General features: G+C 41.5%; 2 protein-coding genes across 6 annotated transcripts; both read right to left on the reverse strand.

The window, feature by feature from the left end:
* Positions 1–4,668: 4,668 nt before the first annotated feature.
* On the reverse strand, positions 4,669–24,149 carry srp19 (signal recognition particle 19). 2 transcript variants are annotated; one of them, XM_078214665.1, is made up of 5 exons: positions 24,036–24,149; positions 15,446–15,521; positions 14,103–14,174; positions 13,893–14,001; positions 4,669–5,548 (listed from the first exon to the last, which is right to left on the reverse strand). In XM_078214665.1, exons 1-5 carry the CDS (start codon positions 24,053–24,055, stop codon positions 5,415–5,417), a joined length of 411 nt encoding a protein of 136 aa, XP_078070791.1. In that variant the 5' UTR covers positions 24,056–24,149; the 3' UTR covers positions 4,669–5,414. The 2 variants fall into 2 exon arrangements, with proteins under 2 accessions (XP_078070791.1, XP_078070792.1); XM_078214666.1 differs by lacking the exon at positions 24,036–24,149 and adding an exon at positions 17,465–17,615.
* A 4,781-nt stretch (positions 24,150–28,930) lies between these two features.
* On the reverse strand, positions 28,931–216,745 carry apc (APC regulator of WNT signaling pathway). Of its 4 annotated transcripts, none has more exons than XM_078214660.1 (16): positions 216,574–216,745; positions 158,398–158,553; positions 116,791–116,881; positions 99,957–100,158; positions 85,754–85,862; positions 82,453–82,566; positions 81,945–82,028; positions 79,114–79,221; positions 63,626–63,724; positions 59,452–59,830; positions 54,069–54,164; positions 47,518–47,657; positions 45,544–45,621; positions 44,827–44,943; positions 42,462–42,676; positions 28,931–36,484 (listed from the first exon to the last, which is right to left on the reverse strand). In XM_078214660.1, the coding sequence occupies exons 2-16, from the start codon at positions 158,533–158,535 to the stop codon at positions 29,842–29,844; spliced, it is 8,613 nt and encodes a 2,870-aa protein (XP_078070786.1). In that variant the 5' UTR covers positions 158,536–158,553; positions 216,574–216,745; the 3' UTR covers positions 28,931–29,841. The 4 variants fall into 4 exon arrangements, with proteins under 4 accessions (XP_078070786.1, XP_078070787.1, XP_078070789.1 ...); XM_078214661.1 differs by having other exon boundaries at positions 79,114–79,218; positions 216,574–216,737; XM_078214663.1 differs by lacking the exon at positions 116,791–116,881 and having other exon boundaries at positions 79,114–79,218.
* Positions 216,746–245,286: the final 28,541 nt, after the last annotated feature.

Raw genomic sequence — 245,286 nt, forward strand, 5'->3', positions numbered from 1 at the left:
CACCACGCTGTTTAGGGAGGGAATTCCAGAACTTGGGGCTAAAGGCACAGCCATCAAGGTGGAGATTATGATCTGAGATATTCAAGAAGCTGGACTTAAAGGAGCACAGATACCTTCGGGAGGGTTGTAGGGCTGGAAGAAATCCGAAATGGGGAGGACAAAGACCACGGAAGGATTTGAAAACAAGAGAATTTTAAATCAAGCCAGTGTAGATCAACAAACAGAAGTGATCACTGAATGGGACCTTTGGTTTGAGTGAAGATGAGGGCAGCAGAGGGATGAGCACAAGTTTGTAGGATGGAAGATGAACAAAGAAAATTACGGCACAAGAACAGGCCCTTTGGCCCTCCAAGTCTGCACAGACCAAGCTGCTCAAATGAACTAAAACCCCCTACCTTTCCTGGGACCATAATCCCTCCACTCCCATTCTATTCATGTATTTGTCAAGACGCCCCTTAAAAGTCATTATATCTTCTTCCGCTACCTCCCCCGACAGTGAGTTTCAGGCACCCACTACCCTCTTTTTTAAAAAAAACTTGCATTATACATCTCCTTTAAAGCTTGCACCTTAAACCTATGCCCCCAAGTAATTGACTCTTCCACCCTGGGAAAAAGCTTCCGACTGTCCATGCCCCTCAACCTTGTAGACTTCTATAAAGTCACCCCTCAACCTCTTGTTCCAGAGAGAACAAACCAAGTTTCTCCAACCTCATAGCTGATGCCTTCCATGCCAGGCAACATCCTGGTAAATCGTTTCTGTACCTTCAAAGCCTCCACATCCTTCTGGTAGTGTGGTAACCAGAATTAAACATTATATTCCAAGTGCGGCCTAAGTAAGGTTCTACAAAACTGCAACGTGACTTGCCAATTTTTAAACTCTGCCCCAGCATGCCATACGCCTTCTTGACTACCTTCTCCCTCTCCACCCCTACCCGTGTCTTATCTGCTTATCAGAGGAGCCTGCTTTCTTCATTAATGCCTCTGTTAGTGCGTGCCTCTACTTCCACTGAGATATAGTCATTCCAAACTTCCGTGACAAAACTTCTAATTAGGGCTAATTGTGAAGCATTTGATAAACTATCAATATTTTGCAGCAATGTGCCGACAGCATCGATTCTTTGAAGTAAACCATTCCACAAAACAGTAAAAACTGCAATATCGTACCTTTCAAATTTCTCAACTAAGGGTTTTGCTTCTGCTTTCATAGAATCCCGATGGTGGAAAAGGAGGCCATTTGGCCCGTAGAGTCTCCAACAGTAATCCACTCAGGCCCTATCCACATAACCCCATGTATTTACCCCACTAATCTCCCTAACTTCATATCTTGGCACACTAAGGGGCAATTTAGCATAGCCAATGTACCTAACCTGCACATCTTTGGATGGTGGGAGGAAACCGGAGCACCTGGAGGATATCCACACAGACATGGGGAGAATTTGCAAACTCCACACAGTCAACCAAAGTGGAATTGAACACGGGTTCCTGGCACTGTGAGGTAGCAATGCTCAGTATTGTGCTGCCCCACAAACACATGGTTTCTCTGAATTTGATGTGGCTTTGTCTGATATTGACAACATTCAGTTTCAAAGCCAAAACAGCATCTGCTCCTGGTGTCACAAATTCTTTTGATTGTCAGATATTTTCCAAGTGCCTGCTCCAAGCATGATTGCAACATATTCCACCAACGGGTGGAAACCAAATAAAAGGTTTTGAGCAAATTCAACAGAAGTACAGCTGTCACACACAAATTCAGCTGCTGCATTGCAGATTGAATTCAAGGAGTGACTGGAACATGGGATGAATCATGCACAGGGGCTTACATTGTTCAGTCTTGCTTGTAGAATAGACCTGAATATTTTCCTGCCATATCTGCAGCATTATCGAAGCTCTGCCAATGAAAAATGTGATGTCCAAACCTAACTTTACAATGATTTCCAAAACAATTGTTTCCAGGCGCTCAGAAGTGTGGGATTGTAGTGGACAAAACAGAAAAATCGCTTGACACCTTCACCATTGCTGGTCACAAATCTTAAAGTCAACGTTGATTGGTCCAAATGACTCACATCTGGTGTTTAATCAACTATTATGGAATAGTATTTGGCATCTTTAACGTCATTGGTGAATTGGTTTCTGAGCCGCTGCCATTATCGTGATGAAGTCATCATAGGTTCTGTACATTAAAATGTTGGTCTTCCCCGAGCCACAATATTGATAACTTTTCAAATGCTCTTTGAGAAGCTCCTCAAATTCATTGAGATATTCAAGGCAGAAAAAATATCTCTAACTTGACACTGATGATTCATCATGTCCTAGAATCTTACAGCACAGCGGCCCTTCAGCCCATCAAGTCTGCACCGACACATTAGAAGCACCTGAATTCCTATCTAATCACATCTGCCAGCACTTGGCACGTCATAACATGCAGGGATATAGGCCAAGTGCTCATCCAGATATGTTTTAAAGGAAGTGAGGCAACCCCTCACCACCCTCACAGGCAGTGGATTCCAGACCATCACCACCCTTTGGGTAAAAAGGTTTTTCCTCACATCCCCCCCTAAACTTCTTGCCCCTCACCTTGGGCCTGTGTCCCCTCGAGACTGACCCTTCAATTCAGGGGAATTGCAGCTCTTTATCCACTCTGTCCATGTCTCTCAATCTTCTTAAAAGGAAGTCCCAAGGATGACAGCAGTTTGACAATGACAACACATATTAGCACTTCCCTCTAATAAACACCCCTGTTTTACAAACTGACCTGAAAACACAATCAATTCTTCCAGATGATTCACATCTTTGAACGAACCCAAACATAGCCTTAATATGACTTTTGGAAGTTTCATGATCAGCAAGATCTCTTTCAACATTCATCAACAGGTCCTCAAACTGGAGGAATGTTAGTTGTTCCAGTGCAGTTATAACACTTACATCTCCCTGGAAAAGTGGATAATTGTCCAGGTATGTTCTGTGAACAAAAAGCTGGACAAATCCAACCTGGCCAATTACCCCCAATCAATTTCCCCTCAATCAGTAAAGTGATGGAAGGGATTATCAACAGTGCTATCAAGCAGCACTTACTCAGCAATAAGCTTGTCTCAGACTATTTGTTTGGGTTCCGCCAGGGTCACGGAGTTCCTGATCTCATTACAGCCTTGGTTCAAACATGGACAAAAGAGCTGAATGCCTGAAGCGATGTGAGTGACATCAAGGCAGCAATTGACCGAGTATGTCATCAAGTAGCCCTATCAAAACTGGAGTCAATGGGAATGAGGGGAAACCCGCCGCCAGAGTCATCTCTATCTCAAAAGAAGATGGTTGTGGTGGTTGGAGGTCAAAGATGTTCAATTTAGGTGGATTGGCCATGATAAATTGTCCATTAGTGTCAGGGGGGGGGGGGGGGATTAGAAGGGTAAATATATGAGGTTACAGGGATAGGGCCTGGGTAGGATTGTTGTCGGTGCAGGCTCAATGGTCCAAATGGCCTCCTTCTTGACTGTAGGGATTCTATTATTCTATAATCATCTCAGCAGGAGTTCCTCAGTTACATCCTAGGCCCAACCATCTGACCTTATGATGGAAGGAAGGCCATTGAAGAAGCAGCTGAAGTGTAGATGTTCACTACCATTCGCAACTTCTCAGATACTGAAGCAGTTCACGTCCAAATTCAGCAAGTTCTGTACAATATCCAGGCTTGAGCTGACAAGTACCAAGTAACATCTGCGCCACACAAGTGCCAGGCAATGGCCATCTCCAAAAAAGAGAGGATCCAACCATCACCCTTCATATTCAGTGACATGATCATTGCGGAATCCTCCATTTTCAACATCTTGGAGGTTACCATTGACCAGAAACAGAACTAGCTATATAAATACTGTGACTACCAGAGCAGGTCAAAGGCTAGGAATCCTGCAGCGAGTAAAACATCTCCTGACTCCCGAAAGCTTGTCTACCATGTACAAGGCACAAGTTGGGAGTGTAATGGAATACTCTTCACTTGCTGGCTGAGTACAGCTCCAACAACCCTCAGGAAGCCTGCCACCATCCAGGGCAAAGCAGCTGCCCGATTGCTATCCCTTCCACAAACATTTGGTCCCCCCGCCACACAGTGGCAGCAGTGTGTACCATCTATAAGATGCACTAAAGCAATTCAGCAAGGGTCCTTAGGCAGCAGCTTCCAAACTTTCGCTCACGATCATCTAGAAGGGCAAGAGCAGCAGATACCTGGGTACACCACCACCGGGAGGTTCCCCACCAAGTCACTCACCATTCTGACTTGGAAATACATTGCCATTCCTTCACTGTTGCTGGGTCATAATCCCGGTACACCCTCCCTAACAGCACAGTGGCTGCACCTACACCTCGGACTGCAGCAGTTCAAGATTGCAGCTGACCACCACCTTCTCAAGGGCAATTAGGGATGGACAATAAATGCCGGCCTAGGCAGCAACGTCCACATCTTGTAAATGAATAACAAACAATAGCTTGGGTCTAAAAGCAGGAAGACTTGTAGAAAAATTACAGTGCGGAAGTTGGTGTGGAAATATTGAGGCAATAAGCAATTGTAAGTCACCAATCGTTGGCACTGGCCTGATCGTTTCCAATTCTGTGCTTTACTTTGTACCTAAAATGTACTCTTCATCTTACACTTAAGATTTTGAAAATAAGAAACTGCAATTGAAAACGGAACTGTTTCTTTATTTCATTACAATCAGCTTGACAAAAGGCATGTATTTCTTTTCAAGCAAAAGAGCTTTAGCATACTTTACAGATATTGAATTATGTGCAAATATAGTAATATTTATGGCACAACAGCAGAGCATTTAACCCATCTTGTCCATGTCAGCCAAATTTTGCAGCTTCATTCGCTGACGAATTCTTACTTTGAATGTCCGTCACACTTGTCTTTGTGATATTAATTTTCTCTCAAAAAAAGCTCTGCCAAATCTACATCAGCTTAAACTCCATTAAGCTCTCCAATAATCAGACAATGCAGACGGAGCCCAGTTGGCCCATCGAGTCTGCACCCACTCTCCAACAGAGCATCTTACCCCGCCCTATACCCGTAACCCCACACATTTACCATGGCTAATCCCCCTGACCTACACATCTTTGGACTTTCAAGAATGGCATCGCATTTTAAAGGGATGAATTAAATCATTTTGTTATGGACATGAACGCGAAGTCAGAAATGCAATGAAAAATTAACCATAGGGCACCTTTTAAAAAATATCTGAATATGTTCCTACCTTAATCTAAAATAATTATAATTTTGAATTTATTCCCTCCCAACTACTAAGAACAAGGCGGTGCCAATTTTGTCTTACGTTATGGACCAAATGCAAACACAACATGCTCAACGGGTTTACTATATAGGAATGGTGTCAAAATAAATATAACTAAAGCTAGCGACATGAATAGAATTACTTCTTCTTCTTCTTCTTGCTTTTCTTGCCACCTTCTCCTGGTTGTGCATTCTGATCTCCTCCTCCAGCCTTCTGAGTCCTGGTTTTCAGTTTCGGAATCATTTCAGCGACATGTAACATTACTGACTTACCTGGAGAGAGAAAAGAGGTAGAAAAATAGGGTTTGTTAGTGATTTTGAAACGGCTCCTCAGTTTACACATTTATTTTCAGTGCCAATAAGTTCCCTTAGAGACACACATTTGGGTCTGCTTAAAATATTTTCAAGTGTCCCTTTCTTGCCCCACTTGGTCACTCGGAACCACCGAACTATTTCCTTCTACAAGATACACTGCAGGAACTCACCAAGGTTTCTTAGGAAGCACCTTCCAAACCCACAACCACTAAGAGCGAGAAGGACGAGCAGCAGATACCTGGAAACACCACCACCTGGAGGTTCCCCTCCTAGTCACTCACCATCCTGACTCGGAAATATATTGCCATTCCTTCACTGTCACTGAGTCAAAATCCTGGAATCCCCCCTCTAACAGCACTGTTAGAAAAGTATATCTTCCCAGATCAGTCAAAAATCAGAGGTAACAACTAATTTCTTGATATCAACTTTATTCATATTTCCTATTATAATTCAGGTCAGAAACTCCAAAGTGTTTTATGAAGTCTGCCTGGATCATAAGATTTGCACTTTGAATTTGGCTAGGGTGAGCAGGAGATGTTCCACTTCAAGTATGATTCAAATGACCCACTAAGGAGCTTTTATCAAACAAAGTTTATTTAAGAATACAGTTAACATGTATAGAAAGAAAATTAGCAATAACTTTTAACAATTACAAACAAGAAAAAAAACAATGATATTATATAACCCTTAATGAATATAGGAAATGTCCCAATCAAACCAATCCCAGAAACAAAATCCTTTCCACAGGTTTAACACAGCAAAGACTAATGCTCACGTGATACTAGAACTTAGCCCTTTGGTTGAATGTTGCAGTTCTCTTGAGGCACCCACAGGCAAGCTTGGAATCAGAACAGCTTCCCAAACACCACGGTGACCCTAGTCAAACCAACCACCAGCAACAGATTTTCTACCCCAGAAAGGCCAGGACCCTTGCTTTCAGTTAACAGCAGAATTTCTAAAACCAGAGAGAGAGAGAAACACTGCTTTCCAGCTTGATGTCCACCCCCTTCTAAACTAAAACTGAAAATGAATCCTTAGATTTTTTTTCCTGGGGAAGAACCACCTGACTTTGACTTGTCAATCAATTTTCCCCACTTACAATGCAAGGTTAGAAAAGATCCCAGAGTAAAAATAAACAAAAGCCATTGAAGTAGCAATAAAAGGACTTCTAGCAGACAGCACGGCAACATAAAAAACTGAAGAGGACTGCTTACAACTGCAGAGAAATGGATTTTTAAAAAAATTCTTAAAAAGTGCACTAACGTCACATTCCCCCTTACATGAATTTACCACTTTTCTGCCAAACTTTGGATGCATTCACTCTGGTAACTGCACAGAATTCAGCCCAGAAGTGACAGAATGTATTATCAACCTCACTGCTAAACTCCCTGATTTCTATGCTCCAGTTTCCAACCCAATTGTTCTGCTCTCCAGATCCAGTACAACAGCACCAGCGTGAACAAGTCACTCGAGAGAGATTAACTTGCAGGGCTTTGGGGAACAAGATTGACCTGACTACTCAAAAAAGCCAACATGGTCTCAGCTGACCAGCGTCCTTCTGCAGCATAATAAAGAACAAAGAAAATTGCAGCACAGGAACAGGCCCTTCAGCCCTCCCCGCCTGCACAGACCATGCTGCCCGAATGAACTAAAACCCCTACTCTTCCGGGGACCATATCCCTTTATTCCCATCGTATTCATGTATTTGTCAAGATGTCGCTTAAAAGTCACTACCGTATCCGCTTCCACTACCTCCCCTGGCAGCGAGTTCCAGTCACCCAACACTCTGTGTAAAAAACCTTGTATATCTCCTTTAAACCTTGCCCCTCGCACTTTAAACCCATGCCCCCTAGTAATTGACTCTTCCACCCTGAGAAAAAATTGACTATCCACTTTGTCCATGCCCCATATAATCTTGTAGACTTCTATCAGGTCGCCCCTCAACCTCCGTCATTCCAGTGAGAACAAACTGAGTTTCTCCAACCTCTTCTCATAGCTAATGCCCTCCATACCAGGCAACATCCTGGTAAATCTTTTCTGTACCCTCTCCAAGGCCTCAATAAATGACTATAACTGAACTGAAGATTTTATATGGAGGTTTGTGACCTCCATGGTCACATGGTGGACATATCAATAATAAAAAACAGTACAGCACAGGAAACAGGCCCTTCGGCCCTCCAAGCCTGTGCCGCTCATTGGTCCAACTAGACCATTCGTTTGTACCCCTCCATTCCCAGACTGCTCGTGACTATCCAGGTAAGTTTGAAACGATGCCAGCGTGTCTGCCTCCACCACCCTACTTGGCAGCGCATTCCAGGCCCCCACCACTCTGTGTAAAAAACGTCCCTCTGATATCTGAGTTATACCTCGCCCCTCTCACTTTGAGCCCGTGACCCCTCATGATCGTCATCTCCGACCTGGGAAAAAGCTTCCCACTACTTCACCCTATCTATACCCTTCATAATTTTGTACACCTCTATTAGGTCTCCCCTCATTCTCCATCTTTCCAGGGAGAACAAGCCCAGTTTACCCAATCTGTCCTCATAGCTAAGACCCTCCATACCAGGCAACATCCTGGTAAACCTTCTCTGCACTCTCTAAAGTCCCCAGAGGTGGATGAGGGTAAAGCGGTTGATGTGGTGTATATGGATTTCAGCAAAGCGTTTGATAAGGTTCCCCATGGTAAGCTTTTGCAGAAAATACGGACACATGGGATTGAGGGGGATTTAGTGGTTTGGATCAGGAATTGGCTAGCTGTAAGAAAACAAAGGGTGGTGGTTGATGGGAAATATTCATCCTGGAGTTCAGTTACTAGTGGTGTACCGCAAGGATCTGTTTTGGGGCCACTGCTGTTTGTCATTTTTATTAATGACTTGGATGAGGGCGTGGAAGGACAGATTAGTAAATTTGCGGATGACACTAAAGTTGGTGGAGTTGTAGACAGTGCGGAGGGAAGTGGCAGGTTACAGAGGGACATAGATAAACTGCAGAGCTGGGCCGAGAGGTGGCAAATGGAGTTTAATGCGGAAAAGTGCGAAGTGATTCACTTTGGAAGGAGTAACAGGAATACAGAGTACTGGGCTAATGGTAAGATACTTGGTAGTGTGGATGAACAGAGGGATCTCGGTGTCCATGTGCATAGATCCCTGAAAGTTGGCACCCAGGTTGATAGGGTTGTTAAGAAGGTGTACGGTGTGTTAGCTTTTATTGGTAGAGGGATTGAGTTTCGGAGCCAGGAGGTCATGCTGCAACTGTACAAAACTCTGGTGCGGCCGCATTTGGAGTATTGCGTACAGTTCTGGTCGCCGTATTATAGGAAAGATGTGGAAGTGTTGGAAAGGGTGCAGAGGAGATTTACCAAGATGTTGCCTGGTATGGTGGGAAAATCGTATGAGGAAAGGCTGAGGGGCTTGAGGTTGTTTTCGTTAGAGAGAAGAAGATTAAGAGGTGACTTAATAGAGGCATACAAGATGACCAGAGGATTAGATAGAGTGGATAGTGAGAGCTTTTTTCCTCGGATGGTGTTGGCTAGCATGAGGTGACATAGCTTTAAATTGAGGGGTGAGAGATATAGGACAGATGTTAGAGGTAGGTTCTTTACTCAGAGTAGTAAGGGCGTGGAATGCCCTGCCTGCAGCAGTGGTGGACTCGTCAACGTTGAGAGCGTTCAAGTGGTTATTGGATAAACATATGGATGATATTGGAATAGTGTAGATTAGAGGGGCTTTAGATTGGTACCACTGGTCGGCGCAACATCGAGTGCCAAAGGGCCTGTACTGTGCTGTAATGTTCTATGTTCTATGTTCCACGTCCTTCTGGTAGTGCGGCGACCAGAACTGGACGCAGTACTCCAAATGTGGCCTAACCAGTGTTCTATACAGCTGCAACATCAGACTCCAGCCTTTATACTCTATACCCCGACCTATAAAGGCAAGCATACCATATACCTTCTTCACCACCTTCTCCACCGGTGCTGCCACCTTCAAGGATTTGTGGACTTGCACACTTAGGTCCCTCTGTGTTTCTATACTCTTGCTGGCTCTGCCATTTATTGTATAACTCCCCCCTACATTAGTTCTTCCAAAATGTATCACTTCGCATTTATCTGGATTAAATTCCATCTGCCATTTCTCCGCCCAATTTTCCAGCCTATCTATATCCTGCTGTATTGTCCGACAATGTTCATCGCTATCCGCAAGTCCAGCCATCTTCGTGTCATCCGCAAACTTGCTGATAACACCAGTTACACCTTCTTCCAAATCATTTATATATATCACAAATAGCAGAGGTCCCAGTACAGAGCCCTGCGGAACACCACTGGTCACAGACCTCCAGCTGGAAGAAGACCCTTCGACCACTACCCTCTGTCTCCTATGGCCAAGCCAGTTTTCTACCCATCTAGCCACCTCTCCTTGTATCCCATGAGCCTTAACCTTCTTAACCAACCTGCCATGAGGGACTTTGTCAAATGCCTTACTGAAATCCATATAGACGACATCCACGGCCCTTCCTTCGTCAACCGTTTTTGTCACTTCCTCAAAAAACTCCACCAAATTTGTAAGGCACGACCTCCCTCTTACAAAACCATGCTGTCTGTCACTGATGAGATTGTTCCATTCTAAATGCGCATACATCCTGTCTCTAAGAATCCTCTCCAACAACTTCCCAACCATGGACGTCAAGCTCACTGGCCTATAATTACCCGGGTTATCCCTGCTACCCTTCTTAAACAACGGGACCACATTCGCTATCCTCCAATCCTCAGGGACCTCACCTGTGACCAACGAAGAGACAAAGATTTCCGTCAAGAGCCCCAGCAATTACATCTCTTGTCTCCTTGAGCAGTCTAGGATAGATGCAATCAGGCCCTGGGGATTTGTCAGTTTTAATGTTACCTAAAAAACCTAACACTTCCTCCCTTGTAATGGAGATTCTCTCTAACGGGTCAACACCTCCCTCTGAGACACTCCCAGTCAACAAGTCCCTCTCCTTTGTGAGTACCGATGCAAAGTATTCATTTAGGATCTTCCCTATTCCCTTGGATTCTAAGCACAATTCCCCTCCTTTGTCCCTGAGAGGTCCGACTTTTTCCCTGACAACTCTTTTGTTCCTAACATATGAATAAAATGCCTTAGGGTTCTCCTTAATCCTGTCTGCCAAGAACATTTCGTGACCTCTTTTTGCCCTTCTAACTCCCCGATTGAGTTCTTTCCTACTCTCTCTGTATTCCTCCAGAGCTCCATCTGTTTTCAGTTGCCTGGACTTGACGTACGCCTCTCTTTTCTTTTTGATCAGATCCTCAATTTCCCTGGTTATCCACGGCTCTCGAATCCTACCTTTCCTATCCTTCCTTTTTACAGAACTAAGTAATTTGTGGATTTAATTAATTCAATGGTTAAAGGCAGATGTCAAACATCAGATATCATGCTTTAGGCCCAAGACTACTGATGCTAGCAATGCCCCAGGGGATCTGCTAGATGATTCTGAAGTATTTTTGTCTTGTTAGCAATTTTGGTGAATACATTTTTCAAATAACTCACATTTCCAAATCCTCCTACATGGCTAGATTATTTTTTTGTCAAGATTTTGTCAATATCCTTCCATTTCTTCACAGAGATGCTGCTTTAGATCATGCTTCCTGCCCATATTTTAAACAATTTGCAGCTCATTCAATCCATCCACTTTGCTTCTGTAATTTCATTATTGGTCATTTCTCCCCTCCAACTGCTATTCAATAATAAAGGTAATGAATGCTGGTCGAGCCAGCGATGCCCACATCCCATAAATGAATTATAAAAAACCTCCATACCCTGTCATCCCAAAGTCCCAACCAGAAAGCTTGCCCATCTTTCAGTTCTGATAAAAATGGCACCCAAAGTTGACCTGCTAACTGCCCATTGTGTAGCTTTAGAATTTTCTATTTTAAACCTTTTTAAGTTGTACCTGTCAAATTTTAGGATGTGGTCCTTCATGTTGATGAAAGCAAGTAATGTCAAAATGTGACAAATGCCCAAGGTCATTTTATTATGACCCCATCAATACTCCACACTGTCATGAGAAATTAATGGATATTAAACATAAAGTTCTCAGTAATTGGTAAATCTCATGAACAAAGAATATTCCAACTTTGTATACATGCTCCAAGCTAAGCAGACAAAACCACATGACATGCTTGCAAAGTCAGTCTTGTTATCAGTCTCTTCAATTGTTGTCAGTCACTGGGCAAACTTTAATAATTTACAAAATGGAAGGAGGATTTTGCTGGGTTATAACACCTGATTAATCAGAAGTTAAAAGCAGCAGCAATAAAGGAACACAGTGAATGAGAACTACTGCTCAATACAGGATAAACATGAATACAGACCAAATGGACAAATGGCCCATTTCTGTCTTTTTTCATGTCTCCAATATCACAATCTAGAAAAAATAAAACAGATAAATCAACATCACAAGACAGAGGTTTCCATTTAAAAATGAATACAACTCATCACTGCACAAGTTGTAAGGTCATTGCTGATGTCCAACTAAACAAGTTACTTGGAGGAAAGTGTAGACATGGTAAAGAAAATCTTCACACTATCCTGACTCATCTCCAGTACAACTGGATTCAGGACATTCATTGGTTTGTGGCCTTGATATTTATCCGGTGGCAAGTGGCATCATATGACTAGCACAGAGATACTTTAAGCAAGATGAATCTGTTACTGCACAACAACACAACATGTCTTGACAAAGTCTTCAATCAATAATCTTAGAATCATGGAATGACGTGGTGCAGAAGACGGCGATTAGACCCACTCAGCCTGAGCTATCCAATTAGTTCCACTCTCCTGCTCTTTCCCCCTACCTTATAAAATGTTTACCCTTCAGGTATTTATTCATTTCCTTTTCGAAAGTTACTCCTGAATCTGCTGCCACCACCTTGGGCAGCACGGTAGCACAGTGGTTAGCACTGCTGCTTCACAGCTCCAGGGTCCCGGGTTCGATTCCCGGCTCGGGTCACTGTCTGTGTGGAGTTTGCGCATTCTCCTCGTGTCTGTGTGGGTTTCCTCCGGGTGCTCCGGTTTCCTCCCACAGTCCAAAGATGTGCGGGTTAGGTTGATTGGCCAGGTTAAAAATTGCCCCTTAGAGTCCTGGGATGCGTAGGTTAGAGGGATTAGCGGGTAAAAAAAAGGGATTAGCGGGTAGGGCCTGGGTGGGATTGTGGTCGGTGCAGACTCGATGGGCCGAATGGCCTCCTTCTGCACTGTAGGGTTTCTATGATTCTATGATTCAGGCAATGCATTTCAGATCACAACAACTCACTGCATAAATACTGTTACCTTATGTGGCTTCTGGATCTTGTTCCAAACACCTTAAATTTTTCTAACCTACCGCTGGAAACAGTTCCTCCTTGCTCTATATATACATAATCTTTGTCAACTTCCTTCCTTAAGGAGAACCTCCTCCTCTAATCTTTCCACATAATTGAAGTCCTTCATCCCTAGTACCATTCCATCTTTCACACTCATCCCAAGGCCTTGACATCTTTCCTAAAACATTGTGCCCAGAATGCAACATAGTACTCCAGCTGAGACCAAATCAGTATTTTATAAAGGTTTAGTACAACATCGTTGCTTTAATAAGGTCAAGGTTCCCATTAGCCTGCTCAGCCTCTACTGCCACCTACAAGCATGTGTGTACATACACTCCCAGCCAACTCTATTAGGATACCCCCCTTTAAATCCTACCATTCAGTTTATATTGTTGCTCCTTCCAAAAATAAATTACTTCACATTTCTGGTGTTAAATTTTATTAGTCTGAGCCTCCTGAAGTCTGCTACTTTCCTCAGTGTTAATGACATTTCGGAGTTATATGTCACCTGCAAACTTTGAAATTATTCCCCCTATATCCAATTTCAGGTCATTAATATATATCAGAAAAAGCAGTGATTCCAATATCGAGCCCTAAGGAACATCACTGTATACTTCTATCCACCCTGAAAACTAACCATTCATCACTGGTTTCAGTTTCCAATCCCTATTCATGCTGCCACTGACTCTTCAATCTCATCAGCTTTACCTTTGTTAACAGATCTATGACATTGACAAGCACCTTAATTAGTCTTTAGGTTAATGGTACTGTGAAATATTTCTGTGTTTATAAATAAAACACACAAGTGGAATTCCATTATTTGCTTTGAAAATATGAAGTGCACAGTACTATAGATATTGTTCAGGAAAAATAAAAACCACCTCAGGAGCAAGGCATGCTGCATAGTTAACAGACCCACATACATGTTTCACAGATTCAGTTACTTACGTGTGGGAAATTGCTCTAAACATAAGGACCCATCTTCATTTTTCAGTTGAACTCGTATTCTGCCTCTGAATTGTACATCTCTGTTCCACTCACGAGGGTAGAGTTTATTCTGAAAATGGTGCACAACACATACTAATAGGACATGGGAAAAACACCAGATATCTTAAATATTCAATATTCAGCAAGATTAACATTAAACACAATAAATACCTCTACTGCCACAATCAGTCCTGCTGCTGCACAAACATCTCGAATTTCTCCAAATGTTGGGTTTTCAACAGCCTTTACAGAAAAACAAAAAAGTTTCCAATGACAACAATTTCCATTGATGTAAGACATTTTATGAAAAGCATGCACTTAGGCATTTCAGAGTAAATGCATGGAGCACTGAAAATTGCTATCAGGAATGATGCAGAGTAACTAAAAAGCTTTATCAAAGAAATGGATCTTTAGATTTGTTAACCTTGGTGAGACGAGGGTAATGGAGAGGAGAAGGAAGTAGTTTAGGGAGGGAATTCCAGTGGGTAGAACAAGGTACCAAAAGGTCCTGCAACTAATGGTAAAGCTAAGGGAGTGGAGATGTTTGAGATCACAGAAAGTTACAGGGAAGGGCTGGATGTCAGTTGCAAGCTATTCCTGCATTGGAAAATGAGAGCCAAGGAACAGGGGGAAAAGACAGACACCAAGCTGATTCCTGGGTTAATAATTCAGGGATTGAGCGAGACTAAAGCTGTAATTGATATGAAAATAATCAGCAGGTTAGGTAGCAACTGTGGAGAGAAGAAACAGAGTTAATGCTTCTAATCAGAACTCACATTAGAAATGTAAAAGGTTTCAAGCAAGTGTAAGGGGGAAATTTCCCTTCATCCTTCTGTCTCAGCTGATGCTTTATCAAAACCATTTCTGCTATTTTTAAAGGATAACAAGCTTCAACAACTCATGTGCACCAATACCCTTCAGATGTTTCTTTCCCTTCACTTCCTTCCAACTCCAACGGTTCTTTGGTCAAAATACCAAGCCCATGGGATACAGGGTTACGTGGCAAACAGGATCAAAAGTTGAGTTACTAACAGGGAACAAAGGGTAATGGTTGATGGACGCCCTTGAGAATGGAACGTTGTTTCAAGTGGTGTTCCGCAGGGTTTGGTACTGGGATCCTTGCTGTGTGTGTTATATAACAACTTGGATGTGAATGTTGGGGGGCATGATTGGAAAATTTGCAGACGATACAAAAATTGGTTGAGTCGTGAATAATGTAGAGGATAGCTATAATCTACAAAACCATATCGATGGGTTGGTGGAGTGCGCAATAAAGTGGCAGATAGATTTTAATATAGAGAAGTGTGACGTAAAACATTTAGGGAGGTCGAACAGTTATAAGGAATACACAATAAGTGGGAATATTGGCAGAGGTATAGAATATAAAAGAATATAATGTTGGAATTGTACAAAACACTGGTGAGCCAAGATGGAAATTGAAGACAAAGGCTATGCCACAGCCATCACTATTTGGGCTGCAGAATCCATTCACTGATGATCTTTCTTAATCTCACCTTTTCTACTGGTATTCGTCTTCCTTCTGCTATAGTCTTTTTGCTGTTTATATATGCTGGATATATGCAAATAAACCTTCAAGACAAAAAAAAAGTTACTTTAGATTTTGAATCCACCTCAAAAGATTTCCCGAGGTAATCACAAGCAAGTCCAATAATTAAGAGAAATTTACAAGCTCCTTCTCTATGCAAACTTATCAAACTCCACCCCACACCATCACTATCATTATTTTTTTTAAAAAACTGATTTCCACCATAAATGCCTGCACTTATATCCCAAAAATTGTAAGTTGATCTTTTATAAGCATAAAAGCGTTTCTGCTAAATAGATTTGTTTTTATATTCATACACTCACAGCTCTTGGTTTAATAATAGCCTATGGCAATGCTGTTTCCTATTCTTTTTCAATAGTGCTTTCATTTAAACACATGTTGGAGATTCACTGCTATTCCAGTTGCTCAGTACTTTCTGGTTTCTCAGAAAGCAGCTTGTGCAATAGGAGATCAACTAGCACACATGAATAGAGGGCTTGTTGGTAACATTAGGGAGAAAGTGGATTGGAAATGGTTTAGAAGCCGTGATTTGATTTATTATTGTCACTGTATTCTAATACATAAGTATTGCTTCTCGCACGCTATACCGACAAAGTATACCGTACATAGAGAAGGAAAGGAGTGAGTGCAGAATGTAATGTTACAGTCATAGCTAGGGTGTAGAGAAAGATCAACCTAATGCGAGGTGGGTCCATTCAAAAGTCTGATAGCAGAGGAGAAGCTGTTCTTGAGTCAGTTGGTACGTGTCCTTTTGTTGTTGGTGATCTGGACACCTAAAAACTTAAAGCTCTCGATCATTTCTACTTCGTCCCTTTTGATGTAGACAGGGGCATGTCCTCACTATGCTTCCTGAAGTTGATGACTAACTCCTTCGTTTTGTTGACATTGAGGGAGATATTATTGTCATCGCACCAGTTAACCAGATTCTCTTTCCTGTACTCCGTCTCATCATTGTTTGAGATCCAACCAACTACGATGATGCCATCAGCAAACTTGAAAATTGAGTTGGAAAAAAGAATTTGGCCATAGTCATAGGTGTGTAAAGAATATAGTAGGGGGCTGAGGACACAGCCTTGTGAGGCACCGTGGTTGAGGATGATCATGGAGGAGGGATTCTTACAGATAACGATCTGTGGGTTAGGAAGTCTAGGATTTAGTTGCAGAGGAAGGAGCTGATCCCCAGGCCACAGAGTTTGGAGAGGAGTTTCGTGGGAATAATGATGTTAAAGGCTGAATTGTAGTCAATAAAGAGGAGTCTGACATAGGTGTCTTTGTTATCTAGGTGTTGCAGGGTTGAGCACAGGGCCAGGGAGATGGCATCTGCTGTGGACCTGTGTGGCGATAGGCAAACTGTAGTGGATCCAGGCAATCTGGGAGGCTGGAATTGATTTGTGCCATAGCTAACTTTTCAAAGCTCTTCACAATAATGGATGTCAGAGCCACCAGACAATAGTCATTAAGGCACCCTGCTGGCTTTTCTTAGGTACTGGGATGATGGTTGTCTCCTTGAAGCAGATAGGGACCTCAGATTGGTGCAAAGAGAGGGTGAAGATGTCTGCAAATACCCCTGCCAGCTAGCCACACAGGATCTGAGTGCTCCTGTGGGTACCCCATCCAGGCAAGTGGTCCTGTTGATTGGGTGTGTCTCAGAATGATATGTAAATACTGGTGAAGGAGCGGGGCCAGACCTAAATGAGACTCACCCGCAGCTGTACGCAGTGGGTAGGAGGAAGGACCCCAAACCCGGTGATTAAAGTGAGGAGTGTTCAATGTCTGCAAGCCAGCAATATACTACGGGCCCTAACAGCGCAGCGACGTGTTCAATGCCTAAGGAGCTGGGGCACCCCCTTTATGACGATACAATGGGACAGGGGAACCCCGGGTTCCAGAATAGAACGCTGGGATATTTCCCAGGTCCCCGGATCATTCCAAACATTGCTACATTAATGCCAGGCGCCACTCTTACCGCTCTCTGTCGGCGTAGCTCTTGTTCATGTACACCATGTTGTCCGGCTCCATTTCCTGCTGAATCAGCCCTATCTCACCGGGAGGCCGGCCTCTGCCCTGCGCTGATTGCTCACAGCTCCTCCGCCTACACCTCCTATTGAATACCGCGGCTGTCAATCCCCAAAACACCGCAACTTCCGCCTGACCCCTGACTACACACAAGCTGGCCAATGAGGCTCAGGGTCCCCACTCCACTCCCACCCTTAATAAAGGAGGAGGAGGGAACAGTTTAATTGGATAATAAAAATATCAGACGTAAAAACAACTTCAATAAAACCAAATAATGCTTCAGGCAGCCGGATATAGGGAATTATAGAAGGTTTCCTGCACAGGAGGATTTGCTGTCATGGATAAAAGCAAAATACTGCGGATGCTGAAATCTGAAACAAAAACAGAAAATGCTGGGAAATCTCAGCAGATCTGACAGCATCTGTGGGGGAGAGAATAGAGCCAGTGTTTCCAGTCTGGATAACCCTCCGTCAGAGCCTAACTCTGAGATTCCAGGCTCACATTTTCCCTATAGCCTTGTATTTTTTCTCTCTCCAGGCAATCATCTAATTCCAACCACTTGTGGCATCAAAATGTTTTTCCTCATGTTGTCATTATTTTTGCCAATCACCTTAAATCAACATCTTCTACCTCTTAAAACTTCTCCCAAAGTTCCTCCCTCCGTTCAGACCTCTCGTGATTTTAAATACCTCTCCTAATCGTCTCTTCCTGGATAACTTCTCCAATCTATATCCACAACTGAGGTCCCTCATCCCTGGAACCATTCTCCAAAATTTACACATCCTTCCTTCAGAATTGGTCACTACAGTTGAGATTGAACCAGTGTTTTAAACAGGTTTATCATAACTTTACAAAATGCTGAAAATACACAGCATATCCGGCAGCATCAGTGAAGCAAGAAAGAGTTGAATGTGACTTCTTAAGAACCAAAGTTATAGTTGTATTGAAATGCTATATCACTCTGTCTACATATGCTGCCAGACCTGCTGAATATTTCTAGCACAGTTTTTATTCAGATTTCCAGCATCCACAATATTTTGCTTTTATCATAACTTCCTTGATTTTGTACACAATGCTGCTATTTATAAAGCCCAGGTTCCTGTATGCTTTATTAACCATTCCTCAACCTGCTCTAGCTTCCATCTTCAATGGTTTGTGCGTATATATCAAGTCCCTTTGCTCCTGCACCCACTTTAGCATTATACCCTCTGTTTTATATTGCCTCTCCTCATTCTTTCTACCTAATGAATCAATTTTTATTTCTTTGCCTGAGATTTCATCTTCCAAATGTCCAGCCTGCTGATGACCTCTTGAAGTTTATTATCCTCAGCACAGTTCACAATACTTCCAGGTTTTGTGCCATTTGGCATTTTGAAATTCCCAAATTATCATTTTTAAAAGCTTTCGTATTACCAAGGTTGAGCTGATTGCTGAGCTTATCCTTATGTTTTTAATGCATGTACTGTAACATTTGCAATTCGCCACAAAACTCCTGTATCTTGGAAAATTATGGCCACAAGAATTCGGAGCAGGAGTAGGCCATTTGGCCCTTTGAACCTGTTCCACTATTAGATAAGATGATGGCTGATCTGATTATGCTCGCAACTCCATTTTCCTGTCAGTCTTGAATAAACTCAATGAGTCAGCCTCCATTGCTCTCCGGGGAAGAGAATGCCACAGGCTAACAACCCTCTGATAGAAAATAAAATCTCATCTTAAATGGGAGATACCTAATTTTTAAACTGCATCCTCCTAGTCCTAAATTCTCCCACAAGTGAAAATGTCCTCTCAGTATCTACCCAGTCAAGTTTGCTCATGATCTTATATATTTCATATGTAGCCATTTGAATGGCTGATCCAGTTCAGTTTCTTGTCAATAGTAACTTTCAGGGTGTTGATTCCACGATGGTAATGCCATTGAATGTCACGAGGAGGTGCTTTGATTCTCTCTTGTTGACTGTCCATTGTTTGATGCAAATGTTACTTGCAACTTATCAGCCTAAGACTGAATATTGTTCAGGTCTTACTGCATATGGTCATGGACTGTTTCAGTATTTGAGGAGTTGCAGATGGTGCTAAAAATTGTGCAAACATCCCTATTTATGACTTATGATGGTGGGGACATCATTTCTAAAGCAGTTGAAGATGGTTGGGCCTTGGACACTACCCTGAGGAACTCCTGCAGTGAGGTCCTGGAACTGAGGTGATTGACCTCCAACCACTATAACCATCTTCCTTTGTGCTAGGTATGGCTTCAACCAGTGGAGAGTATTCCGCCTCATTCCGATTGACTTCAGCTTTTCTTCGGGTCCTTGACGCTACACCAAGTGAAATGCAGCCTTGATGTCAAGAGCAGTGATTATCAGCTTTTTGTCCATGTTTGGACCAAGACTGTAATGAGGTCCGGAGCTGAGTGGCTCTAGCAGAACCGAGTGTTAGTGAAAATTTATTGCTGTGCAAGTGTTGCTTGATAGCTTTGATTCTGTGAGTATGACTCATCCATGGGACAGCTCTCCCAAAGCAGCAAGATGTTAGTAAGGAAAATTTATCAGGGTTGACAGTACTGGGTTTGCTGTTGTCATTTCCAGTGCTTACGTCAATGCTCAGTGGTCCTTCCAGTTTCATTTCTTTTAGGCTTTGTGGCGGTTTGATACAACTGAACTAGGCCACTTCAAATGGTATTTAAGAGTCAACCACTGGAATCACACATAGACCAGACCAGGTAAGGAGAGTAGATTTCCTTCCCTAAAGTGCATTAATAACTAGATGGGTTCTTAACAATGGTTTCACTGTCACCATTACTGAGACTAACTTTCAATTCTAGATTTGTTTATTTGAATTTAAATTCCACCAGGAGCTGTGGTGGGATTTGAACCCATGTCCCCAGAGTATGAGCCTGGGCCTCTGGATTACTAGTCCAGTGACAATAACCACGACAGCACTGTGTCAACTTGAATGCAATCACATCAGGTCCTGGTGGTTTACGAACTTTAAGTACAGCCAGCCTAACTTAATACCTCCTCTTTAGCAATTTTTAGCCCATCCAGCTATCACCTTTCTCACGATGGCTTGGGCAGTGCCTTCCTCCTTGGGAAACAGAGATGGAAATACCCAGTTCGTACCTCAGCCATGCTCCCTGCCTAATGCGTAAATCCCCTTTTTGCTCTCCAATTAGCCCCATCTGTCTTTTAACACTTTAAAACTATTTATAAGCCTATAAATACTCCCGTGTTCCCTTTTATGGTAGCTGCTTGTCTCATATTCTATTTGCTTTTTCTATTTGTTTCTCACTTAGTCCTGAACCAGTTTTGTTCTCAATTGTATTATCCACCTGACATGCACCCTTTTTCTGCTTCATTTTATTCTCCATCTCCTTTGTCATCCAGGGAGCTCTGGATTTGTTTGGCCTATTTTCCCCCCTCCTGGGAATTACCTTGAAGTACCCAAATCATCTCTTTAAAGACAGCCCAGTAATAAATTACAGTTATACCTGCCAATCTTTGATTCTAATTTTCCTGGGCCAGATCTCTTCTAAAATGCTAACATACTAAATTCATTTTATTACAGTGTATTTCAGAAGTTGTAAAGTGTTTCAGGGTCACATTATGTAATCTAATGTGTTTTTCAATGAACATTGAAATTCAATTATCTTACTAATGAATTATAAGAAGTAATTACAATCAAACTGCTGTGTCACATGGAATTGTCATGACTTGCACTGAAGCTGTGACCAATATTCCATTTCAATAGGGACCATTAAAATCATTGACAACTTGTATTTATAATATACTTTTAACATAATAAAATGAATAAGGTGCTTCATAAAGGCATTACAAACAAAACATTATACTCAGCCACAAAGGGGGTATTGGGCAGATGAACAAAAGCTTGGTTAAAGAGGGAGATTTAAGGAGCATTTTAAAGGATAAAAGGTAAGCAGAAAGATTTAGGGGTTCAGCAGTTGAAAGCACAGCTATCCATATTACAGAGATTAAAATAGAGATGCTCAAGAAGCCAGAATTGGATCTGCAGAGATATATCAAAGAACAAAAACAGCACAGGAACTGGCCCTTCGGCCTCCAAGCTTGTGCCAATCATGATGCCCTAACTAAACAAAGAACAAAGGAAAACTAAACGAAGAACAAAGAGAGTTTTAATCGTGGGGAAGATTAAGGGTAGGGAGAGGTGAGACTGTTGATGGATTTGAAAATAAGGATGAGGAAGACAATTTTAAATCTAAGGCATTGCTTGACTGGGAGCCAGTGTAAGTCTACTGGCACAAGGGTGTTGGAAGAGCAGGGCTTGGTGTCAGTAAGGAAACAGGCAGTAAAACTTTGGATGACCTCATATTTACAGAGAGGCCAGCTGGGAGTGCATTGGAATAGTCAAGTCTAGAGGCAACAAGGCATGTTTGAGCATATTAGCAGCAGATGAGCTCGTCAAACTATGTTACAGAGATGGAAATAAATGGTCTTAGTGCAGACATGTGATTGGAAGCTCATCCTTTGGTCAAATACAACACCAAAGTTGATAATCTGGTTCTGTTGCTAGGGTGAGGGATAAAATCAGTAGTCAAGGAAATGGAATGCTGCCAACACTGTGGTCCTGTCTGTGTCAGCTGTTTGGTCGAGATATCCAACTAATTCCACTTCCTTGCACTTTCCCTAAACCCTATGAATGTTCTCCCTTTCAATTGTTTATAGAACAAAATGGGTGTGTAGGGGACAGGAATCCTGGGATCAGGCATACCCAACATTTTTAAATGGTTCCAGAATCCTTCTGACTCCACAAAAATCCATGGCCTGATCTTTACAATGGCTCCTTTTGCATTCTTCCCTTTTGCAGTGTGAACTACATGGGCGTTGTAACTAGGTAGAAATATTAATTAACTTAGTTCCGTAGGGACTAGGGTGCTAGGACCCAACTGTTCACATTATATATTAATGATTTGGAAGAAGAAACTGAATGTGTTATCTCCAAATTTGCAGATGATACAAAGTTGGGTGGGAGGGTGGGCTGTGAGGAGGATGCAGAGATGCTCAAGTGTGATTTGGACAGGCTGAGTGTGTGGGCATCTGCATAGCAGGTGCAGTATAATGTGGATAAATATGAGGTTATCCACTTCTGTAGCAATAATAGGAGGACAATTATTATTTGAATGGGTGTAAATTGAGAAAGATGGATACTCAATGAGACCTCGGAGTCCTCATGAATCAGTCACTGAAGTAAGCGTGCAGGTACAGTAGGCAGTAAAGAAGGCAAATGGTATGTTGGTCTTCATAGTGAGAGGATTTGAGTATAGGGATAAGGATGTTTTACTGCAATTGTATAGGGTGTTGGTGAGGTCACACCTGGAGTATTCTGTGCAGTTTTGGTGTCCTTATCTGAGGAAAGATGTCCTTGCTGTGGAGGGAGCACAGTGAAGGTTTACCAGGCTGATTCCTGGAATGGCAGGTCTGTCATATGAGGAGAGATTAAATCAGGATTATATTCACTGGAGTTTAGAAGAGTGAGAGGGATCTCATAGAAACTTATAAAATTCTAACAGGGTTAGACAGGGTAGATTCAGAAAGAATGTTCCCAATGGTGGGGGAGCACAGAACTAGGGGTCATAGTTTGAGGATAAGGGGAGGATAAACCTTTTAGAACTGAGGTGAGGAGAAATTGCTTCACCCAGGTGGTGGTGAATGTGTGGAATTCACTACCACAGAATGTCGTTGAGGCCAAACCTTTGTCTGATTTCAAGAAGAAATTAGATATTGCTCTTAGGGCTAAAGGGATATGGGAGGGGATCAGGATATTGAATTCGGTGATCAGCCATGATCAAAATGAATGGTGGAGCAGGTTCAAAGGGCCAAATGGCCTACTCCTGCTTCTAGTTTCTATGTTTCTAACAGTTAAGGCAGCTGATCGCAAGAAACTGGTATGGCCTTAAATGTGCCAATAGTCTGGGTTTACAGAATTATATTTGTTTTAATTACACTCTGTGCAATTGAGGGCTTCTTTGTTAGCCTTATAAAAATAAGCAAAAGTTTAGAACTCAGCAACTTGAACTTAGTATTATTGCACCCTTTCTTTAAACAACAGCCATGTATTTTAATAGGTTGTATTTTACTAAATGTCTTAATTTATGAAACATAACTGTAGGACAGAACACCTATATTTTTAAAATAAATCTTTTCCTGACATGGTAGGAATTATTACTCTCAATTGTCTTAGTATCTGTGAGATTGCTTTAGGATGTTGATATGAATTGTTTAAGATAGCTTGCGTTATTGATAAGAGGATTGAAATTGCTTGTACAAATGCTCTCTATCAACAAGGATGTATTTGTTCACAATAGAATGTAATCAGAGAATAAAATTAAAATCTTTGATGGCTTCTGTGGCATACTGGCAGCATTCGATGAATCCGAGGTCTGTGAGGGATAAGAATCTTCCATGTTGTCTTCACTGCTTTTGTTATGTACAACATTTCGTTTAATAAATTATATTTGATTCATAAATAATAGTTATTCGTACCTTGTTAGGCCAGAATCCATTGTTAGAGATAATCAATTCAGAACTTAGAACTTGAGGTAAAGGGGGTTATACATCAGAACCTCCAGAGTCCACCTGACTTGCGTCTGAGATTGTCTGTGGACCAAAGTTTACTGAATTATCATCACACTTCACATACCACAATTTGCATTTGTCTATTAGAAGTGTGTGTGCAAATTGTGAGGCATTAATTTAAGCAAATCCTAGGGGACGAATGTAAAGATACTTGGTGGATTTTTATGAGTTACCAAAAGCACTTACAGTGCAATGTAAATGTTTTCTCTTCCCTATTCCAGTTTTCTAGAATCTCAGCTTCACAGAAATATTGGAACCCACATTCTGAGGTTGCAGTTTGCCATTAGATGGAGCATGTTGATTTGGTGTAACAATTAATTTACAGGAAATCATTTGCTGAGCTCGAACCTCTTTTTATGCATTAAGTTTAAGGGTGATTTTAATTGCTTTGGAAGAAATTAATGTTTCTCTGGTGATTCACAAAGCATTCAAGTTATTTAAATAAAAAAACATGTAAAAATGTTGCTGATAATTTGAGAAAAGCTAAAAGTTTTGTAGTGTGTGGAAACTCTTGATCAGTTGCTGAAAGATAATCTAACTTCTATTGTAGGCAAGTTGTCTGCCAAGCCACTGACACTTGCCTCGAATATGCTTGTGAGGAGTGTTTTTGTGAACTTGTAGGGCAGGATCTTATCCCCTTCAAATAAATCTAGAGTCAGGACCATTTCTGAATTCCGACTCCGCAATTGCTGACAGCACACCCACTGGTGACATCTTATAGGAGATGGCCTTGTAATTGATCGGCTCTGCTGCCCAATTAAGGACAGCAGAGACTTCAGGCCTTCTGAATAGGACAGCCAACCTTTCTAAGCTGCAGGTCCATTGGCAAAGATGGGTGCTGCAACTGTAGGATAGAAACTTATCAAAATGCAAGCTCAGCTACACTCTCCTACCACTTCTGACACTAATAAATAAACTTTAAACTTGATCCCAAGGAGACAGAATATCCTATATTCTTTCAGAGGCATAGGTTATTATCTGCCCTTTGAGGAGTGCTGGTGTATTCAGCTTGTCCTGGGATGGAGGTTTCCCAATCTCTGATCAAATATGGAAGCTGTGAATGTTCATTGATTTAGAATTCTGGATCTCAATTGTGTTTTTTTGGTTCAAGCCTAAAGATTAACGAGGTTGCTTACTCCTATCAACCCAACGCTCCTAACATGACCCAGATGTATTCCCTATATTAGCCCAGAGCCAAGACAGCAAGGCATCATGAAGTTGCAGAATGGCTAAACACAGCTGCAGACATGCCAACACTCTGAAATTGGGAACTGTGGTAGAAGAGCATTGCTGAGCTTGCATTTTGAGTCAGCAACTTCAGTATTTATATAACATCTTTTAACATATTAAAAACATTTCAAGGTGCATTACAGGAGAATTAAAAAATAAAATACAACACCGAGCCACATAGGGAGATATTAAATTTTAAGGAATTAAAGGAGGAAAACAAGGTGGAGTGGAAGTGATTAAAGGAGGTAATATCAGAAGCTTGGGGGCAAGGCAGTTGAAAGCACATCAATAAGTTAAGGAACGATTAGAACCAAGGGGTTAGAACAAGAGCAGCATAGATGTGTGAGGATTGTGGGGCCGGGGGAGATACAGAGATAGGGAGGAGGTAAGGGCTCAGAACTTAAAAACAAGGATATGAATTTGCTTAACCAGGAGCTAATGTACATCAGTGAGCAGGGACACAAGGTGAACAACATTTGATAGGAGTTGGGGCACATGCAGCAGAGTTTTGGGCAACCCTATATTTAAAGGGGATGTCAGAAACTGTATTTTGGACTCCCTTTTGCGGAAGCAATTCATCTACTACTTGGAAAAACAAATTTTTCGAATATCTTTTTAAAGTACAATCTCAATTTTACAGCCTGAAATTATCCAATTTGTAATCCTCTTTCTGATAGGTTGTGAATCTATAAAGTCATGTTTCTTTCAAGCTTGGTGCAAGAGGTATGAAAAAGCTAAAATCACTAAAATATTGGGATGCAAGTTGTCCTAAATAGGCACCAGCGCTTGTGTCAGAGTGTATTTCTTGCTTAAATGTCTTCTCTCTGGAGCAATCACGAGGTACAAGTTAGATACAGTTGGAAGACTGCGCATCAGGAAATAGCACAGAGCCATCAGAAGTCACGTCTGGCTTTTCCACTGAGAATTTGCTGTCTACGTGCTTTGCTTTAGAGGCATAGTTACTAAATATAATAGTTTAGTTTGACAGATCAAAGAGATTTAAGGTTCTGAAAATTCACCCTGATGCTGAACGCTCTGAGCAATACTCTTGTGTTCTCAGTTTTCTTGTTTGGGAGAACATTTATCTTTTGGGCTGTTGTCCTTTATCATTTTTTACTTCCCAAATTAATGTCAGCCATTTTTGTTGTCACGTCAAAGTTATTGTCTTTGACTTTTGCCAAAAGCTTTAGGCAGAATTTGCGATCTGTAATTGCTCTGATATAGCAGATGGCAAAGTCAGTATAACCATGGAAATTCAAAAGAAAACTCCATGTAGAGTTAGCCTTTTACAATAAAAATAGGGTTCAAAGAGCCGTAAGCCCATTTTAAAATGCATGTTGTAAATACTCAGCAAGTCTAGCATCTGTGGAAAGAGAAACAGTTAATGTTACAGCTCAGTTATCTGCTGAATGTTTCCAGCAATTTTTGTTTCAGATTTCCAGCATCTGTAGAACTTTAAATACATGTTGTTTGCTTGTCCTTGAGCCTGAAATGAATTCAATCAGAAGCTGTAATTAAAACAAAAGGTGCTATAAGTACTCAGGTCAGGCAGCATCTGTGGAGAGAAACATAGTTAATGTTTCAGATTGAGATGACCTTTCATCAGAATTGTTGCAGACCAGCTAGAAATTACTTCCGCTTTGATCATTTTCCACCTACTGCAGTTCCTTTCCTTGCCACTTGGCAATTTGTCTCTCAGTTCTCCCATCTCCAAGTGCATACTAATTCCCTCACCATTCATATTACTTGACATCAATAGCATACATGCTTCACTGTCTTGTACTGTTGTAAAGTCACTCCCCATTAAATAAATTCAACCATATGCTTTCTCCAGCTATAACCCATTCCTTAGCTTCACTGATGTCTTTGAAATTAATGCTAATCCAGGTTGAGACTTACTGAGAGAAAAATGCTACATATTGATATACTTGAAAACAGAGGCAGAAGTAGCTTTGCTAACTGTGGACAGACTAAGTCTCCCAGATTTTGGGCAGAAAGAAACAGGTCTCACGGAGGCAAAAGATTGCAGCTGTTGTGGTCAGCAGAAAGGAAGCTGCGGGTGCTTCGCAAGCCAACAGGCAGAAACCAGGAGCTCTGGTCAAAGAGATCCATCCCATAGAAATCTGAAGACTGCAGAAAATTTGCCATAGTGAAGCTGGGGAAGAAATCCTAGATCTACTGGTACGCAATTCAGGAATTCTCTGAAAACTGAGGGAAGCATCTCTCGATTCTGTGAAACAGGAAGATGTAAACCTATTGGAAGCTGGGTGTGACTGTAGACAGAATCATAGAATCCTACAGTGCAGAAAGAGGTCATTCAGTTCATCAAGTCTGCATTGACCACAATCCCACCAAGGCCCTATCCCCATAACCCCATGCATTTACCCTATCTAGTCCTCCTGACACTAAGGGGCAATTTAGCATGGCCAATCCACATAAAGTGCCTATCTTTGGACTGTGGGAGGAAACCAGAGCACCCGGAGAAAACACGAGGAGAATGTGCAAACTCCACACACACTGACCCAAGCCGGAAATCAAACCCAGGTCCCTGATGCTGTGAGGGAGCAGTGCTAACCACTGTGCTGCCCTATAAAGACTGTAATCCTCTGGAGAGTATGTTGTAATGTATATGCAGAATGGGGTTATCAGAGATGTTAAAACATTAATAAGGGCTTTTTTTATGGTTTAGAGTATTAGTTGCCAATTAGGTAATGTCTGGTAGATGTTTCTTAGAGTTTGTTACAGTAAAAGCCCCAAAAATCAAACCTTTGTTGTGCAATTAAATTAAGTTGGTCTCTGGAATTTCAAATATTTTATTCTTAAATTATCAGTCTCCAGATCATAACACTTTCTCACAACACTGAAAGTGCCCTGCCCAAAGTCACAGATGATGGCTTCTATAACTAAAGTGCTGATTCTGTTAGCTTTACATGGCCACTTCTCTATTATCCAGTTTTGAGAGACGCTAAGCTAACTCTAGAAATGGCTACTTTTCCTACTCAGTTGTCATCTCTGGAGTTCTCCCAAAGATTTACCTTTGGACTTTTTACTTTTCCTGCTCCTTGGTGACATGATCCATAGATTCAGTTTCCAAACAACCAATGACAACAAATGATCTCTCTATCTCCAACTCCTTCCTCAACCTCCTCCATCGTGACAGTAGTAATCTAAAACTAGTCTAAAGAGACTGAGGATGTGGGAAAAATTTCTTTACACTAAGGATGGTCGGAACATGGAACTGCTTTAACATTGAGTGTTCAAGTCAGAAGACGATTGTATCTTTTAATGGAAAAATGGGTAAAAGCTTCCAGCAAGGAAGTTGCAATGGAGTTTTAGATTGCTCTCACAAAGAGCTGCATAGAGATGATGGTTGGTTGACTGGCTTTCTCCTGCATTACAAGCTTTTATTGCTGCTTGTCCGTCATCAAGTCATCATTTTTCCCAAATCACTCTCACGAACATTCTTTACTTTAATAAGTGAGCCCAGAAATCACATTTAAAACATTAAAACATCTGGGTTTTTTAAAATGTAAGGTGTATACACAAAAAATCAACTGACACCCAAAATACATACAGTAATAATTTATTTTGAAATTTTCATTTAGTTCTTCTGAAACAATTTCTGTCTCATTCATAAAAGAGTAGCCATCTCACCTCAAATAACAATATACAACAAGTTACAGCATAGCAATGGCCCTAACTACTTTTCTGGTTAAAATCTAGATCAGGAGAAAATACTCCAGTCCAAAGCTGCAAGGTTACAGACAATCTCTTTTTGCAGCACACACACAGCAGTGTATATTCATACACCTTAGCTATCTATGCACATCATGTGATCACAGAATCTGAGTCATTGCTTCAAACAACATACCATCCAATCTGATCATGCAGAAGAGCAGGCTGGGGAAGGTTGTTGCAGCAGAAATTATAAGGCTGTAAATTTCACAGCTGCATGATTGCTTAGAGGGTTAGGATACTTCACAATTACTAACATGGAATATTAATACTCATTTCATTCACTTTTTTGCATGTATGTAATTAATTTCTATTGTTTTAAAACTCCCTGACCATTTTTTTGCTATTAAAATGTTGAACATGATTGATACATTTTAATGGACTTACCTAGACACTTTCCAAGTATTTTAAGTTATATAAGCCAAGCAATACATAAGGGATTATGGCATGAACTCTTAATACATAATACAAGTAAAACTGACTGTACAATGTGTTGGTTTTATGACTTGCAGGAATAATCTCAAACCTCCTAACCAAATGCATCTGCCAAATATCCACCAGCATCTATATTGTTCCCTATCAAATATGGCTTCCTTAACAAAGACCCTCTGCAAAGAGAAAAAAAAGTAGAGATATTTACAAATGCTAAGTTGATCAATATTTCTTGTAAAACCACTCATCTCCAAATTTCTGTTGAATTGTGCCAAAATCATACATCATAAATCAATTTTCTACAATCACAGTTATTTCAAACAGAAGTTACTAAATATGATCCAGAATGCCGTTTAGGGCTTTGATTTCCAGTGGACTCAGTGGTTTCAGGTTTAGAGCTCTCCTTTCTTTTGTTGTTGTTTACAGGTGTTGGAATTTGTGATGGCCGTGTGGAGCTGTTATCTGTGCTACTTTTACGAGGACTGGGGACGTAATTGAAAGGAGTAACTCTTGCAGCAACAGTGCCACTAGGCGAGTTGTGCTTGCTTGAGCTGTTTGAACTAAAAGGTGTACGCTCGGTGACAACTGTGGTCTCAATTTCTGGTGAGGTAGCAGAACTGTTCACAGCAGATTTAGTTTCTGCTGCCTTTTTCTCTGGGCTATCCAACTGCGTAAATGAATTTAAACATTTTTCCATTCTTAGACCATGAGGAGGAGTTCTATGTTCTGAAGCTGGTTTGTTCTGTCCATCACCTGAGCCTTCTTCATCACTTAGAAGCAACTTTTCAGACACATCGTCAATAACCGGGGGTGTATTACCTGTTGGAGATTTTCCAGGCCGAGGATTGTTTATTGGGCAGTCCTCAATTCTCACCCACACATCCTCAGTCTTTGACACAGGAGGTGCCATCTGGTAAACTAAATGTTTGGATTCAACACTATTTGGAGCTGAAGAATTCTGAGAGTGATTGTTCGTTTGTGAAATTTCATTATCCTTAATTTTTCTCCAAGTTCCCCTCAAAGGAGCTGGGTTTTCCTTGGCTTGTTTATTACCATGTGCAAAATTCACCTGATGTGGTCTTTCATCTTCACTTTTAGCCTTTTCACTTGACTCCGAAGAAGCTGACAGGATTGATGAAGAACTCCCTGTGCGTCGCCATGTGCTAACTCGAGGGAGGGATGATGAATGTTTGCTATGTTCTCGCTTCCATGTACCCGATCTGTTCACAGGAAGCCTTGAAGGACTTTCGGAATGAGAACGAGCTATGTCATGTTTCCGCATGGGCCTTCCTTCAAGATGTTCTGCAGAGAGATTCTGATTTGGAGGTATTTTTCTCCAACTGCTAGTTTGATTTTGTAAATGACTGGGCATCCCATCTAGATGCTGAGATGGACTTAAAACTGGGGTTTGAGTTTGTGATCTAGTTGGTGATGCAGGCCTAGAGGGTGGTGACAAAGATTCAAAAGAAGTGGACTCTTCTAATTTTCTCCGCAATGTTGGACTCGGGGCTTCCTTTATAAAAGTTGACTGACGCATTAATGTAGGCCTTTCAGATCGGTCAGATTCACTGCCACTTGATTTTGTTGAAGACATTCTCGACAGTTCCACTCTTTTACCTGGTACAGAGCTACTGGCACTCTGGCTTAGCCCCTTAGAATTTGATTCACTTCTTGTAATAGATGGTGTACCCTTTCCTAGACCCGCTTGCTTTGAGGGAGCCTGCTGATTCATTGGTCTACCTGGAGATGTATAAGGCATTCTTCCTGATCCTGAAGGTTTAGCTGAGGCAGTACTTGGAGAAGATGTCCTTGGCAGTTGTGATATCTTGTTAGAAGGGCTGATCCCATTTCTTCCTGGAGATATGGAATTTCGACCAGGAGACTGCATTGGTCTCGACAGTGATTGTTGAGAAGGTCTAGAAGGAGTGGAATCTCTAGATCCTGACCTAGAAGGTCCTTTGCTGCTGGATGCTCCCGGAGTGCCTGTTTGCTTGCCTATCGGGCTTGATTCTGATTTTATTGTCGTCTTAATGCTTCTTGGTGAATTATTTGAATGTTGCCCTGGGCTTGGACTTTTAGAGCTTGTATTTTTTGGTGGCATCTTCGGAATAGGGCTGGTGCTAGGTGAGCTGTTCCTTACACCAGGTATGTGAATCATGGTCCTTCCACGTGAGATCATAGGCATATTTGCCTGTTGAGTGTGTTTTGGATGACTGGAAGCAGTCTCAACATTCGATCGGGCCTTTCCAGTTATTAAACTTTTATACACTCTTTTTCCTCCTCGAATAGCTTTAACATTTTCCTCCTCATTCTTTTTATTATCACTGGTTACTTTCTCACCAGGTTTGACAATTTTAGGGCCTTTATTGGAACTGAATGGTTTTTCTTCCTGGTCAGGTGTAAGGTGAAAGGGTGATCCTAAGGAAATACCAGATTTAAGTGACAGAATAGAATCAGAATCAGAAGAACCCTGTCTTGACAGGCAAGCAGCAGCTTGATGCAAGCTGCTTACTATAGAATTAGCACCCTCTTGAATGGCTTTCCAGTCAAAGCTTTCAGAGTCGGGAGAAAAAGCCTGCTCTGAGATAGGGCTTTGCACTTGCTCCCTTAAATTCATAGGCTCGTCTGTCTCATCTACTGATGCTGAAGTATCACTTCCTGTATTTTCCCAGTTACTCTTGCCTTTTGCAAGGTGCTTTTTCTTTTTTGGCATAGCTGAACTTATGCACTCTTGCAGAAGGTCATCTTCAGAGTCAATACTGAGAGAGCTAAGAGAGCTATTTCTGGAAAAGCAAACAGGTGTGTCTTCAACATGAAATGATTTGGGTGCATAACCAGAGGCTGGAGGTCTGTTAACTGCAACTTGACTATTTGTGTGCTCCCCCTGTTCAATATGCTGCGTTACTTTTTTATTATTATTCTCTTGGTCAATATCACTGAGAGAACTTAAGGATGAATTACGAGAAAAACAAACAGGAGTATCTTCAATGGCAAAATTCTGCATTTTCTCATCTGTAACTGTTTCTCGGTCACTATTGTCTTTTGGCGTTTGGGAGAAAACAGCTTGTCTCTGTAATGCAGATTTTGACTGCCCTCTGCTTGATAAAGATTTTTGACCTGGCTGCATTCTATCAGTAGGTTGCTGACTGTTAGGAATTTGTTCATTATTACAATTTTTTACATCATTAGAAGTTTTGTCTTTTTTGCCTTTCTCTTTTTTCAGTTCTGCTTTCTCTTTTGAGAGGTCAGTATCATCATCATCAAAGTCAAGCGAACTCAGAGAATCATTCCGTGAAAAACAATATGGAGTTCCTTCAATTGGAGTATAATGATGTGGGGAGTCAAATACAAAACCTCCACGAATGCGGTTATCATTACTTGGTGGTTTATCTTGAAAATCCCCAGCAGCATTTTTTGTGGTTTGCCTTTTGTGAGCCTTTTCCATGTCTTTTCTGTGTTCTGTGTAGTTGCCTTCAGCAGAAAAGCTACTTGGAGGGTCAGGTATGGATGATCGCTGTAATAATCGTGCTTTGAACTCAGTGTTCTGAGATAATGGTTTCACTGGAGATGTTGGTTTTCGTTTATCAGCTTCTTGCTGATTTGTATTGTTCACAGATGTTGATGTATGTTGCATCTGATTAATCTTTTTAATTCTGTAGGGTTTATGGCTCTTTCCTTTTGGCATAGCAGAGTTTATACATTCAGCTAGAATATCACCTTCCTCTGTTTTATCATCTTGCCCTGGCTGAGCAGGGATGAGACCTTTTGATGTCTCAGCATCATCCATACTTCTGCCCTCAGTTGGGATAGTATCTCTCTTCTCCATCACTGCAGATTCAGATGGAGGTCGAATGCCTTCTGAATTTGACAATTCATTTGGAGGCGACTCAATGGTGAGGTCGCTTAGAGATGTAGCAGTTGAAAAGTTTATTGGAGTTCCTTCAACACAGTAGACACGTGGCATATCTTCCCTAAATATGTCATGGTTAAAACTGACATGCTTTTGAGCATGGACTCTATTTTGATTAGAAAGCAATTTGTATACAGGCAACTGACTTGGTTTCCTTGCTACAGGAGGTGGTATCCGTGAAGTTGTACTAGCAGCAGTTTTCTTTGCTTTGCTGGAAGATTTAGTTGGCATGGCCGAATTTATGCATTCTTCCAAGATATCAATATCATCGTCATCATCATCTTCCAGTATATCTTTCTCAGGTTCTGCAGCTTTCTCTGCTTTATATTTATTTTTCACACTTGTATTTTCCTCCTTATCAAGTTCTTCACTCCTATGATCATCTTCATAAACAGGAGGCATTACTCTGAGCTCAAGATCTTTCTGAATAAATGGCTCATCAAGGCTAAGAGCGCTTAAACTTGATGCACAAGAAAATCCATCTGGAGTATTTTCTGTGGCAAAATGCATCAGGCTATCACTGTCCTGAGGAACTTGGACTCTTTGGACTGCTGCATTCACAGCCTCTTGCCTTTGGCCAGTATCTCTGCTTTTAACATTAGTTTGTTCCTTGATTTTGTGCGTCTCTCTCTTTAGTTGAGCTGGTTGAGGTGGTGGAGTTTTACTTCTACTAGGAGGCATTGTCTGTCCTGGACTGTCTGGAAGATCACTTGGGCTTATGACTCCACTAACCATTTCACTACAAGGTTCACTCTGAATGGAACTGGCAATTGACTGACTTTCAAAACTCCCCAGTGAACTGACTGAACTGCATCTGCTGAATACCAAAGGAGTTTCCTGCACATAGTGCTCTGGCGGGCTTTTGGGAGTCTGTGCTCCACTCTTGGATGGTGATTTGGCACCTGAAGAGAATTCAACAGCTTTCTGCCTAGAAATATCAGGTTGAGACACATTGGTAGCCTGTAGCCGACTTTGCTTTATTTGTGTATGCTGAGAAGCAGAGGAACCCTCACCTATTGCTGCCTCAGCAGTTAACTGTCCATGGCTTTCCTTAAGGTCAATAATCTGCAAAGTGGTTCCATCATCTGATACATGCTTGACTTGACCGCGCCCTTCCATTTCATCCTCTGATGACAGAGATGATAGTGAACTACATCTTGAAAAGCAAATAGGAGTGTCCTCTACACAATAAGTCTGCATAGTTTCTTGATTAATAGAAGGAGCTTTGCAAGTGGCTGATTTTTGTACCGCTGGAGTGGCAGTTGTTCTAGCTTGTGCAGAGCTAGGGTGCAGTCGTCTCTGTTGAGAAGATGTATGTTTGGAACTTGATGTGTTTCCACAACTTGATGCTGTATGATCCTTTGTTGTTTCTTGAATCGAAGGAACCTTTGAATGCATGAAAGATTGCTTCTGTGAAGGTGGTGGGATTTCTGAGGAATACTTTAAACTATAATCAATTGGCTGTTCGATGTGGTGCTCTTCCTCTGTAAACTTTATGCTATAATTTGTGGGCCTGTCCTCTTCCTCCTCATGCTGTTCTTCTTCAGAGTACCGTTCACTGTAGTTGGTTGGTTTGTCATCTTCATAATCATCTACCTGGCAAAGAGATGGATTAACTTTCTGGTTCATTCTGTGCTCAGAATCGACTCTAATTTGCTCTGACTTGTTGTGTGCCCTGGCACCGTAAGAGCAATCTGACTGAACAAATCGAGGTTGGAATTTAATATGTGCTTCATCCCCACTGCAGGTATTTTCACAGTAGATAGAATATTCAGAGGGTTGAGTTCTGGACTGTTTATGTTCATTCCTTTTCATCTCTTCTTCCACAATATGTTTTTGCCGTGCCCACTGTTCATTTTGTGATGGACTCTGTCGGCCAGAGTTTAACTGTTCATCTGAATATTTAAGACTGTAATTAATTGGCGTGTCTAATTCTGCATCATTGTCATCTAAGTGATTAGCATTATGAATTTTGTTGGCAAGATCAGCTGGATACTTTTCATAATTGCAGAATTTGCTTTCATCATCCTCCGAGTAGGACTCTATTGATGGTTTCATCTGCCCTCTTTTCCCATAGCCATCACTGCTGCTAACGCTATTCAAGCTATCATTTGATGACCTCCTGTACTCCATTTTCCCATAAGGCATTGAAGGGGTTCTGCTGGAGTTTTCAGGTTTAGCATAGGTAAAAATGTTAGAATTGGGATGAGATGAAGATGCTCGTCTCATTCCACTCCTGTCCTCAGGCACACACTGTAGGTCAGAAGCAGATGCTGAATTTCTGTCCTCTGAGGATAAATGCATACTTGATACCTCTTCCATCACCTTGGCTATTTGTGCTGCAGTGGTAGGAATCTGTCTCCCTATTCTTTTTGAAGGATCTGGCACATTATCAGATGAAGTGGGAAAGGAAGCAGCATCTGTTCCTCTTCGATCTCTTTCTGCACTTCGATCCTTTTCTGCTCTGGAACTGTCTGCACTCCCCCTGTCTCTTGATGAACCAGGTAACATTGAAGAAGTCATGTATGGTGACAACACAGTCAAATTGCCAGTGTTGAAACTCTCTGACCTGCATACCCCATCATCAGTATGCCTTCCAGAATCCAAGACATACTCACTGTATCTGCCTTGCTTGTGTCTTTGTCTGTTGCGATGGGATGTTTTGGGACTCAAATTATCAATATTATCAAAAGTCTCTGATAATTGTTGAGCATCCAGCTCTGCTTCTAGAGCCTTTTGTTTTCGAACATGCAGAGATGGTAAACTTGATCCTGGGGACATAATGTTGGCATCTTTATATTTAGCAGGTCTGTTGGCCATTAGGTTCCTCAAAGCTGCAGCACTTCCCATTGCAATCATTTTGTGTTTAGAATGAATTAGATTTTTGAGCATGCTAACTGCTCCCATGTCCCACAAAGATTCCTGGTCCTTGGCATTTCGAGCAGAAAGATTCCAAAGGGTTCCACATGCGTTGCTAACTATTGTCAAGCTGTGTGATTTTAAGTGCTGTAGCAATGTCTGAAGGCAATTGTTTTCTCGCAGAATTTGTCTGGATAGAAAACAGAATTATATAGAAAACAGAATTATTTATAAAACCATTTATAAACCAAATATACACTAGACTATTAATTTCAATCAAGCTGAAAAAAAGCCCCCAAAAAATAAGTGTGTTAAATAGTCACGGATTATTTATACGGACCATCCTTTTAAATTCACTTGAACACAATCTTGAAGTGTTTTATGAGGTGGGGGAGGGTAGAAAAGCTGAAGTGGAGGGAGAAGGGTGGATAGGGTAGGAGAGTTAAAGAAAACTTTATTGGGATCAGGCAGAAATTGGCAGCTCTTGATTGGGAGAGGCTGTTTGAGGGTAAATCCACATCTGGTATGTGGTAGTCTTTTAAGGAACGGTTGTTAGGGCTACAGGACAAGCATGTGCCTGTAAAAAAGAAGGATAGGAAGGGTAGGATTAGAGAACTGTGGATAACCAGGGAAATTGAGGGACTGGTCAAAAAGAAAAGAGAGGCGTATGTTAGGTCCAAGCAGCTAAAAACGGAGGGAGCTCTGGAGGAGTACAATGAAAGTAGGAAAGTACTCAAACGGGGAATTAGAAGAGCAAAAAGGGGTCACGAAATGTTCTTGGCAGACAGGATTAAGGAGAATCCCAAGGCATTTTATTCATACGTTAGGAACAAAAGGGTTGTTAGGGAAAAAATTGGACCTCTCAGGGACAAAAGTGGGGACTTATGCTTGGAGCCCAAAGAAGTAGGGGAGATCCTAAATGAATACTTTGCGTCGGTATTCACAAAGGAGAGGGATGTGTTGACTGGGAGTGTCTCTGAGGGGAGTGTTGAACCGTTGGAGAAAATCTCCATTACAAAGGAGGAAGTGTTAGGTTTGTTAGAGAATATAAAGACTGACAAATCCCCAGGGCCTGATGGAATCTATCCAAGGCTGCTCAGGGAGACGAGAGGTGAAATCGTTGGGCCTCTGACGCAAATCTTTGTCTCGTCACTGGACACAGGTGAGGTCCCAGAGGATTGGAGGATAGCCAATGTGGTCCCGTTATTTAAAAAGGGTAGGAAGGATAACCCGGGTAATTATAGGCCGGTGAGCTTGACGTCCGTGGTGGGGAAGTTGTTGGAGAAGATTCTTAGAGATAGGATGTACGCGCATTTAGAAAGGAATAAACTCATTAACGATAGTCAGCATGGTTTTGTGAGAGGGAGGTCATGCCTCACTAACCTGGTGGTGTTTTTTGAAGAAGTGACCAAAATGGTTGACGAAGGAAGGGCCGTGGATGTTGTCTATATGGACTTTAGTAAAGCGTTTGACAAAGTCCCTCATGGTAGGCTAGTGAAAAAGGTTGGATCCCATGGGATAAAGGGGGAGGAGGCTAGATGGGTGGAGAACTGGCTTGGTCATAGAAGACAGAGGGTGGTAGTGGAAGGGTCTTTTTCCGGCTGGAGGCCTGTGACTAGTGGTGTACCGCAGGGCTCTGTATTGGGACCTCTGCTGTTTGTGATTTATATAAATGATCTGGAAGAAGGAGTAACTGGGGTGATCAGTAAGTTTGCGGACGACACAAAACTGGCAGGATTTGCAGATAGTGAGGAACATTGTCAGAGGCTACAGAAGGATATAGATAGGCTGGAAATTTGGGCAAGGAAATGGCAGATGGAGTTCAATCCTGATAAATGCGAAGTGATGCATTTTGGTGGGAATAATGTAGGGAGGAGCTACACGATAAATGGAAGAACCATAAAGGGTGTAGAGATGCAGAGGGACCTGGGTGTGCAAGTCCACAGATCTTTGAAGGTGACGTCACAGGTGGAGAAGGTGGTGAAGAAGGCATATGGCATGCTTGCCTTTATAGGACGGGGCATAGAGTATAAGAGTTGGGGTCTGATGTTGCAGATGTATAGAACGTTGGTTCGGCCGCATTTGGAATACTGCGTCCAGTTCTGGTCGCCACACTACCAGAAGGACGTGGAGGCTTTGGAGAGAGTACAGAGGAGGTTTACCAGGATGTTGCCTGGTATGGAGGGGCTTGGTTATGAGGAGAGATTGGGGAAACTGGGGTTGTTCTCCTTGGAAAGACAGAGGATGAGGGGAGACTTAATAGAGGTGTATAAAATTATGAAAGGCATAGATAGGGTGAACGGTGGGAAGCTTTTCCCCGGGTCGGTGGTGACGTTCACGAGGGGTCATAGGTTCAAGGTGAAGGGGGGGAGGTTTAACACAGATATCAGAAGGACATATTTTACACAGAGGGTCGTGGGGGCCTGGAATGTGTTGCCGGGCAAGGTGGTGGAGGCGGATACACTGGGAACGTTTAAGACTTATCTAGACAGCTATATGAACGGAGTGGGAATGGAGGGATACAAAAGAGTGGTCTAGTTTGGACCAGGGAGCGGCGCGGGCTAATTGTTCCTTGTTTCTCGTTTCAAGGTTTCATTCTATGATCATCTTGCTGGTGCCAGTACAGATTGGGTTGGCGGATAGTTGGGAACCTGTCTCGGGGGCAGGGAATTCATATGGTGTTCGTGGAAGTGGAAATGACTAGGGTTGGGAAGCATTTTCCGATCAGGGCCAGTGTGATCTCCTGGACTCGTTTCGATCGCCTCAGGGGGTCGGAGAGGAATTTCCCAGATTTTCTTTTCCCCATATTGGCCCTGGGGTTTTCACTCTGGGTTTTCGCCTCTCCCTGGAGATCACATGGTCTGGAATGGGGGGGTGGGGGTGAGTTAATAGGTTGTGATGAACAAAGCATCGTAGCTGTGAGGGACAGCTCGGTGGATAGGATATTAGGATGTAGATAGGCTGGAAAATTGGGCGGGGATCCTGGATTCAGGATTCAGTCCTGGACCGGGGAACGGCGCGGGCTTGGAGGGCCGAAGGGCCTGTTCCTGTGCTGTATTGTTCTTTGTTTGTTCTTTGTTTGAAAAAGAAAGAATGCTGGGGTGGAATGGAGTGCATTTATACGCCAGAATTCTACCGTCCTGCCGCCACGGAATTGGAGCAGGTGAGGGATGGAAAATGGAAATGTCCGTCGACCTCGGCCAGGAATTTCCGGTCTTGCTCTAGCAAGGCCTTAAAATCCTGCCTATAATGTTCTAGGTTTTGTCCTGGAAGAAAGAACCAAAGCCAATATTTATGGTAGCTGCCTCACAAAGGGCATTCTGCAATAAGGCTGTTCCCAATTGTAGGGAATCTTTGTCCTGTAACGATGGTTAGGTATCTGGGAGGTAAATATTTAAAAACCTATTTCCATTGACAGCTCTGTATGCAGGAACCTCCCAGAAAGAAGAAAAATACTAAGTCACTTTAAAAAAAAATCGTCAGGTAAAGCCACATATCCAAACCACAGAATTCCATGGAAGCTGAAATAAAAACAGAAAATTCACAGTCGATCAAGCAGCATCTGAAGCAAGAGAAACAGTTGTCTCTGGGCGATGACTTTTCACCCGACTTCATTTCACTCTCCACGGATGCTACCCAATTTCCTGAGTTTTTCCACTATTCTGCGTTTATTTTAGGTTTCCAACACCTGTTCTATACTGTGTTTATATTCATGGAAATCAAGTTGTCTTTTATGTTGCCATGAAAAGATAGCAAGATTTTCAAAATACTTTGTTTCTTTGACTGAAACGTTTCAAAATACTGTTGTGAATTAAGGGCTGTGTCATTTTATTGAATCATTTATTCTTGCTTCTGTAAAAAAAAAATACACCTTCCAATAATTTCAAATTAGTTTTATTCTGACTGACGTGGTTTGTCAGTCGGGTGTTTTTCCATCTTTTACAGAAATCAGAAACTACGCTTACACTACATATTTTCAACATATCCCCAGCAATTTAAGGCCACGTTCATAAAAAACTACTGCTTCTTTTACCTCAAGAGTGCCTCAAATAGCAATCAGATAAATGATCAGATGACGTGCTTTAGTTCTATTGGTTGAGGCATACAAGTCAGCAAAGACAAGGGAAAAAAAACTCTCCTGCCCTCTAATACATTGTGCCATGGAACCTTTATGCCAAACTGAGCAGAAAAGGCTTCAGGTTCACATCTCATCTAAAAAACAGCACCTGATTCAGATGTAAGAATTGCAAAACTAAGCGAAGACCAAAAATCATATCGCACATATTGGCTAGGGTATGGCTTGGGTTTGTAGGAAGTGTGGGCTTGAATATGGAAGCTTACTTTAGCATCGAACCGGAGCTGGATTGTATTGTAGAAGACTGTTCCAAATTTTAAGATTCTGTGCTATCAAAAATTGTAACCCAGGGACCTGGGTTCGATTCACGGCTTGGGTCACTGTCTGCGTGGAGGCTGCACGTTCTCCCCGTGTCTGCATGGGTTTCCTCCGGGTGCTCTGGTTTCCTCCACAGTCCGAAAGACATGCTGGTTAGGGTGTATTGGCCATGTTAAAATTCTCCCTCAGTGTACCCAAACAGGCGCTAGAGTGTGCATCCAAGTCAGGGACTGTTTTTTAGATGTGATGTGAAACAAGCCTTTTCTGCTCAGGTTGGCATAAAGGTTCCATGGCACAATTTATTAGAGAGTAGGAGAGTGTGGCGACTAGGGGATTTTCACAGTGGTTTCATTGCAGTGTTAATGTAAGCCTACTTGTGACACTAATAATTAAATTTAAACCCAAAACTCCAGAAACTGTACGCTCACCCGATACCCCCAAGTTAACTTAAATCTATTTGTACTTAAAGCTACAGGCTCTTAATGTTAAAGTTTATTTATTAGAGTCACAAGTAGGTTTACATTAACACTGCAATGAAGTTACCGTGAAAATCCCCGAGTCGCCGCATTCTGGCGTCTGTTTGGGTACACTGGGACAGTATTCAGCATGGCCAATGCACCTAACCAGCATGCCTTTCGGATTGCTCTTGCTTCCAGCAAAGAAATATTTTACACCAAGAGCTTTGTTAATCAATTTAAGTTTTTGAAAATGATTATGTATATTTCTAGATGCAAGCCTGTGATTATTTTGTAGAATTAGTTTCATTCTTCCATGAAAGTATTTCCCATATCATTAGTATGTGGATGATACTAAACAGAATGGAGAATTTGCTTACAAGTTTGGACATGCGTGAGCAAACGAGAGATTAGGTTAGTCTGTGGTCTGAAATTCAAAAGTGCTATAAATGGCCAGACAGTTGTGACTATCTTTGACCTGGAAGCAGGACAGTAAAATAAGTTATAATTTCTTTAAAATGTCTATGGACATTTTGAAAGGGACTTAAGAGTTTGCATCAATTGCAAAGGGATCAATTGTAATTTACTTGGATGATAAGAAGTAACAGTCCAAGGGACCATGTGACTCTTGGCCTGTAACAGGAAGAAAGATACGGATGTTGTGATCAGAAACAAATTAGGTGCAATAGGAGAAGAACAGACGAGGCACATTTACAAGGAACTGTGTGTGTAACACATTAGGAAACAGGGTTAGAGCAAGGATTGTGAATTGGACAGTTCCACTGCTATGTGTTTTGCCAGAGCTGACCAGACCATTTAACAAGGTTTGTTGAACGATCAGCTAAAGGTGTCTCCAGGGAATCTGTACCATCAAGACTGTGGTGAACCTAGCGAAGGATGTTCTAAAGGAGAATGCCATTTGGCTGACAACTGTCTCCGGAGAACTTGAAACGAATAGGCCGGGGGTGGGGGGGAGGGGTGATGTAAATGCTTGTGATCTCGTGGGATAGCCTTTGTTATATTAGCTATTTGTGTAATTTATAGTTTGAACCAAACATAATATGTCTGTTAAAATCATTTTTGATTTGTGTCAAGTAAAAGTTACAAAAAGTGAAATCTTATTGGTAATCTCTTCATTTGCTTCTTTTGTTCCTCACGGGAATTCTAACACTGTAGATGACTGACCCATGGGTATAATTCACTGCAACACTCAGAAGTTAAGGTATTGTTTAGATCACTATAATTACTGATATCTAAGTGATTGATTTTATTAAAGTAATGCTAAATTACTTCTACAGAGAAAGAAAGACTGCACAGACCTGTGATCTTCATTTGTAGCAATCAGACTAGAAACATTCCTTAGGATGCCACCTCCACTTTCAATAATGGCGAGTGTATTAGTTTGGCTTCTGTAGGTTAAAGTGCCGACCAAAAATGCAAGGGCACCACACACAGCACAGATGTCAGCTTTATTCTCAGTGCAGTGTGCAGATAAATTCCAAAGGGCACTAAGAACACTCTTTAGAGTTGATTCCTTTAAAAAGGAGGGAACGATTAATATAAAAATTCAATTTTTTTGTTTTGCATGACTTGAGACATTTTTGAACATTTCTATGGTATGTAAAATAGATTTTATGTTGTATCTTTTGACATATGTTGCAACATTTTTAATTTCTAGCATAATTTTACTGGTTTCTCACAAAGCACTATTAGAAAGGTTATAAAAGCCTTGATAGATAGCACTTGCAGTATATTACAGTCGTATATACAATCTTTATTGTACAATTATATACAATCTTGACTGTCAAATTTAATGAGACATTTATATTGCACAATTCCCTTTTACAACAATAGATACGGGTATTTATATGCTTGCTTGGGCATCCATCTTCTAACAATGACTGTCCTCAACATTAGAGATCCAAGTAAGTTAGAGTATTTAAGTCTTCACTTTGCTCGAGTTCAAACAAACCAAGGGTGGGAAGATCTATGGACATACAAACTGGACGTAAGAGTAGGCCATTCAGTCCCTCAAGCCTACTCCTTCATTTAATAAGATTACATCCGATCTGATAGTAACTTCAAATCTGCCTCCTGACTATCCCGATAATGTATCATCCTCTTGCTTACCAAGAAGGTTACCAAGAACGCCTTAAAAAATATTCAAAGGCTCTGCTTTCACCTCCTTTTCAAGAATAGAATTCCAAAGACTCGTGACCCTCAGAAAAAGTTTTTGCCTCATCTCCATTTTAAATGGACAACTCTTTATTTTTAAACAGTGACCCCTAGTTCTAGATTCTCCCACAAGAGGAAACATCCTCTCCACATCCACCCTGTCAAGACCTCTCAGGATCTTGTGTGTTTCAATCAAGTCGCCTCTTACTCTTCTGTACTCCAGTGGATACAGGCCTGCTCAACCTTACCTCACAATACATTTTGTAACATTTAAAGTAAGAGTTTATTCCCTAACTTTTAAGTTTTTTTATGCCATGTAGTTAGTGTTGCTGAACAATTGGTAGGAGGATTGGCATTTGCACAAACTTTCAATCTCCATGGGGAACGCCAAACATCACCTCTACTTTCCACATTCCACAAATAACGTGGATGAAATCAATGAACAATTTACCAATACGTGGCACAGCTCTTTTCCAAGTTATAAATATTATGTATTCTTTATGAATCACAAGTTTGCACTTTGGAAATATTTCTCTTGCGGTATTGATTTACAAGTTACAAGAGAAAGTTGACATTTCACAGATTTTCAAGTGAACCGGAGTTATTTTATTCTTTTATCTCATCAAACAAAGCACAGACATGGGATCCTAGTAAACACTTACCTTATTTATAGAAACTAACAATAAAGTGTGAAGGTTTGCAACTCAGGACGGTTGAGGATCTAAGATTTTGGAGTCTCTGCTTAACTAGAGTTCAGGCATCAAGATAATTACACCTGATTTTCAGCGCTTAAAAGTTCTTAACCTCATCCTTCAACATGAACTCCCATTTTGAGACTGTCTTATGGAGTAAATACAAGTAATTGGAGTCAAAAATGATGCTGCAAACACCTTTGGCTGGAACTTGCAAGTAATCAAGTGTTCAAATATTTTCTCCATGCAAGTCACTGTTTTAGAATTCGTAGCAGAGGCATCCAATTGAATCATCCTGTCTGTGCAGGCTCTCCAATGGGGCTCTCTCCTTTAGTCTCTTTGCCTGGTTATTTCCTGCACTGTTTTATATTCTTGTTTAAATACTTACTAATTTCTGTTTTAAATTATATTCAAACATCACCTGTGCTAACATTTATATAAGGCCCTAATAACGGTCATAAAAATTTCTTCAAGTAACACATGCATTCTTTTAATGATCATCTTGCATCCATGTGATCTTGTTAATGATGCAAAAACAATGGAAAATAATATTTTGCTATCTACCCTTTCAAGACATTTTATAACTTTGTTAACCTTAAGTGATGCAACAAATGAATAATATACACATTCTTACAGGATCATCAGTCACAAAATGATTATTTTACATAAAAAGAGCAGTTTTATTGAAGTTCGTGCCAATAAATTCAATTTAGATTTTAAATAGGGAGAATGGCACAAGCGTTGAAGTTCAAAAGTCACGTGAATATTCTGAATGGATATAGCTGTAATGTTGATTTTTGAGAAAGAATTCTGATACCTTTTTCACATCCAGTGCACATTCCATTAATGCGCTCACACTTCCAACTTCACGCAAGATCTTTTTACTGTTTACATCTGCTCGCCATGACAAATTTCGCAATACACTTGCAATTACCTATAACAGAAAAATATGTTTGACAATCAAAAGGATTTAATAGATAAAAAATTGTTACTGGATTTGCCATTTTATTTTTCATGTCTCCCCAATATAACACGAGATGGAACTAATTTTTATGGTCATTAGACTCTCTCATATTAATACAATCTTCTTGAAAATTAATAGAAAAAGCCAGTTGTAAAATAAAAAATTCACAATGGCAAGAATTTTTCAGACATGGTTACTGCTGTGCTGTGATACAACATTAGGTTTGAATATACATCGATGAACATCTGAAATTGTGCAGCATTTGGTTAAAAGGTGAGAAACTATACATCTAACTAAAAGAAGGTTTAAGGGTTTTGGTGCACAACCTTCCCCCAAGTTAAAGATAGCATTATGACCAACATGCTCAACTATTACTTGTGCCATTGTTTCCAATATATTCTCAAATTGGTAAACAGTAGCCCTATATGATCTGTTTAAGGTGCACAATGTATTTAGGAAAATTTTATATTTAAAATGGTTTTGTTTACCCAAAGTGATTTTCAGAGATTGTTTTAAGATTGTTCCGAGATTGTTTCACTGAAACTTAAGTTTAAAAACTATTATTCTTACCTGCTGTAGATCTTCACTTTCTGACTTCAGTTGAGCTACCATTGCTCTCATACAGCCTTTCATAGAGCATAACGTGGCCTGTGAAGACGAAACAATTGCAGAAGCATCTCTGACATCAACATAATTTCATTTTTTTACAGCATGTTGCTTCAACATTTCAACCACGACAAGCGGATGCTGTAGCTGACGATCAATGCAAACAAAAGCACCAGTTGTAGGCAGGAATTTGTCACATGTGGTTTCAGAAGCTCTGCAGCAGACATCAGCCCTGCAGGTGCCAGAGGAGATCATCCCGCACAATCGACAAGAGATAACTTTATACGTGCCATTTGTGACAGACTTTGCCTTTCCAAAATCAATTTGTTCAACCATCAAAAGTACAGCAGATCTGATCTCACCAAAGTTCTAAGGCTGTAGTCCCATCACTTCTCTCAGATTCAAGGATGCCAACTGCTTAAGCAGGATACACAGACATTTTAGCTTGCCTGTGGTTAAGAACTAAAAGTGTGGTGAATTGGTAGCACTCTTTGGTAATGGAGAATATTGCTATGCCACACAAATGAGTCACTAAGTCTTAACTGTACAGAAGGAGGCCATTCAGCCTGCTGAATCCATGCTGGTTCCTGTTCAGCATCCAGTCAGTCCCATTGCCTGGTTTATCCCCATAAGCGCTGCAAGTTTATTTCCCCTCAAGTACCCATTCAATTTCCTTTGTCTCCAAATTTCTTGTAAGCTACGAATTCCAGGTCATTATCACTCACTGCATTAAATATAGTTTTCCCTTGCATCTCTTGCCCCAAACCATAAATCAATTTGATAATCATTTTAATATAGCTACTCATTTAAGTAAAATTATTCAAAATGTGACTCTACACCAAATTAGTTCATATAATGATGTGGAGATACTGGCGTTGGACTGGGGTGGGCATAGTAAGAAGTCTGACAACACCAGGCTGAAGTCCAACAGGTTTATTTGGTAGCACGATCTTTCGGAGTGCAGCTCCTTCATCAGTTGAGTGGCCACTTACCTGATGTAAACTCCGAAAACTCGTGCTACCAAATAAACCTGTTGGACTTTAGCCTGGTGTTGTGAGACTTCTTACCTGTTCATATAAAGTAAAATAAAAGTAAAGTTTATTCATTAGTCACAAGTAGGCTTACATTAACACTGCAATGAAGTTACTGTGAAAATCTGTGAAGTTACTGTGAAAAATGGGCGGCACAGTAGCACAGTGGTCAGCACTGCTGCTTCACAGCTCCAGGGACCTGGGTTTGATTCCCGGCTTGGGTCACTGTCTGTGTGGAGTTTGCACATTCTCCTCGTGTCTGTGTGGGTTTCCTCCGGGTGCTCCGGTTTCCTCCCACAGTCCAAAGATGTGTGGGTTAGGTTGATTGGCCAAGCTAAAATTGCCCTTAGTGTCCTGGGATGCGTAGGTTAGAGGGATTAGTGGGTAAATATGTAGGGATATGGGGGTAGGGCCTGGGTGGGATTGTGGTCGGTGCAGACTTGATGGGCCGAATGGCCTCTTTCTGTGCTGTAGGGATTCTAAGATTCCCTAGTCGCCACATCCCGGCGCCTGTTCGGGTACACTAAGAGAGAATTTAGCATGGCCGAAGCACCTAACCAGCACATCTTTCGGACTGTGGGAGGAAACTGGAGCACCCGGAGGAAACCCACGCAGACACGGGGAGAATGTGCAGACTCCGCAAAACAGTGACCCAAGCCAGGAATCGAACCCAAGTCCCTGGCGCTGTGAGGCAGCAGTGCTAACCACTGTGCCATCATGCCGCCCAGTCTATATGTACAATACATATATTGTACTGTTTAAAATGACAGTGTAATAGAAGTAAAATGCAATTTTTTTGCAGATGCTAGAATTCCAAAACGAAGCAGAAATTGGTGGAAACAAGAAGAAAACGGACAAGTCTAGTTGAGGATGCAAAATCTAAAAGTTTCCACAATAAATTTCCTACCTTATTTGCAACATCCCCAAACGTTAAATTTGTAAGTGCCATCCCAGCATATCGCCGCAATGTAACACTGTAATGGTCATCAGTGAGTCCATACATTTCACAATCGACTTGCAACAATTCAGCTATTGCTTGTAAACCACCTGCATATTCGAATAACAGTGGTTAAAACTAAACTTACTCTGTGAATAACAAGTCAAAAGCAACTCAAAATTATTATTTGAAACAGCATCCCAAAAATTAATTCCTAATTTCACAGTATGGAATTCTAGTATAACATTTTGTTCACAAAGGAATGGATAAATAGTTTCACAAAATGTTTGCATAGTATGACAACGTTCATGCACTGATTTCTTTAAAAGCAAGTCATTTACCTTATCAGTGCTTGTTAGGTCTTGCTGTACACAAATTCATTGCCGACATAACAATAGCGATTATAACTCAAAAAATAACTGAACCCATTTCCAACTGAAATGTTTATACATGAATGAGAGTAATTTATTCCCTTCTATCAATGTAATAGGAACAAATCATATTAAACAATGAGATATGACACATTTTTACGAGAGACTGGCAACTAATTTGTTTGGCATTATACACTCTATTTATACGTTGAAACGTGTTCAGTAACGGCACATGTGTGTGACCAAGAAAATTATCTCCAGTTCCCAGACAATCACTCTATTCTGAACATAGACACACAGACAAATACAAGTTCTACAAATGCACACTCTACATACACACACATTTGCCAACTTTTTCCAATATTCCCAAACTCAAAAATACAAGAACAAGAACGGGATCTTGATCATTTGGGCCAGTGGGCTGACGAATGGCAGATGGAGTTTAATTTAGATAAATGCGAGGTGATGCATTTTGGTAGATTGAACCAGGGCAGGACTTACTCAGTTAATGGTAGGGTGTTGGGGAGAGTTACAGAGCAAAGAGATCTAGGGGTACAGGTTCATAGCTCCTTGAAAGTGGAGGCACAGGTGGACAGAATGGTGAAGGCGGCATGCAGCATGCTTGGTTTCATTGGTCAGAACATTGAATGCAGGAGTTGGGACAGCTTGTTGAAGTTGTACAAGACGTGGGTAAGGCCACACTTGGAATACTGTGTACAGTTCTGGTCATCCTATTATATAAAGGATATTAAACTAGAAAGAGTGCAGAAGAGATTTACTGGGATGCTACCGGGACTTGATGGTTTGAGTTATAAGGAGAGGCTGGATAGACTGGGACGTTTTTCTCTGGAGCGTAGAAGGCTGAGGGGTGATCTTATAGAGGTCTATAAAATAATGAGGGGCATAGATCAGCTAGATAGTCAATATCTTTTCCCAAAGGTAGGAGAATCTAAGACTAGAGGGCACAGGTTTAAGATGAGAGGGAAGGGATCCAAAAGTGTCCAGAGGGGCAATTGTTTCACACAGAGGATGGTGAGTATCTGGAACAAGCTGCCAGAGGTAGTAGTAGAGGCGGATACAATTTTGTCTTTTAAAAAGCATTTAGACAGTTACATGGGTAAGATGGGTATAGAGGGATATGGGCCAAATGCGGGCAATTGGGACTAGCTTAGGGGTTTTTTAAAAAAAAGGACGGCACGGACAAGTTGGGCTGAAGGGCCTGTTTCAATGCTGTAAACCTCTATGACTCTATGTCATTCTGAAATTATGATTTCCCACTAGTGATGGTATCTCCGAGTCTCATTTTTACATTTGCCAGCTTCTCAGTCTATACTGTGAAGAAACTCCCATGCTGCAAGCAATTCTCCTGCTCTGCTTTTCAAATTGACCCAGATTTTATATAAGTGTAAGGACAGAATGCATGACTTCAGCTTGGGAACTGAATACACCTGAATGTGGAAGTTCTAAGGATTTCTGTTTGTCTTGTTTATTTCTGGTTTCATGATTTAAACCTCCCTGAGGCCATATGTGACAGTTGAGGTAGCTGTAATTCTTACTTAAAACCCAGGATACTCATTTAGATACATATGTATGTTCGAATGTATGAGTTAGGAGCAGGATTAGGCCACACAGCCTTTCGAGCCTGCTCCGCCATTCAATAAGAGCATGGCTGATCTCACTGTAACTACCTGCTAACCCCAATAACCTTTCAATTCCTCATTTACCAAGACTCTAACGACCTCTACCTTGAAAGCATTCAAAGACTTGGCTTCCACTGCCTTCTGAGGAAGTGAGTTCCAAAGTTCTCTCATCTCAGTCTTAAATGGGCAACCCCTTATTTTTAAACAGTGACTACTGGTTCAAGATTCCCCCACAGGAGAAAACATCCTCTCCACATCCACCTTGTCAAGACCACTTGTGAGCTTGTATGTTTCAATCAAGTTTCCTCTTACTGTTTTAAACTACAGTGGATATAAGTTTACCTGCCTGTCCAATCTTTCCTCATAAAATAATCCGTCTATCCCAGGTATTAGCTTAGTAAACCTTCTGTGAACTGTTTCCAATGCATTTACAAAGTTCCTTAAATAAGGTGACCTACAAAGTACTCCAGATGTGGTCTCACCGGTATCCTATACAACTGAAATGTAAGTGCGTTCCAGATTCCCACCACCTTCTGGGGGGGAAAACGTTCTCCTCAAATTCCTACTAAATCTGCCCTTATCTTAAATCTACAGCCCCTGGTTATTGACCCATCTACTAAAGGGAAAAGTTTCTTCCTATCTATGTCCTTCATAATTTTGTACACCCCAATCTCTTATATTCTATGTCTCGGCTAATAAAGGCTATTTCCTTTGTTATGCAGCTCGCTAGAACAAAGTGGCTTGTTAAGTTACTTGAGAGAGAAATTCTAGTCAACCATGTTGAGACAGGACTGAAGTCACATGTGGGCCAGACCAGAAGAACCACAGCTTACCTTACAAGGAAGGACTAAGCAGCGTAATGCTGCATGTTCTGCCTGTTTCCATCTCCTAGTTTACCTGACTTTTGTTGCTGACCCCAAATCAACCCTACTACCTCCCTTTCTTCAATGTCTTGCCTATTCATTATATTACTGGACTGATAATAAATATAGCATGCAGCATCCTCAATATTTTGCTTTTATTATAGTAATATAGTGGCCTGATTTAGGAATGCGTGGCCTCGTAATGCAGACAATGGGTTTAAATCATACCATTGTATTTTGTGAATTTGAATGCAGTTTTTAAAAATCTAGAAATAAAAAGCTGGCATCAATAAAATTAACCATAAAGCTGCCATTTTGATTTAAATACATTAATGCCTTTTATGGAAGGCAAATTGTCCTTCCCAGGTCTGGCCTGTATGTTACTTAGGACCAACTCAACATGGTTGACTATAACTTCCCGCTGAAGTAACTTTGCAAGCCACTTTTTGCTAAGAATGGACAATAAATGCTGGCTATACCAGCAACTCGTGAATCAATTAAAAAAAACTCTTTCTGCCAGCGCCTACCTCTGCTTCAGCCCTCTTGACCCTATAGTTACTCTCGTTAGCCAAATCTCCTCCGATTGTATTTTCCTTAACTGGCCATTTCAATCCCCAACCTGCTACAACTCATCAACCCGAAGACAGCTGCCTAATCACATACCCATATTTGATCCAAATTCACAGCTGTATTGGAGTATGCCCCTCCTATCATGAAATCAAACCTATGCTGTCTTGCTATTAAGCCTTTCACACTCTTTCTTTTTATGAAAGGTTATTCTGCATCCAACCCATGTTCACCTTGCTGACCATTCTCTCACTCTTCCCTTTATTCCTGCTCACCAATGCATAGCCTATGCTTTTTTGCTTACCTAACTTCAATGCCAACAACTACCATACAGATTTTGCCTCCAGTCACTTCTCTCAACAACACATCCTTGTCAAGCTCCTCAATATCAAGGGATAAAGACAACTCAAGAGTCACAAGTGCAACCATAGATGCTAGAAATAATTAATTTCTCATTAGGTACAAAAACTTAAATCAAGCAAATAGAACTGCCTAGATATATAATCTCTATATATGTTTCATTCTGTTATAGCTTACTTAGAAGTCAGTATGTGTAAGATGAAGGATTTCATGCCAAAACTCTATAGAACTCTATTCAGAATTTAAAATTAAACTTTAAATTAAATATTTAAAAGTCTTGAATGCAGCGTAGAGAACAAAAATCTAATTCTTAATATCATAGAAATCATAGAAACCCTACAGTGCAGAAGGAGGCCATTCGGCCCATCGAGTCTGCACCGACCACAATCCCACCCAGGCCCTACCCCCACATATTTTACCTGCTAATCCCTCTAACCTACGCATCTCTGGACTCTAAGGGGCAATTTTTAACCTGGCCAATCAACCTAACCCGCACATCTTTGGACCGTGGGAGGAAACCGGAGCACCCGGAGGAAACCCACGCAGACACGAGGAGAATGTGCAAACTCCACACAGACAGTGACCCGAGCCGGGAATCGAACCTGGGACCCTGGAGCTGTGAAGCAGCAGTGCTAACCACTGTGCTACCGTGCCGCCCAATATAGTTATAAGAAAACACAAAAAAAGAGATTGGTCTCTCAAAACAGCTAAATGCAAAGCTGTGAACATTACAATCTGAGAAGAGATTTTCTCAGCAATACTCAAGTTCTCTACTGCCAAGTGACTAACAGGTAACTGGATGTCCATTGAATTTGCATGACAAAGCAATATGTATGCAAAAGTGCATCAAATTTATATAATATACCACATCATTAACATGTTAAAAGGAACTATATAAATGTAAATTGTTGTTGGGTAAGGCACTCTCGTAAGGAACCTGGAGAAGCTGGGATTGGGAATGCTACGAAACCCAACATGCCATCTAAGCTTAAAAGTCTTCCTAAGTGAATTCCCATGGTTACCCAAGAGATATGCACCAACCATATGAGGCTTTGCTGTGTCTATACTTGGGAATGGGACAGGTTAAATAGAACATGAGATGCTTTGGGATCACTGAACTAGGGGAGATATATATATAATATATCGGCAAAGAGTTAGGTTTCCTACATTCTAACAGAGACCACACTTTAAAGTACTTTATAGACTCATCCCAGGGTGATAAGAGACATTATATAAGTGCATGTTCTTGGTTTTAGATTAAGTACAGGGAGTATTCATTTTGAGAATCATTGATCTCTTAAGCAGATAACCTGAATATGAGCCTGGATTTTGTCTTAAGAATAACTGCGAGGCTAACGAGCTGAACAGCACTCACTGTTATCATGGAGTAAATCAGACAGCAACTTCACAATATATGGTTAAATGCACAAATTAGCAAATTGCTGTCTGCTTTTCCACAAGATGTTCTCCACTAGTACCAAGCAAATATATTCGGCCATAGAAGAACACAAAGTTACTTTATTGACCCTTTAGATACCCATTAAACATACGAGAAAAAGTCAAGGCCAATGCTTCAGGAGTGAGATTTTAAAGGTATGGTGTGTCTCAATTATTCCAAAACAGCCTCTCTGGTACTGAAAATGTAATTTTACCAGTGCAAATCTCATTGTGCCAGGAGTTAATTGTTGTAGGGGATTTATGTTTTACTTGGCGTTTATCTCTTCCTTTCTTAATCCCACCTTTCTTTCCCTCACTTTATTTTACTTTCTGTACATGCTTGTACAGTGAATTAAATATTCCAAGCCATGCTTACATGTTTAGATTGAATATCTCCATAAGAATTCTTCAGTCTGATTGGCTGAATTGCCACACAGTGCTTTCTTTAAATACACACGTCACATATTCCTTGTAGAGGGTGCCATGTTTGATCAGATGCCTGATGACAGCCAGTAGTCACTCAAAAGCCACTGAAAATTCAGCCAGAAACTGTACATGTAGTGAATGGAAGTGCCATTTCTTGATTTCTGATTGCAAAATCTAAGCAATGATGGTTATGGATTTACCAGTGTCCTTAAAGAGGAACCTAGCCAGATCTTGACGGGGGCCATTTCTAATAACTTAATAGCATAACATGTTCTTCAGGCAAGGTTATGGCATTCAACAAAGTTCAATCTTAAAACAATGAATTTTAACAAAATAGATCAGATAATTGAAATGTAAAGCTGAATGTCACTTTCTTAAGAATATAAAAATGATCAGCAAAACAAGCCCAGCTACCACTTTATTATAGTATCAACAGCCAGCATGAGCAGGTCACAAAGCACAATACTTATATTTGTTATTCTTTTAGGTTTCACCTCCTTCTACTTTCATAATGACAATTCACTCGAGCTGCAGCTTGCAAGTGTAGATGGTGGAGTTCATAGTTTTCACCATCATTCTTTACATTAACTGAAGGTGCATTTCTGTGGAACTCCTTGTTCTATTTCCTGTCTCTCTGTCCCTTCCCCACCACTGTCATTTTAGTACACCGTCACAAAACACTCAAAATTAATATTGAAAATCAAATATATGACACTCTGATTTGGAGTCTAATAATGGAATAACACAGCATTTGTAATTCACTATTTGTTGTGGTGCAATCAATTTTTGAATACATCAAGTAGTGCAGAATATGGCACGTACACTTCAAACTAGTAGGCAAGACTGGCATTCCTTACCTAGTTCATTCATTGCATGCCTGTGTTCCTCATCAAATGAAAGCTTCATAAGTACACACACCGCAGGACAGATCTGGTGTTCCACTGGAGATGGCACTATAGCAACATAATGCATGCATAAGCCTTAAACAAGAGGTAATTCATATTTCTATATATATTTTCCTTGTAGTGTAACTTCCTAACATAAACTCCAGAAATCACAGAAGTCAATTAAAATCAATCTTAGCAAACAAAGACTGATCTGAAGTATTGCATCATTTTGGAACAGAAGCAAGACAGAGTTCAATATTCCGTTAACGAATAATAAGTTAATATAGTTAAAATAAATATTTTGCTTGATAAACCAGAGCTGTGCAGAGATCGATTCACATTTCTAATATATTAGATATTGGGGTTAACATTTTCCACCTACATCAGGCAGTCCATTCATTTGCACTGAGCACACAAGTGTAAAAGACCAACATTTCCAGCACTTGCACTTTCTTTCGTATCAGCATTGTTGGTGTACCAATATTTAACAATGCTGAATACAAAGAACAAAGAAAATTACAGCACAGGAACAGGCCCTTCAACCCTCCAAGCCTGCATTGACCATGCTGCCTGACTTAACTAAAACCCCCTACCCTTCGTTGGATTCTGGGGTAGTGCCGGCGGATTGGAAAACGGCTAATGTTACGCCGCTGTTTAAAAAAGGAAATAGACAAAAGGTGGGTAACTACAGGCCGGTTAGCTTAATGTCTGTAGTTGGGAAAATGCTGGAATCCATCATTAAAGAAGAAATAGCAGCCCATCTGGATAAGAATGGTTCAATTAAGCAGACGCAGCATGGATTCATGAGGGGAAAGTCGTGCTTGACGAACTTGTTGGATTTTATGAAGATGTGACTAGTGCGGTTGACGGAGGGGAACCGGTGGATGCGGTGTTTTTGGATTTCCAAGAGGCGTTTGATAAGGTGCTTCACAAAAGGTTGCTGAAGAAGATTGGGTCACACGGAGTTGGGGGTAGGGTGTTAGCGTGGATTGGGGACTGGCTATCTGACAGGAAGCAGAGAGTCGGAATAAATGGGTGCTTTTCTGGTTGGCAGATGGTAACTAGTGGCGTGCCGCAGGGATCGGTACTGGGGCCTCAACTATTTACCAATAATATAGACGGTCTGGAGGGGACTGAGTGTAGGGTAACAAAGTTTGCAGATGACACAAAGATAAGTGGAAAAGTGAATCGTGTGGAGGGCGTAGAAGGTCTGCAGAGAGATTTGGACAGGCTGAGTGAGTGGGCGAGGATCTGGCAGATGGAGTATAACGTTGACAAATGCGAGGTTATTCACTTTGGAAGAAATAATAGCAAATTGGATTATTATCTAAATGGAAAGAAATTACAACATGCTGCTGTGCAGAGGGACCTGGGGGTCCTTGTGCATGAGACGCAAAAACCCAGTCTGCAGGTGCAACAGGTGATCAAGAAGGTAAATGGGATCAAGAAGGCAAATGGGATGTTGGCCTATATCGCAAGGGGGATAGAATATAAAAGCAGAGATGTCTTGCTGCATCTGTACAGGGCATTGGTGAGGCCGCAGCTGGAATACTGTGTGCAGTATTGGTCCCCTTATTTGCGGAAGGATATATTGGCCTTGGAGGGAGTGCAAAGAAGGTTCACCAGGTTGATACCAGAGATGAGGGGTGTTGATTATGAGGAGAGACTGAGCAGATTGGGTTTGTATTCGTTGGAATTTAGAAGGCTGAGGGGGCATCTTATAGAGACCTATAAGATAATGAAGGGGCTGGATAGGGTAGAGATGGAGAGATCCCTTCCACTTACAAAGGAAACTAGAACTAGAGGGCACAGCCTCAACATAAAGGGGGGTCAGTTTAGGACAGAGTTGAGGAGGAACTTCTTCTCTCAGAGGGTGGTGAATCTCTGGAATTCTCTGCCATCTGAAGTGGTGGAGGCTACCTCGTTGAATATGTTTAAATCACGGATAGATGGATTCCTGATCGGTAAGGGAATTAGTGGTTATAGGGATCAGGCGGGTAAGTGGAACTGATCCACTTCAGATCAGCCATGATCTTATTGAATGGCGGGGCAGGCTCGAGGGGCTAGATGGCCTACTCCTGCTCCTAGTTCTTATGTTCTTCCGGGGACCATATCTCTCTATTCCCATCCTATTCATGTACTTGTCAAGACGCCCCTTAAAAGTCACTACCGTACCCGCTTCCACTACCTCCCCCAGCAACGAGTTCCAGGCACCCACCACTCTCTGCGTAAAAATTCTACTTTGTACATCTCCTTTAAACCTTGGCCCTCGCACCTTATACCTATGCCCCCTAGTAATTGACTCTTCCACCCTGGGATAAAGCTTCTGACTATCCACTCTGTCCATGCCGCTCATAACCTTGTAGACTTCTATCAGGTCTCCCTTCAACCTCCGTCGCTCCAGTGAGAACAAACCAAATTTCTCCAACCTCTCCTCATAGCTAATGTCCTCCATACCAGGCAACATCCTGGTAAATCTTTTCTGTACCCTCTCCAAAGCTTCACATCCTTCTGGTAGTGTGGCGACCAGAATTGAACACGATATTCCAAATGCGGTCTAACTAAGGTTCTACAAAGCTGCAACATGACTTGCCAATTTTTAAATTCAATACCCCGGCTGATGAAGGCAAGCATGCCGTATGCCTTCTTGACTGCCTTCTCCACCTGCATTGCCACTTTCAGTGATCACTTTCAGTGATGGAATTGAATTAATGGCTTATGAGGATGAAAAGATTAAAAGAAATGTCCTCTTTGTGTTGTAACAGTTTACCATTCTTAAAAAAAACAAATTAAATGAACATATATGGTAATATTCAACTGAAGTGCTAACTATATAGTGCAAAAAATTAATTATAGGTTCAATTGTGCAAATGCATAAGAGAATCAAGCATGTCACAAATACTTAACATACTACATGATAATTAGATGGAAATAAATATATTTACACAATTTTGCCAGATATGCCCTATTTAACATATAAATAACCACCAAGAGTAGCCACCTGTCTGTCAAGGTTAATTTAAATGATTGGTTTGTGAACACAGGTGTAAAACCAGAATTCCTCTATGGTGCGGATGGCATATTCAACAGCACATTCAACATGCATTCGTTAAAAGAGAATTCTCACCTTCCCACTGATGATTAAAACAAATATAGAAAAATACCAGCTATCTGGATCAGGAGGAGCCCTCTCCATGGTTTGAGAGCTTGCAAAATACTGTTTTCTACGAGCAATATACAAGGGGATACTATACTCATGAATTAACAGCTCTATTCCTAAATTTAGGGTTGGTGAAAGATTCTGATTGTCTGTACTTAGTAATGATGCCACCACTAATTAGACTGCAGACCCCTAATGACCACATTGGGCCCTCAAGTACTGGAGTTTTGCTATTTGTAGGTTTATTTTCATTGTAGAGGTTAACATTCAGGCATTAGGGCCTGGGCTTTTTTGTATCGCATTTTATTCTGTGACGAAGAGGTTTCAGCTCTGCTGATTGGGATGTTGTTGCATTAACAAACGTGTGTGTGGAGCAATCTTACCATTGCGGCCTGCCGGCTGATGGGTGGGGTGAGCTAGTAAGATCGCACGAGAGCCAAGAAATCAGGTTTGAGCCCGATTTCATGCCTCTCACAACCTTACCAGCACCAGATATCCGGCGAGGTCAGTCTCATGCCCATTTCTGGCGTGAGGCTGAATAAATTATTTAAATCTAATTTCAATATAATTTCAATGGGACGCAACTGTCCAGGCTCACTTGCCTCTGTGGCCTTGCTGGAAGGAGGTTCTCTCCAGTGAGAATCACAGCTGGTCCCCAGCAACGGAGATCAGACATAATGGCATCACCAGTAGAACTGGACACCACCTCTGGGAGGTCGGGGGGGACCAGGGTGTGCCCCTTGGGTAGTGCAACCTGAGCATTGGGCAGTGCCAAGGGAGTGGGGCCAGACGAGGACGGGCCGATCTGTGGTGGTGGGGGACAACCACTGAGCACACTGCAGTTGCGATTGGTGGGCGAGGGAGGGGGGGCCCGCTGCCACTCTGCAGTTGTGATTGGTGGGGGGAGGGATCGGATCAGTCCGGGCAAGTGGGGAGGGGGGGGTCGTCTAGACCCCTTTTCACACTCGTCCTGGACTTGAATTTGATTCATAAGATCGCCCCTGTGACTGTCCATGATAACAAATAAAAACTGAGGGGGAAAAATGATTAGAATTATCTCTATGGTATTCATGGAACCTAAGGCATACTCGTACCCAAGTACATAATAAGATAGCAATTTAGCTTGGATGTATAGGGCCATTTGGTTAAGTTCATGCTATGAAGACTATTGTTAAACCTCATATTCATTGTTTAATATTAGTCATTTAAAGCTTCAACTTAAACTTCAACTAAAGCTTCACACTTTGTGCGACATCTGCATATAGCCCAGTAGAACATTCCAGATGGAAGTTGGTGAACATGGGCAAATTATGTTTAAACAAAGAAGGACAATCAACAACAGGAAACCTTTTTGTTTCACAGATCGTAACATAGGGTGTCCTATTAATACATCAATACACAAACACATGGCGCGCCATATAAGTAAGTTTGCCGTTATAGTTTAAATTATATAGTTTAAAGCTTTTTAAAAAAAATAATTGACAGCCTTTTTCCCACAAAAGGAACAAAAAGAACGAGTCAATTCAATTACAGTTTTCTAATGGATCTTTTCGAAGGCAGACAGAGCAGCGTTGGTAAATGCCTGGTGCCCACTGTTGCCATAACTTGTGCATTGGAGAAGGTGAGGATGAAATGGTAGGGGAGGTATAATTTCATGGTGTAGATATAATATTGTTAATACTTTGTTAATACTAAGTTTAAATGCAATTACTAACTCAATTTAATAATTGTATCTTTAACATAAGTAGTTGCCATAGACACACATTATATCAAAAAGTTTGAAGTTTATTTATTAGTCACAAGTATGCTCATATTAACACTTCAATGAAGTTACTGTGAAAATCCCCTAGTCGCCACACTCCGGCACCTGTTCGGGTACACTGAAGGAGAATTTAGCATGGCCAATTCACCTAATCAGGACGTCTTTCGGACTGTGGGAGGAAACCGGAGCACTCGGAGGAAACCCACGCAGACACGGGGAGAACGTGCAAACTCCACACAGACAGTGACCCAAGCTGGGAATTGAACCCGGGTCCCTGGCGCTGTGAGGCAGCAGTGCTAACCACTGTGCCACCGCGAAGAATTTAAAAAGCAGAGCTTGCCCATATTGTTACTTTCTTAAAAAACTACTTTTTTCATACAAAAATACAATGAATCTAATTCGCATACAAAACTGTCCAGAAAGTGTCATACTTGGATTTTTATCCTGATCCACGCCTCGCTCATGTGCTTCCTGCCATTCCCAGCATGTCTCGCAGTAAGCACGGATCTGTTCCAGCAGATGAAGAACACGGGTCTCCCGTCTTCCTCTCTTGTCATCCGGCTGTGAATGGATGATATTGTGTAGTGCAGCACTAGCCCTTGCACGGGCCTCCTTACTGCCACGTGAATTGCCTAGCAGCACAGAGTCTTTATCATTGCCGTGCAAAAGCTGTATCAGCAGTGGAAGACAACCAGACTGACGCATAGCTATACAGCTGTCCTGAGAACTAGACATTGCTAGCAAAGTTCGAGACATATCATCCTTGTCGTGTGTACCAAGCATTGAGAGCAGCGAGTATACCATTTCCACCTATAGCCCAAGCGAACCAAAAAGGTTAAATTCTGTTCATATTGTAGGGTCAACAATCAATGACATGAAGCCAAAAACCTCCAGAAATCAGTAAGTTGTTTCAAGATCTCTATAAATATTTGCTGATAATTTGTGACAGTAGACATTTCTCTCGACTTAAAACCACCAGCTAGCTAAGCAGACATGGGATAGTTTATTGATTCAACTGTGTTTGGACAATGGTGTTACATTTAGCCCTATACTCATGCTCCAGTATTGGAATTAATATTGTACTTAGACAATATCAGAAGGTTCAAATCCATTTAAACTGGAATTAATCAATTGCCTTCCTAACATGATATATATATGGTTCATTTAATAAATATTATAAACTACAACTGATTTATTAACTCTCCTTTGACGCTCTAGACTTCACAAGATTGGATGGATAAACAGATTTCATGAGTTGGTTAGTGATCTGATCTGTCCAATAAATTGTTCATTAGCAACAACTAACGAGGCTACCATTTCATTGATTTACATTGTGTGGACAAGGTACAAAAATGGGCTCTTTGGTCCATCCGGTCCATGCTGGTGTTTATGCTTCATTAATCTCCTCACAACCTTCTTTTAACTTAACCCATCAGCATATCCTTCTATTTGTTTTTCTCCTTTGCTTATCCCCTAAAATGAATACATGCTATTTGCCTCAGTCATTCCTTTTGGTCACGTTTTACATTCTTGGGGCACATAGATCACTCCTGGAATCCCTGTTGAATTTAATAGTGGCCATCTTAGATTTATGGCCAATAGTTTGGACTCCTCACAAACGGAAACATTTTCTCATCTAAGCTTATTAAATCCTTTCATTATCTTAAAGCCCTTAGCTATCTCTTTTGGAGAGAAAAGGCACACAGCCTATTCAGCTTTCCCGGAGATTCGTCGGCAGCCGGATTTCCAGTGCTGGCAGCTCTGCGCCAGAAATCGGTGCAGAGCTGAAGAAATTATGCAAATATTAATTTAAATCTCTTTTAAATCATTTGCAAGCCTGGGACTGAAGTGTCCAGGCCTGCACCCCCCCCCCCCCCCCCAGGAGTGTTTCACTCCAGCGGCGGGGTTTAGTATAGCTCCCCACTTACGTGGAGCTAGCCAGTGTGGTGGTGGTGGTGTCCCCTGGGCATTGCCACCTTGGCAGTGCCAGCTTGGTCCCCTGGCACTGCCCAAGGAGCAAAATGCCAATGCCCAGGAGGCACCTTGGCACGGCCTATCGAGCATTGGGCAGTGCCAAGGGACAGGGCCTAATTGGAGATGGGGCCTGATGGGGGTTCCGCTGCCACTATGCAGTGACAGAGGGAGGGAGGCCAGCAATCGGGGGTGCGGAGGACGGGACAGGACATCGAGGCAGGCTGAGGGGAGGAGTCGAGGCGAGCCCAGGCATGGTCAGGGAGGCCAACGATTGAGCTGGCCAGCGATCAGGAGGTCGGCAGAAATCCATGATCATTATATTTTTGGTTTCTGGATCTTTTTCTACTTTGAATTTTTGAATCAAGATTCTATTATCTTCCTTATCACTGCTTTTGCTCCCCACTTTTCTCCTATTCTTGGGATGCCTTTTGTGCCTTCTAATGTGAAGACAAATGCAAAATACTTGTTCAAAGTCTCTGCTTCCCAATATTAATTTCCCAAGTTCATCTCACTTTTTCTTTATACAGAATTGGAGAAACCTTTTGCTGTCTGGTTCCCATCTTTTGCAAGTTCTCTCTCACATTCTTATTTGCTCCCTCTTTAATTATTATTCAGGCATCCTTTGATAGTTTATAATTTTTTCCCAATCTTCTGGCTTACCATTAATCTTCGCAGCAATCTTTTCCTTTCAATTTGATACCATTCTTAACTTTCTTAGTTAGCCACACAAACTGCATCCTTCTCAGAGTCTTTTTCAATGCAATGGGGTGCCTGTGCTGTCATTCCTAATCTTTACTTATTAATTAGCTATAATTTATATCTAAGACTAATATAATCATTTGAGGTCTAGTATTAATTAAATGAATAGTTAGTCGGATTTGAAATTTAAAAATAATCAGAATAATTCATTATTATGCATAGCAAATATTAATTTCATGTTAATTAAAATTCATTTAAGTTTAGAACCAACCCACAGCTTAAGGTGAACTAGAATTTTTCTTTTTACGCATAGCATTTTGTTTCCAGAATAGGTCCACAAATGGATGATGTTTAGGGCTTAGTTTTCAATTAAGCATTACTAGTATGGGGAGAGTCTTGTGGCACAGTGAATGGTGTCCATGCCTCTAAGCCAGAAGTTCTGGTTTCAAGTCAGACTTCAGGAGTTGTTGGCCACAGAAGTTGGGTCCATAATGTGACCGAACAGGTTGATTGCCAATCTGTAAATCTTTCCATTTCATAGGCACCAAGAGTGGGAAAGTCTCCTGGTCAGTCATGCTTGATGTGGAGTTGCATCTCTCAAGCTATAGTCTCTGGCGAAAGTTTTTGTTACAGGTTGCTGGTCTATCTATAGAAACAGACATAAGCATCTGCTTTGTGTGCTTCATGCATCTCTGGGCGCAAAAAGAGAACGAAGAAAGATAATGGTGATAATAACTAGGTATAATTGTAAAAACATTTCCAAGTGCTATCTTATTTAATTATCAAAGCTGGTGCGATTTCTCCCCCAACCTCCCCAAAATCTGAACAACTGAATTATATAAACTTTAACATGATAGGGCATTGGATTTTAATATTAAATATACTGTTGTTATGAGGCTGCCACCATTAACGCTACCAAACTTTAAAGGTCAGGAGGTGAAGCTATGAAAAGCAGGATTTTGTTCGCAGCACCTCTGGGGCTTTTCGCGCTAGAAACTGCCACATAGTGCAGAATAATTGGTTGAGCGATGATGGATGGTGGAAGAATTCTGTTCACTAGTTTTGCTTCTATTTAAAATAGTTCAACATAACATATGCTCTTGCCGACTGAGAGATAGTTAGTTTCAACTGCAGTCGAGATTCTTAACATCTCAAATTGGGAAGCACGTAGGTACTTTTGGCTTACTCACTTGTGTTGTAATTCATATTCCAATCACTTGAAAATCATGTAAAGGGTGAGCATTATCTCCACAATATCATTACAGTAAATACATCTTAAGATTTAACTATATGTATTTAAATATTTACAGATCGATTGTTTAGTCCTATTTCCTGGTGCTACACTAACTTCTTGATTAACCGTATAACTGTATGGTAAACAACCATTTTTTAAAAGACCCATAACAAACCTTTAAGGAAACAATACAAGTGTAACAGCCAGCAAACAAGTTACAGAAAAGCAAGCAATGCTATTTCTGCAAGTGGATTTAGAAGTAATATGACAAAATATTGATGGAATTAATAACATTCAGATTAATGCCAGAAGTCATCCCTGTGTGTAAAATATTGTCCTGAAATTTTGTTGGTTACAATATAAAAGTTACTTTAACATATCATTGCTGGATGAGGTAATTTGGGTTCTGTTGATTTTTGCTAGAATTCTTTTTGACAGCAAGCTTGATTCAAGTATAATCCTTACTATGATCTTTTAGTTCTTCCCTTCATATGTTCAGTATAGCTGTAATGATTGCCAATTAACATTATATAAAGCACTATTTTGTAAATATTTTCAAAAGGACACAGTAAGGAATATAACATGCATGTGTTAATGAAAATAGCTAAACACACTGATAAAACAGCCAAAGCATTGTTAAAATTGACGTATTAGAAAAAATGCAATGTAGCGACCTGTAGTCTGGAATCTTCGGTTACCTTGGTACCCAGGTGACTTGTCAGTCTTCGAGGAACTGAGTAGGAATTACTACAGCTCATCACACTAGCAGCATCTTGTTCAACCCTTGATCCTGACCCCTAAAACACATTGGATGGAATTAGAAGTATTAACCTGTCCAATAAAAATTATAGCTTCTGAAATGCTATGAAACCTTCCAGTGTTATATCATCCATTACTATTCAGGAACATTGTCAGCATTTTCCAAAGTGACAAGTTGGGACTAATTTTCCAACTAAGCTTCCACTGGGGCTGTGCATTATTGGCACACAGAGAAAGAGAGAGTGAGCACGGAAAAATATCTCACTCTACAGACGCCATTACCACCACTGGCAATACCAGTCCCAGGAAACATTTTATTGTAAGCATGCAGCCACAAATGATTGCAATTTGGTATTTTTGTATGCATTTATGCTTCGTTCATGGTTTTAAGAAAACCTGTATTAAGCCAATATTGAATATTTAAAGTTTCATTGCAGACCTTGATTTAAAACCAAGTGTGATTGTGCTTTGATTAAGTCAAATAATTAATCAACAGTAATTTTATTATTTATTAGTGTCACAAGCAGGCTTACATTAACACTGCAATGAAGTTAGTGAAAATCCCCCAGTCGCCACACTCCAGCGCCTGTTCGGGTAAACTGAGGGAAAAGTTAGCATGGCCAATGCACTTAACCAGCATGTCTTTCAGACTGTGGGAGGAAACCGGAGCACCCAGAGGAAACCCACTTAGAGATGGGGAGAATGTGCAGACTCTGTACACGCAGTTACCCAAGTTGGGAATCGAACCCAGGTCCCTGGCGGTGTGAGGCAGCAGTGCTAACCACTGTGTCACCTTGCAGCCCTGCTTTTCCCAGACTTAATTTTTTATACAGGTCATTCATAGCTTGTATTTCAGTTATATCACTGTTTTCCTTTTCAGTGAGACTTACTAAACTAAAATTGTCTTTGTTCAGCAGAGGTAATTTTTCTTAGTGTATTCAACTATGGTGTGGAATTAGGAGATGGAGTCTGTTTGATGGACATACAGCCTGATTGATAGCAGAAGGGAAACACAGTCAAAAGATGCGTAAACAACTTGAATATTGCAAAGTCTGCCAAGCCTTGCACTGCCAGTGAAAAGAATTCGATAGGGACTCATGTTTACCAGATCATTGTTTTCAAAAAGTTTGCACAGAAGCCTTGAAAGACTAGAGTGGTGCCAGAAATTGGATTCAAAGAAACATGGCCTCCAAAAATGGGCTGCAGCCTGAGTGGATTAGCCAATCACTCAAGATTGTGGAAGGAAGGACTGTCACCGAAGTGACTGAACAGCCCTCTGCAAGGTCATTCAGCGACTCTGATGTATGAGCCAAGGAAACGTTAGCCATTTTGGGGAGCTATTGTGAACAGATCAATTTGAGGTTAGCATTTGTAATTAGACAATCATAGAAGCTTTATGGCACAGGAAGAGGCCATTTGGTCCATCGTGTCTGTGCCAGCTGATAAACTAAGCCACCCAACATAATCTGACTTCCCAGCATTTTGTCTGTAGCCCTGCAGGTTACGGCACTTAAGGTCTATATCCAGACACCTCTTAACTGAGTTGAGGGTTTCTGCCTTCACTACCCTTTCAGGCAGTGAGTTCCAGATTCCCACAACCCCCGGGTGAAAAAACATTTCCTCTAATCTTTTCACAAATCACCTTAAATCTATGCTTCCCAATCCTTGATGACTTAAAATGGCGCCAGAGCGAGGTGATTTCTTGCAAGAGAGTATATTTTACTCTCGTTCTATGCTGCTAAAACTTTATTCTAACTCTTTTAAACTCCCCAACAATGCTCTAATTCAGTCTCTTGCAGTTTTGGAGAATTTTAGGACCCTGGAGACACCAGACTTGAAGCTGACCCAGACCAGCCGACCAGCCAGTGCTGCAGACCCAGGGCACTCTTTCCCTACACAGGCTCCCAGTGCACAGGAAAACACCCCAGTAACCAGGGCCTTCAATCTGCCAGCCCCCAATGACAAGGAAAATGCTGCCGGACCCGCAGCCTTCACTCTCCAGACTCCGGCCCGCACTCCCTCCGCTCAGGAAAATGCCGTGGAAGCAGAGGTCTTCACTCTGCCAGTCTCCGTTGACCAGACCTGCATCCCTGCGGCTTGGGTTTTCTCCCCACCCTCCTCCTCAAGCTTCCACTGAACCTGATGGCCAGACAAGCAAATTTGGAGCTGGAGCCTCCACCCCACTAGCCCAGAGAGCTGTAACCTCCTGCAGGCCCCAAGTACCCTCCCCATCCCCCCTTCTACAGTCGTCTCACACTCCTAAAAAACAATTCCCACAGCCTAACAATCATTAACACTGCTCTTTTAAATTTACTTGCAAGTCTAAAAAGTTTAAGTCTATTTATTAGTCACAAGTAAGGCTTACATTAATGCTGCAATGAAGTTACTGCGAAATTCCCCTAGTCCCCACAATCTGGCGCCTGTTCAGGTCAAAGCACCAAAAAGCATGTCTTTCAGACTGTGGGAGGAAACCAGAACACCCCGGGGAAACCCACGCAGACACAGGGAGAATGTGCAAACTCCACACAGACAGTGACCCAAGCCGGGAATCAAATGTGAGGCAGCAGTGCTAACCACTGTGCGTCTAGAGATCCTCTGACCTGGCAGTGACTCTTTGGACCCCAACATGTGGACCCGGGCATCAGCTCAACCGCGACCCCAGAGACGTCATCTACTTACTGGCCCTCGACCAGTCCACGCCGGAGCATGATCTGGACATCCTCCGTTCCCCGAAGCCAAACCGCAGTCCGACCCGGAACACCTGACTGCATAGACCCATCTACTGACGCAGGAACCGCAAGCAAGGCAACAAATCCTCCATCCACACACCAACCAGAGTGAAGAACCTCATTGGACACACCTATACCCTTAATACTGCATACTACTCTCTCACTGTCTCCTAGGCACAAAATGAAGCAGTCACTCTGGGAAGTGTGGAAAATGTGCAGACTTGCAGGAGAGAGTGAAACAAGACGGTCCAAAGGCCCCCCTCCCTAGCTTATTCCTAGCAAGTGTCTAATTGCTGGAAAACAAGCTAGATGAACTTAAGGCGAGGCTCACTATTCAATGGGAACTTAGAGACTACTGTGTACTCTGTTTTACAGAGACGTGGCTCACTCCTGCTTCACCGGACTGTGCCCTACAACAAAGGCTTCTCAATCCATCGAATGGACCCTACAACGGCTTTAGGCAAGGCTAGGGGAGATGAGGTCTGCCTTTTAATCAATACCTTGTGGTGCCTAGGTGCCTGGCGAGTTTCTGCTCCCTGGACCTAGAATACCTGACGCTAAAATGCCACCCTTACTACCTTCCTTGGGAGTTCACCTCTGTTACCCTGACAGTAAGTTACATCCCACCCCATGTGGACCTGAAGACCGCACTGGACAAAACATACACAACAAATTGCCTTGAGACAAAACATCCTGAGGCCTTATTCATCATGGCCAGAGACTTCAATCAGGCCAAGCTCAAGAGTGTTCTACCAAGATACCACCAACACATCTCCTGTTCTACCAGAGGCCCAAACATTCTAGACCACTGCTACACAAATATCAATTAATGCCTACTGCTCTATCGCCTGCCCACACTTCGGTAAATCAGACCACAAGGCTATGCTCCTGCTCCCAGCTTACAAGCAAAAACTGAAATGGGAGAATCCATCAAAGGGAGTCATGCAATGTTGGTCTGAAGAATCGGATGATCTCCTACGGGACTGCTTAGAGTCAGTAGACTGGTCAGGATTTAAAAACTCTGCAACCAGCCTGAACGAGTACGCTACTACAATAACTGACTTCATTAGTAAGTGTGTAGAAGACTGTGTGCCATAGAAGCAAATCCACATGTTTCCCAACTGGAAACCATGGATGAACAGGGATATCCAACACCAGCTGAAGTCCAGGTCTGAGACATTCAACTCAGGCGACACTGACCTATACAAGAAAGTCAGATATACGAATTAAGGAGATCCATCAAAGATGCCAAAAGTCAGTGCTGGAACAAGCTGGAATCCCAGGCTAGCCACACAGGCTCCTGCTGACAATGGCAAGGTCTGAAAGACATAACAGGCTACAAGATGAAGACAGATAAAATCGCCAGCTCTAATTGACCCCTCCCTGATGAGCTCAACGCATTCTATGTCCGTTTTGAGCAAGACATCAGCGAGAGCACATCTTCCATCCTGGAAGCCTTGTACAAACCTGTATCCGAGGTCACCACTGCCAACGTCAGAGCAGTCTTCTCAAGTCAACCAATGGAAAGCAATTGGCCCAGATGGGGTACCCAGATGAGCACTCAAGTCCTGCACAGACCAGCTGGTGGGGGTATTCACAGACATCTTCAACTTCTCTTTACAACAATCTGAGGTCCCTACCTGCTTCAAGAAGACAACCATCATCCCGGTACCAAAGAAAAGCCTCCGGTGGCTCTGACACCCATCATTATGAAGTGCTTCAAAAGGTTAGTCATAGCACGAATCAATTCCTGCCTCCCAGGCTGCTTGGATCCACTACAGTTTGCCAATAGCCACAACAGGTCCACAGCAAACGCCATCTCCCTGGCCCTACACCCAACCCTGGAACACCTAGATAACAAAGACACTTATGTCAGACTCCTATTCATAGACTACAGCTCAGCCTTTAACACCATTATTCCTACGAGACTCATCTCCAAACTTCGTGGCCTGGGCCTCGGCTCCTCCGTCTGCAACTGGGTCCTGGACTTCCTAACCCACAGACTGCAGTCTATAAGAACTGGCAATACCACCTCCTCCACGATCATCCTCAACACCGGTACTCCACAAGGCTGTGTCCTTAGCCCCTTACTATACTCATTATACACCTCTGACTGTATGGCCAAATTCCCCCCCCAACTCGATTTGCTGACGACACCACCGATGTGGGTCGGATCTCAAACAATGACGAGATAAAGTACAGGAAAGAGATAGAGAATCTGGTGAACTGATGCGGCGACAATAATCTCTCCCTCAATGTCAACAAAGGAAATTGTCATCGACTTCAAGGAGCGTAGTGGAAGACATGCCCCTGTGTACATCAATGGGGATGATGTAGAAATTGTCAACAGTTTCAAGTCTTTAAGTGTCCAGATCACCAACAACTTGTCCTGGTCCCTCCAAGCTATAGTTAAGAAAGATACAAAAATCTGAGGACACTTACATACCGACTCAAAAACAACTTCTTCCCTGCTACCATCAGACTTTTGAATGGACCTACCTCGCATTAAGTTGATCTTTCTCTACACCCTAGTTATGACTGTAACACTACATTCTGCATTCTCTCCTTTCCTTCACTATTTACAGTATGTTTTGTCTGTTTAGCACACAAGAAAAAATACTTTTCACTTATACTAATACGTGACAATAATAAATCAAACAAGTCATTGACCTCTTTGCTAAAGTAAATAGGCCCTTCCCATCTACTCTATCCAAGCCCCTCTCAATTTTGTACATCTCAATCAAATGCCCCTCATCCTTTTCTTTTCCTAGGAGCACAGCCCCAGGGTATCTGATCTTTCCAATTATAACTTAAAATTTTTCACTCCTGGCAACATCCTTGTAAATTTCCTCTGTACCCTTCTAATGCAATTACATCCTTGCTGTGATGAAGTGACTAGAACCACATGGTGTACTCAGGTTGTGGCCTAACTAAGGTTTTATATAGTTCCAGCATAACCTCCCTGCTCTTATATTCAATTCCTCAGCCAATAAGCAAAAGGATTCCATATGCCTTCTTAACCATTGATCAACTGTCCTGCTATCTTCAGGGATTTGTAGACAGTCACTCTGTGGTCTCACACTTCCTCTACATCTCTCAGTACTGTGTAATTTAATCGATCAGGAGACTGTATCAGTATGTTGAGCCCTACATTTCTTGGATATTATCTTGGGATAATGTGCCTTCCAATGGGAGTCTCCTCTATACTTCCCATTTTGGAGGATGTTTGAGTTGTACCAGAGGCAGTCTGCACACAGCTGCCAAACACCCCCACATGTAATCACAAGCAGGTAGAGGATACCTAGTGGGTCATGTTCTTTTAGAACTACTTATTGCAGGTCAGCAGGGAGCCAGATACGGAGCTGTGTTTCCTCTTCAAGGACTCCTGTAGATATCGTAAAGGTGCGAGCGTCCCTTGTGGAGTCTCACTTAGGTTAGGAGCCATACTCAGGACAAATAGGAATGACTGACTCAATACCATGTATGAAAACAAATTATCTTTGTTAGACAACTATTAAACTTTTTTAAAAAAGGCAACTTTATATCCACGTTATATTACAATTACATCAAAGTACATACTACATTACTGGTCAGGTGAAAAAATGTGGCAAATGGACTTCAATTCAGAGAAGTGTGGGGTGATGCACTTGCGGAGGTCAAACTAGGCAAAGGATTACGCAATAAATCGGAACCCAGTCGGGAATCCCTGCCTTATACCATAACCTTCTTCCAAGTTTCCATCAATGCTGCTTCATAATTGGCTAACATGAGGTCTATGATATAAGATGCCTGTCTATTACTATTATAAAATATGCAACTACACCAGTGCTGACAAAGCTGATTCAATAAGAGCAATTAATTTGTACTCAAGTCCTTTTAATATTGTCATGAATTTTAATATACTCGTCTACAAACTGGTGAGCTCTCCTGCATGTACAATTAATGAACATTTTAAAACATATAGGTCAAATAAGCAAAGATTTATCAAACAAAAGTAGTTTTTGATATTTCTTTCTGAAGCAAACGAATGGGTAAAGGAAGCAGAAGATGAAGCCTAATGCAGATGAACATGAAGTCACTCAATTTGGGAGGGAAAATAAAAAATGCTAAACACTGAATGGAAAGATACTGAAGGGTCTGGATGAACAGAGACAACTTTTGGATTTAATACGTAATTCTCTGAAAATTGAAATACAATTAGTTAAATTCTTGAAAGGGTCAAAATAAACTGTCTTCTAAATTGAGCAATGAAGTGAGACACAGAAGTAGGAGGAGGCCATTGAGCCTCCTGCATCTAATCCGATTCAATGAGATTGTGGCAAATCTGTGACTAAACTCCACATAACTGGATCTCTGACGAAGGGATCATTGAGATTCGAAACGTTGGCTCCATTCTTTCTCCACAGATGCTGTCAGACCTGCTGAGATTTTCCAGCATTTTTCCGTTTTGTTCCACATAGCTGCCTTTGCCCTATATCTCTTATTACGTTTGGTTACCAAAATTCTATCAACTTCAAATTTAAAATTAATAGTTAGTTTAGAACCAACTGCCATTTACAGAAGAGAGTTCCCAACTTCCACCCCTCTTTGCTTGGGAAGGTAATAAGGTAATAGCATCTGGTTCTGATTTTTAAGCTAGATTGCCTCACCTTAGATTTCCTAACCAGTCAAAATAGTTTCTATTTACCTACTCTATCAATCCTCGAGTATCTTAAAACTCCGATCAAATCTTCCCTTAACTTACTAAATTCAAATGAACACAACCTTAGATTGTGTACAAAAGCAAAAAGCAACAGGTGTTGTGAATCTGAAATTTTAGAAAATGCTGGAAATACGCTACAGATCAGGTAGTATCACTGCACTCTGTTCCTTTTGCTATAGATGCTGCCAGACCTGCTGCGTATTTCCAATATTTAATGTTTTTATTTCTAGTTCATTCCTCAAGATATTTTTTGGTAAATCTACACTGCACAGTGTCCAAGACCACGCTTCCTATGGTGTAACGTCTGGCACAAAACACTGTATTCCGGAGATGTGGTCCAACCAGGGATTTGAGCAGCTGAAGAATGAATTCCATCACTTCATCCCAAACTGTCGCGAAAAATCTCATGTCCTTTAGTAATTCTGAGGCCTGGACTAATACTCCAGTAAAGCAAATTCAAATCCCATCGTGACAGCTATTGGAATTTAAATTCAATTGGTTAATAAAATCTTGAATAAAAAGCAAGTCTCAGTCATGGCGATCATGAAACTACTGGATTGTCATTAAAAAAAACTAATGTCCTTTAGTGAAGGAAATCCACTGTCATGCCCTGATCCAGCCTATCTGACCCACAATAATGTGGTTGACTGTCTTTTCAATTGGCCTAAAAACCCTCTCAAGATGTATCAGAACAGCTACAGAGAAGTCAAAGAAGAATAAAATTGGAGGGACCTGTCGACATTGACCTAGGTGCCAGAAACAACAAAGGTACATCCCCTTTCCTGCCTGTTGACCCTGCAAAGTTCTCCTCACAAATGTTTGGGGACTTGTGCCAAAATTGGGACAGCAGTTCTACAGATGTTAATGAGGAGGATTTGCAATAACAAGAGCTGTGACAGAGTTTATCAACTACAAAATGCGCGGCAGCAACTTGCCTAGGCTCTTTCAATAGCACCAGCCAAAACCGCTAACTCTACCCCAGAAAAATAAGGTCAGCAGACCATAAGAACACTTATAAGTGCATAGCATCCCGTCTTGGAAATATACCACCAATCCTTCGATGTCACTGGGTAAAAATCCTGGAACTCCCTCCCTAACAACACTTTGGGTACACAGTGGTTCATGGCGGCGGCTCAAGTGCAATTAGGGATCAGCAATAAACACTGGCCTTGCAAGTGATAATTAAACCTCACAAATGAATTTTAGAATCTTACTTTAAATGTTCAATTTATACATTTAAATGTGTTATATAGTTTCTGCTGAATTCCCCCATTCCCACTCTAAGATCTTGTGGTGGCTCTTGTAACGTGCAAACTAATAAGTGTAGGTTACGAGTTCAAGGTGTTGGTAAACATGACATGACTATTTCCATTGGAGTGCAGCAGCTCACACATTTACAAAATGTGGTTAGAATGCAGGGATAGGAGTAAGCCAGTCAGTTTCTCAAACCTATTTCAGCACTAACTTAGATTATAGCTGATTGGTACCTTCGCTCCATCAACCTGCTATTGCACCATGTGCTTATGTTATGCTGAAAAATCTATTGATTCCAGTCTTATAAGCTTCAAGTATCTTAATTCCACAGCAGGGTTACACAGTGGTTAGCACTGCTGCCTCACAGCACCAGGGACCCGGTTTGAGTCACTGTCTGTGTGGAGTTTGCACGTTCGCCCTGTGTCTGCATGGGTTTCCTCAGGGTGTTTTGGTTTCCCCTCTCAGTCTGAAAGATGTGCTGGTTTGGTGCATTGGCCATGCTAAATTCTCCCTCAGTGCATCTGAACAGCTGCCGGAGTGTGGCGACTAGGGGATTTTCAAAGAAACTTCATTGCAGTGTTAATGTAAGCCTACTTGTGACACTAATAAATAAACTTAAAACAAATTTTGATCCTGAATGGCCTAGCTCTAATTTTATGTTTCCCCATTCTTGACTGCCCCACTAGAGGAAATAGTTTCTCTGCATCTAATCTGTCAAATACTTCTAATATTTTTAAAACCTCAATCATATAATCACTCAATCTTCTACATGCTAAGGAATACAAATCAAATTTATTCAACCAATCCTCATAATTTAAAATTCTTAAGACCTGGCCTCTGGTGGATCTGCGCTAGGCCCACTACAAGGCCAATATATTTTTTCCAAAGTACAGTGCTCAGAATTGAACACTCCAGTTGAGGTTGATTAAGGCCCTATACAGATGAAGCATAACCACATGCCCTTTGTATGCCAAGCTTCTTGAGATGCTCTACTAGCCCTCCATTACATTTTCTATCTCTCTTCTAGCTTTCAATTATTTGTGTACTTGAACCTCCCTTTTTGTTCCTATATAGTTCATGGTTTTTTAAAAATTCATTAATGGGACATCGGTACCACTGCCTGCCCAGCACTTATTGCCCATCCCTAGTTGCCCTTGGAGGGCAGTTGAGAGTCAACCACATTGCTGTGGCTCTGGCGACATATGCAGGCCAGACCAGGTAAGGATGGCAAATTTCCTTCCTTAAAGGACATTAGTGAACCAGGTGGGTTTTTCCGACAATCGACAATGGTTTCATGGTATCAATAGATTCTTAATTCCAGATTTTTAAAAATGGTTTTTTTATACATGGTTTTCATCATGTAAAAATACTCAAATTTATCTTTCTTGGGTTCAAAGTGGATAACATTACATATGTCCATGATGAGCTCCATCTGTCATATTTTGCCACTTGATTAGAATTTTCATAAAGGATATTGCTTTGTATTATGGTGACTTAAATTATAAGACCATAAGACATAGGAGCAGAATTAGGCCACGTGGCCCATCGAGTCTGCTCCGCCATTCAATCATGGCCGATATTTTTCTCATCCCCATTCTCCTGCCTTTTCCCCATCACCACTGATCCCCTTATTAATCAAGAACCTTTCTGTCTTAAAGACACTCAATGACCTGGCCTCCACAGCCTTCTGTGGCAAAGTGTTCCACAGATGTACCACTCTCTGGCTGAAGAAATTCCTCCTCATCTGTGTCTTAAAAGATCATCCCTTTAGCCTGAGGTTGTGCCCTTTGGTTCTAGTTTTTCCAACTAGTGGAAACATCCTCTTCACGTCCACTCTATCCAAGCCTCGCAGTATCCTGTAAGTTTCAATAAGATCCCCCCTCATTCTTCTAACGAGTACAGACCCAGAGTCACCAACCCTTCCTCATACGACAAGCTCTTCATTCTGGGGATTATTCTTGTGAACCTCTTCTGGACCCTTTCCAAGGCCGGCACATCCTTCCTTAGATATGGGGCCCAAAACTGCTCACAATACTCCAAATGGGGTCTGACCAGAGCCTTATACAGCCTCAGAAGTACATCCCTGCTCTAGTATTCTAGCCCTTTCGTCATGAATGCTAACATTGCATTTGCCTTCCTAACTGCTGACTGTTAACCTTAAGAGAATCTTGAACAATGACTCCCAAGTCCCTTTGTGTTTCTGATTTCCTAAGCATTTTCCCACTTAGAAAATAGTCTATGCCTCCATCTCTCCCCTCACACTTTTTCATATTGTATTCCATCTGTCACTTCTTTGCCCACTCTCCTAACCTGTCCAAGTCCTTCTGTAGCCCCCCCTGCTTCCTCAATACTACCTCTCTCTCTATATATCTTTGTATCATCTGCAAACTTAGCAACAGTGCCTTCAGTTCTTTCCTCCAAATCGTTAATGTATATTGTGAAAAGTTGTGGTCCCAGCACTGACCCCTGAGGCACACAACTGGTCACCGGCTGCCATCCTGAAAAAGATCCTTTTATCCCCACTCTCTGCCTTCTGCCAGTTGGCCAATCCTCTATCCATGCCAGGATCTTACCCTTAACACCATGGGCACTTGACTTATTTAAGTCTCCTATGCGGCACCTTGTCAAAGGCTTCTGGTAATCTAAATAAATCACGTCCATTGGTTCTCCTTTACCTAACTTTGTTATTGACCAACATAAAATATTAATTTTATATGAATGAAATCATGTTCCATGCTGGATAAAATTATTGAAGTAACAGAAATATAGCTCTGGGACCTCAAGCAGATTGACATTCCTAAGTCAGATCTTTGTTCCATGATCATTTTTGCTAATTGATTGAACATGTAGGAAAAAAAGCTACTTTCAATGATGTGCTTCCAGCACTATTGTGTCATCACAGAATATTTCGTAATGGGATGATATTTAACTTTGTCTGAAGTGTTGTAGAATCTTACAAAACAGGTGGAGGCCAATTTGGCCTATTGTAGTGATTCACTGAAAGAGCTATGCCATTTCCCCAGAACACTGCCTTTTATTTTCAAGTACATATCCAATGCCCTTTGAAAGTTATTACTGAGTCAACTTCTACTGACCTTACAGACAGTGCATTTCAGATTTTAACAATTTGCTGCACAAATAGATTCTCCCTACTGGTTATTTGCCAATTATTTCAAAATGTATTATCTGGTTATCAACTGATCCATTAATGGAAACAGTTTGTCCTGGCTTACATGATTGAAACTCCACATAATTTTGAACACTTTTAATACACACCCACTTCCCTTACTCCCTTATTGAATACAGGAGTTGGGACGTCTTGAAGTTGTACAAGACATTGGTAAGGCCACACTTGGAATACTGAGAGTAATTTTGGTCACCCTATTATAGAAAAGATATTATTAAACTAGAAAGAATGCAGAAAGGATTTACTGGGATGCTACCGGGACTTGATGGATTGAGTTACAAGGAGAGGCTGAATAGACTGGGACTTTTTTCTCTGGAGCATAGGAGGCTGAGGGGTGACCTTATAGAGGTCTATAAAATAATGAGGGGCATAGACAAGGTAGATAGTCAATATCTTTTCCCAAAGGTAGGGGAGTCTAAAACTAGAGGGCATAGGTTTAAGGTGAGAGGGGAGAGATACAAAAGTGTCCAGAGGGGCAATTTTTTTCACACAGAGGGTGGTGGGTTTCTGGAACAAGCTGCCAGAGATAGTAGTAGAGGCGGGTACAACTCATTGGAGTTTAGGAGGTTGAGGGGAGATCTGATAGAGACTTACAAGATAATGAACGGCTTAGATAGGATGGACGTAGGGAAGTTGTTTCCATTAGCAGGGGAGACTAGGACGCGGGGGCACAGCCTTAGAATAAAAGGGAGTCACTTTAGAACAGAGATGAGGAGAAATTTCTTCAGCCAGAGAGTGGTAGGTCTGTGGAATTCATTGCCACAGAGGGCTGTGGAGGCCGAGACGTTGAGCGTCTTCAAGACAGAAATTGATAAATTCTTGATTTCTCGAGGAATTAAGGGCTATGGGGAGAGAGCGGGTAAATGGAGTTGAAATCAACCATGATTGAATGGTGGAGTGGACTCGATGGGCCGAATGGCCTTACTTCCGCTCCTATGTCTTATGGTCTTATGGTCTTTATCTTTTAAAAGGCGTTTATATAGTTACATGGGTACAATGGGTATAGAGGGATATGGGCCAGATGCGGGCAATTGGGATTAGCTTAGGGGTTTTTTTAAAAAAAGGGCACGTGGACAAATTGGGCTGAAGGGCCTGTTTCCATGCTGTAAACCTCTATGACTCTATGGAGGACCATGTCTCCTGAAACTTCTTCAAAGCTTATGGGTGATAGTCACAACTGGACACAATTAATAGTCATTTCTAAAGGTTTAGTATAAGGTCCCTGTTTATATTCTGTTTCTATTCATAAAGCCATGAATCCCAAATGCTTTCACAGCAACTTGTACTGCCAAAGATTTGCAGATGTAAACCACTCTCCCAACGTCACTCTGCTCTTGAACTCCCTTTTAAAATTGTACCATAAATTTACATTGGGTGCAATGTTACCACTTCGCTGCGCCCAGCAATCAGCGTGGCAAGCTGGGAAAGTAGCACGAGTCAAAATATCTAATTCACACCCAGCGCCAAATGTTTGCTATCTTCCCAGCCCCCAATGAAAGATGCAAACTGCATCGCATCCAGAAAGGGCGCAAAACTTCAGGATCTGTGGTGCATTGCTGACATTCCATCCCAGGCCCCCTTAACAGTAACAAGAACCAGGCCTGGCAGCTGCCGCCCCAATTAAGGGAGTTCGTCAAATAGCTCCTCACACTGCATGAACTCTGCAGTGATCCTTACAATGGTCACCTGTCACATGAAAGTCATGAGGATGTTTCTCCACCATCTGTCTGAACTGCAAGCCACTCTTGGAAGTCATTGCACCAGTTGTCCAGGTGCACTCATATCTATGCTTCAAGGGTTCTGAAATGGGGACCCCCTCACACCACCCTTATGCTCTCTGTGCCCACCGTGGCGAGGGTGTGGCAATGGTCGAGAGCCCTTTGAGGTGGTGCACGGGATCAGGAATGGTGTCGGGTTGCCAGTGTCCAGACTCATGGGGACACTGGTTGCTGGGAGGGTGTAGGGGCCCAGGATGGATAACCTTGCGGACTGTATCGCTCGTCTCACTTCATCCATCACTTAAAGGTCTTTTCCTGTCCAGCCTCAATTTTTAGGCTGGCAGGAGTGGGTAGCGTAGGAAACAAGGAAAAAAACTTTCCTCCAGATTGGGCAGGAAGGGAAGGGTGGCAGGGGTTCAATTTGAAGGCCCCTTCAGAGTTGGAACATCCTCCCCTCTGTGACCTTGGGGCTCCTAGCCTCCCCCCACTGGCCTATCCCCAGAAACCATCATTGCCCCCTTCCTGACATCCCAGAGCATCCTCTATGCTTCTGCCACCAGAATTTACCTTTCCAATGGTCTGAGGACTTAGTTCCAGGCAGGGTGCTACAGTACAGCTTCTGGCTACTGCAGTGCTGTGCCTGGCCTGGCTGTATAACTGTCGGTCAATTTGATTAGTCAGCAGCTCTAACATGTGGCATATCCTGCTAAGGGCAGACGGAAGTTCTGCCCACTGCCAATCAATGCTCAAGTGAGTGTTAAAAGGCGGCAGTTGTGCATTTTGCGCTGACTCTTGTGATGGCAAGCACCAATTGGTTATCAGTTATTAGGTTTTAGAAACTATTTATTTAGCTTAGGGAGTTTTTTTTTAAAAATTGAATTTTATTCTTAGTAGTAGGAAGACTTTAAGTACATATAATGTTTGATGGATTTTGGTAACACTGCACTTAAACAGACATGTTCTATGTGCTGCACACCGATTCATAGTGGCTCTGGCTGGAGTACAGTAAAAAACCTACTTATCAAACCAAAATGGAAATTTCCTTTAATTTTGCTTGGTTGCTACCAATATAACATTCTCTGCTCCAATCCTAAAACTATAAATGACCACATCAACTTGAGAGAAACACTTCAGGGTGAATTATCTATACTGTTCCTCAGGGTAACATGCACAATGTCATCTTTTGGTTTGACTGTTCACTTTAGATATCAAAGCAAATCACCTTCAGATCTGGATACCTGAATAACGATATTTGGCTAGGTAATATCAGATCCAGTTAACAAAGCATCAATTTTCTTCTCTATTTATATTACTTCTCAATTGGAGTATATAAAGCTGAATTATTAAGATATAACGTTCTTATTTCACATTCCTTCAGGGTTTAATTTCATTTTGTTATACAAGTGGATTTTCCTTCTGCATTTCCTCTTTCTCTTTACAAAGATAAAGGGTTCTTATATAAATGTTCATCAAGCTATTGCCTTTAATCCTTAGCAGTACTTCTGCATAATATCTAATCAAATTGAATTAGAACCATGCTGTTATCAGTATTTCCATTATGGAATATTCTAAAATACTTAACAAAACAAATATTTTTTCCCTGAAATTTTATTTAACAATATTATGGAAAATATATTTACTTAAATGAAAAACCACTTTAATGTGCAGAGGACTAAGCCAAATTATCAAGGCTATTTTGAGAGAGAAAGAGATAAAACAGAGAGAGAGAGGATACATGACAACATACTGCAACAAAAAATCCACCAAACTACATCTGTGTTGCTGCAATGCATCCTCATGATTCTCTTAATTGGTATGAAATTAAAATTCTCCTTACCTGCCCACTCCCTGCAGTACCCATACTAGCTTCTGTTGTTTCCTGACAATCACTCGGTCGTTCAGCATCATGTGACACTGTTTGTTCATGTTTAGTTTGCGATGACTTCTGTTTAAAGAATAACCTTGGCATTAAATTTAAAATATAGAAGTATGAGGAATTGTTAAACCTTCCTTGCTTCCATGCTGCATCTCTGCAGTGGAACCGTGCTCGCTGCTTTACTCCTGAACCTCTGGCCTAAGAGATCAGCAGCAAGCCCCACCCACTTCAGTGACATGATTTGATGAAACTACTGCACGTCCACTGAGATCTAGCCGTGTGTCACAATACCCAGAGACAAAGAAGGTGCTCAGAAAGCTACAGTCTCTTTCTGACTGTGCTGTTAAAATGACAGGATATAAGAAGTCCTCTGGGAGATGAGAATGCACAAGCAGATCTGAGAGCATTTGGTCACATGACAAACATCCTGAAAATGTATGGCCAAAAATATCCTATTCACTGAATAGCTCACTTAATAGAATAAAAATACTAAATAGCCTCAGGACAGACAGAGGCATCCTTCCTATTTAGTGCGTCCATTTTAGACAGCTTACCATTAAAAATAAATGTTCTTAAAATCTTCTTTGGCAGCAGCCCTCTATTAGGAGCACTACTTATGCCTGAAGTATCAAAAGTGCTTTAAATTAAAATGAAAACATAGTCAATATCATAATGAAAATCATGCACTACTGATCGTACTGGTTATGGTTTAGTGGCAACATTCTCACCGGATTCATATGCTCCACTTCAGAGACTTGAGTACACAGCCTTAAGTTTATGCTCCAGTGGAATACCAAGAGATTATTACAGTGTCTCGGGTGCAGTTTATCAAATGTGACATTAAACTGAGGCCTGGACATCCTCTAAGGTGGACGTCAAAGATGACAACAGTGCCTACAACTCAAAATGTACTTCACTGATTGCAAAAGATGTTATATAATGCAACTTCTTTTTGGGTCTGAAACAAATTTAAACATTTAATAGATGAATTACCAAGCCCATAAATGTATTCGGCACCCGATGCTAACACATTATGAAACTCCTGGGGGGTTTCTTGTTGTTTTACAGCTGCACAATGCATGATAGAAATAAGATCTTTTGAATACATCGGACATGCTATATGTTCTATAAACAGAAAATATTTATGATACATAGCAAAACTGGAAAACAACCCATTATGGTTAGTAGAAATAAGATACTGCCTTGTCTAATCACATTAAAAGTGTACTATTCCAAGAGGAGATTGCATTATTTTAATTCTTTCAGTAGTGTTTAATTGTCTGAATGCTGTTGAACTTTAGTGCTCCCTGAAAAATATAGTCACAAAGTACAATATTTCCCTAAGTTAACATGCTTTTAAACATCACATAGGTTCATCTGATTACACTTGTGACATGTCCACCAAATCAAAATCATAATTAGAAAAAATACTTTTGTTACCTGCTGTGGCTAAACTATGTTCTTAATTTTAGCCTTATTTTGAACCAGCATCATTGCAGGAAATTTACCCGCAAGATTCTTTAGCTTGGGGGCGTTGCATTATAATGAGGCGATGTGCATTTAGGCATAGGGATCGATATATGGGCATACAGAAGCTGGGAAATTCTGACATTATGTAGTTATGCATATAACACATTCACACTCAAGTTTCCTTGATCTTCTACACTGGGTGTTTCACTTATGTCCTGATTAAGAGTCTCTAAACATAAATACATAGGAAATTTTACCCCATACAGATTATTCCCCAAATTATTTCTGGTGTGCCTATTCTCTAAAGGAACAAAATAATGTAACTGTATTTGCTTAAAAACATAAGTACATAATTCATACAGATGACCAATGTGAGTATTTCTAAACATTCATCTTTAATAAAACACCGTGGTGAGAGGAAGTCCCAGCCTACATTCCAAATTTATCTGCTCCTTTCCTCTCCTGAAGACTTCCTTTCCCACTGTGCTGCATTTCCCTAAGTGCCTGCAGCTTTCCAATAACTAGTTTAAAGGACCGTGGTTCATGTACAATTGTGAATCTTTACAGACTATTTGATTGCGGGAACCTTAAGATTAATCTAATCCTACCCTTACCCAGGATATGTGAAAGCACACTCTGATCTTTTGGGGGAGGCTCATCAGAAGCCTGATTATTTTCTGCTCTTTACTTTTCACAATATTTTCAACTTGTTCGCATTTTTAAAATTTTGAGATCTGAGAAACTAAAATGCATTTGACAAAGTTCCATACAGAAGCTACAACTCAGACTCAAAATGGTACAGATGAAAGATAATCCCTGGTGGTGGTTAGGAAACTGTTTAAATTACGTAACTCAGCTGCCATCCAGTATTTGTGCAGCCTCTCCCAATGACAGAAATTAAATGTGCTTCTTCTGAAAGGCTCAAAATATTCTGGCTGGAATTCTCTGACTTCACCTGCAGCTGGGATTCTTCAATTCCGCTGCAGTGAATGGAATGCCAAATTCTCCATTCTTGCTGGAACTAGTAGCGGGATGTATGAGACTGGAGAATTCCTCAAACGTGTTAGATTTAGAACAAAATGGTGCATTAAATGGGCAGTTTGATGCAAAATACATGTTTCAAAAATGCAATGATCTTGAAGCCTTCTAGTTTATTGCTGATGCTCCAGCTGACAATGAGTAACTATACAAATTAGTTTTTCTGATTATTCATGGAAAAAAAGCTGCCTTGCTCCAAGTTCTGACTTTCAAAAGTGAACAATGCAATCAGAATAAATTCATAATTTCAACACTAAATAACAAATTATAAAAGACATACTGACCTCAGTTTCTGTTGCTTGGGACTGTAAGTGCTGTCGCAAACGAAGCATATCCTTCTCTATTTGCTGAATTCGTACTACTCTCATCTGCATTAGGATGAACTTAAGTTAGAAAAAGAAACTTTCTCGCCTATCCAGTTAAAGCTACACCAATACAATATTTATATTTTTGTATATTTTATGTTGTGTGTATATATCACTGTTCCTTTCCTTTATACAAAAAAAATGTTGCAAAAGAGTTTGAAATCCACGATCATAAAATATATTGTGAAACTTATGCAACCAATACCAACTCCCTTATACTTTCAAAAACAATTTATCTTGAAACTTTAAATTTAAAATAATACTCCAGTAGCCAAATGAAACAGGAATCAACAAACTACTCAATTCTTTAAAATATAGCATTCACAGATGTTATTTTTGAGCAGTCATTTTCTCAAGTTATTTCATATTTAATTATTCTCTATGAAGACATCAAATATCCTTTAAAATTGCACAATATTGATACTACCTGAGCTCGCTTCTCCATATCCTGGCATGTTCCCAGTTGTTCTTCCATCGCAGATCGAATTTGCCGCGCTTCAAACTCTAACTGTCTTCTAGTCATGTCTGTCTGCAGAGAAAACTGTTCAAAATGCCCAAATCAATAGAATTACAGTTTCCATAATATCTTCACCCATTCCACCTTTGAATTTTACTGCTGGGTGTTGCACACATCCTTTTCTCTTCTGTCCCCATTCTGCTTTAACAATTCCTCATGTTCCGTGTCATCTTCAGAAAAAAGACTTCAGTGATCGCAGACTCACATTCAGGAAGATCTCTCTAAAGCTTGCTTACATTTTCTGTTCAACAGTTTCTTCAGAACATCAACATTACCTTTTCTCCCAAGTAATTTTCAGCTCTAGTTATTTCATTAAACTAAAAGTGTCAGAAATTAACATTTTGCGGCCGTGTCAAGCACTTGGTCACAACGTCATAATGCTGGGAAAAAAAGTTCAGGTGAATGACATACCAATCCTCTTAAGCAGAAGGATTCCTGTCTTCATACTGAGGACAATCTTCCACAGTGTTGTGTGGCACTACCACCACACTAATTGGGACAGATTCAGAACAGAGCACTATGGGCCCTCAACAACAGGAGAATTTACTCAACCACATTCTGTAACCTCATGGCTTGGCATATCCCTCACTGTAGGATCAACCCTGATTCAATGAGAAGTGAATAAAATGTCAGGAGCAACACCTGGTATACCGAACAATGAGGTGCCAAATTGGTGAAGTTACCAACACAGGACTACCTACATGCCAAAAAGCGAAAGCGGCATGCTACAGACAGAGCTAAGCAATCTAACAACCAATCAAACAAAGTTCGGTACTCCTGTCAATTGTGAATGGTGGTGGACAATTAAGTAAAAGAGAGGAGAAGATTCCATGCACATCCAGATATTCGATGATGGTGAAACCCATGATATTTGAAACTATCTTCAGTCAGATTTACCTATTACATAATGCATTTCCCCCTCCTCCTGAGATCCCCACAATCACAGATGCCAGTTTTTAGCCAATTGGATAAGTCCAATGTGATATCAAGAAATTAATGAGTGCACTGGATACAGGAAAGCGTATGGGCGCCAACAACAATACTTCCGCTCCAGAACTAGCTGGGTATGTGTTAGCCAAGCTGTTCTAGTACAGCTGGAAAATAAGTGGAAAATAGCACAGGTATATTCTGCCCTCAAAAAGTAGGACAAATTCAATCTGGCCAATTAGCAGACCATCAGTCTACTCATGATCATTGGCAAAGTGATGGAAAGTGTGACGTTAGTGTACCTTTAAGAAATGTTTTTTTTTAATCATGCTCTCTGCAGCTATAAGCAATTTTGGTTTCTCTGCCGCTGAGTTGTCTGTAGAAGTCCTTTCATTTCTACTTAAAAGGGGTTTGTTTATTTTTACTCTGGGATCTTTTATGACCCTATATTGTTAGGAAGAAGGTCATATGTTTTGGACATTTCTTTTCCTAGTGAATTTAAGATTTCATTTTCTGTTTGGCTGGCAGCTGTGTTAGTTTAGAAGGGACATCAAGCTGAAAAGAAGTTTCTCTCTATCCCTGCTTTTAGAAATTCTGCTGGTTAGCTGAAAGCAAGGCTGCTTGCCTTCCTGGATGTAGAGAATCTGCTGTTGGTGGCTAACCCCATGTGTTCTGGGAAACTGTTCTGACTCCAAGCTTGTCTGTGTGTATCTCAAGAGAACTGCAGCATTCATCCAAAGGACTCAGTTCCAGTATCACGTGAGCATTAGTCTTTGCTGTGTTAAATCTGTGGAAAGGGTTTTTTGTCGAAGGGAAATTTTGTTTGATTGGAATGTTTTAGATATATTTGTTATACATTATCGTGGTTTTTTTGTTTGTAATTGATAAAAGTTATTGCTAATTTTCTTTCCCTACATGTCGACTGTATTCTTAAATAAACTTTGTTTGATAAAAGCTCCCTAGTGGGTCAGTTGAATCATACCCAAGGTGAACCATATCATGCTTATCCTAGCCAAATTCAAAGTGCAAAACTTATGATCTAGGCAGACTTCATAAAACACTTTGGAGTTTCTGACCTGAAAGCGTCAGCAACACAGCAATCAAGAAGTATTGACTCTCAAACAGTCTGTTCACTGATAATCAGTTAACGTTCTGTCAGGACCACCTGGCTCCTGATATCATTAAAGGCTTGATCCAAACATGTCCAAATGAGCTGAATTCTAGAGATTAGATGGATGGGGTTGTCCATGACATCAAAACAATGTTTGACTGAGTAGGAAAACTGATGTCAAAAAGAATAGGGGGAAACACTTCACTGGCTGGGGTCATGCACAGCACAGAGGTTGGAGGCCAATTATCTCAAGCCCCAGGACATTTCTGCAGGAGTTCCATCTTAGATCCATCATCTTCAATTGCTTTATCAATGACCTTTACTCAATCATAAGGTCAGATGTGGAAATGTGGAAATGTACATCAATGATTGCAGTGTTCAGTTCCATTCACAACTTGGAATGGAACACCCATTGCTGCTGAGTGACAGGTAACATTTGTGTCATAGAAGTGCCAGCAATGACCAATTTCACTGAGAGTCTAACTAAGTCAAGTGACATTTAATGGTATTACAAAAGCTAAATCCGCTCCTTTAACATTCTGGAGGTCAGCAATGGCCAGAAACTTACCTAGGCCTGTCATACAAGTGCTGTGGCTACAAGAGCAGGTCAGAGATTGGGAATTCTGCAGTGAGTGACTCACTTCCTGACTCCCCAAAACCTGTCCACCATCTACAAGGAATATTCCCCACTGCCTGGATGGGTGCAGTTCCAACAACATCGAGGAGCCCAACACCAACCTGCCTGATTTGTATGCCATCCAACATCTGAAAGACTCAGTCCAAGCACCTTCAGCACACCATGGTTCAGCACATCCCAAACACCAACTGCAAGTCTCCCCCCACAATTCATACACCATTCTGATTTGGAATTATGTTTCAGTTTGTTCATTATTGCCCAGGCTAAATCTTGGAATTGTCATCCTAATTGGCGATGTACCTTCACTACATGGGCTGCAGAGACTAAAGAAGGCAGTTCATCACCACCTTCGCAAGGGCAATTAGGGTTGGGAAAAAAATGTTGGCCTTGCTAGCGACACCACATTCCATAAAATAATAAAAAAACAAATTAAATGAACAATTAAGATTAGAGTTAATTCAGTTAATAATAGATGAAGGTTACAAAATTTCAAATTTCTATCGAAAGAAAAAATTATCAGCAGAAATTCAACTTACATTTTCTGTGAGGGGGAGATTATCAATTCTCTTGGTGAGATTTTGAAGCTGTGCATAGTACCAATCCTTTTCCTTCTCTTCCTTCTCAATCTCAGCAAGTAATAAAGACCTTGCAAACAATGAGAAACCGCACAATTAAAATCCACTTACTGAACATGCAAACCTACTTACGGAACATGTAAACAGGTCAAGTAAAACATCACCAATTCTGTTGTTATTTTCTCTAGTGTTTCTCCCATGACATTTCTCAGATTAATTTAAATGTCAGGTTGTGTTGTAAAGACAGCTGCTTCATGTCACATAATGAATGCACCATGGACTATTATTCTTATGCTGAAGGTGAAACTGCACCCGTTAGAGCCACACAGTCTAATTGTTGTTAACCTGAGTCTCAGGTTAATCATAGTACAATAATGACTGGGATCCACCACAGTCCTAGACAACTGCCAGCATCTCCTGGAACTCTTTCACTCTCTTTCCTCTGTACTGCCTGCTCCTCTGCCCCACCAAACTTTCGACTGCTTTGTCAATTGCGTAGGGATGCATAGCTGGGACCCACAGCTTGGCAGTCTAATTTAAAGGGGGGCTGAAATCCAAATTGTAGCTGGCCTTGAGCCCTGCACACAGTTTGTGCCAGCAGGCTACCATTGTCCAATTTCTTCTACTTTGGGTCTGATTCCATAAGTATAATGATGACATTTGGCTCCATCGCCTGTCTCAGCCCCTGAAGCATCTCTGCTTCTCTATTGCTCTCTCATCCTTTAAAGGCACTCTTTAAAACCTATTTCTTTGACCAAGCCGTTTGTCACCTACCTGAATATTTACTTATTTTTATTTGGTGTCAGGCTTCGATAATACCCCCTTGAAAGCCTGGCATATTTTACTACACGAAGCCTTCTATACAAATTCAAATTGTCTGGCATCCAGTTTTGGACGAGATGCAATTTCTTCTTGTTAAATGCAGGGAAGATATTGGGATTGTCCTTGGCCTCTGCCACAAGTTCTGTGCCACTCACCGTTGATTCCCTCTCCCTCCATTATCACAGCTTGCAGCTTTTGATGATTTTGGCCTTTTATCCGATCCCACAATTAGCTTGTGACTCCATATCTTTTCCATTACAAAGTCTGCCAACTTTCATTCGAATGACATTACATATCTCTGCATTGCTTTAGCCATCTGCTGCCAAAATCCTCATCCATGGCTTTGTCTCCAACAGACTTGACTGCTCCAAAACTCATGGATAGTCAAATGTACAGCTGTGGCTTATCTCCCATTTGCCGCCCTCCAAAAACATCTGTGCATCAAAAACTCTGCTACACATATATTTCCACCAAGTCCCAAAAACTAATTGCTATGCTCGCTGACATACGCTAGGTCCAGTTGTTCAAACTTCCTGAATTAAAATTCTCATTCTTGTGTTCAAATCACTTCATGACTTCTCCCTTCCTAATCCCTGGAACCTCTTGCATTCCAACAACCCTCCGAGAGCTCTACATTCCTCCAACATTCCTTCCTATGCATATGCCACTTTTTTGTCACCTTGGGTGGCGGTACGATCAACTGTCTAAGGTTCAAGAGTCTTGGAGTTCTATACCTAAACCTCCCTCTTCTTTAATATCTTCAATAAAAGTTGCCTCTTTGATCAAGCTTTTAGCCATCCCTGTTAATTTCTCATTGGTCCTTGGTCAATATTTGTCTTATTATACTTCTCTGCACAGCCTTGGGATGTTTTTCTGCAGCAAAGGTACAATATAAATACAGGTTTTTGATGCTGAATGCTATTGGTTTGATTCTGAAGTCTCTTTCCTACTAATTCTCCTCAAACTTTGCAGTGCTCAATATGGTTCTTCTGTTGTCCAACAAAATAGCTCTATTTTTAAATCAACCCAAATGCAACGAGTGCATCACCAACAACAGCTTATTTTCCCTCTCTACAGAATCATTTGCTGTGGACGAGGATCTGGCAGATGGAGTATAACGTTGACAAATGCGAGGTTATTCACTTTGGAGGAAATAATAGCAAATTGGATTATCTAAATGGAAAAACATTACAACGTGCTACTGTGCAAAGGGGCCTGGGGGTCCTTGTGCATGAGACGCAAAAACCCAGTCTGCAGATGCAACAGGTGATCAAGAAGGCAAATGGGATGTTGGCCTATATCGCAAGGGGGATAGAATATAAAAGCAGAGATGTCTTGCTGCATCTGTACAGGGCATTGGTGAGGCTGCAGCTGGAATACTGTGTGCAGTATTGGTCCCCTTATTTGTGGAAGGATATATTGGCCTTGGAGGGAGTGCAGAGAAGGTTCACCAGGTTGATACCAGAGATGAGGGGTGTTGATTATGAGGAGAGACTGAGCGGATTGGGTTTGTACTCGTTGGAATTTAGAAGGCTGAGGGGGGATCTTATTGAGACCTATAAGATAATGAAGAGGCTGGATAGGGTAGAGGTGGAGAGATTCTTCCCACTTAGAAAGGAAGCTAGAACTAGAGGGCACAGCCTCAAAATAAAGGGGGGTCAGTTTAGGACAGAGTTGAGGAGGAACTTCTTCTCTCAGAGGGTGGTGAATCTCTGGAATTCTCTGCCATCTGAAGAGGCTACCTCGTTGAATATGTTTAAATCACGGAAAGATGGATTCCTGATCGGTAAGGGAATTAGGGGTTATAGGGATCAGGCGGGTAAGTGGAACTGATCCACTTCAGATCAGCCTTGATCTTATTGAACGGCGAGGCAGGCTCGAGGGGCTAGATGGCCTACTCCTGCTCCTATTTCTTATGTTCTTATGTCCCCAAAGATCTGTCTTCTACTCTTTTCACCTCTCTGCTGCCCCTCAGTGACAGCAATTGTAGGCATCAGACCACCTTTCGTATGTAATATCCCTCACCTCTGAACTACCTCTCCTTTCCAAATGCCTCCCTAATATGAATGACTTGCAACCTCTGCCAGTTCAATATTAGGAAAACCAAAGTAATCGACTTTTGTTTCTCTCACAAATGCCACTCCGAGGGAACCTTTTAATCTCTCTTGCTGCTGGGCAGATTATACAAAAATATGAATTAGAATCAGATTTGGCCCCTCGAGCCATTCAATAAGATCATAGCTAATCTGTTTATGTTTCAAATTCCACATTCCCCTTTACCCCTAATAAGTCCTGATTCCCTTGCCTTACAAGAATCTATTTACCTCTGCCTTAAAAAACATTCAACTCTATCTCCAGTGCCTTCCGATTCAGAGAGTTCCAAAATCGCACAACCACTGAGAGAAAAAAATTCTCCTCATCTTGGCCTAAAAGGACAACCCCTAATTCTAGAGCCCCTGGCTCTGGAGTCACCCACAAGAGGAAACAGCCTTTTCCCGTCCACCTTGTCAAGACTGTTCATGACTTTATACACTTCAATCAAGTCACCCCTCACTCTTCTAAACTCCAGTGGACTAAAGTCCAGTCTGTCCAACCTTTCCTCATAAGGCAACCTGCTAATTTCAGGTCAGTCAAGTAAACCTCCTCTGAACTGCTCGGACACATTTACATCCTTTGTGGTATCACCAGTGCCCTGTAAAACTGAGGCATAACATCCTTACTTTTATGTTCAATTCCTCTCATGATAAAGGATGGTATTCCATTAGTCTTAATTACTTTTTGTACCTGCGTACTAACATTTTATGACTAGAAAACATAGATCCCTCTGCACCTCGGACCTCTGCAGTTGTGCTCCATTTAAATTATACTTTTTTAAATTCTTCCTGCCAAAGTGAATAACTTTACATTTTCCTACATTGTACTCCATCTGCCAGATTTTTGCCCACTCACTCAACCCACCTATATCCATCTGCAACCTGCTTATGTCCTCTTCACAACTTACTTTCCTACCTATCTTTGTGCCATCTGCAAATTTAGCCACCATGGCTTCGCTCCCTTCAAAGTCATTGATAGGAATTGTAAAAAGTCGAGGCCCCAGCACAGGCCCGTGCAGGACTCCACTCATCACATCCTGTCAATCAGAAAAAGGCCCATTTTATGCATTATTTTTGTTTTATGCCAACTAATTTTCTATATCCATGCTAATATGTTACCCCTACATCATGAGTTATCTTCTGCAATAATCTTTGGTGTGGCACCTTATCAAATGCCTTCTGGAAATCAGAGTACAGTACGTTTACAGGCTCCTCTTTATCCACAGCACATATTGCACCTTCAATTGCTTAAACATGATTTTCCATTCATAAAACCATTCTGACTGTTCCCGCTTACCTTGAGTTTTTCTATGTGCCCAGCTGTAACTCCCTTAATGATTGATTCAAACACCTTTCCCACAACAGATGTGTGAGCTTTGTCTTAATGGTTACCAGAATTGCCCATCTAACATTTTGAAAAAATCCTTATTTAAAAGCAAGAGCCATGCACAGCCCTCAAAACATATCAATAAGTTTCTAGCCAAGACTGATGGATCACCAAAATATTTATGTAACATGGAACAGAAACTATAGATTACAGACATACTGCTGGTCCCCAGATTTTTATGATAAGTTTATTGCTGACATTGTTTTACTTTTGCTCAGCAAGTTGCTTCTTTCTTTCAGAGCTCAAAGTTTTTGAAATTCAAATTTAATGTTGTGCCATTTCTTATCTTCCTGAAAGTTGCCCATTGGCCCCTTGATTGAGAAAAATAGAAATGTGCCCCCCACATAAAAATGTTGGATAAGCCTGATCTACACCATTCGATTCAACCACTCTATGGTATGAAGAGGTCCTCATTCTAACCAATCTGAGGGTAGTTACTTCCAACTTCCCTTTTAGAATTCTTCATGACCATCCTACACTCTTTTAATAAAACTAATAATCTATAAATTAAACAAAAATGACAGGGCGACAGCCTCTGGTGGGCCGCTGTAACAAAAATAAAATTAAAAAGGAAACTTAAATAATTAAATTAAAATATCACCCCAGCCCCCATGGTGCCCACAGGTCGCAGAAGATCTGAAGACGGCCTTTAGTTATGCCTTCCCCACAAGAGGAAAAATTCCCTCTGTATTCATTCTATCAAAACTTTCCGTAATTTAAAAACCTTCATTAAGTCACCCCTCAGCCTTCTTTTTTGCAAGAGAAAAGGGTTGCAAAGCACATTGCTGATAAGTATACGCATGCATTTCTGGTATAGTTCTTGTAAATCTTCTCTGCACTTTCTCAAATATCTCTATACCATTTTTATACTACAGGAAAAAGAAGCAGCAAGATGTCATTCAGATTTCGCATAAAGTTTCCTATTTTTCAATTCTATCCTTCTCGAAATAAAATCTAGTGCTTGATTTGCTTTTTATGGCCTAGCTAGTCTGTGCTGCAACTTCTTGCCATTGGTATATTTGTTATCAGGGATCCCATTGTTCCTTTACCCCACTTAGACTCGTACTTTCATAGCAATAAGTCACCTCCTATTCTTCCCACCAAAATGTACTACCTCATCTTTGTTAGTATTGCATTTGCCAATTATTTGGCTATCCTTTTTGTGGCAGGATCGAGAAAAGGGCACAGATTTAAGGTAATTGGGAGAGGCAGTGGCCTAGGGCTAAGTCACTGGACTAGTTATCCAGAAGCCCAGGCAAATGTTCTGGGGACACAGGTTTGAAACCTGCCTTGGCAGATTAAATTCAGTTAATAAATCTGGAATTAAAAGGTCGGTCTCGGGTAACAGTGACCATGAAATCACTGCTGATTGTCATTAAAAAAAACATCTGGTTTACTAATGTTCTTTAGGGAAGGAAATCTGTTGCCCGTACCTGGTCTGGTCCACACGTGATTTCAGACCTACAGCAATGTGGTTGACTCTTAAATGCCCTCTGAAATGACCCAGCAAGCCACTACAAGTCTAAAAGGAATGAGACCAGACAGACCACCCAGTATCACCGTAGACACCAGAAATGACAATGGCACACCTAGCCCTGCAACATGCTCCTTATGAACAACTGGGAGCTTGTGCAAAAATTGGGAGAGCTGTTGCACAGGCTTGTCAAGCAACAGCCTAACACTGTTGTACTCTCAGAATCATGCCTAGCAAAGTCCCAGATACCACAATCACCATCTCTGGATATGTCCCATCCCACTTACAGGGCAGACCAGACCCACCAGAGGTGGTGAGCGTACAGTGGTAGACAGTCCAGAGGGAATTGCCCCGAGATGTGCTTGGGACGTTTTTCACGCAGAGAGTGGTGGGTGCCTGGAACGCGCTGCCAGAGGAGCTGGTGGAAGCAGGCACATTAGCAACATTTAAGAGGCACTTGGATGGGTACATGAATAGGGAGGGAATAGAGGGATACGGACCAAGTAAGGACAGAAGGTTTGTGTTTCAGTTTAGTTGGGGCATCATGAACGGCACAGGCTTGGAGGGCCAAAGGGCCTGTTCCTGTGCTGTACTTTTCTTTGTTCTTTAACATTCAAAGGCATTACCATCACTGAATTTCCCACCATCAATATCTGGGGAGTACCATTGATCAGAAACTGAACTGGATCAGCCACATGGCTACATGAGCAAGTCAGCACTAGGAACTGTGCAGAGGGGAATTCACCTCCTGACTCCCCAAAGCCTGTCCATCATATATAAGGCACAAATCAGGAATGTGAGGAATACTCTTCACTTGCCTAGAGGAGTGCAGCTCCAACAGTCAATAAGCTTGACACCATTCAGGACAAAGCAGCCCACTTGAGTGGTGTTCCATCCACCACCTCCCACATCTTATCCCTCAACCACCAGTACAACATGGCTGCAGTGTAGACTATCTACAAAACACAATGCAGCAAATCACCAAGGCTTCTTCAACAGCAACTTCCAAACCCGCAACCTCTACTGCCTAGAGGGACAAGGACAGCAGATGCATGGGAACACCACATGCAAGTTCCCCTTCAAGCCACAAATCATCTTGAGTTGGAAGTATATTGCTGTTTCTCCACTGTAGCTGGGTCAATTTCCTGAAACTCCATCCCAAACAGCATTCTGGGTACATCTTCTTGCATCGATCCAATTTAGCCTTTAAGAATTTTGTATGTTTGAATAAGGTCACCTCTCATTCTTCTAAATCCCAGAGAATAAAGGCCCAGTCTATTTAATAATTTCTCATTGACCATCCATCCCATTAATTAATTTAGTGAACCTTCGATGCATACCTTTTATGGCAAGCATATCTTTCCTTGGGTAAGGAGGTCAAACTGCACACATTACTGCAGGTAAGGTCTCAACAAGATTTTATACAATTATACATGGGCGGCACTGTGGTACAGTGGTTAACACTGCTGCCTCACAGCTCCAGGGATCTGGGTTCGATTCCTGGCTTGGGTTATTGTCTGTGTGGAGTTTGCACATCCTCCCCGTGTCTGTGTGGGTTTCCTCCGAGTGCTCTGGTTTCCTCCAACAGTCCAAAGATGTGCAGGTTAGGTGTATTGGCCATGCTAAATTGCCCCTTAGTGGCCTGGGATGCATAGGTTAGAGGGATTAGCAGGGTGAATATGTGTGGTTACGGGGATAGGGCCTTGGTGGGATTGTTGTCGGTGCAGTCTCAATGGGTTGAATGGCCTCCTTCTGCACTGTCGGGTTACTATGAATTCTTCTATAGTAAGACATCTGTACTCCTATGTGCAAACCCTCTTGCAATTAGGGCCAACATACCTTTTCTTAATTGATTGCAGTACATGCATATTAGATTTCAGTGACTTATGAACAAGGACATCTAAGTCCCATTGAAGTTTAACACTTCCCAGTCTCTCTCCATTTAAGAAATACTGTATTTCTGTTTTCCCCACCAAAGTTGATGACGTAACATTTCTTCACATTGTATTTCATCTGCCAAATTTTTGCCCACTCTCTTAGCCTCTCCAAATATCCTTGAAACATCTTTGCATCCTCCTTTCAACTCACCTCAACCAAGTTTTGTACCATCTGCAAATTTGTAAATATTACCTTTAACCCCACATCCAAATCATTGATATAGATTGTGAATAACTGGGGTCTAAGCACTGATCCTTGTCGTATCTCACCAGTTGCAGCCCACTAGCCTGAGAATGATAGCCATTTATTTCGACTTTCCATTTTCTGTTAACCTGTTCTCAAAGCATGCCAGTATATTTCTTCCATTTCCATGTGCTCCAATTTCTTTTTTTTTAACCAGGCGGTTATCTGTATCAAAAGCTTTCAGATAATCTAAATATACCACATGCACCGACTCCCTCTTATTTATTTTGCTAGTTACATCCTCAAAGAACTCCAATAGATTTGATTTCCCTTTTATGTGGAGTCTCCACAATCCCAATTATTTTCTCAGTGATTTGTTTCCACATCCTTTATTATTGATTCTCACATTTTCCCTACAACTGATGTCAGGCTAACAGGTCTGTAGCTCCCCATTTTCTCTCTTCCCTCTTTTCTTAAACAGTGAGATTACAATTACCACTCTCCAACCTGAAGGAACCAATCCAGATGATTCAACACATTTAATGCCGTTTATTTTTAAAAATATATTTCAACTGACGGAAATTTGTAATTTGAACTCAGCCAGAACAAATTGTTTAAAAATGCAAGGTCACGTTCCAAGGTGAAGGTGAGAAATCAACAAATCTCACTCTGGGAATGTGAAGAGAGAGAGAGAGACATTGCCAAAATCCAGACATTCAACAAAATTTGCAACTGTCTAAAGAAGAGACATTCAAAATGCAAAGTACTGAATATTGAAACAATGGCTGCCGCAGCCAGACACACCCAAAACCTCCTTGAAAGAGATTCGGGTACATTTCAAGGCAAGACTGACAGTCCTTAAAGTTACCATTAGGGGGCCTATACACCATTCCCACAAGTGACTTTTTGCCTTTATCATTTCTCATCTCAACCCGAGTACTGCAATGTCCAATTTCCTGAATTTAGGTCATCCCTCTCTAATGTGCAAATTCCATCATTAATTAACAGAACCATCATTCCACCTTTCCTTACCTTCCTCTCATTTCTAAATGTTACATACCACTCAATATTCAGGTCCCAATCTATGTCATTCTGTAGCCATGTCTCCAATAGTTATCAGATCGTACTTATTAATTTTTATTTGTGCTATCAGTTCATCTGTTTGGTTTCGAGCGCCACATGCACTTAGATAGAGAGCCTTTAGCTGTGTCTTTTTTTAAATTATTTTTGTAACATCTAGTTTTATCTGATTTACTCTTAGATTTGTACTCTCTGTCCCTGACTGCCACAGTTTGTTGTACCTTTCTCTCTTACCTTGTCTTGACTCTTTGGGATATGACATCTTCCCAATTTGATCCCTTGTCCCTACTATTCAATTTTAAACTCTCATAGAAAATCATAGAATGAAAATCATAGAAACCCTACAGTGCAGAAGGAGGCCATTCGGCCCATCGAGTCTGCACCGACCACAATCCCACCCAGGCCCTACCCCCACATATTTACCCACTAATCCCTCTAACCTACACATCTCAGGACTCTAAGGGGCAATTTTTAACCTGGCCAATCAACCTAACCCGCACATCTTTGGACTGTGGGAGGAAACCGGAGCACCCGGAGGAAACTCACGCAGACAAGAGGAGAATATGCAAACTCCACACAGACTCCACACTCTCTCTTCATCTCTACCAGTACAGGTCCCATTTTCCCCAGTACTGGTGCCACTGCCCCATGAACTGAAGCCCATTTCTCCCACACCAGTCTTTGAGCCACGCATTCATTTCTTGAATCTTATTTGTCTCTGCCAATTTGCAGAAGTGGGGGAAAGTGAGGAAAAGCAAGGGAATGTTGCTGGATGAAAGTACTGGGAGCCAGTCTAGAGCACCAAGAGCTGTGTGAAAGCAGGTGAGCTAGGCTGGAGCACCAGGAGCAGGGTGAAATCAGTCGGAGTCAGGCCAGAACACCAGGAATGAAGTGAAATTGGCTGAGTCACAGGAAACAATGTTGAGCAGAGGCCGCAGCTACTCCAGAGTCTATCTTCACAAACTCTCAGCTGCAAATGTTTGCTGTATCTCCAATCACAGCCTGTTTCTCTCCTATGTTTGCTGCTAATAGGCTCAGAGCCTAACAGCAGCAAACGTGGGAGAGAAATAAACTTGACCAGAGGAACAGTCCCCCGCAGAAATCTTAAAACTCACTGACCGGTCTTACTGGCATTTTAACAATCGCTCTGTGGGCCACCACGGCCTGTGGGCCAACGGTAGGACAAGCCTGCACTAAACTAACTTCCCCTCGCCCACCCACCTAGCTTTCCACCGCAGTTGGGACCAGAAGATTCAGGACTAGATCTTCATCCATGTATTAATTGGGACAGCACGGTGGCACAGTGATTAACACTGCTGCCTCACAGTGCCATGGACTCGGGTTCGATTCCCAGCTTGGGTCACTGTCTGTGTGGAGTTTGCACGTTTTCCCCGTGTCTGTGTGGGTTTCCTCTGGGTGCTCCAGTTTCCTCCCTCAGTCCGAAAGGCGTGCTGGTTAGGTGCATCGGCCATGTTAAATTCTCCCTCACTGTACCCAAACAGGCGCCAGATTGTGACGTTTAGGGGATTTTCACAGTAACTTCATTGCAGTGTTAATGTAAGCCTACTTGTGACACTAATAAATAAAGTTTAAAATTTTAAACTTAATTCTCCTGACCTGCCTGATCCTATGCAAAGTTGTATGTGGCTTGAGCAATAATCCAGAGATTACTATTCTTGAGGCCCTGCTTTCTAATTTACTTCTGATATTCTTTTGTAGATAGACTAGAGTAGCTAAGCTTCGAAAAGAGAAGGTTGATTGGAGATCTGATAAAGGTGTTCAAAATTGTGATGGCTCTAGGCGGTATAAATAGACACATACTGTTCTTGTTGGCCACAGGATAGAGAACCAGAGGATACCGATTTAAGATGAAAGGCAAAAGAATCAATGTGAAGACAAACTTTTTAAAGTAGCGGCTGGTTAGGATCTGAAATATACCGTTTGAGAACGTGGTGGAGGCTGAATTACTATTTCCATTCCAAACAGCATTCCAAATTTAATCCTTGCTCTGTCTTAAGTCAACTAATCTTACCAAAGGCGGATGCACTAGTTCTGCAAGTGGTCTCAGTGTCAAAATTAACAACTTTTCTACTCCCACTTATTATCCACCTTTATAAAGTACCTATGCATCCACTGAATGCAAAAAGGATTGCCTTTTGCTGTGATACAGTAGCTGAAACTACAACATATAATTGCCTTATTGGCCTGTGACACTCATCCTCAATGCTCATGCATGAATGCTTGTCACTTGGATAAGCTGGTGATCACTGGAAAAACTGTATCTAAACAAGCAGTGTAAAAATTGGTGAAAAGTACCACAATTATGTACTCAGTATAATTTAACAAAATCTGTACTCAAGTGAACCTGTCCCACACTGTAGCTGACAGAACTGCACAGACAAAAAAGTTAATCAAAGAATGACTCAGTCACACGTGGCCCGCTGAATCTTCATTATTTTGGCACAACACAGAAAAAAAACTAGCTGTTAGGAATAGATTTTAGCCAGAAACTACCTGTTTATGAGGTTACGTCACACTAAAATTATCTTAAACTCATGAGGAGGCTATTGCCTAGCATATCTTGGCCTTTGCTGAATAAAAATAAATGAAATACTTAAGTGATACTTGAAACTGGAAAGCAAATGCATCTTTGTTTTTTCTTTTCAAAATGTGTAAAGTGTGTATGAAAAGCAACAGAGTGGTACATGACTTGGAAAAATTAAAATTAGGACAGATACGCTGGGAGTCAAACATCTTGGTGTTAGAATAGGAATGGGGAATGAATCTATTTTTGGAACAGACTCATCTCCGATGGTGTTACACATGGGGGGTGAAGATCTTAAGATGTGCAGACATAATCCAGCTTCCATTTTAAAGCCATAAATTATGTCCCTACTTTTATATAATTCAGTTACATAACAAAAGTTATGACTATTTGGTAAGCAGAATAAAAATGGCTGGATTTGAAATTCTTGCACTGCAGGCTGAGGAGATACGAAGAAGCAGAGAAGTGCATGCCTGGAATAACATCACTTCTACGTAAAAATGAACCTGCTGAAACTACAACACACAATTACATGCATGTCAAACATCTAAAGCAACAGGCAGGTTTGAGCAATCCCACAACCAACCAATCATAGAAAGAATCATAGAAACCCTACAGTGCAGAAGGAGGCCATTCTGTCCATCGAGTCTGCACCGACAACAATCCCACCCCAGGCCCTATCCCTGTAACCCCACACATTTACCCCTCTAATCCCCCTACCCTACACATACCGGGACACTATGGGCAATTTAGCATGGTCAATCAATCTAATCCGCACATCTTTGGACTGTGGGAGGAAACAGGAGCACCCGGAGGAAACCCGGGAGCAGACACAGGGAGAATGTGCAAACTCCACACAGACAGTGGCCCAAGCTGGGAATCAAACCCAGGTCCCGGCAGCAGTGCTAACCACTGTGCCACCGACAAATCAGATCAAAGCTCTGCCACATCAAATCATGAGCAGTGGTAGAAATAAAGCAAGTAACAGCAAGAAGAAACGATTCTATGAACATTCTTACCCTCAACAATGTTGGAGCCCAGAGAGTACAAAAACAAAACTGATGCATTTGCAACAAACCTTTCAAAGGAAGTGATTATATATGATTCGACTTGGCTTTCTCCTGAGCATGCCAACAGATCCTGGACCTCAGCCAATTCTAATCACTGTACATGATATGAAGAAATCACGAAGTGAACTGGAAACAAAGGCTACCAGTCCTACAACATTCCAGCTATAATGTTTTTATTCATTTGTGGGACATGGGCGTCGCTGGTTGGCCAGCATTTATTGCCCATCCCTAGTTGCCCTTGGAGGGCAGTTGAGAGTCAATCACATTGCTGTGGCTCTGAAGTCACATGTAGGTCAGACCAGATAAGGACAGCAGATTTCCTTCCCTAAAGGACATTAGTGAGCCAGATGGGTTTTTCCAACAATCGACAATGGTTTCATGGTCAGTGGATTCTTAATTCCAGATATTTTTATCAAATTCAAGTTCCACCATCTGCCGTGATGGGATTCAAACCTGGACCCCCAGAACATCAACCGAGTTTCTGGAACAGTCTAGTGATAACACCACTGAACCATTACCTCCCAATAATTTTGAAGACCTTTACTCAAGAACTACCTGTCCGGTAAACCAAGGTATTCCAATACATCAACAAGACAAGGGAAATTTTCCTGAACATGCCCTGTCCACAAAAAGCAGGACAAATTCAATCTGGCCAATTACCATGTCACCATTTTACTCCAAATTGTCAGCAAATCAAAGTAATGAAGAAGCTGATAAAGATGTGATCAACCAGTACTTATTCACTAATGCTCAATTTGGGTCATGCCAGAGCCAATCAGCTTCAGGTCTCATTAGAGTCTTTGTTCAAATATAGACACAAGAACTCAATTCCAGGTGTGAAGGGACAATGAATGCCTTTGGTATCACGGCAATATTTGACCAAACGTTATGAAGGATTCCTTAATAGATCAATAGGAATCAACGGTAAAACTCTCCACTGGTGGAGTCATATTTGCCAGAAAGATGATTGTTGGAAGCTAATCATCTAAGCCCCAAGATATTGTTGCCAAACATCTTCAAGGCAGCATCCTGATGTTCCTTCAGACGTTTTACCAATGAACTTATTTAGATCATAAAAACAAGAAGCAGAGCTATTCACTATTGATTCAGATGCATTCACAGTATGTCAATTAACAAAGCAGTCCATTCCTGCATACAGCTAAACCCAGACAAGCGCCATGTTTGAGCTGAATGAACATCATGTAACATACATACCACAAATGTGACCATATTCAATATAGTTTGATAGGTTTTCCAATGGTTTCATTCTAAATGTGGACATGGAAATTCATAACCAAACAAAATCTGACAATAATATTTCATCTTCAGGAAATATGCCAGTCATAAGACTTTTATTCTTGCATAATTCATTAATAAACATACACCTGATATTTGAGTTGCTATATTACTATGATATATATACATAGGCATTTCTTTTAGCATCACGCAGTGCAAGTTAAAGAAGCGGCTGGCTCAGAGAGAGAAGCTTTTGAGGAATTGCTGTCGGTCCATAGATTAAAGGCAAGACAAATGTCCAAGTAGTTACTTGGAACAATATAAACTAGGATGTACCTCTCCTTTTCTAACTCTTCCAAGTAGCCAGTGCTTTCTCTGCTTCCATTGACCAATCCTCTTCTTGGAATTGAACCAATCGGAACTGGGCTGCACTCTCCTGAACGACCAGACACTGATCCTTCTCGACTTCCGTATGAATGCAGTGACATCTTTGGTCTTAATTTTACCGCTGGTGAATTTGCACACTCCAAGTTCAGTTCTGAAAAACAAAAGTATTAAACCATTTTTTGCCATTTTGTAAAAACTATAATTGCACTAAGACAGTGATTTTCTCTGAAAACTGTAAATCAATACCAAGACAGTTTTGAAACAAGACTGTATAGCAGAAATTTAATCCGAATACTTGGAGAAGAAAACTACTCAAGGAGCAGTTAACTGAGAACAATGCATATAATAGGACTCATCTTTTACCACTATGAATCTGCATTGAATCGGCATTTACTCAGCAACTAATTATGATCCGTTTCAGCTCCAGACCACATTACAGCCTTATCCCAACATGGACATTCCCAGTTGTGAAGAGTAATTGCCCTTGCCATTAAAGCAGCATTTTCGTAAGCACAGCGAAGCGGCCAAATAAAACTGAAGTTAATGGAGAACAGAGGAAAACCTGCCAGCAACAGGAAAGATGATTAGGGTTGTTGGAGGCAAATCACACTTCAGGCCCACATCATTGAAGCAGATCCCCAAACAGCACGAAAGGCCTAACTATCTTTATCAGCTTCATCAATGGCCATCCCTTAACTTTGAACTCAGAAGTGGAATTGTTTGCTAGTGATTGCATTCAGTTCTATTTTCCCTACAGCAATAACTGGACGAGAGCCAAGTGGATCTACCAAGCCTAACAGCTCATATTTGAGCTATTCTCACTCCCAAATTCAACAGGGCAGTATCTGCATTATGCAAGTCCCAGGCAATGATCCTTTCCAACAAGAGTGGTCAACTAACTCACTAAAACATCTCATTATCTTGCATTACTGGTGGGGTGGGGAATGGGGTGCTAGGTGTCAGAGGTCACCATTGACTAGAATTGTACTGGACCAGCTTCATAAATGGCTGCTAGAAAAAACTAGAAGTTGGGGATCCTGTGGCAGGTGGCTCATTGCCTGATTTGATCAACACTTCATTCACAAACCTAAATATTCACCCGCTTCACTGCTGGTGGATAAATATGCATTGTGTACTATCTACATGATAGTAGTTTCTGAAGCATCCAAAATCTGACTTTCACCACCTCGAACAATAAAAGTGCCAGATGCATGGGAACACCATCACATCCATGTCTTGTCTTGGGCTTGTACCAGAGTTTCTTCATCATTGCTAGATCCAAATCCTGGAACTCTTTACCTAAAAGCATTGCAAAAGCATCCTCAGTACACTGAGTGCAGGGATCAGAATGGCAGCCCACCAACATTTTCTCAGGACAATGAGAGGTGGCAATAAATGCTGACATTTACATCAACGCCCACTACCCAAGAATCAAAAAATGACAACCTATAAAGCTTGCAGATTCAAAACATGGTCACAACTCTTAGAACGAAAATAATTAAAAAATGGCTTGACATTTGCAACTTGGGGGATATGCAATATTTTTTCACTTATACAGTAAAGAAAAATAAAAAGAATGCCAAGTGGTGTATTTATCAGGGCGGAGTGCTCCTTAGAAATATTTAGAAATTTTATGTTACCAATAATTTATGCTGTTAAGTCTTGAGCAATAACAGTTTTTAAACTACAAAAAAGTGACATTTAGGTGCTGAACAGGCCTGTCGCACCATCACTTCCCAATCTAACATCTACTACCACCCCACTTCCTCTGTTTCAGTTCAGAAAGATACACTGCCTTCTCTGGACACAGCTCAAAGACACTGCACTGCAACTTTCCCCAATTTCAGAGAAATAATATTTTCTCTACCAAGCCTAACAGCTCATATTTGAGCTATTCTCACTCCCAAATTCAACAGGGCATTCTTAGCTGATTGTCATGCTCTTAACTTTGAGCCAGCAGAACATGGGTTGAAGCCCCGACGAAGAACTCGGAACATATACTCAAGGTTGAGGGAGCACCAAATTGAACAAAGAACGAAGAAAATTACAGCACAGGAACAGGCTGTTCGGCCCTCCAAGCCTGCACCGATCATGCTGCCTGACTTATTTAAAACCCTCTACCCTTCCGGGGACCATATCCCTCTATTCCCATCCTATTCATGTACCTCTCAAGACGCCCCTTAAAAGTCACTACCGTATCCGCTTCCACTACCTCCCCCGGCAACGAGTTCCAGGCACCCACTACTCTCTGTGTAAAAAATCTGCCTCGTACATCTCCTTTAAACCTTGCCCCTCGCACCTTAAACCCATGCCCCCTAGTAATTGACTCTTCCACCCTGGGAAAAAGCTTCTGATTATCCACTCTGTCCATGCCTCTTATAATCTTATAGACTTCTATCAGGTCACCCCTCAACCTCCGTCGCTCCAGTGAGAACAACCAAGTTTCTCCAACCTCTCCTCATAGCTAATGCCCTCCATACCAGGCAACATCCTGGTAAATCTTTTCTGTACCCTCTCCAAAGCCTCCACATCCTTCTGGTAGTGTGGCAACCAGAATTGAACACTATATTCCAAGTGCTGCCTCACTAAGGTTCTATAAAGTGTCAACATGACTTGCCAATTTTTAAACTCAATACCCTGGCCGATGAAGGCAAGCATGCCGTATGCCTTCTTGACTATCTTCTCCACCTGCATTGCCACTTTCAGTGACCTGTGTACCTGTACACCTAGATCCCTTTGCCCATCAATACTCCTAAGGATTCTGCCATTTACTGTATATTTCCTATCTGTATTAGGCCTTCCAAAATGAATTACCTCACATTTGTCCGGATTAAACTCCATCTGCCATCTCTCCGCCCAAGTCTCCAACTGATCCATATCCTGCTGTATCCTCTGAAGGTCCTCATTGCTATCCGCAAATCCACCAACCTTTGTGTCGTCCGCAAACTTACTAATCAATCCAGTTACATTTTCCTCCAAATCATTTATATATATTACAAACAGCCAAGGTCCCAGCACTGATCCCTGCGGAACACCACTTGTCACAGTCCTCCATTCAGAAACACATCCTTCCATTGCTACCCTCTGTCTTCTTTAACCGAGCCAGTTTTGTATCCACCTTGCTAGCTCACCTCTGATCCCATGTGACTTCACCTTCTGTACCAGTCTGCCATGAGGGACCTTGTCAAAGGCCTTACTGAAGTGTATTGAGAGCTGTTCTTTTTCAGATGAAATGTTCAACCAAGACCCGAATTCCATGTCAGATGCCATAAAAGATTTGAAGTGCAGTGTTTCTCCCAGTGTCCTGGTCAACTTTTATTTCTTAATTAACTAAAATAGATTAAATTGAGCATTGGTAACACTTGGTTGAATGAAGATTTCAGGAAGGCATGTCAGGAGCAACACCTAAAAATTAGGTGTCAATGTGGGGCACCTACAAAACCATGGACGCAGCATACAATAGACAGATGGGTGATTCCACAACCAAAGGATCAGATCAAAACTCTAGAGTTCTACTCTGTCAAGTGTGAATGATGGTGGATAATTAAACAACTAACCAAAAGGGGAGGTTCCACTAATATCTTCATTCTCAATGATCAGGCAAGAGACAAGGCTAAAAAAACACCATCAGCCAGAAGTGCTAAGTGAAATTTGTATCTCAATCGCTCCCGAGTTCCCCAGAATCATAGATTCCAGTGTTCAGCCTATTCGATTCACTCAATGTGATATCAAGAAAAGGGGAAGGCACTGGATACTGCAACTGTAATATTACAAAAATAACGCAGAAGACGCGAGCTCCAGAATGTGCCATGCCCCTAGCCAAGCTGTTCCAGTACAGCTATAAGATAGGCATCTACCCAGCAACGTGGAAAATTGCCAAGTTATGTCCTGTACACAAAAACCAAGACAAATTGAACCTAACCAATTACCATCCCATCAGTCTACTCTTGATCATTAGTAAAATGATGGAAGAGGTCATTAAGTGCTAACAATTGCTTAGCAATGACCTACTCACTGACTCTCAGTTTGGATTCTGCAAAGGTCACTCAGCTCCTCACATCATTATAGTCCTGGTTCAAAGCTGGACAAAAGAGTTGAATTCCAGAGGTGAGGAAAGAGTGACTGCCCTTGACATGTGGCATCAAGAAGCCCTAGCAAAATGGAGTCAGTGAGAAACGGGGGAAATTCTCCACTAGTTAAGGTCAGACCTAACACAAAGGAGTTGGTGGCGGTATTGGAGGTCAATCATCTCCGTTCCAAGACTTCACTGCAGGAGTTCCTCAGGGTAGTGTCCTAGGCCCAACCATTTTCAGCTGCTTCATCTATGACCTGCCTTCCATCACAAGGTCAGAAGTGGGGATGCTTACTGATGACTGCATAATGTTCAGCATTATTTGTGGCTCCTCAGATACCGAAGCAGACCATGCCTAAATGCAGTCAGACCTGAGTCAAATCGAGGCTTGGCTTGACAAGTGGCAAGTAGCATTTGCGTCAGGCAATAACCATTTCCAATGAGGGAATGGGCGTTGCCATTGACCAGAAACCAGACTATCCATATAAATACTGTGGCGGCAAGAGCAGGTCAGAGGCTAGGAATCCTGTGGTGAGTAACTCACCACCTAACTCTCCAATGCCTGTCATCTACAAGGCACAAGTCACAAGTCAGGAGTGTGCTGCAAAACCTTCCGCTTGCCTGGATGAGTGCACTCCAACAACACTCAAGGAGCTCAACACCTTCCAGGACAAAGCAGCCCGCTTAATTGGCACCCCTTCCATAAACATTCAATCCCTTCAGTGGCAGCTGTGTGTACCATCTACAAGATGCACTGCAGAAACTCACCAAGGCTCCTTTGGCAGCACCTTCAAAACCCACGACTGCTACCATCTAGAACAGTGTTTCCCAAACTTTAACATCCCCGAGCTACTTTCTTGAAAATGCCAAATCTCGCAAACCCTTCTTCTGAAAATAAATATTTTGCAGGAATTTTCTCCTTTACTCAAGTAAAAGCAATGATCCTGGAAATATAAAAATTATTTTTATGTTAACACACTATTAAAATTATTACATTATTTATTACATTATTAACTTGCTCATGAAAACAGCAACTCGCATCACTGATTAAGCCGAAACTTGGTGTTAAACTGAAAGGTGGAACACTTTGAGCCTGACAAACCACCAGCTCAGGCTTGTCCAGCAAATAGCTCGCATGCTACAATGTGGCCTGTAAAGCCCCTCTCATGTTGCATCAGGAGTCAGTGATCAAAATGTCAGGAAGATCGGTAAAACAGAACATTTCTGCAAGGGACTGCACGAGTGAGCCTATCAGCAGAAAACATGGGCAGAAAGAGTCTGTAATTAAGCAGCAACAAACACTGGCAGCTGCTACAAATATGTGGTGCTAGAGAGAGACACTGTAGGGCACACAGAACCATACTTGTTTGAATTTTTATCCTTGACCCTTGGAGTGAAAAAATTGAAAAGTGCCTCCTGCCAGCCCCGCCAACACATGGAAAGATTGCACAAGCCTGCACTACCTGATTTCGATATTTTGCTTTCTCATGTCTTTACATTTCCTATTTTCAGCCACTTTGCTATTATGAGGTATAAAACAGTTAAAATAAAAAACACACAAGAACGCTTACAAACTCGTAAATGAGAATAATCACTCAATCTCACCTGAGCAATCCAGCATACGACTGAAGGACTACGCTGATGCTACATTGGCCACAATGACCTTGGCTCCAGTGCTCAAGGTGCCAAAATAGTTGTCTGGTATAGAGTGCATTTGCTCATTTGGTTGGTGCCGAACTGACTGCTGTTTCTGAATAATGCGTTTTACATTTTTCCTTTGAACCTTTCTGATCCTTTCCCAACCCTCTGGCTCAGGCAGGACAAGAACTGTGCAGGGTAGCACATCCCACGGACTTTCTGTCCAGGGCTTCAGAGTCAGATGTTCGGAGGCTACACCACCTTTCTTACGGCACTGACTGCCATAAATCAGGTGGATTTAAAAGTCCAGCCACTTTAAAGCCAGGGAGAAGTTAAGTTTGTTAGCTAAGTGCTTAGAAGTTATGGAAGGGTTTTGGGGTCAGACAGAGAGAGGACATGTCCCCCTTTTCTTCATGCTCTGCCTCTTTTTGTTTGGCTCACGTCCAACCCTTGTTGCCCCTTGTGCCTTATATTGTGACTTGTTGCCTTCTTGTCTCTTGGGCCTTTTTTAAAATTTTCGTTTCTTGGCCTCTTTCTTTCCCTTTTGTTGGCTCTGCATCTTTGGGGTTGGGGGTGGCAGTTGTGCAGCAACTTGGTGGGTGGTGACTGGACATTCTGGGGAAAGCACCAGTCAGTGAAAGGATGGGGTCGGACAGTCTGGAAGGGGTCAGACATTCAGGGATGAGGGAGGTGGACATTTTGATGCCGGGGGTGGGAGGGATGGTTTGGTGTGGTTCTCCATCATAGAGAACCTACAGAAGCTACAACTGGTTTAAATTCTCCCGAATTTTTCTGAACATATGTTTGCAATTTAAATTGCATTTTCAGATGGTCACTAGTGCAGGGCAATTGTCCATCAAAGGTTTGCACTTCCTGGGCAATTGCTGTGTAAACATCACTTTGGGACTTCAGTGGGAAGGTTGGGTTTCTCAGAGCACCTTCAAGGCACCCTGCTAGTTACACAGCCCTGGAGTTTGGAAAGTACTATCTTAAGTTGCTTTGTTGTACTGATGTTTCTTTTATTAGGTTTGCATTCCATTAGTATTTTAATTATTTATGCATATGTCAACTTGTGTTCACAATGTCTGCCAATTCCTTCATACTTGGTGAAAAAAGCACCAATTGGCATATTCCCGTAAGTTTGGAATTTTGGCACTCAACCACTTGGCCATTACAGATTTTTCCCGAGAAATCCCTGAAATATTTTATGAACCCCCAAAGGATTCACTTGCGCAAACTGGCAGCAGTGTATACTATCTACAAGATACACTGCAACGATTCACCAAGGCTCCTTTGACAACACTGTTTAAACCCGTGATCTCTACCGCCTAAACAAACATGGGTAGCAATCACAGGGAACGCCATCACCTGCAAGTTCCCCTCCATGCCACACAACACCCTGACTTGGAATTGTATCAACATTTCTTCATTGGAACTGGGTCAAAAAAGTCCTGGAACTCCCTACATAACACCACTATGGGTGTACCTTCACAGTAAGAAGTCTCACAACACCAGGTTAAAGTCCAACAGGTTTATTTGGTAGCACAAGCTTTTGGAGTGTCGCACCTTCTTCAGGTAAGTGAGGAGTTGTGTTCACAAACAGGGTATATATAGGCACAAACTCAATTTACAAGATGCGTTGGAATGCGAGTCTTTACAGATAATGAAGTCTTAAAGGTACAAATAATGTGAGTGGAGAGAGGGTTAAGCACAGGTTAAAGAGATGTGTATTGTCTCCAGCCAGGACAGTTAGTGCGATTTTGCAAGCCCAGGCAAGTCGTGGGGGTTACAGATAGTGTGACATGAACCTAAGTTCCTGGTTGGTGTACCTTCACCACATGGACTATAGTGGTTCAAGAAGGCTGCTCACCATTGTCTTCTCAAGGGCAACTGAGGACAGGCAACAATTGCTGGCCAAGCCAACAACACCCATGTCCTGTAAATTAAAAAAACACTTCAAGGAAGATAAGTATTTTGGATATTCTGAGTATTGCAGAACAGGAAACATTTTTGTCAAAGTTTTTGGTCTTGCATTTATTAGGCAGTAGGGAGCAGACATATGTAATAGAACATAGAACATAGAACATTACAGCGCAGAACAGGCCCTTCGGCCCACGATGTTGCACCGACCAGTTAAAAAAAAACTGTGACCCTCCAACCTAAACCAATTTCTTTTCGTCCATGAACCTATCTACGGATCTCTTAAACGCCCCCAAACTAGGCGCATTTACTACTGATGCTGGCAGGGCATTCCAATCCCTCACCACCCTCTGGGTAAAGAACCTACCCCTGACATCGGTTCTATAACTACCCCCCCTCAATTTAAAGCCATGCCCCCTCGTGCTGGATTTCTCCATCAGAGGAAAAAGGCTATCACTATCCACCCTATCTAAACCTCTAATCATCTTATATGTTTCAATAAGATCCCCTCTTAGCCGCCGCCTTTCCAGCGAAAACAATCCCAAATCCCTCAGCCTCTCCTCATAGGATCTCCCCTCCATACCAGGCAACATCCTGGTAAACCTCCTCTGCACCCTCTCCAAAGCCTCCACATCCTTCCTGTAATGTGGGGACCAGAACTGCACACAGTACTCCAAGTGCGGCCGCACCAGAGTTGTGTACAGTTGCAACATAACGCTACGACTCCTAAATTAAATAGCGTGGTCTGTAACTAAACTAAAATAAAGAAAAGGATTAGCATCTAGCTTCATACTTCAGCATCCAGCTTGGGATCAAATTAATACTGTTGCATTATATTCTGTTATCGTCCCTTATCCATGCCAGATGGTCCCCTTTTTCCCCCTCTTGCTTTGCATTGCCGCACTTCTTTCCACATCATGCACCCAATTGTTTTTTTTTGCTGTGTAAACTGCACCCTCCCCTTATTTCCCCCAACCCAACCCATGTACACCAGCCCAAGTCTAGTAGCAAATAAACTGAACCTGCTTCGCCTCTTCACACTGCTTCAAGCACAAATGACCTGCACAGATGCACCTACTTGCTGTAGGTGGCGATCTCATGGAAGAAATAATCCATGCTTACAGATACAGAGAATGCAATTTAGGCCTTTGGTGCTGAGTATGGCAACTGAGAGGAGTGCAAAATTTGCCACAAGACTCAGAGCAAGCAAAACTGGCAAAGGGAGGGGGATCAGTGGGTGGGTGGGAAGAGCACTCAAGTGACTGCACCCATTTTGGGCTGCAAGTGCAGATAAGCTGAATGAGTCCATAAAATACTCATGCTGCCATGTACAATGGTGACTTACAGCTGCTTGGACATGAGCACAAGATGGAACATGACTGCATCTCCATTGGGAGATAATCCCATGCCAAGAGACCAACAGGTGTCAAAGCTCCAGTTCAAGGATACTTTCAAAAGAGATAAGAAAGCCCTCAACGTCAGTCACAACAAGTGGGAAACTAGCTGACAATTGATGCAAATGGCGAGATCAGTCATGGGCAGGAATTTTCCACCATGACGACATGTAGTTTCAGAAGCTCCACAGCAGATGCCAACCCTGAAAATAAGGCGCCCAAAGAGATCGCCTCGCACCATGCTGCCTTTCCAGCATCAAGTTTCTCAGTCATCAAAAGAAGCACAGATTATCTCATATGACCTCACCAAAGTTCTGATTCATTATTCCCATCATTTCTCACAGATGGAAAGATGCCAATCCACCAAACAGCAGGCGAATCTAGTCCTCCAGTAGGAATATCAGTTGTATATCTTGTTTCATCGGTGGTTTAAAATAGTTCTTGGAATAAAATTATGCTGTGTTTACTTCCTTCAATATGAATTTCGATCCAGAAGATGGAAGGAGGCAGAAATAGTCACCTCGCGTCTTCAAACAAAAGCAACATTGTATTCACATCATTCTGATAACATTACATGAGCTCATTAATAATAATAATGTTTCTATCATTGGGTGATTGATAAAATAATGTCGCTGGAACATTAGAAATTTAAAAAGGAGAGCCTATGAGGGCTATCAGAATAATTGATATCAAAAGGAGAATACGAGAAAGCAAGAGATGTTCATAGTGGACTGTAGAAAGTTGAGAACAAGGATTAGAAAATAAAATTCCAAAACACAAAGGAGCAGTCAAATATTACAAATATTAGTAGAACAACGATGGTTAAATTGAGATGGAACCCCAAGAATGGAGCATCGACTATTTGTAGAGGTTGATTAAAAAAAAGATTTTCCTTAACTACATCATATCCAAGAGGATATCAGAGAGGAAATGAATTCTGAAGTAGTTTCAAATGAGATAATGCAACATTACGATGGATAAAATGAAATTTTCAAGAAGTTATTTAAGGCAAGATAAAACACCATTTATCCTAGGCACCGTAAAGAGGCGAAACTACAGAGGCTCAATAAATTGTATTTCAAGGCTTTATTGAGTGCTTGAATGTCTTCAATTGAGGATTAAATTCATACATATTTAGAAGAACAGATTTCAAAATGTGAGATCATGCTTGATAAATACGAGAGAATTCATGGAGGAAGTCACAGAGATGGGAGAAATGCAGTAAATATACAGCTCATCTTGATCATTCCAGTGTACTAGGTTGCTCGTGCAAGCTGTGATTCATTGGGTGGTACTCTAGGTTCAAGTCCCACTTCAGGGTCTGAAAACAAAAAGTATACTACTGAGTGACACAGTATACTGATGGGAGTGCTGCACTGTCAGACGTGCAACCTTTTGGGTGAGACGTTAAGCTGAGGCCCATCTGCCCTCTAAAGTGAATGGAACAATTCCATGGCATTATTTGATGAAAAATAGGGGAATTACCCTCAGTGATCTGGCCAATATTATTTTTCAATCAATATCACACACAAAAAAATCTGGTCATGTTTGTAGGAGCTGTGTCTGTGCAAATTGGCTACTGCAATCTATACATTACAATAGTTATTCTTTATTTGCATGGTTGGGTAAGTAGTTATTTAATGTTGAGGTTAACAATCCTCAATGGAATGGATTACATTATTACATCAGTTCTAAAGTACTCTGGCGGTTGTAAAGTGCTCTGGGTGGTGCTGAGGAAAACACTATTTAACTACAAGTCTTTCTTTTATTTGGACCTTAGGAAATCCTTTGAGAAGATACAGTATTTGGGAGATATGAGAGCACATTAATAGGTGTGAAATTGGGAGGGGATAGAAACAGAATTAAAACTGGATTGGAAAAATCAGAGGATAGTTTAACACAACCTTATAATCCCTACAGTGCAGAAAACGGCTATTTGGCCCATTAAGTCTACATCAACTCTCCGACAGAACATCCCACCCAGGCCCTTTTCCTGTAACCCCATGCATTTACCCCACTAATATCCCTAACCTAATCATCTGCGGATACAAAGGGACAATTTAGCGCCGAGAAAAAACCCACATAGACACAGGCAGAACGTGCAAACTCCACACAGTCACCCAAGCCGGAATTAAACCCGGGTCCCTAGAGCTGAGAGACAGCAGTGCTAACCACTGTGCCACCACTTTGTTTTATAAAAAAAAGGTGGAAGTGGATAGCTGTGTCCTACTGAATTCTATTATGTTTACTACATAGGATTACGCAGGATATATGGCACAAACATAGGTCATTTGGCACAACTAGCCCATGTTGACATTTGTGATACATTTGAGCCTCCCCTTTGCTCATCTAAATCTTTCAACTTAACCCTTTATTCCCTTCTCCCTTGTATGCTTGTCTATCTTCCCTTGAAATGCATGTATACCATTTGTTTCAGTCACACTTTGGCAGTGAGTTCCACGCTCTTTGGGTGATGAAACTTCTTCTGAATTCCCACTTGGATTTCCTGGTGACTATGTTATATTAATGGTCTCTTCCCCAGAGTGGAAACACACTCTCCATATCTACATTACCAAATTTCATAATTTTAAAGGCTTCTATTAGGACACCTCTCAGTCTCCCCTTTTCAGGAGAAAGGCAACCAATGCTTTTCATCCTCTTCTACTAATACATTTTGGGATTATCCTTGTAAATCCTCTCTGCAACTCTATCTCTCTAGGAATAAAGCCTTGTGCTTGGCTTACGATTTTTAAGGAGGCCTTGCTAACCTGCAGTGCAACTTTTAGTGACTGATGTATTTGTATTTTGTAAGGATTCACAAGGTTTAAATTTAAATAGCAAAGAACATGAATTTAATTATTCTTAAATGGTCAGTTACATTAAAGATATTAGAAGTACATAGTCACTTATTTTCTAAACCAAATTTCTTAATTCAAATTCTCTTCAACATCCATTTGATTTACACCTCCAAAACACAAGTCAGGTACTTTCAAAATTTGTAAGATTAATCACATGGTCTGAGTCTGCTTAAAAGATTTGAATAAAGGTTGGGATTTCTTAGGACTTCTGCCTACTTCCAGGAGAGTTTTTCCTTCAAATTTCCTCTAACTGTCCCATGGTTGTAGCATCCAGTTCAACACAGGTGAAGCTAGCATCTTTGAGCATTGCCACCTAGGTCAGAATCCTCATGTTCCAATCATTTTAACTTTGGAGTCTTGCATCTAAAACTTTCTCTCTCTCTCTACTCAACTTGGCTATACCAGAAGTCTAACTCACTGTTTAGAGTCCATCAGTTAACAAGAGGTTTAAAATCTTTGAAGCGGACACACCAAACTTCACTGTTGATTGGAATCATACCTCCCACAAAGAAGGATGATTGCGGAAGTTGTTGGATCAACCATCTGAATTCCAGAAGATCACTGCAGGAGTTCCTCCAAATGGCGTCCTAGGCCCAACCATCTTCAGCTGCTTCCTCAATGACCTTCCTTCCATCATAAGGTCAGAAGTGGGGTTGTTCACTGATGCAACTTCTTGGGTACTAAAGCAGTCCATGTCCGCATGCAGCAAGACCTGGATAACATTCAGGCTTGGGCTGATAAGTGGCAAGTAAAGTTCGCCCAACACAAGTGGAGGCAGTAAGTATCTACAACAAGAGAGAATCCAACCATCTCCCCATGACATTTACCGGTTTTAGCATCACTGAGTCTCCCACAATCAACATTGTTAGGAATGGGGAGAGAGATCTGTTTAACCTCTCAATTAACTGAAGAATGTGTGTTTTAAAAATATGCTTTAACCCCATGAGTGCTATGATTGCTAACAAAGGACAGATGTCAAATTTTCTTGTGGAATTTAAAAGATAAATGTTTGTTACTCAACACCTGAAGTATACCCAATCTCACACTAATACAGACACACACTCTGCAAACGATTATGGTTACAGAAGTAGGATGGGTTCAGATCTTGGGATTTAAGAAGTTCTCTGTTATACTTGCTTTACCCTAGGGTGAAGGCTCGAAATGATGCAGACCTGTAAAGCTTCAGAGGTTTAAGAGGACAGATTCACTGTTTAATGTTTGCAATTGCAGATTTCTCGTGTTCCACTCCACTCAAGGTGCAATAGTGAAGTCCTGATACAGTTCCCAAGGAGAGTGTTCTAGGCCAATCTGATTCTCTGCCTACTGGTGTTGCTTAGACAACCTTTCCCTGGTATGAATGTTACTATCCTTTCTCCTCAGAATATGCTTTATTTAAATCACCTTATCCAAAATCTATTTTTTGTCATGTGACCAGCGCAATTCTTTTCATTGTTCTCAAATTGCTTCTGATGGTTACATGAAAGTCCTCGTATCATTCATCCACATATCATCTTAATAAAATGGAGCTTTTCACACCAGGTTGCTGGATTTGAAGTTTTGGACTTTAAAAGTTAGCAACATTAGTGTGAAACCATTTTTAAAAATTCATTAAAGTGCAGCCTTTAACCACAGGAAGTTTGCATTTTGAGGCAACATGGTGGCAGTGGTTAGCACTGCTGCCTCACAGCCCCAGGGACCTAGGTTCGATTACAGCCTTAAGTGACAGCGTGGAGTTTGCACGTTTTCCTAGTGCCTGTGTGGGTTTCCTCCAGGTGCTCCAGTTTCCTCCCACAGTCCAAAGATGCGCAGGTTAGGTGGATTGGCCATGCTAAATTGCCCCTTAGTGTCCCAAGATGTGTGGGTTAGGGGGATTAGCAGGGTAAATGTGTGGGTTTAGGGGTTATCAAACTGTTCAAGGAGCCAATCACGTTAAAGTATTGTCACAGTCACCCAACCGGGAAATAGAAAGCAGGAAAACAAAAACAGCTTTAAAAATGCTTTACATATAGAACATAGAACAGTACAGCACAGAACAGGCCCTTCGGCCCACGATGTTGTGCCGAGCTTTATCTGAAACCAAGATCAAGCTATCCCACTCCCTATCATCCTGGTGTGCTCCATGTGCCTATCCAATAACCGCTTAAATGTTCCGAAAGTGTCTGACTCCACTATCACAGTAGGCAATCCATTCCACACCCTAACCACTCACTGAGTAAAGAACCCACCTCGGACATCCTTCCTATATCTCCCACCATGAAACCCTATAGTTATGCCCCCTTGTAATAGCTCCATACACCCGAGGAAATAGTCTTTGAATGTTCACTCTATCTATCCCCTTCATCATTTTATAAACCTCTATTAAGTCTCCCCTCAGCCTCCTCTGCTCCAGAGAGAACAGCCCGAGCTCCCTCAACCACTCCTCATAAGGCCTACCCTCCAAACCAGGCAGCATCCTGGTAAATCTCCTCTGCACTCTTTCCAGCGCTTCCACACCCTTCTTATAGTGAGGTGACCAGAACTGCACACAATATTCCAAATGTGGTCTCACCAAGGTCCTGCACAGTTGCAGCATAACCCCACGGCTCTTAAACTCCAACCCCCTGTTAATAAAAGCTAACACACTATAGGCCTTCTTCACAGCTCTATCCACTTGGGTGGCAACTTTCAGAGATCTGTGGATATGGACCCCAAGATCTCTCTGTTCCTCCACAGTCTTCAGAACCCTACCTTTGACCCTGTAATCCACATTTAAATTTGTCCTACCAAAATGAATCACCTCACATTTATCAGGGTTAAACTCCATCTGCCATTTTTCAGCCCAGCTTTGCATCCTATCTATGTCTCTTTGCAGCCTACAACAGCCCTCCACCTCATCCACTACTCCACCAATCTTGGTGTCATCAGAAAATTTACTGATCCACCCTTCAGCCCCCTCCTCTAAGTCATTCATAAAAATCACAAAGAGCAGAGGACCAAGCACTGATCCCTGTGGCACTCCGCTAGCAACCTGCCTCCAGTCCGAACATTTTCCATCCACCACCACCCTCTGTCTTCGATCAGATAGCCAGTTACCTATCCAATCGGCCAACTTTCCCTCTATCCCACACCTCCTTACTTTCATCATAAGCCGACCAAGGGGGACCTTATCAAACGCCTTACTAAAATCCATGTATATGACATCAACTGCCCTACCTTCATCAACACACTTAGTTACCTCCTCAAAAAATTCAATCAAATTTGTGAGGCACAACTTGCCCTTCACGAATCCGTGCTGACTATCCCGGATTAATCCGCATCTTTCTAAATGGTCGTAAATCCCATCCCCAAGGACTTTTTCCATCAATTTACCAACCACCGAAGTAAGAATAACCGGTCTATAATTACCAGGGTCATTTCTATTCCCTTTCTTAAACAGAGGAACAACATTCGCCACTCTCCATTCCTCTGGCACCATCCCCGTGGACACTAAAGATTGGATTATACACATGATTCAAAGGAGAACCAATATTATTCGGTAAAAATGTAATTTTAAAAAAATGTTTAGTTTTAAAGATCTAAGTGGTCATTTAACAGCAGGCCAGTTCTGTTCATCAAATTTTATTAGTCACATCATTGTTGAAAAGTGACACCTGATTGAACCGTGTGAAACTTTTTGTGGGGTTTCTAATAGTGATGTGGGAGCAGGAAACTTGAAATTCTCACGGATTTCAACAATTGGTGCCTCTGGGATGGGGTGCACAGCACAAGCTACAGGATTTCCACGCTAATGTGTGCATGCCTGATGTTGCAGTCAATATCAAAGGGATTATGACAGCAAATACTGACTGTTTGCTATTAAACCACCATGTAAAATCTGGCCTTTGAAACAGATGAAGAGACTTGCCAATGCAACTTGTTCCATTTCCCCATTATAAACATTCTTCTGGCTTTCTGTCTCCCAATTTTGAGGTTACAGAGTCTGTCTCTACCCTCATCTTGTGTCCTCAGTGCTTTTACTGAAATTTAATCACATAATATGAAATACACAGAGTACAAACTGCACTAAAATCGGATCTTATCCTATATGCTTTCAAGGAAAGTAATATGTCCCGTATAAATGAATGATTAGATAAATTTGATCAATTCTGCTTTCATTCCAACAGTGGGATTTTCTAACCTACTCTGCAGTACCATACAGCTTTGAGAATCTCACATTAATCATTCTCATATACAGCAACATCTATGTATCAGCCATCAAAATTTGTCTGTTCATAGGATCATAAGAATCAGTCGTTACAAACTGATAGAAAATATGGTGCAAATAGCAGTCATGCAACTAAAACCAAATCATAATTCGTAATTATTTCATAAAAAATAACAAGATGAGTATTAATATTTCAATTGAGTACATCACTCTAGTCATCTAAAGCTCAGTGCTCCGATTTTCCCATTATAATCATGAAGTTTTAACATAGAACAGTACAGCACAGAACAGGCCCTTCGGCCCACGATGTTGTGCCGACCTTCATCTGAAACCAAGATCAAGCTATCCCACTCCCTACCATCCTGGTGTGCTCCATGTGCCTATCCAATAACCGCTTAATAACATCTTCATTAATACAAAACAAAGTTCTGAAAACTGAGCTTTGAACATATATTCCATCTTTGTACTGAATCAGCAAAATGTGAACAGATTTTATACTAGACTCTGCAAAAACTATAGCTACCTAAACATAACTGGTGATTCAGGACAAAAAAGAGGTGAGAGAACTGAGAAATTATGATTTCCAATGATGAGTCCTGATCGTATATTTCAGAATGAATCTGAGAAATAGCACTCTGATTTCATTTAAACTACTGAATCTACTTCTTTTAATGACTGGGGTAAAAAGTCAGTTACCATGATGTACTACAAGACTTACCTTTTATTCGTTCCAGTAGGTCAACCTGTCCAGCAGAAGCCAGAGCCAGAGCCTCGTCTTCAATGCTACCCTGCAGTTGCTTCAGGACCTCCTGCAGCACGAAGTGAAGCACAATCAGAATGGCTGTAATCATACTGAAACTCAACGTACAAGTCAAGTTGCATGCTGCTCAGCAGCCATGCATACCAGCCTTCAGCTGAATGGAATCAACCAGTACCAAGAGCATCACAAAAATCATTTTGGGCCTACAAGTTTCTAATTCCATTTTATAAGAGAAACAACTGAAATGAAATTCTGAACTGACTATACAAACTATAACAGATTTACTATGTCCTTTCACTTGAACTGGCACTTTTCTGATCTTTCTAATCCCTTGGTAAAAGTGTTCACCTATATCAGAAACTAATTTTCTTTGCCACAAGATAACCCTGTAAAGGAAAACGTTCCCAACAGATCTTGGCAAAGGAACATACCTAACTAACAGAAATGCTGTGTGTGTATTAATTTAAATTGCATTTGCATCGATTACATATTGGCATTGTGCAGCTCCAATCAGGAGCAGCTGCTCTTACTTGCAATCTCTCCATTAATTTGGATAAATGAAGCTTGCGGTTAAATAACAATTTCAGAATCACCTTTGTGAATCCCAGCACTTGCAGATTGATGCTCGTCTTCCAGCTGGAAAACACAAGCCTATGAATTCAAAGTATCTATATCTCAGCTTCCCACAGACTGTTCAATGCACCCTGCACAACTGTTCAACACTAACCTGCTTCCTACAATATTGACCTGAACTTTGAGTTAATTCAATACTCAATTACGAACAATATATTTCAAGATATGATGGTTGTGGTACACCAAATATTGCAAAAGCTAACATTCAGGGTTGCAGTTTTGAGTCTCTTACATGTGAATGAAATATGTTCAAATTTGTTTTTCTTATTTATTCTTTCATGGCATGTGGGCATCACTGACTGGGCCAGCATTTGTTGTCCATCTCCTATTGCACTTGAGAAGGTAGTTACACCTTCTTGAACAAACACAGTCCACCCACAATGCTGTTATGGTATTTATCAAGATTTGACCTTCCAAGTGAAGGAACAGTGATATAGATCCAAGTCAAGACAGAGGGTGGTGTTCAAATGCATCTGCAGCCTTTGTCCTTCTAGGTGGTAGAGGTCACAGGTTTGGAAGGTGCTGGCAAAACATCCTTGATTGAGTTGCTGCAGTGCATACAGTAGATGGCACACACTGCTGTTACTTTGCATCGGTGGTATGGGAGTGAATGTTTAAGGTAGTGGATGCCAGTCAAGTCAGCTGATTTGTCCTGTTGGATCTGTACTCAGCTAAGTAAGTGAAGAATCCCCCTGACTTGTGCCTTGTAGATAGTGGACAGGCTTTGACAAATCAGGAGAAAAGTTACCATTAATTTCCAGTTTACCTGCTCTTGCAGCCACAATTTATGTGGCTGACCCAATTAAATTTTTGATCAATGGTAACGCTCATGCAATTCAAATTTATGATCAAAAATATGAACTTTTGAGTATAAACCCAAAATGGAGTCAAGAAGTCAGGTGGCCTTTTCTTTCCTGCCAATACATATACAGCTGCAAGGACCCTAAGCCTGTGCTTGTGTTGGGCGAACTTTACTTGCTACTTATCAGCCCAAGCCTGAATGTTATCCAGGTCTTGCTGCATGCGGACATGGACTGCTTTAGTACCTGAGAAGCTGCATTAGTGAACATTCCTACTTCTGACCTTATGATAGAAGGTCATTGAGGAAGCAGCTGAAGATTGTTGGGCCTAGGACACTATTTGGAGGAACTCCTGCAGTGATCGCCTGGAATTCAGATGGTTGATCTAACCAAATTCCACAATCATCTTTCTTTGTGCGAGGTAGGACTCTAACCAGCAGTGGAGTTTAGTATGCCAGCTTCAAAGATTTTAAACCTCTTGTTAACTGATGGGCTCTAAATAGAGAGTTAGATTTCTGGGATAGCCAAGCTGAGTAGAGAGAGAAAGTTTCAGATGCAAGACTCCAAAGTTAAAACTATTAGGACATGAGGATCCTGACCCAGGTGGCAATGCTCAAGATGCAAACTTCACGTGTGCTGAACTGTGACGCTACAACCATGGCTCAGTTAGAGGAAATCTGAAGGGAAAACTCATCTGGAAGTAAGCGGAAGGCCTGAGAAATCCCAACCTTTATTCAAATCTTTTAAACCGTACTCAGACCATGTGGTTACTCTTCCAAATTTTGACAAGTACTTGACTTGTGTTTTGGGGGTGTAAATCAAATGGCTGTTGAAGGAATTTGAATTAAGAAATTTGGTTTAGAAAATAAGTGGCTATGTACTTCTAATATCTTTAAGGTAACTGACCATTTAAGAATGTGCAGTTATTAAAATTCATGTTCTTTGCTTTTTATTTCATAAAATTATTTAAATTTAAACCTTGTGAAATACAAATACATCAGTCACTAAAAGACCTCCTTAAAAATTGTAAGCCAAGCACAAGGCTTTATTTCTAGAGAGATAGAGTTGCAGAGAGGATCTACAAGGATAATCCCAAAACGTATTAGAAGAGGATGAAAAACATTGGTTGTCTTTCTCTTGAAAAGGGAAGACTGAGAGGTGTCCTATTAGAGGTCTTTAAAATTAAGAAATTTGATCGTGTAGATATGGAAAGTGTGTTTCCACTCTGGGAAAGAGACAAATAATATAACAGTCACCAGGAAATCCAACTGAGAATTCAGAAGAAGTTTCATCACCCAAAGAGTGTGAAACTCGCTGCCAAAGGGTGTGACTGAAGCAAATGGAATACATGCATTTCAAGGGAAGATGGACAAGTATATATGGGAGAAAGAGAATAAAGGGTCAAGATGAAAGATTTAGATAAGTAAAGGGGATGCTTAAATGCAACACAAATGTTAACATGGGGTAGTTGTGCCAAATGACCTTTTTTGTGCCAGACATCCTGTGTAATCCTATGTAGTAAACAGAAGCTTCATAACAGAATTCAACAGGACACAGCTATTCACTTCCACCGTTTTATTTAATAAAACTAAGAGGGCGGCACAGTGGCACAATGGTTAGCACTGTTGCCTCACAGCTTCAGGGACCCGGGCTTATTTCTGGCTTGAGTGATTGTCTGTGTAGAGTTTGCACCTTCTCCCTGTGTCTGCGTGGGTTTCGTTCGGGTGCTCCAGTTTCCTCCAACAGTCCAAAAATGGAAAGGTTAAGTGGATTGGCCATGCTAAATTGTCCCTTAGTATCCGAAGATGTGTAGGTTAGGGGAATTAGTGGGGTTACGGGAAAAGGGCCTGGGTGAAATGTTCTGTCTGAGAGTTGATGTAGACTTAATGAGCCAAATGGCCTCTTTCTGCACTATAGGGATCTATGATTCTGTGAAGCATGCTACTTCTGTAATCACAATCATTTGCTGAATGTGTATCTGCATTAGTGAGAGAGTAGGTGTACTTGCATATATTCAGGTGTTGAATAACAAACATACATCTTTCCTTTAAATTCTACAAGAAAATCTGACATCTGTTTTTGCTGGCAATTACAGCATTCAGGGGATTAAAACATCTTTTTATAAAACACTTTCTTCCATTAATTGAAGGGTATAAAGATCTGTCCCCTGTCCATAACAACATCGATTGTGGGAGATTCAGCAATGGTAATACGAGTTAATGTCATGGGGAGGTGATTGGATTCTGTCTTGTTGGAGATAGTTACTGCCTGGTATTTGTGTTGGGTGAACTTTACTTGCCACTTAGCAATGTTATCCAAGTCTTGCTGCATGCGGGCATGGACTGCTTTTGTACCTAAGAAGTTGCAGCAGTGAACATCTCCACTTCTGACCTTGTTATGGGTGGAAGGTCATTGAGGAAGCAGCTGAAGATGGTTGGGCCTAGGACACTATGTGGAGGAACTCCTGCAGTGATCTCCTAAAATTCAGATGGTTGGTCCAACCAACTTCCACAATCATCTTTCTTTGTGTGAGGCAAGTCTCTAACCAGCGGTGAGTTTTCCCCTCCCTGGTTTCTACTAACATCGGTTTTCTTAGGAAATCTCAGACAATATATTTTTATAAAATACATGTAGATATCCTAGTGGTGATTTCTAAAATTTTAAAAACTAGACAAGGTTCTTTCAAAACAGCTGAAGCTATGTCTGTGGTCATCAAACAAAAGGAGCTACCCGGCAGCATCAGGAAAACTTATACCTCATTATTTCTGAACAGAAACCAATGGGCTGCACAGATCAAAGGGCTGTCTGCATTTCATAGCTAAGGCTGCCAACCAGAGTCTATTCATCTAGGAAAAGGGCCTTCTTAACGGTTAGGACATTTAACAAATTTAGTGACCCAGATGAGAGATACACATAGCATGTGAAAGACAATGTGGAGAGGTAGGAGTGGCAGAGTAGCAGTGTATTATTTAAATGGTGAGAGATTGGGAAATCTTGATGTCCAAAGGGGTTTGGGTGTCCTAGTACTCCAGTCACTGAAAACAAGCATACATGCGCTGCAAGCAGTTATGAAGGCAAATGATATGTTGGCCTTCATTGTAAAAGAATTTGAGTGCAAGAGCAAGAATGTCTCACCCCAGTTGTACAGGGGCTTGGTGAGACCACACCCGAAATGGACTTCAACCCGGATAAGTGTGTGGTGATCCATTTTGGCAGATCCAATGGGATGAAGCAGCAGTATAATATGAAGGGTACCATTCTTAGCAGTGTAGAGGATCAGAAGGACCTTGGGGTCCGGGTCCATAGGACTCTTAAATCGGCCTCGCAGGTGGAGGATGCGGTCAAGAAGGCGTACGGCGTACTGGCCTTCATTAATCGAGGGATTGAGTTTAGGAGTCGGGAGCTTTATAGGACCCTGGTTAGACCCCACTTGGAGTACTGCGCGCAGTTCTGGTCACCTCATTACAGGAAAGATGTTGAAGCCATTGAAAGGGTGCAGAGGAGATTTACAAGGATGTTGCCTGGATTGGGGGGCATGCCTTATGAGGATAGGTTGAGGGAGCTTGGTCTCTTCTCCCTGGAGAGACGAAGGATGAGAGGTGACCTGATAGAGGTTTACAAGATGTTGAGAGGTCTGGATAGGGTAGACTCTCAGAGGCTATTTCCAAGGGCTGAAATGGTTGCTACGAGAGGACACAGGTTTAAGGTGCTGGGGGGTAGGTACAGAGGAGATGTCAGGGGTAAGTTTTTCACTCAGAGGGTGGTGGGTGAGTGGAATCGGCTGACGTCGGTGGTGGTGGAGGCAAACTCGTTGGGGTCTTTTAAGAGACTTCTGGATGAGTACATGGGATTTAATGGGATTGAGGGCTATAGATAGGCCTAGAGGTGGGGATGTGATCGGCGCAACTTGTGGGCCGAAGGGCCTGTTTGTGCTGTGGCTTTCTATGTCTATGTTCTATGAAATAGTGCGTGTAGTTTTGGGCTCCTTACTGACCAACCCAAGGATACACTGCCATAGAGGGAGTGCAGCGAAGGTTCACCATAATTATTACTGGGATGGAAGGATGTCATATTTGGAGAGATTCACTGCAGTTTAGAAGAATAAGAGGGGATCTCATTGAAGCCTATAAAATTCTGACAGGGCTAGATAGACTGTATGCAAGGATTTTGTTTCCTGTGTGGGGTCCAGAACAAGGTCCAGTCTCAGAATACGAGGTAGACCATCTAGGGTTGAGATGAGGAGAAATTTCTTCATTTGGAATGTGGAGAACCTGTGGAATTCTCTATCACAGAAGGATACTGAGTTGGATGATCAGCCATGATCGTAATGAATGGCGGAGCAGGCTCGAAGTGCCAAATCGCCCGCTCCTGCTCCTATCTTCTATGTTTCTATGATACAAGGCCAAGTCACTAAATATATTTGAGGAAATAAATAAGATTTCTAGACTCTAAAGGTATCAATGGGTATGGGGAGACAGTGGGAGTATGGTGTTAAGAGACAGGATCAGCCTTGATCACATGGAATGGGGGAGCAGGCTTGTGAGGCCGAATTGCCTGCTCCTGTTTTCTGAGTTATGGAATGTGGTCCTCATGTTTGTGTAGCCAGTATTATTGTCACGCTGCACTGCAAAATCTCAGTCTGCTGTTTACTATCGTACAAACAAGCCTCACAGAAAAGGGGCTCTCTGCCTAGGTTTGGACACCTGGTTGCCATCTACACTGCTTCCACTAGAAACTCTGTACATCACCTGTAAGACTAATTCATCTCTGCATGCCTGTCTTATTATGTGAAGTCAACACCATCAGAAAAGTGAGTTAACCAGCATCAATTTTCAGCTCACCTCTGTGGACTTTGCTTCTGGATTCTGGAACTAATGTGAAACAATAATTCTTTTCTCTGAGATCTGTGCTCTGTAAATCTCTCTTTTCTCTATCCATCTTTTACATGAGAGTGAACAGGAGGTAAGGTTGCGATCCTCCTCCCATGGTTTGAAAGTGTGCAAAAAAACTCCGAGTTCATCCTATCCTGAGTTTGCTCTGGGGTTATGAATAGAAATTGGATCACACCTAAACAGGGGTTGGGAAATACATCACCATTTATATGTCAGGAAGCAAATCAAAACCACCAGTTTAGACAGGTAGCGAGGGGAGAAAGTAGTGCTGTTCAAATTAAGCTCTCCGCCTGTCTGCAAATTCTTGATGCCAAAGCCTTGGTGTCACACTTGCTCAAATGTTGTCTTGATGTCAAGGACAGTCACTTTCTCTTCTTGAATTCAGCTCTTTTGTCCATGTTTGGTTCAAGACTGCAATGAGGTCAGGAACAAAGTGGTCCTGGCGGAAGCCAAACTGAGCATCAGTGAGCAAGTTATTGGCATATAAGAGCCACTTGTTAGCACTTTTGGTGATGCCTTCCATCACTTTGATGATCAAGAATAGGTTGATGGGATGGTAATTGGCCAGGTTGGATTTGTCCTTTTTGTGAACAGGTCATATCTGGGCAATTTTCCACATTGCCAGGTAGATCTCAGTAACATAGCTATGCTGGAACAGCTTGGTTAGAGATGTGACCAGTCCTGGAGCACAAGTCTTCAGTACTACTACCAGAATGTTGACTAGGCCATACTTTTGCAGTTTCTAGTGCCTTTAGTTGGTTCTTGAGACCACATGGAGTGACTCAAATCTGTCATGCTGCGGACCACAGGAGGAGGTGGAAATGGATCATCCATTCAGCACTTCTGGCTGAAGATGATTGCAAATGTAAGCACTTCTGGCATTTGTACTGATATGCTTCTCTCCCTCATCATTAAAGAAGGGGATATTTATGGAGCCTCGTTCTCCAGTTAGTTGTTTAATTGTCCACCACCATTCACAACTGGAAATAGCAGAACCGTAGAGCTTTGAACTGATCCATTGGTTGTGAGGTTGCTTCGCTCTATATATTACATATTGTTCCCACTGTTTGGCAGGCAAGTAGTCCTGCACTGTAGCTTCACTCATTTTAAAGTACAACTGGTACTTCTCTTGGCATGCTCTCCTGCAGTCTTCATTGAACCAAATGTGTTCAGATGTGAAATTATAAAAGCACAAGAAGGGTATAGGACACACTTTGAAGAAATTTCTAGTTGGCAAAGACCAGGCAGCAGCATCTTTTAGCTCAGCACTAAGTTTATGTCATTGTATTTTTGGAGAACTTTCACTGCATACATTTCCCTACTCATGTTCACATTGTGGACACAAAACCTAGATCATTAAACATCATTACTTATACCTCCTCTAAGGAAGACAATAATTAACTTAAATGAAAATGTATCAAAATATTTTTAACATTTTTTTTTCATATTACTTGACTGCTAAAATAATTACAGAGCTAAAACTTAAAGCTAATCCACAAGAACGTGCTAATGGACACCAATTATAAATTGGTACTTCAGCCACGAGCAACACTCCTGGCTCCATTGTTGCAGAAGAGGGTACAAGATGTATAACAATAACATCCTCTCTTCTCTTACAAGCTGTTTCTTTGAGTAAATCAGGGCAGTTGCTCTTTGCAATTCCTGTGTGCAGCATTTTTAGCTACACAGGAAGGAAACTACATTATGGCTATGTAATTTGCAGATTCTGAAAGATGAATAGATATTTTGAAAATCAACAGCAATTTAACCATAAGTCAACAGTTGTACAGGAAGCTGACCTCAAAAATAAAACCTCTCCAGAAAATATCCTGCTTTGCAGGATATAAAGAAACGACTCCATAACACCTTCTTCCCATCTCTGACTGCCACGGGTGTATTCTTTGTCAACTCTTTTCAAATTAAAGTAAACGAAGACTTGCATTTACATAGCACTTTTCCTGGCCTCAGGACATCCCAAAGCATTTGGTGAGGGTATACAAAGTTTGGGAATACACAATAAACGGGAGGAGCGACGAGACCTTGGAGTGCATGTCCACAGGTCCCTGAATGTGGGAGGACAGGTGAATAACTGAACAAACAAAGTGGATGGAAAGCTTTCCTTTATTGGACAAAATATTGAATACCAAAGCAGGGATGTAATGATGGAACCATATAAAATGCTGGTTGGGCAACAGCTGGAATTTTGTGCACAGTTCTGATTGCTGCATTACAGGAAGGATATAATTGCTCTGGAAAAAGTACACAGGAGATTTTTACTGGCCCGCCCGCCATGGGAATTGGAGCAGGGTCCATTAACCTCTGGCGAGATTTTACGGTTTTGGGATGAGCAATGCCGTAAAATCCCGTCCAATGTGTTTTTATGATGATGTTGCTTTGAGGGGTAAATATTGGCCAGGTCATCAGATATAATGTTCTTGCTCAAAATTGTGACATGGATTTTTTACATTTATCTCAGGGAGCCGATAGGGCTGCGATTTAATGTCTCACTTGAAATATGGCTCTTCCAAAAGTGCAGCACTTGCTCAATAGTGCACTGGGTCATCAAGCCTAAATTGATTATCTTAATTCACTAGATTATCTTTAAAAATAAGTTTCATCCTAACATTCCACATTTACTACAAGTATTTAATAGGGAAAGGAAATTTGCACTTTTAACACAAAGAGTTTGTCTGCTGACAAGTTGGCTTTAAACTATCTCTCACTTCTCTCAAAAATATGGAGAAAAATTCATTATGCAAGAGTTCATTCCTGGATCCAGGAGAACAAGATAAACACAGGCCACTAGCATTTGGTATGATCTGCTTAGGTCTTAAAATATTTTATTTCAAATATCCCAATGAATATAAGAAGCAACGCTCAAATTAAATATACCCAAGATAAAGCACTGTTCTATACTCAAGCTTCATTCTTAATTAAATGTTGGTGCTTTTTCACAAGTAGCATTATTAACACTTTTAAAATTAGGTGGCAAAATTACAACCTTCTAATCAAAGTCTCCAAATCAAAATTGTTGCTTCTCCAGAGCTATATGCATGTGTGGCCAAGGCTCCTTCAAGACACAGAAATAATTAAACAAAAGCTGTATTTATAGGATCATGGCTGATCATCCACTTCAATGGCTTTTTCTTCCACACTATCCATATTCCTTTATGCCATTGCTATTTAGAAATAGCAAATATTTAGAAATAGCAAATAAACATACTCAATGACTGCACTTTCACAAACCCATGGAGTAGAGAATTCCACAGATTCACCAGTCTTTTAAAAAATCTCTTCATTTTGGTCCTAAGTGGCTTCCCCCTTAATTTGAAATTGGGTCCTCTGGTTCTAGACTCCCAACCAGAGGAAACATCTTACTTGTATCTACCCTGTTTATCGCTTTAAGCATTTTGTAGCTTTCAGTGAGGTCGACTCTCACACAGGGCCAGTTTCCCCAATCTCTCTTTACACAGGGCCAGTTTCCCCAATCTCTCTTTATAAGAAAGTCCCACTACCCCAAGAACAAGTCTGGTGAACCTTGGTTGCACTCCCTCTATAGCAATAAGATCTTTCCTAAGATAACGGAACTAAAACTGCACACACTGTACAGGTGCGGTCTAACCAAGGTTCTATAGAATTAAAGGAATGATGGTAGATAGGCAATGGCAAACATTAAAGGAGCGCATTGGGTGAACTGCAACAATTGTTTATTCCTATCTGGTGCAAAAGTAAAACTGGAAAGGTGGCCAAACCATGGTTTACAAGGAAAATTAGAGACAGCATTAGATCCAAGGAAGAGGCGTATAAATGGACCAAGATGACAACAGACCTGAGGATTGGGAGCAGTTTAGAATTCAGCAACAGAGGACCAAGAGATTGATTAATGAGGGGAAAATAGAATACGAAAGTAAGCTTGCAGGGAACATAAAAACTGACTGTAAAAGTCTTTATAGATATGTGAAGGGAAAAAGATTGATGAAGACAAATGTAGGTCCCTTACAGTTAGAAACAGGGGAATTTATAATGGGAACCAAAGGAATGGCTGACCAACTAAATCCATACTTTGGTCCTGTCTCCACAAAGGAAGACACAAATAAGATACCAGAAATGTTAGGGAACACAGGGTTTAGTGACAGGGAGGAACTGATGGAGATCGGTATTAGTAGAAAAACAGTGCTAGGGAAACTGATGGGAATAAAGGCCAATAAATCCCCAGGACCTAATCATCTACATCCCAATGTACTTATCAGAAGTGGCCCAAGAAATAGTGAATGTATTAGTGGTCTTCTTCCAAGATTCTATAGACTCTGGAACAGTTCCTACAGACTGGAGGGTAGCTAATGTAACCCCACTATTAAAAAAAGGGAAGTAGAGAGAAAACAGAGAATTATAGACAAGCCCGACATTAGTAGTGGGGAAAATTCTAGAATCCATTACCAAAGATTTTATAGCAAATTACTTGGAAAACAGTGGCAAGATTGGACAGAGTCATCATGGAATTATGAAAGGGAAATCATGCTTGACAAATCTATTGGGATTCTTCGAGAATGTAACCAGAGTTGATGAGGGGGAGCCAGTGAACGTGGTATATTTGGACCTTCAGAAGGTTTTCAACAAAGTCCCACAGAAGAGATTAGCATGTAAAATTAAAGTGCATGTGGTTGGGGGTAGTGTATTGAGATGGACAGAAACTGGTTGGCAGACAAAAAACAAAGAATAGGAATAAACAGATGTTTTTCCAAATGACAAGCAGTGACTAGTGGGGTACCACAGGGATCAGTGCTCGGTCCCTAGCTATTCACAATATATGCTCATGATTTAGATGAGGGAGCTAAATGTAATATCTCCAAATTTGCAGATGACAAAAAGCTGGGTGGAGAGAATGAGCTGTGAGGAGGATGCAGAAATCCTTCAGTGTGATTTGGACAAGTTGAGTGTGTGGGCAAATGAATGGCAGATGCAGTATAATTTGGATAAATGTGAGATTATCGGAATGTGTAACCAGAACTGGGTGTCTTCATACACCAGTCACTTGAAGGTAAGCGTGTAGGTGCAGCTGGCAATAAAAAAGGCAAATGGTATACTGGCCTTCATAGCGAGAGGATTCAAGTACAGGAGCAGGGATGGTTTGATGCAATTATACAGGGCTTTGCTGAGGCCACACCTGGAATAGTGTGTGCAGTTTTGGTCTCCTTATCTGAGGAAGGATGTTCTTGCTCGAGAGGGAGTGCAGAGAAGGTTCACCAGACTGATTCCTGGGATGGCAGGGCTGAAGTATGAGGAGAAATTGAGTCGGTTAGGATTGTATTCGCTGGAGTTCAGAAGAATGAGGGGGGATTTAATAGAAACCTATAAAATTCTAACAGGACTAGACAGCGTAGATGCAACAAGGATGTTCCCAATGGTGGGGGTGTATCCAGAACCAGGAGTCCCAGTCTGAGGATAAAGGGTAGACCATTTAGGACAGTGAATAGAAGAAATTTCTACACCCAGAGTGTGGTCAGCTACCACAGAAAGTAGTTGAGACCAAAGCATTGCTTGCTTTCAAGAAGCAGTTAGATATAGCACATAGCACTTGGGGAAAAAGGGATCAAAGGAAGTGTGAAGAATCAGCCATGATCAAAATGAATGGTGCTCAATCATGAATGGAGCATGCTGGAAGGGCCAAATGGCTTCCTTGTGCTCCTATTTTTCTATGTTTCTAGTTGAAGCAGGCCTTCGCTACTCATGTGATAAGTGATAGCATACAATTAGTCTTCCTTAATTGCTTGCTTCAATTTAATGTTAGCTGTTAGTAACTTACTGACTGACAAGGGCACCTAGGTCCCTTTGTGTATGCTCTCTGATCTTTCACCATTTAGGAAATATTTTGCACCTCTGTTCCTCCTACCAAATTGGTTACCTCACATTTCTCCACATCATATTCCATCTGTCATGTTCTTGCCCACTCACTTAGTCCGTTCAAATCCTCTGAAAGCCGTTGTGCATCTTCCTCACCACACACATTCCCACCTAAGCTTGTCATCCATGAACTTGGAAATATTACATTTGGTCCCCACATCCAAATCATTGATATATATTATGAACAAGTGGGGCACAAGTACTGATGCTTCTGGAAGCCTGCCAAGAATAACCAGTTTATTCCTACTCCCTGTTTTCTGCCTGTTGACCAATTCTTAATCCATGCCAGTATATTACCTCCTGTCCCAATGGGTTTTAAATTTATTAACCAGCCTTCTGTGGAGATCTTTATCAAAAGATTTTTGAGAAAATCCACATTCACTAACTGTCGTTCGTCAATTTGGTTAGTAATTTAATCAAAAAAACTAACAGATTAATTCGTTCTCATCAGATCATTACTATCCAAATACTCATTTATCACAGCCTTTATAATATATTCCAGCATTTTCCCTACTACTGACACAAGGCTAACAGGACTGCAGTTCCTTGTTTTCTCTCTCTCTCTTCTTGAACAGTGGGGTGACATTTCCTACCTTCCAATCTGCAGGAACCATTCCAGAATCTATAGAATTTTGGAAAATGATCACAGATGCATCAATCATCTCCAAGGCTTCCTCTTTCAACACTCTGGGATATCGAACATCAGGTCCCAGGGACTTTTCAACCTTCAGTCCTATTAATTTCTCTAACACAGCCTTCTTACTATTATGAATTTCCTTCAATTCCACATTTCCCTGGTCCCTTGGATTTCCAACTCTTGGAGAACTCCTGTTTGTTCTTTAGTGGAGACGGACATAAACTATCATTTAGCTTTTTCCCAATTATAAATTATTCTGACTCTGCCTGCAATGGACCCACATTTGTCTTAGCTAAATCTTTCCTTTTTATGTACCTATAGAAGCTTTTACTGTCAATTTTTGTATGTTTTGCTAGTTTACATTCATATTCTATTCTTCTTTCCTTTATCAGTTTCTCGGCCCTCCTTTTCTGTGTTCTAAAATCCTCCCAATCCTCAGGTTTACTATTATTTCTGGCAACTTTAAAGGTCTTCCTTTTAATCCTATATAATCATTAACTTCCTTTGTTAGACATGGCTGACATGCGTTTTCATGTTGTGTGGGTTTTGTGCCTTGAAGGAATGTATATATAGTTGCTGTAAACTCTCTAATAATTATTCAAAGACTATCCATTGCCTATATACCCAAGTCTTTTCATTTTTTTTAATGTATTCTATATAATGCCTTTTATTCCTTCTGGATACAAAGTAGTTCTTTAGAATTAACGGATTCACTTTGAAATATAGTCACTTATAATACAGGCAAACATCATTACTTGCTATTATTCAAATCATAGCATACTATCATTTAAATGGATAAGCAATCTCCATTGGTGTCTGCTCACTACGAGTTGGGGATTTTAACATCCCTTTTCTTATGTGAAGTAGCAATGTCAGACGCACCAACTTATCAGCATTAGGAATGGCCCTCGGATCTTGGAACTATAGGGAAGGCTCTGGGTTTGTAAGTACTGATTAGATTTCAGAGTCGAACATTATTTGGAAGCAGAGGAAGAAAGTTCTAGGGTCTCAGAGATTAGGAAGAGGATAGCAGGATTCTGAGAACACTGCAGAATGACATACTAGGAATATGGAATTAACAGGAATATGCCCTGCAATCTGGAGCCAATAAGAAGGGTAATCTAAGGGTTTGGAAGTACTGGGTGATTCTGGAGCCAGAGGACTTTTCTGATGGTTGGAGGATTCTGGCATCATAAAGTCGGCAGTGAGTTTTTTGAAGTCCATCGGGACTGACAATGGGATTTCAAACCATGGTGACTGGGACACAATCTGGCAGCATTTTGTGGTTGCTGAAGACGATGGACTTCCAGTCATGTGGGAGAGGAACCCCAAGATATCGGGATCTGAAATTCCCTTTGTCTCTTTAAAACCATCGCATTCCTATCAACAGAATCTAGGATTTTTAACAGCAATGAAAAATCAAATGACAAATAAAGTACATTCTCAATAAATCTTCTCTATTTTGTTTTCAATCAATGAAGACTATGACACAAGAGTTGTTAATTGCATTAGAAAATAGCACGTTAACATCTGACTTGCACAAAATAAAACTAGGAATGCAATTTCCAGTTTCCTCCCAAGTTATTTGGAAACAAATAAAAAACAACTTTTAAATTCTCATAGATTGAGAATCACTCTTCCACCCTTCCAGTCAGATTAATACAGACCACACGTGAAGCTCAGGCTTTTGAGAAATGCTCAGATCTTGAAGTATGAACTTTAATGAAGATATTAAAGGATATAAAAGGCAACTGAACAGGTAAATTTAATCAGGCTACTCTGAAATATTGGTTTTCTGCTGTTTGAAACATTTTACAAAAATGGCACACAAAACTGAATTCAGCCAGAGAGTGAAGCATCTAAGATAATTGGGAAGGGAAAAAAATGCTTCATTCAAACTGGTCTATGAGAACAAAGGGAACAAGCGTCTCAGAGTTGGGCTGAGGTCTGAAGGGAACATGCCTCACCCAAGTGTTCATGCTTATATGCAGGACACATTATTTTGAGCAGTGCATGTACGAAATACTTTGACAGAATACTGGGGATCTTAAATATGCAATTATTTTGTTTTGTCAGTCAATATTTATAAGTGGACACGACGCATCAAATTTCAATAACTGTCTTGTGTACAATTTGCATTTAAGAACTGAGAAAATAACAAGTCCTGACCTCCACATTAACCTTTATGGGCCCTTCCCTAAATGCCACCACATTGTTCAATTGAATGCATTTTCATGGATTATAGGATAAAATACAATGCACTGCTAAAGAATGGGAGGTTACAGATTTGTGGTCACAAGCATTCTGCTACTTCAAACTCAGCCAGGTATTCAAGTGAGAGAGCTGAGCAAAGATGTGAATCTTGCATGAGGGAAGATGAGCAAAATAAAAATCCAACTTGACCACTGCCATTCATTCAACTCTGAGCAATTGATTATAGACATTAAAATAATTCTTTTAGCAGGTTTCCTGTCTGGCCTAAATATGAAAGAGACACAGGATGGTATGCTGGCAATATGGGGGTAAGAGGGGTTAAGGGACAGGAGGATGATGACTGCCAGCTGTAAAATGTAAAAATAAAAAGTTTTGTGGAAAAACATATGAGGAAATCCAGAAACTATTTTTCCATACCTGTTTGTGTTTGGCATTGCAAGAATTGCAGTAGATTTCCAGTTGACATTTCTCCTGTATTTGTTCATTAGTACAAGTGCAAGCAAAACAATTGCTGAAACCATAGAGACAGAATATTCTGACATCACAAACAACTGAAACCATAGTGATAAAATGAAAGTGTATTTTTTTCTCAATTTGAAGAAACTCAAGGTCAAGAGCCAGGAATCTCAAAGTAGAAAAGATTAAGCCAAGGCAAATTATTAGTTGACACAATGTTGAGTTTAAAAGCTAATGAGACAGAGTTGCAAGATTTCTATATTTTGGGCAGAAAATAATGAGTTAGAGTTCTCCACAATGAGTTCTGATTTCAACAGCGTTATGAACAATCCTGAATTATGTATTAGATCACATTACATTATTAAACTTGCATAAAACAGAGCCTAGCTGCAAATTGTAAGGTCATATCAACATTTAATGAGAGTATCACACTTTTTTAAAATCTGGGAATGAAGCCTCGATGTATAGTGTAGTGATAAAATGTATGGTAGGATAGGTTCCAATTACATAGGACGGAATAAATTTGGTGGGAATTCAATGGAAATTTAATTCCATTTAAAGAAATTTTGTCATGGGAACATTTTACATTTTAGGATATAGTTTCTGCTTTAGGTGCAATTGATAATCAGGGCATAAATTATGTTGGTTTTCAGAATTAATTTTTCCTCAAGTTTCCGCTCAAACTCATTTGCATATAATACATGCTTTTCATGTTGTAAGATTTGGCACGGACCAGTGTAATCGGGTAGCATTTCAGAATTTTTTAAAAGTTCTTTTTTTGCATTAAATAATATTCTATAACATATTTAACGAAGGCAACCTGCTGCAGCTTTAATTATCCAAAATGGATTTATTTAATCAAAGCACCTAGCCCACCCTCCGCGTAATCTAATTTTAAATTACTGAAATTACTCAAATCTGTACAGAGCCATTCAATTGTTTCATTTTGGGAACAGTAGTCAGTTCTGGCAAATTCAATATTTTAAAGTTTTTATAAAGGTATGAGACTAGCTTAACTTAAGGCCTGCAAGCAGAAACTTGCCATGGAGATTAATACAGGCTATAGGTTTGATCAGTTTCATGTTTGTGCACACAGTTTATGCCTCGACTTCCTGTTGCCACGGTTTTGTCACCATTTGTCTGTTAACTTATTTCACTCATTATAAATACAGTGAAATCCCGATTTTACGCGCCCCGATTTAGCGCGATGAATCATTGGACCCTTTTTTTTGCTCTTTCCGGGGAACTGAAATTTTTTTGGAGAGTTAATTTTGTGTTTTCTTAGATCAAAATGGAACAAAACTTTTGTTCCTGCCGTCCGCGCTCATTTGTGCAAGCAAAAGCTAGAATCCAAAGCTCTTCTTTTGCTTGACAACTGTCCCGCTCATCTGCCAACCTAGTAAGCCATGACGGAAAGATCCGAGTTTCTTACCTCCCCAAGAACACTACATCCAAGATCCAGCCCCTAGATCAGGGGATCATCTCCATATTCAAGCAGAATTACAGGCGTGAATTAATTTGTAGAATTGTAGACGACCCAACAATGCTTGAAGCCTATCTGAAAAGTCTGAACGTGAAGGATGTTTGCCACTTAAAACACAAAATTAATTTGTGTTTGAATTTCTATTGTAACAACAATGATTTATTAGCGGAATTTTTGAATTAAAAGGCAATTTACTTGCCAGATGGTAAACGTGCAAAAAACGGGTCAAATAGGGCGATATTAGGGATGTTTTAGGATGTTAGGTCAACATTGGGTCAGTTTGAACGCTGATTTTCTTGAACCCGGATTTAGCACGACCCCACTTTTTTCGCAATAACATTTTATGGACCCCAACCATCACGTTATAACGGGGCCGCACTGTATCTTTGTCCACATTTATAACAGGACTTGCCTTTGCAAAAGTACATTGCTATATAATCGTAATGCTCTAGGTTCTCATGCTATCTTATTTCCTTTTTTATACACACTGGTTTTCAATTTGATTTTTAAAATAAATTAAGTATGCCTTGCCTTCCATTCTGCCCTGGTGACTTATCAAATTTTAAGTGCAACCAGCTTCAATAGTTTTTTTTCACCAAGCGTCGCAACTACCTATTCTTACACTGTTCTTGTAGCATTATCATCCTTGGTAAAGAGAGATAGAAAGTAGTGAATTAGTACCTTAGCCAGGCCTCTGCTTCCACATGTGCATCTCCTTTTTGGTCAACAATTGGCCCCATCCCTCCTGTTGCCATTGTTATAAAGTGGGGGTGGATTCCCCCACTCTGAGAACTAACACCTAACCACTCAAAGAGGAGTACCTCGTCTCATAATCTGTAAAGGTGAGCGTGAAGTGTCATGATCTGCACTTCAACAACATTTTAGTGTTTAAATCAAACTAACTCCTGCACACACACACTCTAAAGTCAACAAGTAACAATTTATCTAACTAAAGGTAAACAAGTTAACTAAACTATTAACAAACCAAATAAAACACGATTCTAATGGAGTGCTGTTTAGATAAATACAATTCCCATTGATTAATAAAAAAAATAGAATTTTAGTCACTCTTTAAATTACAACCAGGTTTGGCGTCTTCCAGAATACTCTGGGCTTTCTCTGTTGATTCTTGTGTACGGAATTTCTGTCTTCTTTGGGACCTTCGCTATCGAGGTGGAGTTTTCTCCAAGACATGGATGAGGCTGTTACTCTGGCAGATGGCATTTGCTTTCTCTTTCTTATTGTCTTCTTTCTTCTTTTGTAGCTGATGACATTTCAACATCCCCCACAATAGGATTGGTCTCAGGTTGCCAAAACCATCACATTCAAATCTAATAGGTTGCTGGTATCCAAGTGCCTGATTAAACTGATTGGTTAAATTCAAAAGCTTGTTCTGTTTCAAATTGATTGGCTAAATTCAAAGAAATTCAAAAGACTGAAAGCCTGTTACCTAGGCAACCCTGCTGCTTGGCCTTCTGATACAAATGTTTCATCCTGGGACCCCATATGTACCTGCATTTTTTTTAACTCTCTAAGCACAGAAAAAGCACCACCTTTTAAAGGGACCATGCAATGCTTTCACCTCTTAGTAGTTTACAATTTTTAAAATAATTTTACAAATACCAAATTCTATCATTCTACTCCTCAATCTACAATTACTTTACTCAACTTCGCAACACCATTCACTGCTACTTAAGAATCATAGAGGTCTACAGCAAAGGCAAAGGCCCTTTGGCTCATCCCATCTGTGCCAAAGACAAACTACCCAATTATTCAAATCCCATTTTCCAACAGTTGCTTGTCCAATCAAGCAAGCTACTTCCAGCCTTGGGTAGTTTCATGTATATTTGCAAGCAAGAGGGCACCTGACCCCATTGACTTCATCTTGCTTCAAGGTAAATTATCCACAGTCTGTTCTGCTATTAAAAGTACAGGTGTGCTTTTGTTCATATTAATTCACTGGCATAATACATAGATGTGACAATCTCTTTATTAAATGATATTCCCAGGCAGCTATTTGCACCTGCAGCTCACAAATCTTATTTACAAATATTCCTGTGTTTACACACACGCACTGCACACTTATCTTAGACCTTCTGATATTCTATCTTAGCCTGATCCCGCCTGATATCATAATATTGATCTGAAAGTTGCCTAGGTCTTGCTACATGTAGGCATGGACTGCTTCATTCGCTGATTTGTGGTGAGTGGCACAGAACACTGCAATTGCCAGCAGACATTCCCATTTCTAACCTTATGATGGAGAGAAGGATTGATCAAGCAGCTGAAGATGGTTGAACCTTGAACATGACCTTGAAAATTCCTGCAATGATGCCCTCCAAGATGACTGGTCTCCAGGAACCTCACCATCTCCTTCTGCGCTAGGTATGACTGCAACAAATGGATACGTTTCTCCATGTATCCCACTGACTTCAAGGGATTCATTCTTCATGCTACGCTTGATCAATTATTGACTTGTCAAGGCCAGCTGCTTTCGCCTCCAAAATTCAATTATCTCGCCCATATCTGGACCAAGGTTATAATGATATCTGAAATCATCTGTCCTAATCATGTTGGGGTAGTGCATTTTGAATAAGTTGTGGTTTGCATATTTGCAGATTCAAACCAACAACAGATTTATTGAAGGAGTTGATGCTTGTACAGAGTACAAACTGGAACTAAAAGCAGGAACTGCCGAAACACCCCAATGACATCACCACCAAGTCATGTGACCTGCTCTTGAAGCAATCATGCAATCAGTTAAATATATAACATATGGCTCTGGCCAGGTAAACCCAAACGGAGCAGTCAGCAAGTTGCTGCAGAGCAAATGCCACTTGATAGCACAGTCATTTCCATCACTTTGCTAATGATTGAGTGCAGACCGATGGGACTGGGTTGGATTTTCTTTTGTGTGGACAACTGGGCAATTTTCCACATTGTCGGGCAGATTTCAGTGTTTTAGCTGTACTAGAGCAGCATGGCTAGGGCTGTGGATAGTTCTGGAGCTGCAGTACTATAGCCAGAAGGCTGTAGAGTTCCATAGCCTTTACTCTATCCAGTGTTTTCAGTCCTTTCTTGAAATCATACAGAGTCTATCAAATTGGCCAACGGCTGGCATCTGTGATGCTGGAGACCCCTGGAGGCAGACATGGATCATCCACTAGACACGTCTGACCAAAGATGGCACCATATTCTTCAGCCTCATCTTTTGCACTAATGTGCTGGTCTTCATCTTCTGGATAATCTTGATGGGAATATATATGGAGCCTCCACCTTCTCCAGTTAATTATTTAATTATTTAGCAGTATTTAGGGCTGGATGCAGCAAGACCTCAGAACTTTGACCTGATTCTTTGGTTGCAGGATTACTTAGCACTTTCTATAGACATTCTGCTTCCATTGTTTCATATCTACAGTCATGTGTTGTAGATTCATCAGGCTGTTTATTTTAGTTGTGCATGGTGTTGCTCCTGGCTTTAATACTCTCCTACACTTCTCACTGAACTAGAGTGGTCCGCAGGCTTGATGGTAATGGTGGTTAAGAGAAATGATGGGCCATGAGGTTACAGGTTGCAGCTGAATACTATTTTGTTGTTGCTGATCAAGCATACCACCTCATTATACTCAGTTTTGAGTTGATTTAGAACACATCTATCTTATTTAGGATGGTAGTGGTGCCAAACAACACAAATAAATCTTTCCTCGGTGTAAGGTGCGTCTGTGTCTCCACAAAGACTGTGGTGGTCAATCCAATACTGCCGTGGGCAGATGCATCTGCAACAGGTAGACTGGTGAGGAAAAAGTAAAGTAGGCTTTGCTCTCTTGTTGATTCTCTCTCAATCTGCCAGAGGCCCAGTCTAGTAGATTTGCTCTTTAGAATTCAGACAATAGCCACCAGTATATTCCGTGTCCTTGTGACCCTCAGTGTTTCTTCCAAGCTATATTCAGCATGGACGAATACTGGTTCATTTAGCTGAAGGAGGGCAGCAGACACTAATCAGCAGTATCTGTCCTTACTGATGCTTGATCTGATGCCATCATGAGAATTCACTGGGTCTGCTGTCAATATTGATGCTTCTAGGGGCCACTTCTTCCTGACTATACCACTGTGCTGTCACCTCTGGGGGGTCTGGTCTGCTGGTGCCATCTACAAGGTACAGTACAATAGTGTGATGGAATACTCCTCACTTGCCTAGTGCAAATTCCACACCATTCAATCCTCAACAGTATCCAAGATACAGCAGCTGACTTGGTTAGCACTCCATAAAGCACTACTTTAAAATCCAAACTTTCCACACCAGTGGCTACAATGTGTCCCATCTATATGTAAAATGCAGTGCAACAACTTGCCAAGACTCCTTCCACCGCACCTCCCAATCTCGTGATCTATGAAGACAAAGGCAGCAGACACATGGAAAACACTATTCCTAATTTAGAAATATATTGCTGTTCCTTCATCACTGCTGGATCAAAAGCACGGAACTCCCTATCTAAGCAAACAGGAGGCTACTTTTACCCTAGGGACTGTGGCAGTACCAGGTGGGGGTGAACCACTACCTTCTTGATGGCTAATTAAGGATGGACAATAAATGCTGATGCTGCAAACAATACAACGTAACATGAACGAATAAAAGAAAAACAAACATCACCTTCCAGATAGGTTAAAACAAAACAAACTGATGTACACTGAACACTTGCAGCAATAATATATATATATTCTGGATACATAATCTGTAAACTTCCTTTACCAAACAATAATTAAATGAGTGACTTCAAGGTACATTTACTTGTATCAATTCAACAATTCATTATTTTAAAATAATTGGACAGCTTAAACACAGCTCTATCTTTGCAAGATTTTGTGTTACATAGTATAATTCGGACAGTGTTCCATGCAACTTACTGTGCAAAACGCTGCTTATAAGCATCCTCCCTTTTTCTCAGGGAAAATCACTGGCACAAAATAATAATGTCTGTTAACAGCAAATTGTGGATATTGCTTTGATTTTAAAATAAACAAATTCTCCACATGTGGAATCACTGGCAAAGCTGGCATTTATGCCCATATCAAGTTGCCCTGAGAATCTGGTGGGCATTCCTCATGAACCATTGTAGTCCATGGGAAAAGGTGTTCCCACAGTCAGTCATCTGGACTGGTTTTGATACACCTGCACGACAATCCAACAGCTTCATTTCATGGTCAGTTTTAGTCCTGATTTTGTTGTTACATTTCTAAATTCATAAGAAATTGAACTTAAATCTCAACCTGCATTGATGTGGTTTAAACTCTTGTTCATCAAGGTTTTTTGCTCTAGTACACCGGATTACTAGTCCAGCAACATAACCATTATGTTACCATGCTCTCCCACAACTCCGCCCCCCACCCCCGCCCAAATACTAACAATATACCTGAAATGTTTACTGTTTTTCTCTCCATGGATATGACAAACTTGCTGAGCATGTCCAACAGTTTTTGTTTTTATTTCAAATTTCTGTCATCTGCAGTATTTTATGTTGTTTTGCCTCAGTGCCAGCAAATGGATTCTGGATGCTATCAAGACCTTTGGACCAGACTGAAATACTCTTCTTACATCTTCACAACATCTAAAAGGTGAATAATCTTGAAATTGATGGAACTGTGGAAATTCTGACCTCAAGAGCCATGCTTTAATTGTAACTGGACAGAGAGACAAAATGACTTCACCCAATACAATACAAGCAAAATAAAAGCAAAATACTGCACATGCTGGAATCTGAAGCAAAAACAGAAAATGCTGAAAAAACTCAGCAGATTTGACAGCATCTGTGAAGAGAGAAGTTGAGTTCATGTTTTGCATTCATGTGACTTCTTCAGAACAAGAGAGGAAAAAAGTGATGAATTATATACCGTACACGGAGAGGGATTGGCATGGTTCTATGTCGCTGGCTCGAAGGGCTGAATGGCCTACTCTTGCTTCTAGTTTCTATGTAATCCAGAAACTCAGGGTAATGCTCTAGAAACCCAGGTTCAAATCCCACCACAGCAGATGGTGAAATTTGAATGCAATAAAAAAAATCTGGAATTAAAAATCTAATTATTACCATTAAAAAATTGTTGATTGTCGTAACAACTCACCTGGTTTACTAATGTCCTTTCGGGAAGGAAATCTGCCATCCTTACCCAGTCTGGCCTACATGTGACTCCAGACACACAGCAAGCCACTCGGTTCAAGAGGCAATTAGGGATGGGCAACAAATGCTGGCCCAGTGACACCCACAGGCCATGAAAGAATAAAGCAAAGAAAGGGGCAGAGCAGCTGGAACAGAGTAGAAAGTCAGTGACTGGTGGGAGCAAGGAGAGATTGCAATAAAGATGTGTAGGTTATAAGAAAGGAAGCATTAATGGCAGGAGAAGGTGCTAGTAGTTGCATAAAGGATGTGAGAATGGGAGAATAACCATCAATGTTCAGTGAAAGCAAAACTTAAGAATTTCATCCAAGGCTGCTTAAAACTTGAATTCCAACAGAGGGCAGCAGATCTCCAGTAAAAACAAAATAATGACTAAAAATACAAAGCAATAAAAAACATTAAATACTTAAGATATGTAATTAATATATTAGTTAAAAAAACATTGCTGCATTTTCTCAATTTGTTCGCGTGTGAGTCAGTATGCACATGTGCGCAGAAGAGAGAATGAATGTGAGAGCACATGAGAGTATGCGAAAGGGTCAGAGAAAGGAGTAGAAAAGAGTGAGAAAGGCTGTACAACAGAGGAACCCAGGAACAGGAGTAGGCCATTGAGCTGCTTGAGACTGTTCTGTCATTGAATTAAATCAAGGCTGAACACTATTCTAAATTAAATTTATCCACCATGGTTCCAAATCCCTTAATACCTACCTCACAAAAATCTATCAATCTCAGTTCTGCAATTTTTACTTAACTAAGCCTCAAAGCTATTTCAGGGAGTTACAGGCTTCTACTATCCATTAAATGAAGTGCAAGGTACTCCTAAACAGTCTAGAGTATGCAAGAATGAGGTGATCCAGCCCTTCAAGATCTCTGAATTCCTTTAATTCTGACCTTTTACATACCCCTAATTTTGATGACCCCACAACTGATGGCTGAATCTTCAGCTGCCAAAGCTGGAGCTCTAGAATTCCCTCCCCAAATCTATGCTCAAAACCACTTCTAACCAAACCTTTTGCCATAATAGCTCCTTGTAAATCGGTGTCAAACTCTGTCTGTTGATGTTTCCATGAAGCCCCATAGATAGTTTTACTGTATGTTATATAAATGCAAGTTGTTGTTGGGTAGGTATGGTGACTCCAAATCCACAGAAATGTGACTGACTCTGAAACGCCCTCAGGGATGGGTAACAAATGCTGCCCCAGCCAACAACCCTTCCCACATCCCATGAACAATTTTTAAAAACCAAAAGAGAAAAATGCTGGAAAATCTCAGCAGGTCTGGCAGCATCTATAAGGAGAGCAAAGGGCTGACATTTCGAGTCCAGATAACCCTTTGTCAAAGCCAGTTGGTGTTACAGCATGTTCTCGATGCTCTCACTCTTGGCTTGGATTGAAATTTGTGTCCTGCTGAATTCCCCAAACCCTTTCATTCAGCTGAGCAAAAAGAATGCATACAACTGTGTTGGGAATGATTCGTAATATCCAGAGCCTGATTTTAGAGTAAGCAGACTTGGGCAAAAACAGAAAGGGTGAATCAGAATGCATGCTGACTAAGGGAAAAGTTGACTGAATGAAAATCCTGCTCCTGCTGGGGAATATTTCTGAGGTCATGCTAGTTAGGCTTAACGTGTGTGCAGAAGAGAAAACAAATCCAAGAGTGACCACTGGGATGGTGAGAGGGCAGACTGAAGAAGTTGTTGTTTGGAGGAGTGGGTCAAAAACAGGTTTTTCTTTGCCTATCCCATTGGTTGGTTTTACCATAACATGACCTTAGTTGAGCTGCTTATATAGTAGTGCTCCACATGACTGAAAGCTTATTGAGGATTTGGAGGGGGATACAATGCTGATTCACTCAAACGACCTGACACGAGGCTAGGCAGGCTTTAAAAATTGGTTTCTCTTTTGTTAGAACAATGCAATACAAGGCAATAAAACAGAAATTCTTAAAATTCGTGATTAGTTGACTAGATGGATGAAGGAAATGAAATTGAAAGAGAGAAATTAACTATTTGGTTACATTGAGGCTAAGAAGATTGAGCTGAACATTCTGTATTCAATTGTAACATCTTTATTTCTATGCAACTAATTTGTCTGCTCTTCAGAACTCCCTTCCAAAAACATTGTTATCTTGTTCCTTCCTTATGAAACTTAAGAACCTTTTTCTGGCTGCATTTTTGGCCTTGATGCACTTCCTGCTCCCTCCTTTGTAAAGCCCTCAAACATTATCTTACATGATTTGAACTATAAAACTGCATATGATAGGAACATATTATCGACTGAAGCATCAAGAATACTGAAGCCATTTTACAGATCTGAATTTCTGTGACATTAAGTAGCTTCTGTTCAATTCTTTAGACCCATAAAAGGCAATGCTGGAAGTAAAACCCAGTCCAAGCTGTCGCAGCTATGGAAACTTACAAGTCGATAAAACCATATTAGTTAGGATTACAGTGATTTTTTTTAAATGTAAAAAGCCTTTAATCATTTATATTAAGTTCTGAGAGTTGCATTCAATTTCAATCCTTTCATGCCTGATACAGAGGGTTGCCCCAGCATTTCAGAATGTTGAGCATTTGATTCTTAACCACAAACCTCAGGCTGTCAATCACTACAAGCAATTACAATTTTGCTTATTCTCCATAGAAAAGAGGCCGGTAGCAGGAAAGATGAGTGTGAGAAAAATGGACCAAGACCAATGCTCCTTGCTGCTAACCAGAAAGAAAGAATTTACATTTAAATAGCCTTGCACAATCTCAGGGTGCCCCACAGTGCCTTACATGCAATGAAGCACTTTTGAAATTTAGTAACCGCAGTAGGAAACACAGCAGCCAGTTTTGTGCACAGCAAGTTCTCTCAATGTGATAATAATCAGATAAATCTATTTTTGTGACATTGAGAGGGGGATAAATATTGGTCAGGACTCTGAGAAGAACTCCTCTGCTTTTCTTTGAAATAGTGCCAAAAGATCTTTAACATCCACCTTAAAAGGATGGATGCAGCCTTGGTTTAATGTCTCATTTAAATGATAGCAACACCAACAGGGTTGCACTGGAGTGTCAGCCTGTTATATATGTCACCCGGATGGAAATTAATTACATGACCTAAACATTCATGTAAGTCAGGGCATGAATGCATTACTTGCCTAACTATAACATGCCCATCTCCTAAATGTTTCATGTTGATCCATTAAGCCTCTAGAATGTGCTTGTTTCAGGAAGGGGTCAGCAGAGATCTTTCAACGTTACATTCAGATTTTCAGGTGTAGCAGGAAGCGGCAATTTTAATACCACTTTGAAAGATTTTAATCTCACTTAGAAATGCTCTCTATTGTGTGTTGCTGGCAAAATATACCACGTTAGAAATTGAAAATTAACCCAATTGCATTTTCTTAAAATGTTGTGCCTTAAGTGCATGGACGACAATGAAAGGAGTGGAAATGTTTAGTTTTAAGATTCAAAGAAATGTACTGGTGTGGCCCTGTTGTTTCCTTTGGTCCCAACTATTCTAGTGACCTATGATCTTTTATGCTCATTTTAAATTTGGGCTTATTCTGATGAGATTAGGATACTTGGACGTTACCTGACATTGATAAAATGGGTGTAGCTTCCAGTACAACTGGTAGATGGCACTCAAGGAGGAAACCTCCAGGTCACTAGGGCAATATCTATCAACAAAATGATCTTAGCTAATATAACATACAAACCAATTCAGTAATATACCGCTTCTGTTCTTTATTGCATAAATGAAAATGTATGTTCAGATATGGAGTTGTTTCTGGTAATAAAACATTTTGCTGGTTTAATAACAATCTGGCACTTGAGTGAAAATGGAAAATTTAATTGGAATTAAGAATAGTTATTGTTTGGATTTAATTTCAACATATCAAAATTTATATAGTACCTTTCAAGTCCTCTGGAATTCCCACTGCAATTCACAGCCAATGAATAACTTTTGAAGTATAGTTATTGTAATAGTTATTATAGTAACATAAACAGCATGGTAGCAAATTTGCGCACAGTAGGATTCCACAAAACAGCATTGAGATAAATAGGAAGAGGTACTTCATTTTACTGTTGTTTAAGGGACAAATATTGGCTAGGACACTCAACAGCTCCACTTATTTTTCTTCAAATAGTGTCACACATTCTTCGAACAGAGGGCAGACATGTCTCAGTTTAACATCTGATCCATAATATCAGATCTCTGACAATGCAGAACTCCCTCAGACCTGCACTTCGGTGTCAGCCTTGAACATGTGCTTCAATTCTCAGGCTGGAACTTGAACACAACTGTGTGTCTCAGAAGGAAGACTGCTACCATTGAACAAAGGCTGAGACATAATGTATGATATTCAGCACAGGCAAGCTATTAATAAAATAAATCCATTGAACATAAAATATGTTTTATTTTTCAAATTAACAGAATAAAATTAAATACGCTCAAACCAAAAACAACTTGCATTTATGCCTTAACATAGGAAAGCATCCCAAGGAGCTTCATTGAAGTATAATCAGAAAAAAATGCACATTGTAGCACACATTTGATCCAATTTAGTTAAGATTAAGGCTGTAACGGAATGATTCCTCAGAATACAATTACTGTAATTGATATTACTTAAATTAAATTTTGTATCATGTGAAAGAAACAACATTGCTGAGTTATCAACATAATTTATAACAGACGTCAAACAATAATCAACATCAGATGCAATGACGTACTATGAATAATGCACTATGTTATATTGCATGCCACACCTTATGTATTAAGTGCCTGAAAGCATATGTAAAAATGGCTACCAATCACAAGTTTCTAACGTAACAATATTAAAACTTTGCTGCATGCAGACATAAACCTGACTGCCACCTTCTTATGCATCTTTCAACTAAAAATAAAGATCCATTTTGCAAAGGAAGAAATCAGAAAAATAATTTTCACATCGACAGTCCCGATCACATGTATAGTTGCCACACATTTTATAGAATTTCCCAACATATAAACATGAAAATTGTTATAACATGAGTATTTAAGGAAGGTGATTAAATGAGCATATTATTCCCACTTAGGAATTTACAGATGTTCTTAGGAACACATGCAAATACTTAGGGAGTTATGAGTTTTGATAAATGGAGCATAAAACGTGTGCTCATACAATAAAAAGCAGGAAAATATTTTTATAGTCGTGTTCTATCCGAGAACAACTGCCTAAAAATGGATTGTTTCTAAATAAAGCATCTGTTCCAGAATGATACAGATCATACTATCCTAAAAAAAAATCAAGAACAAGAAAAGGAGGAAAGCTGTTTGTATACATGCACATTTTTCCGGTGTTGAGTGACTGCCAGTAAATTAGCAAAAATGGCTGGGAAACCTTTTCAGCAAGTTTACTTCCACTTCACTGCTTTAGCCTAGAGGACAACAGCTGCCACATACGCAGCGTGGGATCACACAATGTAACTCGTCAATTTATTAGGCATTCAATAAAGTAGGCCATTTAATCCAACTTTGTAATGGACATTGAAAAAGATATAATGCACTTTTGGACAAGGCAACTAAACCATTTCATACAAGGAACTTGCCATTTTTCCTCAATAAACGTTTTAAGGTCTAAAATGTCAACCTACTCTTGTTTTCCTTACAGATGCGGCCTGGCCTAGCTTGTACTTCCAGACTTTACTCTTCCTGATTTTAAAGCTTTTCAAATGAGTAAATTAGAATATTTTAATTTTAAAATAATATATTTCTATTAACAAATTACTCCTGGAGACTATAAGGAATGCAAAATGCTTTTCAAGGCAGATTTTAAAAGCTTATTTTATTTTTAATTAATTTGTGGGACATGGGCATCATTGGCGGGCCAGCATTTATTGCCCATCCCTAGTTGCTCTTGGAGGGCAGTTGAGAGTCAACCACATTGCTGTGGCTCTGGAGTCACATGTAGGCCAGATCAGGTAAAGATGGAAGATTTCCTTCCCTAAAGAACATTAGTGAACCAGATGGGTTTTTCCAACAATCGACAATGGTTTCATGTCATCAGTAGATTCTTAATTCCAGATTTATTTTGTTAAATTCATAAGACCATAAGACATAGGAGCAGAATTAGGCCACTCGGCCCATCGAGTCTGCTCCGCCATTCAATCATGGCTGATATTTCTCTTATCCCCATTCTCCTGCCTTTTCCCCATCACCCCTGATCCCCTTATTAATCAAGAACCTATCTATCTCTGTCTTAAAGACACTCAATGACCTGGCCTCCACAGCCTTCTGCGGCAAAGAGTTCCACAGATTTGCCACTCTCTGGCTGAAGAAATTCCTCCTCATCTCTGTTTTAAAGGATCATCCCTTCAGCCTGAGATTGTGCCCTCTGGTTCTAGCTTTTCCTAGTAGTGGAAACATCCTTTCCACGTCCACCCTATCCAGGCCTCGCAGTATCCTGTAAGTTTCAATAAGATCCCTCCTCATCCTTCTAAATTCCAACGAGTACAGACGCAGAGTCCTCAAAATCCACCATCTGCCGTGATGGGCTTCGAACCCGGGACCCCAGAACATTAGCTGAGTTTCTTGATTAATAGTTTAGCGATAATATGACTAGGCCATCACCTCACCACATAGCTGTATTGTTTAAACTTTAAAGACACTTTTTAAAAGAAGCTAGTCTGTAGTCTTGAAATATTGTCAGGTTGGCTAACTGTTATTTTTCCTCTGATCTTAATCCATTAGTTGTTCAAACTTGGAGTTGTAAAATTATACGGTCTTGAGGCTTGATAAGTCATATGGTTTGCAACAGTTTCTTGATGGGTGAATAGAAGCTGACCGTTTACTATAGTTGCCAAAAACAAGCAGCCATATATATATGATTAAATGAAGAGGGCGGCACGGTGGCACAGTGTTTCGCACTGCTGCCTCTCAGAACCAGGGACCCGGGTTCAATTCCGGCCTTGGGTGACTGTGTTCTCCCCATGTCTGGATGGGTTTCCTCCGGGTGCTCCGGTTTCCTCCCACATGCTAAAGATGTGCGGGCTGGGGGATTAGCAGGTTAAATACATGGGGTTACGCTAGGGCCTGGGTGGGATTGTTGTCAGTGCAGGCTCGATGGGCCAAATGGTCTTCTTCTGCACTGTAGGGATTCAATGATTCGGAGAGATTTAGAGGGCATGAGAAAGTAATTTAGAGAGAGTTGTTAAGCTATCAAATTCACTTCTGGTATTAGTGGTTGAGGCAGGTTTTTTTTAAAGGATAAGTGAATAAAAGAAAAAGCACTGAAGGGATATGGAAAAAGGGTAAGCAAACATGGTTAGATCCAATTGCTTGTTTGGAGGGTAAACAGCAACATGGGCTATGTGAACCAAAGGGCCTGTTTTCTGAATTTTTTTTACAGACACTAATCTATGTGATACTTAGTAGCTGACAGCTACAATGACTAACTACTAATGGAACATAGATATTTGTTACAAGATATGAGAAGTTTTGAAAACCTCCTGGGCATGTTCTTCATTATCCTGGGGGAGGTGGTGGCATGAAGAGAGAGCAATCAAACAGATTGTACTTTACTATATCCTACTGTTATAATGTTGTATTATCAAAACCATCGCAGATTATCTGGTCATTAATTCATCTGTATTTTGAGGGACTTTGCCATATGCAAATTAGTGACTGTGTTTTCCTATTTACAGTGGTTGCCTTTCAAAAACAACCCATTGGTTGTGAGGTGCCCCAAATTTGTGATAAGGCACGAGGTACATGCAAGTTCTTGCTTCCTTCTGGGTACAAGAGAATGCTAAATCTAAGTTGCACAAATGGTCAGCTTCTTCAGCCTTGTTTATCACTTTGTAGTTGACCACGAAAACAAGCCAGTTAATTGGGCAAAAGGGTATGGAACTGCAGTTTACAGAGAGTTGCACTGGGTTGAAAATGAGGATTGTCCAATCTTTTTTAGCTGATATTTTAAAATGGATTTATATTTTAGTTAATCACTGCCACATGATTTTGTAGAGAGTTGCAGATCCTAAACCTTCCCTGTCCGAAAGTCCATGTTTGTTGAGCTGATTTACAGCAGGCAGCTTTGTGCCCAGTTCCTCTTTCAACTTGTGCTGCTTCTGGCTTACACAATAGTTGTTTACAGCCACATGATAGTGAATTTTGATTTTAAAAAAAGCTTTTGAGCATTCTGGATATTTTGTTCCTCTTAAAGATTTGGTTTTGGACTATTCTGTAACTCTTATGAAAAAATACCTTGACCAAAAACTAGTGCAATTAAATCCGAAACAATAGCCATGAAAGGGGATAGAATCAGTAACAATGTGACAGCACTTGTAGCAAGGATTATAAACAGTAGTTTTAGTTTACCCACTGTTTCACTGGAGGAGATTGTAGCATATCCAAAATTGGTCACTGGGAATGCATCTTTCCACAGCGAGATGAAGCTGCATACTGTTAATAAAAACATGGGAACTGGCATCATGTCTGCAAATAATATCACTATGAAAAACATTAAATAAGGAATAGGAGATCATCAAGGACAGATCCTGGGGAGAAATCTGGAATCAACAATACAGGAGAAACAGTTGTTGGAGATTCTCTTGTTACAATTCATAGAATCATAGAAACCCTACAGTGCAGAAGGAGGCCATTCGGCCCATCGAGTCCGCACCGACTACAATCCCACCCAGGCCCCACCCCCACACATCCACCCGCTAACCCCTCTAACCTACGCATCTCAGGACACCAAGGGACAATCTCTAACCTGGCCAATCAACCTAACCCGCACATCTTTGGATGGTTAAGAATGGCACTCTGAGGATAGTTGAGGGTTTTTACAAGAATGTTCTTCCCGAGTCTGTGTGGGTTTCCTCCAGGTGCTCCGATTTCCTCTCAGTCCAAAGATGTGCAGGTTAGGTGGATTGGCCATGGCAAATGTGTGGGGTTATGGGATAGGGCAGGAGGGCCTGGATAAGAGACTCTGCCAGAAAGTCGGTGCAGATTCGATGGGCCAAGTGGCTTCTTTCTGCACTGCAGGGATTCTATGGATTCTAACTTTCTCTTTGCAAGTTTTCTGCTGACTAGCAAGGTGACCAGGAAGGGAAATTGGGCTGTTAGCAATTCAGAGGCAATGGGTGTCAAGAAAGCAGGAGATGGATCAGTGAGACAAATTGAGCTTGGGCAAGGTCAAGAAGTGAGAACAGAGAAAAAGAATGCTAGGGAAGGGTAAATCCCAGTTTCAAGTGACTGAAATTCATTCATGAGCTCTTTACTGGGGGGAAGTGATGGCCTAGTCGTATTATCGCAAGATTATTAATCCAGAAACTCAGCTAATGTTCTGGGGATCTGGGTTCAAATCCCACTATGGCAGATGGTAGAATCTAAATTCAATTTAAAAATCTGGAATTAAGAATCTACTGATGACCATAAAATTATTGCCAATTGTCGGAAAAACCCATCTGCTTCACTAATGTCCTTTACGGAAGGAAAGCTGCCATCCTTACCTGGTCTGGCGTACATGTGACTTCAGAGGCATTGCAATGTGGTTGACACTCAATTGTCCTCTGACAACTAGGGATGGGCAATAAATGCTGGCCAGCCAGCGATGCCCATGTCCCACGAATGAATAAAAAGTTGCAAGGAAAGTGGGGTTTAAGGAGACAGTTTGCAGTGGAGAAAATAAGTCAATGGTCTCTTTGCTCTTCATGATGCTCCCAGGATAGTGAACAGTTTGAGCAGAAGGGATTTGGAGCCCAATAGTGCTCAATGTGGTCCAATCAGATATGGCGAAGGATAGCTAAATCAGCCCTGCACAAGATATGCTCCAGCCTGTGCATCTTAGGTTTGATGGAGCAAAGAAAAGGGCATGACAGGGACTGTCGAAGCTGGCTTTATTGAGAATAAGGGCATCAATGGTGGAGGAAAGGGAATCAAAGGAATAAAAAAAATGTTAAATTGAATTGCTTCTTCAGGAATTAGTTCCGAATTGCTTTGAGAAGATGCCAATGGACTAACTTCTCAAACTGCTTAAAACTTTGTGATTATGGTGCTCCTGCAGTGATATTATGTAGGGACTTTCTTGATTCTGACTCAGTGACAATAAATTATGACATATACCCATGTCAGGATGCTGTGTAGCTTACATAGATATCTGGACAAGATTCTGCTCCCATGACAATGTTGCTTTTGTTCTCTTTGGGAATAGAGTTCATTATTGAAATATCCTTGGTCCATTACTATAATGCAAAATACAAATCATACACACTACAGTATGCAGGTGTTGAGTTGGATGAATATTTAAGTCTAGTGGGAGGGCATCAACCAAGCAAACTGGTCTGTCCTGAATGGTGCTGAGGTTTTCAAATAGCACTATAGCAGCAATCATCTAGTGACTTTTGAGAAAAACTTAAGGGCCAGGAGGTGATCTTCTCAGAGTAATTCATACCTTTTCCGGCATTTGCAACTATTTTTAAAGTATTGTTTCTCAGAAGTTAAGTGTCACTGGCAAGGACAACATTTGTTGTGTGCCCTCAATTGCCCCTTGAGAAGGTGGTGGCGAGCTGCCTTTTTGAACAGCTGCAGAACATGTGGCCTAGGTATACACCTACAATGCTGTTAAAAAGGGAGTTCCAGGATTTTGACCCAATGATAGCATGGGAATGGTGATATAGTACCAAGTCAGGATGGTGTGTGGCTGGGAGGGTAACTTGCTCCCATATGGCGTTCCCATACGTTGCTGCCCTACCGTTCCAGGTGGTAGAGGCTGCGGGTTTAGAAGTCAGTTGTAGAAGTAGGTTTGGTGAGTTGCTGTAGTGCATATTGTAGATATTACTCACAGGGTTAGTGTAAGCAGAACGATGGCCATGGAAATCAAAATCTGCTAAGGAGTGTGTAACAACTCACCTAATCAACTAGCCCTGAAAATGGATGGTGCTGGGCTCTATTCTCTCTCCACAGATACTGTCAGACCTGCTGAGGTTTTACAGCATTTTCTGTTTTTATAACAAAATGAGAAGTTGTTTACGATTCAGTCTCTTGCCATTCAAGATATGTTGAGCTTCCTCTTGATACTGGCAATTGTGGAGATGGAATAAACTTGAGATTCGTTTGCTGTTGTAGGGCTGTAGGCAGCATGTCTTGTAGCAGTTGGCCAGCTTTGCAACATCGTTGTTTAGTACTGTCTCCAGTTTAGAAAATGTCCGAGCCCGAGAGGCACAGCAGATATTTTCAACATTGATGAACTTCCGAGACAATGTTGGAGGCAGATTGTTTAGACAGAGATTGAAAAGGGTTGAGGCTAGAGCAGTTCCCTGGGGAAGCCCAGTGGACTGCTTCCTCCAGGCGCTTGCCTCATCACCCATGTGCACTCTGAATTATCCATCTCGATGGCATCAGTAACTTATGAAGGGAGAATTCATGAGATTTTGACAAGGAGACCAGAATGCTAGCATTGTATGCTGCATTGAGATCAAGAAAGTCCTCAAGTTCCTTTTGTGCGAATCTTTTCTGCACCATCTCGAATGCCTTCACATCTTTCCGAAAGCGTGGTGCACAGAGCTGAATGCAAAATTCCAGTTGGGGTCAAAGCAGTGTTTTGTACAAGTTTATTAAATTTCCTTGCTGCTGCATTTAATGTCCCTCTTGATAAAGCTCAGAATGCCATATGCTTTATCAACTGTTCTCTTAACCTGTCCTGCCACATTCAATGATTTATGCAAATATAGACTAAGGTCCTTTTGCCCCCTTTAGAATTGTACTCTTTATTTTATATTGTGTCTCTGTGTTCTTCCTAACAAAATGATTCACTTTACACCTCTGTGCATTAAGTTGAATCTGCCATTTGTCCACCCAGCTCTTTAGAAGTTCGATACTATCTTCTTCAAAATTGACAGTCTGAAAGATGTGCTGGTTAGGTGCAGTGTTAATGTAAGCCTTACTTGTGACTAATAAATAAATAATGCTTCCAAGTTTCATATCACCTGCAAATTCTGCCTTGAACACCAAGGTCTAGGTCATGAGCAGGTGCCCTACTACCAACACTTTGGGAATGTCTCTATAAACATCCTGCAATCATTAAACATTACTGATTTCCTGTCACTTGATAAATTTTGTGTCTATGATGCCACTGTCTCTTTTATTCCACTAGCTCTAATTTTGCTCACAACTCTGTTGTGCAGTACTATATCAAAAGTCTTTTGGGAGTCTATGTACCCGCATCATACCTGTTACCTCATCAAAAAATCTTAAGTTGCAGACAGTTTTCCCTCAACAAATCCATGCTGGCATTCTTTAATGTGGAGATGCCGGCATTGGACTGGAGTAAGCACAGTAAAAAGTCTCACAACACCAGGTTAAAGTCCAACAGGTTTATTTGGTAGCACAAGCCACAAGCTTTCGGAGCGCTGCCCCTTCATCAGATGAGTGGGAGTTGTGTTCACAAACAGGGCATATAAAGACACAAACTCAATTTACAAGATAATGGTTAGAATGCGAATCTTTACAGGTAATCAAGTCTTAAAGGTACAGACAATGTGCGTGGAGAGAGTGTTAAGCACAGGTTAAAGAGATGTGTATTGTCTCCAGCCAGGACAGTTAGTGAGATTTTGCAAGCCCAGGCAAGTCGTGGGGGTTACAGATAGTGTGACATGAACCCAAGATCCCAGTTGAGGCCATCCTCATGTGTGCGGAACTTGGCTATCAGTTTCTGCTCAGTGACTCTGCGTTGTCGTGTGCCATGAAGGCCGCCTTGGAGAACGCTTACCCGAAGATCAGAGGCTGAATGCCCGTGACTGCTGAAGTGTTCCCCAACAGGAAGAGAACACTGCCCTGGCTGGAGACAATACACATCTCTTTAACCTGTGCTTAACCCTCTCTCCACTCACATTGTCTGTACCTTTAAGACTTGATTACCTGTAAAGACTCACATTCTAACCATTATCTTGTAAATTGAGTTTGTGTCTTTATATGCCCTGTTTGTGAATACAACTCCCACTCACCTGATGAAGGGGCAGTGCTCCAAAAGCTTGGGGCTTGTGCTACCAAATAAACCTGTTGCACTTTAACCTGGTGTTGTGAGACTTCTTACGGCATTCTTTAACCCACATTTGCCCAAGTAACTCTTAATTTTGTCCCAAATTAATGGACTTAATGGACCTCTCAAACCATGTGCTTAAACTGAATGGCTTGTAGTTGCTGGGCTTTTATTTATATCCTTCATTGAACACATTGATCAATGCCAGGGCTGAAAGGGCTGTTGTACGAGGAACGGTTGGATAGCTTGGACTTGTACTCGCTGGAGTTCAGAAGAATTGGGGGGGGGGGGGGAGATCTGATCAAGGTATATGAAATATTAAAGAGGATTGATGAGGTGGATGTTGAATAGATATTCCCCCTTGTGGGACAGTCTAGAACGAGAGGTCATAGACAGAGGGTGAGAAAAGGTAAGTTCAAAACTGAGGAGGAGGAGAAATTACTACTCAGGTGGTTGTGAATCTGTGGAACCTCACTGATGTGGAGATGCCGGCGTTGGACTGGGGTGAACACAGTAAGAAGTCTCACAACACCAGGTTAAAGTCCAACAGGTTTATTTGGTAGCAAATACCATAAGCTTTCGGAGCGCTGCTCCTTCGTCAGATGGAGTGGAAATGTGCTTTCAAACAGTGCACAGCGACACAACATCAAGTTACAGAATACTGATTAGAATGCGAATCCCTAAAGCCAGCCAGGTCTTAAAGGTACAGACAATGTGGGTGGAGGGAGCATTAAACACAGGTTAAAGAGATGTGTATTGTCTCCAGACAGAACAGCTAGTGAGATTCTGCAAGCCCAGGAGGCAAGCTGTGGGGGTTACTGATAATGTGACATAAATCCAACATCCCGGTTTAGGCCGTCCTCATGTGTGCGGAACTTGGCTATCAGTTTCTGCTCAGCGACTCTGCGCTGTCCCAGAGTGCAGTCGAGGCAGAATCAATCAATAGATTCAAGAAATAAATAAATATGTTTCTGATGAAAAGCAGGATAAAAGGCTTTGAGGAGCAGGCAGGGAAGTGGAGTTCAGATCAGGATTAGGTGGCACTAAGGCACAATAGTTAGCACTGCTGCCTCTCAGCACCAGGGACTCAGGTTCAATTCCCAGCTAAGGTCCCTGTCTGTATGGAGTCTGCACGTTCTCCCCGTGTCTACGTGGGTTTTCCGGTTTCCTCCCACGGTCCGAAAGATGTGCTAGTCAGGTGTATTGGCCACGCTAAATTCTCTCTGTGTACTCAAATAGCTGCTGGAGTGTGGCAACTAGGGGATTTTCACAGTACTTCGTTGTAGTGTTAATGCAAGCTTATTTGTGACAGTAATAAATAAACTTTTAAAAAATCAGTCACACTGTTGTAAAATGGCAAAGTGGGCTTGAAGGGCTAGTCCTGCTCCGAATTCCTATGTTCTTATGTTCCTAACACTTGCAATTTGCCAGTCCTCTGGAACCACACCTCCAAGTCAAAGGAAGATTGGAAAATTACAGGCAGTGCCTCTGCAGTTTCCATCCTCATTTTCCACAGTACCCTTGGATGCACCTCATCCAGTCCTGGTCCTTAATCAACTTTGAGTACATACAGCCTATCCAATATCCCCTCCTTGCTAATTTTAAATACTTCAAGTGTCTGAATTACCACCTTTCACCATCACCTGCGCAGCAGCACTTTTCTTGGTAAAGGCTATGATTCTACAAAGTATGCATTTATACCTCAGCCATGCCCCTGCCTCCATTTGAAAATCTTCTTGTGGGTCCACAATCGACTCCATGCCTCCTTTTACTATTTTTCTGCCAATAGAAGACTTTTGGATTCCATTTTACATTAACTGCCAGTCTCTTTTCATGCTCTCTCTTTTGTTATAAAAATAGAAAATGCTGGACAAACTCAGCAGGTCTGGCTGCATCTGTGGAGAGAGAAACTGTATGACTCTTCTCTTTGTTACTTGAATTTTCAATTTTCTTCTCAATCTTCTAAATTCAGTTGGTTTTTGGTTTTATTATACACTTGACATCTGTTGTAAGTACACTTGTTCTTCTTCATCTTAGAAATTTACCTTCCTTATAAAATATACACTGACATAAGAAAGGGATTCTTTTACTGAACTGTTTAACCCACACCCCTCTATCTGGGTCCATATGCATGTTTATCTTTGTGGGAAGCCAGTGGCCAGAATGCACAATTTGCAGGTACTTAATGAGTTTTCAATAAAACAAAAATCCCACAAACTTTATTTAATAAGCAGCAGATTATATGGTAACTAAAGAAGAGGAACCACTTTTATCCTTTTTAAAAGTGGAAGATAAAAATAAACTTTAATTATAATTGAGACTGAGAAAAGTTGTTCTGAAAAATTTTTAAATGATGAATTTAATAGTCTTTCTTCAAATGCAACATCTAAATTCATCTCTATTTATCTTGCCCAACAACATTATTTTTCAGAAAGCACCAACGTTCTTATTTCTCTTGCTGCAATGCTCCATCTCATCCTCAGCAAGCTCCCTGCTGGAGTGGAGCTAAACTACAGAACAAATGGGAATCTGTTCATCCTCCGCCATCTGCAGGCCAGATTCAAGGATGTTATTGGACTACAATATACAGACAATGCTTGCGTCTGCGCTCACGTGAGGCTGAGCTCCAAGCCAGCTTCTTTCACCAAGGCATACAAGAGCATGGGCCTTGCACTAAACATCCCAAAGACAAAGATCCTCTGTCAAACTGTCCTGCCACATAGCACTCTAAACATCCACCCAACCCACTGCCAGTCATAAAAATCTACATCGAGTCCTTGGACAAAGTGGACCACTTTCCATACCTTGGGAGCTTACTGTCAATAAATGCAGGCATTGATGACAAGGTTTAACAGCGCCTTAAGTGTGCCAGCGCAGCAATATATTTTCAGAATTTTCAAACTCAGATTAAATGAAAGTACTGTCACATCACTAACATATTATCTCATAACTATTTTTATCCATATCACAACACTACCCACAAGGAACATTTATAATAGAATATATATTTATTTTAACAGTCAACACAAAAGCCTGATTTTATAAAATCAAAAGTACATAAATAAAAACACAATGTTATAGTACAGGCTTGTCCAACAGGCAGAACATGGGCCAGAATCAGGTCCATGACTCCTCTCAATCTGGCCTGCCAAACAATGTTGGACAGACAACATGAGCCTAACAACAACAAATGCAGGAAAAAAACCAGCCACTGACTGGTTTAACAGCAACTAGTGGGATGGCATGTTCCAGGGCCCAGAGGAAAGGTGATGGGTGTAGATCTGGGGAGAAGTGTGCGCTATTGAGCTGAGAAGCGAGGGGTGAGGACCCACAGGCCTGTAGGTGCAGTAATGCAGACACACACACTCACAGAAACTCTCACACATGCTCATTAGCCCCTTCATTGAGAAAAAAATTGAAATATGGCCCCACATAATTGGAGTGGACAAGTCTCCTACAGTAGATTAATAACTGTTAACCTGACAACTTCTAGTCAACAACTATCATACTGTTCACTTCTTCCTAAATGGTTTCCAAGCAGTTTTGTATAAAACCAAAACAAATGAAGCCATAAATTTGGATAGGATTTTAAGGAAATTGTTACCAATAGAAAGAAAAGCACGGGCAAAATAATTAACAATACCACTATAATCAACTATTCCATCCATCATGCATTTCAGAAAACTGGCCTTTGCACAAATACAAGCAGTGAGAATTGCACCCAAAAGAAGTGATTAACTGTTCATTACTGAATTTGTTACTGAAAGCTTTCTTATTATTGAGGATCAACTTCTTCGGGATTTAGGACACATTCTTAAAGAGTGATCTAAAATATTAGTCAACCAATCTAGAATAAGGTTTAAGAGCCAAACACATTAGGACATTGCAGAAATCATTTTTCAAGACATCAAAAGCATGATTTAAGGTTCCAGCTACAGTGGAAGTGATGCAAGGCTAGAGATGGGCATTGTTACAGAAGTAGAAGTAAATAGTTTTGGTGGTGGTCATGAAACACATTTGAAACTCAGTTCAATCACTTCTGTCTTCCCAATATTCAAATTGGAGAAATGCTGGCTTCATCTTGGACCAACTGCCAGATAACAGAATAAATTCCTTTTGCAAATTAACATCTCTGATATACAAAAATTACTGATGATTTTCCTCATTCTCCCTGTGAGAAAGTCCCTATCTCCTTACACTCTGATTTATGCCTGTTTCTACTTTATTGGGCTTCAATAAACCCATTATTAGATGCTGATCTGACTCTTGTACAGTGGCACAAAATGTCCTGGAGACCTTCTGAGACTTATTACAGCATGTTATGTTTAACACATTATGGAATATAACTTTACAAATTTAAGTGTAACATTTATGGTGTTTTGTGGAAGTAGATATTCTCATCCTGGCTTTAATACCTTCAATAATCTATGAACTGGGAATATAGCTATGAGCACTTGTGTAAGCTCACGTGTGCAGAATCCTCCTTGTAGACAGTATAAGTATCCAACACCAAGATAATTTTTGAAGAGGGCAAAATTATTGTAAATTAATTCAACGCAACAAAGTGCAAGATATAAACAGAAGGGAAAATATTTCAACTTATGGCATTGTACTAACTAGGGGCTATGCAAGTCAAGGAAGTGGATCTAAGAAGGGCTAAGAGGTTGACTTTCAACTAACTTTGAGTTGAGAAAAGGTTGGGAATCCTTCAAGCTTGAGAAGAGATGCAAGAGTGGAGTTTTGCAGAAGGATAAAGGTGATCAACAAAAAATAAATTAACCTCAGAACAATTTCAAATTATATGACTTTAAGACACGAGGTACATGCACAAACTGGAAAATACAACATCATGACTGTTGCTGTCACACAAAGATGACTGATGGGTGAAAATATTTCACGAGGAGAAATGAAGGCAAAATTCTAGAACGCTTCAAAGGGTAGTTTGGCCATGGCAATAGCAAGGCTGTGAATTTCTATATTAGAAGAAACAATTGCCACTTTTAGTTAACCGTAATACTAAGCTGGCATTATGAAAACACCCATCAGCCTCAAAAAATATGACAGGCTGCCGTCAGTGCAGCACATGCAAAACTGCCAGGTACATATCTCGCATATGCATTCCCCTACAAAGCCATTTTTTGATCACCGTGTGCCTATTTTTAATTGTCAGCTTATCTCAAAGTGAGGTCCTCTTAAATAGCATTATAATATTTTTGATAGAAGGAAAAAATTGCACAAAACTCAACCACATCAAAATTTGCAAAGTCTAAGACAACCTACTCATATGTCACAAGCCTAATACAAAACATACTGTCAAAGAAAGTCTGCCCAAGGTGTAAGATGGTCTTCAGTTTTACACAAAACTGAAATGTACCTTCATGTTGAATGCCTCTGTCTCTAGCTGTGTTAGATGGCTTGAGTTGTCCTCCAATTCCTGTCGCAGATTTGAATTCTCCATTTTAAGTGCCTCTACCTGCTTCAGGAGCTGATCATATGAAGCTGATGCAGCCATCCTGAACGAGACACTGACCTGTTTAAAAAATACAAATATATTAGCAACACTTCTTTCTTTGGAACATGGCTTGTTACAAAATTGACAATGAGTTTATAGTGTGCACATTTCAGATTCCAAGATTGTAAATTATTGACAGCATTTGACATATAATGATCACACATTTAGTTTTTAGCTTAATTTCTTCCTGTTGGTTTCCCTTAAATAGTAATTTAGCTTTTGATATCAATATTTAAATCACACCTCACATAATTGCACTGAAGACACGATTAGAAAGTCCCAAGTTTATTGTTACTTTTACAAAGTAGAATTCTGCCTCTCCATGAGTATTATGTATCTTTTTACACTGCCTCTGGGAAGCGACAGGAACTTAAGAAAAGGAGGAACAAAGCAGCATTGGCCCATCAAGCCCATACTTATCATAGAAGATGGGCAATAGAAACATAGAAAATAGGCGCAGGAGTAGGTTATTCATTTCCTCAAGCTTGATCCACCATCCAATATGATCATGGCTCATCCTCTATCTCAATGCCATACACCCACACTCGCCCCATACCCCTCGACACCATTAAAGTCTAGAAATTTACCTATTTCCATCTTAAATATATTCAGTGACTTGGCCTCCACGGCCTTCAGTGTAGAAAATTCTAACATTGGTTCTCGCATATGCATTCCCCTACAAAGCCATTTTTTGATCACCGTATGCCTATTTTTAATTGTCAGCTTATCTCAAAGTGAGGTCCTCTTAAATAGCATTATAATATTTTTGATAGAAGGAAAAAATTGCACAAAACTCAACCACTCTGTTCACTCTCCACAAATGCTGTCAGACTTGCTGAGATTTTCCAGCATTTTCTGTTTCAGATTCCAACATCCACAGTATTTTACTTTTACTTGGATATAGACCTTCCTGCTGGTAAGTACAGATAATAAGTAACAGTTCATTCCACAGTGTGTTATTACACGGTCACAGTGCAGCTTCCTACATTGTCATTCCTGGTATGGTTATTGAATATTTTCCAAAATTTAATTCCCATTTCTGGGCACACTTTGGCATTGACATAATCCATAACTCCCTGCCAAGATTGCTGACTGACATTTCAGCTGACCTGATGGATTGAAGGATAGAACAGGACAACCCTCCTCTGCTGCACTTGCTGCAGCAAATTTATTTTGTCTCCTTCATAAAACTGTTGCTGCAACCGCTAATCAACATGCATTTGGAATGAAAAGGAGTAAGGGAAGGCAATATTGACTAAATGGCACTGTCCACAGATTGTGGCACAGAAGGTGGCAGGACATATTGAAAGAGTAAAAGTAAAATACTGCAAATGCTGGAAATAGGAAATAAAAATCTGAAATGAAAACAAGTGTTGGAAATACACAGTAGGTCCGGCAGTATATGTGGAGGCAGAAATAGAGGTGTGAAGAGGAGTCACATTTGTCTTGAAACACTAATGCGGTTTCTATCTCCATTGATGCTGCCAGACTTGAGTGTTTCCAGCAATTTCTGTCTATTACATTGACAGAGTAGTTAGCAAAGTTACTCTATTTCACAGAAGGGCATTGTTTTTCCAAGACTCCACATAATATGATAATCTTTGACATTTTTCATTGACATTATATAACGACCCCTTAACCACATTTGTTGAGGTACAGTTAGATTCTGTATGAGAAGAGAAAACTCACAGGCTGTTAAAAGTACAAAAACATAGTACACGGAATCTAAACTTTCCCAAGTGGATGTGCAGCATGACATGTACCTAGAAACTTTCAAAATAATAGAATACAAGTCAGAGGAAGTAATCATTAAATCATTTTCACATGGACACTGTACTCAAGAAAGGAGGAAACTCAAATGTCTTCTGGAAGAGAAAATTAGAATAATTCATTCAATGCCAAATTATGAACAGAAAGTGAAATAAAGAGGTAAAGATAGATGTGATTAAGAAAGATTTTTAAAAAGTTTTAGAAAACATAACGCTGTTGTTTAAATCCCCAACAGAAATTAAAATCTGAAGGAATGAGGCTTCACAATTAATTTTCAATGCCAGAGGAGTTGTTTGAAAGTACAGAGTTAGCGTTAATATTCACTTGCACTTAAATGGTCAAACCCCAATTTTTTCTGCTTAATGTAATGGTTATCCATTACTCAAGTACCCCAACTTGATGTGTTGCATGTATTTGAATGTTGAGTCTCGGTGAGGTACAGTTATAGTGCAGCTTCTGCAGGAGCAGGGCAACTTGAACAACAATCCCTGACGTGAGGATACTGGAAGCTACTGTTCAACTTGCTTCTGTTTTTAACCTCAAAATCCAAAGTATTATATTTAAGAATTAAAAACTTACTCAGTTTGTGTGCACCATATTTTGCAAATAAAATTCAGAATTTCAAATCTTTTAATATTTATAACACACATAATCAGAAGCTTAGAGTTGGACTTGAGTGTTTCTACAAAAGACCAAGATTATTCGACCAACCTTAGATAATTTCCACTTTGCATACTTCGCATGCCTAACAGATAATCAATAACTATTGTTCTGTATCAAAATCATATTTGAGTAATTCCTATAGATTTCCAATTCCTATGTATTTTAAACTTTGTACATTAACTTTAATGGAGCAACTGAGGTGAAATACATTGGGATTAATGAGCTTCAAATTAATAAGGATTTGACTCTTGTATCATCTGAGACTATCCGGATTTACATCAGGTATTGCTTTGACTCCAATACAATTACAAAAGGAAAAACAGCCCAAGGACGATAAAATTTATAGAACTTTGCAGCTTCATGTGCCCATGTGAAGCTAGAAATGATCTTGAAGGTTTGGTCTCTCACAGAATTTGTTACATAATATATCCTTGATTGATGGAATGGTCCTCTTCTAGATGGTTATGGAGAGTGAGTGCCCAGCGAAGGGAAATATGTACATGGAAATGTGGGGAAAAGAGGGCACCTGCCTCAACAACTGTATAATCAGAATCAACCTTAACAATCAACGTGATGAAAAATTGCCCAAACACTGTTTAGATTGCTAACCCTATAAAGTCACAGATGAAAATACCATCGCGAAATGTATTGCCAAACTAAAATGTCAGTTGGATAAGCAGTTCGACATGCTTAATGTGGAGAGGCACGAGGAATTTTGACCTTTATCTCAAGAGAGTTGGAATGCAAAGTTACGTCACAGTTATAGAGCGCCTTTAGTTAGATCCATCTGAAGTATTGTGTTCAATTTTGAGCACCACGTCAGGAAGGATTTAGTGACCTTCGAAGGGGAACAGTAGATTTACCAAAATATTAACAGGAATTAAGAAGCTTTTGCTTCTTTATTCTTTCATGGGATGTGAGCATCGTTGGCAAGGCCAGCATTTGTTGCCCTTCCAAATTGCTGTTGAACTGAGTGGTTTGCTGGGCCATTTCAGAGGGCAGTTACGAGTCAAACAAATCGCTCTGGGTCTGCAGTCATTTGTAGGCCAGGTGGGTAAGGATGGCAGGTTTCTGTCCCTAAAGGACATCAGTAAACCAAATATGTTTTTACAACAATCATGGTCAAGACCAACAGTAATTCTAGATTAACTGAATTTAAATTCCACCAGTTGCCATGGTGGGATTTGAACCCATGTCCCCGGAGCATTTGCCTGGGTGTCTGGATTACCAGCCCAGTGACATTATCACTACATCACCACCTTCTTGTCAAATCATGACAGCAGATTGCATACACGTGGATTGTATTCCCTTGACTTTAAAATTGAGGGGTGATCTAATTGAGGATATTTAACAAAAAGAGATGCTGTTTCCTCAAGTGGGGTAATCAAGAAAAAAGGGGCAGAACCTTAAAGTTGGAGCTGGATCATTCAGGAGCAAAATCAGGAAGCACAATTTCACACAAGATATAGACGGATGGAATTTTCTTCCCGAAAAGGCTGCAAATGTTGGGTCAATTCATATTTTCAAGACTGAGATTGACCCTTTTTTATAAAGCGACGAAATCAAGGGATATGAATCCAAGGCTAATAAATGTAGTTTTTTATTCATTTGTGGGGGACGGGCGTCGCTGGCCGGCCAGTATTTATTGCCCATCCCTAGTTGCCCGAGGGCAGTTGAGAGTCAAACACCTTGCTGTGGCTCTGGAGTCACATTTAGACCAGAGCACATTTCCTTCCCTAAGGAACATTATAGTGAACTAGGTGGGTTTTTCTGACAATTAACAATGGTTTCATGGTCATCAGTAGATTCTTAATTCCAGATATTTTATTTGAATTCAAATTCCATCACCTGCCAGGGTAGGATTTGAACCCAGGTCCCCAGAGCATTAGCTGAGTTTCTGGATTACTAGTCTAGTGATAATACCACTCGGCCATCGTCTCCCCTCAGTTGAGCTGCAGATCAGCCATGATCTAACTAAATGGTGAAACCAGCTCCAACATTATATTTCTCATCCTATTTTATATCTTATACATTTAACCTCATCTATATTCCCATGATGATTGAAAAGTCGATTGCTATCAAATCCTCTCCCATCAAAATTTAAACACCTATTTCAAATCAACCTACATTCACCTCTGATTTAAACAAGACAGCTCCAATTAAAGTTTTTCATTTCTTTAGGTGTCAGCTACCTAATGCCATATCAGGACTTCTCACTCTTCAAGGAATTTTGAGAGTCAAACAAATCTAGGAAAAAATATACAGCACTATCACAAAAGGCAAATTAATTATAGTACATTAGCTACATTTCAGGTCTACATAGAACATAGAACATAGAACATTACAGCGCAGAACAGGCCCTTCGGCCCACGATGTTGCACCGACCAGTTAAAAAAAAAACTGTGACCCTCCAACCTAAACCAATTTCTTTTCGTCCATGAACCTATCTACGGATCTCTTAAACGCCCCCAAACTAGGCGCATTTACTACTGATGCTGGCAGGGCATTCCAATCCCTCACCACCCTCTGGGTAAAGAACCTACCCCTGACATCGGTTCTATAACTACCCCCCCTCAATTTAAAGCCATGCCCCCTCGTGCTGGATTTCTCCATCAGAGGAAAAAGGCTATCACTATCCACCCTATCTAAACCTCTAATCATCTTATATGTTTCAATAAGATCCCCTCTTAGCCGCCGCCTTTCCAGCGAAAACAATCCCAAATCCCTCAGCCTCTCCTCATAGGATCTCCCCTCCATACCAGGCAACATCCTGGTAAACCTCCTCTGCACCCTCTCCAAAGCCTCCACATCCTTCCTGTAATGTGGGGACCAGAACTGCACACAGTACTCCAAGTGCGGCCGCACCAGAGTTGTGTACAGTTGCAACATAACGCTACGACTCCTAAATTCAATCCCCCTACCAATAAACGCCAAGACACCATATGCCTTCTTAACAACCTTATCTACTTGATTCCCAACTTTCAGGGATCTATGCACACATACACCTAGATCCCTCTGCTCCTCCACACTATTCAAAGTCCTCCCGTTAGCCCTATACTCAACACATCTGTTATTCCTACCAAAGTGAATTACCTCACACTTCTCCGCATTAAACTCCATCCGCCACCTCTCGGCCCAACTTTGCAACCTGTCTAAGTCTTCCTGCAAACTACGACACCCTTCCTCACTGTCTACCACACCACCGACTTTGGTGTCATCAGCAAATTTGCTAATCCACCCAACTATACCCTCATCCAGATCATTAATAAATATTACAAACAGCAGTGGCCCCAAAACAGATCCCTGAGGTACACCACTTGTAACCGCACTCCATGATGAATATTTACTATCAACCACCACCCTCTGTTTCCTATCCGCTAGCCAATTCCTGATCCAATTTCCTAGATCACCCCCAATCCCATACATCTGCATTTTCTGCAGAAGCCTACCATGGTGAACCTTATCAAACGCCTTACTAAAATCCATATATACCACGTCCACTGCCTTGCCCCCATCCACCTCCTTGGTCACTTTCTCAAAAAACTCAATAAGGTTAGTAAGGCACGACCTACCTGCCACAAAACCATGCTGACTATCACCTATCAATTCATTACTCTCCAAATAACTATAAATCCTATCCCTTATAATTTTTTCCAACATCTTGCCGACAACAGAAGTGAGACTCATCGGTCTATAATTCCCGGGGAAGTCTCTGTTCCCCTTCTTAAACAATGGGACAACATTCGCTAACCTCCAATCTTCTGGTACTATACCAGAGGCCAACGACGACCTGAAGATCAGAGCCAGAGGCTCTGCAATCACTTCTCTTGCCTCCCAGAGAATCCTTGGATAAATCCCATCCGGACCAGGGGATTTATCTATTTTCAGACCCTCCAGAATATCCTGCACATCCTCCTTATCAACTGTAATACTGTCTATTCTACTCCCTTGCAACCCAGTGTCCTCCTCAGCTATATTCATGTCCCCTTGCGTGAACACCGAAGAGAAATATTGGTTCAATGCTTCACCAATCTCCTCCGGTTCCACACATAACTTCCCTCTGCCATCTATAACTGGCCCTAAACTTGCCCTAACCAACCTTCTGTTCTTGACATACCTATAGAACGCCTTAGGATTCTCTTTAACCCTATCCGCCAAAGTCTTCTCATGTCCCCTTTTAGCCCTTCTAAGCTCGCTCTTCAACTCCCTCTTAGCCAATCTAAAGCTTTCTAGTGCACTACCCGAGTGCTCACGTCTCATCCGAACATAAGCCTCCTTTTTCTTTTTAACCAACAAAGAAACTTTTTTGGTGCACCACGGTTCCCTAGCCCTACCAATTCCTCCTTGCCTGACAGGGACATACCTATCACAGACTCGCAGTAGCTGCTCCTTGAAAAAACTCCACATGTCGGACGTTCCCAGTCCCTGTAATCTCCTAGTCCAACCTATGTTTCCTAATTCTCTCCTAATAGCCTCTTGATTGCAAAACGGCCAACCCTTGATCCTATTCACTTCAGGACAAACAAAAATTGCACAACTATAAACATAGTTCAAGAGGGGAATAAATTTTGAAATAAATTTAGAACAATTTTAAGTGTTAATCAGACCAAGTACTTGAACATGACAGAACACTCAAAATTTAAAACAACTGCACTGCAGAAGCCAAAGGAAAATGCTGCTAAATGTATTTTTTAATTTAAGAATGGGCGGCACGGTAGCACAGTGGTTAGCACTGCTGCTTCACAGCTCCAGGGACCTGGGTTCGATTCCCGGCTTGGGTCAATGTCTGTGTGGAGTTTGCACATTATCCTCGTGTCTGCGTGGGTTTCCTCTGGGTGCTCCAGTTTCCTCCCACAGTCCAAAGATGTGCAGGTTAGGTTGATTGGCCATGCTAAAATTGCCCCTTAGTGTACTGAGATGAGTAGGTTCGCGGGATTAGCGGGTTAATATGTAGGGGTATGGGGGCAGGGCCTGGGTGGGATTGTGGTTGGTGCAGACTCGATGGGCCAAATGGCCTCTTTCTGCACTGTAGGGTTTCTATGATTTCTATGAATGATTTTACAATATCAATAATAGAACCAACATATGTGAAGAGCATCTCTTCCTTCCCTGAAAAATTAGAATACAATTACTTTACAGTTGAGTGAGAATGATATTAGTTCATAAAAAATTCACTGTCCATTTGACATACTAATAAAGTAATCTTGGCCAAACGAAGGATAGTATGAAGCTGAATATTAATGAAATAATTCTTCCTAAAAAATAAACCATCTATGCTGAATCAGTATCAAATTTTTTGAAGCATTTGGTTAGGTCCTGTACAGAAATAAGTTCTTGGGTACCCTCAAGCAATAATGCCAAAATGTTCACGACTGAACAATAACATGGTGAAAATAATAAGACTATTGTAAAAACATAAATGCAATGACTAACTAATGCAGAAAAATAAAGAATGATAAGATTGCGCAATTCACATTTGAATCAATTAAAAATCATAGATAGAATCCTAAGTGCAGAAGGAAGCCATTCAGTCCATCAGGTTTGCACCGACCACAATCCCACCCAAGCCCTATCCCCATAACCCCATGCATTTGCCCTAGCTAGTCCCCCTGACACTAAGGGGCAATTTAGTATGGCCAAACCACACATCTCGGAACTGTGGTAGGAAACCGGAGCACCCGGAGGAAACCCATGCAGACACGGGGAGAACTTGCAAACTCCACACAGTGACCCAAGCCGGGAATTGAACGCAGATCCTTGGCACTGTGTGGCAGCTGTGCTATTGAAAGCATCAATTGCTCAAATTAGTCCAAAGGACATGAAGTTAACCATACAGTATCTAAAAATACTGCATTTTCAAATGAGAAATTCCTCCATGAAGCCTTGATGTAGAACATCACCGAATCTAAAAATGATCAGGAAATGGTGCAACAGTGAACTCCAGGTTAGGTTTGGATGGATAGACAGATAGAAAGAAAAGTTCATCACATGCTTAGGACATCTTAAAGCACTTCACAACCAATAAATTATTTCTGAACTTTTTTTTACATAAACCTGTAGTCAATTTCACACAGCAAGGCTCCACAAACAATAAATGAAACAAATGGCCAGTTAATGTTATATCTTTTGAAGGAACATTAGCTAAGACACATGCAAATCACTGCTTTTCTTCAAATACAGCAAACACTCTTCCCAAAACACTTACGAATATGGTGTTGGACCTCTATCCATCACTTCTGCAACAGTCAATATGTCAACCACTCTCTCACAACCACCTGTTGCACTTGTCCCCGTGGAACATGCATTCTCTCAACTCAGTTGATAATCCTAATATGGCCCCCATCTTCATTTTCTCAGTTCAAAGGGGTGCGGTATTGCTATTTTGTACATGATTGATTTAGCCATCCATTACCCCAAGTTTTGGTTGCCAAATGCCAACTATTCCAGAAACTGACTTATTTTCTCTACTATCAACCATCACTAGAACCCTCAGTCCCTCCAACATATGCTACTTTCCCTAGCGTTTCCTTGTCCACCAAAAAAATTCTGTCTACTTCAGAACCAAATTTCAACCCATGTCACTAGGATTGCCACTAATTCTGTGCAGTTCAAATTTTGCTAATTACCTCCAGTGCAACTTTATCATATACCCCCCTCCCCCCCAAAGAGACACTCTGATAGCTCAAATCTGTCCATGTGCAAAGCCCCACTGTCCCGACTGCAGTTACCTGGTTTCCCTCCCCATCTTTCTGAAATAATGGTGACATGTTTACAATTTAACAATCTAATGCTATAATTCTATGAAACATTATTTGCCATGCTCTCTATTCTGAATCTCATATATTTAACCTCATTCATCTTCATATGACGATTGGAAAGTCTAATTTTACCAATTCCCATCCATTCACGATTTAAACATCTATATCAAATCAACCTGCATTCACCTCTGATTTTAAGAGGACAGCCCCAATTCTCAAGTGTGTCCATTCTACTCAATGCCATATCAGGGTTTCTCACCCTTCAAGGAATTTTGAGAGTCAAATAATTCTACGAAAAAATGTATACCACTGCCACAAAAGGTAAATTTATTATAGCACATCAGTAACATTTCAGCTCTTGACTGCAAAATCTAAGCAGTTATTGCAAAATTGGAAATTACAAAATATTAATTTGTGCAGGAGAAAAGTATTGTGGTAGCTGAAAATCTGAAGTAAAAGCAGAAAACACTGGAAATATTAAGGAGGTTTGGCAGCATCTGTGGAGAGAGAAATTGTTAATTTCACATTAATAATCCTTCTTCTGTACAATATTAATTTGTTACAGATATGGTAGCATAATAGTTATGTTAATAGTCTAGTAATCCAGAGGCAAGGTCAAGGATTCAGCGTCACGAGTCCAAATTCCACCATAGCAGCTAAGAACACTCGTTTGGGAAGGAAATTTGCATTCCTTCCCCAGTCTGGCCCATAAGTAACTCCAGATCTACAGCAATGTGGGTAATTCTTAACTGCCCTCTGAAATGACCCTCAGTTGTACGAAACTGCTAAATTATATAACATTAAAACCAGACCTGCCGGCATCAACCTTACCAGATTCAAACACAATAAAGGCCAACTCATCGCCATCAACTCGGCAAAATCCTTTGCATCAGTACCTGGAGACTTGACCAAAATTTGGTGATATTCCCCTCAGAAGTGTCAAGCAACAGCCTTACATAGTCATACTCTCAGAATCCTGTCTTACAGTCAGTGTTTCAGGATCTTCCATGACCATCCGAGCCTATCTCACCAGCAGGACTGGACCACCTAAGGTGGGGGTACAATAATATAAAGGGCATGGCCATGGGATTCTTCAACATTGACTCTATGAAATCTCATAAGGCAAATATGGACAAGGAAAAAGTCTGTGCATTACCAACTAACCTCTACCTAAGCTGATGAACTGGTCCTCCTCCACATTGACCACCACTTTGAAGCACCGAGGACAACTAGAAAATAGAACGGAAACAGGATGGGGGACTTCAATATCCATCACTAAGAATGGTTCGGTAGCATCACTGCTGACCAAGCTGGTACAATCCTTAGCTGCCAGACTCAGCCTGCAGCAGATGGCAAAAGAACCAACACAAAGGAAAAGCCTATTTAATCTCATCCACATCAACCTACCTGTCACAGACACAAGTGCCCATATCAACATTGATAGAAGTGACCATTGCATAATGCTTGTGATGACAAAGTCTATCCAGTGAGGCATATTGTGTGACCACTTCCACCAAGTTAAATGGGATAGTTTCAGATACAAATTCGCAAAATTGTGCACCATGAGGCAACCTGAACAGTGACAGAAGAAGAATTATATTTCACCACGATCTGCAACTTCATGGCCCAGCATCCCCCACTCTATTATGACCATCAAGCTAGGGAACCAACACTGATTCAGTGGAGGGTGTAGTACACCATGCCAGGAGCAGTACAAGACATATAAAAAGAATGACGTGTCAACCCAACAAAATATTAAGTACATGCTAAACAGCTGAAGCAATGTGCTATGAACAGAGTTTAGCAATTCCAGAACGACCAATTCAGGTCAAAGCTCTGCAGACCCACCCCATCCAATCATGAATGATGGTGGATAAGTAAACAAATAATAGCAGGCAGGGCAGTTTCAGGAACATCCCAATCCCTAAGGAGGTCAGAGCCCAGAACAGGAGTGCTAAAGGCAAGGCTGAAACATTTACAAAAATCTTCAGCTAGAATTCACAAGTAGATGATCCATCCAGCTTCCTCCCAAGGTCCCCAACATCACAGAAGTCTTCAGTCAATTCAAAAGGTTCCATGTATATCAAAAAACTCTTGAGGGGTCTGGATACAGCATAGGTTATGTGGCCTGAACAGCACCTCAGCTGTAAAGCTGAAAACTTGTGCTTCAGAATTAGTCATTCTTTATCCTAGGTATTGGGTGTTCCAGTACAGCAGTGGCAACAACCTTAGAAATCTTTGAAGAGTAAACCAGGTCTTGCTTCAGAGTGAATTCAGGTGATGCTCACTGAAGCTTCTACATAAGTGCTGCCCCCCGCCCCCAGTGGGGGATGCTTCTGGACACGGAGAGGATCCATAAAGAAAGAGTGAAACCCAGTGTCTATAATGAACTATAGTATCATAATAAAAGTTATGAATCATCAGAATGTCTTCTGCTGTCTAATTGACGTTCATCTATGAAACAAGTGGCATCTACCCTTAATATAGAAAATTGCCTTGGTATATTTTATCCTCAAAAAGCAAGACAAATCCACTTACCCAATTATCAACCCATCAGCCTGCTCTAAATCAAACTTATGGAAAGGGTGGTAAAACAGTACTATTGGCAACATTTATTCTCTAATAACCAGCTGACCAATGCTTAGTTTTGGTTCTGCCAAGGTCACTTGGCTAAAGACCTCATTATAGCTTTGATCCAAAAATGGACAAGAATTTTGAATTCCAGAGGTGGGGTGAGAGTGACTTCAAAGCAACATTTTGCAGAGTGTGATAATCAAGGGATTTTAGTAAAACTGAAGTCAATGGAAATTAAGAGAAAACTCTCCATTGTGCTAGGGATGACACTAATGTCAGCCAAAGGTAAATGGCTGTGCTAACTGGAGGCCTATCATCTCAGTAGCAGGATAACACTGCAAGGATTCCCAAGGGCAGTACCCTAGACCCAACCACCTTAGTTGCTTATTCATGAACTTCTACCCAAAGTCAGGTCAGAAGTGGAGATGTTCACAAAGGAGTGCACAATGTTCTGTTCCATTCGCAATTCCTCAGATAGTGAAACAGTCCTTACCTACATGTAGCAAAACTAAAACTGCACTTTGGCTTGGACTGACAAGTGGCAAATAACATTCGTGCCACACAAGTGTCAGGAATGATCATCTTCAGCACGACAGTCCCACCATCTCCCCATAACATTCAATGTCCACCACCTTGTCGAATACCTCACCATCAAATATTGGCCGGAAACTTAACCAGACCAGCCACATAAATGCTGCAGCTACAAAAGCAGGGCAAAGGCTGGATATTCTGCAAAGAATGACTTCCAAAAGCTTTTTTTAACCATCAACAAGGTACAAGTCAGGATTGTAATGGAATAAAAATAGAAAATGCTAGAAAAACTCAGCAGATCTGGCAGAATTTATTGCGAAAGAAACAGAGTTAACATTGAGTCCGTATGAGCCCACGGACTTGAAACATTAATTCTTATTTCTCTCTACACAGATGCAGCCAGACCTTCCGTTTTTATTTCAGATTTCATGCATCTGCAATATTTTGCTTTTATTGTAATGGAATATCCTCTACTTGCTTTGATGGAACTCCAACAACATTCAAGAAGCTCAATACCATCCAAGACAAAGCACCCCATCCACCACCTTAAATAGTCACCCTCTCCACCATTGGAGTACCATGGTTGCTGTGTGTACTATCTGCAAGATGCTCTGCATCAATTTGTCAAGACCTCCCACTGTGACTTCTACCACCCAGTTAAACAAAACCATAAAAAGCAGCAGAGATTTGCTACAGGGCCCTTCAAACCAGTTCTGCCACTCGTGGCTCATCTGATTGTGGCCAACTCTACTTGGTTGCCTGTTCCATAACTCTTGACTTCCCCATAGTTCAGGAATACCTTTATTTCCAAGTTTTCAAGAGGTAATTTCCTCTTGGCCCTCTGAGAAAGGACAAACTTCCCCATCTCCATCTCAACTGGGATACACACTTACTTTGAAACAATGTTCCCTAGTTCGAGATTTTCCCACAAAGGGGAAACATTCTCTCAGCAACTATGCTATCAAGCCCCCTCAGAGTCATATATATGTTTCAATAGGATGACCTCTCATTTTAATAAACTCCAGTAAATATAGGCCCGACCTGCTCTCCAAACACTTTGTGCTCCTCTTTGCCAACTAAATGCATTAGTTGCATCTAATCTATTAATGCATTAACTGAAGTGCAGGGTTAACAGCTAAATATAAATGTCCTCCATCATAAACTGATCATTGTTACTTGCAATTTCATCAGTAGAATGCAATCAGGAGTTAAACATCCTAGGAAGATTATATAATGGAATATTGCATCATGTTTGTGTTTACAGGATTCCTGCAATTTTAAGTTAAACTGTCTCCTGCAATTTGCACTGAAATATAGTATACGTCCAATTGGAGTTTCCTTAGTGCATTTTGTAAACTAAAAAAAAATCCAGTATGAGACAATCAGGTAAATTACAGTAGGTTCATGTCACCAAATTGCAGTGTAAAATCCTGATAAAATCCTGAATAATATTCTACATGTAACTTTAGGGTTTTTCCTTTGTTGTATCAAATAGATAATGCACAAATAGACTATCTCTGAATTTTTCACTGACCTATCAGATTTATTGACCTGGCAATAGATCTCCTTAACCAATCAAACAAAAGGATAGAAAGAGAGCAAGCATTGGAGATGGAAAGAGGGTAAGTTAGATCCAGAAACAGAAAGGGAGACAGGAAAAGAGAATGGACTGAAATAAAATGAAACAAAGGAAATATGAGCTATGTTTCTGTGTAAAAGGAAATGTTTCAATTTAAAATTGTTAAAATTCCAGGAACAATTTATTACCTGCAGAGTGAGATGCCATTGTTTCATTCATTTTTGGTCATTTGGGGTTAGAGGAAATAATGAAAATACGAGAATTAAGATTAGATAAGGCGACGGTGTCAAAGGAAAGGGAAGAAAGGATATGGAGGGGCATTGGTATCGAAGAGTTGTTCAAGCTTACATCCCCAACATAGAAAATATTTTTGTTTAAACACTGGATGAGATGAAGGATGAAATGGAACCGCCGATCATAACACCTAGGAGTCGTCGGTTGCTGATGAGGGCGAGATGTGGATCTCAGGATCTGAGGAACACCGATACCTATAATCATGGATAGATCTGAAACACGAAAGATGGAATTTCAGTTGGAATCCATGTGGAATAAGAACAGACAACAGTTGCTGAGTAAAGAAATGTGGCTGTGAAAGCGAGTTTTGATAAGTATTTGATCAAACACAAGAGACAACAAAAGCAAAGAAGAGAAGCAAGGGAGAGGAGACAAAAGATAAAAGGAGATAATTGGAGAGACGAAAGGTACTTCTTCAAAATAGGCATTCATGGAAGTGAATTAAAGACAACTACTAAAGAAAAATGCTGCGAGTGCTCAAAATCAGAAATAAAAATCAGAAAATGCTGGAAGTATTCAGCAGGTGGGGCAGCATCCTGGGAGAGAGTAGCAGAGTGAATTTGTCAGGTCATGGCTGTTCTGATGGAAAGGTCAAAACCTCAAATGCTAACTTAATTTCTCTCCACAGATGCTGAATATTTCCAGCATTTTCTGATTTTTTAATGTTTTGAGCAGCCACAGTATCTTTCTTTTGTTTAATTGTTCCCTTCTTGGGCCTCTCCAAGGTGGAGTAGCCTGACAGGGTCATTAATCACATCATTAACAGGACCTCTTGCGACATGAATGGCCAGCCCTAAATTACTACATTAAAGGCTCAGGTGCGTGTCAGCCACGGCTCAGTTGGTAGCACGCTTGTCTCTCGAGCCATAAGATTGGGGATTCAAGTCCCACACTAGGTCTTGAACATAACAAACTAGGCTAACATTCAGTGCAGTAATGAGAGAATTCCAACAAGGTTCTGTCTTACAGGTGAGACATTTGCCCTCTCAGTTGGACAAGAGCGAGCCCACGGTGCAATTTTGAAGATGAGCAGGACAATTATCCCCAGTGTCCTGTATTTATTCCTCAGCAGCACCAAAACAGATTCTGATCATTATCACATTACTGTTTATGGGAATACACCATGTGGAAATTTGCTCCCACCTTTCTCAAATTACAGGTGACTACACTTCAGAACAAAATTACTTCATCGGTTGTAAAGTGTTTTCTTTATGTCCAGCAATTACTTGACACGCAATGAATTTCAATAGGGAGCCTCATAGTGGAATAGTGAAGCTAATGGAGGAGCAGCACAAACCACCCAGCAATTTGTGGTAAATTGGAACTCATGACATATCTCTTGCTTTACCACAAAATATTGTTTTATTTTTAAGCTGACTATGCCATGAACTCATCATTTTACTGGCAATCTCTGGGCCAATGCTGCACACAGAAATGAATCACTTGACTCATCAAGTCTCCACTTGATTTTCTCTCATGTTAGCCAATTATTTTAATCCCATCCTGCTGCTTGCTTCCCAAGCATATACTTCTTTTGTTCAAGCAACTAGCCAATTCTCATTTAAAATAATTTGCGGAATCTACTTCACCTATAGCTGATTACCTTGGCTACAATTTCAAAGGAAACCCATAAAGGAGAGGATTTTAAAAGTTCAAAGTGAAGGACATTAGTGCTAGTGACTGTTAATCTTCCCAATTTGCACCAGCACATGACATCAAATACTAGCTCAGGTATTGCTTTGACTCTATCCAAATAATATGCTTAAGCTGCAGCCACAGAAAAAGCATGCCCTCCAGCACCATTTTATCCAGTTCAGACAACAACAATGCACATTATTATAGCACATCTAGCATAGTAAAATATCTATTCACAGGAATATTAAAATTTGATTGAAGGAGCTATTAGAACAGACATCCAAAAGCTTGAACAGAGTTAGGTTCTAAGCAATGCCTTAAAAGGAGAAGGATAGAGGAGTGCTCAGGTTTACAGAAGGAATTCCAGAACTTAGGGTGCAGGCAGTTGAAGGCATTAGTGGAGCAACAAGTCTCAGGGATTTTTGAGGCCAGAATTGGAACAACAGAGTTAGGATGGGATATGGCCATGATCGGATTTGAAAACAAGAATCAAGACGTTAAAATCAAGATGTTTCTTGACCAGGAGCCAAATAGGGCTGAAAGCATAGTAGTGATGAATGAACGGGACTTGTTATGAGTTAGGATACCAGTAGCGGAGTTTTAGATGAGCTCCATTTTATATCGGGTGGCAGATGGGAGGCCAGCCAGAAGAGCACTGGATTAGTCAAGGTTAACTGCTATGATGCAACATTTGGGGCACCCTGTGCTCAGGAACTTGGGAGCTCTCGCTCTTTCTCTGCTGCCAGCCTATCCCCAACACCGAGGTTTCCGTCCACCTGACCCCCCAGGGCATACCTTACACTCCTCACCCGGGACACCTGGTGCTTACCCAACTGCAGTTCTGGGACTTAGGCTCAGGCACAGCTCGGTAGTATCGCTTATGGACACTGCAGCACTATGCCTGGAGGGACTGGAGAGCCATAAGTTAATACGATTGGCCAACAGCTCTCCTAGACAGGACTTCCAACCAAGGACAGACAGGAGTCCAGCCTGCTGCCATTCAACACTTAATTCAGCATAAAATACCAGCGGGCCTGTCAGAGTTGGCAGGGATGCGTTCCCCACTAAATCTCAGGATAGCAGGTGCCGAGTGCTTGCCATCCTGAAAATTCAAACCTCAGATTATGCAATCTATTAAAAGGGTCTGTTCACAATGCAAAGCCTCACTCCTTTAAATGCAAACATGAAAAGAATTATAATCTATTTTTCTATTTGTTCCTTCCACAGCACTAATTGCTTTGTTAGTGCTGGCACCCATTTTCCTGCCAAAGCCTGTGCCAAATTATAGCAACTATTTCGGTACCAGAACATGCTTTCTAAATCTTTATCAGGTCCAACTTTTGATCATCATTTACATTGATATTCAGGCCTTTCTATCTCTGCTTTTTACTAATATTTCGAATGTACTTCACTGGATTTTCAATCTCATAACACAAACTACCCCCACAATACATTATAAACGTTAGATTAAATTGTGTAATTCTGATTTGTGATGTTCTTGTAGTCTTGATTTCCTATTCCATTAATAGTTTGTCCCATGTTTCACATATTGATCCTGTAATATTTCTAAACTTGATAGGTAAATAATCTCAAAAATTTATCGGAATCAGTTTTTTGAAAATTCCTCTGAAATTCAACCAATTACATTTGTCTGAAAATAGAAACTCATTAATTGCTGCAAGTGTAATTTTTTTATAAGCTTCGGAGAGCACGGTGGCACAGTGGTTAGCACTGCTGCCTCACAGCGCCAGAGACCCGGGTTCCATTCCGGCCTCAGGTGACTGTCTATGTGGAGTCTGCATGTTCTCCCCATGTCTACATGGTGCTCTGGTTTCCTCTCTCAGTCCAAAGATGTGCAGGTTAGGTGGATTCGCCATTGTAAATTGCCCCTTAGTGTCCCAAGATGTGTAAATCGGAGGATTAGCGGGGTAAATCCGTGGGGTTATGGGGATAGGATCTGGGTAAGATGCTCTGTCAGAGATGGTGCAGACTCCATGGGCCAAATGGCCTCCTTCTGCACTGTAAGGATTCTATGATTATTACATACATTGCTCACAAATGTCCTTTTAGGTCATTAGATAAAAAGGTAAAGTCGTCATAGTCCCATATGATCATAGGCTGCTTTGAGGGGCAGAACTGACTGGTGGCTATTTAACTTGAGGATCACCACACCTCAGGCGAGAGGCAAGGTTGAGAAGGCGGGTCTTCGTGAATAACCTCAGCCAGTTCAGGAATTGAATTGTTGGCATCATTCTGCATCATAAAGCAGCCAACTGTGTAACCAACCCCATCAACCCCATCACTACTGAAATTGTAAAATGAAAACTCTCTTCAATAGCTTATCACTTGTAGAAAGTTTTTCTGTTGAAGATTATTTAATGAGGAAATACAAATGACAACAAACCCCAACAAAAATTTTATCTTTAAAAACCATATTTTGTTTACCAGAAATGAGAAACCATCATGCTGATAAAATACACAAATACAATTTGCTCAAATTTCTAATTGTAGAAAACACATCATACTGTAAAGCAACCAAATTACCAAAATGATTTCCTAGATCCCTAAAGGTAAATTGTGCTGAAGATTTAAATCTTCCTTCAAACTGCAGTGTTTACTTAATTAGAAAGTTGAATCAGCCAGGCTTTTCTTTTTAATCAGCAAGTGGCAAACATTCTCAACATAACTTGCAAAAAATTTAGCTGGCAACTTGTTCAGCAAACTAGATTTACCTACCTCTCTCAATGTTCTGCAGAATCAGGTTACTCTCCACACACAATTCAAATCAAGGTGAAAAAGACATTAATCAACATGAACATCTTTAAAAGAAAGTTTTTAGAAGCATCAATTAATGGACTCTACAAAACAAAAATTTGCAATGTTCAGAGACTGTTCTCTTGCTTGGAGAGATCAATATTTGACAGGTATGCTAACATGCAAAGAAGTAACTAGCAGCAAATATTTATGAAGGCTATTCATACACTCTTACCATTGGACCAGATACTCTGTTTAAGCCTAATTGGTTATAGTTATAGCTAATATTGATACTTCAATGGAGTTAATAGGCTATTGTTCAGGTGAGAAATTCAATGAAGTTGTCATCTGCCAGGTTTATGCTGCCATAAAAAGTATTAGGCAAATCATTTGGGGCAGAACATGCTTTGAAGAAATGATTCCAACAATTTTCTGAAGCCGTCATTGTACAGGATGCATACAATTTGGGCAATCTGTGTTAAATACCTTCAACTAAAGATGGTTCTGGCAAGCTCACCATACATCGATACAGGCATGAGAGAATTAGTGTGCAAGACAAAATACTAAAATTCTCTCAGCAAAATAGTTTGACAGAAAATGGCAGTCATATGTTACTTATAAATCTCTCTGGAGTGAACCAATAATTTAGCTGGCTTTAATTTATTTAAAGCTTTCCTTCCAGCAAGCAGAAACTATTTTCTATTTATGTTTCTACTTACATTACCAACAATATTTAATATACTTTTTCTGTATACCATGAATAGTTGATGATAAAGCTATAATTTATCGAAATATTCAAAAGACCTACGAGTTTCAGGTGATTTGTGTGATCAGAATTTGAGAGAAGTCAAGCCAATATTCTGACTGTAAGCTGTTCCAACAGTCAAAATATTACATCCGTTCCTTTTTTAATTATGCTGCCTGACCTAAAACGATTTCCAACATGCTATGGTTTTATTATCCATTATCTTTTTGTGCTTACTTAATATGTAAAATAGTCTCAATAATACAATGCTGATGACAGTAACTAATACTGAAATAATATTGCAGACTGATATATAATCTTAACTGTTGAATATTAATTTGCAAGTAAGTAATGAAATTCTATTCTGAAGCAGAATTCAAATAATACTCAATATCTTTGTTTTAGGATTGAGCGTAAAAGTAAAAAATATTATTTTGGCCAAATGCTCAGTTCCACTGGGTGAAGAGAAATGGGTTTGAAGTTCAACTGCAATAAATTTCCATTCTTTCAGATGAGACATTAAACTAAAACATACCCTCTCTGGTAGAGATGAAAGATTGATGACAAGAAGGCTATAGCAGGTGAGGACCTAGAAATTATTATCACTAAAGAGGTAGTGTTGGGCAAACTAATGGGGCTAAAGGTAGACAAGTCTCCTGGCCTGATGGAATGCATCCCAGGATACTAAAAGAGATGGCGGGGGAAAATAGCAAATGCATTAGTCGTAATTTACCAAAATTCGCTGGACTCTGGGGTGGTTCCCGCAGATTGGAAAACTGCGAATGTGACGCCACTGTTTAAAAAAGGAGGTAGACAAAAGGCGGGTAACTATAGGCTGGTTAGCTTAACTTCTATAGTAGGGAAAATGCTTGAATCTATCATCAAGGAAGAAATAGCGAAACATCTGGATATAAACTGTCCCATTGAGAAAATGCAGCATGGTTCATGAAGGGCAGGTCATGTTTGACAAATTTGGTGGAATTCTTTGAGAACATTACGTGCGCGGTGGATAATGGGGAACCTGTGGATGTGGTGTATCTCGATTTCCAGAAGGCATTTGACAAGGTGCCGCTGCATAAGATAACAATTCATGATGTTACAGGTAATGTATGAGCATGGATAGAGGATTGGTTAACTAACAGAAAGCAAAGAGTGGGGATAAATGGGTACCTTTCTGGTTGGCGATCAGTGACTAGTGGTGTGTCTTGGGGATCAGTGTTGGGACCGCAATTGTTTATGATTTACATAGATGATTTGGAGTTGGGGACCAAGTGTAGTACGTCAAAATTCGCAAATGACACTAAGGTGAGTGGCAGAGCAAAGTGTGCAGAGGACACAAAGTCTGCAAAGGGATATAGATAATCTAAGTGAGTGGATAAGGGTCTTGCAGATGGAGTACAATGTTGGTAAATGTGAGGTCATCCATTTTGGTAGGAATAACAGCAAAATGGACTATTATTTAAATGGTAAAAAATTGCAGCATGCTGCTATGCAGAGGGACCTGGGTGTCCTTATGCAGGAATCACAAAAAGTTGGTCTGCAGGTAATTAAAAAGGCAAATGGAATTTTGTCCTTCATTGTTAGAGGGATAGAGTTTAAAAACAGTGAGGTTATATTGCAGCTGTATAGGGTGCTGGTGAGGCAACACCTGGAGTACTGTGTGCAATTTCGGTCTCCTTATTTGAGAAAGGATACACTGGCACTGGAGGGGATACAGAGGAGATTCACTAGGTCGATTCCGGAGTTGAGAGGGTTGGCTTATGAGGAGAGACTGAGTAGACTGGGGCCAAAAGCATTGGAATTCAGAAGAATGAGGGGAGATCTTATAGAAACATATAAGATTATGAAGGGAATAGATAAGATAGCAGAGAAGTTGTTTCCACTGGCAGGTGAAACTAGAACTCGAGGACATGGCCTCAAAATAAGGGGGAGCAGATTTAGGACTGAGTTGAGGAGGAACTTCTCCACACAAAGGGTTGTGAGTCTGTGGAATTCCCTGCCCAGTGAAGCAGTTGAGGCTACCCCATTGAATGTTTTTAAGGCAAGGAGATATAAATTTTTGAACAGTAAAGGAATTAAGGGTTATGGTGAGCAGGTGGTTAAGTGTAGCTGAGTCCACGAAAAGATCAGCCTATCAGCTTACTGAATGGCGGAGCAGGCTCGAGGGGCCTGATGGCCTACTCCTGCTCCTAGTTCTTATTTCAAGGCACTATTTCAAAGAAGAGCAAGGAAGTTCCTTCTTGGGCCCTGCCAACATTAACCCTTCAACCAATATAATTAAATGAGAATATCTGACCATTATCCCACTGCTGTGTGTGATCTTGCAGTGTGGAAATTGGCTACCAGGTTTTCTATATTACAACAGTATCTACACATTAACAGTACTTAAATTGGCTCTAAAGCACACATTGTGGGATGTTCTCAAGGTTGTGAAATGCAAGAGCAAAATGCTCTTTTCTTCCAATGTTTTTCTTCCAATCTCAGCTCTTGTTCACTGTGGCAAAAATTTGTTAAGTCTCAAGGTCCACTGCTTTGCACTTGCTGATTGCTAGTTAATAATGACGATGGCTTCATGGCCACACACTCTCGCTCTCTGAAGGCTCTCATGGCCTGGGGGATAAGCTGCAGGGCAAGAATGAGTATAAAAAAGGCAAAAAACAAAACAAAAGATTTGCTATGTAGCAATCAGCCATAGAAATCCAAATTCAATCCTAAATTTATGATGAGTTAACACACCTTAGCCAGGGAAGAAGTTGGAACATTTCATTGTTCCTTTACTTTGAGAGGGGGAGGAATGGTTCCCATCTTATTGCTATCCAATTGCTCAAAGTACGTAGATGTAGATGTCAGGCAAGGGTGAGGGATCAGTTTTGTTTTTGATGTCTTCCAGAGAACATCCTAAGAACATTCATTGACTCAGTTCATGCAAAAAATAGCTACATGGACATAATCTCAAGGCCTGCCAAAATTTGTAGAACAATACCCTAAGCAATAGTCATATCCTTCAAGATGGAAGAAAAAATAATTTATCTGCTCTACCCGAAACCGCAAAGTGATGTTTCAATTTAGAAAAATTCATATTACCCAAGTATGACAAACAGAGAATGGTAAATATTTTACTTATTGCAAGTGTAAGGATGATAAATCCTCTAATTGTTAAGAGAATAAAGTCAACATCATATATCGATGGGCTACAAAATTCACAACAATAAAAACACAATATCTGCATTTCACGCATTCAGATATGATTAGTTGTAGTTTGAATTTCTGCAGCAAGCTATATTTTTTTTAAAAAACACTATACATTGTTTGCAATTACATATCACTAATTCTACCAAGGAAAACTGGGACCCATATAGATAGCAAATGTATTTAACCATTGCAGAATAAATTTTGGGTAATCCCTTCAACATAATTTTGAGGGCAACTACAAGAACTGAATTTCTAGATAGGAATCAAAATATATACAATTCAACCTCACAATTCAAATAGACTCCAGCAAAAATAGAAGACAGTTGTAACATTCTAACATTATGTGCTGCAATTCAGCTGTACACATGTCTTTATATTCCTTCATAGGCTTCGTAAAAATTCTCCATTTTAAAATAGAATCCTAAAACATCAGGGAAAAACGGTTTATGGCTTTCACTTGCATGCAAGTGCACAACAACCAGATTATCATACTTTGTGTTCCGAGGTTGACATGCATTGAGAAAAATCCTGTTTTAAATGACAGTTCATAAATAATTTAACAAGATTTTCTGAGCATTCAGTTCAAAGCGCAGATTTCAGCTGAGCTATTGTGCTTTTTCATACAAAAGAAATTACAACAGCTGTTTTTCCTTTCCGTAAAACCTACTTTATGATACAATTTACTCTTGCTAACATAGCTTCATTTCAGTTCAAATGTCACACAAGACATTTTTGTCTTTATTAGGGTTTCCATTATAACACACAAAATCGGACTTCCCAAATATTTTTTTTTAAATCAGCAATGCAGCAACGTTAGCTCTTACACAGCTTTTGGAACAGAAATTGAAATCAGCCATAAAAAGCACTGTTCAGCTGAGATAAAGACACAGCATGACATCATTAAAACACAAATATTTTATTCTTAGAATACAGAAAACCATGAGGAGCATAAACTGATCACCAGATAAACCAAAAATGAAAGAAGGCAGATTGCAATTTTTATCAACCTCTGCGTCAAAACCTGGTATAGACAACTGCAACGTAACCTCATAAGCAATCCGCTTTAGTCACTATATATCTAACCAGAATAAACAAGGATTTCATTTAGCATCTGTTGTTGAATTTTTTGGGTTTCATTTTAGTTTCCCGAGCCACTGTCTTCTGCTTAAACACCATCAATCCTTTTACACAGTACAATGCCTCCTTCTTTCCCAACCCTCCTTTTCAGAGCAGGAAAGGCTGATGTGCACAAAATAAAGCCTTATCTGATCTACTGTAATAGCAAATCCATTCAACAATAAATACCAACAGTGTAACAATTATATATAACCTTCTGGCCATAAAACACAGTAATTCTATTTTACAAAAATGATTTTCACCTACCCCATTTCCGAAACAGTGTATACCTCCATTTTTTCCACCCTTCCCTGTGTTAAAACACAAGTGAATACAGCCATTCCACTCACGTGTCTGCTTAATCATCCAATCAGATTGCAGACAATCTCCTTTAGTTCTGGAGGATATTTGCTGGCCTTCATCCAGAAGATTACACAGCTGCTTCCCATAGTCAATTAAATCCCTGTCTATATGAGTGGTAGAGGCTGCTTGCTGTAGCAGATGACTGGCACAAGGCCAAAAGGTCCAAGCGGCTAGAAGGTCACACCAGCTGTCACCAAGGCTCGGAAGTGGCAGCAATTTATAAAAACCAAAATCGCAGCGTGCATTTGCTCAAATCAGCTACAAGCAGTTTTCTCTCACCTTTGACAAAATACCCAAATCTAGCCACCAAATTAGTATTCTAACTGGTTCAGAATCACAGTCAGTCATTATGACACAGAAAGAACACATTCAGTTCATTGAGTCCATGCAGTTTCTCTGTGGAACAATACACTCAGTCCTATTCTCTTCTCTATCCCCAGACCTTGAAATTTATTTTCTTAAAATGCCTATCCCATGTCCATCACTGATTGTCTCAGCTTCCACCACACTCATAGGCATCAAGTTCCAAGTCATTACCACTCACTGCGTAAAACAGTTCTTCCACACCCCCCCATCTCGTCACCCCTTGCACAAAACATTAAATATGCTCCCTGGTCTTTGTAATGAGAACAGTTTTCTTCATCTAATTTGGCATAATAAAAGCTGTCATAGGAACTTAAGAAGTAGGAGCAGGAGTGGACCACTTGGCCCACTGAGCCTACTCTGCCATTCAATGTAACAATGGCTGATCTTGGGCTTCAACTCCATTTTCCCACCCACTCACCACATCCCTTAATCCCCTGTTAATCCCAGTCCTAAATGAACAGCCCCTTATTCTGAAAGTGTCCCTCATAATTCAGATTCCTCGACCAACAGAAACTCTCTCTGTGCCCACCCTATCAAGCCCTGTCAGAATTCTGATGGTTGCAATGACATCAACTCTCATTCTTCTAACTTCCAGAAAATATATGCCAAATTTACCATTTTCTCATCATAGGACAAACCTCTCACATCAGTCTCGTGGGAAAAAAAAGCTTAAATTATTATCCAAAGTGTAATACTGTGGATGCTGGAAGCCTGAAATAAAAAGAACTGCTGGAAATTCCTAACAGGTCAGGCAGCATCTGTGAAGAAAAAGAGAGTTAAAGTTTCAAGCTGAGATGACCTTTCATCAGAACCCATATGCATCTCTATACTACAGTCATCAGCTTTGGCTGATGCAGTGAGAGAATGTCACCTCTTTTAATTGTACAAAGATTGGGAACAGCAGATGAAGCAGAAATTCCTAACAAGTTAGTGGGGCACTGGATCAGACCAGCATGATGTGACTGACACATTCAGGGAACAGTCTTGGTGCTTAATAAGCAAGTGTTCAGTCAACTATGAAGAGCCTGGTACCTTGCCCAGGTTCAACAGCCATGGAAAGTCAGACCGTTGACATATCATGACAGCAAATCTCCTGATCGGATAGCTACAAGCAGGACAGTGCTAAAGAATACTATCAAGAATACAAAGTACTGTAAGATAACAAAGTTAATTTAATCTTTCAAATGTCACAAATGAGTGTGGCTGATCCCTTCAGGAATGCAGATATCTAACATGTTATAGGAATTCCTCCCAGAAACTACCACCTCTGTTTCCTCCTTTAAGATTCTGCCTAAAAGCTACCTCTCTTTTGGTCACCTATCCTTATCTCTTCTTGTTGACACAATGAAAAAATGTGTTTGATCACATTCCTGTGAATCACCTTGGAACATTTGTTATACTATACAGGGAAGAACAGGCTGGATAAGAATAAACTGTTTCTACTAGATTAAGGCTCTGGAACCAGGGGCCATAATCTAAAAATTAGAGCCAAGCTTTCAGTCAATTAAACCAGTCTTCGGAACTGGTTTTCATGGTCAAGGCAGACAGTATGAACTACCAGCAACAATAAAACAATGCAGAAAGAAAATGCATTTCTTTATGTAGTGTCTTTCACAACGCCCAAGCATTCTACAGTCAATGAATTACTTTTAATATTCAGGTATTCAATAATGCCAAATAGCAAAAGTTTCACTTGAGGTTTTGTGCATTTACTATTTTTTGAACTTCTGAACAACTTGCTGTTTCCACAATTTTAATCTTAGTAGGTTACATATGTGACTAAATCAAACTACATGCAACCCAACATGATGGCTTTAACAAGTAAACTCTATGTGATAGTGAAACAGTTAACAATGTTAGTCTACATCATATAATGTCTCAAATCCAGCTGTCCAAAAAATGTTGTTTGAAAGCTGGACATTTTTAGAATATGTCAGGCATCAATTTTAACATAAACATTTTAAAAACTCACCTGAACAATTTGGCTATATGTTGCATTGGCGTGTTGTGGTGCCTGACTACTTATTCCCTTGAAAATTGGCACACCAATCTATTTCCATGCTACGAGGTTTACTTGGTTTGGTTTGACCTAAAAAGAGGGCAACCCTTGACCTCACCCGACCTGGCCTGACCGAACTACCTGACCCAAAATCCGGCAAGATCTGAAATCTGGCACAGCCTTGGCCCCAAGATTGCCAGTTTTGAGACACTACCTGTGCTTCTAATTCCCCTGGAAGATTTAAGCTTATTACCTATCTGTTTTAAACCAGTTTTATGAATGTCTGTTAAAAAAAAATTCAAACTCAAACCTCTTGTTAAATTGCAGCTATTTCCTGACCGCCTCTTTGCCCACTCATACCCACTCCATGGATCTCCTTTGCACCTAACTCTGATGACCTGCCTATCTTTTCTAGCACCTATGCCAAGCTGCATAGGCAATGCCTTTCTGTCCACGAGGCGGTCTATACTGGTTTGGAGTGCATGTTTGTAAATGTATATGGTATGACAAATAACATTTATTTTATGTTACATGTTACTTTCTTCTCATACATTCTTTGTCCTCCTTATTTCCTTTTCAGCGCTCTCCTGTGCTTTTTGTATTCAACTTCATTCTCTACTGAATTAGAATTGGCAAGGGAAAGCATAAATAGCCACATGGGATTATGATATAGGATCAATAACAGAGACCAATCTTTAAGGAGGGAAGGAAGCAGGATTGGGAACCTAATGTACCTGCTTGCAAGGTATTCAGGACAATAGAGAAAGAAAGAAATGAGTATTGGGTCAGTATTGATGTTGTTACACGACTAGCAAAGGATGTTGGACTGGAGAGTTCAAAGTTAGAATCTATTTGGCTTTTAAAAAGTTACAACACTGTTGGGTACACATGATCGGTCAATAAATTGGAAGCAAAAAGGGCACACAAATGCAGGCAAACCATAGGAGGCGGCAAGAGCTTTAGATGATGATGTTACTGATATTGGAAGACTACCAATTATGCTAATTTACACTAACAGTGTAAAGGACAATAAGAGTGAGGAATTTCTGAAACATGTACAAGAGAATTTTCTTTATCTGTATGTTTCCAGTCTAACTAGGACAGAAATATTGCTGGATCTAGGTCTAAATAATGAACTGGGATAATGTAACATGCTTCAGTGGGACAGCATTTGGGAAACAATAATAGAGTAGTTATGGAAAAGGACAAGGATAATTTAAATGTGAAAGTATTCAGCTGGACTGCAGTTACTTTCAGCAAGTTGAAAAGTCAACTGATATCAATAGAATGCAATCAAAGATTTGCAGGTAAATCAGCACTAAGAGACCTTAAAAAGATAGTTCTGGTGTGACTAGACATTCCCACGAGGGGGGCAAAGAATGGCATTCAAATCCAGAGCTCCCAAGGTGGCTAAAGATATAGAGATCAAAACAAAACAGAAAAGGCTTCTGAGAAATATTGGATTCTAATTCAATACAGGATGAAATTAAATACAAAAAGCACAAGGGAGTGCTGAAAATGAAATAAGGAGGACACAGTGCATGAGGAGAAATTAACATGTAACATAAATATGATGCTACAAGTTGTTTTTATAAACATACAAATAGTAAAAGTGTAGCTGAAGGAAGAAAGAAAAGGGCAACTAAGGCACCAAATGAAGATGATCCAATGTAGGCAGCGGGTCTGGTTTGAGTACTTTCCATTGTCTTCCTAAAGAAGTAGATACTGCCAATCTCAAAGAGCAGGTAGTTGTAAAATTAGATATGGATAAAAATAGATTGAGGTGCTCAAAAGGTTAGCAGAGAATTAGTAACCAGTGTACACAGCTTTAAAGTGACAAATAAAAAAAGTCAAAGTCAATAATGAAAGACTATGTATATGTAGCAAGCTAAGATCCAGAATGCACTATCAGAAAGGGTGTTCGAAACAGAATCAACTGCAACCTTCAAGAGAATGAATAAATACTTCAAAAGGAAAAAATTGCTGGGCCATGGGGAAAAAGCAGCCGAGTGAGATTAATCAGATAGCTCTTCCATGGATTAATCTCTATCTTGGATTGCATAGGCATATGGGCCAAATGGCCTCCTTCTATGCTATGATTTTAAGGCATTTAATCAAATTTTTCTGCATTTTACTGTACGTTACCTGAATGCCATATGTAGATTGAAATAAAGTTTAACAATCTTCATTCACCTGTGCGCATAATGAATTAAATCTGGCCTTAAAAGCGTGGAAACAAATGTTCATTCCAAATCTTCAGGGTTGTAGTTACACTATAAATTCCAGTAACAGGCTGATATAGTATACAATAGGCAACCAGCAATCTGCATTATTTTATTGCCTCCACCTTACAAAGCAACAAAGGACACTGTGCACACTCTCAGGCAGGCACATGTGGAGCTCCACTTACTGGACAGCTAATTTCTAATGTTACAAGAGAATGATGTGAAGCTTATAAAGTTTCCAGGAGGTCCAACAAAGCATCATGTAGCTAGAGCTGAAAGTTATATGAGACGAGGCTCAACAAATTTGATGTCTTAACTACTTTTTAAAAACTGCTTGGGAACTGGGTCACTGATCTAATTTGCAAAAGTGACAAAACAACTGTATAAAATAATTGCTGCAGCATGGAAAGTGGTTGCATTTGCTGACTAAGTCAACACATGTGGAAAGTTAGCTTTTGTTTAAAACCCATGGAATTTTGTGGTCTTGTATCTCAAATTTTGTCTACTTTAAACAAAATGTTAAGTTTTTAAGTTTATTTATTAGTGTCACAAGTAGGCTTACATTGATCCCTAATCGGATCTTACAAACTTGAGGGTCTGGTCAAGGGTCATAACTTGTTGTGTAAGAGTATCAAAGGGTGTGGAAGGCAAGTAAAAGAGATCAGCCATGATTTAATTGAATAACTGATCAGACTCGAGCAGTGAAATAGCCTACTGCTGTTGTTATGTATATGCATATAATGCTATAATTCTCAGAGACCCGTCAAAAATATGTATTCAGTCCAGCTCCTCAACAAGTCATCTCCAAATTATACTGGCCACAAACTTAATTTCCAGCTTCTGGGTCCAATATTGTCGCATTTGAAGAGGTGCCCTGCTACAGGCTGTTACAGTGAACACAAAATTGTGTTGTGTTTAAAAAGATTGTTGAAGGATATAGGAATTAAATAGGAACAGCTATTAAACTAGGTTGCTTAGATAGAGAAAATAATTGGTTCACATTTGGATGGGCTCAATGGCCTTTTCATAACACAGGAACAGGGTTACTAATACCAGAGTAGCGTGGGACTTGGTCCCACTCCAGCAGAAAGATGAATACTAGAAACAGCTTTAAAAAATCTACAACACAACGCATATCATAAAGAAACTGCTGCCAAATGCAGGGTTTAATTTTGGTTTCTTACAGGTTTAATATCTTAAACTTTGAAAACATTCGCAAAACATCATAGGCTGTTTTTACAGTACAGAACTCTCAGATTTTGTAACAATGTACAAATGTCTGTAAAGTGCTTTTCAAAATGAATCCTGCTCTCTTAGAACATTTAGCAGGGGTATAAGGAGTCCAGTCTCAAAGTCTTAATTTACCAGGCAGAAATTCACAGTTCAAAACAAAGAAAGACTTTTTATTCATTAATGTATCTGACCATTAAAGAGAATACTAAAGCACTCTGATTAAAACTATATCCTGTATGCAAATAAGGCAGCTTTCACAAAATGGATTTCTTTAAAACAGTTTCAGTTGAAACATTTCCAGTTACTGTAAGTCTTATTCTGCCTCTATTTCTGACCTGCAGAGTATTTAACAGAAATTGGTGGGAAACACTTTGTGGAATGATTCCAACAGCTAAGTTCCCAGCAGTGAAGTAATTCTTAAATTTTCACATAAGAATACAACCTTTGTGAAAGAGAAACACAAGGTATATTGTATAGAAACTAATGTGAACAGTTACATTTCCACAGCAGCACAACAGTTTGAATAATGCTACAGTAATTTAACAGTTGGTAATTCAACAATTGCATTTGTTTCTTTCATCTCAAGAAAATTTATCAGATATCTCCAGCGCCACTGAACAAAGTGAGTAAATTTATCTTCAATTCCGCTAACCACAAAGTATCCATCTACCACAAGCATTACCATAAATCTGCAAATATAAACTATGAACATTATTATTGCTAATGTTGTGAGCTCATTTTAAAATTCATCATTTCACTTTATCAACTTGATATTTAATGAACAAACCCCAAGTTTTAGAGAGAAAAAACTGCATTGAATCACCTTTCAATGGAGGGTGGTATTCGGAGTGTTTCAAGATGAGGCGCATCACAAATTAGTAATGGAGCACTGCTCCAGTTCTTGTACAAAGTCTCAACATCAAGCTTCAGCACCAACATGCACAGAGAATGTGCAAGAGCTGACCAAAAGGTTCAAAATGAATGTCTGAAAAGGCTACAACTCAAGAATGGCAAACAGGAACATAAAAATATGCAGATTAAATTTTAGGTACCTAAAACATTCCTTCGCTAGTATTGGGGAAAATATCCCAAGTACATGAAAGAGAAGCCCAAATATTGGTGACACAAAACTGAGATCTTGCCTGTATATCTAGTGGAGATTTGGGGGAGGGGGTGGGGTGGTGCAAGGGGAGAAGAGAGGTGTGTTCTTCCCAATACTGAACCTTTATGTTAAATTGCCAAGAATGCATCATCATTTACACTTCACAACTAATATAAGCTTTAATTTGAAAAAGGAAAAACAAAGACATCAGAATTTTCTCAAAGCTTACCTCAATATTCACTCTCCCAGAGTCAATACCTCCCCACTGCAAATGGACTCTACCCGCTCTGATCACAATTCATGGAGACACGGCACCTCAAAGTCCTCACCTTTTCACAAAAGCAACTTTCCTAGTTCATACTGGCATTCTTCTACTTCCCCATTATTCTTCATTTTTAAAGTGCCTCCAAAAGTTAATATATGCCATATATGGATCTTTAACATACCATAAAAGTATAGGGAATAATGATAAATTAGCCCCAGTTGCATACCCTTGAAATGTAAAAGTTCTCAACAGAAGTTTCTTAAACTAAATCGACAACTTAAACTAAGATGCAAAGAAATAGATGGGAAATTAAATCCTGGGGCAGAATTCTCCAGCTGCGCTTGCCTCAAAACCTGAGAATCCTGCCAGAGGTCAATCGACCTTTGCATGGTCCGCCCCCGACAATTCCCGTGGCGGGCGGGACGGGAGAATTTCAGCCCTGGTGTTTCATTTGATTGCTGAAGCTCAACTTTTGCAGAGATGTAAAGCATGTATGTAGTGTCAATGCAGTTATAAAAAGTGCACACAACTAGCATTGCTATAGCATCTTTATCACAGAAGGATATACCAAAGTGCATCACAGAGGTGTTCTCAGCAAATCTAATATTTGTCCCTTTGACTTTTACCGATTTCACCAATTTGTCCATAGGTTTTCAATCAAACCACCTGCCTGTCCTGCTTTTTTTGGGTGTGAATCTAAAGGAATGTCAAATGTAAGGGGAACAATGATTTATACTGCATAAGAGAGTGCTGATTAGTTGGCAAGTGAAATCCAATTGGTAAAAGCGTAGCCATGGAAAATGTACCAATTAACTGCCAAGTTTCATTTAAATTCAAACCATGCAAGTTGAGTCTGACTAATCAAGGCACTGCCCTGGCAGAGAAGAACTGTCACCTATTTTGTTTAGTTGAAAAAGGAAGATTCCTGCTCATCTCAAAATGAAAGTCACTCCAGTTGAAATGAGTCAATTGAGTGGAAAGTGCAAGATTCTCAGGGATTTTCACAGTATCTTCATTGCAGTGTGAATGTAAGCCTACTTGTGACTAATGAATAAACTTTTTCCACAAACTGGCTTGTCTAGTTTTAATAGATATGCCTGTCCCTTAATCAAATAAATCCTTGGTCCTACGGGTGTAAAATCTGTAAGATTTGAAATCTTTTTCATGCTACAAACTTAAATTTTTATTTCAGTAATTTCAGCTAGAGGGGAAAATGTCCTTGTTTCTTCTCTATTTTCAAGTGATTTGACTGGTTCACTTTTAATTTATCCTGACCAATTATTCACGTTTATATATTTTCATTTGATATTAATTTCACATTGCTAGATTTCTAACCAATCTGATTCATGCATTTCCTACAAATACTATCTTGATTTGTTGCTGTAACTGATGAGCAAATATGACTGAAAAGGTGAGATGTTACAGCAGGTAATTGTGATAATAACATTGTGTTCTGGTTTTGAAAGCACAGGCGGGTTCAGTGAATCTGCATTCAGCCTATTACGAACAGACAAAGGAATATGTTGTTTGATTCTATCAGCCATTTGTTGGGATATATGGTTGGCATTGTACCGGCAGTGAAATTCGTAAAAACATAACCTAGAAAATAGCAGGAATAGACCATTCGGCCCTTCAAGTCTGCTCTACCATCCATTATGATCATGGCTGATCTTCCAACCCAGTAACCTGTTCCTGCTTTCTCCCCATATCCTTTGATCACTTTAGCGCCAAGAGCTATATATATATAGCTGCATCATTTGGGATAATGATGCAGCTATATAGCTGCATCATTTGGGATAATGATGCAGCTATATAAGACCCTCGTCAGACCCCACTTGGAGCACTGTGCTCAGTTCTGGTCGCCTCATTACAGGAAGGATGTGGAAAAGATTGAAAGGGTGCAGAGGCGATTTACAAGGATGTTGCCTGGATTGAGTGGCATGCCTTATGAGGATAGGCTGAGGGAGCTCGGTCTTTTCTCCTTGGAGAGACGTAGGATGAGAGGAGACCTAATAGAGGTGTATAAGATGTTGAGAGGCATAGATCGGGTGGACTCTCAGAAGCTTTTTCCCAGGGTGGAAATGGCTGCTATGAGAGGACACAGTTTTAAGGTGCTGGGGTGTAAGTACAGGGGAAATGTTAGGGGGACGTTTTACACACAGAGGGTGGTGGGTGAGTGGAATCGGCTGCCATCAGTGGTGGTGGAGGCAAACTCAATAGGGTCTTTTAAGAGACTCCTGGATGAGTACATGGGACTTAATAGGATGGAGGGTTATAGGTAGGCCTAAAAGGTAGGGATATGTTTGGCACAACTGTTTTGTGCTGTAGCTTTCTATGTTTCTAACTCCTTCTTGAAAACAAACATTATTTTGACCTCAACTGCTTCTGTTTTAGAGAACTCCACAGGCTGACCACTCTCCTGGGGCTGACCGGGGCAGCACAGTGCTTAGCACAGCTTCCTCACAGCGCCAAGGACTCGGGTTCAATTCCTGGCTTGGGTCACTATCTGTGTGGACTTTGCACATTCTCCCCATGTCTGCATGGGTTTCCTCCAGGTGCTCCAGTTTTCTCGCACAGTCTGGAAGATGTGCTGGTTAGGTGCATTGACCCTAATAGACACCGGAGTGTGACGACTAGGGGAATTTCACAACAGCTTCATTGCAGTGTTAATGTAAGCCTTACTTATGACTAATAAATAAACTTTAATAAACTCTGGGTGAAGAAATTTCTCCTCAACTCAGTCCTAAATGGTTTACCCCAAATCCTGTGACCCCTGGTTCTGGACTCGCCCACCGTTGGGAACACTCTTCTTGCATCTACCTGTCCAGCCCTGTTAGAATTTTTTAGGTTTCTATGAGATCCCCCTCATTCTTCTAAACTCCAGTAAATATAATCCTAACTGACTCAATCTCTCCTCATACGTCATCCTAGAGATACGTCATCTGTTAAACCTTCGCTGCACTCCCTCCATAGCAAGAACATCCTTCCTCAGATAAGGATATCAAAACTGCACATAATATTCCAGGCTGGGTTTCATAAAGGTTCAGTATAACTGCAGCAAGACATCCCTGCTCCTGTACTCAAATCCTTACGCTATGGGGGCATAATAATTTTAAATACCAGATCGATCTCCACATTCCCGATCCCACAGGGGACTCCTACACTCCATACGCACGGCATTCCAGCTCCATCGCCACGCGCCAACTTGCCCCTTGACCTGGTTACATTACACCCGGATGTGACCTGGCTGGATGCGACCCTGCACCCCCCCCCACCAACCCCAATGCTCGACATCACCCCCCTCCCCCATGTTTTACACCTACCACAATTCCCCCTCCATGTCCCACCCCACCCCAATCCATCTCTCCCATCCCTTCAGTGTCACACGCCCACACCCCCATATCCAACATGCCCCCCCCCCCCTCCACCCCTCAAACCCCATCCACTTACCATCTCCTTGGACCGTTATTTTCATTTGGACCATTAAACTCTAATGCCATTACAAAAAGTGGGGGAGCATGTCCTCCTTTGCTCTGATTCTTTTAGACTGCAACGCTGGGCCACAGTGATCCTTGCGTCACCTGGATCTCGTGTGATTTGTGTCAGGAAGGTCAGGTGAAGACGAGCATTGACAGGGCGCAGTTAAGTGGAAATGGAGTGGCAATTGAATGCTGATTGCTACTCTGAGGAAGTTATGGCTCCATGACGGTGATAGGACAGCAGAGAAGAAAGGCACAGAAGATCAAAATATTGACCGGGGAATTATGTTTAAACACTGCATGGCTGGTTCAGATGATAATGAGGGAATGGAACAAATCTCAGAAATGAAACTGGAAGTAGCAGGCCATAGGCTGGACTAGTAAATAAAAGAGTCAGCTAATAAAGATGCAAGTACAGCATGGGTTCTATTAAAAAATGAACATGGACAGAGGAGGTTTTGAGTGGTCTGGCAAGCCTTAAAGTAGATAAATCTCCACAGCCAGATGAAAAGTATCCCAGGCTGTTGAGTGAAGCAAGAGAGTGGAGTAATAATTTTCAGTTCTGTGCTGGCCATAGGAGAGGTGCCGGAGGACCGGAGAACACCTAATCTGGTACTATTGTTCAAGAAGAGAGGAAGGGATATACCCGGAATCTACAGGCCTGTCAGTTGAATCACAATGGTGGGGAAACTATTGGAAGCAATTGTGAGACAGAATTAATCTGCATTTGGAGGGGCTGGGATTAATCAACAACAGTCACAGTCAGCATGGTTTTGCTATGGGGAAGACATGTCTGACCAACTTGATTGAATTTTGTGAAGAGGTGACCAGATGTGTAAATGAGGGCAATGCATTTGACATAGTCTACTTGGACTTCAGCAAGGCTTTTGATAAGGTTCCACATGGGAGACTGATAGCGAAGCTAAGAGCCAATGGGATCCAAGGAATTTTGGCAAATTGGATCCAGAATTGGCTGAGTTGCAGGAAGCAGAGGGTGATGGTCGAGGGATGTTTTTCTTACTGGAAGTCTATATCCAATAGGGTCCCATAGGGATCAGGTTTGGGACTCTTGTTGTTTGTGGTTTATATCAATGATTTAGACTTGAACGTGAGAGGGTTGATCAGTAAATACAAAAATTGGTAGAGTGGTAAATAGTGAGGAGGATAGCTTCAGATTGCAGGAAGATACAGATAGGCTGATCAGTGACAAATGGAATTCAATTTGGATAAGTATGATGTGATGCACTTGGGCAGAACAAACATGGGAGTACATTATGAACATCAGAACCTTGGGAAGTACCGAGGATCAGAGGGACCTTGATGTGCATGTGCACCAGTCTCTTAAATTAGCTGCACAGGTGGATAAGAGGGCATATGGTAAACTTGCCTTTATTAGCCGAGGTATTGAGTTTAAGAGCCAGGGGTGGAGGGTTATATTGGAACTATATAAAATGTATATAGATTTAAGATAAGGGGCAGGTGGTTTAGAGGGAATATGAGAAAAAACCTTTTCACCCAAAGGGTAGTGGGAGTCTAGAATTCACTGCCTGAAGGGTGGTGGAGCCAGAGACCCTCATAATATTTAAAAAGTATTTAGATGTGCACTTGCGATGCCAAGGCATACAAAGTTAGTAGATGGAATTAGAATAGTTGGGTGGTTTGTCTTTGACTGGCACAGGTGCGATGGACCAAAGGGCCTTTTTCTGTGCTGTACACCTCCATGATTCTATGAGATGTGGTCTTATAGCAAGAACTGACACAATAAAGAGTAACCAGTTCAATATGAGGGTCAGTCTTGATGGAGGAAGCAGCAAAAAGGAACTAACATTCAACATGGAGGTGGCCGTAGAAAAGATCACACTAGCAGAGACATGAAGCCCAGTTTAGAAACCAGGAAAGCAGTGGTTGGTCCAGAAGTTGTTAGAGAAATGGATAACGACCTAATAGTTGACCAATGGAGTATAAAGCCAGCATTCAGCAGAATTGATTCAGGAAATGAAAGATCCAGACATTGCTTGGAGGAGATCAGCAACACAGCTGTTATTAGATAGAAGTGCTTAGGGTTTACAGCTGGGGATTACAGCAGATAGCTAAACAGAAGCTATCAGAATAGTGGAATATATCATAGCAGCAAACAGGCAATGGTGGTGGGAAAGCATTTCTAGCATAAACATTCTATCAGAAAAATTGTCCAAGAAAGCAGCACTACATGCATAATATAATATTTCAAACAATCATCATTTACAACACTGTCAGCTTTTTTCATGTATGCGCGCGCACGCGTGTGCACGCTTGGGGGGTGGAGTATGAGAAGTATACACAAATTTCCAATTTCTCCACCTTAGAATAAAATTCTTAGAAGAAAACCACTTACCCAAATCTGCTCATCTTTGCAGACAAAATTAATGGTTGAATCTGGGACATTTAGACAACTGTTTTTTTGGTGAAATTATAATGCTCTATGTTCTTCAACAAATGAAACTTAAAATTAAACAAGAGGAAGTAAAAGCAGATCTCAAATAATAAAAACGTGTTTCCTCAGAAAACCATGCAAATGATTGAAGTTTGAAAGCAATTAAAAAGTGCTATGAAAAAATTCTGCACTTCATTTAAAAAATAGTGCTTACTGTACACATTTCTGAACAACCAAGTCTAAAGAAAAGCATTAAAATTCAGTTCATGAATAACTGACCAACAATAACAAAAATAACTTCTCAAAGGAAATCCAGCACCTGAAGGAAAAGCTGACACATTTAATCATTAAATTGTACAAAAATGTAAGGTGTAGGAAGTAGCTGACAAATTATGACCAGCTTGATGGGAAAGAATTCTGAGGAAGAACCCACTGTTGTTCCCATTCAGTTAGTGAAGCACCAACAGGCAGCTGCTGCAATTCATTAACAGAGAAAACAAGACTCTATAAGATGTAGACCATTCTATGTAGAAATTGAAATTATTTCAAGAATGAGAGCAGATTCCTTCAATAAATAAGTTAACACTGCATAATAAGGACTGGTGAACATACTGAGGAATGCCCTGTTGTCTTATTTTGAATGCTACTTTATGATTTACAAATAAGATCAGTATCAGACATCGAATGCAATGTTTCACCACTGAAATAGAATGCAAATATATTTGTTGAGAACCAAGAGGATTTATCTTCTCTTCACAAGAATTTCTGTATTCAAAGCTTATCATGTGGCAACAAAGCAAGTGCATCTTGCATTATGAATCATCTATCTTTTCAAGAGTCAAACCTCTCATCTGCAACTTTACAAGTGCAATAAATAACCGCTCTAAGAATTGAATTAGACTGTGTGTGATTGATGATAGAAATAAATTGATTTTTCTAATCAATTCTATTTATTTTATGGCAGAAAAGGCTTAATAGTCTCCAGGAGAATAAGAAATCTCAAAAGGCAAAAACACGTAAAATATTTACTTATATTTAAAAACTGAATATCTATTCTTGATCAAGAATATTATTCTGAGCCCTGCATATTTTGACTTACCTATTCAGATTTGCAATTGACTTCCAAAGTCATCATCAAACATATTTAAATGTACAGCTGCTGATTTAAATATGCTATTTAATAGGTAATACAACTATCAACATGTTTATGCTAAGAGATAAAGCCATAGTCCAGGCTATTTATCACTGTTAATGACCTACTTACATTTTAAAAATTCACCAACCAGGAATCTCCCAGATTCCGCTATTACTATCCTTGGACATGTCCTGTCTCACTATCAGGACCAATCCACTAGAGGTGACAGATCAGTAGTACAGAATTGGGAGAGAGCAGCCCTGTGACTCCAACTTTGACTCCAGATCACCATTCTCGATAAGCTGCGTACTCACACAGCCATTCAGAAGTCAACAGGTAAGCCGCACCCAGCCAAGTCGACCTCATTAAGTTACTGCGGCTGCGTAAAATATTTGGAGACCACATACTTAAACGAATCATCATACTCAAAAGAAATTGGAGAAGGTTTGTTGTTCCAGACCCGATGAAGTCTCATACAATCAGATCAAACTTTGGGAAAGGAAAACCGCTGCTGATTTGCACCTACCACTTTCCCTCAACTGATAACTCAGGAAGTACCTTCCTAGTGAACATCATTTGGAAAAATAACTGAGGATAGAAAGGACCCAGAATGCACTCTTGATGGCAGATTTCATTGTCAAGCACCAAGAATAGCGCAGTGGCACCACGACTGACTTAGTTGAGCCCAGAAGCACATATCTGCTAGACTAAGCCTGTGGAAGGTGGAGAACAAACCTACAAGAGGGCCATACGTCACTCCCAACCTACCTGACACAGAACGCATCTGTCCATGATAGCACAGGTGGGAGTGACCATCCTGGAACACTACCTAACAACATTATGGGTGTACCTACACTGCACAGACTGCAACAATCTAAGGCAGAGGTTCACCACATTCTCAAGGTCATTTGGGGCTGACAATAAATACTTATCTGGCCAGCGACACCCACATTCCATCAACGAATTAAAATTGAAAAATTACATTGCAGCAACAATTACTCAATCGCCCTCCTCACTCTGCTGGTGAAAAGTTATTTTATTTAATTATTAAATCTGAACTCCTGCACGTGCACACACTAAACATACAAGTTACATATAACATTCATTCTCAGGTCATATATTTCAAATAATATAAATAACTTTACTCTTTTTCAATCAATTCTTACTTAAATTTATCTTACCAATCGGTACGGTAGCACAGTGGTTAGCACTGCTGCTTCACAGCTCCAGGGACCTGGGTTCGATTCCCGGCTTGGGTCACTGTCTGTGTGGAGTTTGCACATTCTCCTCGTGTCTGCGTGGGTTTCCTCCGGGTGCTCCGGTTTCCTCCCACAGTCCAAAGATGTGCAGGTTAGGTTGATTGGCCAGGTTAAAAATTGCCCCTTAGTGTCCTGGGATGTGTAGATTAGAGGGATTAGCCGGTAGGATATGGGGGTAGGGTCTGGGTGGGATTGTGGTCGGTGCAGACTCGATGGGCCAAATGGCCTCTTTCTGTACTATAGGGTTTCTATGATTCTATGATTCAATCAGCATCACAAGCTTGTCAAGAAAAGCTTCTGCAAAATAATTTATGATTGCAGATGGGGAGGGAGGAGTGTAGGAGAATTTGGAGCAATTGGGGAAGTGCCAAACACAATTCACTGAGGTCACACTGGCTAAAAATCCACATCTGAGACTATGTCTTCTGGTGAGTTTCACTAACCTTCAGCCAGTTCGGAAATTACAACCTGATTGTTACAGTCCAAAATAAAAACAAACTTTACTCCAATTTGTTTTTAAAAATAATCTGATGCTTCGCAGAAATATAAGCACTCCGTTTTCAGGTTCTGAATTGTTATCCAATTTTGGGCAATTTAAAAAATATATTTTTGAATGGAAGATTACATTTAAAGTAAAAATGATAAAAACATGAATTTCATCAACATAGGAATTACAATGCAGAAACAGACATGCGCGAGACTGAGCATGCCCCATGAGGCAGAACAGGAAAGGAAAGCAAGAAAAATTTCAGCTGAATTTCAGGAGTGCTGCGGGTGAGAGACAGAAGCTGTGGTACTTGGGGCTTGTTTGGTTGAGTTAGTGTTATTGAATTTGAATTTATGGAGTATTTCCCATTATATTCAGTGATTTTATTTTGCAACTTATTCCAGCTAGGAAGGCACAGAGCTGCATATACATGGTACAACATTTTAACTTGTACATTGTTTTTTATTGACCAATAAGTGCTCGAAGGAACCCAATTTTGCATTTAATATTGATTATATGGGAATGATTCACTTAAGGCCGTGATTTTCAGGAACGCAATCACAACTTTAAGTGATGATTTACTGTATTCACTTCTTGACACAATCAATAACCCCATGCTGCATATACATATCAACTCCAGAGGATTGTACAGTCTTTGTAGGAGACCATGCACAGCCACTTCAAGCTTCCAATGGGTTCACATCTCCACATTTCATAAAGTCGTAACATCAAGTGACTGTCAATGGCGCTTCTCTCAATTTTCAAGAATTTCCAAGCTGACTCCCAGCAGCAAGGTTCACTCAGGCAATTTCACCCCTCAATTTCCTCAGGGCAAATTTTCCAGAGTCTCCAGACTGCCATGTAAAGTGTTTCTTCGATCAGAGACCATCCTCGCTCTTGCAGTCAGCCTGGTACTCACAGGAACTCACAGCTGCTTTCTCTGTTGCAGCCTTTTACCTGCGAGTCTCTTTTCCCTCACCAAAAAGTCAGAGGCCGAAAATCAGTCCATAGTTAATTCAGCTGCTCCTGCTTTTATTTTCAGGCGTGAACATTTTTGCACCTGGCTCCTAGTAAGTCTCCGTTGTCCCCATGGCAACCAAGTCACACAGGCTGGTTGTCGGGCAGAATTTGAAGATCACATGACCTTCTTTATTTCTCCATTTTACCTTGAATTCAAGAGACTGTCCCAAAATACAAGCATCTTATAAAACCTCGCATTCATAACTTAAGACAGGATGGTCTATGATTTTTAAGGGAACTTGGAGGCACAGGGAGGAGGAAGAGTATAAGTTTGGAGAATGTTATAAATAAAGGAGGCAAGGTCATAAAGGGAGTTAAATACCAGAGTTAAAATTAAAAATTGAAGTTGTTCTCCAAGTTTTTGAAGAAATGGAAAACAACACAGGTTATCAAGGACCAAAAAAAGCCCCTTTTTGAGTCAGAGTCATGGAATCCCTATAATGCTTAAGGAGGCCAATTGACTTATCGAGTCTGCACCGACCTTCCGACAGATCACCTTACCCAAGACCACCCCAGCCTATCCCCATAACCCCACATATTTACTCTGCTAATCCCCTAAACCTACACATCTTGAGACAGACGCTAAGGGGCAATTTAGAACGGCCAATCCACCTAAACTCCACATCTTTGGACTGTGGAAGGAAACCGGAGCACTCGGAGGAAACCCATGCAGACACGGGGAGAATGTGCAAACTCCACACAGCGACCAGAGGCTGGAATTAAACTCGGGTCCCTGGCAGTGAGGCAGCAGTGCTAACCACTGTGCCACCATACCACCCAGAATCAGAATCATTACAGCACAGAAGGCCATTTAACCCATCATGTCCAGGCCAGCTCTCCTAAGAAGCAGTTCAGTAGTTCCACTCCCCTACCCTCTCCCATAACCTGCTTTTCAGATATTTATAAAATATAAAAAACATCAACACCACAGAAGAAGGCCACTCTGCCTATCATGTCTGCACCAGCCAACAAATGAGTCCCTCCCCAGACTGATTTTCCAGTACTTGGTCTGTAGCCCTGGAGATTACTGAACTTCAGGTGCATATCCTGGCACCTTTTAAATGAGTTGAGGGTTTCTGCCTTTTAGGCAGGGAGCTCCAGACCCCTTTCATCCTCTGGGTAAAAATCTTTTAACTCATTTTTCCTCTAATCCTTCTACCAATCACTTTAAAACTATGCCCCTCATCACTGACCCCTCTGCAAAGAGAAATAGATCCTTCCAATCCACTCTATCCAAACCACTCACACCACAATCAAATCTCCCCTCTGCCGCATCCTTTCCAAGGAAAACAACCCCAGACTATCCAATCTTTCCACAAAGCTCCATTTTTCAGGTTCTGGAACCACCCTTGCAAATATCTGCTCACTAACACTCAATTTGGATTCTGCCAGGGTCACTGAGCACCTGATCTCTTTACAGTCTTGGTTAAAATACGGAAAAAGAGCTGAACTCCAGAGGTGAAGTGAGACTGACTACTTTGACATCAAGGCAGCATTTGACCAAGTGTGGCATCAAGGAGCCCTCGCAAAACTGGAGTCAATGAGAATCAGGGGAAAACTCTCTGCTAGTTAATTTTGTACCTAGCACAAAGGAAGATCCAGGACATCACTACAAGGAATTCCTCAGTATAGGTGCCCAACCATTTTCAACTGCTTCATCAATAACCTTCCTTCCATCACAAGGTCAGCATCTGGAGAGATTCACTAATGATTGCACACTGTTAAGCACCATTTCCAACTCCTCAGATACTGAAGCAATCATGTCCAAATGCAGCAAGACCTGAGCAATATACAAGATTGGGCTGACAAGTGGCAAGTAAGATTCACACCACACAAGTGCCAGGAAATGGCCACTTTCCAACAAGAGATAATCTAACCATCACCCCTTGACATTCAATGGCATTACCATTGCTGAATCCCACCTTCAATACCTTGGGTTTACCACTGGCCAGACTCTGAACTGGACTAGCTATATAAATATTGTGGCTATGAGAGCAGGTCAGAGGCTAGGAATCCTGTGGCAAGTAACTTACCTCCTGCCTCCCCAAAGCCTGTCCATCATTTACAAGGCACAAGTCAGCAACGTGATGGAAGACTCTCCACTTGCCTGGTTGATGCGGCTCCGATGACATTCAAGAAGCCTGACACCATCTAAGATAAAGCAACCTGCTTAATTGGTACCCCATCCACAAACATTCATTTCCTCCACCACCAACACACAAGTGGCATTAATGTGTACCATCTCCAAGATGCACAGCAGGAACTTATTCAGACTTCTTAGCCAGCGCCTTCCAAAACCACAAATACTACCATCCAGAAAGTCAGGGCAACAGACACATGGGAACACCATCACCTGGAAGTTCCCCTCAAGCCACACACCATCTTGACTTGGAAACATATTGTCGTCCCTTCATTGCTGGGGTCAAAATCCTAAAACTCTCTCCCTGGCAGCTCAATTTGTGTACTTAGGCCACATGGACTGCAGTGGTTCAAGAATATAACTTCCCACTATCTTCTCACAGGTAATTAGGAATAGGCAATAAATGTTGGCCTAGCCAGTGATGTACACGTCTCATGAATTAATTTTTTTAAATTTCAGGAATGAAAGCAGATATGAGATTACAATCAGATTGTACCCGATCCTTTACTTCTCCCCTATGTACTCTGTGAATGGTTTGTTTTGTCTGTAACTGCTCGCAAGAGTCAATACTTTTCATATATCCCAATACATGTGACAATAATAAATCAATTCAATTCAAATGAACAACCATGATCTTACCAAATGACAAAGCATGTTCGAGGGGCAGAATGGCCTATTCCTGTTTCTAATTAATATGATCGTACCAAGATTTGCAGCAAGATTTGCAGGCTGATTTACACTGAACTATTTTCAGACATTTAGCAATTTACCTTCTGGATCTCAATGTGAAACTCCTACTTTGGCTAAAATCTCTCATGGATTTTCACATTTTACTGATCTCTAGCAGCTCCACACTCAATCCCTTCATCTATGTGCAGAGTCAAAATTTGGCCGACCTTGTCAATGATAAAATTGTTCAATATTTAAAAATAGCACCATATCTATCAGATTTGCATGAGTAGTAGGAATAGTAAAGACTTTGCGTTTGATTCCATTACGCTGTTCGAGTATAATCTACTCTTGTTGATTTGAAGTGGGCATTCAGTTGAAAAATATTTCAAATAGTCAAATAATACAATTCTGTTCTGTTTTCACAATTTAAATTTAAATTAACATTTCAAAGTTTAATGTGGTCTAACGATAGAATGTGATAGGCATTCCTATGAAGTTCTGAGAGAAACAAGTTTTAGTGAGGAGCCGAAGGAAATCAGCATTAGTAGAAAAATGGTTTGGAGGAAATTGGTGAAATTAAAGCTGTATAAATCTCCAGATCCTGTTAATCTTCATCCCAGAATACTGAAGGAAGTGGCCCTGTAAATGGATCGATTGGTGGCAATTTTCCAAATTTCTGTGGACTCTGGACTGGTTCCTGCAGATTGGAGGGTAGCTAATATAAGTCTGCTATTCAAAAATGGAAGTAGAGGTTTCATGGTCAAGGTTAAATTTTTCACAAATTCCAAACTTTTATTAAATTCAAATTCGACCATCTGTCGTAGTGGGATTCGAACCTGGGTCCCCAGACCATTATCCTGGTCTCTGGATTACTAGTTCAGTGACAATACTATGACATCACTGCCTCCCAACCTTCCACAACAGTGCTCCCGAAATGTCCAGTTGTTTCCTCAAGCAAGGATTCCTCACCACTGTGGTTGACAAGGCTCTCAACCATGTCCGCCGCATGACTGATACTTCTGCTCTCACTCTTTCTGCTCCCTCCCAGAACTATAACAAGGTTTCCCTTATCCTCCACCCCACCAGCCTCCATACTCAAATGAACAATTTCCTGCCATTTTCACAACTTCAGCATGATGGCACCACCAAACACATCTTCTCTTTCCTTTTCAGCATTCCAAAGGGACCGTTCTGTCCATGATACCCTGGTCCACTCCTCAGTCACCCCAACTCTCTGACCCTTTCCCATAGCACCTTTTCTTGCAAAAGGCAGGGGTAACAGCTGCCCTTTTACCTCCTCACCATCCAAGGCCCCAAACAATCGTTCTAGATAAAGCGGCGATTTGCATGTATCTTTTTCAAACTATTCAACTGCATACGTGGTTTCCACATCAGGAAGGCAAATCATGGAATGGATGGCATTTTATGGAACACCTCCATTCTGTCCACAAGCCTGACCCTTAGCTTCTGATGGCTCTTCATTTTAATTCTCCTCCACCTTGCTATCAGGCTGACATATCTAGCCTTGGCCTGCTGCCTGTTCCAGTGCTTGAACACCACTTTATCTTTCAACTAGGCACTTTACAACTTTCTGGACTCAACATGGAGTTCAGCAATTTTAGACCATAAACTCTGTCTCCCATTTTTTTTATCTCGGTTTCAGTTTTTTTTTAATTTCGGCCAGCCGCACATCTGTTCTAGGCCCATCTTTTGTTTCTTTTCTTGCCCCATCTCCATTTTCTTGGTCCTGGAAGACTAACTTGTCTGTCATTCAATCTCTTCTGTCTTCTACCTTATTACACACTTTCTTTGTATCCTTGTCCCTCCCATCTCTTGCCCAAAACCTATTACAACTTGATGAAAATACGCTTATGTTTTTGGCCCTGGTACCTTTCAAGATCAATTGGTACACAAATAGACACAGGAAGTGATTAACATTGCAACTGTTCTTTATTGCTGTCACAGTCAACTAATGAGACAACATGGATCCTGCAATCCCAAATGCACTTACTCGCAAAATACAGCAAGCCACACAAAACATACAATACATTAGTCACAGACCTGAAATGTTAATCGTTTTCCTCTTTTACACAGGTGTTACATAATTTGAGTTTGATTTTATTTCTGCACTTGGCATGTCCTTTGTTTCTTTTCTTGCTCCATTATGATTCTCTTTTGCACTCTAAGACTAACTCGACTGTTATTCAATCATTCCTGCCTTCACTGACAGTCCCTTGTCCTTGCCCCACCCACCCTTGCTCAAAACCAATTACATTTCTAACTTTTCCCAGTTCTGATTGTTAAGACCCAGTCCAGAAACTCCAATGTATTTTGTGAAGTTAGTCTAGACTCTAAAATTTGCATTTGATTTTGGTATTGGTGAGCATTAGGTGTTTCACTCCAGTATGATTCAAGTAACCCACTAGGAAGCTTTTAACAAACAAAGTTTATTTAAAAACAATTGGAATATAACAAAAATAATTGGCATAACTTTTACCAGTTAAAGACTTAAACATGACAGTATAACTCTTAACAGCTGGTTATCTCTGTTGTTCCAAGGTAAAGCAACATCCCACAGACATACACCCTTCCTCAGACTTAGTTAGCACAAAAAGATGTATGTTCTTGTGATGCTGGATTTTCAGTTTTGTAACACCTATGGACAGAAATCAAAGCCAGCAGTTTTCAGAGAAGGATATATCCTCAAAACAGCAAAACCTCAGAGAGGTAAACCTAGTCTCTAGCAGCTTTCAAAAGCTGCTACCCAGATGCCAGAATCTCCAACTCCAGAGAGAGGAGGAAAAACACTGCTGCCTCTCTCAGCTTCAAGCAGCTTCTCAAATCCGAAACTAAAACTGGAATGCTCTGTGAAAAATAGCTATCTCCAGTCATATCACCTGACCTGTCAATTATCCCAAATCAAGCTCAACAGTGCAATCCCGGAGGAACATTAAAACCACATAACACTGCACTAGTTTAGATTAAACAACCATGATGTCAATTATACTGCTTCAGTAATAAAGAACACTGGCTCCAGATAACATGGTGCCAACAAACTCTCATGGACTGCTAAAACATCCTGCAGAGAAACAGGATTAAAAATACATTTATTAAAGGCACAGTACCATCACACAATGAAAGGTCATAAAATTGAAATGTTAACTCAGCATCTCTTCATAGATGCTGCCTGACCTAAGTATTTCCATTTTCTGTTTTTATTTGATTTCCAACATCCGCAATGTTCTTTTTGATTAGCATGGAAACAAAGTTGACTAAGTGTCAACATACCATAGTGGTGAATGTTTTTTCAGATGAGAAGAAGGTATACAATGGGGTTCCCCAAGGTTGAGTGTTAGCACCACTGCTTTTCCTGATCTATATTAATGATCTGGAATTGTGCGTACAAGACACAATGTCAAATTCCTAGATAACAAAAAAATTGGAAGTATGGTGAACTGTGATGATAATTGTGATAAACTTCAAGAGGACACAGACTGATTGGTGAAATGAGCAGACTTTTGGCAGATTAAATTTAATGCAGAGAAGTGTTAAATGATACATTTTAATAGAAGAATGAGGAAAGATTATAAAATAAAAGAATACTATTCCAAACCTATTCTAAACATACTATGTGATATACATTACCATCAAGCCCATCAGGAAGATTAGCATGTGAAGCATCACTAAAAATGACACGCTTCATGTTCATTAGTCATCTAAGTAAGGGAGCTGAAGTAAACATTTTTCAGATTTAATTATATCTGCCCTTCAAACATTCTTTAAAGTATTTCATCATAGTACTTAATTCCAACACTTCAAAATGAGCATCGGGTTTAGTCTGAGTGCACGACCAGTTTAACTCACCAAATCAAACTTCACAATTGCACCTTCTTTTCTGTAGATGTACCATAATTCCTCTTATGACCCAGCACAATCAACCAGCATGGAAGTAAATAGGATAGTTCATCTAAAGTTATGGCAGACCTACTTTGTTTTATATTTAAACCAATATATTTAAAACCCACACAAACCTGACTCCCAATTTTAAGTTAACAGTTCTCAAATTCCACAGTACCATCAACACGGGGGAGTGGCATTGTTGCTTAACTAGTAATCCAAAGACCCAGGATAATGCTCTGGATTTGAATCCCGTCATGGCAGATGGTGGAATTTAAAAACTCAATAAATTATCTGGAATTTTGGACAATCTGGGCAAATCCATCATTGATTGTCGTAAAAACCCATCTGGTTCACTAAAGTCTTGCTGTCCTGACCTGGTCTTACTGAAGAGGATGTGGAGATGCCGGCGTTGGACTGGGCTAAGTACAGTAAGAAGTCTCACAACACCAGGTTAAAGTCCAACAGGTTTATTTGGTAGCATAAGCCACAAGTTTTCGGAGCGTTGCTTCTTCATCAGGTGAGTGGGAGTCGTGTTCACAAGCAGGGCATATAAAGACACAAACTCAATTTACAAGATAATGGTTGGAATGCGAGTCTTTACAGGTAATCAAGTCTTAAAGGTACAAACAATGTGAGTGGAGAGAGGGTTAAGCACAGGTTAAAGAGATGTGTTTTGTCTTCAGCCAGGACAGTTAGTGAGATTTTTCAAGCCCAGGCAAGTCGTGGGTGTTACAGATAGTGTGACATGAACCCAAGATCCCGGTTGAGGCCGTCCTCGTGTGTGCGGAACTTGGCTATCAGTTTCTGCTCAACGATTCTGCGTTGTCGTGTGTCATGAAGGCCGCCTTGGAGAACGCTTACCCGAAGATCAGAAGCTGAATGCCCATGACTGCTGGAGTGTTCCCCAACAGGAAGAGAACACTCCTGCGTGGTGATTGTCGAGCAGTGTTCATTCATCCATTGTCGTAGCGTCTGCATGGTCTCCCCAATGTACCATGCTTCGGGACATCCTTTCCTGCAGCGTATCAGGTAGACAACGTTGGCCGAGTTGCAAGAGTATGTACCATGGTACCTGGTGGATGGTGTTCTCACATGAGATGATGGCATCCGTGTCGATCATCGACACAGATGCCATCATCTCACGTGAGAACACCATCCACCAGGTACCCGGTACATATTCTTGCAACTCGGCCAACGTTGTCTACCTGATACGCTGCAGGAAAGGATGTCCCGAGGCATGGTACATTGGGGAGGCCATGCAGACACTATGACAACAGATGAATGAAGACCGCTCGACAATCACCAGGCAGGAGTGTTCTCTTCCTGTTGGGGAACACTTCAGCAGTCATGGGCATTTAGCCTCTGATCTTCGGGTAAGCGTTCTCCAAGGTGGCCTTCATGACACATGACAACGCAGAATCGTTGAGCAGAAACTGATAGCCAAGTTCCGCACATGAGAATGGCCTCAACCGGGATCTTGGGTTCATGTCACACTATCTGTAACCCCCACAACTTGCCTGGGCTTGAAAAATCTCACTAACTGTCCTGGCTGGAAACAATACACATCTCTTTAACCTGTGCTTAACCCTCTCTGCACTCACGTTGTCTATACCTTTAAGACTTGATTACCTGTAAAGACTCGCATTCCAACCATTATCTTGTAAATTGAGTTTGTGTCTTTATATGTCCTGTTTGTGAACACAACTCCCACTCACCTGATGAAGGAGCAGCACTCCAAAAGCTTGTGGCTTGTGCTACCAAATAAACCTGTTGGACTTTAACCTAGTGTTGTGAGATTTCTTACTGCGCTTACTGAAGACCCATAGTAATGTTGTTGACTCTTAAGCGCCCTCTGAAATGGCCAAGTGAGCTACTCAGTTGCATTCAACCACGAAAAATGGAAATGAAATGGGACAGACCACCCAGCATAGGTACCGGAAAAAAACAACTGCAACCCAGCCCTATCAACCCTGCAAAGCCCATCTGGGGGCTTGTGCCAAAATTGGGATAACTGTCTCACAGACTAATCAAGCAACAGCTTGATGTAGTCATAATCACGGAATCATACCTTACAGGTAACGTCCCAGACACTACCATCACCTTTCCTGGTCACTGGCAGGACTGACCCAGCAGAGGTGGTGGCAGCTCAATGGTATATAGTCAGGAGGAAATTACCCTGGGAGGTCTGAACATCAAGTCTGAACCCCAAGAAGTCTCCTGGCACCAGGTCAAACATGGACAAGGAAACCTTTTGCTGAGTACCACGTACCATCCCCCCAAGTTAGAATGTAACCAGTGACAACTTTGTATTGGATGTAATGTGACCAATGGGAACAAGATGTAAGGGTCAGCTGACCCAGTAAACCATGGAACCAATTACAGACGGATGTAATAGTCAGCTGACCAGCTGATTCACTATAAGTAAGGAACTATGTAGAATGGTGGGGAGCTTGGAGTGGCCCAGGGCAAGGCTCCAAGTTTGGAGTAATGATGTTTCTTTATTAAACCCTTTCTTTGATTTATGAGTTGTAGTAAGCTTTGTTGTACTTTCATTAGCTGCATTTTGAAGAGATCTTTCTGAAGAAACACCCCCCAACTAATGAATCAGTACCCGTCCATGTTGGAGGAGTTGAACAACACTTGGAGGAAGTATTAAGGGTGGCAAGAGTGCAGAATGTAGTGGGTGGGGGACTTCAATGTCCATCACCATGATTGGCTCGGTACTACCATCACAGACCAAGCCGGCCAGGTCCTAAAGGACATAGCTGCTAGAATTGTATTCAACCACTATCTGCAACCTCATGGCACGGCACATCCTCTACTCTACCATTACCACCATGCCAGAGGATTAATCCTGGTTCAATGTAGAGTTGATATAGAGTTGAGTTTAACCCGGTGTTGTTAAAACTCCTACTCAATGTAGAGTGCAGGAGGACATGCCAGGAGCAACACCAGGCATACCTAAAAATGAAGTGTCAACCTGGTGAAGCTACAAAACAGGGCTACTTGTGTCCAAAAAGCAGGTACAGCAGGCAATCGACAGACCTAAGCAATTCCACAACCAATGGATCAGATCTGAGCTCTGCAATCCTGCCGTAAATGGTGGCAGACAATTAAGCAACTCACTGGAGAAGGTGGCTCCATATATATCTCTCTCCTCAACAATGGAGGAGCCCTGCTCAACAGTGCAAAAGATAAGGCTGAAGCATTGGCCGCAATCTTCAGTTAAAAATGCCCAACGGCTGATCCATCTCAGCCGGCTTTGGAAGTCCCCAACATCACAGTCGTCAGTCTTCAGCCAATTCAATTCACTCCATGTGATATCAAGAAACAGCTGAAGGCACTGAATACTGTAAAGGCTATGAGCCCTGACAATATTACAGCAATTGTACTGAAGACTTGTGCTCCAGAACTTACCACATCTTGGCCAAGCTGTTCCAGTACAGCTACAACACTGGCATCTGTCTGGCAATATGGAAAATTGCCCAGGTATGCCCAGGACAAATTCAACCCGAACAAAACTCAGCAATAATCTGCTCACGGATGTTCAGTTTGGGTTCCTCCAAAGGTCACTCAGCTCCTGACTTTGTTACAGCCTTGGTTCAAACATGGATAAAAGGGCTGAATGCCAGAGGTGAGGTGAGGTGAGAGTGCATGCCCTTGATAGCAAGGCAGCATTTGACCAAGTATGGCATCAAGGAGCCCTGGCAAAACTGGAGTCAATAGCAATCAACTGGTTGGGGTCATAACTCACATAAAGGAAAATGGTTGGGGTGATTGAGGTCCATCATCTCAGCTCCAGGTCAGGGTAGTATCTTAGGCACAACCATTTTCAGCTGCTTCAATTACATTTCTTCCATCATAAGGTAAGATGTGGGGATGTTCACTGATGACTGCACAATGTTTAGTATCATTCGTGGCTCCTTAGATACTGAAACAGTCTACATCCAAATGCAGCAAGACCTGGACAATATCCAGACTTGGGCTGGCAAGTGGCAAGTAACATTTGTGCCACACATGTCCCAGGCAATGACCATCTCCAACAAGAGAGGATCTAACCATTGCCCCTCGACATTCAATGGCATTATTAATGCTGAATCCCCTATCAACATCCTTGGGGTTACCATTGACCAGAAACTTAACTGGACCAGCCGTATAAATACTGTGACTACCAGAGCAAATCAAGGCTAGGAATCCTGCAGTGAGTAACTCACCTCCCGACTCCCCAAAGCCTGTCTACCACCTACAAAACACAAGTCAAGAGTATAATATAAAACTCTCCACTTGCCTGGATGAATGCAGCTCCAGCAAAACTCAAGGAGCCTGACATCATCTAGGAAAAGCAACCCACTTCATTGGTACAACTTCCATAAATATTCAATTTCTCCACCACCAATGAACAGCGGCAGCCATGTGTATAATTTACAAGATGCACTTTAGTAACTCACCAAGCGGGATAAAGGGCTATGGGGAGCAGACTGGAATGTGGAGTTGAGACCAGGATAAGATCAGCCATGATCATGCTAAACGGCGGAGGGGCTCAAAGGGTTCAATTGCCTACTCCCGGTGCTAATTTCTATGTTCCTTAGGCAGCTCCTTCCAAACTCACGACCACTAACATCTAGAAAGGCAAGAGCAGTTGATACCTGGGAACACCACCACCTAGAGTTTCCCCTCCAAGCTACTCACCATCCTAACTTGGAAATGTTCCTTCACTGTCGCTGGGTCAAAATCCTGGAACTCCCTCCTTAACAGCTCTGTGGGTGTACTTACACCTCAAGGCCAGCATTGGTTCAAGAAGTCAGCTCACCACCACCTTTTCAAGGTCAACTAGAGATGAGCAAAAAATGCTGGTCTAGCCAGTGACACCTTATAATTTATAACTTAAGTGATAATTTATTTATCCCATAAATAAATTTTAAAAACACACACCAAGATGCCCAAAATTCTTCCTCTATATTATCAATAAAACATTGTGGGATCTACTTTTAGTTAAACACAATCTATTTTCACAACTTCGCTGAAACATACCATAGCCTGGAAACATCGTTCAGGCCACAGACATATATTTTGTTTCCATGGTTCCCCTTCTGCAGCTGTTACCTCTTGGGTGATTTTAGAAACGCATCACACTGAAACATTTCCCCATGCAGAAATGCAGGCATTTACACCAATTGACTTACATTCTCATGAATGTGGTCAAAGAGCCAAAAATATTTTGAAGATTTCTTTTCCAGCTGTGTGAGAGTCCGTTCTAATATCTGTTGCTCTTCAAAACCCAAGCAACCAGCTTCGCTTTAGCCTTACAAGTTTCAGCAGCAAGGATTTTTCCCGGTATAAATCCACCTATGAGACAGAGTCAGTTAACCCTAATAGGGTACCTCAAAATAGATTGCAAACTCTCTCCAACCATCTAACTCCCTTTGAATGTCTGCCGTGGTTCAGTTGATAGCACACTCACCTCTAAATCACAAAGTCCTTGATTCAAGTCCCAATCCAGGACTTGACCATAAAAATGATTGATGTTCTAGTACAATACCGTGGGACTGATGCACAGCCAAAGATGCTGTTTTTCAGTTGAGACATTAAACCGAGGCCCTATCTGCCCACAAAGGTGGATGTTAAAGATCCCGTGGTCCTATTTCAAAGAAGAGCAGGAGAATTACCTTGGTTGTGAAAAGCACTATGTAAATGAACATTTTCTTTGTATCGTCAACCAAATTGCTAAGGTCACATGTTAGATGCACTAGGTAAGCATGGTAGATTTCCTTCCCTAAAAGGACATTAAATGAACAAAAATAATTTTTATGACAAACCAGTAGTTTCATGGTCAAGAATACACAAACTATCTTTTTAATGGAATTTAAATTCCATCAGCCGTCATAATCATATCTGAACTCATCGCTCCACAGCATTAGTCCATGCCTCTAGTTTATTAGTCCATAGCATTACCACCACACTACTGTTCCCATGCTACTAAAGACTTCAACTGGTAGTCAAATCAATAAAATATAGAATGAAAATGTGTTTCCTTGTCCAATACCTTTAGATGGAGAGCAGCTACCTTGAAGTCATGGAAGGAAGGCTTACAATTGGAGATGGCAGCATCCTTCAATGCTTTTCACACTCCTCAATTTCTTCCAACAGTCTCAAATACTTCAACTATATTTGAATCTTTAAGCAGCATTTTCAATTACTGACAAGGAGGATGAGTAAATTATCACAGAAAAGATTCATAGAATCCCTACAATGCAGAAGGCGGCCATTTGGCCCATGGAACATGCACCAACAGAAATCTCACCCAGGCCCTATCCCCGTAACCCCACGTATTTACCCTGATGAGGGACAATTTAGCAAGGCCAAGCCACCTAATCTACACATCTTTGGACGATGGGAGGAAACCAGCGCACCCAGAGGAAACCTACGCAGACATGGAGAGAATGTGCAAATCCACACAACAGGGACCCAAAGCCGGAATTAAACCCAGGTCCCTGGCGCTCTGAGACAGCAATGCTAACCACTGTGCCACCATGCCACCCAAATTATCTATGCAATTGACCTTTGATTATTTCAGATGCTATATTTGCCTATCAGATTTTGTCAAAACGATACAACAAAGTCCTGATTTAGTAAACTGCAGATCAACTGACATTCCAAATTCATCTGATCATGCTCCACATCTAGTTACATTTGTGTCTTTTTCATAGAAGGTTTAATCAATAGGGAAGTCATCGCACTAGAGGCTACATCAGTACTTAAAAATAGCTTACTTCAGTATTTTACATGGAATTACAACTCTGTTCAGTGACTTCCAGATGTTGCTATCACCAAAACCCAAAGTAGTACTTTTCAATTGTTTAACCTTGTGTCAATCTTCACTACTTATTGAATCATGATACCATGTTAACCAATCTCTCCTATATATGATTATAGTATGAGCCCAAGTAAAAGAGTCCACGACTAACAGATTCATCACAGGACCAAAACTACTGTGATCGGTATAATTCATTTGGGTTCATCATTATCTTCATTGTCATCATCACGTCATTTTGAGGACCTTCCTCTTCACTCTGAGCAGTTCATCACAAAATGATGCTTCGTGTCACATCTGAAGTTTACATATGAACTGATTCTTGGATTTAATTTGCCCAATATTGTTATTCCAACTGTTTTCTGCTGTAATAGTCATATCTGTAAAAATAGTCTTTCACTCTCATTCTGTCTTTAATCCTTCCATCCTAGGGCGGCACAGTGGTTAGCACCGTTGTCTCAACCAGGACTCCAGTTTGATTCCTGACTTGGGCCACTGTGTGTGGAGTTTGCACATTCTCCCCGTGTCTGTGGGGGTTTCCTCTGGGTGCTCCAGAGGATTAGTCAGGGGGACTAGTTAGGGCAAATGTACGGGGAAAGGACTTGGGTGGGATTGCAGTTGGTGCAGACTCAATGGGCCGAATGGCTTCCTTCTGCACTGTAGGATTCTATGATCACATAGGTACGATAGCACAGTGGTTAACACTACTGCCTCACAGAGCCAGGGACCCGGGCAGGTTCAATTTCAGCCTTGGCTGACTGTCTATATGGAGTTTGTATGTTCTCCCCATGTCTGTGTGGATTTCCTCTGGGTGCTCCGGTTTCCTCCCACACTCCAAAGATGTGGTTAGGTTGATTGGCCATGCTAAATTGCCCCTTAGTGTCAGGGGGATTAGTAGGGTAAATACATGGGGATAGGGCCCGGGTGGGATTGTTGTCAGTGCAGGCTCGCTGGGCCGAATGGCCTTCTTCTGCACTATAGAGGTTCAATGGTTCTATTGTTGTCTGCATCTGATATCTTGACTATTTCAAAATTTGATAATCATTAAGTCTTCTACATTTGTGTCACCTCAGAGATGTCGCCTTTGTTCCAGGAAGATTGAAGGAAATTACCATTTTCCCAATAATTTTTACAAGGCATCTGATCCAACTGAACACCACTTGGAACAAGTCGCCTGTCCAGTACCAAACCAGACCTGTATATATTGAACTATCAAGCTAAGTCCACGATATGACTATCTACTTTCTGAAAGCTATCAAATTCTAATCATACCTCACAGGCATTTAACAGATCATCTTCCTTGTAGATTTCAACCAGGAACTCTATTAGAAGGTTTAAACCTTCATCACGATCCAATTGGCAGACATCCACCTCAGAAAACTCTACTGATTTTACTTCTTGTAAGAAACAACAACACTTTGATAGAGTCATAACCCATATCCAAATCATTTTCCACTGGTCAAATGGTTCAGACTCCAAAAATATCAGAAAGTAATCAGACCCCAACATTTAAATTTGATTTCTGCCATTTTCCCCATTGACCACTAGGATTTCAGCTTTATGTCTGAAAAATGTTTCTCAGTTTCCAACCTTCACCTTTCAGCAACCATCTTCCATGACCATGTTCAACTCTAGAATTTTTTTTCCAAGCTGGCACCAGAGCATGGTGACTTCTTGCAAGCTGTGCGCCGCATACTTTCTAATACTATCTTTTACTCTTGTTCTATGCTTCAAAAACTTCATTCTAACTCTTTTAAATTGTGACTGTAACACTACACTCTCTCCTTTCCTTCTTTATATGCTTTGTATAGTGTGCAAGAAACAAAATTCGCACTGTATACTAATACCCCTTCATTGGCCGGGGTATTGAGTTTAAAAATTGGCAAGTCATGTTGACGCTTTATAGAACATTAGTGAGGCCGCACTTGGAATATAGTGTTCAATTCTGGTCGCCACACTACCAGAAGGATGTGGAGGCTTTGGAGAGGGTACAGAAAAGATTTACCAGGATGTTGCCTGGTATGGACGGCATTAGCGATGAGGAGAGGTTGGAGAAACTTGGTTTGTTCTCACTGGAGCGATGGAGGTTGAGGGGAGACCTGATAGGAGTCTACAAGATTATGAGAGGCATGGACAGGGTGGATAGTCAGAAGCTTTTTCCCAGGGTGGAAGAGTCAATTACTAGGGGGCATAGGTTTAAGGTGCGAGGGGCAAGTTTTAAAAGAGATGTATGAGGCAGATTTTTTACAGAGAGTGGTGGGTGCCTGGAACTCGTTGCCGGGGGAGGTAGTGGAAGCAGATACGGTAGTGACTTTTAAGGGGTGTCTTGACAAGTACATGAATGAGATGGGAATAGAGGGATATGGTCCCCGGAAGCATAGGGGTTTTTAGTTAAGTCAGGCAGCATGGTCAGTACAGGCTTGAAGGGCCGAAGGGCCTGTTCCTGTGCTGTAATTTTCTTTGTTCTTTGTTTATGTGACATTAATAATAAATCAAATCAAATCAGATGACGGACAGAACTGGAGCCTAATCTTTACACACTTTGAAACCTATTATTAACAGAAATACTGATGACAAATATGCACCTTCAATCGCAACAACCAGTTTCAGTCTGCTCCGACATGTAACACACTGCCCCTTACCCAAACACAAATATTTAATTACAATTCAATTAACAATTTTCAGGATTTCATAGAGCACAATGTTGACTGACAATTGAAAAATACAAAAAATGTGCATATTGGAATTAATGTTTCATTTTACATTAACAGAAAATTTTGAAACATTCAGTCTGGCAGCATCTGTGGAGTGAGACAATGAACTAACGTTTGAATTGATGGCCTTCTGGTGAAAGGTCATTGATGTGAAACATTAATTGTTCTCCCTTCAGATGCTGCCAATCTTGCTAAGCATTTCCAACATGTTTTTGTTTTAGATTTCCAGCAACCTCCGCATGATGCTTTTATATTAAGTTCCCTTTGTCAGCACAGCCCAAATTCAAATGATCAAACATGTTTCAAAATATATTTTGCTTATTGACATAACAGAGAACAAATATAAAATAAAACTTTCTTTGTTACACAGGGAAATGATGCACAATCTTGCTCCTTCCGACCAAGTGTCAGTTTTTAAAATCTACTAGATCGGTCTCAAACTCAAATAAAAACTATATGGGATAGTCAAGCAATTATCTGCTCATTTTCCTTCCGATTTTAAAACACGGCTCGTTCAAATCGAAAGAGAATAAGTTGCCTTTTTGAAAACTTCACCACTATCGCTGGCTTCGGTTTAAAAGCTAATTTGAAAAATGATCAATTCGAACATAATGTCTTTCTTGCTGGAAACCTAAACCTCGGGATCGTGTGTTGATTGGTTTTAGTGAAATGTTTGCTTGAAGCAAGAGACCCACTATCCCTCGGTGGCCCTGGCCCCAGCCCCGTTCCCACTTCACTGATTCCCAGCCCCGCTCCGCCGGGATCACAATAAACAACGAGCAGCTGCACCCGGACCAACTGGAACCCCACCGTCTGCCGTTAAACGACAGATGCACAGACACACCTTCTGCTGTTCCACCGATTATCCCTCGAAGGCACCACAAGCCGAGGATCCCTTTTCTCCATGCGGTAAATAATATTTCACGGCCTCTCTCTTGCATTCCCTTTCTTCTCTCTGTTCCTCTTTCATTCACTACCCTCCTGCGCCATGTTGGTTCAAACCGTTTCTTCTCGTCACGGGCAGGGGGCGCAGAGCCACGCATGCGCCGGTTAACGCTCCGCCGCCCGGAACGCTGGGATACTGAGGTTCTGCTGCTGAGTGGGAGAGGGCGCGCGCCGGGGAGACACGCGCGCGGGGGTGGAAGCGCGGCGGGGCGTTGGGTGGGGGCTGGTGTCGCGCGGCGGGGGGGTTGGGTGGGGGCTGGTGTCGCGCGGCGGGGGGGTTGGGTGGGGGCTGGTGTCGCGCGGCGGGGGGGTTGGGTGGGGGCTGGTGTCGCGCGGCGGGGGGGTTGGGTGGGGGCTGGTGTCGCGCGGCGGGGGGGTTGGGTGGGGGCTGGTGTCGCGCGGCGGGGGGGTTGGGTGGGGGCTGGTGTCGCGCGGCGGGGGGGTTGGGTGGGGGCTGGTGTCGCGCGGCGGGGGGGTTGGGTGGGGGCTGGTGTCGCGCGGCGGGGGGGTTGGGTGGGGGCTGGTGTCGCGCGGCGGGGGGGTTGGGTGGGGGCTGGTGTCGCGCGGCGGGGGGGTTGGGTGGGGGCTGGTGTCGCGCGGCGGGGGGGTTGGGTGGGGGCTGGTGTCGCGCGGCGGGGGGGTTGGGTGGGGGCTGGTGTCGCGCGGCGGGGGGGATTGGGTGGGGGCTGGTGTCGCGCGGCGGGGGGGATTGGGTGGGGGCTGGTGTCGCGCGGCGGGGGGAATTGGGTGGGGGCTGGTGTCGCGCGGCGGGGGGGGGGGTTGGGTGGGGGCTGGTGTCGCGCGCAGGCGCAGGTGTGCAGGATGACAATGGTCCAGTTCCAATCTGGAAGATGAATGATCCATTCAAATACAGATCCTTTTTCCTTGTCAGCTCTGCTGGCAAATTACTCGGACTCACACAAAGCCGTTCAGACTGGAAGCAGTGCCATAGGATTTATCATTATTTTTCCTTAATTACCCTTGGCAAGAAGTGACCACCCGTGGGAAAAGATTATTTGGTCATTTTTTTAGTGTTTGGCAACACAGAAACTGGAAGCAGGAGTAGGCCATTCAGCCCTTCGAGCCTGCTCCGCGCCATTCACTTTGATCATGGCTGATCGTCAAATTCAATATCCTGATCTCATGTGGAGGTGTAGAGTTAAGAGAGAAATCAGGAGGGCAAAAAAAGGGACAGGAGATTGTTTTGACAGATAAGGCAAAGGAGAATCCAAAGAGCTTCTATAAATACATAAGGGGCAAAAGAGTAACAAGGGAGAGAGTAGGGCCTCTTAAGGATCAACAAGGTCATCTATGTGAGGATCCACAAGAGATGGGTGAGATCCTAAATGAATATTTCTCATTAGTATTTACTGTTGAGAAAAGCATGGATGTTAGGGAAGTTGGAGAAATAAATAGTGATGTCTTGAGGAGTGTACATATTACAGAGAAAGATGTGCTGGAAGTCTTAAAGCGCATCAACGTAGATAAATCCCCGGGACCTGGTGAAGTCTATCCCAGGACATTGTGGGAGGCTAGGGAGGTAATTGTGTGTCCCTTAGCAGAGATATTTGAATCATCGATAGTCACAGGTGAGGTGCCTGAAGATTGGAGTGTGACAAATGTTGTGCCTTTGTTTAAAAAGGGCTGCAGGGAAAAGCCTGGGATATGAGGCCAGTGAGCCTCATATCTGTGGTGGGTAAATTGTTGGAAGGTATTTTGAGAGACAGGATCTACAGGCATTTAGAGATGCAAGGACTGATTAGGGACAGTCAGCATCGCTTTGTGAGTGGAAAATCATGTCTCACAAATTTGATTGAGTTTTTTGAAGGGGTAACCAAGAAGGTAGATGAGGGCAGTGCAGTTGATGTTGTCTACAGGGACTTTAGCAAGGCCTTTGACAAGGTATTGCATAGTAGGTTGTTGCATAAGGTTAAATCTCTCAGGATCCAGGGTGAGGTGTCTAAATGGATACAAAATTGGCTTGATGATTGTAGAGGGTTGCTTTCCAAACTGGAGGCCTGTGATCAATGGTGTGCCTCAGGGATCAGTGCTGGGTCCACTGTTATTTGTCATTTATATTAATGATTTGGATGAGAATATAGGAGGCATGGTTAGTAAGTTTGCAGATGACACCAAGATTGGTGGCATAGTGGACAGTGAAGAAAGTTATCTCGGATTGCAACGGGATCTTGATCAATTGGGCCAGTGGGCTGACGAATGGCAGATGGAGTTTAATTTGGATAAATGCAAGGTGATGCATTTTGATAGATTGAACCAGGGCAGGATTTACTCAATTAATGGTAGGGCATTGGGGAGAGTTACAGAACAAAGAGATCCAGGGGTATATGTTCATAGCTCTTTAAAAGTGGAATCACAGGTGGACAGAGTGATGAAGAAGGCATTTAGCATGCTTGGTTTCATTGGTCAGAATATTGAATGCAGGAGTTGGGACATCTTGTTGAAGTTGTACAAGACATTGGTAAGGCCACACTTGGAATACTGTGTGCAGTTCTGGTCACCCTATTAGAGAAAAGATATTAAACTAGAAAGAGTGCAGAAGAGATTTACTAGGATGCTACCGGGACTTGATGGATTGAGTTATAAGGAGAGGCTGGATAGACTGAGACTTTTTTCTCTGGAGCGTAGAAGGCTGAGGGGTGATCTTATAGAGGCCTACAAAATAATGAGGGGCACAGATCAGCTAAATAGTCAATATCTTTTCCCAAAGGTAGCGGAGTCTAAAACTAGAGGGCATAGGTTTAAGGTGAGAGGGGAGAGATACAAAAGTATCCACCTTCCGCGACCGCTGGGCGCCGCAGGGGCTGAGGTGTATTATCGACCCCAATAATCACCTTTTGGTTTGACGTTTTAAGTTTCCTTTCGACTTTGTTTTTGGTTCGGGCTGTTCCCCCCTTCCTTTTGGGGAGCTGCCCCTTATACTTTGTCCCTAAGTTAATTTGAGTTCGTTTACTTGATTGGTATCAAAAGAAATACTAAAGTATCCAGAGGGGCAATTGTTTCACACACAGGATGGTGAGTGTCTGGAACAAGCTGTCAGAGATGGTAGTAGTAGAGGTGGGTACAATTTTGTCTTTTAAAAAACATTTAGACAGTTACATGGGTAAGATAGGTATAGAGGGATATGGGCCAAATGCGGGCAATTGGGACTAACTTTGGGGTTTAGAAAAAAGGGCAGCATGGACAAGTTGGGCCGAAGGGCCTGTTTCCATGCTGTAAACCTCTATGATTCTATGACTCATCTTCCAAACACCCGCCCCCCATATTCCTTTACCCCAAGAGCTGTATCTAATTTCTTCTTGAAATCAACATTTTGGCCTCAACTACTTTCTGTGGTAGTGAATTCCACACATTCACCACCTCTCTGGGTGAAGAAATTCCTCCTCACCTCAGTTTTGTTAAGGTTTATCCTCAAACTGTGACCCCCTAGTTCTGGACTTCCTCACCATCAGGAACATTCTTTCTGAATCTACCCTGTCTAACCCTGTTAGAATTTGATTTTGATTTGATTTGATTTATTATTGTCACATGTATTAACATACAGTGAAAAGTATTGTTTCTTGCGCGCTATACAGACAAAATATACCGTTCGTAGAGAAGGAAATGAGAGAGTGCAGAATGTAGTGTTACAGTGTAGAGAAAGATCAACTTATGCAAGGTAAGTCCATTCAAAAGTCTGACAGCAGCAGAGAAGAAGTTGTTCTCGAGTCGGTTGGTATGTGACCTCAGACTTTTGTATCTTTTTCCCGACGGAAGAGGATAGAAGAGAGAATGTCCGGGGTGCGTGGGGTCCTTAATTATGCTGGCTGCTTTGTCGAGGCTGCGGGAAGTGTAGACCGAGTCAATGGATGGGAGGCTGATTTGCATGATGGATTGGGCTACATTCATGACCTTTTGTAGTTCCTTGCGGTCTTCGACAGAGCAGGAGCCATAACAAGCTGTGATACAGCCAGAAAGAATGCTTTCTATGGTGCATCAGTAAAGGTTGCTGAGAGTCATAGCTGACATGCCAAATTTCCTCTCTCCTGAGAAAGTAGAGGCGTTGGTGGGCTTTCTTAACTATAGTGTCGGCATAGGGGGACCAGGACAGGTTGTTGGTGATCTGGACACTTCAAAACTTTAAGCTCTCAATCCTTTCTACTTCGTCTCCATTGATGTAGACAGGAGCATGTTCTCCTTTACACTTCCTGAAGTCGATGACAATCTCCTTCGTTTTGTTGACATTGAGGGAGAGATTATTGTTGCTGCACCAGTTCACCAGATTTTCTATCTCATTCCCGTACTCTGTCTCATCATTGTTTGAGATCTGACCCGCTATGGTGGTGTCGTCAGCAAACTTGAAAATCGAATTGGAGGGGAATTTGGCCACAGTCAGAGGTGTATAAGGAGTATAGTAAGGGGCTGAGGACACAGCCTTGTGGGGCACCAGTGTTGAGGATGATCATGGAGGAGGTGTTGTTGCCTATCCTTACTGATTGTGGTCTGTGAGTTAGGAAGCTCAGGATCCAGTCGCAGAGGGAGGTGCTGAGGCCCAGGCCATGGAGTTTGGAGATGAGTTTTGTCGGGATAATAGTGTTGAAGGCTGAGCCAGAGTCAATAAATAGGAGGAATTTTACAAGCTTCTATGAGATCTCTTCTTGCTCTAAACTCCAGTGAATATAATCTCCTCATCCTTCTGGATTGGGAAATTCAGATGGGGCCACTGAAAAGGAAGTCAGGATTCTTATTTGATTATAATGTCCTACCATAGCCATCTGAAAATAATTCTTTGTATGTTTACTTGATAAATGGGCAGAGGTGCATCAATAACTATTGTTTTCCCCTTCTATTGGTATTCTTGCGAAGTGTCCAGGTGAGTGGTAGTCCGCCATATTGTGGTAGACTAAAATGTATATGGAGTTGTTTTACAATTTATTGAAAAGGAAACATAATGCTAGTTACATCAGCAATTGGTTAGTGAGACCACTAGAAAGGCCTCTTGTAGAAAGTAGGGATTGGAAAATCACAAATGCACGGCCCCAATTTTCCATACATTAAAATTAATAGAGGAGAACAGTACTGAATAACATATCCTCCTTTTAAAATGCCACCCCCCCCCCATGTTTCCCAGGATACATGGCAAAGATTCATAGAATCACAGTGCAGAAGAGGTCTTTCAGTCCATCGAGTCTGCACCAAATCTCCGAAAGAACATCTCACCCAGACCCTCTTTCCTGCCCTATCCCTGTAACCCCACACATTTCCCATGGCTAATCCATCTAACCTGCACATTTTGGGACACTAAGGGGCAATTTAATATGGCCAATCCATCTAACCTGCACATCTTTGAACTGTGGGAGAAAACTAGAACACCTGGAGGAAACCCACGCTGACACGGGGAGAACGGGCAAACTCCACACAGACAGTCACCTAAGGCTGGAATTGAACCCAGGTCCCTGGAGCTGTGAGGCAGCAGTGCTAACCACTGTGCTGCCCATTTGCCACTAGGAATCACACAGTGTTGTTTTTTCAGCTGTTCCATTAAAAAAATAGTTCACGTAAGAAATGGCAGGTGAAGTTACAACAAAATAAAATTGTAAATAAATCCAAATCTAAAGTTGGAACAGGCAGAGAAAGGTGCATTACCAATGATAATTTCTTTAAACTACAATTCATAGAATCCCTACAGTGCAGAAGGAGGCCATTTGGCCCATCAAGTCTGCACCAACTCTCCAACAGAGTATCTTACCCAGCCCTATTCCCATAACCCCACGCATTTACCCAGCTAATCCCCCTAACCTACATATTGTTGGACACTAGGGGACAATTTAGCATGCCCAATCCACTTAACCTGCACACCTCTGGGAGTAAACGAGAGCACCCAGAGGAAACCAATGCAGACACGGGGAAAATGTACAAACCCCACAAAGATAGTCACCCGAGGTTGGAATTGAACCCTAGCATTGTGAGGCAGCAGTGCTAACCACTTCTATCTTTATCAGCTTTGGTGGCAAATAAAAGAGAAAAAAAACTGTATTTACATAATGCACTTCATAATCTCAGAACATCCCAAAATGAAGCATTTTTGAAATATAGTCACTGTTCTAATGTAGGGAAGCACAGCAGTCGATTTACACACAGAAAAGTCCCACAAACAACAATGAGGTGACCAGATAATCTGTTTTATTGATGATGATTGATCACCAGCATACTGAGAGAGTACAGTTCCAACAACACTCAAGAAGCTCAACACAACCCAGGACAAAGCAAGCCGCTTGGTTGGTACACCTTTCACAATATTCACTCCCTCCGCCATTGACGAACTGTGGCAGCAGTGTGTAATCTCCACAAGATGCACTGCAGGAACTCATCAAGGTTCCTTAGACAGCACCTTCCAAACCCATAACCACTACCATCTAGCAGGAGAAGGGCAGAAGATACCTGGGAACCCACCACCTGGAACTTCCCCACCAAGTCATTCACTGCCCCGACTTTCAAATATAGCACCATTCCATCTGCACTGTCGTTAGGTTAAAATCCTGGCACTCCCTCCCTAACGTTGTTTTAGATGTACCTACACATCAGGGACCACGCCAGTTCACATTCCCCCGCTTCATCCTGGAACCTCAGGTAGAACTCCCTCTGGTTGTTCTCCAACCTCCACAAGTAATTTTGAATCCCATAGTTATTGTTGTGGACATTCCTGCCCTCCACCCTGAGGCCATCTCTGTTGATGTGGACCCCACTCCTGATCTCCTCCATTTTGTGTGCACAGTGATATACTGAGGCGACCCTCTGCAATAAAGCTTTATGTACCAACACTTTAATACATTTTCCCCATTTACAGGTTACAGATGCCTCCCTTGACTATGACTCTGCTATCTGCAGGCCTGTACCGAGCCAGACACCCTCATCACCATCATGTGTGAGACAATTACCACGTCCTGTACACCAAGCTGCTCCTGATCCCCATTGTGCATTGGCCTTGTCCCTCCATGGAGTGGGACCACAAAATGTGCCAAGCATAGTCCTGTAGTGTCGCACTAGGACTGCCTTTAATCTTTCACCCCAAGCTTTTCTCATCAGTCCCTCGACTATGACTGTTATTCAAGACTGACCACAACATTGTCTTCTTCCCCTAGTCATGAGTCTCTGTGCAATCCTTCCATCTTATGCCACACTGACCACCCCTTTTGCTACTCTAGAGTCCGCATTCATCTGTTCCCAGAATCTGACACACCCCCTCTGCCTGCCATTGTTCCACAACGCATCCCACTTAACCATTAGTACCCCCCCCCCCGGACACTTCATCCTCATATCCCTCTCATTTCCCAAGTGCCACTGCACCCTCACAACCAACATCAAATCCCCTCACCATGCTGGTCTCAGCTTTAGAATTCAGTCCTGCCTGATAACCAAAGTGTACCACAGGTGCTCTCCTCCAGGAGAAGCACAGCACACACTGTGAGCACACCAAAAACACCCACTTTGAGCTGCCTTACTGCACCTTGAGGAGCCCAATCAGATGCCACCATCAGTCTGGCTGCAACAGTGCAACTTTGGCATTTCTGATGACTCAGAGCAGCACTGTTGCAGGTAGGTTTTGAATGTTGCACTCACCTTGAAGTGATGAGCAAAGTGAATGTGGACAGCTGCATGCAACTTATACCAAAGTTTTGACAAAGGGTTATCTGGACTCAAAACGTCAGCTCTTTTCTCTCCTTACAGATACTGCCAGACCTGATGAAATTTTCCAGCATTTTCTCTTTTGGTTTCAGATTCCAGCATCCGCAGTAATTTACTTTTATGCACACAACTTATTTCTAGTCGTGATTCAGACCAACCAAATGTTTTGCTAGTGTGGCACATATTTGGGACAAGGAATGTGATTTCAGCGACTTATGTAATGAGTATTCATGACAAGCTAATACATGAAGATGGGGTTCTCAAAATGGTCAGTGGGCAATCCAATCCACCATGAGCCCAGCCTAACAGTGGTGAGGGAAAAATTGCAACTTATTTTCCCGCTAGTGGAAATCCAACTTTTGGCCTTTTTTGGAATTTTACACTTCTGCCCACCATGAAACCTGACACTAGTGCAACTGGAAAATTCTGTTCAGGTTTCTTCCTGGACCTAGGGAATCTGAAGGAAGGGTCGTAAAAGTCTGTTAGCAACATACATCATTCATACAAGTTACAGAATCAAGAGTAACATGGAAGGTAATTTGTTTACATTTCTGTTTGAGAACATCCAAAGCATGCCACATTGCCATAGAGATGGACTGTGGGGATAGAAGGTGTTTTTGTTTAATTTATCTGAGTATTTGCTGACAGAGCAAGCAGTCCACTTTGGGGAACAGAAAGAGACAGTTTGAGCTCTGCTTTGGTGTAGATTGCATCTCTCCGAATTGAGAGCCAACAGGAGAAGATAGTCAATTAGATTACACTTCAAGCAGAGAAATAATAACTTCATCGTTCACCACTTGGAATGTGAGTTGGGCTGTATCTCAATTTGGATTTTGTGAGAGAAATGGCAGCTGGAAATTTGCTCTCGCTTGCAGCAAGTGGAAACTATCTACAATGGTCCACACAGAGCCTGGTGGCAGAAAGCAGTCAGTGGAATTAGCTTAGAAAACTGTGGTAAAACTGTTGGATGTCCCAGCAACCCAAATGAGGATCTGAGGCATCTACAGTCATGGGGTCTGTGCAGAAAAGGTGGTGGGTCACTTAGCCAAAAGAGCTAATTGAAGGATACCCTTGGAATCTTACCTTGGTGGATAGTTGGAACACTGAGGAGAATGGAATTGAATAATGGAGGACTGTGGCATACCTTTTGATTGGTTTCTAGAGAAGTGAATGTGTTTTCAAGATTGTTGTAACATAGAAGAGAATTTTTTTGAGGGGATAGTAAATGGTAAAACTGAGTTCATAGAATGTTAAGTTAATAGTGCTTATTTTGCTTTAATTATTTTTGATGCAGAATAAAGTTTGTTATTAGTTAAAACTTTGGGGTGCTTGGATTTCTCTTTCAATGTTAATGGTCCCTAATGGAATCACAACCTCCTTAAAAAAAATATTTTGATTCAACTCATATTCTATCTTCCCACTCATTGCTTGACCAGCTTATGCTAAGGCTTAAAAATCACAGAACAACTGTCTGATCTGGGCATTGGAATAGAGAAACTGAGGGTTCCAGATCAGGAAGTGGAGAAGAGGGCAAATTATGTTTCAGAATCAGTTTCTGGTTTAGAACAAGTCCATCATGGTATAAAATACTGCATTAGCCATTAGTCAAGGATGTCTCATCATGAGAACTAATGCAGCAAATGGAATCAAGAAAAGTCTAACTGATGGCTTTTCCAGGAGGTTTGGCTTTCTCTAATAATTAACTTGAATATATATCAGTACTCACTGAGAAATTAAGTTTCTGTGTATGTTCATGGTGTTAAACAGATAAGATTTTCCATTCCCAGAGTGCTGGGTTATGTGCAAAAGAGAAATTTCTCGTAATTTTACAAATTTCCACTCACAACACACAATCTCAGCACATAAAGGAATTCTGGTTGGGTACCAAACTTAAGATCACAAATTTACAAAATTATCCAGGTTGATTTGAGGCATTGCCTGCATGATAATGATCAGATTGGGAGAGACCCAGGGTGGAAATAGGGGCTCTACATTAAAATGGGAGCAATTTTCCCAAAAAGAATCAGAGTCCAATGTTTCCCTGCTCTTTTTTTGGGCGAGCTGAGTTTCATGAATTTACAGCAATCTACGCCATACAAAGACCATCAGGTGGCACAGGCTAAATCAGTCGGAGATCTGGCAACAGGGTGCTCAGGGGGCTATCGAGAATGCACCGATCTCCCAGTATAAACCACCCACCCTCCCCACCCCAACCCTGGATATTGCTGGCATTCCGAGCACTGGCCCCCACCCCATCCTGCCACCCCCGACATCGCCAGCCTTCTGACCAACAGCCCTGACCACCCCTCTCCCCCCCCCCGATCACTGACTGCCGATGGCTGGCCCACATCTGCCCCCACCCCGATTCCGAGTCTCCCCCCCCCTTCCATCCCCACCTACCTGCCCCTGGCCTGGTTCCACCCCATCTGGCCCACATGTGAAGGACCCGCTCCCTCAGGCCCCACCCCGGAACTGCCCAGTGCCAGGTGGGCACTGCCAGAGTGCCCAGAGTGTCCACCTGGCAGTGCCAGGGTACCATACTGGCACTGCCCAAGGAGCACTATCCACCTGCCCTCAAACTCCTGTAGGCCTCAACGGCCTCCAATCCCACCAACAAGGCCATCTGTTGGGAACCTTCACCGCTAAGGTTGGAGAGCCAAGTGAGCCTGGACAATACAGTCCTGAGCTCACTAAAGAGATTTAAATTAGATCATGAATAATAAATTCAGCCTCATGTCGTTCCCCGGAACAAGGTTGATTACCTTGGCCCAGGAGGATCACAACCTGCCAGCCGCCAGGCGGGATTTAGGTTTTTAGCCTCCCACTTATGTTTCCCACACACTCTAGGAGCCTGTAATATGCCAGCTACCTATGTTTTGGGCCAATATTCATGCAGTCCCTACGTTTGTTAATAAACCTGAATTCATATTCAACCTTGTTGCATTTCTCCAATTTTACTCCACAAGCCATTTCTTCCACATCTGCACTTAAAGGCTACAGAAATACCAAACTGTAATTAGCAAGTTCTAATTTTAGTAGTTTCCTTGTGGGTCGTTATAATATTTACTGCTTCCAACTTAATTTGGCAATGGTGATAATTAAAAACAGAGAGACTAGTGGACTGCTTGGTCCTCAGAGTGTAACCTCAAAAGAATTAGGATCAAATATTTGGCAGAATTGAGCTTTAGAAGAGATTGTGGAGATTTTGCAGCCTCCTGTTTGGCAGGAACAGAATGGTAACACCCTGAAAATAGTGAATTATGACTTAATCGTCGATTCCTGCCAATAATTACTTTCCCCAGGGCCTAGTAGTGGGTGGTTGGAGCACTCCTTTAAATCAGATGATAAGCTGTTTAAAATACAAGGATCACAATTGCAACCTGGATGAAGCATACGCTGTCCAGTCAAAAAGTAGCCCAGAAGCTAAGTTTTAATTTGTATTTGTGAACCTGGAAGGAGCAGCATATTCTTAAAGCTTCACAAAAATAACCTGGATCAGGCCAGATTTTTCTTTGGAATTTCCCCTCCCCCAAGCATGGACCTGTTTCCTTCCTCTTTCCAAGCCCAGAGGCTGGCTGAGCTGACCACTATTATAGTTGCCGCACAGAGCTGGCGAGCTGGCTAGGGGTGCTGGTTTGTCATCCACAGTCTGCTGACACTACGTTGAGCCTTCCGCCAGCAATCAGGCTGCCAGCTAATGTGGTCCTTGGTGCAGTTGCTTGAAAATTGAAAGGCGATTGCAAAGCAGAAATAGCATTTATCAAACTTTCAAATGTCAGCCTATGCAATTTTCACAAAGAGCACAGGAATTAGGAGCAGTTGTAAGCTATTCAGTCCCTTGAGCCTGCTCCGCCATTCAGTAGGATCATGGCTAACCAGATTGTGGCCTCAATTCCACTTGGTATTCAAGCATTTGGAAGGAGGCGTTGGCATAGTGCTAATGTCATTGGACTAGTATTCCAGAGGTCCAGGCTAATATTCGGAGAAAATGGTTCAAATCTGGTGAAATATTAATTCAATTAATAAATCTGGAATGAAAAGATCGTCTTAGTAATGGTGACTATGAAACTATTTTCAACTGTTGTGAAAACCCATCCTGTTCACTAATGTCCTTTTTGGAAAGAAATCTATTATCCTTTCCTAGTCTGGTCTACATGTGACTCCAGATCCAGGGCAATGTGGCTGATTTTTTAACTGCCCTTTGAAATGGCTCAGCCAGACATTTAGTTGTATCAAACCTCTACAAAGTCTAAAGAAAGAAATTAAACTAGACAGACCACGCAGCATCGACACAGGCACCAGAAATGACAATGGCAAACCCAACCCCGCCAACCCTTCAAAGTCCTCCTTACTAACATCAGGGGGCTTTTTCCAAAATTGGGAGAGCTATCCCACAGACTAGTCAAGCAACAACCTGACATAGTCATGCTCATGGACCTTACAAACAATGTCACAGACACCGCCATCACTTTGAAGAGTCATCCAGGCTTGAAACATTAGCTCTGGCCTCTCTCCACAGATGCTGTCAGACCTGATGAGATTTTCCAGCATTTTCTGTTTTTAATTCACATCCCAGCATCCACAGTAATTTGCTTTTACCACCATCACCATCCTTGGGTATGTCCTGTCCCATGGACAGTACAAACCCAGTAGAGGTGTGACACAGTGGGAAACAGTCAAGGGGGGGGGGAGTAGCCACGGGAGTATTGAACTTTAACTATGAATCCGTGAGGTTTCAAGGCATCAGGTAAAATATGGGCAAGAAACTCCTGCTGATTACTACCTACTGCCTCCCACTACAGTCCCCACCCCCCTCCACCCCGCCGCTCAACTGATGAATCAGTACTGCCCCCATGTTGAACACTTGGAAGCGTTAAGGGTGGCATAGCGTAAATTGACTCTGGGTGGGGTCTTAAATGTTCATCACCAAGAGTGGCTCAGTAGTAACACTACCAACTGAACTGGCTGGGTCCAAAATGATATAACTGCTAGACTGGGCCTGTGGCAGGTGGTGAGGCTGCCAACATCAGGGAAAAACCTACTTGACCTTATCCTCACCAATCCTCACAGATGCACTTGTCCATGACGTTACTGGTAGAAGTGACCACCTCACAGTCCTCGTGTGGACAAGTGATATTCACATTGAAGATACCCCCCATGGTGTGTGGCATTCCCATCATGCTAAATGGGATAGAATTCGAACAGATCTAGCAGCTCAAAATGTGGCATCCATGAGGTGCTGTGGGTCATCAGCAGCAGCAGAGTTGTATACAACTACAGTTTGTTATCACATGGCCCTGTACATTGTCCAATCTATCATTACCTTCAAAAGGTGAGGAGAGGATGACTGTCCTTCACATGAAGGCAGCATTTGAATGAATGTGACATCAAGGAGCACTTGCAAAACTGGAGTCAAAGGGAATCGAGGAAAATCTTCACTAGTTGGAGTCATACCAAGCACAAAGGAAGTTGGTTGTAGTTGTTGGCGGTCATTCCTGTCAGACCCAGACATCACTGCAGACGTTCCTTAGAGTAGCCTAACCATCTTCAGCTGCTTCATCAATGATTTACCTTTCATCATAATGTCAAATGTGGGAATGTTCGCTGATGACTGCACAATGCTCAGCATCCTTCAAACTCCTCAGATACTGAAGCAGTGTATGTCCAGTTGCAGCAAGACCTGAACAACATTCAGGTTTGGACTGATAAGTGGCAAGTAACATTTGCACCATCTCTCGTTGGCATTCAAAGGCTTTACCATTACTAAATCCCAACTATCAACATCCTGGGGGTTGCCATTGACCAGACACCGAGCTAGATTAGTCATATAAATACTGCAACAACCCTAGCAGGTCAGAGGATGAGAATTCTGCAGCGCGTAACTTAACTCCTGACTCCCCAAAACCTGTCCACCATCTACAAGGCACAACTCAAGAGTGTGATGGAATATTCCCCACTTGCTTTGATGAGTGCAATTCCAATAACACTTGAGAAGATCAACACCGTCCAGGGCAAACCAGCCTGCTTGAATGGCACTCCATCCACCACCTTCAACTTTCACTCTCTCCATCACTGACGCACAGTGACAGCAATGTATACCATCTACAAGATGCACCAGCAAACCACTGAGGTTCCTTCGACAGCACCTTCCAAACCAGTGACCTCTACCACTAAGAAGGACAAGGGCAGCAGATTCATGGGTACACGACCACCTGCAAGCTTCCCTCTAAGCCACACATCATCCTGGCTTAGAACTATACCAACATTCCTGCACTGTCATTGGGTCCAAATCCCAGATCTCCCTCCCTGACAGCACTGTGAATGTACCTATGCCACATGGACTACAGCAGTTCAAGCAGTTAGCTTTCCCCCACCTTCTCAAGGACAATTAGGGATGGGTAATAATTGCTGGCCTAGCCAACAACACATTCAGCCACGTGAAAGAATAGAAAATAAGAGCCTGTAATGTTGGTTTGCTTGGGCAGCAGCAACACCTGCATATTAGGCAGCACCCCACTCTGAGTAATGGTCAGTCTCCCCAGCAGCTTTTTGAGCTTCTTATTGCTGCAGATGCACAGTTGTAGGACTGTGGGGATGATCTGTGTATTTATGTTGTTGTGGGCTGTGTAATAGGCCAGTTCAAGGATTTCAGCTGTCAGATATTCAAACACAGCAGCTAGATTGACCAAGACTCTAGCACCCACACGCTCAGCATCATTCCCCTTTTGCAGCAGATTGTGAACACGGCCCATATGGAACTGCAGTCTACCCCCGGTGGTGCGAGTCCTGGCCTTAGTCCAAGCTTTTCTCTTTGTCATTCTCAACCTGTCTGTAGCCTTTGATCTAACTGATCTTGGACTACAACAGCTCAAGGAGGTGGGTCACAACCACCTTCTTAACACCAATTAAGAATGGGCAGCAAATGCTCGCCTTGCCAAGTGATGCTCACATTTCATGAACAAATAAACAAAAAGATCGCACCATTCCCAAAGTCCCTCCATCGTGTCCAGCTTGGTGGGGCTGTACTTGTCTGGTTCCATTCTTAATCATAGTGAGAGAATCATCTGCAATAGTTTCTCTTCCCGATGTTGCACCATTCCTCTGGTTTCCACCCAGGATCTGTCCTTGGCTGCCTCCTATTTCTCATCTACATGCTGCACCTCAGCTTCCACATATACACTGACGACACCCAGCTTTACCCCATTACTCTTGACACTTCCATTGTCTTTAAATTGTCAGACAGTTTATCCGACATCCAGCAATGGATGAGCAGAAACATTCTCCATTTAAATCTGGGAAGGTCAAAGCCATTGTCTTCGGGCTACACCACAAACTCCACTCGCTGACTCCCACATCCACCCCTCCCCTTGGAAATTGTCTTACTCTGAACATGGTGTTGCATTTGATTTGGAGATGGGCTGCCAACCACATAACTGCACCATCACTAAGCCAGCCTACTTCTACTTCTGCAGCATTGCCTGACTCTGCCCCATTCCAGCTCATAGGCTGCTGAAACTATCGTCCGTGACAGTTACTTCGAAAGCTGATTATGCTAACATATTCCTAGCGGTTATTCCACTGTCAGTATTGAGAGCTGGAATGGGAAGAAACGGGTGTCTTAGCCTCTAGTCTTTGTTTTTTATATATTTTTTCTGTTGTCCTGACTTATGCTTTTCTTGCTGACATGAGAGAAATGCACCTCCACTCACAATCAGACGGGGAACCCCTCAATATGTCGAGACTCAAAGCCAAGTCAAAAAAATGTTTCTACATATATGTATAAAATGTCCTGATCAGAGAACTTCTATGTGCTGATGATACTGCAATTGTTATCCGGTCAGAAATTCTCCAGACTCCTTCCCTAACCTTTGTCTTCTTGTCCCTGCCAACTCCTCAACCACCTCAGTTTTAAAGCCCTCTTTTAATTCCAGAATCTCCTCACAATGCAGCGCCTCCCCCAACTCTAGAGCCCATCCTCCCAATTCCTGAGTGCACTACATTCAAGTGGGGGCTCTGTGACTAGCAGCTGGCAATGATCGCCATGAAACAGGCTGGGAGATTATTCCTGTTTTATTGGGTTATCGCTACCCATGGTGTGTACTAATAGGCACCATTAAGCAGTCTTGTAGAAATTACCAAGAAACCTTTATTAACATTGCTGAACTATGTACATATTTATAGCAGAAGGTGCAGGTATGGCGAGGACACCATGGCATGTCTTCACATGTTGCTGCCTCGCTCTACACTGCTGATCCAAGCCAAATGTCAGCTGCCTTCTTACATCGCCGGTGGGTGGTACAGTGCTTAGTTCCAGATTAACCCTTAATGTACCAGATCCTTTTACTACAATTCTGTTTAAAATTAATGTAGTTTGACCTCATTCAGACTCACACAGTACCTCGTAGTGATGCCTGTTACTCTTGTGGAATACCATAGAGAAAAATTTAAATTGCTGAAGACTAAGAGATCAGGAATGCTCATGGTATTTGAATCAGCGATAGTCACAGGTGAGGTGCCTGAAGATTGGAGAGTGGCAAAATGTTGTGCCTTTGTTTAAGAAGAGCTGCAGGGAAAAGCCTGGGAACAACAGGCCGGTGAGCCTCAGACCTGTAGTGGGTAAGTTGTCAGAAGGTATTTTGAGAGACAGGATCTACAGCATTTAGAGACGCAAGGACTGATTAGGAACAGTCAGCATGGCTTTGTGAGTGGAAAATCATGTCTCACAAATTTGATTGAGTTTTTTGAAGGGGTAACCAAGAAGGTAGGTGAGGACAGTGCCATTGATGTTGTCTACATGGACTTTAGCAAGGCCTTTGACGAGGTACCGCATGGTAGGTTGTTGCATCAGGTAAAATCTCACGGGATCCAGGGTGAGGTATCTAAATGGATACAAAATTGGCTTCTTGACAGAAGCCAGAGGGTGGTTGCAGAGGGTTGTTTTTCAAACTGGAGGCCTGTGACCAGTGGTGTGCCTCAGGGATCAGTGCTGTGTCCACTGTTATTTGTCATTTATATTAATGATTTGGATGAGAATTTAGTAGGCATGGTTAGTAAGTTTGCAGGTGACACCAAAATTGGTGGCATAATGGATAGTGAAGAAGGTTATCTAGGATTGCAACGGGATCTTGATCAATTGGGTCAGTGGGCTGATGAATGGCAGATGGAGTTTAATTTAGATAAATGCGAGGTAATGCATCTTGGTAGATCGAACCAGGGCAGGACTTACTCAGTTAATGGTAGGGCGTTGGGGAGAATTATAGAACAAAGAGATCTAGGGGTTACAGGTTCATAGCTCCTTGAAAGTGGAGTCACAGGTGGACAGAGTGGTGAAGAAGGCATTTGGGTGGTGAGTGTCTGGAACAAGTTGCCAGAGGTAGTAGTAGAGGCGGGTATACAATTTTGTCTTTTAAAAAGCGTTTAGACAGTTACATGGGTAAGATGGGTATAGAGGGATATGGGCCAAATGTGGGCAATTGGGACTAGTTTAGGGGTTAAAAAAAGGGGCAGCATGGACAAGTTGGGCCAATGGGCCTGTTTCCATGCTGTAAACCTCTATGACTCTATCCCCTAGACTGCTGGAGACAATACTCAGGGTAGGAATGCTCAATTCCAGGAAACTCCTGGTCATTCAGGTGAGTTGGGAATTTGAGTCAATGTGCTGCAAGTGCCTATGCACAAGTGAGCTGAGCTTGCTATATATATATAGGGAGAGAGAGAGGTCAGTTCACAATCTATTGGTGTTCTGGGAGCATTTCTCATTGTGCAATTTCAAACGGATTATTTGGTCATTTATCTTACGTGCTGTTTATGGGATTTTCATAGAATTCCTACAGTGCAGGAGGAGGTCATGCAACCCATCGAGCCTGCATCGACCACAACGCCACCCAGGCCCTATCCTCAAACATTTACCCCAGCTAGTCCCCCTGACACTAATGGCAATTTAGCATGGCCAATCCACCTACCCGCTCATCTTTGGACTGTGGGAGGAAACCAGAGCACCCAGAGGAAACCCATGCAGACACAGGGAGAATGTGCAAACTCCACACAGACAGTGACCCAAGCCGGGAATCGCTCAGGACCCTGGCACTGTGAGGGCGGCTGTGCTAACCACTGTACAGGAATAGTGCCAGAAGACTGGAGGATAGCAAATGTTGTCCCCTTGTTCAAGAAGGGAAGTAGAGACAACCCTGGTAATTATAGACCAGTGAGCCTTACTTCTGTTGAGGGCAAAGTTTTGGAAAGGATTATAAGAGATAGGATTTATAATCATCTAGAAAGGAATAATTTGATTAGGGATAGTCAACACGGTTTTGTGAAAGGTAGCTCGTGCCCCACAAATCTTATTGATTTCTGGACTGTGGGAGGAAACCAGAGCACCCAGAGGAAACCCATGCAGACACAGGGAGAATGTGCAAACTCCACACAGACAGTGACCCAAGCCGGGAATCGCTCAGGACCCTGGCGATTGAGAAGGTGACCAAAGAGGTGGATGAGGGCAAAGCAGCTGATGTGGTGTATATGGATATCAGTAAAGCGTTTGATAAGGTTCCCCATGGTAAGCTATTGCAGAAGATACGGAGGCATGGGATTAAGGGTGATTTAGCGGTTTGGATCAGGAATTGGCTAGCTGTAAGAAGGTGGTGGTTGATGGGAAATGTTCATCCTGGAGTTCAGTTACTAGTGGTGTACTGAAGGATCTGTTTTGGGGCCACTGCTGTTTGTCATTTTTATAAATGACCTGGATGAGAAGGGCGTAGAAGGATGGGTTAGTAGATTTGCGGATGACACTAAAGTCAGTGGAGTTGTGGACAGTGCGGAAGATTGTTGCAGGTTACAGAGGGACATAGATAAGCTGCAGTGCTGGGCTGAGAGGTGGCAAATGGAGTTCAATGTGGAAAAGTGTGAGGTGATACACTTTGGAAAGAGTAACAGGAATACAGAGTACTGGGCTAATGGTAAGATACTTGGTAGTGTGGATGAGCAGAGAGATCTCGGTGTCCATGTGCATAGATCCCTGAAAGTTGACACCCAGGTTGATAGGGTTGTTAAGAAGGCGTACGGAGTGTTAGCTTTTATTGGTAGAGGGATTGAATTTCGGAGCCAGTAGGTCATGTTGCAGCTGTACAAAACTCTGGTGCGGCCGCACTTGGAATATTGCGTACAGTTCTGGTCACCGCATTATAGGAAGGATGTGGATGCATTGGAAAGGATGCAGAGGAGATTTACTAGGATGTTGCCTGGTATGGTGGGAAGGTCTTATGAGGAAAGGCTGAGGGACTTGAGGTTGTTTTCGTTGGAGAGAAGAAGGTTAAGAGGTGACCTAATAGAGGCATACAAGATGATCAGAGGATTAGAGAGGGTGGATAGTGAGAGCCTTTTTCCTCGGATGGTGATAGCTAGCATGAGGGGACATAGCTTTAAATTGAGGGGTGATAGATATAGGACAGATGTTAGAGGTAGGTTCTTCACTCAGAGAGTGGTAAGGACGTGGAATGCCCTGCCTGCAGCAGTAGTGGACTCACCAACATTAAGGGCACTTAAATGGTCATTGGATAAACATATGGATGATATTGGAATAGTATAGGTTAGATGGGCTTTAGATTGGTTTCACTGGTTGGCGCAACATCGAGGGCCGAAGGGCCTGTACTGCGCTGTAATGTTCTATGTTCTATGTACTACCATACTGCCATTTTGTGCATAGAATTGACTACTATATTTTGTCTGCATTTCAAAATAAGGTATTAAATGTAAGGTATTTTGTGTAATCTTTTAGAATAAATTTAATCTTTAATTTGCTGATGGATAATTTGTCAATCCTGATCTTTTTTGGGGGTGGAGTTGGAAACAAGAAGGAAATCTATAAAAATGAATGCATTAATAGCCCATATAGGGGTCGGCTAGCTTCAGTTGGCCCCAGTTGACTGGAGTGGGGTAGTTCATGGAGGGTTACCTCCTTAATTTGCCCAGTTCTTATTGTGGAGTGGTGTTCCTCAAGCTTACATGACCAAATGTATTACTTGAATGGAGGGAGATGTCTATGATCCATCTATATCTAATTACCAAATTACCGGCACAGCAGTTACCGGAAATGCCCGATAGTGATGGTCATATAAAAATATTTTCAGAATGCAAGTATATTGGTTCAGCATGGTTGTAAAAATGGCTGCAGTGACACCTGCTGACGGAAAATGGGATTACGGTACAAGATTCAAAGTCTGTTTTTGATGGAGAGAATTGTATAATTATACCTTTATTACACCTACACCTACCAAGGTGCCACAATCTTTCTGAGGACCATTTTCCTCTGAGGCACTGTCACTATATACCTCCACTATGTCCAACACTCTAGCCCGGGTTCTAGTGCACTTCCACTGTAATGTCTAGTGGAATGCTGTGGAATAGGTAGAAACTGGGTCACAACGCAGTCTAGTCCTGACCTTCAGTGCACCTGCCAAGATTGCAGAGCCTCATCCACTCTCTACATTCCCCGGCACGTCTTTGCAATTTATGGTATTATTAACACAAGTATGCCTGGAAACCTGACACATCTACTGACCTAGAAATAGATGTTTAAATTTAAGTTTATTTGTTAGTGTCACAAGTAGACTTACATTAACACTGCAATGAAGTTACTGTCAAAATCCCCTCATCACCACGGCCCTTGTTCGGGTACACTGAGGGAGAATTTAGCACGTCTTTCAGACTGTGGGAGGAAACCGGAGCGCCTGGAGGAAACCCACACAGAAACGGGGAGACTCCGCACAGACAGTGACATGTGGGATGCACCTTGGAACGCAGGATGAGATCAAAACCTTAACCCCCCCCCCCCACCCCCCCAAAGATTTATGCAAAATTTTAAAAACGTTAAAATACCACCCCTTGCAAAAAGACTACACAGTCATCAAAGGTTTTCTTTCAGGGAGACCTGATCCTTTGGCTGAACTTTCCAGCCTCATTCGCAGGTAAGGAAGACATTAATAACAAGGGATCTCCCCAAACTGAACATATTTTGGCAGCTTCAGAGATGGCGACCCAGCACGGCACCCCCTCATCACTGAAACCTGGAGCTGGATTTTATGAGACCCGCCCCCCCCCCCCCCCCCCCCCCCCCAACGTCAGGCGTTTTTCGGCAGGGGGGTCACGTAAAATATGTCAGGTGGATGGCCCATCTCCTTCCCGCACATCTCTGATCTATTCCCCATATATACAAAGGTGGGCAAGGGCCATTAAATCACTTACTCTTAAGTCTATTGAGATCCTTAACTGTCAAAGTAAGTGGCAAATAAGGACATCAATCCACATTCACTGGCTTAAAATGTTGGGCAGTGGCAGGCAGGCCAGCGTTCAAAGGCATTTGTAAAAATGTTTTTTTTGAAAAGCTGGGATCAGGAATGCCTTTCGCGCATTGGAGGCAACCTCCAAGATGTCACCCTCTCCTCACTTCATTCCTCCCCACCTGGCCTCAAAAACCTTCATCCACCTCCCAAGGGTGCCAGTTCCTTTCCATGCTCAATACTCCAGGACTTAACACTCTCTGGGATCTCTTGTTCATGGAGATAGATGCTTGCAGTCTGGCAGCACCAGTTTCTGAGTTCTGGCACTGCTGGGACCTCTGGAGCTGCCAGCCTTCCTGTGGGCCAAGAAACGGAAGTCTGACCCTCAGCATTTCTATGCCCCCACCTACATGTTATTGCTGAGGGGCATGATTTTTAAAAGTCAGTCCTCCTGGGACCAACTTTTCTTCATCGTCCACCGCCACCATAAAATTCAAGCACAGACTGAGTTGTCCCATAGCTTTTAAGGATCTAGGGCCTAAAACTTCCTCAGAATGATTACAACCATTGTTGGCCTTTAAAAAAATTGTACCCGAGCAGCCTCTAGATGGAGTTTCCTGTGTCAGCTTATTTGCTGGTTAGACAGCGAGAAAATCTTGTCTGATTCCTGGATAACTACACAACTGACCTCCAAATCTCTCACACTGACCACCCCCCTCCCCCCACCCCAACTCTCCTGACGGTTTCCAGACTAATCCCTAACTACTCCCCAATCTGACCTGACTAGCCCCTCCATGCAACTACCCTCTCAACTCCCCCAACATGGTTTGAACTAACCCCTGACACATGACTCCCCCCAACTACTCTTCCTGAACCTTTGGCTCCCCCTTGACACTCTGACACGTCCCCCCCCGAATCCCATCACGCTGATCCCTTGACACCCCTCAACAACCATCACGACAGACTTCTCGCCCCTGACTCGACGTGACTAGGTCCCAGGACTCGACTTCCTCCTGGCTTTACTTGACTTGACCCCACCAAGCAACTAATCTCCTGACCCCTTTGTCCCCACTTGACTAGCCCTCATCAGCCATCTCGCCCACCTGATCTGACCTGACTGATAATTTTTCCCAGCTTGACCCATCAATCCACACACCTACCTGCCACTGTACCCACCTGTCACTCTACCACCTTACCCAGCTGCCACCCTGCCACTATAGCCCCACACCACCCAACTCTTTTACCTTAACCACCGTACCCTCTTATCCATTTACCTTACCCACTTTCCTTCTCTCCATAGTTTTTCAAAGAAGCTTCGGAACATTTAAACTCTTTACTTACAGAATACCGAAGCAAATGTTGTAAAATGGGGGCATGGTTTGCTTCCCCTGATGCTCCAGCATTGCATTGAAGCTCTTTGACGGACTGTATGCTCCATAATTTTGGAGAAGCCGAGATCAGAAGTGTAGAGCTCTGACGTGATGGATGAAAGTAGGAGCAGAGTGGCAATCCGATGGTAATTACCATTCCTTGAGAGATTCAGGCTATTGATTGGCTCTTTAACTTCACTGTATATATTTATATTTTTTTCACACTTTTACAGCATCATGCCAGAGATTGCCTGGACATATTGCCAGAAGAAGAGTACACAACTTCACACATTCAAAGGAATCCTGGGGGGCATTGTAAGCAGGATGAACAGATTCCTGGATCTGGTACCATCAAGTATATAGGAAAATAGGAATTAGGAGCAGAAGTAGGCAATTCAGCCCTTTGAGCCTGCTCTGCCATTCAAACAGAACATGGCTGATCTGTTCCTGGTCTCAAATTCACCTCTCACCTGTTCCCCATATCTCCTTAACCTATTTTTTTAAAATCAGAAATATAATATAATATAATCTTTCTTGAAACCATTTTACGATTCAGACTCCACCGTGCTATGGGAAAGCGAGTTGCACAAATTCACCTCCCTCTATGAGAAGTAGTTCATCCTCATCTCAGTTTTAAATCTACCACCTTTCAACCTATACATCTTGAGCTAGATGGCCCCATAAAGGAAAACATTTGGTCTACATTTACTTTATCAATCCCTTTTAGTATTTTATATACCTCGATCAGATCCCCTCTCATCCTTCCAAACTGCAGCGAGTGTAAGCCCAAACTGTTTAATCTCTCCTCATACATCAACCCAGTAACAAGAATTATTGCAAGGTCTCCCAATTCCTTCTCTGTGCTGTTGATGACCCCTTCCATCACTTTACTGATGATCTCTTAAGAGTTACATTGCAGAGACACCCGATGGCTCCAATGCTACCGGCCTATATTGTTCCAATTTGTTGCTTAGCAGTCATTTGATCTTTCTACCTTGTGAGGTTAATTGCTTGAAATACTTCTTGTATGAAATAAATATAGTGAATAATATCATGCACACAAGCAGAAGAAAACCTTCTTTTACTCCTACAGAAAGGAAAAGATCTTGCAGTTTATCAAGTACTGAACTTTTCCCCCAGCATTGTCACCATGTCCATATGGTGCAATGAGAGTGGAGGCAGTTACCAAAATCAGTGTTATCATCGACACAGTGTCATAAATAATTTATGGGATATTTTTCTTTCGACGATGTTGCACGATGCTGTTAAACTTGTAAAGAATCACTCATTCAGCCTCAACTAGAAAATTGCATCCAGTTCTGGGCACTACACTTTAGGAAAGATGTGAAAGCAATAGCGAGGTTGCAAAAAGCTTTGAAATTCCATGGATGAGAGTCTTCAGTAACAATGATACATTGGAGAAGCTGGGGCTGTTCTCTTTGGAGAAGGTAAGGTTAAGAGGAGATTTGATGCAGGTATTCAAAATCATGCAGGGTCTGGAAAGAGTACATAGGGAGAATCCATTGCCATTGATGGAAGGATCGAAAGGTAGAAGACACAGATGAAAGGTAATTGGTAAAAGAAGCAATGGTGACATGAGGAAAAGCTTTTATACATAGGATTTAGTTAGCATCTGGAATGCACTGCCTGAGAGTGTGGTAGATAGAGATTCAATTGAGGCATTCAAAACTGGATCATTACCTTAAAAGGAAAAATGTGCAGGCGTATGGGGCAATGGCAGGTGAGTGGCATTAGATGAATTGCTCCTAAAGAGGGCCAGCTTGTGGACAGGGGGCTGAATGGGTTCATTCTGTGCTGTGAATGATCTATGATTCAATGGTTTCATCCCTGCCCTTGCTCCAGTGATGTTGAGCTCCTCTCCTCCATCAAGAAGGACATGCAACCATACCTGATCCTGCTGGTAAGGTGCTGCTGCCTCTGGTTTTAAGCCGCTTTATCCTCCAAGGTAAAAATGAAATGTGTCAGTAAGTGTGCAATTGTTTGGGTGATCTGCCTTTTATGGTTGAATAGGTGGCAGTATGTGAAAAATAGATTGGCCATGTTAAATTTGCCCTTAGTCTGTAATAGAACAAAGAACAAAGAACAATACAGCACAGGAACAGGCCCTTCGGCCCTCCAAGCCCGAGCCACTCCCTGGTCCAAACTAGACCATTCTTTTGTATCCCTCCATTCCCACTCCATTCATGTGGCTATCTAGATAGGTCTTAAACGTTCCCAGTGTGTCTGCCTCCACCACCTTGCAGCGCATTCCAGGCCCCTACCACCCTCTGTGTAAAATACGTCCTTCTGATATCCGTGTTAAACCTGCCCCCCCTCACCTTGAACCTATGACCCCTCATGAACGTCACCACCGACCTTGGAAAAACCTTCCCACCATTCACCCTATCTATGCCTTTCATAATTTTATACACCTCTATGAGGTCACCCCTCATCCTCCGTCTTTCCAGTGAGAACAACCCCAGTTTACTCAATCTCTCCTCATAACTAAGCTCTTCCATACCAGGCAACATCCTGGTAAACCTCCTCTGCACTCACTCTAAAGCCTCCACGTCCTTCTGGTAGTGTGGCAACGAGAACTGGGCGCAATATTCCAAAGTTATGAGAAATGGCAAAGCCAAATCCAACAGGGATGACAAGACAGCATGACCTAGCCTGAGGTAGCAGCTCAGATTTGCCTTTGGAAGCAGCATTCAATCATGTTGCAAAGAGAAGATCTCATTTTTGCAAACTTGGATTCCTGCACGTTTTCTTTGCTCATCTCTCCAATTCACTTTCAGCCTCTTCATCACTGGTTGAAGGTAGCAGCAAAATATCACCGATGAAATCTGCTCAGGTGCTCAAAAGCATTGCGACTTCAAGAGCTTTATCGTATCAAGTTAGGACTGTTTGTGAACAGTGTCCCAAAATGTATAGATTAGGTGGATTAGCCATGGTAAATGTGCAGGGTTACGAGGAAAGTGGGGGGTAGTGGGTGAGCCTGGGAAGATACTCGGTTGGGAGAGTCAGCGCAGTCTCGATGGGCCGAGTGGCTCCTTTTTGCACTGTTGGGATTTTATGATTCTATGATCTGAAATATATTCCTTAAGTGGGAGTACATCACTTTTTATTTCTCTGTGAGCTGATAATGGTCATGAAATTGGTTTCTCATTGAAAACCAGTGAAAGTGTATGGCTGGTCTTGAATGCCTGAAGGCAAAAGGCTGAGACTTGCTGAAATTGGCCCTCAGTTGCATAATACTGGAGAGCTGTGGATGGCAGTTGGGAGTCCCCATTGCAGCTTCCTGGTCAGGACCTTCATCAACATCATCTGACTCAAACACCAATTCAACCTGCAGCTAATTTCTGGTAGAAGTCTGGAGGGGCAAGAAGAGGGGCAAATAAGAAAAGAGAAAAAAGGGATTGAAGAATTGCAGGAGGGGGAGGAGAGAGACAAATGGGCAGAGAGGGACAAGAGGGAGGACAGAAGCCTGCAGCATTCCTGTGGAACTAATACAAACAGGAATGTTGCTCCTGGCTCCAGTTTCAGGTCAGCAATCTCTTATAATATAAAAGCAAATTACTGCGGATGCTGGAATCTGAAACAAAAACAGAAAATGCTGCAGAATCTCAGCAGGCCTGACAGCATCTCTGGAGAGAAAGTAGAGCCAATGTTTTGAGTCTGGATGACTCTTCATCACAACAATCTCTGGTAGTTACACCCCTGTCGAGTGGAGAATTGAATACCTATCATTAGCACAACCAGTTCTTGTTAAATTTGACAGCTGCTGGACTTTCAGTAAGCTTCAGCCACAGGAGATCACTTCCAGAAACAGGTCAACTAATGTGATTTTCCTCCCAAAAATAGGCACGATGAGACCAATTCCTCCATCCTTTGTTTAACTATTATAGGACAAAGTCCTTATGGTCGAATTTCTTTCACACTATTTATCTGCTTAATGGAAATGTGAGGAATGAATGTCATGCCAGTGCAGGCATTATGGTCGATACAAATAAATCCTAATGCTGCTTCTTTTTGTTACAATTGACTGCAGCTGAGAATGGATTTTTAAATAATGTTTTACTAAAATATTTTTGGGATCCAACTACACAACTTTATTATTTGATCCCCCCTCATGTTTAAGTTTTTTTCCCCACTTTCTTTGTTAGAAAGAATGATGAGATGAAATCACCTTTATCCCTCGAATATCTGTCAACACTACTTTCAAGCCAGCTGCTGGATTGTGTGCGTGAGTAAATTAGGTGACTCAGCTGCTGCTTCTCTGTTCCTTCTTCTGTGAAAGGGCCTTAAAAAAAGAATTTTAAAAAACTAAAGAAGGAAGACTGTAGAAGACTTTTTCAGCTTTTCCCCTAACATCAACCAGAAAGTGACAAAGTCTACATCGAAGTATCAGAAATGCTGCATTCAAATTTGATCTTTGATATGCAGATCGTACCATTCTAGATATAGCACTTAGCAATATAATACTTCACAAAACTGTGCAAATGTAAACTTGGCAAGCAAGTAAAATATGTACCAAGGCTTTTTAATTCTGGATATGAGAATTGGTAGATGAGTGTCATTCTTCAGAAAAGCCTGTCCCCACAGCTCCCATTGTTACTGTTTCCCTTTTTTTCCTTCTTGTTCCACCCGTGCAAAGTGTAAAGTATCTTAATGCCTGCACTGGCATGACATTCATTCCTCACATTTCCATTAAGCAGATAAATAGTGTGAAAGAAATTTGAGGTGGAATCAGAATTCAATTACTTCAATTTTCTTAGTGAAGAGCTGAAGGAAATCAAATGTTCTCAAGACTTAATGTTGGACAAGCAATTTGGAGGCAGAGATAGTAAAGAAGTAGAGCTGGGTTTTATTAATGTTCAGGTAGAAGCTAACCCTGTCGAGAGGCAGCATATAAATGAGGAAATGGAAGGGTCAAGGATTGACCCCTTGGGGAACTCTGGAGATTATGGTTTGAGAATGGAAAGAGAAGATATTGCTGGAGAGATTCCAACTTTATACAAAAAAATAGGAGTCGAACAATGCAATGCAGTTGTTTGGAGCTAGACAATGAGAGAGTGGCACCAGAAAAGGATGGTTTGTGTACTATACTGAATACCATGTAGAAGTTGAATATGATGAGAAGGGTTAATGTGCTACAGTAACAGTCACAGTGGACTGGATTTTCATCTTTGAGGCCAATAACGGGAGCCAGGAAAATCCATGGCTTTGTCAGCTAACCTCAGGAAAAAATGTCCACAAGGACAGGATTTTCATTTCCAAGAACTGGAAGGGGGTGATGAACTGGGTGTGGGCTGCAGCCAGGCCAGCTGATCCAGAAAAAAGTTTGTAGGCAGCTGTTTTAAAGGCCTACTTTTGCACAGGGCACTTCATCTCAATTATAAGAACTGAAAGCTCTCACCCCTATACACTCCCCATGCCACTCTATACCATCCACCCTTATGGCCCGTCATGCTTCCCTTTCCAAGCTATAGCATCCAAAGCAGCCCCTCATGCTCGTCTATGGCCTTGTATGCCTCATGCCAACCTATGCCCCTCAATCAACTTGTATAGCCCCTCATGTTCCCCAAGCAAGCAATGGCACTTCCACTCCCATTCACTCACTAAATTCTGTACAGAAGCAATGGACAGGCTGAGAGACCAGAAATCCCTATCCCCTGGTTCTAGATTTTCCAACCAGGGAAAACAACTGTGGCACAGTGGCTAGTACTGCTGCCTCACTGCCAGGGACCCAGGTTCGATTTCCGGCTTGGGTTATTGTCTGTGTGGAGTTTGCACGTTCTCCCTGTGTCTGCGTGGGTTTCCTCTGGGTGCTCTGGTTTCCTCCCACAGTTTGAAAGACGTGCAGGTTAGGTGCATTGACCCGAACAGACGCCAGAGTGTGGCGACTCGGGGAATTTCGCAGTAACTTCATTGCAGTGTTAATGTAAGTCTTACTTGTGACTAATAAATAAATAAACTTTAAAACTTCCCTGCATCTAGTCTGTCCAGTCCTGTTAGAACTTTACATGTTTCAATCAGATCTCCTCTCATCCTTCTAAGCTCTAGTGAATACAGGCCCAGTTGAACCAATCTCTCCTCATAGGATAGTCCCACCAACCCTGGTATTAGCCTAATCAAAGTCCGCTGTACACCCTCTCTGGCAAGGATATTCTTTCTTAGGGAGGGAGACCAAAACTGCACAGTACTCCTGTTGTGGTCTCACCATGGTCCTGTTTAACTGTAATATGACATCCCTATTTCTGAACTCAAATCCTTTTGCAATGA

This window comes from Mustelus asterias, chromosome 6, assembly GCF_964213995.1.
Source record: "Mustelus asterias chromosome 6, sMusAst1.hap1.1, whole genome shotgun sequence".
NCBI classification, from domain to species: Eukaryota; Metazoa; Chordata; class Chondrichthyes; order Carcharhiniformes; family Triakidae; genus Mustelus; species Mustelus asterias.

What these genes read in the sequence shown, in the direction of transcription:
- apc (XM_078214660.1), bottom strand. Translation starts at nt 158,535, where the DNA reads ATGGCTGCATCAGCTTCATATGATCAGCTCCTGAAGCAGGTAGAGGCA. An exon ending in CCTACTGGAACGAATAAAAG is followed by an intron (nt 100,159 to 116,790) that starts GTAAGTCTTGTA and finishes TTTGTTTTTCAG; the next exon opens with AACTGAACTTGGAGTGTGCA. An exon ending in GAAGAGTTAGAAAAGGAGAG is followed by an intron (nt 85,863 to 99,956) that starts GTACATCCTAGT and finishes ATTGTTTGCAAG; the next exon opens with GTCTTTATTACTTGCTGAGA.
- srp19 (XM_078214666.1), bottom strand. Translation starts at nt 17,517, where the DNA reads ATGGAGCCGGACAACATGGTGTACATGAACAAGAGCTACGCCGACAGA. An exon ending in AGCTACGCCGACAGAGAGCG is followed by an intron (nt 15,522 to 17,464) that starts GTAAGAGTGGCG and finishes TTTGTCTTGAAG; the next exon opens with GTTTATTTGCATATATCCAG. An exon ending in GACGAATACCAGTAGAAAAG is followed by an intron (nt 14,175 to 15,445) that starts GTGAGATTAAGA and finishes TTTTCTGTAAAG; the next exon opens with GCTGTTGAAAACCCAACATT.